The sequence below is a fragment of the Hypanus sabinus genome, chromosome 13, assembly GCF_030144855.1.
Source record: "Hypanus sabinus isolate sHypSab1 chromosome 13, sHypSab1.hap1, whole genome shotgun sequence".
Lineage (NCBI taxonomy): Eukaryota > Metazoa > Chordata > Chondrichthyes > Myliobatiformes > Dasyatidae > Hypanus > Hypanus sabinus.
The window spans coordinates 2,878,462-3,166,819 of record NC_082718.1 but is presented as its reverse complement, the minus strand read 5'-3'; the positions used below and the strand labels follow the sequence as shown (position 1 = coordinate 3,166,819).

The following is a 288,358-nucleotide window of genomic DNA, read 5'->3' as shown; positions in this document are numbered from 1 at the left end:
CAGCCAATAAATGCCTATATCTCGCCTCACGTCTCCGGGAGTTATTGATGGTGCATCAGAGCTGCCTGTGAAATTGATGAGTAAGGGTTTGATTGCAACACTTAAGAGAATTTCAGGTAAGTGCAAGGATGGGAGGGGTATGGAAGGCTATTTTCTAGCTGCTGACAGAATAACAGATCGGTACAGACCAGGTGGACTGAAGGGCCCGATTCTGTGCTGTGGAGATCCATTAATCAAATAGATTATGAGGTGCAAGGGAATTAAGGGATGAAGTTTGTGCAGAGAAGAGTCACTGAGGGAAAAGGTCAACCATGACCTTATCGTATGCATGAAGGCCTACTCCTGCTTCTATTTCTTACATTTACATATCCATTCAGGATAGTAGAAAATGCTCCTCTTGTGGGATTTAGGAAGGCAGGGAGACCTCCAGTATCCCTGACAACTACAACTGCGAGAAGTGCATCCAGCTACAGCTTCTAACAGACCATGCTAAGGAATTGGAGCTGGAACTGGATGAACTCAGGATCATTCAGGACACTGAGGAGCTGATGGATAGGACATGTGAAGAGGCAGTTACACCCAAAGTGCAACTTACAGGAAACTGGCTGACAGACAGGAAAGGGAAAGGGGTTAAGAAGCCAGTGCTGAGTACCCCTGTTGCCATCCTCCTAACAACAGGTACATCACTTTGGATGCTGTCGGGGGGTGGGAGGGATGATCTAACAGAGGAAAGTCACAGTGGGCAAGTCTGTAGCACTGATTCTGCCTCTGTGACTCAGAAGGATGGGGAGAGAAGAGGCATGCTGTTGTGTTAGGGGAACAGAAAGGAAGCTCTGTGGATGAGAACGAGATTCCAGGATGGTATGTTGCCTCCCAGGTGCCAGGCTCCAGGATATCTCAGATCGAGACCTCAGCATTCTTAGCTGGGTGGGTGCACTGCCAGAGGTCGTGGTCCATGTAGGTACCAATGACATGGGTAGTGACAAGGTTCTGCATAGGGAGTTCGGTTCTAAGTTAAAGGGCAGAACCTCTAGGATTGTAATCTCAGGATTGCTACCCGTGCCACGCGCTAGTGAGGCCAGAAATAGGATGATTTTTTAACATGTGGCTGAGGAATTGGTGTAGGAGGGAGGGAATGAGCTTTTTAGACCATTGGACTCTTTTCCAGGACCTGTACGGAAGAGACAGTTTGCACTTGAATTGGACGGGGATTAATATCCTTGTGGGAAGGTTTGCTAGTGCTGCACGCTGGGATTTAAACTAGAGTTGCGGTGGGATGGGAACCAAAGTGCCAGAAAGGATTGTGGAGAAGTTGTATAAACAGATGTTGTTAAGGCTTCAGACAAAGTCAGGAATCAAAAGGTTGAGCACGGTGCGACTAATGTGATGAGCTGCTTATATTTTAATCAAGAAATGTCGCAGGAAAAGCGGATGGGCTCAGGGCATGGATCAACACCTGGAATTATGACATTGCAGCCAACAGTGAGGCTTGTTTGCAGGTGGAGCAGGCCTGGCAGCTCAAGATACCAAGGGTCCATTGTTTTAGTAGTGACAATGCAGCAGGGATTAAAGGAGGGGTGGCATTACTAGTCAGGGAAAATTTCACAGCAGTGCTCAGTCAGGATGGTCTGGAATGCTCCTTTATGAGGTGTTATGGGTGGAAGTGAGAAATAAGAAAGGTATGACCTAGCTATTGGGGCTATATTACAGACCACCCAATGGTCCTAGGAATTTAGAGAAACAAATTTGTAAAGAGATCACAGACTCTTTATGTTGCAAGAAACATAACGTTGTTATAGTGGTGATTTTAATTTTCCACATATTGACTGGAACTCCATACTGTAAAAGGACTAGATGGGGATAGAGTTTGTCAAATGTGTTCAGGAAAGCTTCCTTTATCAGTACGAAGGAATCCCGAAAAGTGTGCGATACTTGATCTGCTGTTGGGGAATGAGACAGTGCAGGTGACAAAAGTTTTTGTCAGGGAGCACTTTGCAGCTAGTGACAACAATGCCATTAGTTTCAAAGTAAATATGCAAAAATGGTAGGTCTGGGCTGCAGGATGAGATTCTAAATTGGAGAAAGGCCAACTTCGATGGGATCAGAAAGGATGTGGCAGATGCTAATTGGGATGTTGTTTTCTGGCAAAGGTGTACTTGTAAGTAGGAGGTTTTCAAAAGTGAATTTTTGAGAGTACAAAGCTTATACATGCTTGTCAGAATAAAAGGTAAAGAAAACAGGTTTAGGGACCCTTGGTTTTCAAGATTTTAAAAAGGAGATGCACAGTAGGTATAAGCAGGTTGGAACAATTGAGGTACATATGGAGTGTAAGAAATGCAAGAGAGCACTAAGAAAGAAATCAGGGGGGCTAAAAAGACTGAGGTTACCCTGGCAGACACGGTGAAGGAGAGTCCTAAGGAATTCTACAGATATGTTAAGAGCCAAGGGACAAAATTGGTCCTCTGGATGATCAGAATGGTAATCCATACATGGAGCCGAGAGATGGGGGAGGATCTTCAATGAATTTTTTGTTTTGGTATTTACTCAGAAGATGGACAGAGAGTCTATAGAACTGAGACAAAGTGACATCAACTTCATGGACCCTTTACAGATTACAGAAGAGGAGCTGATTGTTGACTTGAGGCAAATCAGGATAGATAAGTTCCCAGACCTGACAAGGTGTTAACTTGGACACTGTGGGAGGCAAGTGCAGGAATTGCCAGGGCCTTATCATGATATTTAAATCATCCTTAGTGAAAGGTGAGGTACTGGAGGATTAGAGGACAGCCAATTTTGTTCTGCAATTTAAGAAAGGCTCTAAATATAAAGCAGGAAATTATAGGCAGGTGAGCCTGACATCAGCAGTAGGAAAGTTATTGTTTGGTATTGTAAGGGACTGGATATGAGTTTTTGGATAGATATGGACTGATTAGGGATCATCAGTGGTAGGCCATGTTTAATCAATCTTGTTGAGCTTTTTTGAGGAAGCGACCAGCAAAGTTCCATTTCTAACCCGGAGAAATCCATTCCAGCAGTTTTATCATTATTGGCTCAATTTAGTGAGTTTTCTGGGTATAAGTTAAATCTTAATAAAAGTGAATTGTTTCCATTAAATAAACGGGTCCCAATTCATGGAAATTTACCCTTTAAATTAGTTAATGACTTATTTAGGGATCAAAATCACAAAGAACCATAAAGATTTGTTTGGATTTAATTTTTTACCCTTAATTGATCAGATTAAAGGTTTGTTTACTAAGTGGTCACCTTTGTCTCTATCTCTAATAGGCAGGATTAATGCTATTAAGATGGTTATTTTACCTAAGTTTTTATATATTTTTCAAGCGATACCAATTTTTATCCCGAAATCTTTTTTTACTAATGTTGACTCTAAAATTTCTTCATATATATGGCAGTATAAAAATCCTAGGTTAGGTAAAACATATTTACAGAAGACAAAAAAGGAAGGCGGGTTAGCATTACCTAATTTCAGATTTTACTATTGGGCAGTTAATATTAGATATTTGTTATGTTGGTTGAAAGATGGGGGTGGATCTTTTGGCCCTTGTTGGGTGAGTTTAGAAACTAAATCGGTATCAGCTTATGCTTTGGGTTCTATTTTAGGGACTTCTCTCCCTTTTGCTCTTTCTAAATTGCCGAAACGAATTGACAACCCGATAGTTAAACATACATTGCGTATATGGTTTCAATTTCGGAGATTTTTTGGGTTGACTCAATTCGTTTTAAATAGTCCTATTGTATCTAATTGTTTTTTTCACCCTTCCATTATAGATCAAGCTTATTCAGCTTGGAAAACTAAGGGATTACTAAGATTTTCTGATTTATTTTTAGATAATTGTTTCATGTCTTTTGAACAATTATCCAACAGATATAACTTGCCGAGATTTCATTTTTTTAGATATTTACAGATTAGACATTTTTTAAGTTCTGTACTCTCTACGTTTCCAAATTTTGTGCCTTCAGATACTTTGGAGAGTTTATTTGAATTAGACCCTTTTCAAAAAGGGCTTATTTCAAAACTTTATAATATAATTATGAAGATACGTTCAGAGCCCCTTTATAAGACTAAACAGGATTGGGAAAGAGAGCTTAGTTTTAGTATTTCTAGTGAGAATTGGGATAGAATTCTTCAATTAGTTAATACATCATCCTTATGTGCCAAACATTCATTAATACAATTTAAGGTTGTACATAGGGCCTATATGTCCAAGGATAAATTAGCTCATTTTTACTCTCATATAAGTCCTATTTGTGATAGATGTCATTCTGAAATTGCGTCTTTAACTCACATGTTTTGGTCATGTTCATTTTTGGAGAAATATTGGAAAGATATTTTTGATATTATTTCTGCGGTTTTGAATATTGATTTATAACCTCATCCTATTACCGCAATTTTTGGTTTACCAATGTTAGATTCACAGCATTTATCTTCTTCAGCCCGTCGAATGATTGCATTTCTAACTCTGATGGCTAGAAGATCTATATTGTTGAATTGGAAAGAAATTGATCCTCCCACTGTATTTAATTGGTTCTCTCAAACTATGTTATGTTTAAATTTAGAAAAAATTAGAAGTGGTACTTTTGAGACTTCTATTAAATTTGAAAAGTTATGGAGACCATTTATTCGACCAGCAAAGTTGATGAAGGTAGGGCAGTAGATGCTGTCTACATGGACTTCAGCAAGGCATTTTGACAAGGTCCTGCCTGGGAAATTGGATAAGAAGGTTCAATAGCTTGACATTCAAGATGAGGTAGTAAACTGGATTAGACATTGGCTTTGTGGGAGAAGACAGAGCGTGGTAAAAGATGGTTGCCTTACTGACAGGAGGCCTGTGACTAGTAGAGTGCCGCAGGGATCGGTACTGGGTCCATTGTTATTTGTCATTTATATCAATGATCTGGATGGTAATGTGATTAATTGGATCAGCAAATTTGCAGATCACACCAAAACTGGTGGACAGTGAGGAAGACTATCATGGCTTGCAGCAGGATCTGGACCAGCTTGAAAAATGGCAGGTGGAATTTAAAGCAGTCATACCTGAAGTGTTGCACTTTGGTAGCACCCAACCAGGGTGGGACTCACACAGTGAACACTACTAGGGCACTGGGCAGTGGTAGAACAAAACGGACCTGGGAAAACAGGACATAATTCATTGAAAGTGGTACCATAAGGAAAGCTTTTGGTCTTCATAAATCCAAGTATTAAATGAGCTGCACTGCCCAGGAACCCATCTGTTTAACTCTAACCTAATCACAGGACAATAATCGGTATGTCTTTTGAATGTGGGAGGAAACACATGCCGTTCACAGAGAGGATCTACAAACTCCTTATAGATGGCACTGGGATTTGAACTCAGAGTGCCCCAAGCTGCAATAGCATCACGCTAACTGCTATGCTACCAGGGCAAGCAAATAGGACTGCTGCTTCCGGTGGCTTAGGAAAATATCACTACTGCACCATTTGCAGCAAAATCTAGAAACTCTCTAAGAAGGTACCTTCAGGATGTAAACTGCAGTGAAGTATGGAAGCACCTTGCCACACCTTCTCAGGGGCAATTACAGGTGGCAGTGAAATGGAATCCTTACAGTGATGGTCACATCCTATAAACTAGGTACTCTGTCAGGGCACAGCTCATGATATCCCACAAGGATTTGTGTTGGGACTTCAACTCATATTGATTAGAATACCAGTTATCAAATTTGTCATGGCAGAGATGGAAGAGTAGAAGGAAGCAAAGATATTCACATATTAAATGGATGGGCAAAATTCAATATAGGCAAATGTAAGTAACATGGCTTCCTAGAAGCGGCAATATAGCTCAACAGGTTGGTAAAGAAGTCAAGATGTTGAGTTTAAAAGCCAGGACGTTGAATAAAATTTTGTTTACACTGTATTTAACTTTAAAGGACTCTCTACAATTCATGTTCTTAGTTAGTCTTCTCTGGTGCACTGGTTGGCCATCTTTGCTTTTTTTATAGTTTTGCATAAAATTGTATTGTACGTTTTCCTGTAAATGCCTGCAAGAAAATGTATTTCAAAGTTTTGTATGGTAACATTCATGTACTTAATAAATTGATACATTTTTATTCATTGAAAGTTGTACAGAATATAATACAAAGGCATAAGTTGGACCACAGCTCAGACATGGTAGGAAAGGCTCAAGGACTAAACTGTCAGTTCTTAGTCCTGGATTTCTAGTTCAGAAGTCTGCTCTTCTCATGGGAAGAGCCTGGGGTTGGGAGTTTTGGGGATTAGTACCAAACTACTCAGGTATTTCTTAGGCATATGGTAGATTGTTATATTAATTATAATAATGTTTCTTAAAGAAAATGAAAATAAATTAAACCTTTGGTCATAGAGGTCTTACACAAAATTGACAGAGAGCAAGTGTTGGATTATAATCTACAGAATGTACTCTCGCAAATTAGCCTGCATTTATGTGACATCCAGAAATAGCAGAATATTCCAAGGAGCATTGTTATCATATGAAGATACATGGCTGAGCTGCTGGAGAACAAATAATTAATATTAAGGTGTGCAAGGATTTTTCAGAACGACTTAAGATTGTAGAACATGAAGCCGATATAGAAATAAGGGAGAGCAGTAGGATACAATGTAAGCATACATATAAAACTTCTTGAACAAGAAACAGTTTACTCACGAGACATGCAAGACTTTGACCTCAATGTTTTGGAGAGGAACCAGTTAAAAGTCAGAGCAATTAAATTTTTCCTGTGTTTGCTGGCCTCCATCCACTGAATTTGTCTCAGAGACTAGCATAACTCTGAAAATATTTGCCTGCGGGAAGAACATCCTTCACCACTGGCCCAGCATCACTTATGTTTGATCTTCTGCATCACGGACCAGAGATTTGGGTCCATGAGTGGGGAGCATGAATCATCAGTAAACCATGAGCAGTCACATTGCAGGTTACAGAGCTCTTTGACCTGTCCCTATCCGCCTTACTCACTGGTTTTAGGTGCTTTGCTTTCAAACCAAAATCCTTTAAAATACTCAGCTTGACGTTGACACAGTGACTGACTGATGAGTTTTAAAAACTCTGTCGTCTCTGAGCCTGGAGGGTGGGGGTTGGAAATGTGCTTACATTGGTTTCCAAGGATACGGCAAAATATAAAAATGAGAATTGGAATCTGTTCAAGATGAGGGCTGCTACTCTTGAGTAAATGGAAATATTTTCCTGCTCTATGCATCCAACAGCAACATCAAACTCTCCCACAGCACAAGTTACATACAGAGTAAATCTCCTACTACACATTTCCATAAAACATATTCTGAGCAGGTGAGATGAAGAGTAGTTTTGCCTAAACAATTCCATCAAAAACTTGTAGAATAGGTACTGTACAAGCCAAATGAAAAGGTCTCTCTATACTGACTCGTGAACAGTGTGTCTGTCAAGTCTCATGAGGTAACGTCTCCTACAGAAGTGCAGCACAATTTAGATATAAAGTTTTTATTCCAAAATTTAGAGGTTAGAGTCTTGATCCTTGAATTAAGCCTAAACCCAACTTTATAACCTACCTCTCACTTAAATGAATTTATTACAATTTATTGACAATTTATTACACTTTTGTGACAAGCTGTAAGCATTCCTGGTCACTTACACAAAGTCCCTTGATAACATACTCATTGTGGCCTACCATAGACATAAATTTTGCTAAAACTGATTGCAGTGCATTGTATCATAAAGTACAAACAAACTCATCAAAATACCAAAGAGAAAATTATGTTTAGGAAGGTCAGACTTGAATACTAACAACCTATGGACTGAGAGTACATATGAAAAATTTGCAAATTTAATGAGTTGGGGAAGAATAGGAAGACAAAGGATGGTAATGTTAAAAAAGTCGGTGTAATAAGGAATACCTTTCACTTACCAAGTTTCATGACTGACATCACAAGTTGCAATCAAAAAAAAAGTACAGCCTCTTGCAACGTTGGAACCTCAACAATCAACTTGCACACAAGTTCTGTCAGCAGTTATAAGTTACTAGCAAGGGTATAAATATTTGCAGGACATTCGGTCTAATTCTTCTTCAAATACATCCAACCAAGAAGACAGACTGGATCTCAAATTAATGAATTAATGGACTGCCATTCAGCAACATAGCAGCACTCCTACTGTTGACTAAAGTAATATGCTCATAATTCTGGTGTGGGCTTCAAACCTAAAACTTTTTGAGACTTCAAAAAGGAAGAGGCTATTGGAAAAAGTTTTTTTTAATAAAGTGACAGTAGGTTAGAAGAGACAGTAGGGCAGAGAAGTTAGAGTTTAGATGAAATGTTACAAACTAGTAATGCTTAAGGTGTGCAGTAGAGCTTCTTAAGGTTGTGACAGAAAAGGATTATAGAGTATTAATGAAATAAACAATGACTTTTAAATCTGGGGAGTTTTGAAAAGTGCATCATTCAACACATGGAACGATTATCTATGTTATTCAAAACTTTCTTTGGTTCTATCATCTGCTCATTACAGATCCTTTACTAAATAGTAAGTCTAAGCACATCAACGTGTGAAAAATGAGCATGGTAAATTCATCAAAATAGATGTTCATCAAAGGAGAAAGAGAGACTCATAGGAGCAGGTCCCATTTGATAACTTACTGGAGTTCATAAAGGATGTAATGAGCACAGTGGATAAAGGGGAACAGGTGGATGCTGTATGCTTGGATTTCCAAAAGCCTTTCAATAAGGTGCCATATAAAAGATTTTTCCAATAGGATGCATGGAGTCCGGAGTTAATGAATTGACATGGTTAGAGAATTGGTTAGCCAATAGAAGGAGACTTGGGATAAATGTGTATCTTTGCCACAGGAAACAGTACTAGACTCGCAACTGTTCATAATATTGATTAACAATTAGGAAGAGGGGAACCAAGTATATTGTATCTAAGTTTCCAGATGAAACAAATTGTACAGAGGATATGGAAAGTCTGCAGATATATAGATAAGTGAGTGGATAAAGATCTGGCATACAGAGTACATCTGTAAATGCGGGGTCATCCAGTTTGGAAGGAAAAATAGGCAATTAGATTATTATTTAAACGGTGAAAGATTGCAGCATTCTGTTATGCAGAGGGACTTGGGAGTGCCTATGCATGAATCACAAGACGTTGGTTTGCAGATGCAGCCAATAATCAAGGTGGCAAATAGAACATTGTCCTTCTTTGCTAGAGGAAATTAATTTAAGAGCATGAGATTATGCTGCAACTGTACAGGATGAGGCCACACCTGGAATATTTTGCACAATTCTGGTCTCCTTGAGGAAGAATATACTTACTTTGGAGGAGGTGCAGAGGAAGTTCACAAGATTGATTCCAGACATGAAGTGGTTAGTCAATGAAGAGAGATTGAGTCACCTTGGACTATACTCATATGAACTCAGAAGAATGACAACTTCTTATCGAAACATAAAATTATGAAAGGAATTGATAGAGGCAGGAAAGTTGTTTCCACTGATGAGTGAGACTGAACTCGAGGACATAGCTTCAAGATTAAGGGGAGTATATTTGGGATGGAGATGACGAGAAACTGTGTTTTCTGCTCTCTGCTCAGGGAAGCAGTAGGGGGCAACATTAAATATATATATATATATATATATATATATATATGTAAAACATTGCTAGATTTTTGCAAAGCAGGGAATTAAGGCTTATGGGGAAAAGGCAGGTAGGTGAACTGAGTCCAACACCAGATCAGCCATGATCTTATTGAACAGCAGAGCAGGTTTGGTGGGCAAGGTGGCTGAGGCATGCTCCTATTTCCAATCAGCACCTTCACAAGAAGTATATAACGGCTCGACCTCAACAACACTGCAACATTATTGGGAAGAATGGACATTGGCGATGCAAGAGAATTGGCATGCATCTGAAAATCATATTCTCTAATTTAATTATGTTTATGCTGTTCCAACTTTAATTTTTATTTAGCGATACAGTGCTGATTATGCCCTCTGAGCCACACCACTCAGCAACCCACCAATTTAACCTTAGCTTAATCATGGGACAATTTACAATAAACAATTAACCTATTAACTGGCATATCTTTGGACAGTGGAAGGAAACCGATGCTCACACAGGGAGGAATGTACAAACCTGCTTATAGATGCAGCTGGAATTGAAATCTGAACTTCGATGCCCCAAGATGTATAGCATCACACTAACCGCTACGCTACGCACACCTCTGGTCTAACTCTATCAGACCAGATCCAAAATTATCATTGTCAGAATTTAGACAAAGTTGGAACACTTTTACTAAGCTTTTTATAGGTGGTTCATGACGTGTAAAAGAAGCACAGCTGAAAGTCATCCCATTTGAACCCCGAGTTCTTGTTCTGATTGAGCCTCTTTCTCTATCCCAGTGCACCATGACCAGTTGCAGTACTTCTGTTAGCAGGCTCAATGCTCAACTTTATAAAGTGAATTCATGTTCTTGGGGCAAGGTTCTGACAGGCTCAGCACCTTAAAAATTAGGCCAAAGTAAATATAGACTGAGCCCTTGTCTAACAATGGGGTTCTCCATTGAGTAATCTAGTAAAAATCAAATAATAAACATTGGTGCTATTGAATTAATTAGTGGCTGTGTGGGGAGCCCACAATGATGTAGGCGGGATGTAAGTATGTCACATCATGAATTTGATATGCTTTGAAATGCCTGATTAAAACCAAAAGGTGTGTCTCCTGCGGTTAGCGAGAAGGGCGCATCACACGAACCAGCTGCTGTGGGAATGACTCCAAGTCACTGCCCTGTAGGGTGTGAAGCAACTTTACAAACCTCAGTTTAATTACCTATATTGTTCTTGCATGCAATCCTTCAGCGCTCTTTTGGCTGCTGTCTTTAACCCAGAGAATGTCGGCTCTGGGCAACTCTCATCTCCTGTGCCCCTGTTAATCCCACTATGCTGATTACAATTCTAGCCTTTGCATCCTAGCTCTCCTGGAAGATGATCCTGGAGAATTTATACTGTTCCAATGACATACCAAATGTGTGCATGTACAAGGCAACTTACATTGCTTTCAAATGTCCCAATGTGCTAATAGCTAGTAAGTACTTTGAAAGCCATAAATGCCAGAACCATGATAATGATCAGATTATGTCATCTTTCTCTTTGAATAGGGAAGGTATAGTATTTCAGTCTTGTCCCAATATCAATTGAATTGAACAAAATAAAAAGAATGGAATAAGACAAGGTTACCATTTTGTCCATTGTGTCTGCATTGATGCATTGGAAGAGTTATCATAACTCCTGTGTTTTCCCAAGAGCTCTGTAATTGTTTTCTCCAAGTACGTATCAAGTTCCCCTTTTTTAGTTATTTTTAAATTTTTCTCCACCTTTTCCTGCTGTGTGAAAGAAAAATTCTCAGCTCACCTCTGGTTCTTTTCCCATTTGGCTTAAAGAGGCATTTTATATGGTTGAGACTTTGCACAGCATGGAGTTATTGGATAAATGGTACATAAAATGTGACAATCAGGAAGAACAGATCGAAGGCCAAAGATGTTACACAGTTGAAGCAGAAGATTATAAATTAGTAAGGCAAGCAGTGAGAGATTTATAAGGTTGTAAACAAGAGAAGGATTATAAAGGTAATATAAACAATCACTATCTCCTATCCAAGGATTTTTTGAAAAGGGCAGCACATGGAAAGATTGTCTATATTCTGCGTACCTCGCTTTGATTCAGGTAAATTACAAAATGGCCAGGCCAAGAACGAGAAGTAAAAAATGACCAAAGGAGAATCCATCAAGGAGCTTCAATCAGCAATTTTACAGCAGCTGTGAGGGGAAATAATCCACATGGAGTGTCCCGACCTGAAATATCGACTGTCCATTTCCCTCCATCGATGCTATCTGACCCACTGACTTCTTCCAGCATCTGGAGTTTCGTGTCTCCTCTTTGCTTCTCCACTGCAAGGAATTTTTAAGGTGTTCCCACTGTGAGGTTTTCTCTCTTTGCTGGGAGTTCTGTGAGATCCTCTCTCACTGTTCCCCTCTGTGATTTCCGCTGCTCTGCTGCCACACATTCACCCTGACCTGCCATCCATCTGTTCTATTGCATATTTGCTCTTCTGCCCCCCCCCCCCCTTCCCTTCACCTGTTTATACTGGCCATCTCTCCTCTATCTTTCAGTGCACAGGAAGTGTCCCAACACAAAATGTCGACTGTTCCATTTCCCCCATAGACTATTTGACCTAAATTTACCATTTGGGAGTTGCTATTTTCCTCACTCATGTTCACATTAAAGTAAAGAGATAAGGTTTCAATTCCAGGAATATCCCTCCTGCACCATTAGTAATCTGATAGCTGATTGGTGGAAAGGAGTTCAGAAGACCTTCGACAGTTAAACACATGTGCCCTGACAAACACAGGTCAAGCACCGAGCACAGTGTTTCCTTTCCACCAGTTGCACTTCAGTCTTTGGCAATATTCAGCAGAAAAAAATAACTCCTTTGAAAAAGAGCTTCCATGAAGAGTCTTGAGTACAACGCTGATGGTCAGTGTGCAGTCAAAGACGAATGTTATGAGGGGTCCTAAATCTTGGTATCTAAAGCATCTTATTACGGTCTCAGTCAGGATCGACCCCACATTCAAGGCTTCCTCTCTTCCACTTTAGTCCTGAAACCATTTGCTTTTCTTGACAGGGCAGCTGGCTTTGGATGCACCCAGCAGTGTCTTCTTGTACTGCTCAACCAGGGAATTAAATTTCAAGTCTTCCTTCGTTTGTTTACTTTTCTTGGTCCCTTGAACCTTTAAAAGATTGATAAAAGAGTTAGAAAGAATGTACATGCACACAACAACATTTTACAAGTAATGGTCTCGATCCAAATTCAAAGTACATTGATTATCAAAGCATGCATACAATATAGATCCTTGAGATTTGTCTTCTTGCACAAAACAAACACAATTCACAGAAAATCCCACATGATAAAGACTGTCGAATATCCGATGTTCAAAAAAGAGCATGTTGTGCAAACAATAAAAAGGTAAACAAATAGCACATAGAACACGTACCGCAGAGCGAGTCCACAGCCATAGAGCCAGGCACAGGGGCCCAACAGCTGCAGAATCCGTTCAGCGCTGAGGCAAAAAAACCTCAACACCTTAATCTTTTTAATTTGGCTTGGCGCTTAAACCGCCTGAACGATTAAAGCCTCCAAAAGCCCAGGGAGCAGGCAGTATTGATCAGAGAGCAGAAGCTTCAGGTTTAGGGGCAATTCTCAACCTCCCTGGGCAAACATTTCAGTTTTACTGCAGCCTTCTGAAGGCCCAGACTCAGGTTGGAGTCTGACAAATACAAATCCCATGATCCTAAGCTCCCAATCTCAATAATATCAACAAAGCTGCCCCCCTTTACAAGTGAGTGCCACAACATATCTTGTGGCCTATGTCACTTTGTAGATGCTTGAGCTGGGTAAGGTGCCATACATTCAAAAGGAACCATCTCTAGCCAAAGCCAGTAACTGCAAGGTAAACGCCCTTTCACGTTCATTGTTCACTACCCTGCTACCATGCCATACCTATTCACTACCATACCTCTTCATATCCCTCCCAGGCTCCCAGTCACTTTCACCCTCACCTGCTTTGCCACGGATGCCACCTTCACCTTCTTCGCTCGGTTCTGCTGCGTTTTCATCTTCTTGGGCTTGGTTTGTGTTAACTTTCCTCTATCCCGCAATCTGGAAGGAGAAACAACTCAGAGTTTAATGTTTCTATCGGCCAGCATTCAGTGGGGTTGGGGAAGGTGGCTCCACCAGTGCTGGGGGTGGGGAGGGGGCAGCGTCCCAACCCGCGCTGGGGGGGGGGGGGAACTATCACCACACTCCCATCCTCCACCAAGAAGCGAGGAGGACCAACCCCTAAACAGGACACAGTATGTACAGGTGTGTCCCAATGTGCCACGGTACGTAGTGATTAGCACCACACTACTGCATCTCAGGCTGTTCTGGAGTGCAGAGTTCAATTCTGGCGCCATTCTGTAAAGACTCTGTCCCCGTGGGACGTGTGGGTTTTCTCTGGGCACTCCATTTTCCTCCCACAGTCCAAAGATGTACTGGGTAGGTTAACCGGTCATTATGAATTAGGTTCAGGTACATTGGGTTTGTTGAAGGCTGCTGGGGCAGCGTGGATCAACTCCACACTGTATCGGTAAATAAATAAATATAAAGCCGGCACTAACTGAGGTGCGACTTCAGTGCCACCTGTTTTAATGAAGTGAGCTGACCGCAGCTGAGAAATAGCCTGAGCACTTCCAGCCAAGTGCTGTTTTCTGACAGACAATCCTGTTCAGAGAAACACAGAGCACATGAAAGTACTCAGTTTTATCCAAAGACTTGAATTCAAAACTCATATTTATTGACCCATCTGTTAACAAAAACTGATGCTGTTCATTAGCTATTTCTAGGTCCCCTCATTATTTCATCAACCTCAAACAAATTACCTCTTAGCCTCTAGTCAGTTAAAAGAAAATAAACCCAGCCTGGCTAATTTTTACTCTGTTAAGATTTTCTGCATAAATCCCCTCTGCATCCACTCAAGAACTATCAGGACCTTCAATGAAGTGCTGACCAAAACCACATGGAGGTGACTCCCACATTACGCAGGGTTTGTGTCCCTAGAACACTATCCATATTGCACAGCTGTATCATTTGTGCACACATCAAGAAACACAAGTTAAAAATCAGATTGTGGTAATTTCTCCCACATGAATTTAATGAGAGCAAACTGTGTCTGAAATTTATGGGTTGTAATTTGTCATTCTGTAAAGGCAAGTTCCTGTTACCCAAACAGCAGTAACTTATTTAAAATTACAGTTACAATTTCTACACCAGTTCACTATCCAAATGTAACCAAAAATATTCTACCATACAGCAACAAATGACATGTGGATAACCTACTCCTGTAATGTTTGCTGGAAACATATGAGTTCACCGGGGGGAGGGAAGAATTCTGTTCCTCTTCAATGGAATCCTTTGAAAACTGCCTTGTTTGATCCCTCATCTCATCACAAGTGCCACACTCACTCAGCAGTGTCAACCTGGATTACATGCTCAAATCTCAGATGGCTTTAACCCCTGATTGCCCTGTTCAGGGATGAGAGTGACTTTCACTAAACCACTGAACATTCCAGATCATAGAAGTCACAGAATTGTAGAAACACAGGAAGCAATTCTTCCCAGTACATCTGTGCTAATTCCCCCATACTCTGTACTGGTCCCGATGTATCCCAATTAAATGGAATCTACTGGACTTTATTGAACACATTCATGGATTCAGCCTCTAACATTCTTCCAGATCCCTAGCACCTACATGAGAAGTCTCACACATCCTCTAATTCATCAACTTTATTTTTAAATCCATACCACTGAGCAAACTGTCAGCTGTAAAGGGTAGTCTTAATTCTTTGTATGATCCAAGAAGCAGTCTATTATTTGGACAATGACTAGATCAAGAGTTCCCAACCTTTTTTATGCCATTAAGCAAGGAGTCCATGGACCCCAGGTTGAGTTAGGGTTAGGAACTAGATGATCAAAGCTGTTTGCTTAGATCAATACTGCACATATCCCCCTCCCCTCATTACAACTTTGGAATACCATTGTGTGTGCAGCTTTTAACTTTGGGAAAGTGAGCATGTTTTTGTGACGTGTACTCATTTCTAAGTATTATAGTGCAAGGTATGTACTTCATGAAGCAGATAAATATTTAAATACTAGTTTGGGCATGTTGCCCTCCTTTTGTTATTTGTATGTGCGTGATGTAGGAACCAAAATGCATTCTTCACAAGCTGCATCTCCAATCCCACCCAGGAAAAAGAAAGACAGACACCTAAAAGAAGAATTCAAACTTATCTTTTGATAGGCAGCTAGAGGTCACAGATCTTGAAGAACTGTCAAATGAAGGAAAGAAAAACATTTTTGTTTTCCTACATGGGCTGTTAAGGTCTGAGATACAATACTTGAAAGGATGATGGAAGAAAATTCTGAAGGAGTTTTCATAAAAGAATTGTATAGAAACAACTTGGGTGTAAATTAGACAATGTTTTCAGTGCATAAGCACAGATTCATTGACCTCTTGTGCTGTGTGATTATATGGTGCACCAAAGGGACTATCTCTGCTGTATGACAAAGTCTCCAGCTCCCTGGGATAAACTCATACCGTATTTTGGGGCCTCGATGCGATGGTAAAGGCAACACCTTCTTCCGTTTCTTGCCATTGGCCAGTTCCTCCACCTCTACCTCGGGCTTGGTGTAAAATCCAGACCACATTTTCCTGCCTTGTGAGCTCTCCAGGAATTCATGCTGTGGTTGATGACTTGGAGATTTAGTGGGTTTCCCGGACTCGGCTGGAGTCCCTGCTTTAAGTTTCTGTGCCTTCTGCAAAAAGATAATCCACTCAGAAATTACAAAAATCACAGCAACAGCTAAATATTTCCTTCTAAAGGCTCAAGTTTTAGTCTTTCAGTCAGGGTTGGAGCTGTCCGAATTTATCTGCTTCTCAGCTGCTGTTTCAGGAGGGGTCAGCTGAGTTGCGGCAGTGTAACAGCACACTCTTGTGGCTGGATTTGGAAAGAGCAGCACGTACAATTAAATACTATCTGCTGAGATTAGCCAATACAACACCCTCGCAACAGGCATTGGAATTTCAGATTAAGCAAGAAATATTTAGCATTTGTCTCAAATCCTCAGAACATTTTGAAATGCATCATACTTGACATCATTGACAAGAGAAAATCTGCAGATGCTGGAAATCCAAGCAACACACACAAAATGCTGGAGGAACTCACCGGACAGGGCAACATCCACAGTCGACATTTCAGGCAGAGACCCTTCAGCAGGACAGCTGAACTATTTATCATTTATCACTGAACCCAGAGCAACCTCTATTGGTTATCAATTTCAATTTGTATGTCCTCTGGATGCTCTGGTTCCCTCCAACAGTCCAAAGTCATACCAGTTGGTAGGTTAATTGGTGATTGTAAATTGTCCTGTGACTAGGCTACGGTTAAATCGGGGGTCGCTAGGCAGTGTGGCTCGAGGGGTGGGAAGGGTCAGTTCCTCACTGTATCTCTAAATAAATAAATGTTCTTTAAAAATCACTATCTCTTCTGTTCCCAGGCACCAAATTATAAAAGTACCATCACATTTATCTAGATACAGGGGTATCATGTAAAAACTAGCCACAGGGCACTCACCCAGACACGTCACAGGGGAAGTGCCCACATCAGATACACAGCTAAAGGGCAATTTGTTCACTTCCTATCTTTGGATATCCAGTTACAAGAACAGATCAAAAGGCATCTCAGAAACTCAGCTATAAGGCATTTGGTCCAAATGAATCTCTTTTATCAAATTACTTCATTTGCTGTAACAAATTTTAACATAACGCTATTACAGTGCTAGTGAGTGGGTTCAATTCTGCCACTGTCTGTAAGGAGTTTGTATGTTCTCCCCGTGATCACATGGTTTTCCTTCGGTTACTCCAGTTTCCTCACAATTTCCAAAGATGTACAGGTTAGTAAGTTATTGGTCACATAGCAACATGATTGGCAAGGTAGGCTCATTGGACCATAAGGGCCTTTTACCATGCAGGTTTTCTAAAGCTCAAATGGAGCGTTGGAGATAGTGCCTGGCTGTGCCCCGACTCAGGTAAATCATGTCCTGGACAGAGCCCTTACCTTATTGTTTAGTGCCCGCATCTCCTTGACCTTCAGCTTCCTGCGATCCTCCAATGAGAATTCCACAATTGGTCTCTGTTCCAGGGGAAAAAAGGAAAGCAGAAAGAACCCCATTACAGATTCTGCATAAATTCAGTTTCATACCTTCACATTTACGAAGAGTCACTTAAGTAGTGTAGCATCAATAATGAAACTCTTAAGGTATCTCTGTTCCACAGTGCTCAGTAAGTTCTACATTGCCAGCAAAACATCAGGCATGGAATGGAAGCAAACTGAACTACTTCAGACTTTCATTTGAAGTATGAGCTTTAAGTCTCCAGCTCCACTTACTTAATTCATTCTTGTTTTGCCTGTGAAATGTGGTGTCACCCACTTCTCTCTCGACTGGGACAATATCATATGACCCTACAGCACTGAAGAAGGCCATTCAACCCATCATACTTACCCCAGCTCCACACAAAGCTCAATCTGAGATGCTCCAGTTTTCTTCGCTTCTCGTCTTGCAAAATATTCCACTTCATTAATTCCTAAGGAATTTGCTTCCACCACCTCTTCAATTATACTGAACAAATATTTTGAGATTTTTTTCAGAATTTTTGTTTGTTTTCGATAGGAGTTGAGCACTTTGATTTTTATTGAATATAATGTTTAATTGCATAACAGTGCTGATGATTTGCAATAGTTCAACTAAGGTTAAACGTTTTCATTGATGATTTTTGTTTGTACTCAGCATCTGAAACTTCTTGCTTAAGTGTCCAACAATAATCAGCCAGCATTCTCTTACTATCTTTCCTTTCAGTTAGTCCTGACGAAGGGTCTCGGCCCGAAACGTCGACAGCGCTTCTCCCTATAGATGCTGCCTGGTCTGGTGTGTTCCACCAGCATTTTGTGTGTGTTGTTTGAATTTCCAGCATCTGCAGATTTCCTCGTGTTTGATCAGCCAGCATTGATGGATTCCAGTTGCCCTGATACCGTTTCTCCATGACCGCAATGTCTTGGTGAAACCTTTCACCACGCTCATCACTGACAGCGACAAAATTTGCAGGGAAGAAGACTAAATGGAAATGCAGAAAATGAATCTTCAGTGACATGTTGCATTTCATGGTTTTGTCTGCTTGAAGCATGTTGTCAACCAGCTGCACGTGGTTTGGCGTAGTGCCAAAAAAAGTTCAACAACATCCTTGAATGCCTTCCATGAGATTTTCTCGAGTCCCACTCGAAGTTCTTCAAATTGCCTGTCAATGATGACCAACAACTTGTGGACCAACAAAAATGTCTTCTTTAATCTTGGCATAAATTATTCTGGGAAACATTGGATACATAAATGGAATTATGATGTAGTGGCCATTACAGAGACTTGGCTGGCACCAGGGCAGGAATGGATTCTCAATATTCCTGGATTTCAGTGCTTTAAAAGGGATAGAGAGGGGGGGAAAGGGGAGGAGGGGTGGCATAACTGGTCAGGGATACTATTACAGCTACAGAAAGGGTGGGTAATGTAGCAGGATCCTCTTTTGAGTCAGTATGGGTGGATGTCAGGAACAGGAAAGGAGCAGTTACTCTACTGGGGGTATTCTATAGGTCCCCTGGTAGCAGCAGAGATACCAAGGAGCAGATTGGGAAACAGATTTTGGAAAAGTGCAAAAATAACAGGGTTGTTATCATGGGTGACTTTAACTTCTCTAATATTGATTGGCACTTGATTAGCTCCTAGGGTTTAGATAGGACAGAGTTTGTTAAGTGTGTCCAGAATGGATCCCTGTCACAGTATGTTGACAGGCCGACTGGGGGAATGCCATACTAGATCTAGTATTAGGTAACGAACCGGGTCAGGTCACAGATCTGTCAGTGGGTGAGCATCTGGGGGACAGTGATCACTGCTCCCTGAGTGGAAAAGGATTGAATCAGAGAGGACAGGAAAACTTTTAATTGGGGAAGGGCAAATTATGAGGCTATAAGGCTAGAACTCGCGGATGTGAATTGGGATGATGTTTTTGCAGGGAAATGTACTATGGACATGTGTGCAGGATGTTAGGGATGAATTTGTCCCTGCGAGGAAGATAAAGAATGGTAGGGTGAAGGAACCATGGGTGACAAGTGAAGTGGAAAATCTAGTCAGGTGGAAGAAGGCAGCATACATGAGGTTTAGGAAGCAAGGATCAGATGGGTCTTTTGAGGATTATAGGGTAGCAAGAAAGGAGTTTAAGAAGAGGCTGAGAAGAGCAAGAAGGGGGCATGAGAAGGCCTTGGCGAGTAGGGTAAAGGAAAACCCCAAACCATTCTTCAATTATGTAAAGAACAAAAGGATGACAGGAGTGAAGGTAGGACCGATTAGAGATAAAAGTGGGAAGATGTGCCTGGAGGCTGTGGAAGTGAGCGAGGTCCTCAATGAATATTTCTCTTCGGTATTCACCAATGAGAGGGAACTTGATGACGGTGAGGACAATATGAGTGAGGGTGATGTTCTGGAGCATGTTGATATTAAGGGAGAGGAGGTGTTGGAGTTGTTAAAATACATTAGGATGGATAAGTCCCCGGGGCCTGACGAAATATTCCCCAGGCTGCTCCACGAGGTGAGGGAAGAGATTGCCGAGCCTCTGGCTAGGATCTTTATGTCCTCATTGTCCATGGGAATGGTACCGGAGGATTGGAGGGAGGCGAATGTTGTTCCCTTGTTCCAAAGGGGTAGTAGGGATAGTCCGGGTAATTATAGACCAGTGAGCCTTACGTATGTGGTGGGAAAGCTGTTGGAAAAGATTCTTAGAGATAGGATCAATGGGCATTAAGAGAATCATGGTCTGATCAGGGACAGTCAGCATGGCTTTGTGAAGGGCAGATCATGTCTAACAAGCCTGATAGAGTTCTTTGAGGAGGTAACCAGGCATATAGATGAGGGCAGTGCAGTGGATGTGATCTACATGGATTTTAGTAAGGCATTTGAAAAGGTTCCACATGGTAAGCTTATTCAGAAAGTCAGAAGGTATGGGTTCCAGGGAAGTTTGGCCAGGTGGATTCAGAATTGGCTTGCCTGCAGAAGGCAGAGGGTCATGGTGGAGGGTTGGAGCTTGGAGGGTTGTGACTTGTGGTGTCCCACAAGGATCTGTTCTGGGACCTCTACTTTTCGTGATTTTTATTAACGACCTGGATGTGGGGGTAGAAGGGTGGGTTGGCAAGTTTGCAGATGACACAAAGGTTGGTGGTGTTGTAGATAGTGTAGAGGATTGTCAAAGATTGCAGGGAGACATTGATAAGATGCAGAAGTGGGCTGAGAAGTGGCAGATGGAGTTCAATCCAGAGAAGTGTGAGGTGGTACACTTTGAAAGGACAAACTCCAAAGCAGAGTACAAAGTAAATGGCAGGATACTTGGTAGTGTGGAGGAGCAGAAGGATCTGGGGGTACATGTCCTCAGATCCTTGAAAATTGCCTCACAGGTAGATAGGGTAGTTAAGCAAGCTTATGGGGTGTTAGCTTTCATGAGTCAAGGGATAGAGTTTGAGAGATGCGATGTAATGATGCAGCTCTATAAAACTCTAGTTAGGCCACACTTGGAGTACTGTGTCCAGTTCTGGTCGCCTCACTATAGGAAGGATGTGGAAGCATTGGAAAGGGTACAGAGGAGATTTACCAGGATGCTGCCTGGTTTAGAGAGTATGGATTATGATCAGAGATTAAGGGAGCTAGGGCTTTACTCTTTAGAGAGAAGGAGGATGAGAGGAGACATGATAGAGGTGTACAAGATAGTAGACAGTCAGCGCCTCTTCCCCAGGGCACCACTGCTCAGTACAAGAGGACATGGCTTTAAGGTAAGGGGAGGGAAATTCAAGGGGGATATTAGAGGAAGGTTTTTCACTCAGAGTGGTTGGTGCGTGAAATGCACTGCCTGAGTCAGTGGTGGAGGCAGACACACTAGTGAAGTTTAAAAGACTACTAGACAGGCATATGGAGGAATTTAAGGTGGGGGGGGGGGTTATATGGGAGGCAGAGTTTGAGGGTCGGCACAACATTGTGGGCCGAAGGGCCTGTAATGTTCTGTACTATTCTATGTTCTGTAACATCTGTTTCAAATATTGAAATCCTTCACAAAAATTTATATTTTTTCTAAAACCCATCGTGCCATGCAGCATCCGCCCTGTCTAATCACGTCCAGGCATGCCTGGACAAGATAGAAAACTTTCCAACTTATATTGTGAGCAAAATTGTAAATTGACCTGAATTATGAATTAAAATAACAAACATCGGTAATTTCAAAAAAAAATGGAGCGTGATGGGGAAATTTCACTGTGACTTTCATGATCAGTAGCCCAAAATCCATAAGATACATCCAAAAGTATTCAGGAAACAAAATCTTTGTTGTCCAGAGCTTACAAGACCATTAGCTAGGAGCAGAATTAGGCCATTCAACCTATCAATTCTGCTCCACTATCAGGTCATGGCTGATTTATTATCCCTCTCAACCCCATTCTCCAGCCTCCTCTCTGGTTCTACACTCCTCCACCAAAGGAAACATCCGCTCCACATCTACTCCTAGGCCGGGGGTCGGCAACCCGCGGCTCCGGAGCCACATGTGGCTCTTTTACGTCTGTGCTGCGGCTCCCTGTTGCTTTGGGAAATAATTGGTTGTGGCGACCCTTTTCCTGGCACATCCGAACCGACTCACAATTAGATAGCCTACGGGGGTTTGCGAGCACAGAGCTTTGGAGCCTCTGCGCCATGGGGGGGAGGGGGGGCAGGTTGAGGGAGGCTTAAAAGTGAGGCTGAAGATTTTGAATAAAGTTTTTTCCTTCGACTGCAGTTACCGACTCCGTGTCGTAATTTTAGCGCTGCGTGTAGCACACCGCTACATGGTCAGTATTTAATTAAAATGTATTTTATGTAAGTTTGTTAGTTTTTGAAATGTAAATCTAAATTTGAAGATTATGGTGATCTTGTACAACCTAATTAAGACGTTGTGGCGACCCATTTCCTGACACATCCGAACCGGCTCACAATTAGCCAGCGTTCAGGCTAAGGGAGATAGCCTACGGGGGTTTGTGAGTACGTGTCTTTTGCAGCATCCGCGCCCATGGGGGGCGGGTTGAGGGAGGCTTAAAAGCAAGGCTGTTTAGTTCGAATAAAGCTATCTTTGACTGCAGTTTACTGACTGCATGTAGCACACCGCTACAACGTGTTTTTATCGCTGGCTGTCCAGAGGGGAGGTGCTGAAACGCTTTGTCGCGTGTCTGGAAGAAGTGAAAACTTTCCTGGGCAGCAAAGGGCTCAACTTTCCTGAGCTGGAACAGCCAGAGTGGCTGGAAAAGCTACACTTCATGGTAGACATGACAGCGCACCTGAACACGCTAAACACAGCTCTTCAACGGGGTAAGGACGTACAGCCCTGCACATGTTGGAGGATGTTTTGGCATTCGAGCGCAAGTTGACAGTGCTTGCCAGAGATTTACAGAAAGGCACATTGTCTCACTTCCCCAATTTGAGAGAGTTCAAACAAGGTCACGACATGATAAATTCGGGGTATTTACATTCTGCAATCATCGCAATGCAAACATCGTTTGGGAAACGCTTCTGTGAGTTCAGAGAGGAAAAAAACACATTATCCTTCCCGGTCACTCCCCTAAGCATCGATCCATCCCTACTGAATACGACTGCATTGTCAGGTGTGAGTCAACCTGAACAAGTATGATAAATATTTTAATTGCCTATTATTTTACGTATATTCATATGTTTTCATTGTTCAGTGAAATAGTCCTTTTATTTTTCAGGTTGACAGCTGGCTGACGTTATTTTTGGTTTGCTGCTGGCGGCAAATTTAAGTTTGGCATTTTTCATAAATACAAGAAGGACTCAAATAGACGTTGAGTATTTTACTTAAAAGTAACCTTCAACCCAACGTCTTTTTTTCGGAGTTCAAAATGTTTTTGTTGCATGCAGAAATGTAATTTCGTTTTCTCTGCAGGAGTTCATCAATTTCATAAATGCAACACATTATAGTTTGTTTATACATAGCATAAAGGCAAAACAAAACGTTGTATGCAGTGTTATTTCATTTTAAATGTCAAACGGGTTTTGCGGCTCCCAGTGTTTTCTTTTCTGTGGGAAACGGGTCCAAGTGGCTCTTTCAGTGGTAAAGGTTGCTGACCCCTGTCCTAGGCCTTTCAATATTCAATAGGTTTCAATGAGATTCTCCTCATTCTTCTAAACTCTAGCAACTATAGGTCCAGAGCAAACAAACACTCCTCATACTGTACGTTAACCCTTTCATTCCCAGAATTATTCTCGTTACCCTCCTCTGAACCCTCTCTACTGCCAGCATATCCTTTCTTCAATTAGGGCCCAAAACTGCTCAGAATACTTAAGTGCTGTCTGACCAAAGCCATACAAAACTTCAGCATTACACCCTTGCTCTTATATCCTAATCCTCTTGGAATAGATATTAACATTACATTTGCTAATCCTGCACAAGGACTCCTTAGTCCCTTTGCACCTCAGATATTTGAACATTCTCCATTTAGTATTCGCTTTCTATCAAAGTGTATGGCCATACACTTCCCCAAACTCTATTCCATCTACCACTTCTTTATTCATTTTCACTATCTGTCTCAGTCCTTCTGTCGACCCGCTGCTTCTTCAACATTACATGCACTTCCATCTTTCTTTGTATTGTCTGCAAACCTGGCTACAAAGCCATCAATTCTGTCATCCAAATCATTGACATATAACGAAAAGAAGCGATCCTAACACCAGCCCCTGTGGAACACCACTGGTTACTGGCAGCCAAGCAGAAAAAGGCCCCTTTATTCCCACTCTTTTCCTCTTGCCAGTCAGCCAATCTTCTCTCCATGCCAGCATCTTTGCTGTAATACCGTGGGCTCTTATCTTGTTAAGCAGCCTCATGTGTGGCACCTTGTCAAAGGCCTTCTGAAAATCCAACTACACAAGGTCCTTTGTAGACTCTCCTTTGTCTATCCTGCTTGTTATTTCTTCAAAGAATTCCAACAGATTTCTCAGACAAGATTTTCCCTTGAGGAAACCATGCTGTCCAAGTGCCTCCAAGTACCCTGAGACCTCATCTTTAATAATCAACTCCAACATCTTCCCAACCACTGAGGTTATTGTAACTGGCCATAGTTTCCCTTCTTCTGCTTCTCTCCCTTCTTGAACAGTGGAGTGACATTTAAAATGTCACTAGTGATTCTTGAAATATCATTACTATTGCCTACACAATCTCTTCAGCCACCTCTTTCAGAACCCTGGGGTGTAAACCATCTGGTCCAGATGACTTATCTACCTTCAGACCATTCAGTTTCCCAAGACCTTCTCTCTAGTTATGGTAACTTCACATACTTCATGACCTCTGACACCTGAAACCTCCACCATGCTACTGGTGTCTTCCACAGTGAATACTGATGCAAAATACTTCTCCGGTTTGTTCACCTTTTCCTTGTCCCCCATTACTACTTCTCCAGCATTGGTGTCTAGCGGTCCAATAGCCACACTCACCTCTCTTTTACACTTTGTGTAGGAAGTGCTATAGAGCACTATAGTGCTTACCACACAAGCCCCGCATCATTGGAGAGCCTCTTTTGTTTATTTATTTATTGAGGTACAGTGCAGAGTAGTCCCTTGCGGCCCTCGCCGGCCAGCAATGCCCCAATTTAATCCTAGGCTAATCACCAGAGAGCTTACAATGACCAATTAACCTATCAACCATCATTGGACTATGGAAGGAAACCAGAGCACCCAAAGGAAACCCACACGGTCACGGGGAGAACCTACAAACTTCCCTGGACAGCGGCAGAAATTGAACCTGGGCTGCCTGTACTGTAAAGCGTTGTGCTAACTATTATGGTACCAGGCCGCTACCGTGATACCATGTGGCCAAGAGCAGCCCCTTGGAAGCACCCGTGCTGACTGTTTAATTGCTATGGGGAACAGGATGCATGGGACTGACCACTGGGAAAACTGCAACACACACACAAAATGCTGGTAGAATGTAGCAGGCCAGACAGCATCTATAGGGAGTAGTACAGTCAACGTTTCGGGCCAAGACCCTTCAACCTGACGAAGGGTCTCGGCCCAAAACATCTACTGTGCTTCTTCCTATAGACGCTGCCTGGCTTGCTGCGTTCCACCAGCATTTTGTGTGTGTAGCTTGAATTTCCAGCATCTGCAGATTTCCTCATGTTTGGGAAAACAGCAATATGGTTTTGTTTTCCAGATAATTGAAACTGAGATTTTGATCAAGAATTTTGTCCAAATCCATTTTACAATTAGTACACACTTGCATGCTGCCCATCTGTGTTACATCTAAACACATGTCCAGCGTTTTGAAGGCTAACAGCTAATGCACTGTCCAAACTCACAGCACAGAAGTCTTTCATGATATATGTTCCACTCTCTCCCTGGATTGTAGCTTGGAACTAGGACACTGACTGAAACCTAGTGCCATCTCTACCCAAAATCACTTCACTCACCTTCTCTGCCCCAAAGATTTCTGGGTTATTGTTCAGGTAGCGCAGGGTTGCCAAGGAATGGCTGTGCTCCATAAATTCTACAAATCCATAGCCCAGAGACCGTCCATCCTTTTTTGTTTTTGCCATCTGCAGGTCTCGCATTATACGACACTGAAGGAAAGAAAAGAGGAAAATTTCACCAGCCTGTGAAACAAGTTGAATGACATTTCTATTTATGGACATACAATCAATGTATTGTAGCGATGTACTACATACTGAACTAGAGACAACACACAGTCAGTAAGTTGTTTCGAGACTAGTTTATTCAAACTTCGCGGTGCTGGCATTTAATCACTAGCGCCTGCCCTCTCCGGGTGGAAATGACGTTGGAGGTGCATTACCAAAGTCTCCCCGCGCACTGGCTATTGGTGAGCCGGTTCGCCTGCGCAGAAAGTGGGTCACCACAGTATGTTATCTATCTTATGTATTTATATTTTATCAGTTGGAGTATTCTAACTGGTTGTATCACTGCCTGATATGAAGGGGCCACTGCACAGGATTGGAAAAAGCGGCAGAAAGTTGTAAACTCAGCCAGCTTCAAGGCCACTAGCCTCCCCAGCATCCAGGACACCTTTAAAAGGCAATGCCTTGAAAAAGCTGCATCCTTTGCCTTTCGGTGGTCAGATCATCTTGCCTTTTCAGTCTGTCAAGTAGGTGCAAGTGTTGCAACTGTATTAAAATAATTAGGAAAACATTCTGCTCTAAAGTACAATTCTCTTATTCAATAGATGCTACTGTAGATTATTGCTGCTGTTACTTCCAATGCCTTCAGCTATCTCTTGTACCATATGGAGTGAATCAGATTAGTTAAAGATCAGATCCTATGATGGTAAGGCATCATCTCCTCAGATCCTCTGTCTGAAGTTCCTTGCAATAGTTGTGATTATTGTGTACTTGAATACAACTGTCAGTTTTATCAAACAAAATTGCTTCTCTGTATTTTATTGACATTTAATAAAACTAACTATTCCAACATTCAACAGCACCATCCTGAGCTCATTGTCTCAAGCATTAGCTCTGCAAAAGCAAAATATTGATCTACAGTCAGAGCCTCCCTCTGGCAAGTCAGGTCTCCCGTATAATGTGGGTTCTTATGTCTGCACATTGCTCCCTCCATGACACCATTAATGTAACCACTACTAGCTCTTACCTCCTTTATCCGTGCTTCCTTCATACCGACAACTTGCAAACAAAGTTTCCGAAGCTGCTTGTCAGTCACTGACTTTGGAATGTTGTGGATGCACAGCCTCGTGGGTGAGACGAAGATATTCACGTCCTTCAGCTTCTGCCGCTTCAGCTCCTCAAACTAAACGGAAAACAAAGGTGGGGTCAGCTCTGCATCAAGTTTGTGCCTATTTCACTGAACAAGAATGGTTATTTATGAAAGAAAGGGCAGCAAAGAGCTGTGTCTATAAGCAGGACTACTGGTACTGGAGCTACAACAGATGCCTTACTTTATCTGTTTGTCCACTATTTGTCCAGCTCCTTCCCGAATCAGCTGACCTGTCCACTCCCACACCTGGTAGACACACTCTCAGCACGAAGCCATTACACTTAATATTCCTTGTTCAACTTATATCTTATAAATTAACCAACGGGTATGCTATGCTCTTTGAGAAGATGGTCCCAAATATTCTGGGACACATGATGCTCTTTAAATATCTTTCCCTGCTCAGAACTTCGCTAAGAATGCTGTTTGAAAGCATTCACTCAATTTAAAGCAAAAGACTGGGTAAGAAAAGGTAGATATTTATATTTGTATAGATGCTTTAATTCAAAATCCATAGTGAAGGATGGTGAAATAGCTCACCCGTGTTCTCTTGGACATATCTGAGGCACTCATGCCCTCGGCTGATTTCATTCCGGCTCGAATCACTGAAAAGAACAAGGAAGATGATTCTTAAATCCCAGGGTGCAGGGTGGACAAAATCAGAAGCCATCATTGTGCACACCTGAGATCTATTATGTACCAAAATAGATCATCTTTTCTCTAATCACTTCAACACTTGGTTTTCAAAAGAATATTTAAGAAAAATAATTAAGCTGCAACACCAATGCATTCTGACTCTTGATATCCAATTGCCAAAAAATTCATCCCTGCCAGCACTGCTAAATGCAATTTTCAGGATGTATACTAGTTAGAGTTAGTTAGCACAGAAACTGGTTCTTCAGGAAACTTACTGGTCAAAGTTATTTAGCATGGAAACCAGCTCTTCAGGATGCATACTGGTCCATGTGTTTCAAAGCACAGAAACCGGCTCTTCTTGAGTTAATTTTATTTGCCTGCATTACATTCAAATCCGTCTAAACCCTTCCCAACCATTAACCTGTGCAAATACCTACTGAATATTGAAAGGTTTAGATAGAGGGGACATGGACGTGGAGAGGATATTTCCTGTAATGGCTGAGTCAAGAACCAGAAGGCACAGCCTCTAACATGCCTTTAGAACAGAGATGAGGAGGAATTTCTTTAGCCAGAGGGTGGTGACTGAAGAATTCATTGCTATGGACAGCATTTGAGGCCAAGTCATTAGGCATACTTAAAACAGAGGTTGATAGGTTTTTGATTAGGAAGGGCATCAAAGGCTATGGGGAGAAGGCAAGGGAATGGGGTTGAGAGGGATAACAAATTGGCTATGACTGAATGGCACAGCATTGATGGGCTGAATGACCTAATTCTGCTCCTATGTCTATGGTCTTTTAGCTGTTAAAGCTGGGACATTTTAGCTGTTAAAGAAAGGAAATTATTTAGAAATTATTTCTTTCTTTAGACAAGGATTAAGGGGGGGGGAGGGTTAATATTATTTTTCTCTTTCTTACTATTTTATCATTACATTTATTCTTCGTAATTTTCTAAAAATTTAATAAATAAATAAATAGATATTTAGTGCTTTTCTGAAGCTTAGAATACTAAAAGTTATTCTGCAGTCCATGAAGTTTTTTTATTAAAACATAGTCAGTCACTGCTGCACAGGAAATCTGGCTTCCCAAGTTCCCAAGGATCATGATCAGTGCTCAAGTTAACCTGATGCTGGCCAGCCTGGAGAACTGCGATTCTCTTTAAAAAGTTTCGGGGGAATCTTTCCTATCCATCCAAGAGAGCAGACATTTACATCCAACAAAACACTCGCTCAGACCTGCAGCGAGGACATGACTTGGATTTCCAGTGATGAATTTGATTTGCCCATAACCTTGCTGTTCATAAATAAGAATGATGCTCCGAGGTAGGGCTTGCATCTGATTACCACACCTTGTCCAGATTGTGCAAGGACCGTGCGATGGAATCCTACTAACTAAACCCTCCTCTGGTTACTTACAGCCCTCTCGAGCCAGGTATAAATTACGAGTTCCAGACGGCTTGTCCGATTTCTTCTGGCACAATTTCTTTGCTTCTTCACGACTGACTGCAATGCTCACATTGAGCTTCCGCCCATCCAGCCTGAGACCTTCGCTCTGAAAACCAAACACATCTAGTTTATGTCAGACGCCCAAGAGCACAACCAAAACATATCTGTCACCCTTCCAATTGACTTCAGACACGCAGATTTTTTAAAAATCTTTGAACTCTCCTAACCACCTTATTGACAGGCAAAGAAAGGTTACTAATGAATACAGGACTTGCCAAAGATGCTCAGAGCCAACAAATGAAATTTGGAAAACTAACACTTGTTCACTAAGTTTCCCAAGTTCTTCTCCTTCTCAGCAGTCCTGTCTTGTCTCATCAACAGAATGACCATAGTTGAGCGGGATGTGCCTTATCAATGGACTTCCCTCATCCTGGCCAATGGAAAGTAAAGGGTGTGCAACTACTACCTGCTGTCAGCAATGAGTAAGAAAAAGATCCTATGAATCAAGTGTTAGGAATCAAACAACAAATTTTTGTTTCAAAGACCATTACAGGATAGAGAAAGAAGAATGATAGATGTACAGCACTCGATGATTTCCTGTAAAGGAAATAGAATGAGAGACGGGATGAGGATAAATAACTGCAAGTGAGTGGGAAGTGCCAAACACACCCGTTGCTCACCTCACTCTGGTTGTCTGCCACCTCGACACACTTCTGTGCTGATTCTTTTGCCACAAACTGGGCAAAGGCACAACCTGCGACAAGCGGAAATCAACTTGTGAGAAATTAAGGAACAAACATGGCAAATCAACTTTGCCAATCTATATTTCCCCATAGAAGTAGCCATGTCGGCCCATCCAGTCGATGCCAGCTAAAAAAGCTCTTATAGTCTGGTTTCTTTCTCATCAGTTTTCATATTCTTTTCCCTTTATCAATTTTGGTCCTCCTTTGCTGTGGAATGTTCCTAATCCAGACTTACTGTTATTAACAGCAATTTTATAGGGTTATTCCTTGATATACTATTTTAATTTTTTCCTCTCAGCCATGGATAGAACTCTATTCTTACTGTGATGTTGTGCCTGATAAAACAATACTTCATGCAAACCATGCATTACTTCTTTAAATGTGAACCATTTACATTTGTCATACACCACCACACCTTTTCATAAACCACAATAACTTTCCACTCAAACTTTCAGTTTGGTTTGTTTCTATTTAAGACCCTCATGTTGAACTAAACTACATCAGCTTCAAAATCAAAGTAAAAATTTTAATCATATTATAGTTACACTTTTCTAAAGGTACTTTTAATATAGTTTTAAAATAATTAATTACAAATTCTTATTGCACACTACATGATGTAAAATAGCTTTCTCCATAACTTGTTCCTCATCATATGATGATGAGAGGCATTGATCGTGTGGATAGTCAGAGGTTTTTTCACAAGGGCTGAAATGGCTAACACAAGAAGGCACAATTTTAAGGTCCTTGGAAATAGGTACAGAGGGGATGTCATGGTAAGTTTTTTTTAAACACAGAGAGTGGTGAGTGTGTGGAATGGGCTGTCAGAGACTGTGGCAGAGGCGGATACAATAGGGTCTTTTAAGAGACTTCTGGATAGGTCCATGGAGCTCAGAAAAATAGAGGGCTATGGGTAACCCTAGGTAATTCTAAAGCACATACATGTTCAGCACAGCATTGTGGGTCGAAGGGCCTGTATTGTGCTGTAGGTTTTCTGTTTCTATATTGCTCTGAACCGTAATTCACCGTTACTTCTTTCTCCACATTGTTACCACCAATCATTCCACACATAGAGAGCTCCCCATGACTATTGGTTATCTCTGCTACATGAACTGCTAATTTAGTTATTTATGTCATCATTAATATGATGGCTACAATTCAAGAACCCTCTTAACTAATGATCAACTGAAACAATACTACTCTGGGTTTGAAGATAAAGGCCTTCCTAGTCACAGCATCTTAAGTCCTTTCCTGATTTCCAGCATCGACCATTAGATCCAATGTCCACCACTACCCACCATCTCACTATTCCTTAAATCGCTGCAGTCTTCGCTGTTTCTAAACTACACTGCATTGCACATTATTCACTGATGTCACCAGCGTTCTAGACCTCTTGCCTTACCTTTGGAGTGCTCTGTGTCATGATGCATGACAATACGAACATATTTCAGATCTCCAAACTGCTCCAATAGCTCTCCCAAAGAATCTTCCTCAGTGTCAAAAGACAGGTTCCTGCAAGAAAAAACAGAACAAAATTTTAAGTCGCAAGATCAACCAACCAGTTTGAACGAAAAGGATAAACTCACGAACCAGCGTGGAAAGAATTAAATCCAAAAGGGTAAACTCACAAACCAGCACGGAAAGAATTAAATCCAAAAGGATAAACTCATGAACCAGTGTACTTGGATTTTCAGAAGGCCTTTGACAAGGTGCCACACATGAGGCTGTTTAACAAGATAAGAGCCCATGGAATTACAGGGGAGTTACTAGCATGGGTGGAACATTGGTTGATCGACAGAAAGCAGAGAGTGGGAATAAAGGGATCCTATTCTGGCTGGCTGCTGGTTACCAGTGGAGTTCCACAGGGGATAGTGTTGGGACCGCTGCTTTTTCCTATGTATGTCAATGATTTGAACTATGGGATTAATAGATTTGTGGCTAAATTTTCCAATGATACAAAGATAAGTGGAGGAGCAGGTTATGTTGAGGAAACAGAGAGCCTGCAGAGACTTAGATAGTTTAGGGGAATGGGTAAAGAGGTGGCAAATGAAATACAATGTTGGAAAGTGTATGGTCATGCACTTCGGTGAAGAAATAAATGGGCAGACTATTATTTAGATGGGGATAGAATTCAAAATGCAGAGATGCAAAGAGACATGGGAGTCCTTGTGCAGGATATCCTAAAGGTTAACCTCCAGGTCAAGTTGGTGGTGCGGATGGCGAATGTAATGTTGGCATTCATTTCTACAGGTATAGAGGCAGGGATGTGATGTTGAGGCTCTATAAGGCACTCGTGAGACCACACTTAGAGTACTGTGTACAGTTTTGGCCTCCTTATTTTAGATAGGATATACTGATATTGGAGAGGGTTCAGAGAAGAATCACAAGAATGAATCCAGTAATGAAAGGGTTACCACATGAGGAATGCCTGGCAGCTCTTGGGCTGTATTCCCTGGAGTTCAGGAGAATGAGAGGGGATCTCACTGAAACATTCCAAATATTAAAAAGCCTGGACAGATTAGATATGGCAAAGCTATTTCCCATGGTAGGAGATTCTAGGACAAGAGGGCATGACTTCAGGATTGAAGAACGTCCATTTAGAACAGAGATGCAGAGGAATTACTCTAGTCAAAGGGTGGTAAATCTGGTATTTGTTGTCACGAGCAAGTCCCTGGGTGCATTTAAGACAGAGATAGGTAGGTTCTTGATTAGTCAGTGCATCAAAGGGTATGGGGAGAAGGCAGGGGAGTGGGGATGACTGGAAGAATTGGATCAGCCATGATTGAATGGTGGAGCAGACTCGATGGGCCGAATGGCCTGCTTCTGTTCATGTATCTTGTGGTCTTATGAAAAGAATTAAATCCAAACGGATAAACTCACAAACCAGCACAGAAATAATTTTATCAAAAAGGATAAACTCACGAACCAGCTTGGAATTTATTCCAAAAGGATAAACTCACAAACCAATGCTGAAAGAATTAAATCCATGCAAAGGACATAGAATGATCTCCTGATGGTGCTGTTGAAATGTGTTAAAGAAACAGAGGTCCCAATACAGAGCATGTGCATCCTTCCAGGTAGAATGGAGACTGAAAGGCATACAGTATTGTGCAAAAGTCTTAGGCACTTGAGAATTCTTTTATTTGGTTTCAGATAGCATGGCCTCCACAGAGCCCAGATCTCAACATCATCCACGCTGTCTGGGATTACCTGGAGAGACAGACACAAGCGAGGCAGCTGAAGTCTACAGAAGAACAATGGCAAGTTCTCAAATATGCCTGAAACACATACCAGTCAATTTTCTTACAAAATGGTACAAAAGTGTACCTAAGGAAACTGATAGAAGTTTTAAAGGCCAAACACTGATTTGATTTAGTTCTTTACATTTTACTGCTCTTATAGTAATTTTTTGGGGAAATTTTAGAAACTTTTCATTTTGTTATTTTTGAAAGCATCTTCACCTTACATTTTTTTTACATGTGCCTACGACTTTAGTGGAGCACTTTATCTGTCAAGGCACTATGGGCAGGACCCTTGAATAATCAGAGATCAAGGGATGGCTTGAATCCATGGAAGAATAACACCATGCCTGACAATTAGTTTCTGAAAAGCAGAAAGAATCAGAGCTCAAGAGAGAGGAATCAAACATCCTGAAGAAAGGCCTCTGACACTGACAGATGACCTATGCCTCAGATCACAGGTATTCATGGCCTGGAGAACAACAGATGCTGCACAAACCCTCCTTCAAAAGCTGTCTGCTCCTGAAACCGTGTTGAGTGTTTGACTACGGCTTTGCTGCATCTCATCAGCAGGAAGATTACAGTTCAAAGGCATTAAATTACTTTTGGATTTACCCTCCACTCTCATACAACAGGGTTCTATCCTGACCTGATGAAAACTGTCCGTCCTTCATGGACATCCACTGGAAGTCTGGACTTGCTCAACTTCTTTTTCTTCCCAGGCTTTTTACCTGAAGTACACAGATAGAAGTATGAAAACTACATATCCCTTAAAGGTAAAAATAATACTTAAACTCCACCTTATGCAAAGGTCTCATATTTCACCAATTTTTAAATACATGGCTTATAGAGGTTTGAGCACATAACTCACTATTTTCTTCTTCTGAATCCAAATCACTATCCTCTGAATTTTTATTATCGTCATCATCATCACCATCATCGTCATCATCACCATCAATGTCATCATCATCATTATCATCATCATCACCATCATCGTCATCATCATCACCATCGTCGTCATCATGTTCAGTGTCTGAAATTCCCATTTCATCATCTGATGCCATGACTTCCTCATCCACCTCCTCCATCACTGATCTGAAACATCATGTATTTTGATCATGGACAAAATAGATAAATGGGATCAGCAGTAATGATATTGGGAAGATAGCAACTGAGGTATTTACAGATGTCAAGGTTAAAAAGTAAAACTTCAAAAGTAGTGATTTTTGGATTACTCCCATTGATACACAGGGAAAACTGAAAGGCTGATATACATGTGGACAGAGAAAGAAGGGTGAGGTTTCTTGGGACACTGGAAATAGTGGTGGGTCAGAAGGGACCAGTTAAGTTGGACAGCCTGCTCCTCCTCCCTTTCTTACTCCATTCCTGATTTATTTATTTTTCTTCCTCCCCTTTTTTCTCTCTCTGCCCATCACTCTTTGCCTGTTCTCCATCTCCCTCTGGTGCTCCCCTCCCCCTTTCTTTCTCCCTCGGCCTCCTGTCCCATGATCCTTTCCCTTCTCCAGCTCCGAATCCCTTCTGCCAATCACCTTTCCAGCTCTTAGCTTCACCCCACCTCCTCCAGTTTTCTATCATTTCACATTTCCCCCTCCCTCTCCTTTCAAATCTCTTGCTATCTTTTCTTTCAGTTAGTCCTGACGAAGGGGCTCGGCCCGAAACGTCAACTGTGCTTCTTCCTATAGATGCTGCCTGGCCTGCTGCGTTCCGCCAACATTTTGTGTGTGTAGCCTGCTCTTCAGTAGGACTGGAACCAATGTCATAATTTTGTGTACCTCAATCAGCCTTTTCCAGTCCAAAGGAAATCAAACCTAGCCAATCTAATCACTCCAGTGCTCAAACACTCCCTCCCTGGCAACAACCTGATGAATTTTCTCAGTATCCTGTGCTGGGCAATCTATTCAATTTGGGTGGAGAGGAAGGAGTGATGGGAAACTACTGCTTTTAACATAAAGTTTACTCTGAAAACAACTTAACTGTTGGCTTTCTTAGGCTTGTATATTTGTGACACCAATCACTGGACAATCTATTCGAGAGGGAGAGCAACTGTTTGAGCTCAGAGGAATTAGTCTTTGGACAATTAAATATTTATGCTCTTTACCTTTTCCTGGGGGCCGTTTTCTGCTGCTTGGTGGGTTCCGTGTCTTTGTGGATGCCTGATCTTTCACCATCCTCTTCTTTGTTCTCTTCATGAAATACATCTGCTTCTTTATTATCAGCTCCTGCCAATAACAACCATATACGATGCTCAGAATTCCAATGGCACCCACCACTCGAGGGAAATGATTTCCTGACTTGCAACACCGGTATCCAGTTCAGCAAAGCCTAATTTCAAAAGCTCACTGTTGATTTCAAATACCTCCATAACCTTGCCCTTCTAGTTTCCATTACCTGCCCATCCTACAACCCTTGTAGATCACTACATACCTTCAGTTTTGGCCTCTTGGGCATACTGAAACTAAATCACTTGAATGCAGCTACACGAGCACCATTTAAAAGACATGGAACAGAGTCAAATGGAATTAACCTGGATGGGTAAGCTGGTCAGCATGGATTAATTGGTGCAAAGCACCTGTCTCTGAGCTGTATGACACCTCAGCTCTGTTAGTCATGCCTTCATTTGCCCCGGCCCACATCAGAAAAACCTTCCCTCTTGCTCATTTAATTTCTAAAATCTCTAAAACCTTACAAAAGACCATGAGATACATTGGGGAAGCTACATAAACGTAACTTTAAATCAACCAATTGGAAACTACAACCTGAAATAAGGTGTTATATTACCTGCATTGGCAGTACCCACAATCACTCTGTACTTGTCTTTTGCCACTGCCCAGTCCACTGCTATAGGACGACCTGGAAAGACAGCACGAGATAAGATACAATCAGCTCCCCATGCCATTTCTGCCCACCAACTACCCCTTCTATCCCAGGGTTGCCCATTTTCCTCAACTGATCCTACTAACTAATTCCATCCACTCAGCATCCCAAACTCAAGCACTCAGCAGGTCCTCTCAGCTCACTGCCACCCCAGTCCCTCATTCTTACTTTGCTCCTCCCTCCCTCCCAATACTTCTTTCCACCCTTCTTCCCTACTTCTCCTTTGTTCTCCCACTAACCCCTCCTCCACTTCCACTCCTCCATCCCTACCATCTACAATCTAACCCCTCCTCCACAACGCCTCCAAAACATTACTGTCACACCTTGTCCTCTCTGCCCCACTCTTTCACCTCATAACCCCTCCCCTTCTTTATGCCCAACTCAAAGAGATAACACACCCTTCAAATTTCCATCCCACAACCCAACTTCCCCATCTCACTGCACTTCTCAAATGTTCTCATTGCCTTTAATTTTTTTCAGGTTCATTCCCTTTAAGGCCTTCCCAGCTTCCAGGACATTCTTGAACTGAACAAATGCAAACCCTCGCATCTTCCCATCTGAAAGACAGAGCAGAAGTTTCCAAAACATTCAGTAACCTAGAGTTGATTCGCAAAAAACAAAAATTAAATGGACTTAAAAGTGTGCATGGCCCTCTCCCGCTTCTCTACATGTTTTACTGGTTTCATCAATGTATTACTGAAAGATCAAAAACAATCTAGTCTTAAAATCTGAAACATAAACTGAAAATGCTGGAAAGACTCACTATTCCCATTCTGTGGAAATTGTGTCTATTAAAGCCACTAAAGTCTAATTCCTGTCAAACAAACAGTGAACAGATCTAAAATATTAACTTGTTTCTCTTTCGATTGGTGCTATTTGATCTGTTGAGTATCAAATATTTTCTGCTTTAATTTATACTGGTCATGAAGTAGCTGAACACTGTTTAATTAACCAATAAGATTCAGATAGTTTAATGTCACTTCCCGTACACAAGTGTAAAGGAGACTGAAATAACTGTTACTCTGGATTCAATGCAGCACAAAAAAACACAATAAATATAAATACATCAGATAACTTATATTCATAGAATGATTGTATGTCCATAAATTGATGCTAGACTATACATATGGTGACAGACAAGAAATAATAAAGTAGTAGTGGAGTTAATCAGTGGAGGTGTTGAACAGCCTTACTGCTGAGGGAAAATAACTGTTTTTGAGTCTGGTGTGGATGCTGCGTAGCTCCCTCCCTAAGGGTAGAGGGACAAATGGTCCATGAGCTGGGTGTGTGAGTTTAAAAGTAATTTTTTATTATCAGAGTACATATGTGTCACCATATACAACCCTTAGATTCATTTTCCTCCGGGCATACTCAGCAAATTTATAGGATAGTAACTATAACAGGATGAATGATCAATGAAAGATCGAGTATAGAAGACAACAAACTGTGCAAATGCAAATAAAGCCAGAGCATGAAATAACACAATAAAGAGTTCACTAGTTGTGGGAACGTCCCGATGGATGGGCAAGTAAATGGTGTTACTGGCCTTTTTTCTAGCACTTTTCTATAAACACGTGGGTAGGCTGGTGCTGGTGATGTTTTGTGTAGTTTTGACTACTATTACTAAGTCACTTACTGGGAGAGAAAACTCACAACAACACACACAAGTTGATCAATTGATCCCCTGACTTCACGAAGGGCCTCACCTGCCTGTTTCTCCTTTACCTGTCTATCTACCAGCTTGCCAAGTCCCCACTTCCAACCCTGCCTGACAGCTCATCATGATAATAACGGGAACTGATGCAATCTCTCTAACCCACTTCGAAAATACACAGCTGGTTACCTTGACCCAAGAACTGGTCTGCTGTTGAAGCACAGGTCGACTACGGTCATCCTGATGTACTTCACAAGAATTATACTTTATGGCCTCAAAAGCGTATCCCCACATGGCAAAAGAACACTACTTCCTATTGTGCACAACCTAGCAGACCACAAAAGGAGGAGATGGCTGAGCCATCATAATTCAACCAGTTCTTTGAAAGCAATGCCCAGCTAACGTAGTGTAGCAGTTAGTGTTCTGGAGTGGTAGCAGTTAGTGTTCTGGAGTAGCAATGCCCAGCTAACGTAGTGTAGCAGTTAGTGTTCTGGAGTAGAAATGTCCAGCTACTGTAGTGTAGCAGTTAGTGTTCTGGAGTAGTAATGTCCAGCTACCGTAGTGTAGCAGTTAGTGTTCTAGAGTGGTAATGTCCAGCTACCGTAGTGTAGCAGTTAGTGTTCTGGAGTAGCAATGTCCAGCTACCATAGTGTAGCAGTTAGTGTTCTGGAGTGGTAATGTCCAGCTACTGTAGTGTAGCAGTTAGTGTTCTGGAGTAGCAATGCCCAGCTAATGTAGTGTAGCAGTTAGTGTTCTGGACTGGTAGCAGTTACTGTTCTGGAGTAGTAATGTCCAGCTACCGTAGTGTAGCAGTTAGTGTTCTAGAGTGGTAATGTCCAGCTACCGTAGTGTAGCAGTTAGTGTTCTGGAGTAGTAATGTCCAGCTACCGTAGTGTAGCAGTTAGTGTTCTGGAGTAGCAATGTCCAGCTACCATAGTGTAGCAGTTAGTGTTCTGGAGTGGTAATGTCCAGCTACTGTAGTGTAGCAGTTAGTGTTCTGGAGTAGCAATGCCCAGCTAACGTAGTGTAGCAGTTAGTGTTCTGGAGTAGTAATGTCCAGCTACCGTAGTGTAGCAGTTAGTGTTCTGGAGTAGCAATGTCCAGCTACCATAGTGTAGCAGTTAGTGTTCTGGAGTGGTAATGTCCAGCTACTGTAGTGTAGCAGTTAGTGTTCTGGAGTAGCAATGCCCAGCTAACGTAGTGTAGCAGTTAGTGTTCTGGAGTAGTAATGTCCAGCTACCGTAGTGTAGCAGTTAGTGTTCTGGAGTGGTAGCAGTTAGTGTTCTGGAGTAGCAATGTCCAGCTACCATAGTGTAGCAGTTAGTGTTCTGGAGCAGAAATGTCCAGCTACCGTAGTGTAGCAGTTAGTGTTCTGGAGCAGAAATGTCCAGCTACCATAGTGTAGCAGTTAGTGTTCTGGAGTAGCAATGTCCAGCTACCGTAGTGTAGCAGTTAGTGTTCTGGAGTAGCAATGTCCAGCTACCGTAGTGTAGCAGTTAGTGTTCTGGAGTAGCAATGTCCAGCTACCGTAGTGTAGCAGTTAGTGTTCTGGAGTAGCAATGTCCAGCTACCGTAGTGTAGCAGTTAGTGTTCTGGAGTTCATTTCCAGAGCCACCTGGCAAGAGCTTGTACACTTTCCCTGTGAAATGCACAAGTTTCCTCCAGGTGCTGTTTCAAAGCTGTACTGCTTGGTAGTTAATTGGTCATTGTAAATTGTCCTGTGATTTGACTAGTGTTAAATAAGTGGGCTGCTGGTAATGTGGACCGTTGAGCCAATCAGCCTGTTCCGCCCTGTATCTCTAAATAAAAATAAGGTAAAATATTTTGTCTCCCATACACATTCATTTAATCATCCTTCCATTGAAAATACTGATTCCATAGATATGTTTGAACATCGCTTTAGAACAGAGATGAGGAGAAATTTCTTCAGCCAGACATCAATGAATCTGTAGAATTCATTGCTACGGATGGCTGTGGTTGATATTTAAAGCAGAGTTTGATAGGTTCTTTATTGGTCAGTGTATCAAAGGTTACGGGGAGAAAGTAGGAGAATGGTGTTGAGAGGCATGATAAATCAGAGATGGTTGTATGATGGAATAGACTTGATGGGCCAAATGGCCTAATTCTGCTCCGGTGTCTTATGTTCTTCAAATATCTCAGTAAATGAAAATTTCAAAAAATGTAAGTATAAGAAATCTGAAATAAAAACAGGAAACACTCAGCAGATTACACAGCATCCACAGAACGAGAAATACTTAATGCTTCAGCTCAGGAACCTTTCACCAATATCCAAAAACACACACAGGCTGAATCCCAAAACAAAAAGTCAATAACTAACCCTGGTTTTCCTTGTCCAAAACTAACCTTTAGTAGGGATGTTCACTTCCAGCACAGCACCATACTGTGAGAAAATACCTTTCAAATCATCTGCTGAACACTGAAAGGAGAAAAATAAGCATCCATGAAACCAAGTTACTATACGGAGGCCAAGAGGAAGAGTCAATGTTTAAAAGGTGTAAACACAAGACACAGATTTTGGGGATGTTTCGATGTTCCCTGCAAAATGCAACTATCAAACTTATCCAAAAAAAAATCATCACATTCTCTGTCAGTTCTTGTAAATTAGTGCTTCCTTTCCAACCACTTCCCAATGTAATTCTCTTTGAAAAATGTTATTTGTCAAATCTGCACTCATCATTCCTCACAAATCCATATTTGAATCTCTTTCAGGTTCACTGCTGAATTAGTCAGATGACATCCTCCGTGACTGTGTCCATGTTGCATTGTCTTGGATTACCTGGGGGTGGAGTTTCAAGATGGCGACATAAGCATCTGCCTTTTAGGCGCTCTTTATTTTTTCAACTATAATCACCCTTTAATTAGATCTTTTCGAACTTAATCATATGAGTTGCTACCTTTGATTGACCCTTTTTTCCTAAAATAATATTTGATCTAATCTTGTCAAACCTAAAATGGCTACAAGTAAGAAATCGGCTAAGGATCCTGTATCCATCGACGCAATTTCTGCTCTTTTGGACACTAAACTGGATGCTAAACTGGATACTAAACTGGTGGGTCTGGAAGGCAGACTAGAAGGTAAATTGGACAGTAAACTGTTAAATTTGGAAAGGAGGATTACTTCGAAAATATCCGATCTTGAAGGAGTTGTTAAATCGCTTGAAACTAAGTTTCAGTCGCAGGCGTTAGTGGTTCAGCAGCATGAAAATAAGATCACGACTCTTGAACAATCAATTTGTGAAAAAGCACGTACAATTGAAGTGTTAGAGAAGAAGATAGAGTCGACTGCTAAAACTTTAGATCAGTATAAGTTTAAAATTACTGATCTTGAAAATCGTTCTCGCAGACAGAATTTGCGCATCATCGGAATTCCCTAAAAAGTTGAGTCCGGTGATTTAACTGAATTTTTCTCTAAATTACTGTGGGAAATTTTCGGTGGTGAAGGTTTGAAAAATGAACCTGTTATCGACCGCGCTCATAGAGTTGCGAGGTTTTCGTCTGTGCCTGATAAACCACGAGCGGTGATTGTTGGCCTTCATTATACTCGTGAGAAAGAGCTTCTAATTCGGTTAGCTCGTAAAAAAGGTATGATCTCCTACAAAAATTACTCATTTCGAATTGTTGAGGACTATTCCTATGAAGTAATGAAAGCCAGGATCGCTTTTAAACCAGTGATGGCAGAGATTCATTCGATTGGATTTAAACAAGCTTTAATGTATCCAGCGAAGCTTAGAATTGTGCTGCCCGACAACAGTCTACACTTTTTTAACACTCCTGAAGAAGCGAAGAAATTTGTTGAAGAATATCGATCCTCTAGTGCAACTTGAACTATGAGTTACATTGAAGATTTTTTTTTTTGGAGAGAGGATGCCATTTCATTTTAAGTTTTAACCCTGGAAGTTGGGTTATAACTTTTTATTTTGGGCTATAGGTCTGGGGTTTTTTTTTACTACTATTATTATTGCTTATAGATGCTGTTTTAATTTTTATAATATCCTTTTTTATACACGTTTGTATTTTGTAATCAAGAATTATTTTTTCAAAATGTCGTTTCTTCTTCCCATAAGTCTTTACTTTTTATAAGCGTTTATTTGCTTGCCTGTATTTAGAAATGGAACAAAGGTTTTGAATTCTTTTTTTTTTAGTCTTTTTTTTATATATGTTATAGTGTCTATTAAATCTTTTTTTTTTTAAAAAAAAATTCTATTTTGATAACTTTTTTGATTGCTGAATTTATATTCATATTTTGTAATATGGCTTTCTCAAAATGTCATTTCTTCTTCCCATAAGTCTTGGCTTGTGAAACGTCATCTTTGTATTTGAATATGGAATTTCTTTTTTAAAGGTGTATTACATTTTTAAACTTTAATGTTCATTTTTTTTTATTAATGATTTTTCTGGTTTTACTATTTTGGTTTTTTTTCTTGATTTGACTGATGTGTGTGTGTATGTGTATGTATGTATATATATGTAGGTATATATATATATATATATTTTTTTTTTGCAACTCTATATTTTAATTAGGGTGTTATATAGTTTTTTCTTAAAAAAATTTTCTTATGGAGCTGCCATCTTGAAATGGGGGTAATGTTAGTATTAGTTTATGCGCCTGCCGCTTGGCTTTCTTTCAAAGGGTGGGGGGAGGGGGGAGGGATCTTTTTTCACGCTTTTGCTTTTTATTTTTTTGCTTTTAGTTTATGGGCCTACTTTAAATTGTTAATATTGTTGAGGTGTCAGGATCTCCGGTTGCTCCTGAATCAATTTTCCTTCTTCCTAAATTGTGGGTTATGTGTCTTTTTAACCTTTTATGATACACACAATTAATATTGGTATGATGGATAAATCTATTAACTTTATCTCGTGGAATACTAATGGTTTAAATCATCCGATTAAACGTAAAAAAATATTTAAAGTATTCCATAGATTGAACGCTAATATTATTTTTGCACAGGAGACCCATATTAGGAGGGAGGATAATCAACGTTTTTTTAGGTTCTGGAAAGGACAACAATTTCACTCAAATTGTACCGCTAAAATTAGGGGTGTGTCTATTTTTATAGACGCCTCTATTTCGTTTACACATTATGAAATTATTTCGGATCCACAGGGTAGATTTTTGTTGATAACTGGTTCACTTTTTAATCGGAAAGTTGTTTTAGTTAATATTTATGCTCCAAACTTTGATTGTCCTGAATTTTTTAAGCGTTTATTTACTTCTCTTCCTAACTTGAATGAATATATGTTGATTATGGGTGGAGACTTTAATTGTTGTTTGAATCCTTCGATGGATAGATCTAAACCTATTCGAACTCTTCCGAATAGATCAGCTTTACTTATTAATTCTTTTATGGTTGATTCTGGAATTACTGAAATATGGCGGTTTTTGAACCCTAAAGATAAAGAATTTTCATTTTTTTTCACATGTTTATCATAGTTATTCTAGAATTGATTATTTCCTTATTGATCATCGTTTATTAACAGATGTTATTGATTGTAAATACGATTCTATTGCTATTTCGGATCATGCGCCTTTGAAGTTATCTATCAAGATTCCGGACTCTTCTTTCAATACTAGATCTTGGAGACTTAATGCTACTTTGCTTCAAGATCCAGAATTTATTACCTTTATAAAACAACAAATTGACTTATTTTTTTCAACAAACTATAATGAAGAGATTGATAAAGGAATACTTTGGGACTCTTTCAAGGCTTTTATTCGTGGACAAATTATTTCATATTCCGCTGGTAAAAGAAAACAAAGATATTCAGATATAGCTTTATTGGTGGATAAAATTAAAGAAATTGATAAGATTTATTCCGTTACTCCTACCAAAGAACTTTATAAGAAGAGAGTTGAGCTTCAAATGGAACATAGTTTATTATTATCTTCTTCAATTGAGAATCAATTAATTAAGACTAGGGCTCAATTTTATATTCATAGTGATCGAACTGGTAAATTGTTAGCTAATCAATTAAAAGCTATTTCGACTAAGCGACAAATTATTAAAATTCGTAAACAAGACGGTAATTTAACTACTGATTATAAAGAAATCAATAACACTTTTCAAGATTTTTATAAATCTTTATATCAATCAGAATTTGACGGTGACCGGTTTACGATGGATAATTTTTTTAATAACTTGAATATTCCTAAACTGATAGATGAAGATTGTAGCTTGCTTGATGCTCCTATTTCTATGGATGAAATAAGAGAGGTTATCTCATCAATGAATTCAGGGAAAGCTCCTGGTCCCGATGGTTTTATTGTAGAATTTTTTAAAACTTTTTCTTTATTGCTTTCTCCTTGGCTATGTGATATCTTTAATGATGCGTTTGTTAAGAAGAGACTACCTCAATCGTTTTATGAAGCTACTATCTCTCTAATTCTTAAAAAAGATAAAGATCCTACTTTATGTGCATCTTATCGCCCTATTTCATTATTAAATGTAGACTCTAAGATTCTTACAAAAATTTTAGCCATTAGATTAGAAAAGGTATTACCACAGATTATTTCAGAAGATCAAACTGGTTTTATTAGGAATCGGTATTCCTTTTTTAATATTAGAAAACTGATTAATATAATTTATACTTCATCACCTACAACCCCAGAATGTGTTATCTCATTAGATGCTGAAAAAGCCTTTGATAGAGTGGAATGGACATATTTATTTAATGCATTGAGAAATTTTAATTTTAGTCCTAATTTCATATCATGGATTAAATTAATATATTATAAACCTGTTGCTTCTGTTCTTACAAATAATTATAGATCCTCTTTTTTTCAATTATCTCGTGGTACGAGACAAGGTTGTCCTTTAAGTCCTTTATTATTTAATATTGCATTAGAACCTTTAGCTATTGCTATTCGTGAGTCTCCTAATATTTTTGGTATTACCCGTAATGAGAAGTTATACAAATTATCGCTTTATGCTGATGATTTGTTGTTATATATTTCTAATCCTAGTAGGTCTATTCCTGCTATTTTATCCTTGTTGGCTCAATTTGGTAGCTTTTCTGGTTATAAGCTAAACTTAGATAAGAGTGAGTTATTCCCTTTAAACGCGCAAACCTTATTGAGTGATAGGATGCCATTTAAAGTTGTTACTGATAACTTTATCTATTTAGGTATAAAAATCACTAAGAAATATAAAGATTTATTTGGACTGAATTTTTTACCTATGCTTCATCAAATTCAACAACTTACTACAAGATGGTCTCCCTTATTTTTATCATTAGTTGGTCGGATTAATGCTATTAAAATGATGATTTTACCGAAATTTTTATATTTATTCCAAGCTTTACCAATTTTTATTCCTAAATCTTTTTTTGATAATATTGATTCAAAAATTTCCTCATTTGTGTGGCAAAATAAAAATCCTAGGTTAAGCAAACGGCAATTACAAAAGTCTAAAAAAGATGGTGGTCTAGCTTTACCTAACTTTAGATTTTATTATTGGGCGAATAATATTCGTAACCTAATGTACTGGAAACTAGATTTGGATTCACCTGTGTGCCCACAGTGGGTAAATTTGGAATGTAGTGAGGTTAAGGGATATTCTATATTTTCCGTTCTTGGTTCTTTTCTTCCTATTGATTTAGCCAAATTCAATAAACAGATATCTAACCCTGTTGTTAAACATACACTACGAATTTGGTTTCAATTTCGCAAATTCTTTAATCTGAAAAACTTTGCTTTGGACAGCCCTATTTTATGTAATTTTTTTTTCAAACCTTCATTGACAGATCAAGCTTTTAGTATATGGAAAAGGAAAGGTATAAAATGTTTTCGTGATCTTTTTTTTGAAGGTATTTTGATGTCTTTTGATCAACTATCCAACAAATTTGAATTACCTAAATCTAATTTTTTTAGATACTTACAAATTAGAAATTTCTTACATAAAATTCTTCCGTCTTTTCCTAATTCAACTCCATCGGATTTTTCAGATTTGATTTTTACTTTTAATCCTTGTCAGAAGGGATTAGTAGCTTTTATTTATAACATGATTATGAAGATACAGCCAGAAATATCGGATAGAATTAGACAAGAATGGGAAAAAGAACTTCGATGTAATATATCAACAGATAAATGGGAAAAAATTTTACAAATGGTTAATTCTTCTTCTATTTGTGCTAAACATGCTTTAATACAATTTAAAATTGTACATAGAGCTTATATGTCTAAAGATAAGCTTGCCCGATTTTACTCGCATATTAATCCTCAATGTGACAGATGTCACTTAGAAGTGGCTTCATTGACTCACATGTTTTGGACATGTCCCACTTTACATAACTATTGGAAGGACATTTTTGATGTCATTTCCTCAGTATGGAATATCGATTTACAACCCCATTTTATTACTGCAATTTTCGGTATACCAAATGAAGATGGCAATCAGCTTTCTCCTTCAATCAGACGAATGATTGCCTTTGTAACATTAATTGCCAGAAGGTCTATATTACAAAACTGGAAAGAAGTAAATCCTCCTACTACATTTCAGTGGTTCTCCCAAACCATTTCTTATTTGAGTTTGGAAAAAATCAGAAGCACTATCTTTGATTCTTCAATTAAATTTGAAGAAACTTGGGGACCATTTATTCGACATTTTCATATGAATTAATTTGGCCTATTTCAGATCCTTTTCTCTACTTATCCTTGTTCAGGTATGGAGTTCCAGAGTTCTTTTCTTGACACCTTCATATATTTATAAAGTGCTATTATTGCCCACGTTAGTTTAGTTTAGTATTTTTTTTCAATATATATTTTTTCTCATATATAATTTCAATTTTTTTTTCTTTTTTCGATGATTATTTTTGTTTTTTTTTCATATATATTTATATAGACTTGATTGATTTATGTACCTTTTGTCGATTGATGTTTAATAGGATATTATTATCCTATTACTAATGTAATTTCAAGTTTATTGAATTTGTAATCTGCTCATTATTATGTGTTGTTTTTTTTTATATATGAAATTTAATAAAAAGATTGAAAAAGAAAGAAAGAAAAGGATTACCTTGCTTATAATATTTGGCACTTCTGCCCATACCACTCCCCGCCCCATCCCAGCACTTTCCTCTTCAACAGCCCATGTGTTGGTACACTGTCTCTCAAATGTCCAGTCTTGAATTAAAAAATAATTTTGTCTGCCAAACATTCGGAAGTCTTTGCTGGTTGGGATTGACAATAAATGTTGTGTCCTAGTTGTCTACATTGTATAAGACAGGCCAGTACAACATGGAGAGCAAGCGGGCTGCCCCCTCGATGTAGCTCATGAATTGAAAGGAATGGCAGAGACCGATACAGTTTGGCACCTGTGGCATCAGAGGAGTTGCCAGTCAGTGCTGAGCTCAACGTAGGACTGCCTTACAGATCCCAGCTCTGGGTTTTTTTGGGGTTCACTCCCAACACCTGTCCCATGAGTGGGTGTGGCCACAAGACAGCAGAGGTTTAGGATCAGAGTTTTCCTTCTCCTACATGAGGTGCCAACCATGGACGACAAGTCCCATCTGCCCAAAACATTACGAAGACCAAAATCATTATTTTCACTGTCAATAAACTCCTTACGCGGGTCCGTTACAGCATTCCATAAGCCAACTATCGTGCTTTCCTCCATACCTCGGTGCATAACTCCATTCCATACCTAACTATCCTGCTTTTCACAACATCTTGATTTGGCTGGACAGAGGAAAACTACAAAATTTGGAGTTATGGCAATCCATGAACAAAGTAACAGACTTCAAGAAAAAGAGACGTCAAGAATATAAAGATATGGTGAGCTAAATGGATGCACAAGATGGTCGAATAAAATCCACACAAAGAAACATGCTATGTTACTTCCTAGCAGGAAAAATTAAAACATACAATACTAACCAAACAGCAGCATTCTAAAAGGATTTGAGAGAGAGATCTGGAGTTGGGAGTTATGAGGATAATTCATTAAATCTGTCAGGACAGGTAAAGACAAAAAATCAGTGAAAACCCAAATTAGAAATTGACTCAATTGTTGGTCTATGGACAACACTGGCTTGCAAGGTCATTTCAGGGTTCAATAAATGTGCTGTAGAGCTGGAATCATGGCAGGCCAGACTGAATAATGATGCTGGACTTGCTCCCCTAAAGAATATTAAAACAAAACCTGTTTCACTAACAACAATATGGTGTTTTTTTAAGTAACTGTTAGTTTTGATCAGCTCTTAATTTGGAATTTCTAATAATTAACCAAATCTAACTGCTACAGCTGACATTGTGGGATATGAATTTGGCTTATTTACCGCTGCACTATCATGATCTCTTGGGTTGGTCCCTGTATGCCAAGCTCTCAGGCATGGAATACAAGAACTGGAAATACACTATGAACTCTTATAAAACACTGCATCTGCTACAAATGGAGTGTCATGTTCTGTCCTAGGTGCTACACTGTACGAAACCTGAATGCTTTGGAGACAGTGGAGAACAGATAAATGGAATCCTGGGATGAGGAACTTTAGTAAAGTGAATAGATTGGAGACAACAGAATTGTTCTCCTTGAAACAGAGGGAGATCTGAAGATCGAGCTACCTAAAATCATGAAGGGAATAGTCAGAGTGGACAGACGGAAATTGTTTCTTTGAAGGTTGGGGCCACAAACTAAGGACCTTTCCCTCATCTCCTAAAACAACTCCTTCACCCTAGGATCAACCAAGTGAACTTTCTCTGCATTGTCTATTTCCTTAAAGAGACCAAAACTGTACATTGCACTCAATGAGTCTCACCAATATCCTCTACAGCTGTATCAAATCTTTGCTTCCTTTTGCAATAAATTACCTACTCCACCAGCATGCTAATCCCCCCCCCTCACATAACTGATCCATAATCACTTAGCATACTTTGTGTCCTACCCACAACTTAATTCCCCAATTATCAAGAAAGCTCAACAGTGCCTCTACTTTCTGAAGACACTCATACCCTTCTACGGATGCGCAGCAGAGCATCCCAACTTGCCACTTCACAGCATGGTATTGAAACTGTACTGCAGAGAAGAGGAAAGCTCTATAACAGGTAGTCAAAACTGCCCAATGCATCACTGGCAACAGTCTGTCCACTATTAAGGACATATGTACAGAAAGGTGCCGGAAAAGGGCATCTCACCCTGCTCTTGGACTGTTGTCCCACTCCCATCAGGGAGCAGGCTACATACCATCCACACCAGAACCACCAGACTCAAAAACAGTTAATCTCCCCAAGCAGCAAGTCTGATCAACACATCCTCCCCCTAAGCCACACCACCAGACATACCAACACTACTTCATCATTTCCTGTTAGAGACACTCCTGTACCATCAATGCACGTATATTGTGTTTTTTTTTATTATTGTGCTCTTTATCTTTGCTTTTTTATGTTGCATTGGATTCAAAATAACTATTATTTTGTTCTTCTTTACATGTGGGTACTGGAAATGATACCTAACAATTCTGTATCCTGAATCTTATCTTTATACCATCAACAAACTGTGACACATTTACTCAGTTTCTCTGCCCAGCATTCAAAATAAATTGTAAATAGCTTAAGTCCCAGTACTAATGCCTATGATACCCCATTAGTTATTACTGATCAGTTTAAAAATAACAAATTCATTCCTGCTGATTGCTGCCTGTAGTTGCAATCAAAATAATCAACTGCAGCTGGCAGAATTGTATTCGAGCAAGAATCTGCAAGAATTAGGAACAAGAAAGCAGCACTTATCACACGGAGCCCACACTCGGTGCAATTCAGTTTCTCACAGATTAGAACCCACAATTGTGGTGGGATTTATTCACAGTTAGGAACTGCAGCATTCAGAAGTGTTAATCAAAAAATAAACTACAGAAGTTGAAAATCTGAAATACAAAACAGAAACTACTGGAAAAACTCTGCCGGTCAGGCAACATATGTGGATGGAGGAACAGTTTAATATTTCAGTCTTAGGATCTTTCATTAGAACTGACAAAGTAAGTTAGCATATGCAGCACCAGAGAGTGGGTGTGGGGGTATGGACAAGACAAAGGGAAGACCTGTGACAGGTTTGCTTTGGAGTTGCTGTGGGGATGTTAATGGGACAATTTGAGGGTTAACAGAATATCCAATTTAATGCAAAAAAAAATCAAGTCAAGGTGTACTAATGGAGAGGGAAGAAAGAGCTGAACTAGTATCACAGAAAGATGACTTACAGCAAAGGGACTGTTTATCAGAACTTTTTAGTCTGAGGCTTCCAAACCTGTTATAGTGAGGCCCAAACGCGCTGGAGGAACAGCAGCTTATTTCCCATGTGACAACCTTGCAGCGTTCCAGACTAAGTACAGAATTCCCTCATTTCTGATAGCTCACATTCTGTCGATATAAGAATTGGTCATTTTGTTGAGTAACCCATCACCTATCCACCATTGGCTCAGTGTTTGCTGTCACTCTTCATCAGCTCTGCTATCTTTCTCCTCAGTTCAGCAACTTATCCCCACAGCAATCTTAACCTGAACTTCAGTTGTTCTATTGATCCATTTTCCTAGCTTGCCTGACCTGTTGAGGAATATTTTTGTTATTTGTTTAGGAAGTAAGAGACTTGCTCATCACATCTGACACAAATAAGAGGCAAACAAGATGAGTACAGTAATAGGCAAACTGAATGACAATCACAATTGATATTAGACTACAAATTGATTCTCAGTTCCCAGTACCTTAAAGCTCAGGTTTCGAACAATCAATCTTGCTTTTCTCTGCAGTTTCTTCTGTGTTTTCTGTTCTGTATTCACTTTATAAGCTTCCTTGGGGGCTGTAAAATTAAAATGAAATTATTTGTAGCTTAAATTAATTAAAATGGTTTCACAATGGACTGTCATTTCAGTATTCATTATCTGTGAGTTTAGACAGTACTCAATATTTAAACTAAAGATGCCATGGGTTTAAATATCAAGTATAGTCCCTCTGTAAATCAACAAATCATCTTTATCCCACTATCAGAAAAATGTTTTAGTCATAGAAAACTACAGCACAGAAACAGGCCACACTTGGGGAGCACTGTCGACAACTTTGCACTGCATATCTCAGAAAGGATGTGCTGCCATTGGAGAGAGTCCAGAGGAAGTCCAAATCCCTCCCCTCCCAAACATCAAACAGGAAAAGCCTCCTCAACCTCTAAATCCCTCCAAAACGCAGACAACCTGGGTAACATTTTCAGGATCTCCCTTCTCCAGGAGGAAGTGATCAAAAGGCAGGCAGCTGGCACTCACCATCCTCATTCGCTTTGATATTTCAATCTCCCACATCGCTTTAATCAGCAAACAATGGAGGTTTTAATCGGTAAGATGGAGTCAAACATCAGCTCACACTACCTGTTTGCCACGAGGTTCACGCACACTACCTCTGTCTCCCAGAATCCTAACTGAGACTGAAGAGTGCTGGGACACAGAATTGATCTCCAAACAGCAAGTTACATACGCCAACAGTTCCAGAATCACATCCAAGACAGAAAACAAATGTAAAAGCCATAAAAGAAGTGAAATATATGATTTCATGATCTTCCAGATGGCTCACCACTGCACTAGAAAATAGATTTATACGCAGGTTATTAGGAAGCCTACATTTTATTTTTCTCATGTTTTGTGCTGGAAGCCTGCTCCACAATCGTGACGTATTAATGTCAGAACATTCAACACAGTACAGATTTAAAGACCTGCAAAGTTCTTTTCACCCCTGCCGAACACTATGAATTAACGTAATTTACACATGGGTACAACTAATTAAAACCCAACACAGTAAAAGGGCCTTCACTAGTGGTATTTCATAAGACTTCATTTTCCACAAAGACCTTGATCTCTGGTACAGTCAAGGTCAACCTAATGACAAAATGGATTGTGAATATCCAAATACATTTCATCTCAGTTTGCTGCAGCCAATAGAAACTATTAATTTCAGTTCACTTTTCCAAGTCTCTTTTGCTGAAGTTTAATGTTTTACCAACAACATCCATGGGATACAGTGTTGGGAATTTCTTTGAAGGGGTTAACCTGTGAGGCGAGATTGAGTCGCCTGGGACTATACTCTCTGGAGTTCAGAAGAATGAGAGGGAATCTTATTGAAACATTCAAAATTTTGAAAGGGATAGATAAGATAGAAGTAGGAAAGTTGTTTCCATTGGTAGGTGAGACTAGAACTAGGAGACATTGCCTCATGATTCAGGGGAGAAGATTTAGGAGATGAGGAGAAACTGTTTTTCCCAGAGAGTGGTGAATCTGTGGAATTCTCTGCCCAGGGAAGCAGTTGAGGCTTTTTTACTAAATATATGTATTCCCTACTATATAAAAAACTAGAGGACACAACCTCAAAATTGAGAGGTGACCTTTTAGAACAGAAGTAATTTTTTTTAGCAGAAGAGTGGTGAATCTATGGAATGCTCTGCCACAGACTGCAGTGGAGGCCAAGTCCATGGGTATTTTTAAAGCAGAAGTTGACAAGATTCCTGGTTGGTCAGGGCATCCACGGATATGGTGAGGAGGCAGGTGTATGGGGTTGAATAGGATCCAGTATCAATCACGATGCAATGGTGGAGTGTATTTGATGGGCTGAATGGCCTAATTCTGCTCCTATGTCTTCTGGTCTTATGGTCCATAGACATCTATGGTTTGAGTTCTCCTCGATTGTGAAACTGCTTAAAAAGAGATAGCTCTATCTATTCCAAATGCAACGCACTCACCCTCTTTCTTGCCCAGAAGTTTCTTCTTAGCAAGAGATGCAAAGAGTTTCTGGCCATCATAGAACCTGACTTCTTTGAGAGCTTTCTTAGCATCATCTGGGAGAGCAAAAGTCACATATCCAAAACCACGACAAGTCTGACTACCTGGAGGGAAAAAAGATATCAATTCACTGCACGGCATCAGCCTCTGCTCAAATAAATTACAACATTCCAACACTGGAAACCACCCACATACTGTACATCCAGATAATGTAAATGACTGCACTCGGTATTATTCCATGCCAATCATAATGTGACAGCCTACACTGGAAATTAAAGAATCCACTTTAAATTGCATAGTGTAAAATTCACTCAAACATCAGTATTTCCTAAGTATGTATACAGTAATGTGCAACAGTCTTAGGCATATATATATAGCTAAGGTGCCCAAGACATTTGCACAGGACTTCAGTAATTTTATGTACTGCACTGTACTGTTGCCACAAAAACAAACTTCATGACATATGTGAGTGATGATAAACCTGGTATTCGCCATTTCCACCCTGGGAAAAAGTCACGGCTATCCACTTGATCTATGCCTCTTATCATCTTGTACACCTCTCATCCTCCTTTGCTTCAGAGAAAAGCCTTAGCTCACTCAACCTACCCACATAAAACATACTCTCTAATCCAGGTTAGCATCATGGTAAACCTCGTCTGCAACTTCTTTAAAGCTCTTGCATCTTCCCATTATGAGGTAACCAGAATCAGAATAATTCAAGTGCAATCTAACCAGGGCTTTATAGATCTGCAACGTTACCTCATGGCTCTTGAACTCAATCCCTCAACTAATGAAGTCCAGCACATCATAGCTATTTTGAACATGGGCAGACACGAGTGAGATATGCCAACTAGTGGAATGGTGCCGCAGCAACAACCTGGTACTCAACATCAGTAAGATGAAAGAGCTGATTGTGGCCTTCAGGAAGGGTAAGACGAAGGAGCACATACCAATCCTCACAGAGGGATCAAAAGTGGAGAGAGTGAGTGGCTTCAAGTTCCTGGGTGTCAACTTGGTCCCAACATATCGATGCAGTTATAAAGAAGGCAAGACAGCAGCTATACTTTATTAGGAGATTGAAGAGATTTGGCATGTCAACAAATACACTCAAAAACTTCTACAGTTCTACCGTAGCGAGCATTCTGACAGGCTGCATCACTGTCTGGTATGGAGGGGCTACTGCACAGGACTGAAAGAAGCTGCAGAAGGTTGTAAATCTAGTCAGTTCCATCTTGGGTACCAGCTTATAAAGTACCTAGGACATCTTCAGGAAATGGTGTCTCAGAAAGGCAGTGTCTACTATTAAGGACCTCCAGCACCCAGAGCATGCCCTTTTCTCACTGTTACCATCAGATAGGAGGTACAGAAGCCTGAAGGCACATACTCAGCAATTCAGGAACAGCTTCTTTCCCTCAGCCATTCAATTCATAAATAGACATTGAATCTTTAGACACTACCTTATTTTTAATAGTATTTCTGTTTTGCACTTTTGTTAAATCTACTCAATAACATATGTAATTGATTTGTTTATTTTTTAAAGTTTTATTTACTTTTTTCTCTTTGCTAGATTATGTATTGCATTGAACTGCTGCTGCTAAATTAACAAATTACACGTCACATGCCAGTGATAATAAACCCTACTCTGATTCTAGGAACCCTATCATCTTGTGCTGTGATTTTGTGAGTGATCTATGGATGTGAATCACAAGATCTCTCTGTTCTTCCACTATGTTAAGAATCCTCCCATTAACCCTGTATTCTGCCTTCAATCTCGATTTTCCAAATGTGATTCACTTCACATTTTTCCTGGTTGAACCCCATCTCTAAGTCAGAGTCCAATGTCTTGTCGATGTCCAGTTGCAATCCACACTCTCCACAACTCCACTAACCGTCGTTAAATTTATACTTTATTTACTAAGAAAATCTAAAATGATGGTGATCAAAGTAAGAGGCTGAAATTTGGTTCTGAAAAGGATAATTTCAAAAGTTAGTGAAAGTCCAACTATCTGAACCACAGATGGAAGTAAGCATCACTGTCAACAATAATCTTGAACACTCCGATCATCTTTCACCCCAAAACCAACACCGGCAGGTTTAATGTAATATTTCCCAACCCCACCTCTACCATCCCCAACACCTGCCCGACCGCTCCCCCACCCCAATACCATTCCCTTCTGCCACTACCCCGCCATAATCACCCCCTTGCTTTGCCGTCACCACGATCTCTACCACCACGTTGCCGTTGTTGCTCCCAACTTGTGCAGTGCGCTCTCATCCCTAACCTTTCTCTTTCACCACGAAACAGCGTTTCACCGGCCCTAACTCGCTGTAAATCTCCTCTAGCCGCTCGTTGTTAGCCGAAGTCGGCAAATTCCTCACGAAGACCGTCGTCAACCCGCTCCGAACCGCCGTATGAGCCTCCTCCACGGACGCGGCCATCTTTTGCGGTGCCCCGAAGCAACTGTTCCGACCAGAACAAAACAGCTGCACTAAACAGACCGGGTGAAAAAGGGAACATTCGTTTTCTTTCACACGTTTAAGTAGATCTCAAATAAATTCTTTTTAACATAATATTCAGTGGAAGATTTCTCACTAATAACTACCACGAAGATCATTATTTCTGGTGTCAAACCTATGGAAAGCAGCAAATTTATACTGAATTTCAATTGAATCTAATATTGTTTCCTTACAGAAACGTATCCCATGAACCCAATAAGTAATATTTAAGGGCAGGTTTGTGGTGTAACTAAAAGAGTTGCTACTTTACAGCTCCAGTGTCACAGGTTCAAACGTAACCTCACTGCCTGGCTTGTTGATTAAAGCCCTCAGTTCTAAAAAGCTTTATGCTCTGTACTAACTGCATGCAGTAAGTTAAATTTCCTTCTGCAACTGGATCATTAACTTCCTCACAGGGAAATCATAGTTTGTGTGGATTGGAAATAACATCTCGTCCTCACTGACAATCAACACTGTTGCACCTCAAGGGTTTGTGCTTGGCCACTGCTCCACTCTCTTTACACCCATCATCGTGTGGCTCAAACACCATGTATTAATTTGTCGACGACACAACTATTGCTGGCAGAATTTCAGATAGTTCGGAGGAGGTGTACAGGACCAAGACAGATCAGTAAGTTGAGTAGTGTCACAGCAACAAGCTTCCATTCATTGTTAGTAAGAACAAAGAATCAACAGACACTTCTGGAAGGGAAAATCGAGGGAACACACACCAGTACTCATTGAGGAATCCGAGGAGGAAAGGGTGAGTAGCTTCAAGTTCCTGGCTGTCAATGTGTCTAAGGATCTATCCTTGACCTATTATTGCAATTAGAAAGAAAGGATGACAGTGACTATATTTATTAGGAGTCTGAGAACTGGTATGTCACTAAAGACACTCACAAATTTCTTCAGATGTATCATAGAGAGCATACTAACTGTTTGCATCTCCATCTGGTTTGGAGTTGCCACTGCACAGGATCAGAAAAAGCTGCAGAAAGCTGTAAACTCAGCCAGCTCCATCATGGGCATTAGCATCCCCAGCATCCAGGACACCTTTGAAAGGCGATGCCTCAAAAAGGCACCATCCCTCATTAATGATCTCAATCACCCATGACATGCCCTCCCTCTCATTGCTTCCATCAAGGGAGGGGGGGGGTGGAAGCATGAAGATACACCTGCAATTCAGGAATGACTTCTTCCATTCTGAATGAACAATGAACCTATGAAGTCCGCCTTAGTATGCTTTCTCTCTCTTTTTGCACTATTTATTTAATTGGTTAAATTGTAATGGAGCTTTTTATTATTATGTATTGCACTGTACGGCTGCTGCAAAGCAACAAACCTCATGACCTACTATATGCCAGAGATATTAAACCTGACTCTGATTCTGATTCTGTGTATGTGTGGAGTTTGCACATTTTTCTTGTGACAATATGGATTTCCGCCCAAATACAAAAAGTGTGCTGTTGGGGTAGATGAATGTCAGAATGCGATGGCAATAGTGTAGATATCTGCTTAATAGTCAGCAGGCACTTGGGCTGAAGAGCCTGTACTTGTGCTGTATTACTCTATGTTTTAACTTTTGTAACAAATAAATGAGTTTTCTTTTACTGATATCTATCAGCTCCATGAAACTGAGCTACTATCACTTACAACTAATTTCTGTTTATGATTCAAGGGCAAATACTGAGTTAAAACTGGTTGAATCAAGCCCAGTAAAAAAATATGCTGTTCCGCTGTTATAATGTGCTGTTATAAAAAAATATAAGAGCCCAAATCAGGAAATATTTTTGGGAAAAGGGAACTCCTTACTGAATTCATTCATAACATTTAATTTCCATTTAAATACGAATGATGAATAATATACAGCTGTTATGTAGCCCTAACCTTCCTCACTCTCATATTCCAGAAAAATTGTTCTTGCAAATCTGAAGTTCACAGCCAGGGCTAGAGTAAAAGCAAATTCAAAAGAGATCAAGAGAATATCTGAATGGAAATAATATGCAGAAGTATAGAGCGAGGTCAAGAGAAGGTAACTAACTGGAATGTTTTTAAATGGAGCCTACATATAGTCAAAGAACCAAAAGGCCTCTGACTGTGACTATTTTGTGATTCTTTTTGCAGCAACAGTAGTTAAACATATACAGAAGGATTCTGAGCCTAAGAACTGTCCGTAAACTGATATTTTTGTAAGTCAAAAACAAATAATTTGAGTGAGGGTCAATTAACATAATGTGTACACCCAGTGGCCGCATTATTAGGCACATCTGTACACCTGCTCATTACTGCAAATATCCAATTAGCCAATTATGAGCCAGCAATTCAAAGCATAAAAGCATGCAGACAGAGTCAAGAGGTTCAGTTGTTATTCAGATCAGACATCAATGTCCCTTTGACAATGAAATGATTGTTGGTGCCAGATGGGATAGTTTGAGCATCTCAGAAACTGTTGATCTCCTGAGATCTTTACATGCAACAATCTCCAGAATTTACAGAGAATTGTGCAAGAGAAACAAAACACATCCACTTGATATCTACTATAAGCCTACAGAGGAGATGGCTTATCTACTGATATCTACTATAAGCCTACAGACTCTCACAGCTACCTGGACTATTCCTCCTCCCACCCTGTCTCTTGCAAAAATGCCATCCCCTTCTCACTATTCCTCTGTCTCCACCGCATCTGCTCTTAGGATGAGGCTTTTCATTCCAGGACGAAGGAGATGTCTTCCTTTTTTAAACAAAGGGGCTTCCCTTCTTCCACCATCAACTTTGCTTTCAAATGCATCTCTCCCATTTCCTGCACATCTGCCCTCACCCCATCCACCCACCACCCCACTCGGGATAGGGTTCCCCTTGTCCTCACCTACCACCCCACCAGCCTCCAGGTCCAATGTATAATTCTCCGTAACTTCCGCCACCTCCAACGGGATCCCACTACCAGGCACATCTTTCCCTCCCCCACTCTCTTTGCTTTCCACAGGGATCGCTCCCTACGCGACTCACTTGTCCACTCGTGCCCCCCATCCCTTCCCACCGATCTCCCTCCTGGCACTTATCCTTGTAAGCAGAACAAGTGCTACACCTGCCCTTACATTTCCTCCCTCACACCATTCAGGGCCCCAGACAGTCCTTCCAGGTGAGGCGACACTTCACCTGTGAGTTGGTTGGTGTGGTATTCTGCGTCCAGTGCTCCCGGTGTGGCCTTTCATATATTGGTGAGACCTGACGCAGACTGGGAGACCGTTTCGCTGAACACCTATGCTCTGTCCATCAGAGAAAGCAGGACCTCCCAGTGGCCACACATTTTAATTCCACGTCCCGTTCCCATTCTGATATGTCTATCCATGGCCTCTACTGTCAAAATGAATCCAAACTCAGGTTGGAGGAACAACACCTTATATACCGGCTGGGTAGCCTCCAACCTGATGGCATGAACATTCTTCTCTAACTTCCGTTAATGCCCCTCCTCCCCTTCGTACCCCATCCCCCACATATTTAATTGTTTGCCTGTTCTCCATCTCCCTCTGGTGCTCCACCCCCCCCCCCACCTTTCTTTCTCCTGAGGCCTCCCGTCCCATGACCCTTTCCCTTCTCCAGCTCTGTATCCCTTTCGCCAATCACCTTTCCAGCTCTTAGCTTCATCCCACCCCCTCCAGTCTTCTCCTATCATTTTGCATTTCCCCCTCCCCCCACTACTTTCAAATCTCTTACTATCTTTCCTTTCGGTTAGTCCTGACGGAGGGTCTTGGCCCGAAACGTCAACACTGCTTCTCCTTATAGATGCTGCCTGGCCTGCTGTGTTCCACCAGCATTTTGTGTGTGTTGTTTGAACATCAACTTAGTGACAGTTCTGTGGGTGAAAACAGCTTGTTAATGAGAGAGGTCAGAGGAGAACAGACATATTAATTTGTTGAAGTTTTGTATTATTCTATAGCTGTAGATTATCTATCAATAAAAAGATTCTAAAAATGAAAATGAGAACAGCCAGACTGGTTCAACTGACAGTTCCTCAAATAACCATATGTTACAACAGTGGTGTGCAGAAGAGCATCTCTGAATGCACAACATGTTGAACCTGAAAGTGGATGGGCTACAGAAGCAGAATTCTACTGACATAAACTCAGTGGCCACTTTATAAAGGTACATGGCATCAAGGAGTGTATTTATTGTATCAAGGATGCTCCCCACCCCTCCCATCCAATAGCTAGCTTCAATAGCCTTAAGCTATCAATGGATATTGGATTGGAGTCACAGGCATCTGGAAATGCTGAAATCTGGAGTGGGGACTCAGCAGGTTGATTAGGGTAGGAACTGTGTGGAAAGACGCAAAGTGGTCAGTATGGATATTTAAACAAAGGATTATGTCTGAGGAAGGAGGATGGTCAAAGAAGGTTTCAGATTTTTATAGACTATAATAAAAAGGTTTAACATGGTCCAGCTTGGCAGATTGATCAGAAACGTATTTGTGTATGAAAAAGTGGACTAGTTGGACACATCAGTGGCCCATGGCAGGAAACACATCTCCAGTGCTTTTTTAAAGTTGAGTCACCAGATTCGACCAGAGGGTAACTATCAATAAAAACTGAATACATCTGATAACTGACATATGAAATATGCTGTCTTTCTGCTTTCCCACTCCAATATGGGTCTATGATCACAATGGAAATGTGATGCACCCCTGACATCCATTATGACATGTCCAGCTGTTGTCATCTCATTAATTAACCCGATCTGAGTAACGTTTGATGTTAAATTGGTATTGTCCCAGTTGAAAAGATCCTGATCTATTAATGTTTGATACCAGTAACTACAATCCTTCTTGTGTGTGAATATCAGCTGTAAATTACAGGAGTGATGGCTAGTTGAAAAGGAAACTACCTGCCAGATGCACAAGAGAAGTGCAGTAAGTTGAGAAGAGAACTGGTGTGAGAATCACAAGAGGGGCAGAGTGAAAATGGATCAATCAATTTCACATAGAGGTGACTTCTTCACAGGTACAGAAGTTGTCAATTCTGCCGCTGGACATTCAAGACCCAGCCCTGCAGAGCTTGGAGTGGAGGGAGGATCTCTGCACAAGCTCCTTCGATCTATGGAATATAACCTCTTTCCTCAGTCTGCTGTCTTTGAAAGCGACTTTATTCAGGTACAAAGACCAGAATCTATTACAGCTCTTGAGTTCATGGTCAACGTTGGCATAAAAATTGGGCTGACATCCCAAAGAACTTAGGAGAAGAGACCACTCTGTTAGAGAGTCTAGTCTTTTCAAAATGATTCAAACCCAAATTCCACTAGCTCTATCCAGTACACATAAAAACAGATCCCACATTATTTTGAAAAACCAACAGATAATTTGTCTTCCTATCCTGAACAGTGAACTAAACTGAACTAAAATTTCCTGAATAACTTGTTTGTTCAAGTTGTTCTTACTGTCACCAAGTTCAATATTTCAAACTTCTAACATTACTATGTAACTAAATTCATGAAGTTAATAATAAATTTACTGAGACAACTCTTATAACTATGTTGTATAATATTATAGCATTAATAAGTAGAAAGTCTCAGATATATCAGGCTTTGGAGCCTGAGGCATTCTTTGAGGCATCAGGTGAAATTTCCTCCCATTTTCTCCAAACCTGAGGGGTAGCCATGAGCACTCACATGGGTCCAAACTATGTCTGCCTCTTCATCAGCTATGTAGAACTGTCTATGTTCAAAGCCTCCTCAACTCTTCCTCTGCTTTATTGATGATTGTATTGGTGTGGCTTCCTGAGCTCATCAACTTTGCCTCTAACTTCCACCCTGCCTTTAAATTCACGGACCACCTCTAACCCCTCCCTCAGTTTTCTTCATCTCACTGTCTCCATCTCTGGAGACAAACTGTCAACCAACATCTTTTATAAACCTACTGATTCCCATAGTTATCTGGACTATACCTCTTCCTACCCTATCTCCTATAAACATGCTATTGTGATCAGAGATGTTTACCTTCTTTAAAGAATAGGGATTCCCTTTCTCTATTCTTGATGCTGCCCTTACCCATTCTTCCCGCATTTCCAGTACATCTACACTCACTCCATCTTCATGCCATCGCAATAGTGATAGTTCCATGTGTCCTTACCTACCACCGTATTAGCCTCTGCAACTTCCGCCATCTCCAAAGGGTCCTTACCACTAAACATATCTTTACATTCCCACCCCACCAAGAGATTGTTGGATGGATGGAAGGGATCACTGACAATGTTGCATACACAGTATCCTGATAAATATCTCTAATGGGTGGAAGAGAGATCCTAATGATCCTCTCAACAGTCTCCACGATCCTTTGTAGGGACTTGTGGTCAGATTATCATTCTCAAGGATAAGCTTCATTTCCATTCCTCAATGCCTTTTGAAAGAAGCAGCTTGCTTAAGCATCATAGTTGGAAGTTAAGTGCCAATCACATTACAGGCTGGGAGTCACATACAGCTCTCCATTTATTTATCGAATACAGTGCAGAATCAGCTCTTCTGCTCCTTCGAGCCCCACCACCTGGCAATCCCCAGAATTAATCCTGACCAAAACAGGTGGGCAATCTACAAGCACTAATTAACCTACTAACCGGTACGTCTTTGCACTGTGGGAGGGAGCCAGAGCAGCTGAAGGAAACCCATGCCGTCACAGCAGTGAGAATTGAACCCGGTCGCTCCACCATGCTACCCCAGGCAATTTCCTTGCCAGAAGTTCATTAATGAAATCAATGACTGTTCAATATTATCATCATCCCCTGTAATCACCATTGCTGATACTAACTTTTTAATCAAATTCAAGCATTTGCATTTAAATTTTCAGGCTACCTTTGTTGAAATGAATCTTATGTCTCCTGGATCAATAACCCATGCTTCCTGTAATAGCAAATTCACTGATTTGTTTGTGGATATCGTTAGCAATACCATTATTTGTTCAATGTTCTTTATGTTTCCCAGCCAAACAGGTAGTGAAGTATTAAGCACGTTGGTGGATCTAGTCAGATTTTCACCTCCACTCCCAAAAATCAGCAATGAACAAGATATGCTTTTAATGATAATCTGGCAGTTTTATAGTTACCATTATTAACACTATATTCCAAATACATTATTTTTTTTTAAAACTTTAACTCAAGTCAATAAGTTATAGTTCCCCATCACAATCACATTTCCTAAGGGAGTTGAGCTAATGGTGAAGTGAGGCAGACATTGTCTTCTGAACTCTGAGTAATTGGGAAGTTCTGGAAAATAACATCTGGAAGCTTTTGCAAAGAGAATGCCAGTGACTCAGGGTCTGAATGTGCAATGGTTGGATGATAGGCATGAAATATGATCTGGAATCACAAAAGCTGATAAAACCCAAGTCTCGACATGCAAATTCTCCTTTTGTAAAAAGCAGGCTTCGTTCTGCATCAGCTGAAAGTGACAGATGACTTGGAGGTCCACAACTCAGTAATCCTAACCATACATCTTTGGAACTTGGGAGGAAACCCATGAGGTCAGAGAGAGAGTGCACAAAGTCCTTACAGAGAGCAGAACCCCGATCAGTGATGGCTGGCAATGTAAAGCAACCCTACTGTACCGCCCTATTTCTCCACTGTCCCTGCTGGCACACTTGTTAGTGCATGATTTGGATCACTTAGCTCAGGGGTTCACACTATTTTTTATGCCATGGACCAATACCATTAAGCAAGGGATCCATGGACTCCAGGTTGGGGACCCCTGACCTAACTCATCACCAAGAATAGGCTTAACTTGGGCATGTTAGAGTCAGTACACCAGCAGAAGGTTAGTGGGCAACGGTGAGGGAAGGGGATTATATTTGTCACAAACCCTATTTCTGTATACATTATGTCCAGAGAATTTTTATTTTATTATAACCATATAACAATTACAGCATGGAAACAGGCCATCTCGGCCCTTGTAGTCCGTGCCGAACACTTACTCTCATCTAGTCCCACTGGCCCGCACTCAGCCAATAACCCTTCATTCCTTTCCTATCCATAAACCTATCCAATTTTACTTTAAATGACAATACCGAACCTGCCTCTATCACTTCTGCAGGAAGCTCGTTCCACACAGCTACCACTCTCTAAGTAAAGAAATTCCCCCTTGTGTTATCCTTAAACTTTTGCCCCCTAACTCTCAACTCGTGTCCTCTTGTTTGAATCTCCCCTACTCTCAATGGAAAAAGCCTATCCATGTCAACTCGATCTATCACCCTCATTATTTTAAATACCTCTATCAAGTCCCCCCTCAACCTTCTACGCTCTGAAGAATAAAGACCTAACTTGTTCAACCTTTCCCTGTAACCTAGGTGCTGAAACCCAGGTAATATTCTAGTAAATATCCTCTGTACTCTCTCTATTTTGTTGATATCTTTCCTATAATTCGGTGACCAGAACTGTACACAATACTCCAAATTTGGCCTTACCAATGCCTTGTACAATTTTAACATTACATCCCAACTCCTATATTCAATGCTCTGATTTATAAAGGCCAGCATACCAAAAGCTTTCTTCACCACTCTATCCACATGAGATTCCACCTTCAGGGAACTATGCACCATTATTCCTAGATCACTCTGTTCTACTGCATTCTTCAATGCCCTACCATTTACCATGTATGTCCCATTTGGATTATTCCTGCCAAAATGTAGCACCTCACACTTATCAGAATTAAACTCCATCTGCCATCAGTCAGCCCACTCTTCTAACTGGCCTAAATCTCTCTGCAAGCTTTGAAAATGTACTTCATTATCCACAATGCCTCCTACCTTAGTATCATCTGCATACTTACTAATCCAATTTACCACCCCATCATCCAGATCATTAATGTATATATTAACTAAATGTCATCCAAAGTAACTGCAATTAAGTTAATTGATCTTATATTTCAGTTTCAAGGTACTTTGTTTCACGAAGCACCGGATTGTCCAGCAGCTCATCAATTTTGATCATGTCACAACAACATGATCTAGTTTGAAACAGTTTTCCTCATGACATCACAAAGTAGTCTTCAATGACTGTCAAAGTTCAAAGTAAATTTATTATCAAAGTACATATATGTCATCATATATAACCCTGAGATTAGTTTTCTTGCAGGTGATTACAGTAAATAAAAAAACCACAGTAGAATCAATGAAAGACTGCATCCAACAAGATTGACAACCAATGTACGAAAACCAAAACCGTGCAAATATAAAAAGAAAGAGAAACTAATAATAATAAATAAGCGACAAATATCTAGAACGTGAGATAAAGAGTCCTTGAAAGTGAGTCCATAGATTATGGGAACATGTCAGTGGTGTGGTGATGAAGTTGAGTGAAGTTATCCCCTCTGGTTCAACAGCCTGATGATTGAGGGGTAATAACTCTTGCTGAATCTGTGGTGCAGGTCTTGGGACTCCTGTACCTTCTTCCTATTTGCAGCAGTGACAGAAGAACATGGCCTGAATAGTGGCTCCTTGATGATGGATTTTGCTTTCCTGCAACAGCACTCCGTGTAGGTTGGGGAGGTGGTAGGAGGGCTTTACCCAAGATGGACTGCACCATATCCACTACTCTCTGTACAGAGGCACTGGTGTTTCCATATCAGGCCATGAAACAACCAGTCAATATACTGTCCACCACACATCCATTTCAGTTTCTCAGAATTCTAGATGGGATGCTGAGTCTTTGCTAACTTCTAAGAAAGTAGAGGTGCAGCCTTGCTTTCTTCGTAATGGACGCTTACGTGCTGAAATGATAATAGACCTTCTGAAATGATAACACCGACAAATTGTAAGTTGCTGATCTTCTCCACCTCTGATTCCCTGATGAGGATTGGCTCATGTCCTCAGATTTCCTCCTCCTTAAGTTAATCAACTCCTTGGACTTGTTGGTATTGAGTGAGAGGTTGTTGTGGTACCACTCAGCCAGATTTTCAATCTCCAGCCTATGTGCTGATTCATCAAGGGATCAGAAGTGGAGAGAGTGAGCAGCTTCATGTTCCTGGGTGTCAAGATCTCTGAGGACCTAACCTGGTCCCAACATATCAACATAGTTATAAAGAAGGCAAGAAAGCCGCTATACTTTATTAGGAATTTGAAGAGATTTGGCATGTCAACAAATACACACAAAAACTTCTATAGTTGTACTGTGGAGAGCATTATGACAGGCTGAATCACTGTCTGGTATGGGTGGGGTGGGGTTGCTATTGCACAGGACTGAAAGAAGCTGCAGAGGGTTGTAAATCTAGTCAGCTCCATCTTGGGTACTAGCCTACAAAGTACCCAGGACATCTTCAAAGAGTGGTGTCTTAGAAAGGCAGTGTCCATTATTAAGGACCTCTAGCACCCAGAGCATGCCCTTTTCTCACTGCTACCATCAGGTAGGAGGTACAGAAGCTTGAAGGCATACACTCAACGATTCAGGAACAGCTTCATCCCCTCTGCCATCCAATTCCTAAATGGACATTGAACCCCTGGACACTACCTCACTTTTTAAAATATACAATATTTTTGTTTTTGCACATTTTTAATCTGTTCAATTATACTGTAATTGATTTACCTATTTATTTACTATTATTTTAAATTTTATTTATTATTTTCTTTCCACTGCTATATTACGTATTGCATTGAACTGCTGCTGCTAAGTTAACTAACTGATTCTGAAAACGACAGTAGTGTCATCAGCAAACTTTAAGTACGGCATTGGAGCTATGTATAATGACTTAGCCTTTATGCTTGCCTGTGCTTGGATTTCAAATGTGGTAAATGACCAGATATCATTTTAGTGATGGTGGTTGAATCCAAATAATCTATGCCAATTGCAACTAGTGTTCAAATGCCAATATTGTTACAGTTATAAGATGCTTCAAGTTCAGAACTCATAATTGTGTAATGTCATTTTTGGGTGCTCATTCATGCTGTTTCAATGACAATTTATTTTTGAGGTTCACCAGGGTTTGCAGCAGCTCTTAATCCATCTCTCTCAACTGCTTGAACATGCTGCACACAGAGACTGGGGGTGGGAAAGCTCTGCCAGAAAGGTGACATTTTGACCATTTTAAATTTGACTCATATGCAGGTGAGTAGACGTGGAAACCTTGTGGATATCTACAACATCCCGACACTCCTGACTTTGGGAGTAACTTCATCTGTTCCATTGCTACCTCTTCCAAATATCTTGATCATTGCCAGAAGGGACAATGAATCCAAGAGAACAGAGGGAGGAGGAGGATTCATGAAGATAACCAGGTGATAGTGATAGAGATAGCTTTCCTAAATTGCTAATTAGATCTTTTAATGTCTGTAGGTTACTCAGAACAGATTTTTGTGAATTAACAAGGTTCCAGTCCTAACTTTGCAGGAATAGAGACGCTAAAGATAGCTCCAGGGTCAGCAGAGAAACAGGCCCTTTCAGCCCACCTTGTTGATGTCAATCAATATTATTCCCATTTGTCCATATTTTGCTAATATCCTTCTATACCTGTGCTGTTCAGATTTCTTTTAAATGTTGTAATTGTGTCTGTCCCACCACCTGCTCTGCAATTACTCATTCCAGATATTCACTATCTTTTGTGTAGGAAAAACATGTCCTTGCTTCTCCTTCAAATATCTCTACTCTTAAACACAGTAGCTAGGGTGCCTGAGACATTTTCACAGTACTGCAAGCTGTTTTTTTAAATATCATTTCCTAAGTGGGTTCATTTTGATTTGATTTGAAGAACACAGTGGAAAGACATCAATCTCCATCCTCTATTTGCCCTTGAAACAGCAGTATCTGCTGGACTTAAGTTTTTGTTTATATTGTTAAACAATTAGTAGATACAGTACTGTGCAAAAGTATATACATCTTAAAGATGCAATGAGTTTTAAGATGCAAAATGAAAATACAAAAGTAAGAAACAAATGAAGTCTATATTATTGAAAAATTGGAGCAATTACATTTTCCATTGTGGAGTTTCAACAATTTCTAATTAACAGTTGTCCAAATTTTTACTTCCCTTTCAAATGGGTTAATTCCTCTATTAAAATTGAGGACCTAAGGGATATCATGTTATCTAACAAATAACATTCAGAAGTCATCCAGTACCATCAAAGGGAGAAAATTCATGCTGTGCTTTTTATTAGTGGTGGCCCTGTCCCAGAACCCAATGATAGAGCTGTTTAAATGATAGAATCAAGGAGTATAGGATACTATAGTGTTTTTATCACCATTGCTGCCATATATCTGAAACAGCACTCAGTCAGAGACATGGACGGTTGTAACAAAAAGTTTTCATTATATGCTCTTTCTCTGCACAATGGTCTGATTTTATCCACTGAATACAGAATCAAAGTACCAGTCCCTACCAATAATAAATTACTTAATTGCTCTCAATCGTGGGGAAATTGAATAAGATTCCAAAGACAATGAGAGTATCTCTGGGTACCATCCCCGCGGCTCTTGATTTCCCTCATTTTCTCTTCTAATCTGGTCATTCTGCACCGAGGGCCAAGCCTTCTGTTAGATATATTTCAAAATATATCAACAAAAAAGTATCAGAAAAGATTTTCTGATGAATTCTTGATTTGTTTTTGTTTTTGTTTGAAAGGCTGCTTCCCATGAAGTTAGTCAGACTGAGCATACACAAGAATGTCAGTCGCTGTTTAAAGCTGACCCTGGCTAATCAAAGCACCTATTACCTCCAGCTCCAGGACAAGCACCCTCACCAAGTCTTCAAGCTCTGGGAAGAACTTATTTGCATACTTCATGTTGGACTCTCCACAACATTCAAAGATCCCAATGTCAATCTTCCCAAGACCTCCTTGTGTGATTCAAGGAGCTCCTCAACATCCACCATCAATTCTCAGAAATCCTGCCGGAACATTCCCATTGGGAGCAACAATACATCAAATTCTAAAATAGAAGTTTGGAAAAGAAGTAATCAAGTCTTGACACTACATATCCCACCAAAGCTAAGGGTGACTGAACAACAAAAGGGTGAAGAAGAAAGAGGAGGAGGTGGAGGGGAAGGAGGCGGAGGAGGAGAGACCAACACCTCTGAGGCAGAAAACGAAGACCGCACATACTATGGACTCTGGGAACGTGACAGGCCAACATTAATGCCACTCTCCAGGCTGAGTAGCCTCATTGCTGTTGGACTGAGATAGTCTGAATTTACTTTTATACTGGAAAGCATGTTTTGTTTAATATTAATATATATATTTAACACAAATGTCCCCATATAATTTTTTTCGCCTCCTTGAATAATTTCTGCATCAGACAAATTTTCCTAATTTATCCAGCAATTCCATATTACTATTGTAGGGTAATGTAATCAATTGAGATGTACATAATTCACAACCACCTACATTCAATTGGGGTTTCACTTTAAGAGGCTGGTCTGACATGATGTAACTATGTATTTTACTGTGCTTTGTGTTCAGTGTTTGGAATACAATAAATAAGTTGTTATGGCTTTTCTTAAACATAAAAGGCCACTGTTTTTATGTGATTGAGAATAAGGTTGTCTGCACTTCACATAGGCTAACTCTCTGCAGTTAAATGCCACATAAACCAGATTAAAATATAGCTGGTAACAAGAATCCATCAAATAGTTTCTGGACAAGAAAGAGGCTATTTGAGGGAGCTGAGAAATGACTCCAAAATATCCCATCAAACATTCCTAGATCAGGACACAGCCATTGTTCAATGTGCCACACAAATTTCCTCAAGACACCATCCATGATGGGTCCCTATAGCTTTCATGAAAATCCAATGTTAATGTACTGTATCCAGGATGTCACTGAAGTTACAGCTGCCACATGCCAGAACATGTAAAGAAATTCCCAGCAAAACTCTTTCTATGCAATCCCATCAAATATGTCTAGGGCCAATACAATATGTCACAGAAATGCAATACTTATCCTACCTTGTTATTCATCTTTTGCACTTTTATTTATTTTGTAACCTGTAGTAATTTTTTTAAACGTCTTTCACTATATTGCTGCCACAAGACAGCAAACTTCACAACATACGACAGTGACCATAAACCTGATTCACAAGATCACAAGACAAAGGAGCAGAAGTAGGCCATTCGGCCCATCGAGTCTGCTCCACCACTCCACCATGAGCTAAACTATTCTCCCATCTAGTTCCAATTTCCCACTTTTTCCCCATATCCCTTGATACCCTGACTAATTAGATACCTATCAATCTCCTCCTTAAACACCCTCAATGATCGGGCCTCCACAGCTGTATGTGGCAACAAATTCCATAAATCCACGACCCCCTGGCTAAAAAAAATTCTCCTCATCTCCGTTTTAAAAGGGTACCCTCTTATTCTAAGACTGTGGCCTCTTGTCCTGGACTCATCCACCAAGGGAAATAGCCTTTCCACATCTACTCCGTCCAACCCTTTCAACATTCGAAATGTTTCTATGAGATCCATTAGATTCCAATTTAAAGCAGATATAGGACTGGTAAAAGGCATACTAACTCCAAGTTCAGAATCAAAACCAGATTTAATACCTCTGGCATATGTTATAAAATTTGTTTCCTGGCAGTAGTACAGTGTAATATTTAATAATAAAAACTATAAATTACAAAAGAAAAAATTAAATTATTGCAAAAAGAGAATAAAAAAAGTAGTGTTCATGAGCTCATTGTCCATTCAGAAATCTGATGATGGAGAAGTTGTTCCTGAAATGTTGAGTGTGTGTCTATAGGCACCTGTACCTCTATCTTGATGGTAGCAAAGCGAAGAGGGCATGTCCTGGGTGATGGGGGTCCTTAATGATAGAAGCTGCCTTTTTGAGACAATGCCTCTTGAAGATGTCTTTGATGCAGGGGAGGCTAGTGCACACAATGGAGCTGGCTGAGTTTACCAATTTCTGCAGCTTTTCTTGATCCTGTGTTACGACCCCTCCACACCAGACGGTGATGCAACAAGTTAGAATGCTCTGCATGGTACATCTGCAGAAATGTCTTTGGTGACATACCAAGTCTCATCGTGAAATACAGCTGCTGTCATGAATTCTTTGTCAAGATGTTGCGCCCAGCTATATCTTCAGAGATGTTGATACCAAGGAACTGGAAACTGCTCATGCTTTCCACTGTTGATCCCTCGATGAGGACGGGTGTGCTCTTTTGACTTCCCTGTCCTGAAGTCCATAATTAATTCTTTCCCCTTTCAAGATAGTTATACACCATCTTGACATGAGGGAATATTGCTGTTCATTATTCTTTAACTGCCAACATTTACCAAAAGTATTGGAACAGTTTGGAAATCTGACCACTACCTACCCTAGGGCAATTAGAGATGGGCAAGGGTGCCATGGTAGCTTAGGAGTTAGTGCAATGCTATTACAGATTGGGACTTCGGCCTTTGGAGTTCAATTCCAGCATCCTCTGTGAGCAGATTTGTACACTCCTTCCTATCTGCATGTGGGTTTCCTCCAGGTGCTCCAGTTTTTCCCCACAGTCCCATGACATACTGTTGGTAGGTTAACTGGTCATTGTAAATTGTCCCATGATTAGGCAAGGGTTACATTGGTGGGTTGCTGTATAGCATGGCTCCAAGGGCCAGAAGGGCCTATTTTGGGCTGTTACAAAGGATGAACAGCTCTGATGGGCAGAAGGGTACAGAGTTGCCCATGTCCCCCTCCCCTGGGAGAATCACAAACTGTTACTGTTACCACGCTGCTAATGAGAGAGAGACACAGATAAGAGGAAAACAAGTTGGAACATCTGCTACTGATAACACCAGGGGAGAGAGACCATATTATGACTCCTGGAAGACTCACGGCTCCAGAGAGGGCTGTTTATGCGGTACCATCCTGCTCATTAAAATTCCTCAGTGGACAGCCGGAGTGGGCTGGTTTGATGGGCTAAGCCATTCAAAACTGATTGACACCGGAGACCCCATGAGTGGGGATAAAAATGAGGTCTGGGGTGACACCCCTCAGACACACCAAGAGACACACTAGTGAGCATCAGAAACCCACAAGAAAGTGTGGGGCATCGGGGACCGAACGGATCGGTCTATTTCACTCACAGTGGTTATAGCAAGGCCGATGGGGGCTTGTGAGTGTGTCCACCCTTGCGTGGGTGATGAGTCCACCACAGAAGAACGGTCTAGCTAAAGGACAGAGGGGTCATGCTCGAATGGCCACAACAACACACCGACGGATCAGGATCGTAAAGGAAGGTTTGCAAGACAATAGCTGTCACTGTTTGATCGCCCTCTCTCTCTCCAACAATTACAACACATCGACCAACAACTACCTCAGCCTGCATGAACTGAACTGAACTTTATACTTCCATGTGACAATACATTATCCCCTAGACGATAGAGCTTGTGTATTATTGATTATTATTATACCCACACTTTTAGGTTTAGTATTGCTAATGTGTATTATCTGTATATTTGCATTGATATTGTTTTGTATATTTTACTAATAAACTGTTGAAAATAGTACCACCAGACTCCAACAGACACGTCTATCTTTGCTGGTAAGACACCCAGTTACGGGGTATGTAACAGGGCTGTATCTCTAAAAAGAAACAAATAATCAAATGTTGGTATGCCAAGCCAACAGTGCCTGAATCTCAAATGAAAATGCTAAAATTCCTATACTTCCCCATCTTTCAGGTCAGATGTTGTACGAGTAAAAGCAAACCGATTAATGCTACTTCTGCACTGTGCCATTCATGTTTACATGTCAGCTCCAGCACAGGATGCATGAAAAAGGTGAAAGTTGCACTGGAAATACCTGTTTAATAAAAGAATCTGTCAAATACCTCTTTAATAGGTTAGCACTTGGGTAAATTCCTAGAGGGTATAGTCCAATATTAACACAGTGATGTAATCCAGTTTGATAGAAAAATAATAAACGCTAGGCATTTTCTAAATGTGAGAAATTGGTAAATGTTGATGGCCCAGAAACCTAATTCACTAAATCTAATTCACAGGTGAAGTAGAGAGTTGGGAATGCAAGTTGGTCTTTATTGCTAGAGGGTTTGAATGAAGATTTCTTACTATTAGAAAACATCCATTTTTGGATATTTTGTATAATCTTGTCCTCTACTAACAGTGCAAAACTCATCATTGCAGGAATTAGCCTGGTAAATCTCCTTTGTACTACCTCTAATGCTATCAGGCCTTTTACAATGAAGTGACCAAAACTACGGAGGGACGCAAGAGATTCAGCAGCTATTGGAAATGTTAAGCAACACACACAAAATACTGAAGGATCTCAGCAGGCCAGCCAGCATCTATAGAGGGGAATAAACAGTCAACCTTTCAGACCAATACTCTTCATCACGACTACACAGAGTATGAATGAATTGACTTTATTTAACAACCTTCACATACATGAGGAATTATGTCTCCATCTAAATGTGCAATCTGCAATCTTAGTAATTTATAATAAATAGAACAGTCAATGTAATATAGAGTATACTCAAATCAGCACGAGTTCATCAGTCTGATGGCCTGTTGGAAGAAGCTGTTCCAGAGCCTGTTGGTCCAAGTATGGTCTCACTAACACTTTTACACCTGTAACAAAACCTGCCTGTTCTTGAATTCCAACCCTCTGACTATAAGAGTCAACATACCATTTGCTTTCTTAACTACTTAATTGGACCTACCTGCTATTTTTTGATTCATACATTAGACAACAGCTATATATATATATATACAGAAAATCCAAAACTACACACACAAAATGCTGGAGGAACTCAGCAGATCAGGCAGCAGCTATGAAAAGGAATAAACAGTCAAGTTAGGGCTGAGACCTTTCTTCAGGACTGAGGGGGAAAGGCGGAGATGTGTGAATAAATAGGTGGGGGGGAGGGGGAAGAGGCCAGCTGGAAGGTGGTAGGTGAAGCCGGGTGGGTAGGAAAGGTAAAGGGCTGGAGAAGAAGGAATCTAATAGGAGAGGAGAGTAGACCATAGGAGAAAAGAACGGGGACAGGCGATAGGCAGGTGGGAAGAAGTGAAATGGCAGACTGGGGGAGGGAGTTCTTGCAGAACTCATTAACAAACCACGCTGAGCAGTAGGATAGCTCAATTACGCTCATATTTGCTGATTTTCTAAGACAGCCCCCTGAGGAAACATTACTAAATGAAACGGAAAATGAATTGCTGAGAAATGTTTGGAGATTTCTTGCAGTGACACAGAAGAGGAAAAGCCAGTGGATAAGACGTTGCGCTCAATGACAGGAGATGATAAATAAACTGCTCAGGAAGAGTCAGAGTGCGTAAATAACAGAATACTAACGGGATTAGACAAAGTTATAAACGTCGACCACAAGCAGACGGTTCTACTGACGTCATCACGTCCGGTTGGACAACGTAGCGAGTGAGAACAAGACAACGGGGCGCGCGACGTGGCGGTTTGGGACCAATGATAGCTCGCGCACGGAGGAACCAATGAGAAACGGCAAGTGTGAAGGCCACGGTGAGGCGGGAATTCTGGAAGCGACCGGTGATTGGTTGCAACGGGGGAGCCATTTCCGTCTGAATGCAGGAGTGGGCCATTTCCGGTAGACCCTGTGAGAGTGAGTGGAGGAGGCTCAAGAAGTGAGAAGAGGTGGGTATTTGAATTAAGTGTTCTTTTACAATGGGCGACTTACGGGAGAAAAGAGAGATGTTAATTTGCGTAGCGGTGATTTGTTTTTGAACGATGAAGGGTTGTCATATCAACCCGGTTTGTTTAATATATTTTAGGTTAATGGACCATCTTCTGTGAGGTCACTGGGCAACCATTATCTGTTGAATATGTTCACATTTGGTCCCCTTCGTTCCAGGTGAAATAGAAGCATATTCGACAGGGAGTTTATTTTTGTTACTAATTTGGGTTTATACCAAAGAATGTGCTTTTTTTCATTATTGTGGGGAGAACTTAATACTTCGATTTTAATTTTAATACTTTATTGTGTCTGAGGTGGATAGAAGCACCAGCTAGTTTGTCTACAGATAAAATTCAACCATCAAAAAAAATTAAATGATCTATTATGGAGGGATAAATGTTGGCAAACCTATTGGGGGATCACAACTTGTGATATATTATGTATCCCTCAAAGCAAATATGATCCTGGTTTAGCTTCTTGGTTAAAATATGATACAACATTGTCTCAGGATCTGAGGTTGCTGCCGAGGTTATGACTTGGGATTAGAACCTAGAACGTTCTGCTGAGTCAAGACTGAAAAAGGTTGCAATATCAGATTTCAAACACTAAAGAGAACATGATTTGGGTTTTATTTCGTAGTTCATCCGTAGTCCTTGATTCAGAGTAGGCAGGATGGTAGGGCGGTGGAATGTTTCTCCTCCCTGATGACTACTTCTGTGGAAAGTGCACTCGGAGCTCCTGACAAGTTGGGCCAAGGAACAGGAAATGGTTCTGGAGAGATCCATGATCATCTGGAAAGCTGAGGGTTTCAGAGATGAGACTTTGCTGAAGTGATCATGTCCAAGCTGCAGATAGATGAATGACCATTAGGAGAAAAAAGCTGTAGAAGGTTGTAAATCAGTCAGCTCCACCTTGGGCACTAGCCTACAAAGTACTCAGGACAGCTTCAGGGAGCGGTGTCTCAGAAAGGCAACGTCCATTATTAAGGACCTCCAGCACCCAGGGCATGCCCTTTTCTCACAGTTACCATCAGGTAGGAGGTACAGAAGCCTGAAGGCACACACTCAGCGATTCAGGAACAGCTACTTCTCCTCTGCCATCTGATTCCTAAACAGATATTGAACCCATGAACACTACCTCAGTTTTTTTAATATACAGTATTTCTGTTTTTGCACATTTTAAAATCTATTCAATATACATAATTGATTTACTTGTTTATTATGGTTGTGTTTTATTTTAATTTTTTCTAGATTATGTATTGCATTGAACTGCTGCTAAGTTAACAGAATTTCATGTCACATGCTGGTGATGATAAACCTGATTCTGATTCTGAATTAGGTGTCTGTCTAGGGTTCCCCTGTGGCCATTGGTCTCAGTATCTTGTGTACTCATTTTGATACTTTTGATGGCTGTAGGAAATGGTATATCAGTGCACAGTAGCACTGCAGCTAGCTCTTAAAGCTCCGCAAGGAGGGTAAAGTCAGGCACAGTAATGATGAAAGGAGACTTAATGCAGGGAATGTAAAGTGACAGTACACTGTTAATGGCCAGACCTTAACGGTGTCGAGGAGCAAGGGGATTTTGGGGTACAAATCCATAGCTCCCTGAAAGTGGCTACACAGTTTGATAGGAAAGGTGAAGATGGCGTATGGTATGCCTGCCTTTATTAGTAAGGAAATTATGATGTAACTTTATAAATCTGGTTAGGCTGCATCTGGAATGTTTCTTTTAGTTCTGATGGTCCCATCATCATAGGAAGGATGTTGATAATTTAGAGAGGATGATGAGGAGGTTTACCATGGTGATGCCTGGAATAGAAGACTTGCTATAGAAGAGTGGCTGGGCAAATTTGGGTTGTTTTCTCGGGAGCAGAAGGGATAAGGTTAAAGGAAATGCCTGAGGCAAGTTTTTTTTTAATATATACACAGTGGTAGACGCCTGGAGTGTACTGACTGAGATGGTGCTGGAGACAAATATGATAGGGATGTACAAAAGGCTCTTTGATGGTCAGGAAATTTAAAGCTTTAGACATTATGTAGGCAGAGGTTGGGCATTTGATTGCTAAGTTAATTGGTTCAGCTAAACATTGTGGGCTGAATGGCCTGTTCCTATGCTGTACTGTTCTACATTCAAAGACATAGTGTTGAAATGTATTTGAATTTTCCTGTTAAGTTTATAGCAGCAATAGTCCAAACGAGATGTCAAAAATGGTAATTCCCCAGGTTCAAATTTTTGCCTTCTGAACAATTTTATTTTGATTTTTTTAAGGTCTTGATTTATTTAAACAAGTTAATGTAATGTTCTATAGTTTCTGCATGTGAAGATTTGTGTGCCCAAGGAATTTGTAGGTTGTGTGAAGTAGAGATTGATAATGAACAATCAAATTTTGTATACAAAGATTGGTGTAGTTAGTAATCTGCAATAACGGAGATTAAATTGACTGGAAAGATTTGAGTAATATGGCTATGTACATGCCTGTATTTGGCAATAATGGTGTAGATTGTTGTGTTGAGTTTCTGGCAAAGTTGATCTGCAGTTAAGTACAGGTTTTGCTGCACTCTACAAAAGTTGAGGAATTATTACAAGTGAAGGTTTCTTTTTGGAATATGACTATTTGAATATTGTCACCTGCAACTATCAAGTTGAGAAACTTATTGGTTAGTACTTTAACTGTACTTCAACTTTCATCACTTAATGAGGAACTAAGGCAATGAGGAAACGTCTTTATGGTCTGATTTTGTTAGCTTTTATGGAGGTGTAATTTTTATTTTTAACTGTAAAATTAAGATTTACATATAGATTACTGTGGTTAGAATTTTTTTAAACCAATGTAATTAGGAAACTTAGAAATGTATCTCTCAAGATTAGCAAGAAAAGATTTGGAAAGCCTTTCATGTCACAAGAAACTTAAATTTGTATCTGGAAAATCTTTGCCTAACCCCACCTGCCTAACTCAAAGCAGTGCTACCTGGTCTTAAAAAAACATCAGAGCAGACAGATCTCTGCCTCTCCTCTTCCAAAAGACGGGACATCTAATTTTGCACCTGTACAGTTGGCTGATTGAGATTTGATAAGAAACAGGAGTAAAAGTAGGCCATCTGGCCCACCAATCCTGCTCCACCATTCAATAAGATCGTGGCTGATCTGGCCATGAACTCATTTCCAACTACCTACCTGCCTTTTCCCTGTAGCTTGCCTGATGGATCCATTTCTTTCCAGATGCCTCTTTCTTCTTTAATGACAGCTTCAAGCATTTTCCCAACTACAGATGTTAACTAACTGGCCTATAGTTACTTCCCTTTTGTCCACATCATTTTTTGAACAGTAACGTGGCATTTGCTGTCTTCCAATCCACTGGGTCCTGCCCAGAGTCCAGAGAATTTTGGTAAATTATCACCAAAGCCTCTCTATAACTTCTGCCGTTTCTTTCAGTACCCTGGGATGCATTCAGTCAGGACCAGGAGACCTATTCATCTCCAGGCCCACAAATTTGCTCAACGCTGAACTTTGGGGCGAAAGGTCCCAAGTTTGAATCCGGCTGGCTCCCTTGCATGCTCTCCATCTGTGCTGGGTTAAGAGCTGGTGATCTTTTTTTAAAAAAACTCACCCAGCAGAAGGCAAAGGCAAAGCACTGCTGTAACTTGCCACATGCATGATTTCCCAATATGTCAGTGAGGTGTGGAGGGAAATTGCCAACTGGAAGTTCCAGATGCAACCTACATCTTAGTGATAGCTATTTATCACAAGTTAAACACTAGTTAACCTACAGTATTTGGAACCTGTGGTGATATACCAGAAAACTTTACTATCCTAGTGACCACCTTCGTTAATGAATAAACAGTGAGTGTTTGCAATAGATGTTTCAATTGGTTTCATAGAACATGCAACAGTTCAGGTCAAGAAAAGGCCTTGCAAGATCTTTGTGCCAATCAAGATGCCAATTTAACCTTTAGTGATAGCTATTGTATTGAGGTCCTCACCTCCCATCACATCCACAACATCTCTCTTTGGCATGTTAGATGTGCACTCCACCTTGAAGGCTGACAGAAAATAGTCATTCAAAGCCTCTGCTATTTCCTCATTACCCACTATCAAATCCTCTTTCTTGTCCTCCAAGGGACCTACTCTCTTCTCCCTCAGCCGCTGATTATTTGAAATTTGCCTTCAGTATTTGGAACCTATGGTGATGTAAAACCAGAAAACCTTACTATCCTAGTGACCACCTTCATTAATAAATAAAAAACAGCGAGTGTTTGCAATGGATGTTTCAATTGGTTTCATAGAACTTGCAACAGTTCAGCTCGAGAAAAGGCCTTGCAAGATCTTTTTGCCAGACATGATGCCAATTTAAACATCTGTCTGCCTGTGTCCTCTAATTTCCTGCCTATTCATGTGTATGTTTAAACATTGCTGTCATATTTGCTTCCTCCATTTTGCTGAATATATTTCAAGCACCTACTATTCTGTGGCTTTAAATAAAAAAGCCAACATAAATTACCTTGAAACATTCCTCTTCAACCTAAATCTATACCCTCTAGTATTTATACTTCCACTCTGGGGGGCAAAGACTATTCTGTCTGTCTGTCTTTCATTTAATTAACTTCTCTCAAACCACCTCTCAGTCTCCAGCACTCCAGAGAAATCAACCCCAATTTATCCAGCCTCTCCTTAATTGCTAATAAATAATAATCCAAGCAAAGTCCTGATGAACCTCATCTGCACCCTCTCCAAAGCCTTCATGTCCTTCCTAAAATGTTGCAACAAGAACTCTTATAATGTGGTCAAGAAGTTTTTTAAAGCTGCAACAGTACTTCTTGTCTTTCATTTATCACACTCTGACCAGTAAGTGTTTGTTTCTAGGTGAGAATGATGAGTCACAATTATGTCTAGAAAATTATTCGGTGTAGCTAGCTAGAAGACCACTGACTGGAATGGGATGTCTGACCACATGACAAGCAAATGAACAAGCATGGAGAAAAGAATTAAACTGCAAGATAAAAGTTGAACTAAGCTTGATGCTTGGCTTTGAATTTCAAACATACTATGATCTTTACAATGTAGTGATTCATGTTAATTGGAAAACATCAGGACCAGAGCCCTTTGGCTTAATTAAGCTACAGCCCCAATTATCTGAAGTTTCATGGAAAAAGCTAAAAATATATTAAAAAGTCACTGAGTAACAAATTAAAACACAACCAATACTACTACAGTACTAAAAAACTGTATTAGTTCCTAATTCTTGTCAAGGGAGGATTTATCTATCTCATTCTTTTGACTGTAAATGAAAAAAAACCTAGTACAGATTATGGACTGCCTTCATACAATATGGTTGATGACTACTTCCTTCAAATTCTTGGGGTTTCCTAACATTGAAGTAGTGAAATTATTTCATTTTCACTCAAGGCCATTTGTGGCGTCTCTAAACTTGAATGCTTGAATCTGCAGTAAGGAAAAAACACTTCTGAATTGTCTTGCTGCTTAGTTATCGCCAATTATCAGTTACATAAAATGGCTGTTTTTTTAAAAACACAAACATGCAACTGACACTTTTTTAAAAAAAACAACTGTTCGCTCGAGACACCTTTAACAGCCGCGCAAGTGCACACAAAATGACGCTAGTTAGAAATTGATCAGCATTAGTCTCCTGCTCCAATTAAGCAGCATAGTGCCTCAAATAAATGAAAGGAATCCTAGCTATTTTCTCAATTCATTTTTGTTCTTTAAGAGTTGACCCAAATAAGCAGCTGCCACGATTAACCAACAGACCAATTAATCAGATTACACTGTTTAGAATATCTCTCAATTGTACATTATTCTCATACTTAATCTTTTCAAAAGTAATTTTTTTTGTTTCCTTTCTTCTTTTAGGAAGACTAGTCATGATGGGTTTGACAAAGCTGGTTTTGTACCTTACCATGTGCGGCATTTATGCTCTGAGTAAACCCACCGAGAAGAAGGATCGGACCTTCCATGATAAGGAACTGAGTGACAAAGTACATGATGACACAGAGAACTTTGACTATGACCACGATGCTTTCCTTGGAGCTGAAGAGGCAAAGACATTTGACCAGCTCACTCCTGAGGAGAGCAAAGAGAGGCTTGGGTGGGTGTAAGAACCAGTCAAAAAATGCTCAGCTTTAATAGGTTATGTTAGAAATGTTGGAGCTGAATGTGTTTCTATGTTACTGATCAGAATTATTTTACATCATTTGAAAGGTACAAGATTTGAAACTCTAGATGCTGATACTGAATTAGTATCTGCGTAGCTCAGTACTTGGGGATCTAGGACATGAGTTCCATTCTATAACCATCAGTTAATGCCATGTACTTCTTCACCCTCCCCCTCCCCAATCGAAGTTGTATGCCATAACATTAAGGTTTGGTAAATCATTAAATGATACAATCAAGTGTTTAACCATTTCTGGCAAAATTGTTAACTCTTGAGTTTTGAGAATTATACACCAGAAGGGTCTTCAAATTAGATAGTTATAAGTATTGCCTGAATGTTTATGATTATGAAGGAGGCATTGATTATGTGGATACTGAGAGGCTATTTCCAGGGTCTGAAATGGCTAGCACAAGAGGGCACAGTTTTAAGGTGCTTGGAAGAAGGTACAGAGGAGATGTCAGGGAAGATTTTTACACAGATAATGGTGGAATGGGCTGCTGGTGACGGTGGTGGAGGCAGATATGATAGGGTCTTTTGAGATACTCCTGGATAGGTACTTGGAGCTTAGAAGAATAGAGCACTATGGGTAACCCCTGGTAATTTCTAAAGTAAGTACATGTTCGGCACAGCATTGTGGGCTGAAGGGCCTGTATTGTGCTGTTGGGTTTCTATGTTTCGAAGAGGATGCTGATGGGAGTGACGGCAGAGCAGAGAGGGCTTGCAGAGGGAGTCACTCACATGGCAACCATGGCTGACAAAGGAAGTTAAGGACTGCATAAAAGCCAAGGAAAGTGCATACAAGGTTGCAAAAGTGAGTGGGAAGCTTTTAAAATCCAACAAAAAACAACTAAAGAAGTCTTGAGAAGGGAAAAGATGAAATATGAGGGCAGACTAGCCAATAATATAAAACAGGATATAAAGAGTAAAAGGGAGGGGTGGTAGTTGATATTGAACTATTGGAAAATGATGTTGGTGAGGTAGTAATGGGGGCAAAAAAATGGAAGATGAACTTAATGGGTGCTTTGCGTCTATCTTCACTGTGGAAGACACTAGCGGTGTGCCAGAGGTCTGTGAGTGTCTGGAAGTAGGAGTGAGTGCCATTGCTATTATCAAGGAAAAAGTGCTAGGCAAACTCAAAAGTCTTAAGGAGATAAGTCATGTGGACTTCATCACAGAGTCCTGAGTGAGGTTGTTGAATTGCAAATGTTGCTCCACTTTTTAAGAAGGGAGGAAGGCAAAAGAAGGAAAATTATAGGGCAGTTAGCCTGACCCCAGTGGTTGGGTGTGTTGGAATGTATTATTAAGGAAGAGGGTGTTGGGGTACTTAGAGACTATTAATAAAATAAGTCAAAGCATGGTTTTTGTAAAGGAATCTCTTGCCTAACAAATCTGACGGAGTTCTTCGAGGAAGTAACAAGCATGGTATTCAAAGGAGAGGCAGTGGATGTCATTTACTTGGATTTTCAGAAGGCGTTTGATGAGGCTGCTTGACATAAAGTCCTATGGCATTTACAGGAAAGATACTAGCATGGATAGCGGTATGGCTAACAGGCAGGGGGCCTTTTCTGGTTGGCTGAGAGTGACAAGTGGTGTTCCCCAGAGGCGGTATTGGACCGGTAATTTTCACATTGTTTGTCAATGATTTGGATAATGGCTTTGTGGCAAAGTTTACGGATGATATGAAGATAGGTGGAGGGGTAGGTAGTGCTGAGGAAGCAATGCAATTGCAACAGGACTTGGGCAAATTGGAAGAATGGGCAAAAAAATGTGGTAGATGGAATACAGAGTTGGGAAATGTATGATGATGCATTTTGGTAAAAGGAACAATAGTGCAGACTATTATCTAAATGAGGAGAATGTTCAAATATCAGGTGCTCAGGAGTCCTTGTGCGAGACTCCTAGAAGGGTAATTTATAGGTTGAGTCTGTGGTAAAGTAGGCAAATGCAATGTTGGTATTTTAAGGGGACTAGAATATAAAAGTAAGCAGATAATGCTAAGTCTTTATAAGACCCTAGTCAAGGCACACTGAGAGTATTGTCAACAGTTTTGGACCCCATATCTCAGAAAGGATGTGTTGTCATTGGAGAGTACAGAGGAGGTTCATGAGGATGATTCTGGGAACGAAGGGGTTAACATATGCAGAACATTTGGCAGCTTTAGGCCTTTTCTCACTGGAATTTAGAAGAATGCAGGGGAGGGGGGAGATCTCATTGAAACCTGCTGAATGTTGAAAGGACTAGATAGGGTGGATGTGGAGAGGATGTTTCCTGTGATGGGGGTATCCAAAACTGGAGGGAACAGCCTCAAAATTGAGGTTAAAACAGAGGTTACAAGGAATTCTTTTAGCTAACGAGTAGTGAATCTGTGGAATGCTCTGCCACAGACTGTGGTGGAGGCCAAGTCTCTGGGTATATTTAAGATGGAAGTTGATCATTTACTGATTGGTCAGGGCATCAGAGGATATGGTGAGAAGGCAGGTTATGGGGTTGAGTGGGATCTGGGATCAGCCATGATGGAATGGAGGAGCAGACTCAATGGGCTGAATGACCTAATTCTGCTCCTATGTCTTGTGATCTTATGAAAATTGGGATGAATCCTAACTGTTTGACTGCCATTTTGATTACCAACTTTTTTTCTTCTCTAGGTAAGATGGCTGTAGCCTTTAATTTCAAGTGATTTTGATTGCTGATGCTGCTGTTCTCTGAAATGTTTGTCTCCCTAAGCCATATCCTCTGACCCATTTAGCACTCCGGCCAGCACAGGCTTTATTTACCTGAGATAGGTATTCGAAATTTAATCAAAATACAAAATATGCTGAATTATAATGGAGATTTGACAACTTTAATATGAAACCATTTACTATAAGTCCTTAATAAAAAGAAAATTGGTAGAAGAAATTTTACAAAACAAACAATGCTGTAATCCCAGACTAAATGTGTTTATTTCTTAATCAAACTGCAGCTAGGTGGGTACTCAACACACAACCACTTTTTAATGATTAATTGGCTGCAGAATGATGCTTTCTTTGTGATTTCTTCTTCCCAACAGGAAGCTGTAGCCTGGAGGTTATGGAGTTGTGATGTCTTCACAAACTTATGTAATTCTGTGGAATGTCTGCTTAATGTGATTTATTGTCTTCAAGATTTAATTAATTTCTTTCCTTCTCATCATTTTCTCTTTAACTACTGTTCTGGGCCCAGAGTGAGCTTTCTTCAATTGCTTCCTCTATTTACTAACCATGCTAACCCTGCTCTTATATTGCAGCATGGCTATGAAAACAATTTAAATATTCATTGTACAATATGCAGAAAAGCTACTTGGATATTGAGGGTAGGCATACAAAATATTTTGCTGCATATGAATTGTGTGTGTGTGTGTGATCCGGAGTGTGGGGTGGAATTTCTTTTCTGGTGAGTCTGGAAGCAAATCTAATCTGCATGTTAATTCAGTGGATAGCTTTCTAGTCTCCATGTTTGTTAGAAACTCTTTGTTTTTGTTAGCTGACGTACTAACACTCTGAGTTGGTTTTATTTACTACCTTGCAGAGCACAGTCTTGTTCTACACTTTTTGGCAGTTACAACAGTTTTATTCAAGTTCTCATTAGTTTACCTTGTGTCTGTGCCCAAGAAAGCCTTTTATGTGTCCAGGTTTTTGCAGCTTCCCAATCCCTTGGGACATTGTCTGAAATACTCACTAATGTCCATTTCTGACCTTCCAACCCTAACCCTAAGGCATATTTTCCTTGCATTAACAAAGGTTTACTTTAGTTGATGAAAATCTGTTTATTTTGATGCAAATTAAAGCGGTTCCATCTCTCACTATTTGATCAGATTTTTTTCAGTCGAGTGGTTGGTTTTGAACTTTGGTTCTGTGTATGAAAGAATAACAATACATTAGGTAACCCTGAGGTTCCCTTACTTCAATCAAATATAAAGATTAGGAAGATTTAGTTGGTCTCTGGTTTGCACTCATTAATTAATGCCAAGTTGAGCATCTTATATATCCAGTTGATCTGTGTGCTGAGGTTAGTTTCTATGCAGTTTATCTAGTACACTGGAATCTGTTTTGGATAAGATTTGGATTGCACATAGTTTTGGCCCACCTTTCTTTCCCCACAATGCCCAAGTGGTTAGACTCTTAATGAAGGTCTGCTTCACAGGAGTCCTTCAGATGCAGGACTGGGCCATTTTGGGACAGAAGTTGGTTGGTAAGGAGAGGGGATTGGTTTAGAAACCTAATGGTACTAACAACCTTTGCAATTACAGCTATTATTTTCCCTATGATATCAGTTGTTTCCTAAACGGCCACTTAATTTGGAAAAAAAAACTAATTGCTTTCATCAAAGGCACTTTTATATTAGTTTTACACTAGTGCTCCGAAATGTAGAGAACTGCTTTTGGTAGCATTCTAAGTATAAAACTGTTGGTCTACTAGATGCACAATACCACGATGTGGTCTTAAAATTCATAAATGAATTTTCTATTATTTACCTGTTATTTGAGGTCTGTAAGAACAAGATAAAATGGAGAGAGTGGTATACAAATCTGGTGCTTTGTTTCTGGGATTCCCTGTAAAAGTGCCTCTTGATCAGCTTCTATCCTAATTCTCCCGGATTTTCTGACTCTCCCAACAGAAAAATTGTAGATAAAATCGATGGAGACAAGGATGGGTTTGTTACAGAGGAGGAACTTAAGAATTGGATTAAACTTTCTCAAAAGCGTTGGATTTACGAGGATGCTGAACGCCAGTTGAAGGGTCATGATCTAGACAACGATGGTCTCGTGAGCTGGGAAGAGTACAAAAATGCGACCTATGGGTCCCTGTTGGGTAGGTTAATTTTGAAAACCCTTCAAGGTCCAGAGTCTGACCCTGTCATCTACACATTTTTTGTCTCTCTATTTATAGAATGATAGTAGATAAAATAGATGAGGATAAGGATGGATTTGTCACGGAGGCAGAGCTGAAGGCCTGGATAAAGCGGGCTCAGAAGAGGTACATCTTCGAGAATGTTGGGCGCCAGTGGCCAGATTTCGACACTAACCAGGATGGGCTTGTTTCCTGGGAGGAGTACAGAAATGTAACGTACGGCTACTACCTGGGTAAGGAGCAGCAGGCAGGACAATGAGCAGCATGCAAAAATTGCGGGACGAGGATTGATGGCTCTAAAACGGATGGTGGAATTACGGTGTTGACCTACCATACTGAGCAAATGATTCAGTAAGAATTCCTTTGCTCTTTGCATGTTAGAGACTTCGGCTTCACTAATTCTGACAAGTGGGTAGTTTGGCAGTAAAAGTTAATATCCATCAGAATTATAGTCTCATTTGAACCCGTACTGCTCTTTAAATGTACAGCTTTATCCTTGGGTTTCTTTTATCTTTATTCCCTCCTCTACCTAAACCAAGTGACTATTTTACTTGTATACAAGTTTTTTGATTTAGTTGGCTGCTTGACTATGGGCATAGGAATAAGTAGGTTGTTGATCCTGTTCCACCATCCATTTAGATTATGGCTGATCCATACCTTGCTTCCATTCACTAGCTATTGGAGCTTGTGCCGAACACCCTCCTCAGATATGAGGCTGCAGTATTCATTAACTTTTGGGAGGATTGAATTTTAGATTGCTTTCATATAGGGAGTGAGTGAGGGAGAGACAGTTCATTCCTGACCTTTGTTAGGCTGACTGATGTTATTCTTCTCTAATGTCCAAATAAACAGATGAAATTTTGTAGCTATTAGAAAACTGTATGTAAAACATGTATGTAGGAGATGGTGTGAAGGAAGAATTGCAGGGTAAGAAGCCATTCACCCTGTCAAGTCCAATACTTTAAGTAATTAGTTACCCTCTCCCCAAATTAGAAATTACCCTCCTTTCAGCACTTCCAAATGCTGCTTTGAATCGGTCCTTACAGCAGCTTTAGTGTGTTGGCATATGGGGCACTCAACATAAAGGTATAATAAAGTGTGTGGAAGATATAAAGCTGTGAAATGCAATGTTTTATATCGTGGTAGGAAGAATGAAAAGCGACTGTAAACTAGGAAACAATTCTAAAAAGGGTACAGAAGAATAACACTTTGAGGGTTTGTGTGCATTGTTTGTTGAAAGTGGCAGATAACCCATTCATATTGTCAGAGGTCAGAAGCTAGCGGACATTGAATGATGTTAGTTGGCAAAACAATTAAGTGACGAGGAGAAATATTCTTATGGAGCAAATGGTTAGGTTCATCTGCACCACTAAGATTAGCTGCAAAGACAGATCCAAAAGCAGAATTCAGAAGTGCTGGATAAAAATCTGAATGGAGAGAATTTGGCTTCATAAGATATAGGATCAAGAATCAGGCCATGTTACCCATTGAGTCTGCTCCACCATTTCATCACGGCTGATCCATTTCCCTCTCAGCCCCAAGCTCTTGCCTTTTCCCTGTGTCTCTTCATGTCTTGATTAGTCAAGAGTCTTATCAACTTGTATCTTAAATATATCCAATGACTTCGCCTCCACAGCTGCCTGTGGCATCAAATTCAACAGATTAACCACACTCTGGCTAAAGACACTCCTCCACATCTCCTTTCTAAATGGACGTCCCTCTATTCTGAGGCTGTGTCCTTTAGTCCTTAGACTCCCCAAGCATGGGAGACATCCACTCCATCAAGGCTCATCAACATTTGATAGGTTTCATTGAGATTCCCTCTCATCCTTCTGAATTCTAGTGAGTAAAGGCCCAGTACCAACATACACTTTCAGCTCTTGAATCATTTTCATAAGCCTCCTTTGAACCCTCTCCAATTTCAGCATATCCTTTCTAAGATGAGGGGCCCAAACCTCAACATTACATCCTTGGTGCAATCAATCATTGCAAATTTTTCAGGTTGGTTCCATGCATCATTTTCACACATCTCTGCAGGGCACTGTACTATCCAGTCATTCACCAGGTAAGGATATGCATTATAGGACATTGTTTTGTTACTGAAGAGTCCTTCCGGATGACCACCCTAATCGACTGGCAAAAAGCGGATTTCTAATACATTAAACTAATTCTATCTTCATGCAGTAATTACAAAATGATAAAGGCGGAGCTAGTGTCTGTCATACTGCTAAGGCTGCATCAAGTTGACGGAGTATTCAGTTTGGTCAGTGCTTGATGTTGATGCTGTTTGGCTGTAATGGGACAAATTTTTCCCATCTCATTGTTTTGAATCCAATTACAAGTATTGGTTAATATTATGCATATTATAATTGATGTTGTAAACCATTTGTCTTGTATCGTAGTTACTTGAAACCCCTTGGTTGGGATGTTATGTTATTTGAATAATCATTTTTAGTACATCTGGTTTCAGTTGGGGGGGGGGGGTGCAGGAAAGGTAGGGAAATCTTTAAACAAATGGAGAGTTCTGGCCCTGTGACTGACTCAGTGGATCAGTGTGTTTTGCTTTTGTAAAAATGTGCCAGTTTACGGACATGTAGGACATGTAGATGGGAACACATGAAGCAAGTAAGGGCTTGTGAACATGCTGCTCTGAATTTGCTTATCTTTGGATGTGGAGTTTTGTGAAGCACCTTTGAGTATGACATCAATATGTAAGAGTGGTGAGTAGATGCTGCAAATGTTTATTCATGTGTTCTTTTCCCAACTTGATATTCACTTGTCAGTGACTCACTCCTGAAAGTGATGTAGAGCCTCATGTTTGTGGAATTTGATGTGCTGTATTACCCAACTGCTGTGTTAAACAGTTCACCTAACCCTAATGCGCATCTAACAGAAAACAAAATGCGAGGATCAAGCTCCTTTTGGAGCAGATGAAACGGCATTTTTCTGTATACCTCTTGTAGGATTAGATCTCGGACAAACATTTCCCTTTACTAATCACTTGTTGAAGATATTAAAAATATTTGAACACTTTAGTTTATGAAACAAACTAAATTATTAACTGCACTGAAGTAAAAATGTTAGCCTGTACTATGTGTATTTGTTGTAGGATTGTTAGCATATGCAATCAGATAATCTGGATGTTTATTGCACTGTTTTCCCATTCCCCGATATTGATAAAGCAAGGCCAATTTTTAGCCTAGGTGATTCCAGCACCTTCCTGTAAGTAGGGTTTGAAGATATGTTTCACAAATAGGGAAAACTCCTTTGAATGAAAGAATGAATCATAGTAGGACACAAATAAGGTGGTGAAGAAACACTACATTGTCTCTTTTAAGGGTGATCTGGTGTTCTCTGTACAAGATAGCTGAGGAATTAAGCTTATCTAATGATTAGGTGGGACCAAAGGCAAAGAAGTAGTTTAAAAGTTGCTTTGACAGACAGCAGAGATTAAGGAACTTTATCTGGTATCCAACATTTGATCTGAAATTTTGTTACCATAAGACCATTTGGCTTATTGAGACTGCTCTCAATGGGCTGATCCATTTTTCCCCTAAGCCTCAAACTCCTGCCTTTCCCCCTGTATCCTTTCATGCCCTAACTGATCAAGAATCTATCAACTTCTGCCTCAAATATACCTAATGTGGATTTGGGCTCCACAGCTGCCAGTGGCAATGAATATCACAGATTCACCACTCTCTGGCTAAAGCAATTTCTCCTCATCTTCATTCTAAAAGTATGCCCCTCTATATTGAGGTTGGGTCCTCTGGTCTTATGCTCTCCAGATCCACTCTATCAAGGCCTTTCACCACTCAATAGGTTTCAATTAGAACACCCCTCATTTTTCTGAATTCCAGTGAATTAAGGCCCAGAGCCATCAAGCATCCTGGAATCATTTGTGAACCTCCTTTGAACCTTTTCATAAAATTAGGAAAGATAAATAAGGTACAGGCAGGAAAGTTGTTTCCACTGGTAGGTGGGACTAGAACTAGGAGGCATAGCCTCAAGATTCGGGGGAGTAAATTTAGGATGGATACGAGAAGGAACTGCTTTTCCAAAACAGTGGTGAATTTGTGGAAATCTCTGTCTAATGTAGCATTGAAGGCTGCCTCAGTAAATAAATATTTAAGACAAGGTTGGATACATTTTTGCATTCTAGGAGAATTAAGAGTTACGGGGAAAAGGCAGGTAGGTGGAGGTGAGTCCATGGTCAGATCAGCCATGATCTTGAATGGCAGAGCAGGCTCGAAGGGTCAGATGGCCTACTCCTGCTATTTCTTATGTTCAACACATCCTTTTTAAGATAAGGGGCCAAAAACTATTCCCAGTACTCCAAATGAGGTCTCGCCACTGCTTTATAAAGCTTCAACACTGCATCCTTGCCTTTATATTCTAGTCCTCTTGAAATGAATGCTAACATTGCATTTGCCTTCCTCACCACAGACTCAACCTGCAAATTAGCCTTCAGGGAATCCTGCACAAGGACTCCCAATCCCTTTGTGCCTCAGTTTTTTTCCTATATTCTCTACATTTAGAAAATAGTCAACTCTAACTTCTTCCATGAAAGTGCATGACCATACACTTCCCGACACTGTATTCCATCTGCCACTTTGCCCATTCTTCCAATCCAAGTCTGTCTGTAGCCCCTCTACTTCCTCAAAGCTGCCTGCCCCTCCACCTATCTTCATAATATTTGCAAACTTCGCAACAGAGCCATCAATTCCATCGTCCAAATCACTAACAACACAGACCTCTGAGTAACACTCAATGGCTGCCAATCAGAAAAGGCTCCCATTATTCCCACCCTCTGCCTCCTGCCGATCAGCCACTGCTTTACCCATGCTAGAATCTATCCTCCAGAACCATGGGTTCATAGCTTGTTAAGCAGCCTCATGTGGCACCTTGTCAAAGGCTTTTTGAAAATCATAGTACAGTTGGCCCTCCTTATCCGCGGGGGCTTGGTTCCAGGACCCCTCGTAGATACCAAAATTCGCGGATGCTCAAGTCCCTTATTCAACCTTAGGACCCAGCGGAAACCCAGACCTTATTTAACCTGTCTCAGTGCAGTGGACATTAGGACCCGGCGGCAGAGATCTGAATCAGCAGTGTTTCTGTTCGCGAACACGATTGAAAATAAAGTGGACATAATAAAACGATCGGAAAGAGGTGAAACGCCATCAGTCATTCGAAAAGCATTAATCTACGTCGGTCAACGATCGGAACGATTTTAAAGGATAAAGTGAGAAAGGCTCTGCCCCGCTGAAAGCTACAATTATTACTGAGCAACACAGTGATTTAATTATCCACACACACATCACCCGGCACGGTGGAGAGCGCACTCGGGAGCGGTCTGTCCTGAGTCCTGAGAACTTTCGTTCCCGAGACCAGCGCTGAAATATACGTTCTTAAGTGTTTTATATGCATTGAAAGGTAAAATATATACTATATGCTAAGACAAACGTTTGACTAACTGATGCTAAATAATACTGATGTACCTGTTACGACTTACTTAGTAAGAGAACTTCTGATTTTTTCAATCTCGATCCACGATAACCCACGCACATCCTCCCGTATACTTTAAATCATCTCTAGATTACTTATAATACCTAATACAATGTAAACGCTATGTAAAATGGTTGTTATACTGCATTGTTTAGGGAATAATGACAAGAAAAAAAAGTCTGCACATGCTCAATCAACAAGTGCTGGAAGAGCACTTCTGGGTTTTCACGATTCGTGGTTGGTTGAATTCGCGCATGCGGAATTCACGGATAAGGAGGGCTGGCTGTACACAACATCAACCAATTCTTCTTTGTCTGTCCTGTTTGTTACTACAAAGAATTCTAACAGATTTATCAGGCAAGATTTTCCCTGGGAAACCATGCTGTGACCTATTTTATCATGTGCCTCCAAGTACCTCGGAACCACATCCTTAACTATAAAGTCCCAACCTCTTCTCAACCACTGAAGTTAGACTAACTGGCCTATAATATCCTTTCTTCTGTCTCTCTCCCTTCTTGAAGAGTGGGGTGACCTTTACAATTTTCCAATCTTCTGGAACCATTCCAGAACCTAGTAATTTTTAAAAGATTATTATTGATGCCTCCACAGTCTCTTCAGCCATCTCTTTCAGAATCCTGGGTTGTACACCATCTGGTACAGGTGACTTATTAACTATTAGACCTTTCATTTTCCCCAAACATTCTCTCTAGTAATGGTAACTTCACACACTTCATGCCCCCGACACCTGGAACTTCCACCGTACTGCTACTGCCTCCCACAGTGAAGACTGATGCAAAATACTTATTCGGTTTGTTCACCATTTCCTTAACTCCCAGTATTACCTCCAGATTATTTTCCAGTGGTCCCCCATATCCACTCTCACCTCTTTTACACTTTAAGCATTTGAAAAAAAGATCCGGTACAGTATCCTCTTTAATATTATTGGCTGGCTACTTTCGTATTCCATCTTTACATTAATAACCTTTTAGTTGCCTTCTGTTGGTATTTAAAAGCTTCCCAGTCCTCTAACTTCCCAAAAACTTTTGTAATATTATATACTTTCTCTTTGGCTTTTATGTTGGCTTTGACTTCTCTTGTTTGCCACGGTTGTGTCATTCTTCCTTTAGAATATTTCTTCCTCTTTGGGATGCATATATCCCGTGCCTTCTGAATTACTTCCAGAAATTCCAGCCATTGCTGCTCTACCGTCATCCCTACCAATGTCCTTTTCCAGTCAAATCTGGCCAACTTCTTTCTTGTGCCTCTGTAATTCCCTTTACTCCACTGTAATACTGATACATATGACATTAGCTTCTCCTTCTCAAATTTCAGGGTGAATTTGATCATACTATGATCACTTACCACTAAGGGTTCTTTCACCTTAATCTTTCTAATTCATTCTGGTTCATTGCACAACACCCAATCTAGGATAGCTGATCCCCTAGTTGACTCAACCATGAGCTGCTCTAAAAAGCCATCTTGTAGGTATTCTAGAAATTCCCATTCTTGGAATCCAGCACCAACCTGATTTTCCCATTTTGTCTGCATCTTGAAATCTCCTGTGACTATTCTAACATTGTCTTCTTGGCAAGCATTTTCTAACTCCCGTTGTAACTTGTAGACCGCATCCTTACTACTGTTTGGGGGTCTGTATATAACTCACGTCATGGTCTTTATACCCTTGCAGTTCCTTAGCTCTATCCACAATAATTCAACACCTTCTGATCCTATGTCACCTCTTTCTGATGATTTGATTTATTTTTTTAGTACTAACAGAGCAACACTGCCCCTGTACCTTCCTGTCCTTTTGTGTATCCTTGGACATTAGCTCCCAGCTGTGATCTTATTTCAGCCATGATTAAGTGATGCCTATAACATCATACTTACCAATCTGTAACTGTGCTACAAGTTCATTGACCTTATTCCATATACTGTGCACATTCAAATATAACGCCCTCAGTCCTATATTCATCCTTTTCAATTTTGTCCTCCTTTTCCGTTGCAACTCATCCTGTTGACTGCAATTTTGCCCTATCGTCGGCCTCTCCTTGCGAGGAGTCTCACTGCGCATTTCCTCTGTTTGTGAACCATCTACTTAGTCTTCAGCACTCTCACTCCAATTTCTCCCCCCCCCCCCCCCCACCAATCATTTTAAACCCACTCGAACAATCCTAGCCAACCTGCCCACAAGGATATTGGATGCCCTTGGGTTCAGTTGTAACCTGTCCCTTTTGTACAGGTCATACTTACCCCAGGAGAGATTTCAATAATCCATAAATTTGAACTCCTATCTCCTGCACCAGTTCCTCAGCCATGCATTCACCTGCCAAATCATCGTATTCTTACCCTCACTGGCACAGGCAGCAATCCAGAGATTACTACTCTGGAGGTCCTGTTTCTCAGCTTTCTACCTAGCCCCCTAAAATCACTCTTCAGGACCTCCTCACCTTGTCCACCATATGTCATTGGTGCCAATATGTACCAAGACTTCTAGCTGCTCACCCTTTCCCTTGAGAATGCCGTGGACACGATCCACAACATTCCTGATACTGTTGCCACGAGGCAAAATACCATCTGGATGTCTCTATCACGCCCATGGAAGCTTGTCTCGGTTCTTCTGATTAATGTCTGTCAACACTGCAGTTCTCACCTCTGCTCTTCTGAGCCACAACAACAGTGCCAGGGACCTCGTAACTGTGCCCCCCCCCCCCCCCGGTAGGTCATCCCTCTCAATAGCATCTAAAGCTGTATACTTATTACTGAGGGAACAATGAGCTCAGGTGTAGTTTGCACTGGCTGTGCATTTCCCCTCCTCTTGTGAAGGTCACCCAGTTACCTGTCTCCTATCTGATCATTCCCTAATGTTGAACTATCTGTTTCCTTGGGCTTGATAACACTTCTTCCTTCCCTCTCTCTTTCACCACCCTGACACAACATACTTCTAAATTAAAAAAAATGGATTGATTTCCACAGAAGATGGAGAGGCCGATGATGGTTACAACTACAAGCAAATGATGGCAAGGGATGAGCGTCGGTTTAAAAAGGCTGACCAGAATGGAGACTTGTTTGCCACAAAGGAGGAATTCACTGCTTTCCTACATCCAGAGGAATATGATCACATGAAGGACATTGTTGTGTTGGTTAGTACTGCCTTGTCTTGACCTATTTTTCATTTCCTGTGGCCCCCGCCCCACAATACCTTTTGAGCTTTGTAGTTTATGCCACTGCATCTTGATGCTTTGAGCTTTGAAGAAGCTAACTTCTTTACAGTAACACTTGACTATTTTTTTGCTTCATGAAATCAACTTGAAAATGTTAAATGGGAATTACTGGTGCTTTAAAATCTGAGCTAGAGAAAAACCACTGTGACCTATTTTGTTTTTCAAAATTAACTTTACAGGGTTAACTTGTGTATTGGTATTTGGATTGGTTATATTATCCTGTTTCCTGAATGATCTTTAAAATTATATTTGCTATCATCTTGTCCCCAAGCATCCTGCGGAATGTAATCATCAATCTGCATTATAAACCTTAGTGGGTTTTCTTCTAAAAGTTTCCCTTGTTTCAACACTTGTATTAGGGAGTTCTCTTGGATATTTTTTATTATTATTTATTTTTCTGAAACTTCATTAGTTACAGTGATGCCATAGATGTTTTTGTATATTATGGAAGGCCTGTATTGCAGTCAACTTTTTTTATTGTATCTACACAGACTCTAACTTGATTAAAACTCCCAAAGGGAACAGTTATCAAGTTATTTCCATCTGTTTTCAACAAGAGTTACAAGTAACCTTTACTATTCTGACAGGAAACCATGGAAGATATTGATAAAAATGGAGATGGCTTTATTGACTTGGAGGAATATATTGGTAAGTAGACCAGAATTATTGGAAGAATGATCCACTGCAGAAATAAAATTAATGGTGAAGTTGTACCTAATCACCAATGTCAGCTTGTATGGTGTTTTTTTTTTGGGGAAGCCTGGCTTCTCAACAACATAACTATCAAAAAGGCAAGTTGATGTAAATTGAAATATTTACCTGGAGCTGAAATCGTGCTTGAGCAAAGGATTTTGACTTGTTAGGTCAGATGAAGTAACAATTATTGAAAACTAAATTATGTAAGAATGTTAATGAAAATCATTGAGCTGTGGTGCCAGATTGGCTGAGGATTGGCCATCTGAGGAAATTCATCCCTTGTTGAAATGGGATGATGCATTGGTGCTAGAAGTACTACGGGGTTTGAATTAAACTTGCAAGAAGCTTCACACAATTTCACACCAAGTATTCAACACTCCATAGCAGAGCTCCACAAGATGGTGGCACGCTCGGATGCAGCACCCTATATGGGGCCGACCACAGATGTTGCCTTTTTCATATTGTAAAACACTGCTGGACATAAAGCACTTCAAGTACTGCAGGTCTACCTCATCAGCAAATTGCTCATTGGTGGAGGAGCTGAATTTGGTGTGGACCGTGTTGCTGACTGCTACAGAGGGTCATTGGAGTCTCTGCACAAAGGCATTGTGGGGTCCAACAGCGGTGATTGTCCTGGTTTTTCTTGCGATTGCAAGACCCTGTTGGGTATTGGTAATGTGGAAAACTGCAAGTACAGTTCATTGGTTTATTGATGGGACAGTCAGCAAGGGATCTGTGTGGATCAGGTCTCATGCTGTGGTGCTGCCTGTTGCAGCCACTAATTGGATGATGTTCGTCTGCAGGCTTGTTCTTGTCACCAACATCCATGGACTCAGGGACTTGGATTTTTTTTTGTGTGATTGTTTACTGCCATCTTGTGTGTGCTCTCTATGCCTTGTGATGTGTTTTGTACCTTGGTCCCAAGGAATGCTGTGTATGGCTGAATGTTCAAGTTGAACTTGATATAAGGTATGCAAGGATAATCTTGGGTTTCCAGTTGCCTGTCACTTTAATCCTCCTTCCCACACCCGTTCTGATCTCTGATTTTTGTATTCCTCACCTTTGTTCTCTGCTTTAACCTTGCAAGCTTAGAGCATAATGTTGAATTTAACTATTTTGGGTAAACGGTTATTTTCCTCTCCACAAGTCGGCTATATTTTCCTGTTTTGGTTTCTTGTCTTCTACTGCTGTAGTATTTGTTACCATGACAGCTTTGGCCTGCCTGCATCATGATCTCTTTTGCTGATTTCAGGTGATATGTACACTGCAGACAGTGACGGCCATGAGCCGGACTGGGTGAAAACCGAGCGTGAGCAGTTCACAGAGTTCAGAGACCGCAACAAAGATGGCAAAATGGACAAGGACGAAACCAAAGACTGGATCCTGCCAGCTGACTACGACCATGCTGAGGCTGAAGCTCGCCATCTTGTCTATGAATCTGATGAAAACAAGGTGAGCTGTGCATGCAGTCCATCCACTCAACAGCTAAGTGATAATTCTTAACTTACTACTATCATCACAGCTCTGGAGACTGTAGTTGTCAGGGGCTATGTACTTTCTATACCATTGGGAATAACCAGTTGAGTCACTCCTTAACATGCCAAAGGCTTTATATATGCAGGCTGATCATACTGTCATCTGAAAAATATCCTGTGGAGCTCCTTTTGTGGCATAATTACTAAAAAAAAAGAGTATCAGCATTTAGATAAGATTATGGTGTGTAATAAATTCTGACAAAATTGGATATTGAAAACAAGTAGTCTGACAAGTGAGCAAATGTGTGCCTTGTGGAGGTATTTTTAAGAAGTGTCTTGAGAAAAGAATTTTCAAAAATTAGCAAAGCGGGAGATTCTTAGTAAGTTAGGCAGTATCTTTGAAGAGAAATAGTTGCTGTTTCAAATCAAGGGCCTTTTCAGAACTGGTAAAGTTGAATGATGTGTGTTGGAGTAGTTGGGAGGTGGAGAGCATGATTTTTATGGTAGAGTCCAAGATCGTCTAGCTAACACTTGCATTTGGCAGTATCTAAGAAGTTTGTGAAATCTTGTTAACCATAACTCAACTGCCGGGAATAGTGTGATTTGGGGCGTGGGGGGGGAATGAATAGGGCAGTAAATGAGGTCTGATGGCATGAACGTTAATTTCTGGTAATTGCCCTCTCCCTTCACCATTCCCTTTCCTCGTCTCACCTTATCTCCTTACCTGCCCATCACTTCCCTCTGGTGCTTCTTTCCCTTCCGTTTATTCCATGGTCTTCTATCCTGTCCTATCAGATTCCCCCTTCTCCAGTCAACTTCCCAGCTCTTTACTCCCCCCCCACCGACTCCCAGTTTCACCTTTCACCTGCTACCTTGTGCTACTTCCTCCCCTCCCCCAACCTTTTCTCAGGTCTTGATGATAAGTCTCGGCCCAACATATTGACTGTACTCTTTTCCATAGATGCTGCTTGGCCTGCTGAGTTCCTCCAGCATTTTGTGTGTGTTGTAAAGAAGAATGCGAGAAATGAGACAGTCAACACAACGGTGTTGGAAATCTGAAATCAATTAGATAGTTGGCAGTACTTGGTAGATAAGGCAGCATTTGTGGATCAAAAGCAGCTGAGGTGGTAAATGAAGTGCTGTTCCTTGAACTTAAGTTTTGATGGTAGCAGGCCAAGATTGTGAACTGAAGTGATACATGTTGGAAATTTGGCCATCCTTGCGGACAGAACAGACATTTTTTTCAAAGCAGTTTCCCCATTCAGGTTTGCTTTTTCTAATATTATTCCATTCCTACCCCATTCCTTCTCACCATCCAAAGACCCAACACTTGTACTTTTTCCAATATTGCATTGTATTTGGTTTAGTCAGTGGGGAGGTCTCATTGTTGGGGAAACCAAATGTAATCCGAGTAGACTTTTTGAAATCTGCACAAAAATGACCAAGTTTCTGCTTGCCAGTCTTTCCTGTTGGTGTCAAAACAGGTCAGTTCTATTGCAAAGTCATCTACCAGTAATGGTAATTCAGTTTTTCTCTTTCCACAGATTCTGTTTGATCTGTTGGCTATTGCCAAAATTCTTTTTTTATTTCAGATTTCCTAAAACTACTGTGATGTGTATCTAGCTGTTTTGGGAATGTTGTAGAGAGAAAAAAAGTAGGCTTTGTCATCTGCCTCTATTTGCATTCACCCAAATGTGATTAACAAGCACTAACCACCTTTTGTTCAAGTGTTCAGGACCAACAGAGGTTAATCAAACATAGTGAAGTCACAAAACCTGAGTGATAAGTTTCAGTCTTCCTCAGTGGAAAAAAGTCATGAAATAAAATGTATGAAATAGACAATTTCAGTTAAAAAAAATTAGATTTGCAAGGTTAGAAAGCTTGGACATAATGGATGGGTTTCTATTAGGGACAGGATTGTTTGTTTACTGACATTGTTGTGCTATTGAGTTACTTGATTTCCTTGTACCATTTCTTCCATTGCCCCCACCCCAAAATCTTCTGCAGGATGGAAAACTCACAAAAGAAGAAATTGTGAAAAAATACGATCTATTTGTGGGAAGCCAGGCTACAGACTTTGGAGAGGCCTTAGTAAGGCATGATGAGTTCTAAGTACATGGATAACCACTTTGAAGAGAACAAGATTCCATTCCATAAAGGATAATTTATTTTTTACAATGTGCAGTTTTCACTCATTACATTCTCTAGCTACCATAGAGTTTGACTTGGAAGCAGAGAAAATTGGGGGAAGGGAGGGGTGGGAAGAAAGAACAGTTAGGGATGGGGAGGAAGGGAGGTGGTTCCAATGAGACAGCCATCCTGAACCTAGAGGATAACATGTAATTAGATGTTTACTTGATATGTATCTGAAAAAAGAAACTTTGTATATTGTACTTTCCCCTCATTTGATCAAATATTGTAGAACTTCTAAAGCAAAGTTTGTACAAGTTCCAGGAAACCCACCCTGGCTTCCAGCAGTCAAAAACAATGTGCTTTCAGATGGGTTTTTTTCTTACCTGAAGAGAGTACAGTTGCCATTTTGTTGTTGCTTAAGACAATATTGCTGGAATGCACACAATGGAAACAAAATGCATACTCCGTAAGCTACCTTTGTTGCCTTTCAGAGTGGGTTCTTGTAATATTTACTGCTAAAGTATCGCATTATGTGAAGTTAATGGGAAGAAGACCAGCTGATTCACTAAATGTGCTGATTGAATAAGGGAAGGGGAGGAGTACTTAGGCAAAGTTTTCTCCAGGACCTCCAGATATTATGGTGAGTCCTAAAATCTCTAGGACCGGCTGTTTTCAATGATGTGACATTTTATCCCTGAAAGTAGATATAAATCTATATAGTACTGATCACACAATAGCAATCACTTTATTTATCCTTGAGCTTTTCAGTGGCCTGGTATGGTCAATGTAGTACAAGTCTAGAATTAAAGTTTTATCTCTAAGAATAGGTGCCCTGTTCTGCTGATCACTAGCTTTGAAGGCATATTGCTCAATTTAAATTTGTTCAAACAGGTAATGTGCAACTGCATTATTCCTTATTTACTGCCAAAATGTATTTGGAGAATATAAATAATATACTTCAATAAGACCCTTGCAGTCATTCACTAAGTAAATTCAGCTTTATATTTGTACATACAATGAAGTGTATGTAGTTGTTTCTAAGGGATTGTTACATTGAGTCTATAAATGGACTGTACATCTTGTCAGGTCCACTTGAATCAAAAATAGATTTCAAGGATCAGCATCACTATCTGCTTTGGTGAAACAATCAATTCTTGATCATCTTCATGGAACTGGAAAACAAAAGACAACTGACTAGATATTTATCTTTTCAGTGACAGTATGATTTGTATTCTTTGCATTTGACTATTCTGGTGTGCAGTAATTTGGGCTCTATTGCCATGAATAGTTTGGATGTGAATCATCGTAATAAAGTTCACAAGTGAAGTGGGAAGGAGATGTGATAACTCCAGTGTTGAATAGTGTGCTTTTATTTTGTGATGAATGAAGTCTAATTTGCACCAGTCATGCAGTGCAAGTACAATATTACTCTCGGGTGCAGTAGTGTTATTACAGTTAAAAATGCATAATGTAGCCTGACTCTCACTCCTTTATCCAAAGCAAACTCAATATCCAGGATTATGATTTTTCTCTCCTTGTCCCTAAGCCACCAGCTGTACTCCAACCAGTATTTGAAAGAAGCTTTAACATTTTTATCAATATTTTTCCTGCCTAAACATTAACATCTTTCTCATTGAATTGTAAGTTTACATTTCTGTATTTAATTTTGTTTGATTCCTTGCACTTTGCTTTAAAAGCCTGTGCAGGTTACATTTAATAGAAGTATTTCTTCATGAAGTACTTAAGGCTTGGCCTTTCTTCCATGCTCTGCTCAATTCTTGAATCAGAATAATGATGGCCTCATAGTAAAACAAGATGATATCACCATATGGGTCATTTATCTCAGTTGAGTCGTGTGGGTTGAGAAACCGTAAAAGAGTCTTATAGAAAATTACAGTTGGGCAGCATTTTGCTCTACATTCTATTTCGGCTTCCTTTTGATTCCTGTCCCTCAAATAAAACATCCTGTTCAAAACAGTGAAAATGTGATTATGGTCTTTGCAGAGTTTTGATGTTTTTGCAGACATTGGATTCTTCAAATCACAAACGAGAAAATTTGCAGATGTTGGAAATCCGAGCAACACACACAAAATGCTGGAGGAATTCAGCAGGCCAGGCAGCATCTATGGAAAAGAGTGAACAGTCAACGTTTCAGGCTGAAACCCTTTGGCAAGACTGAAGTAAAGAGCTGAGGAGTGGATTTAAATCCTCAGCCTTTTTTCTCCAGTCCTGCTGAAGGGTTTCATCCCAAAATGTTGACAGTTTACTCTTTTCCATAGATGTTGCCTGGCCTGCTGAGTTCCTCCAGCATTTTGTCTGTGTGTTGACTGGATTCTTCAAAAATAGTTTCACGAGGGTTACAAGCTTATGATGTGAATGTTTGGAATTGTGCTTAACGATACTGCCATGTTGGCCTGTGACTGAACGCTTTTACTAACCCCTTTTGCCCTATCGCCCTTCCTCCACAGAATCCTGATTCCAATCACTTACCTAGCCTTGTTAGAAGTGAATTTGATTATTTATAATATTTCCATTTAAATATTAAGTTTAAATTCAGATTTGTGCTTGTTGGCAAAATGGAAAGAACAGATTTATTGTGACTTCGGGTTCATTATCAACACTTGGTTTTGTAGAGGAAATGCTGCTTGATCTAATCAGTGTTGTCACTCCTTCCCAATGTGATCATTCCTTGCTTAACACTGCCAGAAATTTTAAGCTAATGCTATATTGAATTGTCCAATGTGTTTGAATTTTATTCTTTTTGGGGATTGTGGAGATTTCTTTATTCCTAAATTAACGATTGAACTGACTGGCTTGGTAAGGCATTAAGCTGACAGTTAAGAATTGGGCACATTCCATTCATCTTGTCACAACCCAAAGTAGATATCCTCACGAGTGACAAAAGTGAATCACATTCTGGGAGCATGAGTTGTTCCCAGAAAAGGACAGCTGTTTGCATCTGCAGTGTAAAGCACTTGAATGAAACCATTTCAGTTTGTGGTAGTTTTGCTAAATACTGGCTTTATTTTTAAGCAGGATGCATACATTTATAAAGAAAATTTTGTGCAAAATTTTAGACAAACCAAATTTTCTGTTTTCTAGTATTAGAGTTCACTTACTCAGTGTTTCAGTAGACAAAAGATGTACTAACAATGTGTGATTGGTGCTGACATTTTTGTGAAAATGTAATAAGTCATATGTCAAAGTGAGCTGGGAGTTCTTGGAAAATGTTCTGCCTCAAGATTCTGATTGTCCCATATTCTATTATTAACCCACTGTATTTTGAATAGGAGATCTGCATGGGAAAAAATAACAGCCCATTTATTAAATAAGTGATTTGATGCCATTTTATTGAGAAGTAAGCAAAAACTAATACCTCAGCATTACATAGACAAGGTGTGGCAATAAGCAGTTACCTGAAGAATCACATCACCAGAAAATTGCTTTGGTTCTAAACAGTCTGAAATGTATTAAGTGTACAGAGTGCATACTTTGCCCATCAGTTCTTAATAGCAACTAATGTTTGTTTTTGTAAATTAGACTACTAGAATCATGTGACAAGAATAACCTTCTAGTAGGAGAAGGGTGCAGTACATCAGATATTCAGCATGGCTAGTACATTTCACCAGTCCACAAAATTTATGCCCTGTGACCCTTGACCTGAGTTGTTACTTGCAATGTTCTTGAATTTACAATATGAACATGAGTACATTTCAATGTAAGATGTTTGCTTCAAGTTGAATTCAAATCTTCAATAAATTTTTTAAAATAAGACTTGTTGACTTTTAAGCTTGTTTTAATTTTTGCTGCTGGTAACTTTGTAGATTTGGAAGTTATGTCAAATCACTTGCAACTGCAATTAGTACATTATTGGTCTTTATTACCACTTTTTTTTTGTTCCATGCACTTGATTACCAGTTAACAAATTGTTTTTTTTCTTATATTGTCATTCAACTGTATTTCTGGGTACCACCAAATGAAACCAATTTCTTCTGGACCAAGTTGCACAACACAGTACATATAACTCTCACACAAAAGTAATATTACCACAAATAAATTAACAAGTAAAACATTCCAGAAGATTGACAATGGTCATAACATGCATATATGATACAAGTTTAAAAAGTAAGCAGTATAACACTACTGGTGCTTCATATGTGATGAGATCTAGGTGGTGGCAAGGGAGTTCAGTAGTCTCATGGCCTGGGGGAAGGGGCTAATTCCCATCCTAATAGTCTTTGGCCTAATCCTACGGTGCCTCCTGCTTTTGAGGATAGGGGGTCAAAGAGATTGTGGGAGGGATCCTTGACAATGCTAAGGGCCCTGTGTATGCAATGGTCCTAATAAATATATCTGGGTGGAGGAGAGACCCCCCAGTGATCCTCCCAATCCTTAGTAGGGTCTTGCAATCTGATACCTTGCAATTCCCATACCAGACAATGATGCAGCTGGTCAGGAAAATGAGGGGCAGAGAAGGCTTGAAGCCTTGCTTGTCTCATTCTTGGGAAGTGGAGACGCTGCTGTGCTTTCTTGATGTTGAGGGACTAGGTGAGATAGTGATAGTGACTAGTGCTCTGTTGGTACGATTAAATAAAGCATAGATGTAAATAATCATCCAAAACGAGAATTCAAAGTGTTCAACTATTGAATTACTTTTTTATTTTGATAATTTAGTTTTTGAGATGTACATTTAAATAATCACCTTAAAGCGGAAAAATATCCAACCGCTGTCTTGTTTCTACTGTGTCTGCATATTGGAGGACATGTCGTAACATGTACTAACTCCTAAGGAAAATGTAATTATGGTGGTTTAAAGGAGGAGAAAGAATTAAAAAGCTGAATATGAAAATGTATAATATTTAGATGAGAGATGACCTGCAGAGTTAATTAAATCTAAAAACACATGTGACTATTAAATGCCACAAAAATACCACCTGAAAATTCCACAAGCAATCTTGGATTCAGAAAGATTATTCAAGCTTGGGCCTAATGTATTTCAAGCTGAAGTTCTCAATAGATTTTGTTTGAATCTCCTGTGAATTATTGGATTTTAAGTCAAATAACCAAATCCCCTAATTCACTGTAGGAGTAGATTAAAATGTTGACATATTATTGTAGGCCAAAGTGTCAGAAATTTATTCTTGTAGAGGGTGAAGACTCTGGAATGTAGAACAGTACAAACATCAGTTTTAAATTTTGGCCTCATTCTACTATGACTATTTGGCAAGATAATTAACATTGGTTGAAGTAGAATGCAGAAGTTGCCATCAGGAGCAGCATCTAAAACTAATGAAGCACACAGTGCCGTGTTGATGTGACTTGAATGAAAATACAAATAGTTGTGTTCCCATGAACCTACTGCACTTAGTCTCTTTGGTGGTAAAGGTCATGAGTTTCAGAGGATTGTCAAGTTGCAAATACCGTAGCCATTAGCATTCACATATTGGGCCAAAGCATTACTGAGGACGTAACTGTTCTTGGAGCCTTTACTACAACTATATGCATGCTAAACAGGCGTGCAATAGATGAGCTAAGTAATTTCACAACCAGCAGATCAGACAATAGTCTGCATTCCTAAATACGAGATTCTAGAAATGCTGGAAATCTAGAGCAACAAACACAAAATGCTAGTGGAATTCAGCAGATCATGCAGCAGCTATGGAGAGGAACATGGAGCTGATGTTTCAGACTGGTCCTTTCATCAAGACTGGAATGGCTTAAACTAGAATAAGAAGAAATATTGGCTCTTTATTCATCTACATAGATGCTGCCTGACCTGCTAAGTACCTTCTGAGTTCAGTGGGTGCAGCTCTGCAGTTTTGCCACTTCTATTCATAACAGGTGAGGGATAATTGCACGGAGCAAGAGACTCCAAAAAAAAAATTCCATACTTTCTTGATGTTACATTCAGTCAAATGCTTCCTTCAGGTCAAGACCTCGCTGTTAGTCCAAGATTGGTGAGACCTGGAGCGGTTGAGGCTAATGCCAAACAGAGCATTGCTGGTGGTTGTCTGTTATGCCTGCCAATGACAGGAAACCTGTGCAGGAGAGTTTTTAAAGTGGAAAAGCCATTGCATTGGGGCAGTTCCATACTCTTGACCTCGGATGTCCGAGTCCAGTGATTCGAGTCGTCATCACAACTGGGGCCTTCCTTGATTGCAGTGGATGGCCGTGATCCTCTGTGCCATGTCATACCCTTTGCTCTCCACAGAACATTGCAGAACCATATTCCTGGCCATTGGATCTCACTGTAGATCTAATCTGCCCAGTCTGCTGGATCTGACTGCATGCTAGACTGGCATATCCTTACCTCAGATACCCTCATCTGGTTTAGCCTATCTGTTGAAGAGGTGTAGTGGGTGTTGTTTGAATGTGACTGCAACAGCTACTTGGAGCCACATGTGAGAGCTGAGTGTCTGGTGGTGAGCTGCCCTAGAGTGGACACAACAAGCCCTTTCATCGGAGGTGCTACCCTCCCAGGGCATTGGTGAGCAGTTTATTGCAGTGACTCTAGAGAGTACCTGGACAATTGGCATCACCATGTTGTTAATTTGGAGTTGCTTGACTGGGCAGTAATTAGGCAGACAGGATTATAGGATATACCTACGCAATTGTCAGGTAGACATCAATGCAGCCACTGGACTGGCTAGAAGTACAGTTAATCCTGCTGGATGTAGTCTAGCCTGCAGCAAGTGTACTCAGATATTTTTTTTAAAATGAGGTTGCTTACCAAGTTAAGAGCCTGTGGTATTACAGGAAAGTTACTGCCATGGTTAGAGCATTGGTTGATTGGTAGGAGGCAGTGAATGGGAATAAAAGGATCCTTTTCTGGTTGGATGACAGTAACTAGTGGTGTTCCACTGAGGATGGTGTTGGGACCACTTCTTTTTATGCTGTCTATCAATGATTTAGATAACGGAATATTTGTTTCCTAATTTGCAGATGATATAAAGATTGGTGGAGGGGCAGGTAGAGGAAATGGGAAAGCTGCAGAAGGCCTTGGACAGATTAGGAGAATGGACAAGAAACTGGCAAATGAAATACAATGTTGGAAAATGCATGGTCATACACTTTGGTAGTAGAAATAAATGCATGGACTATTTTCTAAATAGGGAGAAAATCCAGGAATCTGAGATACAGAGGGACTTGGGAATCCTTATGCAGAACACTCTGAAGATTAACTTGAAGGTTGAGTTGGTGATGAGGAACGTAAATGCCATGTTGGCATTCATTTCAAGAGCTCTAGAATACTATTGGGAGTAGCCCAGTGGCAAGAGTAGAAGCAACAGGCTTTGGTTCAATAGAGGCTTCGAATTGGAAGAGGCATCAGCTCTGTGTAAAGTTCTGTTTCCTCTTCATCTTTTTCCCCTTACTGTACAACTGTGGTGTGTTCTTCATCCCAGATGTTGGAGTCTTGGGAGACCTGGAGTCCCCCTGGAAACTACATCTGCATGAAGTGCATCTGGCTGCAGTTCCTTGAAGACCGTCTTAGGGATCTGGAGTAGCAAATGGATGACCTTCAGCTTGTACAGAAAAGCGAGGGTATAAGTGATCAAAGTTACAGAGAAGTGTCACACCAAAGTTGTAGGAGGCGAGTAGCTGGATGACTGTCTGGAGAAATGGAAATAGGCAGTTAGAGCAGAGCACCCCTATGGCCATCCCCTCAAAAACAAGTATACTGCTTTGGATACTTTTGTGAGGGATGACCTCCTGGTAGAATGCCATGGCGATCAGGTTATAGGCACTGAGCATGGGCCCGTGGTGCAGAAGAGAAAGAGAGAGAAGAAAGGAGTGGTAGTGATAGGGGACCCAATATTGAGGGGAACAGACAGGAGATTCTGTGGACATGAATGGGACACGCCAGGGATGTCTCTGATAATGTCCACAACATTTTGGAGAGGGAGGGGGATTTGTCAGATGCCTTGGTTACATATTGGTACCAATGAAACAGGAAGGAAAAGCAATGAAGTCCTGAAAAGAGAATTTAGAGAGCTAGATAGAAAGCTGAGAAGCAGGACCTCCCGGGTAGTAATTTCTGAATTACTACCTATACCATGCACCAGTGGGGGTAGAAACAGGATGATTTGGCAGATAAATGCATGGCTGAGAAGCTGGTTCAGGGGTCAGGGCTCAGGTTCTTGGATAATTCGGATGTGTTCTGCGGGAGCTATGACCTGTTCAAAAGTGACGGGTTCTCGCAGGCAAGTTTGTTGGGGAGGGTTTAAACTAACTTGGCAGGTGGGTGGGAACCGGAGTGAAGGGACTCAGGAGAGAGGACAGATGGTAAAAAATGTAAAGATAGCGTGCAGTCAGATTGTCAGGAAGGGCAGGCACATGATGGATCTTAGTTGCAGCCAACAGGCTGAGTATCAAATCGTTAGGGATGCAGAATCAAAAAGAAGAGTGAATATGGTAGTCAAGGTGTTGTATCTAAATGTGTGTAGTATAAGAAATAAGGTGCATGATTTTGTTGCAATATTACAAATTGCCAGATATGATGTTGTGGCCATCACTGAATTGTGGCTGAAGGATGGTTGTAGTTGGGAGCTGAATGTCTAAGGTTACACATTATATTGGAGGGATAGGAAGGTAGGCAGAGGGGGTGGTGTGGCTCTACTGGTAAAAAATGGCAGCAAATCAGTAGAAAGATGTGACATAGGATCGGAAGATGTTGAATCCTTGTGGGTTGTGTTAAGAAACTGCAAGGGTAAAAGAACATTGATTGTAGTTATGTACAGGCCTCCCAACAGTGGCTGGGAGGTGGAACACAGGACACAACAGGAAATAGAAAAGGTGAGTCAAAAGGGCAATGTTATGGTAGCCATGGAAGATTTTAATATGCAAGTTGATTGGGAAAATCAGGTTGGTAATGGATCTCAAGCGAGTGAGTTTGTTGAAAGTCCAAAGAGGCAGCTTTTTAGAGCAGTTTGTCATCGAGCTTTGTAGGGGATCTGCTATACTGGATAGGGTGTAATGTAATAAACATACAAGGCAATTGGGGAGCTTAAGATTAAAAAATCTCTTAGGAACCAGTGATCACATTGTGATTGTGTTCAATTTGAAATTTGATGGGGAGAAAGTAAAGTCTGATGTAGCAGTATTTCAGTGGAGTAAGGGAAATTACAGTGGTGTGAGAGAGGAGTTGCTGGCAGGGATGTCAGCAGAGCAGCAATAGAGTGCATTTCTGGGAAAAATGAGGAAGGTGCAAGACATTAGTATTCCAAAATTGAAGAAATACTCAAATGGTAAAATAGTACAACCATGGCTTGCAAGGGAAGTCATAGCTATTGTAAAAGCAAAAGTAGGGACATACAACAAAGCAAAATTAGTGGGAAGTTAAAGGATTGAGAAGTTTTTAAAAGCCTACAGAGAGTAACTAAAAAATCATTAGAAGGGAAAAGATGAAATATGAAAGCAAGCTGGCAAATAATATGAAAGTGGATAGTAAAAGTTTTTTCAAGTATGTTTCAACATTCTATCCTTGTTTTTATATTCTAGTCGTCTTGAAATTAACACTAACATTGTATTTGCCTTCCTCACCACTGACTCAACCTGCAAATTAATCTTTAGGGAATCCTGCACAAGGATTCATTCCCATCGCACCTCAGTTTTTTGTATCTTCTCTCCATTTAGAAAATAGTCAACCTTTTTAGTTCTTCTATCAACGTGCATAACCATACACTTCCTGACACTGTTTTCTATCTGTCACTTCTTCGCCCATTCTCCTAATCTGAGTATTTCTGTAGCCTCTCTACTTCCTCAAAACGACCTGCCCTTCCACCTTTCTTCAATTCATCTGCAAACTTTGCAACAAAGTCATCAGTTCCATCATCCAAATCATTGACATATAACATAAACAGAATTGGTCCCAACACAGACCCCTGTTGAAAGCCGCTAGTCACTGACAGTCAGCCAGAATAGGCTCACTTCATTCCCATTCTTTCCCTCCTACCAATTAGCTACTTCTTTATCCATGCTAGAATCTTCACTGTAATACCATGGGCTCATATCTTGTTAAGTAGCCTCATGTGTGGCACCTTGTCAAAGGCCTTCTGAAAATCCAAGTACACAACATCAACCAATTCTCCTTTGTTTATCCTGCTTGTTACTTCTTCAAGAATTCCAACAGATTTCTCAGGTAAGATTTTCCCTTGAGGAAACCATGCTGACTACAGCCTATTTTACCATGTGCCTCTAAGTACCCTGAGACCTCATCCTTAATAACTGACTCCAACATCTTCCCAACCAATGAGATTAAACTAACTGGCCTGCAGTTTCCTTTTTTCTGCCTCTCTCCCTTCTAGAAGAGTAGAGTGACATTTGCAATTTTCCAGTCTATCAGAACCATTCCAGAATCTAGTGATTCTGTAAAGATCATTACTAATATCTCCACCAGCCACCTCTTTCAGAACCCTGGGGCATAAACCATCTGGTCCAGGTGACTTGTCTACCTTCAGACTTTTCAGTTTTCCAAGAACCTTCTCTCCTGTAAAGGAACCTTCACACACTTCATGCCCTCTGACACCTGGAACTTCACCCATTGATGCACCATCAATAACTCTCTCTGAGACGTAAAGGCGAGATAGCGGTTTTTATTGACTGGAAGAAGGAACAAGCAGTGGTTGACCACCATACTACATCCTGGAGACAGAGAGGCCGGGCTCAGACCTCAATCGCCTTTATACAGGGGTCTGTGGGAGGAGCCACAGGAGCAGTCAGCAGGGGGACGTGTCCAGACAGGTATATGTAGTTCACCACACCCATCCTGCTAATGTCTTCCACCATGAAGACTGATGCAAAATACTTATTCAGTTCATCCACCAATTGCTCGTCTCCCAGTACTTCCTCTGCAGCATCATTTTCCAGTGGTCCAATATCCAGTCTCACCTCTCTTATACCCTTTATGTATCCTCATTCATATTATTGGCTAGCTTACTTTCCTATTCCATCCTTACTTTCCTAACGACATTTTAGTTGCCTTCTGTTGGTTTTTAAAAGCTTCCCAATCTTCTAACTTCCCACTGATTTTTTTCTCTATTATATGCTTTCCTTTTGGCTTTTATGTTGACTTTGAATTATCTTGTTGTGTCATCTTGCCTTTAGCAATACTTCTGCTTTGGGATGTATATATCCTGTGCCTTCGGAATTACTAGCAGAAATTCCAGCCATTGCTTCTCTGCTGTCATCACTACCAGTATTCTTTTCCAATCAATTCTGGTCAATTCCTCTTTCATACCACTGTAATTCCCTTTATTCCACTGTGATGTTGATACATCTGACTTTAGCTTCTGCTTTTCAAATTATAATCACTTTTCCTTCAGGGTTCTTTTTACCTTAAACTCTCTAATCAATGGTTCATTGCACAAGACCTAATCCAGAATGGCTGATCCTCCAATGGGCTCAAGCATGAGCTGCTCTAGAAGAACCATTTCATAGGCACTCTAGAAATTCCCTCTCCTAGAACATCTAACTGTTCTGGCACTTTGGTTCCCATCCCCCTGCATCTCTAGATTAAATCTCACTGTGCAGCATTAACAAATCTTCCCATTAGGATATTAAGCCCCCTCCAGTTCAGGTGCATACAATCCCTTCTGTGCAGTACCACCTTCCCTGGAAGAGAGCCCAATGATCCAAATATCTTCTGCCCTTCTTCCTACACCAACCCCTTAGCCACATATTAAACCATGTAATCTCTCACTAGCACGTGACATGGATAACAATCCTGAGATCATAACCCTGGAGGTCCTGGCATTTATTTTACCACCTAAATCCCTGAACTCCATATGCAGAACCTCACCACTTACCCTACCAACGTCATTAGTACCTACATGGCTGTTCACCTTCCCACTTACAAATGCTGAGGACTCGATCTGAGATATCCTGGACCCTGGCACCCGGGAGGCAACATACCATTTGGGAATCTTGTTCTTGCCCACAGAACCACCTGCCCATTCCCCTAACCAACGAATCCCCAATCACCACAGCATACCTCTTTTCCCCTCTTCCCTTTATGTGCACAACTCTGAAATAGGCTGAAGCCTACAACCAAACAGAGTGAAGCTCCTCAGTCATCTAATTGAAATTGTAGCTTGCAATGAAGTCTGCCAACTTTGACAACATTTGCAAGTCAGAATATTCAATAAAAGAAGAATAAAAAGTTAACTAAATTACCTCCCTCTGTAACTGGATCCTCAGCTTACTGATCATAAGTCCAAAATCTGTGTGCGTTGGAAATAACATCTCCACTTCGCTTTTGATCAACACTGGCACACCACAGTGATGTGCCCACTGTTGTCTGTACTCTCTCTATATCAATGACTGTGTGTCTAGGCACAGGTCAAATGCTAACTGTAAATTTGCTGACGATACATCCATTGTTGGTAGAACCACCGATGGTGACAAGGGGGCGTACAAGAGCAAGATATACCAGCTGGTTGAGTGGTGTCCCAGCAACAGCCTTGCACTCAGTGTCAGTAACACCAAAGAGCTGACTGTGGACTTCAGAAAGGTTAAGATGAGGGAACACAAACTAATCCTTATAGAGGGATCAGAAGTGGAGAGAGTGAGCCGTTTCAGCTTCCAGGGTGTTAATATCTCTGAAAACCTGACCTGCACCCAACACATCAATGCAGCCATAAAGGGGGCAAGACAGAGGCTGTATTTCATTAGGAGTTTGAGGAGATTTGGTATGTCACCAGATAGACTTGCAGATTTCTACAGATATGTCGCAGAGAGAATTCTAACTGGCTGCATCACAGTTTGGTGGTGGTGGTGGTGGCGGTGTGTGTGTGTGTGGGGGGGGGGGGGTTTGCTACTGCACAGGATTAAAGTCAGCTGCAGAAAGTTGTAAAATTAGTCATCCATGCGATCCAAGATGTGATGCCTCACAAAGCTGGTGTCCATCATTAAGGACCCCCACTACCCCACTACCCAAGACATACACTCTTCTCATAATCACCACCAAGAAAGATGTACAGAAGCCTGAAGGCACACACTCTGATTCAGAAATAGCTTTGCTCCCTCTGCCATCCAATTTCGAAATGGACATCAAACCCATGAACACTACCTCACTACTTTTTCACTTCTGTTTTTGCACTGCTTATTTAACTATTTTATATACAGTTTTTTCCTCTGTTAGTATGTATTGCATTGTACTTCTGCTACAAAGTTAAAAAAATTCATAACATATGCCAGTGATATTAAACCAGATTCTGCTCTGATATATAATGTTAGTATGAAATAATTTAAAATATTAATATATCTTTCAGCACACTAAAAGCAAATGCCTTAAGAGGGATTTGAACTTGGGACCTCCTAAACAGTAGGATTTCACATTTCCCTCGAGGTGAAAACCATACCTCTAAGCTAGCAAGCCAACTACCACCAAATATCAGTGGATTTTTAATATAACTTTCAGAACTGCCACGTCTCTTCTACTTAATGGTGACGATGAGGCTGAAATTACACAGGCATCCCTCACAGAAGCAGACATATGTTTCTCATCAGCGAGGCAAGATATATCAGAGGGAAACCAGGAAAGAACAAACTTTAGTTAAAGTGGGTTGGTGATTAAAACCAGTTGATAGTTAGGTTCTTAAAATGTGTTCTTAAAATCAACAATGACTACTGTTCCTGAGTGCTGTTAGCTCTCCTAGCAGGGCAGTATATAGAACATAGAATAGTACAGCACATTACAGGCCCTTCAGCCCACAATGCTGTGCCAACCCTCAAACCCTGCCTCCCATATAACCCCACCCCACCTTAAATTCCTCCATATACCTGTCTAGTAGTCTCTTAAACTTCACTAGAGTATCTGCCTCCACCACTGACTCAGGCAGTGCATTCCATGCACCAACCACTCTCTGAGTGAGAAACCTTCCTCTAATATCCACCTTGAACTTCCCACCCCTTACCTTAAAGCCATGTCCTCTTGTATTGAGCAGTGGTGCCCTGGGGAACAGGTGCTGGATGTCTGCTCTATCTATTCCTCTTAATATCTTGTATACCTCTATCATGTCTCCTTTCATCTTCCTTCTCTCCAAAGAGTAAAGCCTTAGCTCCCTTAATCTCTGATCATAATGCATACTCTCTAAACCAGGCAGCATCCTGGTAAATCTCCTCTGTACCCTTTCCAATGCTTCCACATCCTTCCTATAGTGAGGCGACCAGAACTGGACACAGTTCATAAACACGGGACAATCTGCAGAAGCTGGAAATCCAGAGTAACACACACAGAATGTTGGAACAACTCAACAGGGCTGGCACCATCAATGGAAATGAATAAACAGTCGATGTTTCAGGCTGAGACCCTTCCTCAGGACTAGAAAGGAAAGGGAAGATACCAGAATAAAATGGTGGGGGGAGGAGAAGGAGGACAAGCTAGAAGGTGATAGGTGAAGCCAGGTGGGTGGGAAAGGTAAAGGGCTGGATAGGTGATAGGTAGGTAAGAAGAGGTAAAAGGCCAGAGTCGGGAGGTACACAGAAATACATATCTTCTCTTCACTATATTCATACACAGAAATAAAGAGCTATCTTGCACTCTACAACACAAAGAAAAAGACAGCTAAACACACGGAAACACAGCCATTTACGGTTACAGCCACAAGGGATTTTGCAGATGCTGAAAATTCAGAGCAACACAAATTATAGTGCCACCCTGAATATTATGTAGGAAAGTGTGTCTGGATCATTCTGTGAGAGAAGTTGAGGAGATTATCTTTCTTGGTGAGAGTACCATCCTTGCTGGTTCTGTGTGCTGACACTACATGGAGACTATAGTTCTGTAAATTGAACTTTAAAAGCAGCTGTTTCAATAGACAGCCACAGACATGTATATATATTTAGTGAGAAAAATGTAGCTCAACATCTGGTGAAGGGCTCGTTGGTCTAGGGGCATGATTCTCGCTTAGGGATCTATTAAGTCTGAAAATGCGAGAGGTCCCGGGTTCAAATCCCGGACGAGCCCTGTTTTTTTCATCCATCTTATAGGTTAAATGAAAATTATAATGCTCCCTGATATAACTTTATTTCATAAAGTTTCTTTTCTGTGTAATTTTATTTTTGCTGCTCCAATTAGCTTGGATATTCTCAGGATATTAAGCACAGAAAGCAGACATTGTTCATGTTCAGCAAGAACGTAAGAAATAGATCAATAAGAATCAATTGCTCAGCCCCTCATTGGCATTCCATCACTCAATAAAACTAAAGATGATTTCTTACCTCAGTGCCATCTTCCTGCATTAACCTCAGATCCTGTGATGACTTAATATCCAAAATATGATTAATCTCTTTCTCGAATGTACTCAGGATCTGAGCTTCTACAATTCTATTAAGAGGACACGTTCTGATTGTGTCAGGTCTACCCAGGCAGGCACCTCCCTGTCTCCACCTGACTAACAGGAGTCTCCTACCAATCATTTCCCCCTCATCACCTGCAGCCTATTTAAACCCAGCTCTCATCCGCAGATCTAGTTCACCTATCAAAACCAGCAGCATCAAGCGGTTGTTCCTTGTCTTCAGCTCCCTTGTTGCTTTGTCATGTTAAGTATCCATTCCATCTTGTTTTGTGGGCCCTCATGTCTTGTTATTTTGAGGTTTATTATTAAAGTTATCGCTCACCGCTAAATCATCCCCACTGCTCTGCATTTGTGTCAAGCCCCCTCTACAAGCAGTGATTGATAAGTTTGTGGCCCAAGGTAGAAGGAGTCAATCTTAGAAAACCTAGCACATTTATTTTTCACCATAGTCCCCTCCTACATTTACACACTTAGTCCAGCGGTCGTGAAGCATATGGATCTTGGACCTCTAGAAAGTGTCCACAGCAGGGGTGATTGATAAGTTCATGGCCTAAGGTAGAAGGAAGTGAGTGATACAGCTCTCGCTACATGCACATGCAGTTCAACTTTTTGAGTGATTATGCAGAAAGTTTGACATAATAATTCATCAGGAGTGGTTGATAAGTTTGTGGCCCAAGGTAAAAGGAGATAAGTTATCAACTTCAAACTTTCTGCATAATCACTCAAAGAGTTGACCTGCTTGTGCATATAACAAGAGCTGTATAACTCATCTCCTTCTACCTTAGGCCATAAGCTTATCAATCACTGCTGCTGTAGATACTTTCTGGAGATCTGTATGCTCCATGACTGCTGGACTGTGTGTAAATGTAGGAAGGGACTATGTTGAAAAATAAAAGTGCTAGGTTTTCTAAAATTGACTCCTTCTACCTTAGGCCACAAACTTATCAATCACCCCTGGTACATTACCTGATACATTATCCTCTCATGAAAAAACATCTTCTCATTAGTCTTCTGAATGGCCACCCTTTATTTTGACAGTGTTCTAGATAATTGAGGCAAAGAAATATCATCTCCATATCTATATTTTCAAGTTCACAATAACTGTGTATATTTCAATTAAGTCATTCTAACATTAGCCTAGAAAATAATTTAGTGGACCTTCTTTGACGAGAGACCTAAGCGAGGATGGTTAGGACCCAAATCCTGGAGTTATCTGAGACTAGATTCGAGACACAATATGAGACTGAAACAAAGACAGGATTCTAAACTAGAAATTAGACAAAAATCCAAAATTGAGCTAACGATTGAGCACCGAGCCTCAGTTCAGGTGCTCTTTAAATAGTAAAACCATGGTGCCAAAACATGGCTGCCAATTAGCAGGATGGGCCTGAGTCTATAAAGGGGCCGTGCCAGCTATCCATATTCCGGAGAGTTAGAGCGTCTAAACCTGGAGGCTGGTACGGTTGGGTGCATATCGTAACACTATCAAATGCATTCTCTCAATTGTAACCGTAACTTTCTTTTGGTTGGGAGACCAAGACATGCATAATGTTATCAAAAGTCTCAATAATTGGAGCGAGATCTCTCTGTTTTTATACTTAAGCCCTGTTGTAACAAAAGCCCATATTAAATCCTACTTTCAATGTTGGTTGAGTGTGTAAGTGGGGAGAACTCCACGGCTCTTTGTAAGCAAATGGTCTGCAGCCTAGTGGCTGCAGATATAGGTCCTTCATCAATCTGAATCCTCTTTCACTATTTTGTAAAATAATTATTAACAGGTGGCTGTTACACTGTTGTTCAGTAGTTTAGGAGAAATGTAGACTGTAATGTAACAGACATCAATTAGAGAGGAAATTTGAAATGAAGGGAAAATGTACAAAAAGAAAAACATTGGATGATATAGAGAATGTGAAGAGGGTAGAAAAATAAAATAAACAATTTGGAATTCAGGGAATAGTGAAAAATATTATAAAAGAATATTAAAAGAAATAGCAAAGTATTCTAAAGACATAAGCAGCTGAATAAGTAAGGGGATATGGTTAAATTATGATGTGACACAAAACAAAAAGGTCACAGGTAATGACAACAAAATGGTCAAAATAACCATTTATCATTTGTACTGTTATCATTGCAAAACATTCCAAGGTTCATCACAGAATCATTTACATTCCTAAAGCTCTGTCAAAAAGTCAGTCTTGAGGAGCCTCTTAAAGGATATGAGAGAAAGAGACAGAGCAACAGGGAGGTTTAAGAAGAGAATTGGACTGTTGAAGACACAGCTGTTAATGATGCCGGGAAGCATGGGAAGCTAGAAGAATGTCGTGTAGTTTATTTACATCTGTATTCACCACACAAATCAACAGAGTGGCTATGATAGTAGAAGAAATTAAATTTGATAAAATAATGTCATTTTGACAGGAAGGGACTGTTGATTGAGTAAATCATCTAACAGAGTGGGTAACAACTAGATTGCCTTTATGCATGTACGAAGCTAGGAAAGAAACTGCAGAATCATTATGCATGCACAATAATGAATTTGAAAGATAAAAGAGTAAATATTTTGGAAATAGAAATCAGAATTTCAATATCTTTAAATATAGTTAACAAAAAGAATGAAAGACAGTGTAAATTGCTTGTAGAGTATATATTTCAGCCTAGGTCAATTGGGCTGAATGACTTGCATCAGGTCATCATCTAAACTGTTTAACAGGAAGAAATACAGGTGATCATGATTTAACCCTTTAACCTCTGTCTTATTCCATTTAATCATTGTTTTATTGCTATTAAATACTGGTATTGTTATTTATGAGGTTAAGTGATCAATATATGTTGCAGAGGAATAGGACCAAGATTCTGCATAACTGACATACAACATCTTCCTTGGTATGTCCCAGCTCTCTTGGACTTTCAGTCACCACTATGAAATTAACCACCTTCCTTTTCCCATGTGTTTGTGATGCAATCATTTTTTTTCTTATAAACAATTTCTTCACTGAGGTATAATTGGAGGTGAATGTATACTGTTGTGCAAGTCTAGGTTTTATGTAGAACGCCACTAAATATGTTCCTTATGACCAATTCTGTGGCTTCAACAACAGAACCGTGTTTATTATCAGTGTGTATGTTGTGAAACGTGTCGCCCTGTGAGAGCGGCAGAGTGTAAGTGACACAAAAACTAAACTAAGTACAAACGACAAATAAATGAGGTTATGTTCATGGGTTCAAGTACCATTGAGATCTGTACCTCCTCATTGAAGCTAGTAACATGAAGAGGGCACCTCCTGGATGGTGAGCATCTTTAATGATGGAGGTCACTTTCTTGAGATACCACATTTGGAAGATGTCCTTAATGACAGAGACGGTTCTGTCCTTGATGGAACTGACTGAGCCTACAACCCTCTGCAGTCTCTTGCAATCCTATGCATTGGAAGATCTGTGCAAGGCTGTGATGCAAACCGTTAGAATGCTCTCCACTGTATATCTATAGAAATTAGAAAGTCTTTGATGACATACCAAACTTCCTCAAAGTCCTAATGAAGTAAAGCTGCTGGTGTACCTTTCTTCTGATTGCTGTTGGGCTCAAGACAGGTCCTCTGAGATGTTGATGGCCAAGAACTTGAAGTTGGTCAGCTTTTCTACTACTGATCCCTTAATGAAGACTGGTGTGTGTACTCTCGACTTCCACTTCCTGAAGTCCACAATCAATTTCTTGGTCTTGCTGACATTGAGTGCAAGGTTGTTGTGGCAACACCACTCAACCAGCTGGCTTATCTTACTCATGTGCGCTCCTCAGCACTGTCTGAGATATTGCCAACAACGGTGGTGTCATGGGTGAATTTATAGATTGTGTTTGAGCTGTGTCTAGTCACTCATTCATAAATATAGAGAGAGTACAACAGTGGGCTAAGCATGCATCCTTGAGGTGTGCATGTGATGTCTGTCAGCGAAGAGGAGACGTCATTACCGATCCACACTGATTGGAGTCTCCTGATGAGAAAGTCAAGGATCCAGTTTCTGAGGGAGGTACAGAGGCCCCAGTTTTGAAGAACTGATTGTGTAATCGCTGTAATCGATAAATAGCAGCCTGATGTATATTCTGCTTTTGCCCAGGTATTCCAAAGCTGGGTGCAAAGCCAGTGACCTCTTGTGGTGTAGGCAAACTGTTTTGGGTCCAAGTTCTTTCTACCGTGACTAACCTCTCAAAGCGCTTCAGCACAGTAGATATGAGTGCTACCGGGTGATAATCATTTAGGTAACTCACCCTGGCACCTGCATGATTGAAGCCCTTTTGAAGAAGGTGAAAATCTGTCTGCAGAATGGTGTAATAACAACAACCTCTCATTCAATGTCAATAACACAATTGAAATGATAGTATTCTTCAGGAGTGGGAAACCAGTGGTCCATGAGCCAGTAATCATCAGAGGATCAGAGGTGGAGAGCATCAGTAACTTCAAATTCCTGGACCCACTATCTCAGAGGACCTTTCCTGGACCTGTCATATAAATATTATTGCAAAGAAAGCACAACAGTGCCTCTATTTCCTCAGGAATCTGCAGAGGTTCAGCATGTCATTGAAAACCTTGCCAACCTCTATAGATGTGTGGTGGAAAGTGTGCTGACAGGCCTGCTATGCAAACACCAATGCCTTTGAGGGGAAAATTCTACAAAAGGTAGTGGATTTGGCCCAGTACATCATGGGTAATGCCCCCCCCCCCAACCATTGAGCAGATCTACATGAAACGTGCCATAGAAAAGCAGCATCCATCATCAAAGGTGCTCACCACTCAGGCCATGCTCCTTTCTCTCTGTAGAGTTGCATCACCAGGTTCAAGAACAGTTACTCCCCCTCAGTTATCAGGCTCTTAAACAAAAGGAGATAGCTACACTCACTTAAAGACTCTGTTACATTGTTACTTCACATTCATTATTTATTTGTATCTGCATCTGCAGTTGGTTTACATTTAACAGTTACTGTTCTATAAATTTACTAAGTATGCCCACAGAAAAAGAATCTCAGAGTTGTATGTGATGACACACATATATATATATACACCCCGATAATAAATTTTAGTTTGACCGTTAAGAGGTTGAAGATATCCCTGAACACTCCAACCACTTGGTTGGCCTAAGTTTTCAGTACCCTGCCAGGTATTTTGTAGGGGCCTGAAGCCTTGCAAAGGTTTACCCTCATGAAGGATGTTCTGACATCAGCCTTCAAGTCAGAGATCACAGGGTTGCCAAATGTTGCAGGGATTTGAAGAGGTACGGTGTAATTCTCCTTTACAAAGCATCACGGGAATTGATAATTTCAGGTTTTGCTTTATAGGAAGTAGCTGCATGCAAATTCTGCCACAGCTGTTATACATCTGATGTCTGTGGTTTCTCATGGAATTGCCTCTTCACTCTCACAATGGCCTTCCGCAAGCAAACCTGACGGCATGAATATTGATTTCTCTTTCTGGTCAATTTTCCCTTCCCCCTTCTTCTGTTCTCTACTCTGGCCTCTTACCTTTTCTCCTCACCTGCCTATCACTTCCTCTTCTATTAGATTCCTTCCTCTCCAGCCCTTTACCTTTCCTATTCACCTGGCTTCACCTATCATTTCTAACTAAACACCCTTCCCCTTACCTCCACTTTTTTATTCTGGTGGCTTCCCCCTTTCTTTTCGGTTCTGAAGTAGGGTCTCAGCATGAAATGTCAACTGTTCATTTATATTCATAGAAGTTGCCTGACCTGCTGAGTTCCTCTGGATATCCAGCATCTACAGAATCTCTTGTATTTCTGCAGGATGTACCCAGAGTTCTTGTAGGGCTCTGTGTCACCAGTCTCAAATGCTACAGATCTAGCGCCCAGCAGAATGTGGTTCCTTCTGGTTCATTCGGGGCTTCTAGTTTGCAAAGACTCAGTATGTTCCCAAAGTCAGTGACTTATCCATGTGGGTCATCATGAAGTTAGTGATAGCCAAGATATATTCATTCAGATCCAAAGATGAAGTGCTACAAAAAGTGGAGGATACGGCCCAGTCCATCATGGATAAAGCCCTCCCCACCACTGAGCATATCTACATGATGCGTTGTCTCAGGAAAACAGCACCCGTGATCAGGGAACCCCACCACCCAAGCCATGCTCTCCTCTAGTTGCTGCCATCAGGAAGGCACAGGAGCCTCAGGATTCACACCACCAGGTTCAGAAACAGTTATTACCCCTCAACCATAAGGCTCTTGAACCAAAGTAGATAACTTCACTGATCTTCACTTGCCCCATCATTGAAATGTTTCCACAACCGAATGACTCACTTTCAAGGACTCTTCATCTTACATTCTCGATATTTATCGATTAGTGAATGTAGTCTATTTGGATTTCAGTAAGGCATTTGATAAGGTTCCCCGTGCAAGGCTCATTCAGAAAGTAATGAGTCATGGGAACCCAAGGAGACCTTGCTTTGTTCATAGTTGGTTTGTATTCTGCATGGAGGACGGTGACCAGTGGTGTTCTGCAGGGATTTGTTCTTGGATCCCTCCTCTTTGTGATTTTTATAAATGACCTGGATGAGGAAGTTGAAGGGGGAGTTACTAAGTTTGCTGATGATACAAAAGTTGCTGTGGATAGTCTGAAGGGTTGTCAGACATTATAGTGGGACATCAATAGGATGCAGAACTAGGCTGAGAAGTGGCAGATGGACTTCAACACAGACAAGTGGTTCATTTTGGTGGTTAAATTTGAAGACAGAATATAATATTAGTAAGACTCTTGGCAGTGTGGAAGATCAGCGAGACATTCAAAGCTGCTGCACAGGTTGACAGTGTTGTTAAGAAGGCGTATGGGGTGATGGCCTTCATCAACCATGGGACTGAGTTCAAGATCCATGAGGTAATGTTACAGCTGTATAAGACCTTTGTTAGACCCCACTTGGAGTACTGTGTTTGTTTCTGGTCACCTCACTACAGGAAGGATGTGTATGCTATAAAGAGAGAGCAGAGGAGATTTACAAGGATGTTGCCTGGATTGGAGAGCATGCTTTAGGTTGAATGAACTTGGCCTTTTCTCCTTGGAGTGATGGAGGATGAGAGGTGGCCTGATAGAGATGTATAAGATGATGAGAGGCATTGTTTGTGTGGATTGTCAGAGGCTTTTTCCCAGCACTGAAATGGCTGACACGAAGGGACATAGTTTTAAGGTACTTGGAAGAGGTAATTTTTTTACCCAGAGACTGCTGGATGCATGGAATGATGGTGGTAGTGGTGGATACAATAGAGTCTTTTAAGAGACTCTTAGATAGGTACCAGGAACCTAGAAAAATAGAGGGCTACGTGGTAGGGAAATTCTAGGCAGATTCTAGAGTAGGTTACATGCTCCGCACAACATTGTGGTCCAAAGGGCCTGTAATGTGCTGTAGATTTCTATCTATCTATCTATTTATTTATTTATTCTTTCTTTTTGTATTTGCACAGCTTGTTGTATTTTGCACACTGGTCTAACACCCAAGTTGGTGCAGTCTTTTGTCGATTCTATTATTGATTTATTGAGTATGCCTGCAATAAAATGAATCTCAGAGTTGTATACGGTGACTTTGATAATAAATTTACTTTGAAATCTCTGAATATGGTCTAGTCCACTGATTCAAAGCAGTCCTGTCAGTGTCAGTCTACTGTCAATGATATTTGCTAATCGATTATACATAGGGCAAGGCTTGTGTGTGTGCAAGCTTCACAGTGGCACCTTTGTGAAACCTACTTTGCATAATTCCAGCATTCACAACAGCTCTACGTCATCACTGAGTAAGCTTCTGCGGACAGCGAATATGCAAAAACTGAATGGTCGTCTTTGAGCAGGGTGTGGATTTGCTGCTTTCTAGATGAAGAATTAGTTAACCAACAGACACTAATATTTGTTAACAAAGCTTCCCCTTCAAAGAAACTGACAATTTGAAGCCCTGATATAATAAGAAAGAGGCCTTTCAGCCCCACAATGTTACCCATGGTTAATGGAACTATTGTATATTTGTGAAAGGCATTTAAGCAACTTTCTAAATGAGGTGTATGTTATTAACCAACATACACTTGTGTTACTAATATTTATCAACAATGTTCTTTGCAGGAGCCATGTATCTGTTCTCCACCTGCTTTGTGCATTTATTACGGTAACTAGTCGCGTGAGTGGGGGTGTGCTAAAAGGGAATAAGTTGTGCGCTTACTTCATGGCAGTTGTGGCTTGGGACAAGCGGAGTTCATACCTTCACTGACTACTTAATATCGCTTCAGGATTGTATGTTTGCTAATTGCTAATAAAGGATCAAAATGAGCAATTGAGCTTTTTGGAATAATAATTTAATTAGAGCTGAGGCATCCAAGTATTACAGCCCCATGGCAGATGCAGATTTGCAACAATTGTTTTGTTTTGATTTTGGATTAGTTTTTGCCTCTACAATCCTCTTTAAATAAAGTGAATATCTGAAGCCCTAATATAACATTAATTGGTCTTTAAGCCCCACAATTTTATCTATGAATATGATCAATACAAATTATTGTTTGTTTTGTGAAAGATATTTGAATAAGTTAGGAAGGGTTTTGAGTATTATGAGCGACTTGGGAAAAGGTTACAAACATGAGAAAGTCTGCAGGTGCTGGAGATCCAAAGCAACACACACAAAATGCTGGAGAAACACAGCAGGTCAGGCAGTATCTATAGAAAATAGGCACTCAGTAAATGTCGACTGTTTACTCTTTTCCCACAGATGCTGCCTAGCCTGCTGAGTTCTTCCAGCATTTTGTGTGTGTTGTTTGGGACAACGTTACAATAGGCACCTTAGTTGGCCTGGCCAAGTTGGGCCAAAGCGCCCGTTTCTGTACTGTAACACTTTATGGTTCTAATTTGTTCATTGCTGAGTTGTGTTTTAATTCATCTACTCACTTGGTTTTATGATCTAGAGCCAAGAAAATCCCTCTCTTTTCAACTGACTATCCAATACACCCTCAAATTATCTTTCATTTTCTTGAGGCGTGAGCGCCAGGCACTTACAGATTCCACTGCTCCTTTGACCTCAGTTTGAATGCAAGTCTTGCTGTTTAACAATGTTTTCACCGCTATTTATGTTCCCTTGTTGCGTTGTCACCGCTAGTATCTCAAAAAGCAAGCAATTAGTATTACTGCTGTAATAAATATCAAGGCACTTGTCAGCGCCACGGGGCAGCTGTTCCGGCGTGTGTCACGCCCTCTCTCTTCCCCCGGTCATTTCCGCCTGCATGCTCTGGGTGTTCCAATCGGAACTCTTGTAGTGTGAGGCCGGAATCTGGTCTGAACGCAATGGCGGCGCTGAGACTCTGCGAGGCGGTTTCAAATTAAAGAACTGAATTTTAATTTTAGACGTAGCTCACCGAACGAACTAAGCGGCTCACTGCTGCAGTTCGGGCGGTCCCAGATCTAGAGTCTCACGTAGTCGGTAAAGCGGCCCGAGCGGGGCCAGAGGCCCAGGCGCCATGGCCACGGACAGGCCCTCGCTCACAGTCGTTTACCAGGCCGTCAAAGCGCTTTATCACGACCCGGACCCCGCGGGCAAGGAACGCGCTTCCGTGTGGCTCGGCGAGTTCCAGAGATCGGTAAGTTCTGAAGTGTTGGGAGCGTAGCAACCGAGGCCCGGTCTGAAGCGGAGGCCTGGGAACCCAGAGGCGGAAATAAACACATCAGCAGGGGACTGGGACCCGCAAGTTAGCAAACTTTATTACATTCAGAACAACTTCAGAGATGTGAGTTAATGGATCACACCACCTATGACGGTGGAGTTAATGAGCTCCATTTTTATTTCAGTAACTTCACTGTTGATGTTTGAAAAATGATCCTTGTTGGGGTTTAGCATCAGAGAAGAAAACTATTCAAACATTGCCACATTCAAACAGCTTTATTGGCTCTAACCGAGTTGAAGAGCATTAGATAAAGCACATTGTTTGTGATCCACTTTGTCATTAGTTATGCGTTTTAATATTTAATTTGAAATTCTGAATAAATCAGGTCAAAGAAAACAATTAATAGTGCTGGAGAAAGGTCTAAATCAAGTGAAAATAATGGAGCTGGATGTAAGGAAATATAATTTGAATAGCAATCGATGAGTTCTTCACCATACAAAAATGAACAGGGATTATGGAGCTGCATTGGTGGAGACAACACTAGTTGACATTTTAGATCATTACAGATTTTGGTGAAGGACTGATCTGAAATGTTAATCTTTTTTTCTTGTTTCACAGTTGCTGTCTGATTGGGCTTGTATGTCTGCAGGTTTTTATATGGAGAGGAAATCAAAAATGTCCAAGCTTTTTATAAATTTCCTTTTAGTAATTATATTCTAAGATGTACAAAAAATCAATTTGACATAATTTAAGTTATTGGGTAATTTAACTAATTAGAAAGCAGAGAAATCCAAACAGTGTAAAAAAAAATCAGTAACCCCTTGTATCAGTAGCTGTCTAAGAACCTTCCAAAATGCAGGTGGAGGGAAGAGGGAGGGATGTTTAAGTGAAGGGAAATTTGTAAATTTGAAATCAAAGTTAATTTAAAGGTAACCAATACTGTGGAGAAAAAGTAGTTTCCCAGCACCCAATGGCTTATGTCCTTGGAATAAAGATAGTTGAGAGAATATAGGTGCATTGATAATAATATTTTGTTCTTCACATTCTGGAAAGATAGAAATGGGGTTGCCACTACTTGTAACACAACTGTTTAAAAAAGGAAGGAGGGAGAAAATATGGAACTGCAAGCCATTTAGTCATAATTAATAAAGACAATACTTCATTTTAAACATTTGCTGAAGTGCACTTCAGAAATCACTTTTAAGCAGATGCATCATGGCTATGAAAGGGAAACTATTTTAGACTGGTTATGGATTTTCAGTCGGACTTCTAGGGTTGCTAAGAGGTTCTGGTAATGCGGCACAAAATACTGCTTTTAGATAAGGAATCACATAGGAATGGCTGGAAGAGGGGCCGAAGTACTGGAAGAGAGGATGAATAAATGGCTCATGTTCAGGATGACACAGGCGGCCACATTTAGTAGTTTAGTGACTATTGGATGAATGTACTGGGTATAAAATGTCTAAGTCTATTGATAATAAATGCTTGTCAATGGCTGGAAGTAAGTCTCTAAGGAAGATGGCAAGAACTTCTGTGCATCAGGAAGAAGGTAGTTGTGACATAGAAGGTGATTCATTTTGGTAGGAAGTAAAATATTTCCACTGATTAAATGTTTCAAGGAGTTGGTAGATAAAAGACTAAAGTTATTGTGTAATTATAGCAATTAGGAAAACAAATAGCATGTTAATCAAAATAAACTTGATCTGTTTTTTCAGACTAAACAGCTTTTAATGAGAGAGGTCGCCAGACCAAGGTGACTGAGATCGCCAGTTTTCCTTGATCCTGATGTGTACTCTTCAGGAACTTAGCATGAACAATGGCTTCTGTTAACAACACACACAAAATGCTGGTGGAACGCAGCAGGTCAGGCAGCATCTATAGCGAGAAGCGCTGTTGACGTTTCGGGCCGAGACCCTTCGTCAGGACTCATGACTTCGTCCTGACGAAGGCCCAAAGCGTTGACAGCTCTTCTCCCTATAGATGCTGCCTGACCTTCTGCGTTCCACCAGCATTTTGTGTGTGTTGCTTGAATTTCCAGCATCTGCAGATTTCCTTGTGAATGGCTTCTGTTAACCATTTTGCAGTTTACTGTTCAATGGGGCCTTAAAACAAAACTGTTTACAACGGAATTAAATGTTCAGGATTACATAGTTTGTTGGTACAGGAACAAAGGGATAACCAGAAACCTTCAAATATGATTTTAAAATGTGATATATGAGTAGTTATTCTTACCAATACCTGGACCATCTTGGGTATTAATTTTTGAAAAAATTGAATTCACATCAATGCAACATCTGATATATTCCATGATACCTACCAGTACAATGCATGTTTATCTTCAACTACTTCCTGTGTATATTCAGCTATGCAAAAACTTTTGTGATTACATCTTATGGAATTGAGATCAAATGAAATGGAACTTGTTAACTACCTGAAATGATGGTGGATTGAAATGTCTATGAGATTTCCTGAGAGAATTGTGCCTCTTCTTCTCATAACGTTCCCTTTTATCCTGCTGTCTTCAGGTGTATGCTTGGGAGATTGCAGACCAGCTGCTTCAGTTACAGCAAGAAGTGGAGCTGTGCTACTTTGCAGCTCAGACAATGAAGATGAAAATTCAGACATCATTTAATGAACTTCCCCCAGAAACACATGCGTCTCTGCGAGACTCACTACTCACCCATATTCAGAACTTGAAAGACGTGTCTCCTGTGATTGTTACACAGGTCAGTTTTAGATGAGAAGGATTATGTGCAATCCTTTCTCTACTTCAGAATTTTATTATATAAATTATTTATGTGAGTTTGTCAACTAATAGTTCAGAATTGATTTATAAATTATTTTTTGTTCTGCTTGCTTCGTGGTGTAAACACCCTACCTACTGAAAGATGGTGCTTTTCTCAATGAAGTTTGCTTTAGTTTCCTGTGTGATGATGTCCTATTCCAGTTTATTCAATGCTAGATTTGATTAATGAAATGATTCTTTACGCAGAAGGGCAGTTTTGCAAAGGCTTAAACTGCATGTGTATCAAACTAGAGTCTTAAATGACAATTGCATTAAAATCTCCCTAACCTGATTAAGCAGCCAGACATAAGTAGAAAAGGATTAAACCAGGATTTGGAATAAGATAATGGGCAACAGGGACCATTATCATGTGTTGTGGAAAATGATTCTATGATCATCCACTATGGAATACTTGTTTCAGATCGCCCCAATATGTATTTTTCTCCAGATTTAGCAAAGTAATGTTAAAATAAATATTAAAGAACTTTTGACTCTTATTAAGCAAACAATGAATTTCTCTAATAACTGAGAAGTATTAGCAGATCCTTCACTTTCTCCCTGTTCCTTTGGGGATGCATTCAACCCAGATAAATTTGTTCTCTGCTGGCTAAATGTATGTGCCCTGTTATCCAGACTTCAATTGAAAAATTACTCCCTTCTGAATTATGGAATAAAAAATTATGTCAGTTCAGCATAAGTAGTGACTTGAGGATGGTTCAACCTAGGTTTCTCCTAAGAGTTCTGCTGTGTAGAATAAATGAGTTTCTGTACTGGGTTGCAGGTCCTGAAATATTTTCTCTCCCTCTCTCTCTTTCTCTTTCTCTCCAGCTTGCTCTGGCGATTGCAGATCTTGCCTTGCAAATGGCTACGTGGAAAGGATGTGTGCAAATGCTAACTGAAAAGTAAGTGACTACAGGATTTCAGACAGTTTAATGAGAAAGCAGGAGCTACTTCCTGATCACGGTCTAACAATGTTAGCCAATTACTTCCCCTCTCCGTGCACCATTATTTCGCTGGAAGTTTGATAGATATGTATCAACCTGTTCATTCTGTCCGTCAAGTTAAATGGCCTTCACCTGGTGAAAGTGAAATGTTATAGGTGTTGTCTAAAGTGTGCAGTAAACTTTGTGGTTTTGTGAAAGTGTACTGATTACTAGAAATCTTGCACTCTACTAAAAGATCCTCCTGATGCAAGCTGCACAGTTTTCATTCCAGTTGTGCTTGTAAAATATGAATTTAAATCCTTTTATTTAGGTCTTAAAAAGCTATGTGTGGAAACAAGCTAGTGGCAAAATTGAGGGAAGTGTGGTGACTGTACACAAACAATTGGTCTAGTATTAATTATTTTTAACTTAAGAAGTGGCATTGATTCATCATTGCTTTAATTTCAGGTATGGCAATGACCCCTCATCACTGTCCTTCTTGTTAGAAATCTTGACTGTGCTCCCAGAGGAAGTTCACAGTCGCTCCCTTCGAATAGGAGCCAACCGCCGCACTGAAATCATTGAGGACCTGGCATACTCCTCAAGCACAGTGGTATCGATGCTGGTATGTATGTAATGTTACTATCTTAGAAAGAGTTGTTTCTCTTTCAAGTTTAGAGCACTGGCCCGTTCATCTTAACCTCTCCTTTACCACTGTTTTCCAATCCCAGGACTCAATCTGGTGAACTTCCACTGCTGGAGAAATAAAAACCATCTCCTTTTGTCAAAGATGCTTCCGCAGGGAATTTTTGGGGTAAATCATATAGATTTGAAGGAGAAGATTACAAAATGTAGTCCAAATTGAGTACAAAGGAACAAGTAAAAGAAGTTTAAATTAGAAGTTGTATGAGGAACAATCAGGAGTTTCTGAAGGAGTCCAAATTTCAGCATGAATGGTAGTTTATTTGGTACTGTCTTTATCCAAGTTCTTTGTAATCTTAATTCTGCATTTTGAAGTTGATGTGTACATGTGAGTTTTGAATGAGTTTAAATTGATCCATCCCGTGTGGGTGAGCAGCTTGCCCACATGAAATGTCAAGGTGTGTATGTGAATTACTACCACTTTGAGATACCAGAGTGTAGGCAGCTAGTTGTAGACCCATGCATGATCCACAGCTTCTGTAAAACAGGAAAACTTCTTGCTATGTCATGAAGATCCATAATGGCCATCTCTTTTTCCCCAGACAGCGTGTACAGAGAGTTGTGGCAATGATGAGAAGACACTAATAAAAGTATTCCGGTGCTTGGGCAGCTGGTTCAACCTGGGTATTTTGGATAGTAACTTCATGGCAAATAACCGACTACTGTTAGTCCTTTTTCAAGTTTTGGTGAGTACTTCAGGGCAAGCTGCCTCGTTGACATAGGCTTATTGCTTCAATTGATCTTGTATTTCCTTAAGTTGGGGAGGGTCACTGATAGCTTTCATAGTTTCTGCTGTAGGTAATGGCTTAGTGATGTAACACACTGGTATGTAATTGTTGAGACGTTTTCATGACTGATTTCTGGCACTTGGAGCTGGTCTCTGAAACAAACCCAGTTAGACACCATGTGCCAGTTATTTAGTTGACAGGGGATCATCTTTATTCTAATGTCTCTGTGATACCCGTATTAAAAGACAAAAAAAGTTGTGACATCACTCTGTCCCAGAGTTAATGACTTTTTTTGGTAGATGATTGGCACACATGGCTTGTTGATTCTGTGAATTGTCCATGTTCCTCTCCCACCAATGCAGATTTTGTCTCTGTCTTTGACATGTACCATGGATTAGACAGGACGTCTAATAGCAAGAGCATCATTAGTGATCTCAAATCTGGTCACCCTTCAGCATTTTTCAGTGACGGTCCTTGTTTGTTGACATGGGGAGGGATTCTTGATTGTTTTCCCGAACTAAATGATGAATATTTCTCTTTCTTTTCTCAGCAACGTGATGATACATCAACAAACCTGCATGAGGCTGCATCAGACTGTATCTGTTCAGCACTCTATGCCATTGAGAATGTAGAGTCAGCCCTACCTTTGGCTTTGTATCTGTTTCAGGGTGTCCTAACTCTAGAATCTGCTTATCATATGGCAGTGGCACGTGAGGATCTTGATAAGTAAGTATCTTTTTAACTTGATCATATGTAGATGTTGATGCCAAAATTCAGTGTTCATTGGACGGTTCTGTTATAAATTAGAGTTCTATTCAAGATTGTTTAATGTCATTTCCTGCACCCAGTGTAAAAGAGAATGAAATGATTGTTAATCTATTTATAATGCTGTATAAAAATCACAAGATAAAGAACATAATTTAAAAAACACAATAAATATACACAAGAGCTTGTATGCATTGATTGTATGCTACAGAAATTTATGCTAGAGTGTACATAAGGTGACAAAGAAAAAAAATAAAGTAGTGGTGGAGATAGTGGGTGGAGGTGATTATCAGCCTTACTGCCTGGGAAAGTAACTATTTTTGAGTCTGGTTGTCCTGGCATGAATGCTGTGTAGTCTTCTTAATGGGAGTGGGACAAACAGTCTCTAAACAGGGTGGGTGGGATCCTTCATGATACTGGACCTTTTTTGGCATTTATGGTGAACATTGTTGCAATGACGGCATCATTGTTGAATAACTAGGTTGGTAACTCGAGTCATGGCGTCAAATCCAATTACAAAAATGGAGGGATTTAAATTGTTACTTAAATTTATAGCTTTCAGGATACATCTGGTTCACAAATAATCAACACACATCTTACAGAGCATCCCAGAGGAAAATGTCCACATGAAAAGCAACATGTCTTTATTAATTTTAATGTTTTCCTTCAGATGTCCGGTAACATACACTCAGTTGTCTCTTCATTAGGTACAGGAGTGGAAGCTGCCAGGATCTTCTGCTATAGCCCATCCATTTCAATGTTCAACTTGGGTATTCAGAAATGTTCTTCTGCACACCACGTGATTATTTGAGTTACTTGTCAGCGTGAACCAGTCTAGCTATTGTCTGACTTCTCTCATGAACAGAGCACTTTTGCCCACAGTAGTGCAGCTCACTGGGTTTTTTTTCTCACTCCAGAGACTGTTGTGAGTGAAAATTTCAAGAAATCAGCAGTTTCTGAAATACTCAAACCTCCCTGTCTGGCACCAACAATCATTCCACTGCCAAAGTCCCTTAGATCACATTTCTTCACCATTCTGATAGTCGGCCTGAACAACAACTGAACTTCTTGAGCATAATGCATTGAGTTGCTGCGACATGATTGGCTGATTAGTTATTTGCATTATTGAGCAAGTGTATGTGTGTGCCTAATAAAGTGGCCACTGAGCGTATGGTTATTTGTACACAGAAAGTTCAGCTGGTCAGTGAGCTATTCATGTTCTTAAAGGAAAGTTCATAGCTGACGTAAAAACTCCATTTTCTATCTTTTTACATCTAGATAATGTACACATTTTAATTAGTTTTCAACATTGCTTTTTATTTATTAGTAAAAGCTAATATTTAACTTTAACTTTATGTGGCACCAAACATGGCAATGTAGTTCACTTTTAAATAAACTCTTAGCTGAGTGCATTGCACGGAAAGGCAATTAGACTGTAAGAGGTAGGAGTAGAATTAGGTCATTTGACCCATTGAGTCTGCTCCCCTGTTCTTTCATGGCTGATTTATTATCACTCTCAACCCTATTCTCCTGCTTTCTGCCCATAACCTTTGACACTTTGACTAATCAAGAACCTATTAACCTCTGCTTTAGGTATACCCAATGAAAGCAGCTTGGTCCTGTCCTCTCAAGGGCATTTTAAGATGTTTGCCCTCAAGGCCTTGCAATGGGATTACAGAACTTAACAAAATTTTTTACCTGCGGTTTAACCATTGTTTTCTGCACAACTTGTCTGCTCTTTTCTGCCGTTATAAATTAATCTGATTCAAATGATGTGAGTGCTCTCTAGACCATAACATGATTTTCATTTGCACTCTCCTAATTTAAAATTTTTTAAGAAACATTTTGATGGAATTAATTTTGTTCTGAAATTCATGCTAATCTCTGGTCATTCCTCCATTATGCAGAGTTCTGAATTATTGTCGGATTTTTACTGAGTTATCGGAAACATTTCTGGAGGTGATTGTACAGACCCCAGGACAAGGGCTTGGAGACCTGCGGACATTGGAACTATTATTGATCTGTGCAGGGCATGCACAATACGAGGTAAGAATTGAAGTGTGAAGACAGACTTGGGCAAAGGTTTAACTGGTTTATGCATGATAAATTTCATTACAATCCTGTAAGAGGAGCATTCCAACATCCTGCCTGGCATTCTCTCTACTCTAAATGAACAAAACAAAACTTACTGGAACCTACCCTCGCCTCTGCCTGTTCACACAACTTTTCCTTGTACATTTCTGAAAATGAGGAATTGAAACAGTCAGGGACTTGTTCATTTAGCTGAAACTGCTCTTTTTTCCCCCATCCAAAGGGAGTGTATGTGCCTGATAGTGAAATACTGAGTGTTTGAGCATTAATTACAGCCTGATCTTGCCCAACCCCCGGCAGATCAGGTAGCATGAGACCTTGTGATTTATCTAAATTCCTGTAAGTTCAGATGAATTTTTATGGACCACTTTCCATCCTGGCAGAAATCAACTAACTTACCTTTAACTGGAACTGGCAGACTGATTTCCACAAATTGAAATGCAAAGAGAACTGAGCCAATAAAATATGAGCATATTAAGTTGGAGTGGGTGTGCTGGGGTGGGGAGGTTAGTGGGATGGTATGATGTTTGAAGCAGGAGGCTGAGAGTGAAGAAGTAAAGGAATCTTGGTGGGAAGTCATTTTTTTTTACACTGCGCGGGGGAAAAGAGGCTGGACTGCTCAGGCGCTTGACGTAGAGCACCAAAGGTTTAAAAAAAAGAGACCAGCAAATCCAGCGGGCAGCAGAGTGAAAAATGGTTCGGCACAGCCAAGAAGGGCCAAAAGGCCTGTTTCTGTGCTGTAATGTTTTATGGTTCTCTGTTCAGAAACTTGTTATTGTGTATTTAGCAGGTTGTTAGAATATTGACATGACTTTTATTGAATAAATTATTGTTACTGCACAAAATAATGGTGGCCCCACTCTGATAATCTCAGATTACACTAGATCTGTGAAAGAAGGGAGCAATGCAGCTATAGAATGTGATCTGCAACACTTAGGTAATTTTGGGAATAAGTTGTTGCATTGCAAAAAGAATGAGAAAAGTTTACACTGAAATGCACCTTTTATGAGCATGGAATATTCCAAATTGCAGCTAACGTGTACTTTTTGAAAGTGTAATTATGTGTCTGTCGGATTCTGCAACCACTATTTTGAGTACAGTGGACTTGCACCAATTGTATAAGTCTTGACTCAATATCTGCTGCTTATTTACATTGAAATATTCAATTAAAATTTAATGATATATGCCAGTGATATTAAATCTGATTTTGAAATATTCACTGGGCTTTCTAATTAATCTGAAACAAATAATTAGTAGTGAAATAAATAATGGGCTAAATCCATGGTTGGGATTTGCACAAAGACAGAGTACTATTCTGCACTTCTGTTTTAGATTCAAATCTTATCCTCTGTTTTTGATTTTCTTTTACTATGCCTCCAATATACAGCTCATCTGAGTGTTTTCTGACTCAATGCTGATGAAGGTTGTAAAATCAATAGTTTTGGAGTAGAAGGTGGTTACAAATTCTGCACTGATAGTCTGAGTGTATTTTGAAGGAGTGATTTGACGGTATTTGCTAGTATTTAGGAGGGAACAATTAACATCAACTACTAGGCTATTTTTTCTGTGTTATCAAAGCTGTATTGTTTGATACATTAAGTATTTTTCTGAATTGATCAGTCTCCTATTAATGACTTTCTTCTTCATCCAGGTAGCTGAAATCAGCTTTAACTTCTGGTACAGATTGGGAGAGTATCTCTACAAAATGAATGATCCATCACGACATGCTGTCTTTCGACCTTATATCCAGCGACTGCTTCATGCCTTGGCCCGGCACTGCCAGCTGGAACCAGATCATGTATGTTTTTGAGGAATTTGTATGTAAAAATTTAAAATTGAGCAGCTAGTTGAGATGAGCTATGTTTGGAATCTGGGTGATGACTTATCAGTGATCAGGAGGAAACAGTTTCATGTCGTGCATAATCTGAGGAGGCATGGGATTTTGTGGCTTTTTATAAATATATATATAATACATATGTATATAACTTATGTATTGATTTATTTATTATCATATAGCGTGGAGTGGGCCCTTCAAACCACACTACCCAGAAATCTTCCAGTTTTAATCCTAGCCTAATGAAAGGACAATTTACAATGGCCAATTAACCTACCAACCAGTTTTTTTGAATGTGGGTGGAAACCGGACCACCCGGAAGAAGCCCATGCAGTCATGGGGAGAACATGCAAACTCCTTACAGACAGCAATGGGAATTGAACCCGGGTCGCTGGTATGGTAAAGCACTGTGCTACCGTGTCATGCCAAATTGTGTTTACAGTTATATCTTAAGTCGTGTCCTTTCAGGTCTTCCTTGTATTGCTGTTTTCATCCTTGTGAATCTAGACTCAGTAGTTTCAACATTGGTTATGTAACTATAAAGTGACAGCTTTTTATCTCCAGGGTTTCGGCCTAAGACGTTGACTGTACTTTTTTTCCATAGATGCTGCCTAGCCTGCTGAGCTTCTCCAGCATTTTGTGTGTTTAACTATAAAGTGAGCACTGTTCTTAAACCTGCATTTTCCAGTTTGTCCATTCAGTGTAGGACATATTGGCATTTTTATATTCATCTCTTTTCTGAATTGTTGCATTCAGTTGCAGCATTCCTATCTCCCAGTTCATAAGGTCACATCTAGTTTGCTTCCCCCATCCCCAAATGTCTGCTGGATTTATGGCCTCTGGTTCTCAATTCTGTTATGTTTGCTCCAGACTCACGAGTGCTCAGATGTGGCATACATGCTGGCATCTGGCCGTGAAGTCGAAATGGAACATGTTTATTTCTGATGAGCTGTGTCAATTTGACCGAGTCCAAAAAGTTGTAACCTTATTTTTTGTTATATATGGCATGAGTTGGAGACATACAGTCAGATAGCTTAACTCTAATGTCCATAGAAGATTAACTGGACAGGGATGGTTTATGAGCAAACAGATTCGTGGAAACATCTGAAATCTAACATGTACTTATTTGTTGAGATACAGCATGGAATAGGCTCTGAGCCCTTCGAGCCCTACCACCCAGCAATCCTGATTTAAACCCAGCCTAATCACAGTGGAATTTAACCTGCTAACTGCTGTGTCTTTTGACTATGGGAGGAAACCAGAGCATTCCAGGGAAAACCATACATTCCATGGGGAGGATATAGAGATCATGTTGGATTTGAACTCCGAATGCCAATACTCTGAGCTGTAACAGCTACACTACTGTGCCGCCCTTCATCAGCTACCACTACTGCCAAAACATTCTAATAATTCTCTTCTAGTAGTTTATTATCCTGTATGAATGATTTATTTTTAAATATATAGATCTAATTAAATCTGTGAATTTTGTTTTTCTGTCTTCTAGCCCCGGCCTTTCTCCAAGATATATAGCTTGTTTATTTGTATGTCACCTGCTTCTTTCTTCTGCAGGAAGGAATTCCAGAAGATTCTGATGACTTTGGAGAGTTCCGGATAAGGGTGTCAGATCTTGTGAAGGATGTGATATTCCTGGTTGGATCAATGGAATGTTTCACCCAGGTGATTATTTGCTAGATTCATACAAAGTTAAGCCAAGTTGTGAATTGTGAAGTTGTGTGTATATATGAATTTGTATCCTGAAGATGGTACTTTTGAACTTGCTTCTAAAGGCAGAATATTGATGCAGTACTTAATTACCAGGCTAATAACCCAGGGGTCTGAATGAGCAAACCTTACATGAGTTGAAATCCTGCCCTAGTGTTGTAAGTGAGCAAACAGATTCGGTAGGTCTCAAAGGCAAGGACTCTGGACACGCAGCCTTGGTAGTAAAGGATTTTATTTACAGAAGGCAAATGTGGGAAAATGGCAACAGAAGTAACACGCACACGCGCACAATTTGCTGCAGTCGGATCGGCAATAAAACACACAGACAATAACGAACGTGGGAAAATTGCGTGGGAACAAAGTACACGCACACACACATATAACCAAGGGAAAAGTCAATACGATATCCATCAGCCTTTGACTGTTTGCAGGCACGGCTCTAATAATCAACACTCCCAACCCTGTTCAATGCACAGCTCACCAACAGTTTCCCCAGCGCCATTCTGTGGTTTTCAGCCTGGAGTGAAGCAGGGTTGTCCCTCGGAGATGGCAGAGAGAGAGCCCAGCACATTTGGCACCCTTTTGTGCAGGACAGCTGGAGGGTCCAGTTCAGGTAATTCACAGGGCGGCCAATGGCTCAGTGCCAGCAGAGTTAAGCTGATTACAAAGGCCGGTTGCCCCAGGCCAAGTATAAGGCTAATTAAAGGGGCCAATGGTTAGGTGTGCATTGATGGGTGAGGACAGGGCAAACCTTGATTGGCAGGTGGTGTGCTTTCCAACCAAGTAGTGGGCAGTGCTGTCACGTGACAATCACGACCCCTCCAATATACCTAGTCATTTTTAACAGAGACCACAAAAACTGGATTGTTATGAAAACGAACACATATTTACCCATGTCTCTGATAAGATGCAATCTTTCATCCTGAATGGGTCTATAACTCCTTAGTTGGAGTTTGTGTTCCCTCTGAGTCAAAGAATTACATGGTCTACTCTGAATCCATCTGTCTGAGGTAGCAGCATTTCAGTGGAGTTAAGGAATTTACAGTGTTATGAGAGATGAGTTGGCCAAAGTAAATTAGAAGCAGATGCTGGCAGGGATGACAGCAGAGGAGCAATGGTGTGAGTTTCTGGGGAAAATGAAGGTGCAGGATAGATGTATTCCACAAACAAAGAAATAATCAGATGGTAAAATTGCACAACCATGGCTGACAAGGGAAGTCAAAGCTAAAGTAAAAACAAAAGAGAGGGCAGTGAGGTAGAGATTGGGAAGCTCTTAAAAGCCTAAGAAGGTTTGAAGGACAGCGGAACCATTGGAAAGTCTGAAAAGTATCACCAAGTATTTGTTGTGGCCAGTGAGTGTTATGAACATTCCCACCCCACCCCCCGTTGCCTCCCTGGCAGATATGGATCAGGTTATATCCAGCTTGATGAAGACTAGAGGGAAGATAGAGGATTGGGAAGCTTTTAAATACCTACAGAGATGGACTAAAAGAATCATTAGAAGGGAAAAGATGAAATATGAAAGCAAGCTAGTAAACAATATTAAAGTATGTTATATAAGAAAAAAAGAGATGAGAGTGGATATAGGACTGTGTGAAAATGAGGCAAGAAAAGTAATAACAGGAGACGAGATGGCAGATTAACTAAATGAGTATTTTGCATCAGTCTTCACTGTGGAAGACATGAGCAGTGTGCCAGATGTGTGTGAAGGAAGAGAAGTGAGTGCAGTTATTATTACAAGGAAGAAGGTGCTCAAAAAGCTGAAAGACCTAAGGGTATATAAGTCACCTGGACTGGATAAACTGCACCCTAGGGTTCTGTAAGAGATAGCTCTAGAGATTGTGAGGGCATTAGAAATGATCTTCCAAAAATCATTGGACTTTGGCATGGTGCTAGAGGACTGGAAAATTGTAAACATCACTCTACTCTTTAAGAAAGCAGAAAGGAAATTATTGACCAGTTAGCCTGAGTGTTTGGGAAGATGCTGGAGTTGATTGTTAAGGATGAGGTTCTGGAATACTTGGTGACATGGCAAGATAGGATAAAGTCAGCAGTAAGGGAAAATCTTTCCTGATGAACCCTAATTCTTTGAGGAGATTACAAGTAGGGTAGATAAAGGGGATGCAGTGGAGGTTGTGTGTCTGGACTTACAGAAGGCCTTTGACAAGGTGCCACATGTGAGGCTGCTTACCAGTTTAAGAGCCCATGGTATTACAGGAAAGTTGCTGGCATGGTTAGAGCATTTGCTGATTGGTAGGAGGCAGTGAGTGGGAATAAAAGGCTCCTTTTCTGGTTGGCTGCCAGTAACTGGTGGTGTTCCACCATGGTTGGTGTTAGGACCGCTTTTTATGCTGAATGATTTAGATGATGGAATCAGTGGCTTTGTTGCCTAATTTGTAGATGATAAAAAGATTGGTGGAGGGGCAGGTAGTGTTGAGGAAACAGGAAGGCTGCAGAAGGACTTGGACAGATCAGGAAAATGGGCAAGAAAGTGGCAAATGAAATACAGTGTTGGAAAATGCATAGTCATGCACTTCGGTGGAGACTAATTACTAAAGGGGAGAAAATCCAGCAATTTGAGGTGCAATGGGATTTGGGAGCCTTTGGGCAGAACACTCTAAAGGTTAACTTGCAGGTAGAGTCAGTGGTGAAGAAGGCAAATATAATGATAGCATTCATTTCAAGAGGTCTAGAATGCTAGAGCAGAGATGTGATGCTGAGGCTTTCTAAGGCACTGGTGCAGCTCCACCTTAAGTATTGTGAACAGTTTTGAGCTCATATAAGAAAAGATGTGCTGGCATTGGAGAGGGTTCAGGGGAGGTTCACAAGGCTCATTCCTGGTATGAAGGGGTTATCGTATGAGGAATGTTTGATGGCTCTGGGTCTGTGCTTGCTAGAATTTAAAGGATGGGGGGGGGGAAGATTCTCATTGAAACCTTTTGAATTTTGAAAGGCCTAGACAGAGTAGATGTGGAAAGGATGTTTCCCATGGTGAGGGAGTCTAGGACAAGAGGGCACAGCCTCAGGATAGAAGAGTGTCCGTTTAAAAGAGATACAGGGTAATTTCTTTAGCCAGAGAAAGTGAATGTGGAATTTGTTGCTGCGGGTGGCTGTGGAGGCCAGGTTGTTGGGTTTATTTAAGGCAGAGCTTAATAGGTTCATGATAGGACATGGCATCAAAGGTTACTGGGAGAAGTCCGGGGAATGGGGGTGAAGAGGGGAAAAAAGGGATCAGACATGATTGAATGGTGGAGCAGACTCGATGGGCCAAATGGCCTAATTCTGCTGCTATGTCTTATGGTTTTAACACAATTTAATGCTACAGAATGAGATGGAAACTGTCTTCTATTCGTCTTGGATTTGTCTATGATTATTGCACTTGTTCACAGGCAGGGCAAGGTGATAAATGGGTGACTAGAGTACACATTAGAATAGTAGCACTTGCCATTATCATGCATATTGAATGCAGAGAACAACCCTGGGAATTTTTAAAAGAATGTGATTAGACAAAGGCTCCAAATAAAAGAAAGAAATCTTACAGAATGTAGTCTGTAGATTTAAGGAATATTATCAATTAAAAATAAATTGCAAATGAAGCACTATAAGTGCAGTAAAACATTTTGAGGCATTTACCAGCAGTATAACAACAAACTTTGACATCTAACCACAGTAGGTGCTATTAAGGCAGATGACCAAAGCTTAGCTGAGGAGTGGTTTTTAAATACAATGTTAATGCACAAAAGTAATTTGTATTTTAGGAAGAATGTCTAAAGCTTAGATTTTTTGGCTGACTGGAGTAATTACGGCCCAAGGATGCTCAAGAACTAAAAATGATTAATTGAGATATCTTGAAATGTAGTGCTGATGTTGATTGTAGGGAGAAGGGATAAAATTACATTGGCATTGAATGGCATGTGGAAAACTACATTTCTGATTAAATGTGCCTTTCAGAATCAGGTTTATTATCACTGGCATGTGACGTGGAATTTGTCAACTTAGCAGCACCAGTTCAATGCAATACATAATCTAGCAGAGAGAGAAAAAAATAAAATAATAATAAATAAACAAGTAAGTCAATTATGTATATTGAATAGATTTTTAAAATGTGCAGAAGCAGAAATACTGTATATTTTAAAAAGAGTGAGGTAGTGTCCAAAGATTCATAGAATCATAGAAAACCTACAGCACAATACAGGCCCTTCGGCCCACAAAGTTGTGTCAAACATGTCCCTACCTTAGAAATTACTAGGGTTACCCATAGCCCTCTATTTTTCTAAGCTCCATGTACCTGTCCAAAAGTCTTTTAAAAGACCCTATGGTATCCGCCTCCTCCACTGTTGCCGGCAGCCTATTCCACGCACTCACCACTCTCTATGTACAAAAAAAACTTGTCCCTCACATCTCCTCTGTAGCTACTCCCCAGCACCTTAAACCTGTGCCCTCTTGTGGCAACCATTTCAGCCCTGGGAAAAAGCCTCTGGAAATTATTCAATGGTTAAAATTATGTGAATAGAGTTATGAAGCAATTCTCCCATAATCTGAAGGTGAAACTGTCTTGAAGGGTTAAATAGAATACACCTGATTTTTATATTAGTAATACTTTGTAATTTTAATGTCATGCAATGCCTCATTTATCTTCTAAGCTCTATTCGACATTGAAAGACAGTGGACCTTCTTGGGAGATCACGGAAGCTGTTCTCTTTATCATGGCTTCCATAGTGAAGAGTGTGGATCCGTAAGTAGTTGAATGTACTTAGAATGTATTGGAACTGTTCCTACAGAAGTGGGTGTTTTCTTAGAGCATTAAGTTGATCCTTATTGAGCCATCCTTCACTTTCTGAAATATCTTCATCCCTTTTAAAATCTTTGTTTTCATTTTTATCTTAATGCGAGGGGTGATTAATAACATTGGGGTGATTGATAAGTTTGTGGCCCCGGGTGGAAGGAGATGAGTTATTAACTTCAAATTTTCTGCATAATCACTCAGAGAGTTGACCTGCATGTGCATGTAACGAGAGCTGTATAACTCATCTCCTTCCACCTTAGGCCACAAACTTATCACTCACCCATCTGTGGACACTTTCTGGAGGTCCAAGATCCGTATGCTCCATGACTGCTGGACTAAGTGTGTAAATGTAGGAGGGGACTATGTTGAAAAATAAAAGTGCTAGGTTTTCTAAAATTGACTCCTTCTACCTTAGGCCACAAACTTATCAGTCATCCCTCGTATGGTTGATGTTTAGTTTGAACTTGGTAGACCAAAGTGCTTATTCTCATCTTATAACTCTGTGCTGTTTGACTGTTTCAAACCACTTGCAGTAGAGTCCATCAGTTGAAAACTTGGAGCTGGGGGCAGTCCTCTTCTATTGTAAGGTTTTGTTATAATGAGTTTGTACACACTGTTGATTTAAAGCTCAGTAGAAATATTATTTCATTAGTTATTTTTTGAATCCTCCTCAGTTAGAATTTCTGGGCAAAAATGTTTTGTCTTGCTTATTCTTAAATATTTTTTTTCCTCTTGGGATTTGAACTTCTATCCAGTTAACTATCTATTAAAACTGATTTTATTTACTTGTGTTGAAAATTACTGATATGATCCCCAAATTAAATCTGACCAGATTGTATCCTGGATCTTTTCTAGAAGATGCATTTGTGTGGACATTGGTTGAAAGAAGACTTGCACAGTGCTGTTAAATTTCCTGAGTGGTATCTGAATGGGGAACAGACTTCACATTGGCCTGATATCCCTTGTAGAGCTGATGGGACTTGATTACCAGGAATTTCCAGTGTTTTCTGGGATAGGATGCTTCATTAGATTGCTGCAGGGAAATATGGGGAATACCGTTGTTTTTAAATTTCCTTTTCCCACTTCCTCTTTCTATTGAAATTGGTAGGTTCAGATTCCAGGACTGATGCACAGTCTAGATTGACACCAGTAACAGTTCTTGATAGTGTTTTACTTCATCATACACTCTACCACTTGGTCACTGTGCTCTATCTATCTCTAAAGAATCCAAAGAATTGATCAGAAAGGGTAAGACAAGGGAATGTACACCAGTTCTCATAGAATGATCAGAAGTGGAGAGAGAGAGAGAGAGCAGTTTCAAGTTCTTTGGTGTCAATATCTCTGAGGACCTTACCTGGACCCAATATATCAATGATGTAAGAAGCCACAACAGTAGCTATATTTCATTAGGAGTTTGATGTGGTTTGGTATGAATCCAAAAACATTTGCAAATTTCTACAGATGTACCTATCTGGCTGTATCACTGTCTGGTATGGGGCAGAGTGGTGGTGGGGGAGGGTGCGACTGCGCAAGTTCGAGGTAAGCTGCTGAGAGTTGTAAAATTAGCCAGCTCCACCATAGGCACTAGCCTCCGTAGAATCCAGGTCATCTTCAAGGCGCAGTGCCCCAGAAAGGCACTGCTCCTTAAGGACCTCCACCATCCAGAACATGCACTTTTCTCATTGCTGCCATCAGGTAGGAGGTACAGAAGCCTGAAGGCACACACTCAGTGATTCAGGAACAGCTTCTTCCCCCCGCCATCTGATTTCTGAATGGACATTGAACCCATGAACACAACTTCACTACTTTTTTTATATCCTATTTTTTAACTATTTGAGATATTTATTTACTGTAATTCAGAGCTTTCTTTTTCTCTCTTTTCTCATGTATTGCATTATACTGCTGCTGCAAAGTTAACAAATTTAACAACATATGCCACGGATACTCTGATTCTACTGGTAGACATAATTAAATAGTAGTTGCGAGTTCTGTATGTTAGTATCCATGACTCTGACCATTAAAACTTGTATGAACTAATCATTCACCTGATTGTTAGTGTGATTGTGCTTTGTGCAATAAAAACATTTAATGCATTTCTTTACATATCTGTTACTGCACTTGCATGTAAGACTAAATATAGGAAAACAAAACTCAATTTGCAAACTCATTGGTTTTTTTGTGCCTTTTTGTTGTTGCAGTGACAATAACCCTACCTTAGCTGAAGTACTTGAGGCTGTGGTCCAGCTCCCGGACACTGTGCACGTTGCAGTCCGATTCACTAGCATTGAACTAGTTGGAGAACTGAACGAGGTTGTTGATAGAAATCCCAGATTCTTAGGTGTGTAAAATCATTGTATGATGCTGCAGTTTTAATGGCAACATTCTTTTATGGCATCTGAGCAAATCCATTTGCTCTACTGGATGTAAAGCCATTTATTTTCTGCCTGGTGGGCAAAGTCACATATCTGGAGGGTGCTGAATAGGCAGATTCCTTTTGACAAGCACAAACTATGAAAGTGGCAGTCCTGCTGAAGGGTCTCAGCCTGAAATGTTGACTGTACTCTTTTCCATAGAAGCTGCCTGGCCTGCTGAGTTCCTCCAGCATTTTGTGTCTTTTGGTTGAAGTGGTAGACAAATACGTTGGATTCCGGTTAATTGGACACATCGGGACCAGTTCATTTTGGCTCAATTAAGTGGCTGTCCCAATTAGCTGAAGTTTCATGGAAATAATTTTAAAAAAAGACAAACTACAGTTTAACTAAGTAACAAATTATGTATTTAAATGAAGTACAGAACAAATTAGAACACTACCAATACTACTTCAGTGCTATAGAACTGTGTATTAGTTTGTACTAGTTCTAAATACCTATCTATGGAAGAATTCATTTAGTGTATGTTGCTGTGTTCTAAGTTGAGAAAGCTTCATAGCTAATTTTCCTATCTATTACACTCCTCCAGAAAAGGAGATCCTTAAAGATTCATTAGATATATAAAATATAGAGATGTTTCAACATGTACATGAAGGAGTCCAAAGCTAAAGATCAAAAATATTAAATGCTCTCTAATAAATTGATCTGGTAGTCAAGCCAATAATTCTTTACTAGAGGTTAGAGATGCTTTGGGAGCAGTGAGATATGTGAGAAAAATGCTCAGAGGATCTGATAATAGAATTGATTGTAGCAAACTGGTAAAATGTTGGTGTGGCACAACATCACAACATGAAACATTTGGCCTAAATGTCTTGTAAATCTGCATACAATAAGTAACCCCCAAGATATTTTGTGTTTTTACTGACTGCAGTCTTCTCCTCTCAGATCCGGTGTTAAATTACTTGATGAAAGGACTACGGGAGAAAACGCTTGCCTCAGCAGCAGCTAAAGCCATTCAGAACATCTGCTCCTCCTGCCGTGATCATATGACTCAGCACTTTGAGGGCCTACTGGAGATTGTTCGTTCCCTTGACACCTTCAGCCTCTCGCATGAAGCTGCCATTGGCCTCCTGAAAGGTAACTTATTTTAATCTGGAGCGACTCTCGTGTGCATCAGGCGTCGAATTGGATGGATACTTCTGTCCTTTTTTTCTATTGCTTCTTGATGAGTAAACCTGTCACTGAGGTGAGGGGTGGAATAAATAGGTGGTTTCTACATAAAAACAGAAATATTAATTTTAACACAGTAATATAATTTTAGAAATTGGCTTAGCATGTGTGCTGGCATATGAAGTCTTGTACATCTAATAGCCAGTAGCACAGTTTATGGATTTTGTACTTTCAGGTTTATCTGAGAAGCTGATTTAAAATTGAGATGTTTGCTAAGAGTGAAGAGCAAATGAAGTAGGCTTAGTGACGAGTGTGTCAACATTTGCACAGTGGAGTCATAGAGTAATACAGCACAGAAACAGAGCCTCTGGCCCAACTGGTCCATGACATCCACAGCATCTGCCCCACTAGTCCCAGTTGCTGGCATTCAACCCATAACTATCCATGTCCAAATGCCTCTTAAATTTTGTAATTGTACTTCCTCTGGCAGCTCATTCCAAATATTCATTACTATCTATGATTTCAATTCTGTTTCTTTTTGTTGTAATTTTGTCCTATGAAATCATCGTTATGAAATCATTGTAGTAAATGATGCTTTTTGTTATGTTTGTACTGACTGAAATAAATTAATTTCATTCGTTCATTCTATCTCTATCTATCTATCTTCCTCCACTTCCTCCTCCCTCTGCCCCCTCCCACCCCACTCTTTTCAATGATTAAAGTTCCCTGGCCCCTATCATTCCCATTATTTTCACAATGGATGTCCAGTCCTTATACACCTCCACCTCTCACCAGGAAACCTCAAAAGCTCTTCGTTTGTTTCTGGACACCAGTCTCAAGCAGTTCCCCACCACCACTACTCTCCTCTGCCTAGTGGAACTCGACCTCACTCTTAATAATTTTTCCTCTGGCTCCTCCCACTTTCAAACAAAAGGTGTAGCCACGGACACTTGCACAGGTCCTGGCTAGGCCTGCCTTTTTGTCGGCTACGGGAGCAGTCTGTGTTCCAAGCCTATACTGGTGGTTGTCTCCCACCTTTCCTACGCTACATCGATGTAGGGGAGAGTTAGGGTTAGGGTTAGCTGGTGCTGCTTCCTGCACCCAACTTTGCCTCCAACTTCCACCTTGCCCTCAAACTTACCTGGTCCATTTCTGACAACTCCCTCCTCTTTCTTGATCTCTCTGTCTCTGAAGACAGCTTATCTACTGATGTCTATTATAAACCCACTGCCTCTCATAGCTACCTGGACTATACCTCTTCCCACCCTGTTACTTGTTTAAAAAAAACCATCCCCTTTTCTCAATTCCTCCGTCTCTGCTGCATCTGCTCCCAGGATGAGGTTTTTCATTCCAGAACAAAGGAGCTGTCCTCTTTCAAAGAAAAGGCCGTTCCTTCCTCCCACCATTAACACTGCCCTCAACTACACCTCTTCCATTTCACACACGTCTGCTCTCATTCCATCTTCCTACCACCCCACCAGCCTTCGCGTACAGCATATAATTCTCTGAAACTTCTGCCATCTCCAACAGGATCCAACCACCAAGGACATCTTTCACTGCCCTTCACTTTCTGCTTTCTGCTCCGTAATTGACTCCCTTATCCATTCATCCCTCCCACTAATCTCCCTCCTGGCACTTATCCTTGCAAGTGGAACAAGTGCTACACCTGTTCTTACACATTCTCTTTCACCACTATTCAGGGCCCCAAGCAGTCCTTCCAGGTTCATCTGTGAGTCTGTGGGGTTACATACTGTGTCCGTTGCTCTTGGTGTGGCCTCCTGTGTATCGGTGAGACCCGACATAGATTGGGAGACTGCTTTGCTGAGCATCTACGCTCCATCTGCCAAAAAAGTGGCCATCCATTTTAATTCCACGCCCCATTCCCATTTCAGTATGTCAGTCCATGGCCTCCTCTACTGTTGCAAGGAGGCCACACTCAGGATGGGGAACGACTCCCTGTATTCTTCCTGCGTAGCCTCCAACCTGACGGCATCAACATTGATTTCTCGAACTTATCGTAATGGCCCTCCCCACCCCCCACCACCCACCTCCTTCACCATTCCCCATTCCCTTTCCCCTCTCTCACCGTATCCTTGCTTGCGTGTCAACTCCCTCTGGTGCTCCTCCCTTCTTTCTTTCTTCCATGGCCTTCTGTCCTCTCCCATTAGATTCCCCCTTCACCAGCTCTGTATCTCTCTCACTAATCAACTTCTTAGCTCTTTACTTCACCCCTCCCCCTTCTGGTTTCACCTATCATCTTGTGAAACTCCCTCCCCTCTCCCCACCTTTTAACTCTACTCATCTTTTTTCCTCCCATCCTGCTGAAGGGTCTCAGCCCAAAACATCGACTGTACTTTTTTTCTCTAGATGCTGTCTGGCCTGCTGAGTTCCTCCAGCATTTTGTGTGTGTTACTTGGATTTCCTGCATCTGCAGATTTTCTCTTGGTGCTGTAAGCCAGTTTTATGTACTGAGAATATCAGGGTAGCCTCCCCCCCCCCCATCACGATGCTTGATGGAAGTTGGATGATGCAACAAAACAATAATCTGAAGGACAAGAGTAATCTACAACAGAATGGTTTAAAAAGAAGGAAATTTGTATTTTGGAATGGCTGAGTCAGTGTCTAGACCTTAACCGAATTGAGATGTTGTGGCATGACTTGAAGAGGGCTGTTCATGCATAATATCCCAGAAATATTGATGAAGTGAAATGGTTTTGCATATAGAAATGCTCTAAAATTCCTGCTTGCCATTGTGCAAGTCTGATCAGCAGCTACAGGAAATGTTTGGTGGAGGTTATTGCTGCTAAGGGAGGCTCTATCTAAATACTAAATACTTGTTACTAAATATAAGGGTTCATATACTTTTTCCAGCCTGGACTATAAATGATTAAACAGTGTGTTCGACAAAGACATGAAAGGTACAATTATTTGTGTGTTATTAGTTTAGGCCGATTCTGTTTGTCTATTATTGTGACTTAGATGAAGATCAGACAACATTTAATGAGTAATTAATGCAGAAAACCAGATAATTACAAAGGGTTCACAAACATATTCTTGCAACTGTACGTTGCAGTTCCATTTGGTCTAAGTTTTAGGATGTTCTTTTTAATGTGTTATGAATCCCGTAACTGGAGAACTTACCAGCAAAGATAGAGAGGTCCGTTGGTCTGATGTCACTATTTTCAAAAGTTTTTATTTATGAAGGGACACAAAAGTAGGGTTAATACATACATTCAGATAGTGCACATCGTCAACACTCAATCTAAAGCGCGGGTATAGTAATAATCATTAAAAAGTGAGCTCTGCCGTTGTCTAGGGGTTAATAGATTGTCCGTTGGAAATATAAAAGTCACTCAGAAAGTCTGCAGGCCTCAGCCCTTTGAAAATGGCTGGGTTTCACGTGGGGCGACCGAGAGAGAGAGATTGGGGGAGAAGAGAAAGAACTTGCCGAGTCTCGATGAATCTTCCGTGAAATCGGGGGAGCGTTGGTTTCCTCTCCCCGATGTTAGTTAAAAGCGGTTTACTGTGATTCCAGCCACAGATTCCAATCCTGGAATCTAACGCACGTGGCTTCCTTCAGAATGGCTTCCCGCTGCTGCGGGATCACTCTCTCGTGTCTTCTTGGTGCGTCTGAGGGGGCTGTTCCCCTGAGACTATACTTCCTCATGGGGTCGCAGGTGTCAATCAGGTTGGGATGATGCAATCTCTCTCTCAACCAGCCCACCTTGCCCGAGGGCTTTTCACGTGGTCTCCATGAGACAATAGTCGCTGTCGTCTTATTCTGTATCCCGGAGGGGACATGCAATTTGGCACGTTTCTCTCTCTCTCTCTCTCTCTCACTTCCTGGGTCTACTGACCCCCCCCCCCAACGGGTGCTCTTGCAATTCTCACAAGGAGGGGGCTGGGATCATAACAAATGGCACTCTAAGAATATATTCAAAAGACACTTGTCCTGAACTGGTGATGGCTATTAAATGCTGGCTTTGTAATCAATGGCCACATGTCCATGAACTAGAAAAAACTATTGTTATATTGCTTCTATATGTAATATTTATTAAGGGAACTGCATACATGCAGCTGGCCGGACAATTAATTTGCTTTTGGAATTTTAAAATTTTATGACGAGGGCAGTGTACTTGAACTTAAAGCCTTTCCAAGGTTCAACATGGAAAGATGCTTGAAAAGATTAACCTATGGGATCCAAGTTTTGAAGAAGAAGTTGGTTGAACTGTCTCAGAAGATGTTGGAGGCCAGTACTCTCATAACGTTTAAGGTGCATCTGAATGCACATTTGAATTACCAGGATATAGTAGGCTAAGGGCTAAGTGCTGTAAATGTTATTAGTGTAGATTGAACTTGATGGTTGGCACAAACAAGATGAGCCAATGAAACACTGATTATATTATTCTTTACTACAGGTACAGCACTCGTACTTTGTCGGCTTCCTCTTGAGAAGATCACTGAATGTCTCAGTGAGCTCTGTGCTGTGCAAGTCACAGCATTAAAAAAGGTAAGTCAGGAAAGTCGTATTGGCACTAAGTTTATGGGGTGGTGGGTGGAGATAAGTCTCAACCAAAGGAAGTGTAAGTTGCTCCTTCCCTCTGCTAGCCTGCAGGTCACCCTTGGGCAAGGTGTATCACCTGCTTTGTCACCCTGATCAGGGTCTGGTGAAGCAATGGGAGCAGGTGGCAGATGGTCGTATAAGCAGCTGGTGCATGTCATAAGTCCTGGTATGTGATCACTGATGCTAGTCAATCTCTGAAGAGTATTGATAATGGCTGGATGTCACGCATCTTGTAAAGACACTGCCAGAGAAAGGCAATGACAAACTATTTCTGTATAAAAAAAATTGCCAGGAACAGCCATGGTCAAAACTATGTCTGCCCACTTATTACGACAATGAAAGAATGAACTAAGTTTACGCTATGTCTTCACCCTGACGTCTAACCCAAACTCACAAATAAAACCTCCATCTCCTCACACACCCCTTACCCCACTGTAAGCTCCAGTTGTATTGTGCTTTCCTAACTTCTGGTGGCCTTCCGTAACAGCTCATTTGAAGCACTGTCTTGAGTTGTTTATACATCATTTGTCCCTTCTCCTATGTGTGTCTGTCAAGTTTAGTTCTTCTGGTTCTAAGTACTATTTTTGTTACAGCTCCTGGCACAAGGGCCCGGCAATGATGTAGCTACAGACCCCACCATATGTCTGGATCGGCTAGCTGTTATTTTTAGGTATGATGGGTTTGTGATTGATTTAAAAAGTGTCTGTAGCCATGTTGTATTGGTGCACTTACACTCAGACCCAGCTTGGCTGGCTCTGAGGGTGTGTTCCTCGGAGGTGGAGCGCTGTGTACATCTGCACTATGCTGGGTCATAATAACATTATGTAAATGTGTGCCTGGTTTTAAAAAAGCACAAACCTGAGATGTGTGATATTTTATGTATACACAGTAACTCACAGAGTAGCAAACACTCAAATAGGCCTAACCTGTACATCATTGGAGCAGCAACACACCACAGTAGCAGCGGAGGGAAGCAGGTGGCGGTTACCTCTTAGAGGAGAGACCAGACTTTTATCTTGTTTGCATTTTTTATAATTGTTTTGGTTATCAACGTAGTCAATTTCAAAGAGGCATCAACATCACTGTGGCATTCAGCAGCTGCCAAACACTGTATGACTTGCAGTTTCACATGCACGCTAATGCTTTTCCTAGATGTCCTACCCTCACTGGAAGTTGCAGGCCATAAAACCAGACATCATGGGTGGGGGGAGGGGGAGGAATAAATTGGCAGGGGAGTAAGAACACTTACATACATGGGAAAAGGCAGAGTGTGATTGGCTGTGAGTGGCTCAGAGCTCATTGACTGATTAAGTGTTTACTGTAATGGCAGCCGCTCTTGAGAAGTTTTAAGTGTTATTTAGATTTAATTTTTGACATTTAAAAAAAATTCAATAAAGAATTGAATAACGAATTAGCACTTTGTAGGACAGTGTTGTGCAGGGTCTGAGTGCATATATGTCATGGTGCAGATTGTGTTTGGTCAGTCCTTTCTGCTACAAGGTCTCCAGAGGAAAATTGGAAAATCTGGAGATTTGGAATAATAGCAGAAAAGAGAATAATAGTAAAGAAGAGGAATAAAGTCATGAAACATCTACTCTTTATTTCTCTCCATATATGTTGCCTGACCTGCTGAGCTCCTCTAGCACTTTGTGTGTGCTATTCTGGATTTCCAGCATCTGCAGAATCTCTTGTGTTTATAATAATAAAGAAGTTTAGCTATTTTTCCCAACTGTCTGAATAAGTGTCAATCTGGAGTATTGTGTTTATTTTTGGGCATAGCATTTTGCAAAGTTTGATCATGTTTTTGCAAAATGTTCTTAGCAGATTGACCTGTTGAGCACTCTTGTCTCTGTTTTTGCTTTGGAAAATGATACCTGGGTCAAGTGAATCTCAGTTTGGTGGACAGCTGGGAAACTGAATTGCAGTGAATGTTAAGGGGATATTTAATAGAGGTGTTCGGGATTATGAAGAATTTAGCTAGAATAAATGAGAAGCTGTGCTTTCCCCCCCCCCCCCCACCCCATAGATAGGAAGGTTGGCTATAACAATTGGCCAAAAGAAAAAAACTGAGCAGAAACTTTACACCAGCGGTTGCTGTCTTCCTGAGAGGTAGTGGCAGTGGATTGTTTTTTCAGATGGATAACTGGAAGTCCTTTTTTATTGGAAGATTTTATTCAACAGTAACTGAGTATTTGGGGGAGAATACAAATGATCATTTTTTACTGTGGTTCACTGGCTTAGTGGTTTTGAAGAAAAAAAAAATTGGATCACACCCAACATGTTAGTGGCAAGTTTCGAAATGACAAGCAATCTGCAGTGCATTTCCTCTAGTCCTTGTAGCCTTGGGACATTTTATTATGCTGGGTGTGGCCAATTTTATTTTTGCAAGACCAGCACAGTTTATGTAGTGAAGATATTTTGCCATTATTAGGTAATGTTTTCTTGATTTTCACAATTCGTGTTAGATTAATGTGTGATTCGGATGGTTCATCATGTGCCCAGTTCTTTGACCTATAATGTTGCAGGTTTGAATGGTGCTATCAAACAAACCTTGGAAAATTGCTGCATTGTATCTTGCAGATGATGTAGTGCAGCCATGTAGAGAGACTGTTTAAGATAGTGGATAGGAGGCTTTGTTTTGGAAGAGGAGAGGCTTGAAAGTTAGAGCAGCACTGAGTCAGCCAAATGGAGGATAACATCACACTTCTGATTTGCACCTCATAAATATTGAAAGGTCTGGGCTATATGCCAAGGAATATCTTGTGTATGTAAATCACTTTTTAGGCCTAAGCCTGGAGTCTGATGACTATTGCGTTTATCACAGTGCAAGAAAGGCTGCTTAAAGCAGATGATGGTTAGTTTTGTTCTCAACTTGACCAATTCCTCTCCTGCTGGTGCTGCCAGTTGTAGGGCTGTAGCTGTATGAATGTTGATTACCTTCTTTGTCCTTCAAGTGTGCAGCAATGTCAAACCAAATCCTTATCTGTCTTCTGTACTCTCAGCAGTGGTTGAAACAATGGTGTTTGTGCTGTGACCCAGCTGAGATCAGCCAAGCCAGCATAAAGGGGAACCTTACTAATACAGATGATTTGTCTACAATATCTACTACAGACCACAGTTCTGTTGGAGAGGTTTCACAATAAAAACATTTTTAATAAATGCTTTGGCCAACAATAGGCATTTTCTTTGGGACTTTATCATCCTTACAGAACAGAACCTGTGCTTAAGTGATTAACCCTTAAGTTGATGCACAGACTGTAACTGTCACCAAGATTAACACTTGCCTTGCTATTTGAAGTACATAGTACTTCAAAGTAAATTTATTCAAAGTCGAAGAATATTTATTATTAAAGTACATGTATGTCATCGTACAGTATACAACCCTGAGATTTATCTTTTTTATGGGCACTCACAACAATACAAGAAACACAATAGAATCAATGAAAGACTACACCCAACAAAATGGACAAGCAACCAGCATACAAAAGACAACAAATTGTGCAAATACAAAAAGAAAAGAAAAATAGATAATTATAAGTGAGCAGTAAATATTGAGAACAAGAGATGAAGAGTCCCTGAAAGTGAGTTTCTAGGTTGTGGGAACAGTTGTGAGGTGAATGAAGGACTTGCCTGCCTGTTCAATCCATCTGATAGGACATCAGGATGGGTTTTTACTCTGGAACTGCACCGTTCTGACACTCTAATTAATCCTTCCCCTGCAGTGAAAGGTCAGTACCTGGATACTGATTTAACTCTTGGACTCCTGTTGCAGCTGCAACTGCACACAGTTTTCTGGACTGTACTAGTCCAGCCAACTGTGGACTAGTGCTGATTAGATACTTCTGGAACCAGTTGGAAGAAAACAATTGTGTATAAATTATACATTACTAAAATAATAATATATTTGAAGACATTAAACTGGCCTCTCAGCTGATCAATTTGGGGAATGCTCCTGTATTTTAGTCTAAGGACAGAGCAAGACTCGGGTTTATAACACAGCTGATTGGTGGTTTTCTGCAGGCTGTTCTGCTTCTCAACAGGGGCTTTCTTGCTTTTACTCATATGGCCAGGAATTTGAAGTCAGTGGCATCCATTATTGCAAATCTATGCAAATATAAATTGTGATTGAGCAAATGTCGATTGCTATCTAGTGGATGAGGAAAAGACATTTCCAAGAAGTAATTCCAATTGTAAATAAAGCCACCCAATTGAGTTTGTGCACAATTTCTTTTCACATTTTGTCATGATATTCTCTTTATTTTTCTTCTCTCTCCCCACTTCCCCTTTCCTCTCCAGCATTTACAAATGTGCTTATTTCTTTCTTTCTTTTTCAATCTTTTTATTGAGTTTCATATATAAAAAAAACATAACATAATAATGAATAGGTTATAAATGCAATAGACTTGAAATTAAAATAATAATAAGATAACAATATCCTATTAAAATATCAACAGAAAAAAATAGTACATTAATCAATCAAGCCTATAATAATTATATATGAAAAAAATAAGAATAATCATCAAAAGAAAAAAAATTAAAAATACAAGAAAAAATATATATTGAGAAAAAAAAACACTAAACTAAACTAACATGGGCAATAATAACAGTTTATATGTATATGATAGTGTCAAAAACTCCAGAACTCCATACCAGAACAAGAATAGACAGGTCTGGAAGAGGCCAAATTAATTCATATGAAAATGTCGAATGAACAAGTTTCTTCAGATTTAATTGATGAGTCAAAAATAGTGCTTCTAATTTTTTCCAAGCTCAGATAAGAAATAGTTTGAGAGAACCACTGAAACGTGGTAGGAGGATTTACTTCTTTCCAATTTTGTAATATAGACCTTCTGGCCATTAATGTTACAAAAGCAATCATTCATCTAATTGAAGGAGAAAACTGATTACCATCCTCATTTGGTATACCAAAAATTGCAGTAATAAAATGAGGTTGTAAATCGATATTCCAAATTGAGGAAATGGTAGCAAATATGTCCTTCCAATAATTATGTAAGGTAGGACATAACCAGAACGTGTGGGTCAATGAAGCCACATCTGAATGACATCTGTCACATTGAGGGTTAATATGAGAATAGAATCTAGCAAGCTTATCTTTAGACATATGAGCTCTATGTACAATTTTAAATTGTATTAAAGCATGTTTAGCACATATAGAAGAAGAATTAACCATTTGTAAATTTTTTTTCCCATTTTTCTGTTGATATATTATATTGAAGTTCTTTTTCCCATTCTTGTTTAATTCTACCTGATATTTCTGGTTGTATCTTCATAATCATATTATAAATAAAAGCCACTCATCCCTTCTGACAAGGATTTAAGGTAAAAATCAAATCTGAAAAATCCATTAATGTTGAATTGGGGAAGGATGGTAAAACTTTATGTAAAAAATTTCTGATTTGTAAATATCTAAAAAAATTAGTTTTAGGTAACTTAAATTTGTTGGAAAGTTGGTCGAAAGACATCAAACTACCTTCAAAGAAAAGATCACGAAAACATTTTATACCTTTCCTTTTCCATATGCTAAAAGCTTGATCTGTCAAAGAAGGTTTGAAAAAAAATTAAGTAAAATAGGGCTATCAAGAACAAAGTTTTTCAGAGTAAAAAACTTACGAAATTGAAACCAAATTCGTAATCTATGTTTGACAACAGGGTTGGATATCTGTTTATTGAATTTAACTAAATCAGCAGGAAGAGAAGAACCAAGAATGGAGAATAGAGAATATCCCTGTGCCTCATTGCATTCTAAATTTACCCACTGTGGGCACAATGGTGAATCCAAATCTAATTTCCAATATATTAAATTACGAATATTATTCGCCCAATAGTAAAATCTAAGGTTAGGTAAAGCTAAACCACCATCTTTTTTAGATTTTTGTAATTGCCTTTTACTTAACCTAGGGTTTTTATTTTGCCACACAAATGAGGAAATTTTTGAATCAATGTTATCAAAAAAAGATTTAGGAATAAAAATTGGTAAAGCTTGAAATAAATATAAAAATTTCGGTAAAATCATCATTTTAATAGCATTAACCTGACCAACTAATTATAAGGATAAGGGAGACCATCTTGTAGTAAGTTGTTGAATTTGATGGAGCATAGGTAAAAAATTCAGTCTAAATAAATCTTTATATTTCTTGGTAATTTTTATACCTAAATAGATAAAGTTATCAGTAACAACTTTAAATGGTATCCTGTCATTCAATGAAGTTTGCGCGTTTAAAGGGAATAAATCACTCTTATCCAAGTTTAGTTTATAACCAGAAAAACTACCAAATTGAGCTAACAAGGATAAAATAGCGGGAATAGACCTGTCAGGATCAGAAATATATAACAACAAGTTATCAGCATAAAGTGATAACTTGTATAACTTCTCATTACGGGTAATACCAAAAATATTAGGAGATTCACGAATAGCAATGGCTAAAGGTTCTAATGCGATATTAAATAATAAAGGACTTAAGGGACAACCTTGTCTCGTACCATGAGATAATTGAAAAAAAGAGGATCTGTAATTATTTGTAAGAACAGAAGCAACAGGTTTATAATATTAGTTTGATCCATGATATAAAATTAGGACTAAAATTAAAATATCTCAAAGCGTTAAATAAGTATGTCCATTCAACTCTATCAAAAGCTTTTTCAGCATCTAATGAAATAACACATTCTGGGATTGTGGGTGATGAAGTATAAATTATATTAATCAATTTTCTAACATTAAAAAAGGAATACCGATTCCTAATAAAACCAGTTTGGTCTTCTGAAATAATCTGTGATAGTTCCTTTTCTAACCTAATAGCTAAAATTTTTGTAAGAATCTTAGAGTCTACATTTAATAGTGATATAGGGCGATAAGATGCACATAAAGTAGGATCCTTATCTTTTTTAAGAATTAGAGAGATAGTAGCTTCATAAAAAGATTGAGGTAATCTCTTCTTAGCAAATGCATCATTAAAGATTTCACATAACCAAGGGGAAAGCAAAGAAGAAAAAGTTTTTAAAAAATTCTATAATATAACCATCAGGACCAGGAGCTTTCCCTGAATTCATTGATGAGATAGCCTCTCCTATTTCGGCCATAGAGATGGGAGCATCGAACAAGCTACGATCTTCATCTGTCAGTTTGGGAATATTCAAATTGTTAAAAAAAATTATCCATCATGGACAGATCGCCATCAAATTCTGATTGATATAAAGATTTATAAAAATCTTGAGAAGTGTTATTGATTTCTTTATGATCAGTAGTTAGATTACCGTCTTGTTTATGAATTTTAATAATTTGTCGCTTAGTCGAAATAGCTTTTAATTGATTAGCTAACAATTTACCAGTTCGATCACTATGGATATAAAATTGAGCCCTGGTCCTAATTAATTGATTCTCAATTGAAGAAGATAATAATAAGCTATGCTCCATTTGAAGCTCAACTCTCTTCTTATAAAGTTCTTTGGTAGGAGTCACGGAATAAATCTTATCAATTTCTTTAATTTTATCCACTAATAAAGCAATATCTAAATATCTTTGTTTTCTTTTACCAACGGAATATGAGATAATTTGTCCACGGATAAAAGCCTTAAAAGAGTCCCAAAGTATTCCTCTGTCAATCTCTTCAGTATAGTTTATTGAGAAAAACAAGTCAATTTGCTGTTTTATGTAGGTGATAAATTCTGGATCTTGAAGCAAAGTAGCGTTAAGTCTCCAAGATCTAGTATTATTGGAAAAGTCCGAAATCTTGATAGATAACTTCAAAGGTGCATGATCCGAAATAGTAATAGAATCATATTTACAATCAGTAACATCCGTTAATAAACGATGATCAATAAGGAAATAATCAATTCTAGAATAACTGATATACATGTGAAAAAAATGAAAATTCTTTATCTTTAGGGTTCAAAAACTGCCATATTTCAGTAATCCCCGAATCAACCATAAAAGAATTAATAAGTAAGGCTGATCTATTGGGAAGAATTCGGATAGGTTTAGATCTATCCATCAAAGGATTCAGACAACAATTGAAATCTCCACCCATTATCAACATATATTCATTTAGATTAGGAAGGGAAGTAAATAAACGTTTAAAAAAATTCAGGGCAGTCAAAGTTTGGAGCATAAATATTAACTAGAACCACTTTTCGATTAAAAAGTGAACCAGTTATCAACAAAAATCTGCCCTGTGGATCAGAAATAATTTCATGATGTGTAAACGAAATTGAGGGGTCTATAAAATAGACATGCCCCTAATTTTGGCGGTACAATTCGAGTGAAATTGTTTGCCCTTCCAGAACCTAAAAAAACGTTGATTATCCTCCCTCCTAATATGGGTCTCCTGTGCAAAAATAATATTAGAATTTAGTCTATGGAATACTTTAAATATTTTTTTACGTTTAATCGGATGATTTAAACCATTAGTATTCCAAGAGATAAAGTTAATAGACTTATCCATCTTGCCAATATTAGTTGTATATATCATAAAAGGTTAAAAAGACACATAACCCATAATTCAGGAAGAAGGAAAAATGATTCAGGAGCAACCGGAGAACATGACACCTCAACAATATTAATAATTTAAAGTAGGCCCATAAACTAAAAGCAAAAAAATAAAAAGCAAATGCGTGAAAAAAGATCCCTACCCCCTCCCCCAACCCCACGAAAAAAAGCCAAGCGGCAGGCGCACAAACTAACACTAATATTACCCCCATTTTCAAGATGGCAACTTCATGAAAAGAAAGAAAAGAGAAACTATATAACACCCAGATATAAATACAGGGTTGTAAAAAGAAAGAATATATATCAATTAAAATGAAAAAATAATATAAAAAAGCAAAAAATCATTAATAAAAAAAAATGATAACCATTGAAGTTTAATATAGTGTAATATGCCTTTAAAAAAAGATTCCATATTCAAATATAAGAAAATGACGTTTCAAAAACAGAGACTTATGGGAAGAAGAAACGACATTTTGAAAGGACCATATTACAGAATATAAATGTAAATTCGCCAATCTTTTTTTAAAAAAAAAGTCATCAAAATAAGATTAAAAAAGGATTCAATAACCACTACAATATATATAAAAAAAAGGTCCAAAAATTCAAAACATTCGTCCCATTCTCAAATACAGGCAAATAAACGCTTACGGAAAGCAAAGTCTTATGGGAAAAAGAAACGACATCTTAAAAAATAAATCATTATTACAAAGTCTTAACATGTATATCTAATCCAGAGGAAAAAAAACTTAATTAAGAAAAAAGACATTATAGTAAAATTAAAAGAGCATCTGTAAATCATGATAATAAAAAAAAAACCAGGTCTACAGACCAAAGTAAAAAGCTATACCGCAGCTTCATAAGTTAAAGCCTAAAAATGGAATGGCGTCTTCTCCGATATTCTTCAACGAATTTCTTTGCTTCTTCCGGAGTGTTAAAGAAGCGCTGACTGTCATCACTCAACGTAATTCTGAGATTCGCTGGGTATCTTAAAGCTTGTTTAAGTCCAATCGAATGAATCTCTGCCATCACCAGTTTAAAAGCGATTCTCGCCCTCATCACCTCGAATGAATAGTCTTCAACAATATGAAAGTTGTTGCTTCTGTGAGAAATCATACCTTTCTGACGAGCTAATCGAATTAAAAGTTCTTTCTCCCGAGGATAATGGAGATGGACAATCACAGCTCGTGGCTTGTCTCTCGCAGCCGAAAATCTCGAAACTCTGTGGGCACGATCAATAGTAGGTTTAGCCCGCAAAGCGTCCTCGCCAAAAATTTCCCACAGTAAGTTAGAGAAATATTCAGTTAAGTCACCAGACTCAACATTTTTGGGAAATCCAATAATACGCAAGTTCTGTCTGCGAGATCGGTTTTCAAGATCGGTGATTTTAAACTTATTCTGCTCCACTATTTTAGCGGTCGACCGTACCTTCTCCTCCAAAGTTTAGATTGTATGTATTTTTTCACAAATTATCTTGTCAAGAGCCGCAAACTTTTCTTCATGCCGTTCAATATCTGCTGCCTGCGATTGAAGTTTGGTATCAAATGATCTAACGACTTCTTCAAGCTCAGACATTTTCGCAGTAAGTTTATTTTCCAGACTTGCAAGTTTAGTATCCAGTTTAGTATCCAGAAGACTGGAGATTGCATCGAGAGATATATGGTCTTTAGACGATTTCTTAGGTACAGACATTTTAAGTTTGAAAAAAATTAAATCAAGTATTATTTTAAAAAAGAAATAAATCGTAAATATCAACCCATGTAATTAAGTACGAAAAGATTTGATTAAAGGGTGATTATAGCTTAAAAAATGAAGAGCGCCTAAAAGGCAGATGTCTACGTCGCCATCTTGAAACTCCACCCCCACAAATGTGCTTATTGAGTGAGGTAAAGTAATCTGACTTGAAGTTTACAGAGGGCGCTGCAGTAATTCTAACAATTCTAACCTTGCCATTAGTACTGTCTATGTTGAACCACTCTAACTTTAAGTAGGTGTCCAAATGCTATTCTTGAATTCTTATTTCTATAAGTAATTTTCTCCTCACATATTGTTAACTCTAGTAAAATAACTGATTATTAACTATACTTAAGATAACTTGAAATCGAAATGATCATATCTAAGATTCATTTCACTGTAAGTTTCAATGTTTTGATGTACAGGTGACAAATAAAGCAAAATCTTTTTAAGATTGCCTGTAGCATTCAGTTGGGAAAACATGGCGATAGAAGAGAATGGGAAAGCTGTGACAAAATACATTTTAATGCAGGCAAATGGATTTCAGTGCAACATGACACAAACCATTTGGGGTCTAAAAGGGATAGAACAATTGTTGTCACCATACTGAAAAGCAGGACGAAATGGTGGTAAAATAAACGTGGAGGTGAGGGGTTAGGAGTGGTTATCATCCTGTGTACTGTATATTATTAAAATGTCAAGGACATGCCCAGAAAATAATTTAAAAGGCAAATGGAATATTCACCTTTATATTGTTTCGGCTACGGTATTGGAGGATAGGAATCTGTTTCAGAGTACAAAATGGAGTACTGTCAGCAATGATTAATACCATATCAAATACAGGATTCCCCTGCTATTCAAAGGTAGAGCATTCCTATGAAATAGTTTGTAAGCTGGAATGTCGTAAAGTGAAGAAGCAATTACCATTTATTTATTTGGGAGAAATTTGTGAGCATTCGCAGACCAAAAAAATAACCTACTAAATCATGCCAAATAACACATAAAACCTAAAATAACAGTAGCATATAGTAAAAGCAAGAATGATCTGATAAATACACAGCCTATATAAAGTAGGAATACTTTTCTACAATTATTGCAGCACTGTCCACCGCAGCGAAAATCTCACGCAAGTGCTCTCGGCAGCACTCCCGGCAGAAACACATGGCGCAAGCGCTCCTGGCAGAAGCCCTCTTTCCAGTAACCTTAAAGCTATGAAGCTACCAAATAACACAAAAATACACAGCCTATATAAAGTAGAAATAATGTACACACAGTGTAGTTTCACTTACTAGAATCAGGAAGACAGTTAGGATACTGATGATGGTGTGTTAGGCTGAGTCGTCAGAGGTTGGGGTGGTGGGGGGTGTCATCTCATCGTCGTCTGTTTCCATCAGGGTAGGCAGGTCACCTTCTATGTCTGCCTGCCTTGATGCTGAAGATCGAGTTTTGTCGTCTGCTGTGGCTGATGTGTAAGGCTTGAAAAACGACAGTATGCTTGACTGCTTAGCCTCGAGCACTTTTCTATCCTACAGTTCTTTGTAAGCTCTCAAACCATCCTGCAAATATGCCCTAAACCTACGTACCCTTTCAAAATTAAAGTCATACTTTTCTGCAATCATTGCAGCGTTATCAGTTGCAGCAAAAATCTCGCCTAATTGCTTCCCGTTCAGTTCCTGGACGTCTTCACTTTTGGGCCGTTCGCTACTGCGTTTGGTTTCAATTGTTATCCTTTCCTCTTCATCTCTCAGTTCTTGGTCATGGGAAGTCAAAACCTCTTCAACGTCATTTTCGTCAACTTCCACAAACCCTTAGCCAAACTCACCATGTCCTTACTTTGTTCACCGCGATCGAAACACTTAATTATGTCTAGTTTTACGCTAAGTGTAACACTGTTACGCGCTCTTTTAGGCTTTTCCGATACCTTAGAACTCATCTTGCTAACGGATGCACAAAATAAATCGACATAAAGCACAGATGCTCACAGGCACGTGTTTAATCAGTGCCAGCTAGAATGCAGTTCCGGGGGAGGAGCCTGGCTGCTAGGCACGTGCGCTGCCTTTTTTCATAACAGTGAAAACACCTTCTGCTACAGGTAACTAATGTAGGTCTTTCGTAACAGTGAGTTGACGTAAAGCGAACGTTCGAAAAACGGGGGACACCTGTATCTAATTCCAGAAGATAACAGGGTTGTACTTCATGGAATGTAAAGATTTAAAAGGGTATTTTAATATAACATAATATATGACAGGAAGTCAATATAGTAAATGGAGAGAAACTATTTTTATTGGTTGTTGGGTCTCCAATCTAAAAAGTTAGGGACAGGTCATGAAAGAATGAAATTGTGAAGCATCTATATACAGTTGGTGCTCAGCTAGTTTGCAGATTTGAAATCTGAGGGTGTTGTACTGTGGTTAACAAAGATTAATGATAGGAAAAGGTGATCAGAATATTCCTAATTTAATTGAGGATCTGGAGCAAAGTTAGCTTCTAGTAGGTGAAGTTGTCATTTAATGGTGAAGAAAGCTTGAGTTACTTTGCCTTGTATTTTTGTGTGTAATATGAATTATGTTAATGATTTATTGCATTTTCAGACACACAAATCCTATTGTTGAAAACGGACAGACGCATCCATGTCAGAAGGTGATACATGAAGTAAGTGCATGTGTCAGAACAGCACGGTCAGTGCTACTGATGGGTGAGTCGTTTGTTGGGGTATGGATATGTTTTTGGGTTGTTTGACATTTCATTCTAACCCCCACACATCTGCCACCACCATGTCAAACCTCACGTTGGAATTTACTTCATAAATTGGTAGGAAAGACGGTGGTTTGACATGCCCATTCTTGTTATTACTGTATTCCTTTCATTGAATCTTGGTTGTATCAACATCACAGAGCCAGGTGCCTTTAATTTGACTTGTAGATGCAGATAAATTTGAAGGGCTTTGGCTTAATTGTCCAGTAGACTATTAGTGAACTACAGCAACTTTTCTGCAGCACCTCACAAATCAACAACTCTTCCACATAGAAGACCAAAACCTTCACCTCTGAGGTAATCTATGGCAACTTGGAGCATAATTTGGCTGTTCTGTTATCATCATATTTCACCTATCCAACACCATTTAGTAATGCCTTCATAACTTGGACTGCATTAGTAACAATATCAAAGGCAAGTCCTTGTCCAGCCTGCGGTCCTTTTAACCTGAGTATGTCAGAGTAGAGACATCTTGCTCCTATTATACAGAGCGCACATGAGACTGTTTAGAATACTCTATATCCCTCTCGTTTCTACCCAAGGAATGCTATTCTTGCATTAGAGGGATTGCACTGATACTTGATATGGCAGATTTTGCTGCACGAGATTCAACATACTAAGTCTATACTCTCTTGAGGTTGGAAGAATGAGAGACGATCCCATTGAAAGGTATAGGTTGCAGTTAGTGCTGAATTGATGCTTACCTCTCCTGAGGTATGTGAAACTATTTTACTAAAGACTAGTCTGTTCAGAAAAGAGAAAATAATTTCTTCAGTTGTCAGTGCTAAATTTTTGGCAGTCTCTACTGAAGAAGGCTGTGAATATAAAGAGATGGGTGATATGGAATAAATGCAAGAAAGTAATGATGAGGTAAAAGGTCATCTAGTTTCTTATTGAATGGTAGAGTGAGCTAGAGAGACAAAATGAAACACTTCTGGCATTGTTTCTTATGTTTATCCTCACGCCACACCCAATGATCTCTGATACTAGTGGCTCAAGTTTTCCAATGAATGTATGTTTTCTATTCTATTTCATTTGCTGTTATGCAGAGAACTATTGATGCATTTACTTTTGCTTGGTTTCAATAAATGCCAACTCACAGAGGTAGATACAGCAGAGAAATGTGTTATCCTTATAAGAACAATCAACTATTAGTCCCATAGTTGCGTATGGAAATCCCAAACTGAATGGTCTCACCTGTTAATGATTTTCCACATGGAATTGTGATCTGAAACTCAGTGTGGGAATACAGAGTTGTTGTGATTTACCTGGGTGGCATCCCTTGTTTGTTTAGATTTGGTATTGTCAGAAATTCCATTTACTTGCATACAAAGAAATAGAGTAAGTACCAGGGAACTTACTTTTGGACAGTTTAGGTAGATTTTTTTTTATTTTTAACAAGTTTTTAACCTTTAATTTTTCATTATTCAAAAGTGATGATAAATCATTTGTGTTTTTGACAGATATGATAATAATGAGCTAAATAGGAGACTTGCTTAAGTGGCTGTGTTTTTCCTGGCCTATGTCACCCTGCTGTCAAGTGGGAGTTCACCAGCCAGTTGACACCTGGAGTTCTACAGGCAGAAAAAAAAGTTCAGGCTTTTCTCCTGGGTCAGTAATGAGCTGAGGTTGTTCACACTAGCAAATATTGATCCATTATCTTCCAGAAAGTGTTTTTATTAGATTTAATTAAATTAATCTGAACTAACCCTGCAGTTTTCTTGCTATTCAGCTGAGTCACAGGTTAAAACACATCTCCAAGAGGGAGAGCCACACAGTTGAAGTTCCTTCCCATTGATAAGAAACTGAACCAAAGCTCTTGCTTGACTGCCTGATTACTGATTCAAGTGGATAGGGGAGCTGTCAGATCCTGGTCAGTTAACACTCACACTACACGTTTCTCTTTGAGGCATTGATTTGAAGACTACTACTTGCACAGATTGACATATTCACAGAATAACAGTTGGTGTTTTTACTTGATAAAGCAACATTTTACTTCTCTCTCAAGTTTAAATCTGTATTTGAGTAAAAGAAGCAATGCCCCAGCAATCAGGCATTTGATCAGATACTGAATGTACATGTAATTAGTTCACTTGAGCATTACAGATCCTTGGGTTCAGCCATTCAGGTATTGCAATGAGATAAGTATGTATAATTCACGAGAACAGGATAATTAATACATTTAACTCTTGAGTTCTTTTAATGACATCTAGCCACATTTATTGTTGTATGTACTCTGGATTTCTTGTTTAAACATACACCATGTATTAGAATTATAGAAGAGTACAGTGCAGCGACAAGCCCTTTGTCCTACCATGATGCCAATTTAAACTAATCCATCTGCCTGTAGATAGTCTGTTCCCCACTTACGTATCTGTCTGAATGCCTCTTAAGCTTCACTATTGTATCTGTGTCCACCACCTCCCTGTTCCAGGCACTTGAAACTCGCTATGCTTATAAAAAAAATGTTACTCACACACACAGACACAAACAGACACACACACAGAAACACACTTCCCTTGTACATCTCCTTTGAATTTTCCCTCTCCCTCTCTCACCTCACAATTAGGCCCTTGACTATCTATGTAAAAAAGACTGTGTCTCAAAGCTCTCCGCTTCTTTTTGGATTCCAGACCTAACCACGCTCCTCTGTCTAGCAGAATTAGTTCTTACTCTCAATAATTTTTCCTTTGGCTCCTCCCACTTCCTCCAAACCAAAGGTGTAGCCATGGGCACCCGCATGGGTCCCAGTTATGCCTGCCTTTTTGTTGGCTTTGTGGAACAGTCTATGTTCCAAGCCTATACGGGTATCCGCCTCCCTCTTTCCCTTCGCTACATCGACGACTGCATTGGCACTGCCTCCTGCATGCATGCTGAGCTCGTTGACTTTGCCTCCAACTTTCACCCTGCCCTCAAATTTACCTGGTCTATTTCTGCCACCTCCCTCCGCTTTCTTGATCTTTCTGTCTCCATCCCTAGAGACGGCCTATCTACTGATATCTACTATAAGCCTACAGACTCTCACAGCCACCTGGACTATTCCTCTTCCCACCCTGTCTCTTGCAAAAATGCTATCCCCTTCTCACAATTCCTCTGTCTCCGCCGCACCTGCTCTCAGGATGAGGCTTTTCATTCCAGGACGAAGGAGATGTCTTCCTTTTTTAAACAAAGGGGCTTCCCTTCTTCCACCATCAACTGTGCTCTCAAACGCATCTCTCCCATTTCCCGCACATCTGCCCTCACTCCATCCGCCCACCACCCCACTCAGGATAGGGTCCTCCTTGTCCTCACCTACCACCCCACCAGCCTCCAGGTCCAACGTATAATTCTCCGTAACTTCCGCCACCTCCAACGGGATCCCACTACCAAGCACATCTTTCCCTCCCCCCCCCTTCTGCTTTCTGCAGGGATTGCTCCCTACGCAACTCCCTTGTCCATTTATTCCCCCCCCCTCCCCATTCCTTCCCACCGATCTCCCTCCTGGCACTTATCCTAGTAAGCAGAACAAGTGCTACACCTGCCCTTACACTTCCTCCCTCACCACCATTCAGGGCCCCAGATAGTCCTTCCAGGTGAGGCGACACTTCACCTGTGAGTTGGCTGGTGTGGTATACTGCGTCCGGTGCTCCCGGTGTGGCCTTTTATATATTGGTGAGACCTGACGCAGACTGGGAGACATTCGCTGAACACCTATGCTCGGTCCATCAGAGAAAGCAGGATCTCCCAGTGGCCACACATTTTAATTCCACGTCCCGTTCCCATTCTGATATGTCTATCCATGGCCTCCTCTACTGTCAAGATGAAGCCACACTCAGGTTGGAGGAACAACACCTTATATACCGGCTGGGTAGCCTCCAACCTGATGGCATGAACGTTGACTTCTCTAACTTCTGTTAATGCCTCTCCTCCCCTTCTTACCCCATCGCTGATATATTTAGTTTTTGTTCTCTCCCCCCCCCCCCCTTTTTTTCTTTCTCTCTCTGCCCATCACTCTGCATGTTCTCCATCTCCCTCTGGTGCTCCCCTCCCCTTTTCTTTCTCCCTAGGCCTCCCGTCCCATGATCCTTTCCCTTCTCTAGCTCTGTATCCCGTTTGCCAAACACCTTTCCAGCTGTCAGCATCACCCCACCCCCTCCGGTCTATCATTATGAATCTTCCCCTCCCCCTCCTACTTTCAAATCTCTTACTATCTTTCCTTTCAGTTAGTCCTGGCAAAGGGTCTCGGCCCAAAACGTCGACAGCGCTTCTCCCTATAGATGCTGCCTGGCCTGCTGTGTTCTACCAGCATTTTGTGTGTGTGGCTTGAATTTCCAGCATCTGCAGATTTCCTCGTGTTTGTCTGTGTCTCTTATGCCTCTTGAAATTTTATATACTTCCATCAGATTGTTCTTTGACCTCTGGTGCTCCAGCACACACAAGTTTGTCTAACCTCCTCTTATTGCTAATCTACTCCAACCCAGGCAACATCCTGATAAACCTTTTGTGCATCCTGCATATGTACCTAAATGTCCATATGTATCTAAAGCTTTATGCAGCTGCAAGATGACTTAAATTTTATTCCCAATGATCTGACTAGGGAAGGCATATATGCTATTAAGTCTGGTTTGGACAATGGCAAGGGATTTACTTTCCTAATGGACATCAGTCATCCCGTTTTTGCAGCAGCCTGGCATGTTTTGATTTTTTTTTCTGCATACCAAGCCAATAAGAAGGCAGAGTGAAGTAAATAATCCCGAGTGTGAACTTGCACCCAGTATTTTGCAAGAATGGATTCTGTATTGTTTTTAATGCAGTGATAGCAAATTCCTATGATTTTTGTGCTCTTTCACCAAAGAGGGCTTTCCTGACAGCTGGGTGTATTCACAAGAAACTGAGCCTTTCAAATAGGAAGCTGCAAAATATGAGCAGTGGTTTTGCAGATCAGCTAGCTATTCATGACTCCTTCCCTTACCTCAGTCCTTGCCCATGGGGAGAACATCTGACATTGGTTTTGTTTGGGAAGGACTGGGCTGAGTGAACTGCATTCATTTCATTAAACATGCTCATCATTTCACCTGATTCTCTCAACTTGTCTCTCAATCCAGTCTTTCAGTCTTCTAGAGAATCTCAGCAGGTCTCACCTGATCTGCTCGAGTTCCTTTAGTATTTTGTGTGGATCTCTGGCATCCGCAGAATTTCTCGTGTTTATCATTTACTCTTTTTTGTCATATCCTTCAACTCCACTTTCATAATATCTCTTAACCAACCTTTTCATCGTATTTAAAGTTCCTTGAGTTTATCACATCATCATTCCTGAGGTCTGACATGGTCACAAACTCGAAGCAGGTGGTTAAGTTTTTGAGTGTAAGAAAGCTTAATACCAAGAGATGATCGAGCAGAGCCAGAGACAGGAGTGCAGGGACCAGTGGGAGTCTATAGAAGTGGGGTGTAAAGGTTTTGCTGGCTACTCACTGTGCAGAACCTGCTTTCTCCTTAGCATTAAGGGGACTGCAAAGAAAAGAGCCATCAGGACTGTCAGAGAGGCTGCTGAGCGAGTCTCCGGATGCCTATGGATCACGAAGTGTGACCCATGGACTAATGCTGCTGGATCACAAGTCAAGGCCTGATCAATGCTGGCTGGGTCATCTGGGCGACAGAGTCTGATGTTCAAAGACTCGAAACACCTAATGACCCCAGGTTACATCACTGATGATGTGTCCTTGTACATCCTGGGATGTATCTCAGCATTGTACTTGTAATTCTCTGTCCACGTAGGTATAAGACTGTCAGTGGCAAGGACAGACTTCATTGCCCATCAATATAAGAATATAAGGGTGATGATTTAGACTTGTTCCAGGCCTGGCGAGGTTGTCTTTTGAGGAAAGATTGAATAGACTGGTACTGTATTCTGCAATACAGAATGTAAGGAGAGTTCAGTGAAATCGACAGACTTGAAAGACCTGATGCAGAGAAGGTATTTCCCTTGACTGAGGACTCAAAGATAAAGGTAAGCCATTTAGAACTCAGATGAGGACAAATTTCTTCACTCAGATGTTGGTGAACCTTTGGCATTCTCAGCCCCAGGGAATTGTGGAGGCTCAGACACTCTGGTTATTCAAGGAATCGAGGGTTGTAGTTTTGGATAATGGTGCTGAGGAGAAGCTCAGCTATGTTCTTAATGGCAGAGCAGGCTTGAAAGGCAGTATAGCATATTCTCGCTCCATTTGTTTTTTTTTGTTTATAAGGTTCTCTGATGCTGATCAACCTGCAATGCAATTTCCATGTTCTTGGTTTTCTGTTGTTTATTCTGTAAATACAGTGTATTTCCCACCACCACCTCTTGTTTTTTTTGAAAAAGATCTGGCCTGTCTTATCTGAAACTTTGAACAAACACCAAGCGGACAATCGGATTGTGGAGCGCTGCTGCCGGTGTTTACGATTTGCTGTACGTTGTGTGGGGAAAGGCTCTGCAGCATTACTTCAGCCTCTGGTCACTCAGGTAGGGTGGGTTTGAACACTTCTAATGTGATGTTGATGGGCAGGGGGAGGTGGCTAAGTGGGAGATTGGTTTCTAAAGTTTATGTTTTGCTTGCTTTTGTCGGTATCTTAAAATTCTTGCATTTCAGTGTAGGGTACATGCGTAGCTTGATTTTGATGGTTTATGTTTCTGGTGAACGTGCTAATGGATAGTGATGATGAAAAGCCCTGATTGAGGTACTCTAGTATGATGGCACATACCACCTTTGCAGTTCCCTGTTGGTACATAAGTCATGGATTGGACACAGTGTACATCCTCATGGTGAAAGACAGTAAAATGTTAGAGTGATGAATTTATCTCTTTTTTTTTTTGGTCAGTTTTACCACATTTTGTCTCCACTTCTTAAAAAAGACATCATATCCTACTATGTTGAGCCCAATAATCCTAATGTAAGATTGGTACCTGACATTTTTTTCAAGACAAGATAATACGTTATGTGGAGAGGAACTTGGCAAGTAGCTGCTGTGCATCTTTTACTGAGTGTGCACTGTAGTCACTCTGTGCTGTAACAATGAATGCTTCAAGTGGTTGACGGCCTGTCAATCAAGCTGACTTCTTTTTGGATGGCATCAAGTTTCTTGAGAGCTTTTGGCCTTCCTGGAGGATGTCATTTACCTCCAGAAGAACTGGCATATTCTTCTTCATTCTGTACGTAGCCACACATGGGGAGAACAGAAGAAGGTATAACTGACTTCTAAATTAAATGATTTCTTCACACCAGAAACTTACTATCTTTCCTGGTGTGCCTGAAAATAGATACTGTCTTCTTCGTACCTTGTGTGTTGGAAGGGAATTTAGAAGATAATACCTGCTAGCGTATTGGGGTCCCTAAGTCGTGATCCTGAAATTATGTTCAGTCAGCCAAGGTGCTCTTCAGTTCTTCACTCAGATTGATCTATTTGCAGAAACCACACCATTCCAATAATGATCTCTGATATCTGGAAATACAGCTCTATTGCAATATTCTTTCTACCACCAGAGGGTAATGGTGTAACGTTAAATAATTCAGTTTCAGTGCATTTATTTTTCCAGGTGCTATAGAAGCAACATCTTGGAAAAGTTGGTTGAATGGAACTTGGCATATGATTAATGCCAGCACCAAAATTAGCAATGCATTTTTACATATTTTCATATGACTTGATTTAATGCAATTTACAATATGTTAGCCTGCTTGACTCATTGAGAAAAGAGAGGCAGACCAGACCATTCTCAGTGTTCCAGTTATTCTTAATTGTACATAGATTGTGGGTGATATTACACCTACCTTTCCAAACTATAAAGGATTTCAATGAGATAAGCTTTTTGACGCATGAATCACAGTTCTCTTCATTAGCCAGGAGTTGTATCACTGTATTTTAATCATATTAAAGCTGCACTGTACATCACCCGAAAAGCTGTGTATGAAAGTATTATTTGGGTGCTGTGGTAGTGTAGCAGTTAGCTCGATGCTGTTGTAGCTTGGGGTATAGGAGTTTGAAGTTCAATTCCGATGTCAGCTGTAAGGGGTCAGTAGGTCCTGCCCGTGAACACATGGGTTTCCTCCAGGTGTTCTGGTTTCCTCCCACAGTCCAAAGATGTACTGGTTAGTAGGTTAATTGGTCGTTGTAAATTGTCGCTGGATTTGGCTGAGGTTAACTTGGTGGTTTGCTGGCAGCACGGATCACAGGGCTGTAAGGGCCTGTTCTGCACTACATCCCTAATTTAAAATAAATTAATTAAGATGAAGAACTCAATTGTGATGTTTACCAAGCAGCATTTTTTTTTCTCTCTGTGTAATGTCGTAATGAAATATTTGGATATCTGAAAGACCTGTACTGAAGAGTATTGCCTGCAGGCAACACTCTTTCCAGATTTAGCTTTCCTGTGCTTTCTGTTGTTCAATGTTCTTATAAAGTCACCTCTCAATCACCTCCAGAGATTAGGCTTCTTTCTGCATAATACAAAATAAACCACCCTATCTGGCACCAACAGTCATTCCATAGTCAAAGTCCAAAGATCAAATTTCTTTCCCATTTTGATGTTTGGTCTGAACAACAACTGAACCTCTTGACCATTTCTGCATGCTTCAATGCATTGAGTTTCTGCCACGCAATGTATGATGTATGCATTAATGGGCAGGTGTACCTAATGAAGTGGGCATTGAGTATTCCAGGCTGTGGTGGTGAGAGCAGTGTTGGTTACCATATCCTTTACATTTTCTAATTTTGCCTTCCTGTGTAGATGGTGAACGTGTATCGAGTACACCCACATTCTTGCTTTCTCTACCTCGGCAGTATTCTGGTTGATGAATATGGAATGGAGGAAGGATGCCGGCAGGGATTACTAGACATGGTGCAGGTAAGAAACAATTCTGTTGCTGAGCTTGGACTCCATGAAAGACTTGGCTGAGAACATCAGGAAGTGGTATATTTTTGATATAAATATGGTTAGTTGGGCTGGGCACCATGTACTACTTACTGTATTTTCATCACATCTAACATTGGCAATGTGTTTTTAACTGTATTAGAGCTGACCTCTCTCCCCCATCCCTTCAACAACTTTCCTCCAATTTGGCACTGCTTGAACTGTCCCTTTCTGACCACAGTTACCTGTTCTGGTATGTGCTTGTGTGACTTAGTGTGGAACTTTCTTTGATGAACCTCAGCAATTATATGGTGTTCAAGTCACTATAATGTTATTGGTATTGTCCACTGTCCTTTGAAAGGCAAGTAAGTGTTTAAACTTTTGTAGCATTGGGTTCCTGATCAAGTTTCAAGTACTGACGGTTAAGCTAGAGAGATACATACCTGTGAAATGCTCTGTGTCCTCAGTATCATGCAACTGTTAATATTTGATTTGATCCCTGTTATTTGCATCTCTCAACTTCAGGAACATGTTGTATCACAGCTTTGTTCCTCTGCTAGGGTTCATCCAGTAAAAACATATCTTTTTGGTGTAGAGAGCTGAAATCACCACAGCTAAATGAATGTGTTGCAGTCAGAAAAATCCCCTTTCGGTCCTGATGAGGAGCCTCAGCCTGAAATGTCGACTCTATTCCTCTCCACTGATGCTGCCTGACCTACTGAGTTCCTCCAGCATTTTATACGTGTATTACTTTCACTCTGACTGTCAGTTTGCTGGAAGTTCATACCAGAAGAAATAGTTTCTCATAGAACCATAGAACATCACAGCACCAAAACAGGCCTTTTGGCCCTTCTTGACTGTGCCGAACTATTTTTCTGCCTAATCCCACTGACCTGCACCTGGCCCATAACCCTCCATACCCCTCTCATCCATGTACCTGTCCAAGTTTTTCTTAAATGTTAAAAGTGAGCCTGCATTTACCACTTCATCTGGCAGCTCATTCCACACTCCCACCACTCTCTGTATGAGGAAGCCCCCCCCCCAATGTTCCCTTTAAACTTTCACCCTTCACCCTTAACCCAGGACCACTGTTTTTTTTTCTCCCCTAGCCTCAGTAGAAAAAGCTTGCTTGCATTCACTCTATCTATACCCATCATAATGTTATATCTTCATTTACCTCTATATTGCTTTTATATTTTTTATTAATTTGAATTTTATAATTTTAAAATTATAATTTAAAGTTTATAATTTTATATAAATTATATTCTTATAATTTTATATACCTCTGTCAAACCTCCCCTCATCTTACATACAGTTTCTCTGATATGAACAAATTCAGGAAGGAAATGAGTCAAGGGCATGTGCTGGTGCTTCGACATTGCACTCATCCTGGTAATGTTTGTAAGGAAGGAAATCTGATATGAGCACTGAATGCTCAAACAAACTAAATGCAAACAAAATAAAAGTTGACATTCTAGAAGGTAAATACTTGATGCTGGATTTTATAGTGAAAATTATTAACTTGAAGGCACAATGCCTGCAGTTATATTGGCACCTGGAGTCCTGAAAATACCAGGTCCAATTCCGGGTAGTGCAGGGTTAGTTGATCTAAGTGGAGGGGTTGGCAAAGCTGCTGTTTTTGTTTGGATGTCAAATCATTTTGTGAGAGACTGGGAAACATTGGCCGGCATTCCCACCTGCAATTACTATCCAGATTTCCCTCTAGAATTGGAACCCTGAGATGATATCCTTTAGTATCTCGAGGTTGAAAGCAATAAAGCAGATGGCAATTCCAGTGTTGATCTACCCTCTGTGGGCGCACAGGAAACAGTTACATTCTTCTGGATGTCTTTCTTTACAGGCCTTGTGTATGCCAACTTTTCAGCTTCTTGAACAACCAAATGGCCTTCGGGATCACCCAGACACAGTGGACGATCTTTTCCGCCTGGCAACCAGGTACATTGAGGAATCTATTTCACTACTGTAGTGGGTTTACATAGTTGCCTTGTTTGTTGTCCTTTTCCAGGAAGGTATCTCTTCTACAAGGTTTTGCTGCAGCATTCATCCTCTGTTAATGACATAGGCCGCTGTGGAATTAACCGGTGAAGCTGTTCCAATTTGTATATCTTTCCCCTTAAATGCATCGGTGCGATTTATTCTGACTTCCTGAATACTCCAGATTCTAATCATGACCTAAGCAAAGTATTTTGTCCTGAGTTTTTTTAAGTGAATTATTATGTGATTCTGTCATATTTTTCCTAGTATTAGTGTGACCCACAACTAACACTGTGGGATCCCCTTATAAATATGCCTGCCCTTGTAAACTCTGTTTTGATATCTGTAACCATTTCTAGTACATCCCTTGGTTCTGTAGGGAAAAGTGCCCCACCTACTCTCTTTTCTGATGATTATACCATCTCATTCTTATAAAGTTTTTTTCTCCCTGCAACTTCTCCAGTGCCTTTAATCCAACTTTATGATTTGAGGTCCAAAACTACTTAATTTCAAGTACTTCTTTATTCTGTTTTGATTTTTCTCCTATGTAGGTTTATTCAACGGAGTCCAACTACACTCCTCCAAAGTCAAATCATCATTCATATATTGAACTGTGCTATCGCAGCTGTTATCCTCGACCATCGGGACGCTAACTGCAGTATCATGAAATTCTTGCGGGATCTTATCCACACAGGGGTTGCTAAAGATGTAAGTCAGAAACACAACTGATTTGAGTTCACAAACTCTAATTGGGTTGCACTCAGAAGCTCCATCACATGATAAAGTTGTAACTGATTGTCTATTCATGTAATGTTAGTGATCCCATGATGTTGCTGAAAAAAGTATTTTTCTGGTATCCAGACAAACATTTCCCAGTGTATTCACTCCTTCCTCCACTAGTATACCTATGGCTGCTGTGTATGTCATCTACTGAATGCACAGCATTTTCTCTTAAAGACTAGTTCTCCCAAATTCACAACCCCACCACCAAAGAGATTAAGAATAGCAGGGACATTGGAAGTACAACTATCTGCAGGTTTCTTCTAAGTCATACAACATCTTGTCTCTGGTATATATTGCTGTTGCTTCTTTGTCACTGAGGCCTTGCCAACTTCACTGTGGAAGTACCTTCACTGAATGACCATAGAGGTTCAGAAAGGTGGCTGGCAACAACCTTCTCAAGGGCAATGGGTGTGGGGGGGGGGGGTTAATGCTAACTTTGCAAATGGTAACCTCATCCATAAAAGATACTGAAACCAAACACTCTCAACAATAGTCATTCATCTTACAGAAATCTAATAAAACCCAAATGGTATTGTCCACAGAACTAGTTCTTGACTAGTTGACCCTTTCTCCAGATTTATTTGCCATTAGCCAGTTCCATCATGAGCACTAACCTCTGTAGTATCCAGGCCATCTTCAAGGAGCCGTTCCTCAGAAATGTGGTGTCCATCATGCCCCACCAGCCAGGACATGTCCTCTTCTCTTTGCTACCAGCAGGGAGGTGGTACAGAAGCCTGAAGGCACACACTCAATGATTCAGGAACAGCTTCTTCCCCTCTGCCATCTGATTTCTGAATGGAGATTGAATCCATGAACACTACCTCACTACATTCTTTTAATTTCCTGCTTTTTTTCCTCTATTGTCATGTATTGCATTGTACTGCTGCTGCAAAGTTAATAAATTTCAAGACATATGCTGGTGATATTAAACCTGATTCTGTAATAAAGAATACACGCCCAGAAGAAAATTTCCTAATTTTAAGAGTTTGCAGATACAACCACAGCTGTATAATAACCTCACTTTGGTGGCAGAACAAAATAAAGTAATCAGTCCTGTTTCCACAGCACGAGGATGATTTTGAACTGCGAGAGGGTTTGATCAAGCAAGTGCTGGCCCAGCACGGACAGCAGCTGGTCAATCAGCTTCTTCAAGCTGTGTGCTTCTGCCTGCCCCCATATACCCTACCAGATCTAGCGGAGGTTATGTGGGAAATAATGCAGATTGACAGAGCGGTAAGGTTCCACTCTATCTATTAAACTGACATAGGAATGGAGGGGTTGCACAGGGCAGCCATGGTGTGGGTGATGGTGGGCAACTTCTTCCCTCCCTTTGGGTAACCATCAAGTAAGATTGCATTGTCTCAGAATTTACAGCACAGAATGAAACCGTTTGACTACTAAAATACAATTAGTCTCACTTTTGGCTTTTCCCTGCCTATATTTTGGCGATTTTAAAATTTTCTCCTGTCATGTTTCTTTTTCCAAGTTACCTCCACCATCTATGCAGACAGTGCACTCCAAATCAGAGCAGTTCACTAAATATAAAAACTTTCTCCTAACATTTAAAAATACTGTAAGTCTATCCCTGGATACTAAGCATCTTCCTCCTTCCTCCTAAACTAGAGAATGATCTAGCTTCTCTGTTCTCTTCACATTAGCAGGTACTTGCTGAATTGGGTAGCTTTGCATAATTGTCCGTTTCCTACTGGACAGTTCAGCTTTTCAAGCAGTACACATGTGGTCAGCCAAAAAGATTTTTCATTCCAACTCATTAGGTAATGGGGTGGATTTTCTGGCCTCGGTATGGTTTTAGGGACAAATGTGTAGTTCAAATGTTTGCACCTGAAGAAGAATCGGGCTTCAGCACAACTAAGATATCTGTTTTGTCATATAGCACCCGGCTTTGACAACCTGGGTTCAATCTGACTTCGGGGTACTGTCTTAGTGGAGTTTGTACATACTTGCAAGTGCTCTGGTCTTCTTCTAGAACACAAAAAATTGGTAGCAGTTAGTAGACTACTGTAAATTGCTACTTATATTGGTAGGCAGCTGGAGAGTTGATGGGGTAAGTGATTGGGTTAGAGTGGGGGTTCCCAACCTTTTTTATGCTATGGACCAATACTATTTAAGCAAGGGTCTGTGGACGCCAGGTTGAGGGATATAATTGGAGAAAAGGACTGATGAGAAAGTTGGCTCAATGGCCTCCTTGTATCATCAGAATATGAGGTATGAGAAATGTATCGTCTTGTAATTCTGGAGGAGCTGGGCCAGTCAAGTTAAACATTAAACCCTTCCCAATTCATTGCTAAGTGTTTGGAGCTTTCCAGGTTATCAGTCATATCTGGTTTAATGATACTTCCAAGAAACTATGCCAAAGACTAAAAGTGCATGTATACTGGAGATCACAGTTGTCGCAATGTGGAGCGAGGAAATAAAACCAAGCTGCTAGCGGAACTCAGCAGGTGAAGCAGCATCATGACTGAGAGTGGAATGGGATTTCATTTGCACCCTATCTCTCCTTTATGGTTCTTGTTATCACCTTCATTACTTATCAGTTTCTAGCACTTGTGATCATCACCTTCTGATAGCTGTCTCCACCTTCACCTTCTCTTCTCCCCCCCCCCCACCCCCAACTTGGCTCCATCTTGCTTTTTCCACACCCACTGGAAAGTTTTTAAATTATTATTAAAGTACTGTATCTGGGTTTGTAAAGAATAATAACATTTAGCCTTTCCACTTGTCAATGTGTTAGTGGTTTAGAGGGTTAAGGTAGCACTTGCATTTGCCAAGTTAATGGTGTTCATTATCACTCTGGACCCTGGGGAATCTTTTTAAACTTAAACTATCCTCCCTGTCTCTTAAAATTTAGAAAATATATTAATCATATTCAGTCCATAACTTTGCTGTATTTTAATGCAGTTCCATAAACTTTGAACAATTTTTGCCTCCTCCAGACATTTTGCAGATGGTTAGAAGCCTCACTCAAGTCATTACCTAAGGAGACAGCAGGGGGTGCTGTCACAGTTACACACAAGCAGCTGACGGACTTCCATAAGCAAGTCACGAGGTGAGAGCGATGTAGATGCAGCTGCTCAGTGGGCCTGCTAAGCCAGATATGTCACAAAATACAAAGTTCATTTTACATCCTTGACTATCCCATTAAATTTTATAGTCAGTAAATTATTTGTCATCGATGTGTAGATTAGATTAGATTCAACTTTATTGTCATCGTGCCGAGTACAGATACAAAGCCAATGAAATGCAGTTAGCATCTAACCAGAAATGCAAAGAATAGTGTTATTTACAAAATAACTGCGAATAAAAAGCATGTGCTAAAGCACACAAGTATAAAAGTACTGAGACAGTACAATATGGGTACAATACTGCTTAGCGCTGTGATGTGAGGTTCAGCAGGGTCACAGCCTCAGGGAGGAAACTCTTCCTGTGCCTGCTGGTGTGGGAGCAGATGGAGGAGAATAAAAAGTCCATGGTTAGAGTGAGATGCATCCTTGATAATAATTTTCGCCCTGCCCAGGCAGTGTTTATGGTAGATGTTCTCAATGGTGGGCAATTGGGTGCCGATAATCTGCTGGGCAGTTTTCACCACACGCTGGAGTGCTTTGCAGTCTGATACGGGACAATTGCCGTACCACACTGAGATGCATTTGATGAGTATGCTCTCAATGGTACAGCGGTAAAAGTCCGTCAGTATCCTGGGACAGAGGTGAGCTTTCTTGATGCTCCGCAGGAAATAAAGGCGCTGTTGCACCTTTTTGATCAGGATGGAGGAGTTCGGGGACCAGGTGAGACCCTCGGAAATGTGGACACCAAGGGATTTGAAGCTTGATACATGCTCCACTACAGCTCCGTTGATGTAGATGGGGATGTGAGTGTGGCTGCTAGCATGCCTGAAGTCCACATTGATCTCCTTGGTCTTCTGGGTGTTAAGGGCCAAGTTGTTGTCGGCACACGACGCGGCCAGGTGCTGGACCTCGTCCATGTCGGCCATCTCGTCATCCCCTCTGATCAGGCCAATCACCGTGGTGTCATCTGCGAACTTGATTATGGAGTTAGAACCATGTACAGGAATGCAGTCATAGGTGAAAAGGGAATACAGAAGAGGTCTCAGCACACAGCATTGAGGCATGCTGGTGTTCAGGGTGAGAGTGGAGGAGGAGAGGTTGTCTAACTTAACAGATTGGGGGTCTGTTAGTCATAAAGTCCAAGGTCCAATTGCAGAGGGATGAGCTGATACCAAGCTGGTGAAGTTTGGCGATCAGCTTGGAGAAGGTCACAGTATTGAATGCCAAACTAAAGTCAATGAGCAGCACTTGGATGTAAGAGTTGGGGCTGTCCAGGTGGGTCAGGGCAGAATGAAGTGCCATGGAGATGACATCCTGTGTTGACCTGTTGGTGCAATAGGCAAATTGATGGGGATCCAGGGTAGTGGACAGACAGGATTTCAGATGTGATAGAACCAGTCTCTCATAGCACTTTGCAGTGATGGGGGTGAGTGCAAATGGGTGGAAGTTATTCAGGCCCTTGGCAGCGGAATGCTTCGGCACTGCCAAAATGATGGCGATCTTGAAGCTTGTGGGGACAACTGCCTAGGCCAGGGACGGATTGAAAATGTCCGTGATGACCCCAGCCAACTGCCCTGCCCAGACCCTGAGCACATGGCCAGTTATTCCATCTTGACCAGGTGCTGTGTATTGTATGACATTGCATCACCAGTGCTACAAACTGCAATTTCTTTCTTTGTACACAAGTGGGGTTATATGCTTGGATTTAAAAGATTTTAAGGGGTGATTCTTGTCAGCATTTTCAACATCAAGGGAACTGAGGGGGAAGAGAGAGAGACAGGTAACATAAACTAGTTAAGAAGATTCTGTTCGTTTTGAACTCTTGTTTGCAATTAGCAGCTAATTGTCCTGTGAAGGTTAAATTGATGATTTGTATTTTTAAAAAGCCATTAAGAGCTGTGAGACAAGTTGGACCCATATATCTACTGTGAGCAAATTTAGATAATGAATTAAATCGACAAGGTTCTTTCTTGTTGCACATTTAGTGTCAGGGCACAATACTTCCCAGAAATGCTGAGCTGCTCAGTAACTCAGCTCAGGGATAGCTTTAATGCATCTCAGCCACCCAGTTTGCTTTTCATGCGATTCACCCTAATGCATGGTAAAATAACAGAGTGGTGCTGGAACATCTACACTGAACTTCCAGAACTTTCTCATCTTGTAATGTGGACTAACCTGTTTTTGTCGAACATTTGAAGAAAGAGAACCTGATTGAAAGGAAGGAAATCATTCAGTGCTGGAAATCTGAAACATGCTCAGACTTGCTTGGCAGGAAGCTGGTTATGATCAGAGTTGCTGATTCTGTGCAGGTTATGACTCGAATGAGTGACGTTTCCAACACTTGAGCTTGCATAGTATGAAGTCAGCAAAGGCGTGAAACCTCATGAGTGTTAGAAGTCTGTTTGGATTTTAAAAAAACATCATCGCAAATCCAAACCTGACCCCTATCCAAGCTATTGGGCTTTTCCTAACTAATCCAATTTGACCGTTGCCAAAGACGATATTGGAATGCACTACATGCCCTTTTAAGTCAGTATTATGTCAGTTTATAAAACTTTCTCTCCATGCAAGTACATTTCTTCCCCCTTCAGCCAAGTTTATTAGCTGTTCACCCTGTAGCCTTCCCGAGTCTTTAGTCACACGCCTACACCTTTCAGCAGCAGTTCTTCTCAGTATTGGCTAGAAGTGCCCACAGACAGCAGCGATGCTCCCTAAGAGACCACTTCACGATATTAGGGTGTCTTTGGTGCCAAATCCTCCCTCACTGCCTCAGGAAGCATATCACAGAATAAAGTGTGTGAGTGTATCAGTTAGCATGATGCTATTACAGCTCAGGATGTTGGAGATGGGAGGTCAATCCTAGCATTCTCTGCAAGGAATCTTTACATGCTTCCTTTGGATTGTAGGGCTTTTCTGTGGGTTCTCCCATAGTCCTGAGAGGTACAGAGTTGGATAATTGGTCAAGGGTTGCTAGGCTGTGTAGCTCATAGGGCCAAAAGGGCCTGTTGCAAGTTGTATCGCTAACTGACCACATCTTGTTAAAGCAAAGAGTCATCATAAGAAAATGTTGGCAGGTCAGGCTCTATTCTGTAGAGAAAAAATGGATTTCTTGTGTGTCTGCTGTCTAGGAAGTACTTTTAACATTTTTTATTTCTGCATTTGTTCACTTTTGGAATCATGGAGACTTCAATAGAGTATTTATTTAGTCCAGTCTAACTCTAAGAACCTATAGTTTTGTCCCCAAGCCATTTCAAGTCTGAACAGTTCCTTTGCTTGGATCAAGTATCCAGGTTCCATTCTGTTTTGAAACAACTTCCAAGTCACTCAAATCTAGACTGGTTAAAGAGTTTTAAGCAAAGCATCTGAAGTGGAGATTCTAATATTGTCCTTCCTGGAGCCTCTTTTTGTTATCTGGTATTTTACCATGATCAAATTCTGCCATTGCTTAACGTGCACAGAGATAGGGGATAGTATAGGTTGTGGACAGGAACCCTAGGTGTGGGGTGGTCGACATACTGCTTATAGTTAAAAATTCTGACTCTGTTTTTTTTTCCCCCTACTTGGTGTTCGATCACCACAACTTGGGAAGGAGGCAGTTAACCTCATCATGCATTGCTGCTTCATCCCAAAACAAAATGGTATCATAGTTTAAAAAAGATTATGTGAATCGTTTCCTCATGGTCTATTTTTTCTTTCTCTTCAACAATAGTCAAAAATGGTAGTAACTGTGCTCTGATATTACCTCATTTTATATGAGTTTGTGTTTAAACCTAATTTCTCAGGCTGATCCACTTGCTGTATGAAAACAGGACCTCACCTGTGCTGCATGAGCTCTTGCAAGAATTCAATTTCTTCTTTAGCATGCTAAGATTTTCTGTACAGTATACTTAGATTTGTGATTGGATTATTTTTATGATTTTTGGATCACTTTATGGACTTTCAATCAATTTGTGTTTATAACCTATTTGCGTATTTATATTTATTGTTCTTTTATTATTATTGTTTCTTATTAATTATGTTTATTTTTGTGCTGCATCAGATCCAGAGTAACAATGACTTAATTCTCCTTTACACTGGCGTACTGGTAATGACCTTAAACAATCATGAATTTATCTTGAATTTTGTGACTGTACGTGTAAAAGACTTTCTGTCCCTGGCCATTGAACGTATTAAGGAACTGGAGCTGCAGCTTAGAAACATAGAAAATAGGTGCAGGAGTAGGCCATTCGGCCCTTTGAGCCTGCACCGCCATTCAGTATGATCATGGCTGATCATCCAACTCAGAACCCTGTACCTGCTTTCTCTCCATACCCCCGATCACTTTGGCCACAAGGGCCATATCTAACTTCCTCATAAATATAGCCAATGAACCGGCCTCAACTATTTCCTGTGACAGAGAATTCCACAGATTCACCACTCTCTGTGTGAAGAAGTTTTCCCTCATCTCAGTCCTAAAAGGCTTCCCCATTATCCTTAAACTGTTACCCCTCGTTCTGGACTTCCCCAACATCGGAATCAATCTTCCTGCATCTAGCCTGTCCAATCCCTTTAGAATTTTATATGTTTCAATAAGATCCCCCCCTCAATCTTCTAAATTCCAGTGAGTATAAGCCTAGTCGATTCAGCCTTTCTTCATATGAAAGTCCTGCCATCCCAGGAATCAATCTGGTGAATCTTCTCTGTACTCCCTCTATGGCAACAATGTCTTTCCTCAGATTAGGTATTGCACACAATATTCTAGGTGCGGTCTCACCAAGGCCTTGTACAACTGCAGTAGAACCTCCCTGCTCCTGTACTCAAATCCTTTTGCTATGAATGCCAACATAACATTTGCTTTTTTCACTGCCTGCTGTACCTGCATGCCCACCTTCAATGACTGGTGTACAATGACACCCAGGTCTCGTTGCACCTCCCCTTTTCCTAATCGGCCACCGTTCAGATAATAATCTGTTTTCCTGTTCTTGCAACCAAAGTGGATAACCTCACATTTATCCACATTAAGTTGCATCTGCCATGAATTTGCCCACTCACCTAACCTATCCAAGTCACCCTGCATCCTCTTAGCATCCTCCTTACAGCTAACACCGCCGCCCAGCTTTGTGTCATCCGCAAACTTGGAGATGCTGCATTTAATTCCCTTGTCTAAATCATTAATATATATGGTAAACAACTGGGGTTCCAGCACTGAGCCTTGCGGTACCCCACTAGTCACTGCCTGCCATTCTGAAAGGGTCCCGTTTACTCCCACTCTTTGCTTCCTGTCTGCCAACCAATTCTTTATCCACCTCAATACCATACCCCCAATACCATGTGCTTTCTTTCTTTTTCAATCTTTTTATTGAATTTCATATACAAAAGAAAATAATAATATAACATAACATTGAATAGGTTATAAATACACTAGGCTTGAAATTAACTTAGTAACAAGATATCAATATCTTATTGAGATATCAACAGAGAACATCATAAAATAATCAATCAAGCCTATATTAATTGTATATGAAAAAAGGATAATCCCAAAAGGAAAAAAAATATAAGAAAAAATATGTATTAAAATAAGCAATAAACCTTAACTAACATGGGCAATAATAATAGTTTATATATACATGATAGTGTCAAGAACTCCAGAACTCCATACCAAAACAAGGATAAAAAGGAAAAAAGGTCTGGAAGAGGTCAAATTAACTCATATGAAAATGTCGAATAAACGGTCCCCAAGTCTCTTCAAATTTAATTGATGGATCAAAAATAGTACTTCTAATTTTTTCTAAGCTCAAACAAGAAATAGTTTGAGAAAACCACTGAAACGTGGTAGGAGGGTTTACTTCTTTCCAATTTTGTAATATAGACCTTCTAGCTATTAGAGTTGCAAATGCAATCATTCGTCTAATCGAAGGGGAAAGTTGACTACCATCTTCAATTGGTATACCAAAAATTGCAGTTATAAAACGGGGTTGTAAATCAATATTCCAAACTGAGGAAATGATAGCAAATATATCCTTCCAATAGTTATGTAAGGTGGGACATGACCAAAACATGTGGGTCAATGAAGCGACTTCTGAGTGACATCTGTCACATTGAGGGTTAATATGGGAGTAGAATCGAGCAAGCTTATCTTTAGACATGTGGGCTCTATGTACCACCTTAAATTGTATTAAAGCATGTTTAGCACATACAGAAGAAGAGTTAACCATTTGTAAAATTTTTTCCCATTTTTCTGTTGATATAGTATATTGAAGCTCATTTTCCCACTCTTGTTTAATTCTTCCTGACATTTCTGGTTGTATCTTCATAATCATATTATAAATAAGAGTCACTAAACCCTTCTGACAAGGGTTCAAGGTAAAAAGTATATCTAAAAAATCCATCGGAGTTGAATTGGGAAAGGATGGTAAAACTTTATATAAAAAGTTTCTGATTTGTAAATATCTAAAAAAATGAGTTTTAGGTATTTTAAATTTGTTAGAAAGTTGATCAAAAGACATCAGACTACCTTCAAAAAAAAGATCACGAAAGCATATTATACCTTTCCTTTTCCATATGCTAAAGGCTTTGATCTATTAAGGAGGGTTTTAAAAAAAAAGTTAAATAAGGTAGGGCTATCAAGAACAAAATTTCTCAAGAGTGAAAAACTTACGAAATTGAAACCTAATTCGTAATGTGTGCTTGACAATAGGGTTAGATATTTGTTTATTGAACTTGACTAAATCAGCGGGAAGAAAAGATCCAAGAACGGAGAATAAAAAGTAATCTCGTGCATCATTACATTCCAAATTTACCCACTGTGGGCATAATGGTGAATCCAAGTCATGTTTCCAGTATATTAAGTTTTGAATGTTATTCGCCCAATAGTAAAATCTAAAGTTAGGTAAAGCTAAACCACCATCTTTTTTAGGTTTCTGTAACTATTTTTTACTTAACCTGGGCTTTTTATTTTGCCACACAAATGAGGAAATTTTTGAATCTATGTTATCAAAAAAAGATTTAGGAATAAAGATTGGTAGAGCTTGAAATAAATATAAAAATTTCGGTAAAACCATTATTTTAATAGCATTAATCCGACCAACCAATGATAAAGATAAGGGAGACCATCTAGTAGTAAGTTGTTGAATTTGATAAAGCAAAGGTAAAAAATTCAATCTGAATAAATCTTTATGTTTCTTGGTAATTTTTATACCCAAATAAGTAAAGTTATCAGTAACAACTTTAAAAGGTACCCTGTTGTTCATTAAAGTTTGCGCATTTAAAGGGAATAATTCACTCTTATTCAAATTTAATTTATAACCAGAGAAGCTGCCAAACTGAGCCATCAAGGATAGAATAGCGGGAATAGACCTATCAGGATCAGAAATATATAACAACAAGTCATCAGCATATAGTGATAACTTATATAACTTCTCATTACGGGTGATACCAAAAATATTAGGTGATTCACGAATAGCAATGGCTAAAGGTTCCAGTGCAATATTAAATAATAGAGGACTTAAAGGGCAACCTTGTCTCGTACCGCGAGATAATTGAAAAGAAGAGGATCTATGATTATTAGTAAGAACAGAAGCAACAGGTTTATAATATATTAGTTTAATCCATGATATAAATTTGGAACTAAAATTAAAATTTTTTAACGTATTAAATAAGTATGTCCATTCAACTCTATCAAAAGCTTTTTCAGCATCTAATGAAATGACACATTCTGGGGTTCTGGGTGAAGAGGTATAAATTATATTAATCAATTTTCTAACATTGAAAAAGGAGTACCGATTCTTAATAAACCCAGTTTGATCTTCTGAAATAATCTGTGACAGTATCTTTTCTAACCTAATAGCTAAAATTTTTGTAAGAATCTTAGAATCTACATTTAATAACGATATAGGGCGATAGGATGCACATAGGGTAGGGTCCTTATCTTTTTTAAGAATTAGGGAAATAGTAGAATCATAGAAAGACTGAGGTAATCTCTTTTTAATAAATGCATCATTGAAAATTTCACATAACCATGGGGAAAGCAAGGAAGAAAAAGTTTTAAAAAATTCCATAATATAGCCATCAGGGCCTGGGGCTTTCCCTGAGTTCATTGATGAAGTAGCCTCTCCTACTTCAGCCACAGAAATAGGAGCATCAAACAAACTCTGATCTTCATCTGTCAGTTTGGGAATATTTAAATTATTAAAAAAATCATCCATCATGGACAGATCGCCATCGGATTCTGATTGATATAAAGATTTATAAAAATCTTGGAAAGTTTTATTAATTTCTTTATGATCAGTAGTCAAATTACCATCTTGTTTACGAATTTTAATAATTTGTCGCTTAGTCGAAATAGCTTTTAATTGGTTAGCTAACTATTTGCCAGTTCGATCACTATGAATATAGAATTGAGCCCTGGTCTTAATTAATTGATTCTCAATTGAAGAAGATAATAATAAGCTATGTTCCATTTGAAGCTCAACTCTCTTCTTATAAAGTTCTTTGGTAGGAATCACGGAGTAAATCTTATCAATTTCTTTAATTTTATCCACCAATGCAGCTATAACAAGATACCTTTGTTTTCTTTTACCGGCGGAAAATGAGATAATTTGTCCGTGAATAAAAGCCTTAAAAGAGTCCCAGAGTATTCCTCTGTCAATCTCTTCGGTATAATTTGTTGAAAAAAACAAATTAATTTGCTGTTCTATGAAGGTTATAAATTCTGGATCTTGAAGCACAGTAGCATTGAGTCTCCAAGATCTAGTGTTAATGGAGGAATCCAATACCTTAATAGACAACTTCGGAGTATGATCCGAAATGGCAGTAGAGTCATATTTACAATCAATAACATCTGTTAATAAACTATGATCAATAAGAAAATAATCAATTCTAGAATAACTATGATATACATGTGAAAAAAACGAAAATTCTTTATCTTTAGGATATTAAAAAACGCCATATTTCAGTAATTCCTGAATCAACCATAAAGGAATTAATAAGTGAGGCTGATCTATTTGGAAAAGTTCGAATAGGTTTAGATCTATCCATCAAGGGATTCAAACAACAATTGAAATCTCCACCCATTATCAACATATGTTCATTTAAATTAGGAAGGGAAGTAAATAAACATTTAAAAAATTCAGGGCAATCAAAGTTTGGAGCATAAATATTAACTAAAGCCACATTTCGATTAAAAAGTGAACCAGTAATCAACAAAAAATCTGCCCTGTGGATCAGAGATAGTTTCATGATGTGTGAACGAAATTGAGGGGTCTATAAAAATAGACACACCTCTAATTTTGGCAGTAAAATTCGAGTGAAATTGTTGGCCCTTCCAGAACCTAAAAAAGTGTTGATTATCCTCCCTCCCAATATGGGTCTCTTGTACGAAAATAATATTAGCATTTAGTCTGTGGAATACTTTAAGTATTTTTTTACGTTTAATCAGATGGTTTAAACCATTAGTATTCCAGGAGATAAAATTAATAGACTTATCCATCATGCCAATATTAATTGTATATATCGTAAAAGGTTAAAAAGACAATACTGTGTGCTTTAAGTTTGCACACTAATCTCCTGTGTGGGACCTCCCCAAAAGCCTTTTGAAAATCTAAATATACCACATCCACTGGCTCTCCCCTATCCACTCTACTAGTTACATCTTCAAAAAATTCTATAAGATTCGTCAGACATGGTTTTCCTTTCACAAATCCATGCTGACTTTGTCTGATGATTTCACCTCTTCCCAAACGTGCTGTTATCGCATCTTTGATAACCAACTCTAGCATTTTCCCCACTACTGATGTCAGATTAACCGGTCTATAATTCCCTGGTTTCTCTCTCCCTCCTTTTTTAAAAAGTGGGGTTACATTAGCCACCCTCCAATCCTCAGGAACTAATCCAGAATCTAAGGAGTTTTGAAAAATTATCACTAATGCATCCACTATTTCTTGGGCTACTTCCTTAAGTACTTTGGCCATCTGGACCATCTGGCCCTGGGGATTTATCTGCCTTTAATCCCTTCAATTTACCTAACACCACTTCCCTACTAACATGTATTTCCCTCAGTTCCTCCATCTCACTAGACTCTAGGTCCCTTACTATTTCCGGAAGATTATGTCCTCCTTAGTGAAGACAGAACCAAAGCAGTTATTCAATTGGTCTGCCATGTCTTTGTTCCCTATGATCAATTCACCTGTTTCTGACTGTAAAGAGCCTACATTTGTCTTGACCAATCTTTTTCTTTTCACATATCTATAAAAGCTTTTACAGTCAGTTTCTAATGTTCCCTGCCAGCTTTCTCTCATAATCTTTTTCCCCCTTTCCTAATTAAGCCCTTTGTCCTCCTCTGATCTCTGAATTTCTCCCAGTCCTCAGGTGTGTCACTTTTTGTTTTTGCTAATTTATATGTTTCTTCTTTGGACTTGATACTATCCCTAATTTCCCTTGTCAGCCACGGGTGCACTACCTTCCCTGGTTTATTCTTTTGCCAAACTGGGATGAACAATTGTAGTTCATCCATGCAATCTTCAAATGCTTGCCATTGCATATTCACCATCAACTCTTTCATTTGCCAGTCTATCTTAGCTAATTCACGTCTCATACCTTCAAAGTTAACCTTCTTTAAGTTCAGAACTTCTGTTTCTGAATTAACTATGTCACTCTCCATCTTAATGAAGAATTCCACCATATTATGGTCACTCTTTCCCAAGGGGCCTCACACGACAAGATTGCTAACTAACCCTTCCTCATAACTCAAAACCTAATCTAGAATGGCCTGCTCTCTAGTTGGTTCCTCAACATGTTGGTTCAGAAAACCATCCTGCATACATTCCAAGAAATCCTCTTCCTCAGCACTTCTTAGCAATTTGGTTCACCCAATGTATATGTAGATTGAAGTCACCCATTATAACTACTGTTCCTTTATTGCACACATTTCTAATTTCCTGTTTAGTGCCATCCCCAACCTCACTACTACTGTTAGGTGGCCTGTACACAACTCCCACCAGCGTTTTCTGCCCCTTAGTGCTTGAGGAGGTGATAGACAGAAGCTACAAGGAGGCAGTCACCCTGTGGTTGCAGAAGACATGTATATGGGTGGCTGTCAGGAGAAGGAGGGAAAATGCCCAGCCAGTGCAAAATACACCAGAGGTCATTCCCTTGAATAATAATATAACTTCAGATACTATTGAGGAGGATGACCTACTGGAGGGAGCCACAGTGATCGGGTTTCTGGCACTGAGTCTGGTGCTGTGGCCAGAAGAGCAGAGAGGTGAGAAGGACTGCGACTTTCATAGGTGATTCCTTAGTCAGACGAACAGAGATAAGGTTCTGTGGGCGCAGTAGAGACACTCGAATGGTATGTTGCCTTTCTGGATGTCTGAGGTCGTGTGCATGGCATTATCAAGGGTGAGGGCGAGCAGCCAGAAGTATTGGCACCAATGATATAGTTAGACAAGGTGAGGAGGTCCTGAAGAGAGATTTTAGGGAGCTAGGTAGAAAGCTGAGAAACTGGACCTGTAGGGTAGTAGTAATCTCTGGATTGCTGCCTGTGCCACATGCCATTGAGGGTAAAAATAAGATGATTTGGCAGCTGAATACGTAGCTAAGGAACTTATGTAGGGCACGGGTTCAAATTTATGGATCATTATTATCTCTTCTGGGGAAGGTATATATCCAAAAGGGATGGATTACACCTGAACCCAATATCCTTGTGGGCAGGTTGGCTAGAGTTGTTTGGGTGGGTTTAACCCAACTTGCTGCAAGCTTGAGTGCTTGTGAATGGCACTGATGCTTTTATGCTGGTGGGGGGGTGGGGAGAAGTCGTTGTCTCGCTTGTGCATGGGAAGGAGGGGCTGGGGGATTGGGGTTCTAAAGCTTTAACTGTTATTCATCTTTGGGGTACTGTTTTCATGGATGTTTGCGAAGAAAAAGAATTTCAGGATGTATACATTTCTACATATTGTATACATTTCTCTGACGATAAACGTACCTATTGAAACTTGGCAGGGGAATGGGAACTGGTGTGATAGTGCTGAGGATGATGTAGTTGGGTTACAAACAGAGGCAATGTGTCGTGAGACTCCTAGCCAGGAAAAGCTGATGATAGTGCAGAATTACAGTCAATGGGATGAGTTGCAATGCGAAAGGCGGACAAAATCAAAAAGGGTAAATACGGGACTAAAAATGTTATATCTGAATGCATGCAATACACGGAATAAGGTCGATGAACTTGTAGCACAGTTACAGACTGGCAGGCATGATGTAGGCATTGGATCATGGCTGAAAGAAGATTATAGCTGGGAGACTAATGTTCAAGGATGCACATTGTATTGAAAGGTTAGGCAGGAAGGTAGTGATGCTGTTTTAAAAAAAATTGAAATGAAATCGTTAGAAAGAGGTGACATAGAGTGGGAAGCTGTTGAATCGTGGATAGATCTAAAGAACTGCAAGGGTAAAAAGACACAGGTGGGAGTTGTATATTGACCCTCAAACAGTAGTAAGGATGTGGCCTACAAATTACAATGGGAGATAGAAAATGCATGCCAAAAGGACAATGTTATAATAGTCATGGGGGAATTCAATATGTAGGTAGTTAGAGAAAATTGGATTGGTGCTAGTTTACTGGAGGGGGAATTTCTAGAGTGCCTATGAGATGGTTTTTTAGAGCAGCTGCTGGCTGAGCCCACTAGAGGATCAACTATTCTGGATTGGGTGTTGTGCAATGAACCAGAATTGATTAGAGAGTTTAAGGTAAAAGAACACTTAGAGGAAAGTGATCATAATATGATTGAATTCACCCTGAAATTTGAGAAGGAGAAGCTAAAGTCAGGTGTATCAGTATTACAGTGGAGTAAAGGGAATTATGGAGACAGGAGAGAGGAGTTGGACAGAATTGATTGGAAAAGGACACTGGCAGGATGATGACAGAGCTGCAATTTCTGGAAGTAATTCAGAAGGCACAGGATATATACATCCCAAAGAGAAAGAAGGCAAGATGACACAACCATGGCTAACAAGGATAGTTGAGGCCAATATAAAGTCAAAGAAGTTAGACCATAGAGCAAAAATTAGAAGTTAGAGGATTGGGAGGCTTTTAAGTACCAACAGAAGGCAACTAAAAAGTCATTTAAAAAGGTAAAGATGGAATGTGAAAGTAAGCCAGGCAATAACATTAAAGAGGATAACAAAGTTTCTTCAGATAGGTAAAGTGTAAAAGAGATGAGAGTGGATATAAGACTGCTGGAAAACAACGCTGGAGAGGTAGTAATGGGGGACAAGGAAATGGTGGATAAACTGAATAAGTATTTTGCATCAGTCTTCACTCACTGTACAATACACTAGCAGTATGGTGGAAGTTCCAGGTGTTAAGGATCATGATGTGTATGAAGTTACCATTACTAGGGAGAAGGTTCTTGGGAAACTGAAAGGTCTAAAGGGGGTAAGTCACCTGAATCAGATAGTTTACACCCCAGTGTTTTAAAAGAGGTGACTGAGGAGATTGTGAAGGCATTAGTAATGATCTTTCCAGAATCAGTAGATTCGGGAATGGTTACGGAAGACTGGAAAATTGAAAATGTCACTTCACTCTTCAAGAAGGGAGAGAGGCAGAAGAAAGGAAAAGACCTCAGTGGTTGGGGAGATGTCAGAGTCGATTGTTAAGGATGTGGTTTGGGGGTACTTCGAGGCACATGATAAAAAAGTAGGCCATATTCAGCATGGTTTCCTCGAGGGAAAGTCTTCCCTTACAAATCTGTTGGAATTTTTTGAACATATAGCAAGCAGTAGAGACAAAGGAGAATCAGATGATGTTGTGTACTTGCATTTTTCAGAGGGCCTTTGACAAGGTGCCAAATGAGGCTGCTTAACAAGCCACAAGCCCATAGTATTACAGGAACAATTCTAGCATGGATAAAGCAGTGGCTGATCGGCAGGAGGCAAAGAGTGGGGATAAAGGGAGCCTTTTCTAGTTGGCTGCTAGTGACTAGTGGTATTCCACAGGGGTCTGTGTTGGGAGCATTTTTTTAATGTTATATGCCATTGATTTGGGCTTTGTTGCAAAATGTGCAGACAATACAAAGGTGGGTGGAGGCGCAGGTAGGTTTGAGAAAATAGGCTACAGAAGAACTTAGACAGATTTGCAGAATGGGCAAAGAAATAGCAGATGGAACACAGTGTGGGAAAGTGTATGGTCATGCACTTTGGCAGAAGAAATGAAAGGGTTGACTATTTTCTAAATGGAGAGAAATTACAAAAATCTGAGTTGCAAATGGATTTGGAATCCTGCTGTAGGATTCCTTAAAGGTCACTTTGCCAGTAGAGTCTGTGATGAGGAAGGCAAATGAATTTTACTTTGTATTTTTGTACTTTGTACATATGTCCACAAGTACGTCCATGATTCTCCTTTCGTTTTCCTAAAGGAGTCAATTAACCTGTCAGCTGGCATGTGTTTGGAATGTGGGAAAAGCCAGGCCACCACAGGGAGAAATGCACACACCACACAGACAGGCAGACAGACACTGATACACACATCACCAGAGGTCAGGATTGCACCCAGGTGGCTGGAGGGCTGAGGTAGCTGAACAACCTGCACTCAGATAATGTCTGTCCATTAGTAGCTGGAGTAGGTCTTTTGCATAAGGAGGCCTGAATTAGCCAGCACTCCTTACTAATAATCACTGCTGAAGTGTTAGTGTGTGTGTGCAGAGTCTGATTCTGATGGGCTGCCATCTCTTGCAAATGAAGAGTGGCTGTAAGGCATCTATAAGTCCTCCCGTTCCCACCAAGTGTCAACACACACACAGACTTGAAGGGTGGCATGGTGGCACACTTCATAGTGCCAGTCATTGCTGACTGGGGTTCAGTTCCTGCTGCTTGTCTGTAAGCAGTTTGTATGTTTTCCTGTGGCCATGTGGGTTTCCTCCAGATGGTCTAGTTTCCTCCAAAGATATAATACAGACATACTTTATTGATCCCGAGGGAAATTGGGTTTCGTTACAGCCGCGCCAACCTAGAATAGTGTAGAAATATAGCAATATAAAACCATAAATAATTTTTTTTTTAAAAGTTAATCATGCCAAGTGGAAATAAGTCCAGGACCAGCCTATTGGCTCAGGTTGTCTGACACTCCGAGGGAGGAGTTGTAAAGTTTGATGGCCACAGGCAGGAATGACTTCCTATGATGCTCAGTGTTACATCCTGGTGGAATGAGTCTCTGGCTGAATGTACTCCTGTGCCTAACCAGTACATTATGGAGTGGATGGGAGATATTGTCCAAGATGGCATGCAACTTGGACAGCATCCTCTTTTCAGACACCACTGTCAGAGAGTCCATTTCCACCCCCACAACATCACTGGCCTTATGAATGAGTTTGTTGATTCTGTTGGTGTCTGCTTCCTTCAGCCTGCTACCCCAGCACACAACAGCAAACATGATAGCACTGGCCACCACACACTCGTAGAACATCCTCAGCATCGTCCGGCAGATGTTAAAGGACCCCAATCTCCTCAGGAAATAGAGACGGCTCTGACCCTTCTTGTAGACAGCCTCAGTGTTCTTTGACCAGTCCAATTTATTGTCAGTTTGTATCCCCAGGTATTTGTAATCCTCCACCATGTCCACACTGACCCCTTAGATGGAAACAGGGGTCACCGGTGCCTTAGCCCTCCTCAGGTCCACCACCAGCTCCTTAGTCTTTTTCACATTAAGCTGCAGATGATTCTGCTCACACCATGTGACAAAGTTTCTCACCGTAGCCCTGTACTCCGCCTCATCTCCCTTGCTGATGCATCCAACTATGGCAGAGTCATCAGAAAACTTCTGTAGATGGTGAAGAGAAATGTTAAGGTTGGTGAGTTGTGGGCATGCTATATTGGCGCAGGAAGTGTGGTGATGTTTGTAGGCTGTCCTTAGTGCAATCCTTGATGATTTAATACATTTCACTGTATGTTTTGATGTACATATGCATATAAAGATATACTTATCTTTTAAAAAATTGGGAGTTTATTCGGCAAGGATTTACAAAGAGTACTACACAGGATTGGAAAAAGCTGCAGAAAGTTGTAAACTCAGCCAGCTCCTTCATGGGCACCAGCCTCCCCAGCATCCAGGACACCTTCATAAGGTGATGCCTCAAAAAGGCAGCATCCATCATTAAGGACCCCAGTCACCAAGGACATGCCCTCTTCTCGTTGTTCCCATCTAGGAGGAGATACAGGAGCCTAATGATACACACTTAATGTAATGGGAGCAGCTTCTTCCATTCTGTCATCAGATTTCTGAATGGACAATGTATCTATAAGCACCATCTCAGTATTTTTCCCTCTCTTTTTGCACTATTTATTTCATGTAATTTTCTTTTTTATATTTACCTTTTGTAATTTATAGCTTATTTTGTATTGCAATGTACAGCTGCCACAATGCAACAAATTTCATGACAAAATTTGGAGCAAGAAGGCTGTGAGTGAACTGTTGATTTTTTGGAGCGAAGGGAGTTTTTTACGACTTGGAAAAGAGAGGCGAGACTGCGCAGGTGCATGATGTCAGCCAATAGAGTGTGAAAGGTTTAAAAAGAACACCACCCTATCCAGCGGGCAGCGAAGTGAGAGACAACAGAATGACAGGGCTTTGGCTGAACGGGCTTAGACGGTAACGGGACGGGACGGGACGAGGTAGGAAGTATGTGTGTGAGGCCAGTTCTCTGTGCTCAGTGTCAGATGTGGAGGGGCCTGGAGTCTTCCAGACGGCCATATCTGCACCAGGTGTGTCGAGCTGCAGCTCCTGAGGGACCAAGTTAGGGAACTGGAGATGCAGCTCGATGACCTTCGTCTGGTCAGGGAGAGTGAGGAGGTGATAGAGAGGAGTTACAGGCAGGTGGTCACATCGGAACCACGGGAGACAGACAAGTGGGTCACAGTCAGAAGGGGGAAGGGGAAGAGGCTGTACCCCTTGACAATAAGTATTCCTGCTTGAGTACTGTTGGGGGGTGGGTGGAGACAGCCTACCTGGGGGAAGCGACAGTGGCCGTGCCTCTGGCACAGAGTCTGGCCCTGTGGCTCGGAAGGGTAGGGAAGGGAAGAGGAAGACAGTAGTGATAGGGGATTCTATAGTTAGGGGGTTAGACAGGCGATTCTGTGGATGCAGGAAAGAAACTCGGATGGTAGTTTGCCTCCCAGGTGCCAGGGTCCAGGATGTTTCAGATCGCGTCCAAGATATCCTGCGGTGGGAGGGAGAACAGCCGGAGGTTGTGGTACATATTGGTACCAATGACATAGGTAGGAAAAGGGAAGAGGTCCTGAAAAAAGACTATAGGGAGTTAGGAAAGAAGTTGAGAAGCAGGACCACAAAGATAGTAATCTCGGGATTACTGTCTGTGCCACATGACAGTGAGAATAGGAATAGGATGAGGTGGAGGATAAATGTGTGGCTGAGGGATTGGAGCAGGGGGCAGGGATTCAGATTTCTGGATCATTGGGACCTCTTTTGGGGCAGGTGTGACCTGTACAAAAAGGATGGGTTGCACTTGATCCCAGGGGGACCAATATCCTGGCGGGGAGGTTTGCTAAGGCAACTGGGGAGACTTTAAACTAGAATTGTTGGGGGGTGGGAACCGAAGTGAAGAGACTGGAGAAGAGGAGGTTAGCTCACAAATAGAGAAAGCTTGTAGACAGTGCGAGAGGGAGGATAGGCAGGTGATAGAGAAGGGACATGCTCAGGCCGAAGGCTTGAGATGTGTCTGTTTTAATACAAGGAGTGTTGTGAACAAAGCGGATGAGCTTAGAGCGTGGATCAGTAGTTGGAAATATGATGTGGTGGCCATTACAGAGACTTGGATGGCTCAGGGTCAGGAATGGTTACTTCAAGTGCTGGGTTTTAGATGTTTCAGAAAGGACAGGGAGGGAGGCAGAAGAAGTGGGAGTGTGGCATTGTTGATCAGCGATAGTGTCACGGTTGCAGAAAAGGTGGACACCATGGAGGGATTGTCTACGGAGTCTCTGTAGGTGGAGGTTAGGAACAAGAAGAGGTCAATAACTTTACTGGGCGTTTTTTATAGGCTGCCTAATAGTAACAGGGATATCAAGGAGCAGATAGGGAAACAGATCCTGGAAAGGTGTAATAATAACAGAGTTGTCATGATGGGAGATTTTAATTTCCCAAATATCGATTGGCATCTCCCTCGAGCAAGGGGTTTAGAAGGGGTGGAGTTTGTTAGGTGCGTTCAGGAAGGTTTCTTGACACAGTATGTAGACACAAGAGGAGAGGCTGAACTTGGTTTGGTATTGGGAAATGAACCTGGTCAGCTGTCAGATCTCACAATGGGAGAACATTTTGGAGATGGTAATCATAATTCTATCTCCTTTACAATAGTATTGGAGAGAGATAGGAACAGACAAGTTAGCAAGGTGTTTAATTGGGAGTAAGGGGAACTATGAGGCCATCAGGCAGGAAATTGGAGGCTTAAATTGGAAACAGATGTTCTCAGGGAAAAGTACAGAAGCAATATGGCAAAAATTCAGGGGATATTTGTGTAGAGTTCTGTCTAGGTACGTTCCAATGAGACGGGGAAGTTATGGGAGAGTACAGGAACTGTGGTGTACAAAGGCTGTAATAAATCTAGTCAAGAAGAAAAGAAAAGCTTACAAAAGGTTCAGCGAGCTAGGTAATGTTAGAAATCTAGAAATTTATAAGGCTGCTAGGAAGGAGCTTAAGAAGGAAATTAGGAGAGCCAGAAGGGGCCATGAGAAGGCCTTGGCGGGCAGAATTAAGGAAAACCCCAAGGCATTCCACAAGTATGTGATAAGACATGAAAGAATAGGATCTATCAAGTGTGACAGTGGGAAAGTGTGTATGGAACTAGAGGAAATAGCAGAGGTACTTGATGAATATTTCAGTATTCACTATGGAAAAGGATCTTAGTGATTGTAGTGATGACTTGCAGCAGACTGATAAGCTTGAACGTGTAGATATTAAGAAAGAGCATGTGCTGGAGCTTTTGGAAAGCATCAAGTTGGATAAGTCGCCGGGACCGGATGAGAGGTGCCCCAGGTATTGTGGGAGGCGCGGGAGCAGATTGCTGAGCCTCTGGCGATGATCTTTGCATCATCAATGGGGATGGGAGAGGTTCCGGAGGATTGGAGGGCTGCAGATGTTGTTCCCTTATTCAAGAAAGGGAGTAGAGCTAGCCCAGGAAATTATAGACCAGTGAGCCTTACCTCAGTGGTTGGTAAGTTGATGGAGAAGATCCTGACAGGCAGGATTTATGAACATTTGGAGAGGTATAATATGAATAGGAGTAGTCAGCAAGGGATCCAAGGGGACATTGTTTTGTGGATCCAGAACTAGCTTGCTCACAGAAGGCAAAGAGTGGTTGTAGACGGGTCATATTCTGCATGGAGGTCGGACACCATTGGAGTGCCTCAGGGATTTGTTCTGGGACCCTTCCTCCTTGTGATTTTTATAAACGACCTGGATGAGGAAGTGGAGGGATGGGTTAGTAAGTTTGCACAAAGGTTGGAGGTGTTGTGGATAGTGTGGAGGGCTGATAGAGGTTACAACAGGACATTGATAGGATGCAAAACTGGGCTGAGAAGTGGCAGATGGCGTTCAACCCAGCTAAGTGTGAAGTGGCTCATTTTGGTAGGTCAAATATGATGGCAGAATATAGTATTAATGGTAAGACTCTTGGCAGTGTGGAGGATCAGAGGGATCTTGGAGTCCGAGTCCATAGGACGCTTAAAGCAGCTGCGCAGGTTGACTCTGGTTAAGAAGACATATGGTGTGTTGGCCTTCATCAATCGTGGAGTTGAATTAAGGAACCAAGAGGTAATGTTGCAGCTATTTAGGACCCTGGTCAGACCCCACTTGGAGCACTGTGCTCAGTTCAGGTCACCTCGCTACAGAAAGGATGTGGAAGCCATAGAAAGGGTGCAGAAGAGATTTACAAAGATGTTGCCTGGATTGAGGAGCATGCCTTATGAGAATAGGTTGAGTGATCTCGGCCTTTTCTCCTTGGAGCGAATGAGGATGAGAGGTGACCTGAAAGAAGTGTACATGATGATGAGAGGTATTAGTCATGTGGATAGTCAGAGGCTTTTTCCCAGGGCTGAAATGGTTGCCACAAGAAGACACAGGTATAAGGTGCTGGGGAATAGGTACAGAGGAGATGTCAGGAGTTAAGTTTTTCACTCAGAGAGTGGTGAGTGCGTGGAATGGGCTGCCGGCAATAGTGGTGGAGGCGTATACGATAGGGTCTTTTAAGAGGCTTTTAGATGGGTACATGGAGTTTAGTAAAATAGAGGGCTATAGGTAAGCCTAGTAATTTCTAAGGTAGGGACATGTTCGGCACAGCTTTGTGGGCCAAAGGGCCTGTATTGTGCTGTAGGTTTTCTATGTTTCTATATGCTGATATTAACTCTGATTCTGATTTTGAAATGGTTCTTTTTTGTTAAATGAAAACAATAATCTGCTTAGGCAGTGGACAGTGAGCAGTTGATCCCTATTATGAGTGCGTCTCTGGAGATTTGTTCACCTGAAAGGACAGAAATTAGATGCCTGCCTTTACTGGCTGTTATTCAAGGTGGAAGAATACCTTTGACACACTTTCATACAACTTTGTGTATTTGTTACCAAGTTTATATTTTACTTGAGTTTCAGCGGTCTCTGAGGTGCAGTATGATCATTCATTGTATGAGATTGGATAAAAGGAACATTAATCTAAAGGACCATGTTGATTTGGTCTAGAGTATGGAAATTTGATTGATTTGACCCAGTGCTCTGACACTTTTTAATGTATTACTTGCACCTCTTGCAGTGCTGATGAATGCAAAAAGGTTTGCTGGGCTTTGAGAGATTTCACACGCCTCTTCCGATAGCTGTGTTCATAAATCCATGACTTGCATCAGTCTCCCAGGTAAGGACTGGCTCATTATCTACAAATGCTTGGAATCAACTAGAGCAGGGGTTCCTAACATTTTTATGCCAAGAGCTGATGCCATTAATCAAGGGCTCCATAGACCCTGATTGGGAATTCCTGAACTAGAAGTAGTAATGTGTCCTGTAAAACCTTATAATCGAAGGTCTAGTAAAATGTGTTTCTCTGTTTCAGGAGTATGGGGTTAGTCCTCTAATTTGGCCCTCTGCTTCTCATAAAAATAAACTAGTCCATGTGTTCAATATACTGAATTTCCCAAATGTGAGCACTGAATTGGAGTTGTGGTACAACATTGGAATGGGGTGGGGAAGACTAGGCTGAAGATGCAGGAGAGGGCAACTGGGTTCATACAGTGCACTTTCCCTCTTTGTTGTTCGAAGCTATAATACCTTTCATACTTAATTTGCTTCTTCTTCTCTTCCTTCCTCATTATCCTATTAAAAGTGTCACATGCTATTCACGTTCAGTGTCCAAGTGCCTCCTATATCCTGTTGAGGTTTACGAGATTGCCTGCAAGAACAGGCTATGCTGAGTGGTGTTTCACTTCAAACCTTGTCAGCATGTTGACCAGTAGGACTGGACCATTCAAGAGTCATTTTTTGTTAGGGTAGTGAAAAGTGGATTTGGAATGTTGTGTAGCTGAGACATTGAGTATAGGAAATTGTACAAAGACATTTGTTAGGACTGCAGTTTTTCCCAAGGCAGGGGAATTTAGAACTGGAGGGCATTGGTTTAAGATGAGAGGAAAGGAATTCGAAGGTGAAATGAGGGGCAGGTTTTTCTAAATTTCTGGAAATTGCTGCTGGACAAGGTGGTTGATGCAGATACAGTTACAATACTTAAAAAGTGTTTTGGATAGGAAAGACATAAGCAATCCAGGCTCAATAGGGCAGATGGGATTAGTGTAACTGGGCATCATGGAGCAGGTGGGCCAAAGAGGCCTGTTTCTGTACTGTTCAGCACATTCAGTACAGGTTGATGGAATGTGAAATTTTAAAAAGGGAAAAAGAAGTAACCCATAATGATAGGCCTGTCGAGTTAATTCTGGTGGTAGGAATAGAAAAATTCTAAGTAAAGCTATTTCGTATGATTTAGAAAATTGAGGCGTACAGTTTTGGTTTAAGATTATGGGTGTTCTTGAGGACAATACTGTTTTTGAAGAGGTACCAAGAAATATAGGCATTGTATGCTGGATTTCATTGACACTTTTGACACGATTTTGCATCGGAAAAGAGCCATGGAATCCAAAGAAAGTGGTTGTTAGCTCGGAAGTTCACTGGATGGCAGCAAGTATGAAATTGTGTTGGTTACGTTTAACTGTTAGGCCTTGTATCTGCCTCTAGGTTGGCACGAATGACCCAGCTGCCCAGAATGTTCATCCAGTACCAAAAATGTCTTTTCACCAAGTTGGTATGGAGGAATTCAATAACTTTGTTAGACTGAAAGAATTTGAATTTGTTTCATTGGGTAAAGTACAGAAAAGCATAGTCTGCTCAGATCTTAGAGGAATACCATCTTGCTGTGCTGTTCCCCTTTTTCCCCTCAGGCTAACCTCCTGTCACCCCATCTGTGATGTCGTCCTGGAGAAAATTCCAATGTCTTTGTTGTGACTGAAAGCTATCTACTGGTGATCCCTTCTCACTCCCCATCCAACCCAAGGCCAAGCCTTTCAGTATTTGGTGCTTTCTGTTTCCCCACCCTCTGTTACTAGTATCTTGAGGAGTGATTTGCAAACATGTTCTTTTGAATATGTTGTTGTATAGTGAGGCCAAATTGGGCTGTTCACAATGTCACATTCCATCTTTCTTCCAATGAACATCCCCTCTAAATGTGTGGAGTTCATCTTATCCAAAACCAACTTTTTCTTAGAATTTTGTTCTCAGCAGTTTTTGTAAAATCAACCAGAAATTGTTCAAAGTGTTCACTTATTCTTTCCACAGAGGACCGTATCTCAAACAGACAGACTGGAAATGCAAATATTAAGAAACTATCCGCCATGGCTGGGTACCAGCAAGAGCAAATAGGGCAAACAATTATAAGCAGAGGTCGGTAACCTGCGCGAGAAGTGCCAAACACCCTACTGCATAACGCCACATGGCTGGAGCTTCCCTGGCATTGTGCATCAGGGCATGCAAAGGGAAGTCCAGGGTTTGATTTCCCCTCCCCAGCTTCAAGATGGCCTCAACAGAGGAACAACAGCATGAATGAACAACTGCCAAATCGACGGGCAGTTGAAATTCAGTTGCTTTGAGCTTGTATGTAAAAGGGACGATCTGGAATAAACCAGCTGTTACTCCACCAGAGTTCCTTCAGGGAGGAGGTTTTTTTTTGGTTTTTGTTTGGTGGGGTGGGAAGAGGGCAGGGGAGTTTACTGTGCACACCACAAGAGACTTTCTTAATGACTTTTAAAATGAAAATTATCTTCAGTGTTCCTGATGAACAGACAAAGGACAATATTAGCTGTGTAACTCCAGCTGTGAGACAGTTTAAAAATACTGGGAAGAATGTTAGTTTTAAATGAAAACACAAAATCCAAAATTCCTAAAGTGGAGTCATGGATCTCTGGGACGTGGAGTTGTGGATTTGAGCCCAACCTTTAGCAGAATGTGGGGAAAGGAGGATGTGCAGAGGTTTTACCACAGTAACTTTGAAGATTGCTAACACGACTGAACAACAGGTCAAGACAAACAGTGAGTGATTACATGAGTGGGCGCTGTCTGTTTTATAGCAGAGTCCTGTACTCGGACTGTGCTGTCAGGCTGGCTGGGAGGAATGGAATCCCAGAGGTGGGTGAAGATTTGAGCGTGTGCAAATGCTGTTCCGTCTGGTGTTGTAGCCATCTCGAGAACAATAAAATAAACAATAATAAATCCCGTGTCTTTTTTTTACAATGTAAGTTCAGAAACTCGTGGTTTGTGCAGAATTAACACCCAAGCAATTCTTTCTGTTGCTTTCTCTTAGACTGCCTAGTCTTAAAATTTTGAAAACAATGTGCCTCAGCTAATTGTTTCACACCATTGTTTGGGTAAAGAAGTTAATCTTGCCAACATAATGAGCATCTGAGAAGAGCAGAGTTGGAAAATTAACATCAAGTATTGAGGGGCATGTAGGATGATGATTGCATCCCTCTCCATTCACTTTGAAGATAGGATCACTTTCACCATCTCTCCTTGGGAAGGAAAAGAATTGCTGTGGGGGCCTCTGCAAGGGCTTGGTTACAATTCAAAGTACTTCCTCAGGGGAGTGCACACATGACACTCACCTGGTCATGAGAGGTTTCCTCCTACAGTTCAGGAGCAAATGCTTGACTTGTTCCACATGCTCAATCACTCCACTACTTCAAACAAGTTTCCATTGTTGTAACCAGGCTTATACTCCATCTGCCAAATGTTTTCCCACTCTTATAATCTACCTGTATCCTTTTGCAAGTTTGTTACATCCTTGCAACAGCAAAGTTGACAATAAACAAGTTAATGCAACTAAAATTCGGCAGCTTCGTGAAGACAATGAAAAGCTGGTGGATGACTTAATGATATATTTCAAAATTTCCTACATTCTTTCATGGTAGAAGTAGCCTGAAAAGCAGCAGATATAAGAATACTATTCAAAGAAGGTGGGGGGAGGGGAGGAGGAGGAGAGAGAAAAAAACCTTTTTTCCTACATCAGTTGTTGGGAAATTGCTGGAATCTGTTTTAAGAATGTAACACTGAAGTACTTTACGTTAATTGTATCTCATGCTTTTCTCTGGTTTTATAAAAATAATGTTTCACAAATCTATTATTTGTGGGAGTAACTTGTGAGACAAGCTTGTTACATATTGTCTACCTGACAAAAGTAATCCTTTTTACAGAAGGTATGGGTTAACAGGGTTGTGGGTAATCAGAATAGAGAATTGTTGATAGTAAAATGAGTAGAAATAAATGGGTTATTGTCATGTTGATAGTCTTGTGTTAATAGGATGCAACAAGAATTGGCATTAGACCTACTTCCTATCATCTACAGACTATAGTGAGCTAAACAATGGTCTGATACAGGACTGGGTGAGGTGAGCAGGGATGAAAATTACCAGGGGTTTGGACATTGAGTGGGTAAGAAAGTGGCAGATTGATTTTAATGTACGATTATTTTCGTGCAATTGTTAATTTTTTAAATGGTGCAAGTCTACATGTTGGTTTACAAAGGTACAGTACCTGATTTGTAAAAATGTTGGGAAGTTGTGAGTCATTCAAAATTATTGTCAAGGAGGCTGGATTGCAAAAATAAGTACAGTTATGTGGAGGTTGATAAAGCTACATCTAGAGGTTAATATGCACTTGCAGTATGCTGTCTACCAAAGGAATGATATACTTGCCTTGGGGTGGTGAGATTCACTAGGATTATTAGGACGACGGGGCTTCCTTTGCAGAGAGCTTAAGGTTTTTTGATAGTGAGGTTTAGAGTCATAGAAGAGTACAACACAGAAACGGGCCCTTCAGCCCATCTAGTACATGCCAAACCATTCAAACTGCTGATTCCCATTAACTTGCATCAGGACCATACCCGACCATCCATGTACCTATTCAAATTTCTCTTAAATGTTGAAATTGAGCTTCTCTGTGCCCCTTGTGCTGGCAGCTCATTCCACACTCTCTCAACTCTCATGTTCCCCTTCAACTTTTCACCTTTCACCCTTAACCCATGACCTCTACATGTACTCCCAATCAACCACAATGGAAAAAAGCCTGCTTGCACTTATCCTATCTATATCCTGCAGAATTTTATATACCTCTATCAAGTCTCACTTTATTCTACATTCTAAAGAATGCAGTCCTAACCTATTCAATCTTATAACTCAGGCCCTCCAGTCCCAGCAACATCCTTGCACATTTTCTCTGTACTCTCAATATTATTTACATTTTTCCTATACGTAAGTAACCAAAACTGCATAATACTCCAAATTAGGCCTTGCCAATGTCTTAAACATCCCATTTCCTGTGCTCAATACTTTGACTTATGAAAGCCAGTATGCCAAAAGCTTTCTTTGTGAATCTGTGATGCTACTTTTAATGGAATTATGGATCTGTATTTCCAGATCCTTTTGTTCAACTCCACTCCTCGATGCTCTACCACCCACTATGACAGTGCAGACTCAAGGGGCCAAATGGTCTACTTCTGCACCTATTGTCTATTGTAAGACCCTACCAAAGTGCAACAGCTTCCACTTGTCCACATTCAATTCCATCTGCTATTTTTCCAGCTGCAAGCTATGATGCCTTCAGTTTTGGTGTCATCAATAAGTTTGTTGATCCAGTTTACCACATTATCATCCAGATCACTGGTATAGATGACAAACAACGACGGACCCAGCACTGTTCCCCTGGGCTGTCCACAAGTCAAGGACCTCCAATCAGTGAGGCAACCATCTACTACCTCTTCCTGGCTTCTCCCATAAAACCAATGTCTATTCCAATTGCAAACACGAGGAAATCTGCAGATGCTGGAAATTCAATCAACACACAAAATGCTGGTGGAACATGGCAGGCCAGGCAGCGTCTATAGGAGAAGAACTGTCGACGTTTTGGGCCGAGACCCTTCGTCAGGTTTGACGCCTGGCCTGCTGTGTTCCACGAGCATTTTGTGTGTGTTGTCTATTCCAATTTACCATTTCCTCTTGAATGCCAAGAGACTGATCCTTCTTAAACAAATAAAGGTTTGACACATAGTTACTGAAATTTATTTTTTCAAGCTAGGAAGTTTAAAATTGCATGTCTTAATTTCAGGATGAAAGGTTGATACCACTGAGATAGAGAAATGTTTATCTTGTAAACCTTGAGGATTTTCTGCCCAAAGGGACTGTGGATGTTCAGTCATTAGCATTGTCAATCATAAATAGGACAGGATCCAAAATGATGGTATTGAATGGGCACCAATTTTGTGGTGCAGTTTAACCTTATGCTAAACGTTTTTGTAAGAACTGGAAAGTTAGAGATAAAGTTAATTCTAAACTAAAGTCAACTTTTGGGCTTATGGTCCTGCATCAGGACTGAGGGCAATGGAAAGATTGCCAGTAATCAGCAATCTAGGTGGATGGAAACAGGCTTGGAGGTAATGGGTGGAATGAGATGGAGTGGATGATGGCTGACGGGATAGGAGAATGAAATAAGGGAGAAGTAAGGGGCTATTATCCTGGAAAATTAAACATTAATGCCATTAGATTGTACACTGCTCAAGTAGAAGTGTTGTTCCTCTATTCTGCATTTGGCCTCTCTAGCAATGGAATAGTCCGAGGACAGACAGGTCAGTGCGGGAATAGGAAGGAAAGTTTGATGACGTGCAAATGGAAGCACAGGGTAGTCATTTGTGGACAGTGCTGATACTCTACCCTAGTCTATGCTCGTTTTCATTAATGTAGAGGTGGCCACATTGTGAGCACCAAATGTAGTCGACCAAGTTGGAAAAAGTGCAGGTAAAACTCTGTATTATCCGGGGGGCTGGTTTGAGTTCTGGGTCATTGTTAGGGAGGTGGACAGAGGTTAGATCTACTGTGATTGCAGAGGAAGATATTGGGGGAAAAGGAAAGAGAGTCACAAAGTGAGTGGTCCCTACAGGAAGCAGGAAGGGAGGGGACGAGGAGGTGTCACTAGGAGTGGGATCAAATTGGAACTGGTGGAAATGATGCACCATGATATGGAAGCTGGCAAGATTAAAGATAGGACTAATGAAACTGATTTTTCCTATGAAAGTTGGGTGGTCAAAGCACGTGCAGGAAATGGGAATATTTCTCTGTCAGGGCTCCAACTATAGCAGAGAGGAAGCCCTGCTGTTGGAATGAGGAGGACATTACAGAAGCTCTCGAGCTGTCTTGACTACAGATGTGCCCCAACTCTAAACACAGAGATACAGAATTCTTACAGGAGGCCAGATGAAAGGAGGTGCAGTTGAGGTAGCTGTGGGAGTTGCCAAGTTTATAGAAAATGTAAGTAGCAAATCTGCCTCTTGAGATGGAGTGACAGAGCCAGCTCGAGTGAATTGAAAGGCAGGAAGAGGTGAAGGGAAGTTGGGGCCAAATCTGATGATGCATGAATTCAGGAAGCAGTACAGATGCAATTGATGCAGTGAAGAAAATGTTGGGGTTTGTGTCAAAGGAGGCTTGGAGGAAGGGCTGTCCAATGGATCAAACAAAAAGACAGACCTAGCTGGGGCGTACGTGAATGACCATGCCACACATTTGATTGGGAGAAAATGGAAGAACTGAATGAGAAGTTGTTGAAGGTGAGGACAAGTTCTAGCAAATAACTGAGCGTGTTAGTGGAGGGAACTGATTGTGTTTTTGTTAAATGGAGTGCATAAGAGGTATCAGGTTCCTTCTCACATTCAAGATGAGGGGAGGTGGGATAGAGTCCAGGATGAATGAATTCAATGGGGTAAGAGCAGTCAAAACCTATCAGGGAAGTTCTGTCTATGGATCTTGGGTAAGAGATGGAAATGGACATTGAAAGCTTGAGCAAAACCAGGTTGGGGATCTCCTGATGTGATGGATCTGTAACGGTCTAGGTAATGGTGAGCTGTTTTTGTTTTTTGTGGTTTTATTCGGGTGCTATGATCTGGGGTAAAGTGTGAGGTGCCAGAGAGCAAGTAGAGGTCGGTGTGCTGCACACAAAACGCTGGGTGAACTCGGCAAGTCAGGCAGTGTCTATGGAGGGAAATGAAAAGCCGATATTCTTCCAAAAGGATGCTTCAGTAGGACTAACCAGGGTAGGTCTTATACAGTGAACAGTAGGGGATGAGTGTGATAGAACAAAGGGATAATAGACAATAGGTGCAGAAGTAGACCATTCGGCCCATCGAGCCTGCACCGCCATTTTGAGATCATGGCTGATCATCTACTATCAATACCCGGTTCCTGCCTTGTCCCCATATCCCTTGATTACCCTATCCATAAGATACCTATCTAGCTCCTTCTTGAAAGCATCCAGAGAATTGGCCTCCACTACCTTCCGAGGCAGTGCATTCCAGACCCCCACAACTCTCTGGGAGAAGAAGTTTCTCCTTAACTCTGTCCTAAATGACCCACCCCTTACTCTCAAACCATGCCCTCTGGTACCGGACTCTCCCAGCATCTGGAACATATTTCCTGCATCTATCTTGTCGAATCCCTTAATAATCTTATATGTTTCAATCAGATCCCCTCTCAATCTCCTTAATTCCAGCGTGTACAAGCCCAGTCTCTCAACAGTCCAGACATCCCAGGAATTAACCTTGTGAATCTATGCTGCACTTCCTCTACAGCCAGGATGTCCTTCCTTAACCCTGGAGACCAAAACTGTACACAATACTCCAGGTTTGGTCTCACCAGGGCTCTGTACAAATGCAAGAGGAATTCCTTGCTCTTGTACTCAATTCCCTTTGTAATAAAGACCAACATTCCATTAGCCTTCTTCACTGCCTGCTGCACTTGCTCATTCACCTTCAGTGACTGATGAACAAGGACTCCGAGATCTCTTTGTATTTCTCCCTTACCCAACTCTACACTGTTCAGATAATAATCTGCCTTCCTGTTCTTACTCCCAAAGTGGATAACCTCACACTTATTCACATTAAACACCATCTGCCAAGTATCTGCCCACTCACCCAGCCTATCCAAATCACCATGAATTCTCCTAACATCCTCATCACATGTCACACTGCCACCCAGCTTAGTATCATCAGCAAATTTGCTGATGTTATTTTCTGTGCCTTCATCCAAATCGTTAATGTAAATGGTAAACAGCTGTGGTCCCAATACCGAGCCCTGTGGCACCTCACTAGTCACCACCTGCCATTCCGAGAAACACCCATTCACCGCTACCCTTTGCTTTCCATCTGCCAACCAGTTTTCTATCCATGTCAATGTCTTCCCCCCAATGCCCTGAGCTTTGATTTTACCCACCAATCTTCTATGTGGGACCTTATCAAATGCCTTCTGAAAATTGAGGTACACTACATCCACTGGATCTCCCCCGTCTAACTTCCTGGTTACATCCTCGAAAAACTCCAACAGATTAGTCAAGCATGATTTACCCTTGGTAAATCCATGCTGGCTCGGCCCAATCCTATCACTGCTATCTAGATATGCCACTATTTCATCCTTAATAATGGACTCTAGCATCTTTCCCACCACCGATGTCAGGCTGACAGGTCGATAGTTCTCTGTTTTCTCCCTCCCTCCTTTCTTAAAAAGTGGGATAACATTAGCCATTCTCCAATCCTCAGGAACTGATCCTGAATCTAAGGAACATTGGAAAATGACTACCAATGCATCCGCAATTTCCAGGGCCACCTCCTTTAGTACCCTAGGGTGCAGACCATCTGGACCTGGGGATTTGTCAGCCTTCAGTCCCATCAGTCTTCTCATCACCGTTTCCTTCCGAATGTCAATCTGTTTCATTTCCTCTGTTACCCTATGTCCCTGGCCCATCCATACATCTGGGAGATTGCTTGTGTCTTCCTTAGTGAAAACAGATCTAAAGTACTCATTAAATTCTTCTGCCATTTCTCTGTTTCCCATAATAATTTCACCCAATTCATTCTTCAAGGGCCCAACATTGTTCTTAACTATCTTCTTTCTTTTCACATACCTAAAAAAGCTTTTGCTATCTTCCTTTATATTCCTGGCTAGCTTGCGTTCATACCTCATTTTTTCTCCCTGTATTGTCTTTTTTAGTGTTTTGTTGTTCCTTAAAAACTTCCCAATCATCTGTCCTCCCACTCACCTTAGCTGTATCATATTTACTTTTTTTTAATGCTATGCAATCTCTGACTTCCTTTGTCAACTACTGTGGCCCCTTTCCCCCCTTTGAATCCTTCCTTCTTTGGGGGATGAACTGATTTTGCACCTTGTGCATTATTCCCAAGAATACCTGCCATTGCTGTTCCACTGTCTTTTCTGCTGGGCTATCTGTCCAGTCAACTTTGGCCCGCTCCTCCCTCATGGCTCCATAGTTTCCCCTGTTCATCTGCAACACTGACACCGAGCTGCCCTTATCCTTCTCAAATTGCAGATAAAAGCTTATCATATTGTGATCACTACCTCTTAATGGTTCCTTTACTGCGAGATCACTTATCAAATCCTGTTCATTACATAACACTAAATCTAGAATAGCCTTGTCCCTGGTCGGCTCTCGTACAAGCTGTTCCAAGAATGCATCCCGTAGGCACTCTACAAACTCCCTATCCTGTGGTCCAGCACCAACCTGATTCTCCCAGTTCACCTGCATGTTGAAATCCTCCATAACTACTGCGACATTACCTTTGCCACATGCCAATGTTAACTCCCTATTCAACTTGCACCCAATATCCATGCTACTGTTTGGTGGCCTGTAGACAACACCCATTTGGGTCCTTTTGTCCTTACTGTTCCTCAGTTCTATCCACACAGATTCTACTTCTCCTGACCCTATGTCCCCCCTTGCAAAGGACTGAATCTCATTCCTCACCAACAGGGCCACCCCACCCCCTCTGCCCACATTTCTGTCCCTATGATAGCACGTATACCCTTGTACATTCATTTCCCAGGTCTGATCTCCCTGCAGCCATGTCTCCGTTATCCCAACAACATCATAGTTACCCATTCGCACCTGGGCTTCAAGCTCATCCACCTTATTTCTGACACCGTGCATTCAGAAATAGAATTTTTAACCCATTTCTCCTCTCTCTGTTTGAATCGCTGCCTATTGTGCTTAACCCAGCTCCCTGAACTCCCTTCGGGCTATACGCCCCTAGAATTTTGTTGTCCTTCCTAAATTTACTTATTCTTTCTGCACATTTAACTCCATGTTCCATCAGACCATCCCTCTGTACATGAGTCCTCCTTATCACTTGTTCCCCCCCACCTTCCTCTACTACACACTTAATATTCCGGAACCGTGTAGTCCCCACCTGTCCTTTATTCTTCCTCTCGCTATCCTCCTTCACATTCTGGATCCCCGCCCCCTGCAAATTTAGTTTAACCCCCCCCCCCCCCAAGAAGCTCTAGCAAACTTCCCTGCAAGAATGTTAGTACTGCTCCAGTTCAGGTGTAAACCATCCCTTCGGAACAAATCCCACCTTCCCTGGAACAAAGCCCAATTATCTACAAACCTGAAGCCCTCCCTCCTGCACCATCCTCTCAGCCACGTATTAATCTGTATAATCTTTCTGTTCCTTGCCTCACTCGCACGTGGCACAGGTAGCAATCCTGAGATTGTTACCCTGGAGGTCCTGCTCTTCAGCTTCACACCTAACTCCCTGAACTCCCTATGCAGGACCCCCTCACTCACCCTACCCACGTCATTGGTCCCTACATGGACCACAAGATCTGGATTCTTGCCCTCCCTCTCGAGAATAACCTGCACCCGATCTGAGATGTCTCGGACCCTGGCACCAGGGAAGCAACATACCATCCGAGACTCCCGATCTTCCCCACAAAATCTCCTATCCGCCCCCCTGACTATAGAATCCCCTATCAATACTGCTCTCTTCTCTTTCCTCCTCCCCTTCCTAGTCAAGGGTCCAACCTCAGTGCCAGAGACAAGACCACTGCAGCTTGTTCCTAGTAGGTCATCCCCACCAACAGTATCCAAAACGGTATAGTTATTTTTGATGGGGACAGCCACAGGGGTGCTCTTCTCTCTCAGTCTGCTCCCCCTGCCTCTCTTGACCGTCACCCGTTTGCCTACCTCCTGTCTTTTCGGTGTGACTGCCTCCCAATAACTCTTATCTATCTCTGTCTCTGCCTCTGCCTCCGCCTCTGCCTCCCGAATGATCCGTAGTTCATCCAGCTCCAGCTCCAACTCCCTAACTCGGGCTGGTAGGAGCTGGAGCTGGATGCACCTCTTGCAGGTGTGGTCATCAGGAACAACTGTGTTGACCCTGACCTCCCACATACTGCAATACGGAACACACCACTGCTCTGACTGTCTCCCCCATTACCTGTTCCTAGATTAGTCAGAATAAATGAAAAACAGGCTTCTTGTCGAAGTCCTCTTGCACCAAAGCCGGCTGAGCCAAAGCCCAGCACTCTGCTCCTGCGCACTCCGCTGCCCGCACTGGTCCAAGGTGCATAATACAGGTCCATAATTCATTGTAAGTGGCATCACAGCGTAGATAGGGTCATAAAGAAAGCTTTTGGCACATTGACCATAAATCAAAGTATTGAGTACAGGAGATGGGATGTTGTGTTAAAGTTTTATACAATGCTGATGAGGCCTAATTTGGAGTATTACGTAGAATTACAGGCCATTCAGCCCACAATGTTGTGCCAACCATGTAACCTACTCTAGAAACTACCTAGAATTTCCCTATTGCATAGCACTCTATTTTTCTAAGCTCAATTACCTAAGAGTATTTTAGAAGACCCTACTGTATCTGCCTCAACCACTGTCACTGGCAGTTTTGTGTGCAGAAAAGTAAGTAAGGTTGACAGAGCGCAGAGAAGTGCCAGGACTGGAACACCTGAGTTATAAGGCAAGATTGAATAGGTTAGACTTTATTCCTTGGAACATAGAAAATTGAGAAGAGATAAGGAGATTTGAAATTTGCTTGTGACACATTGGTAGGTTGTGAACAGGACAAAGGAATACAGAGATAGGTTAATCGAATGGACAGAGATCTGACAAATGTGGGTAAATGTGGAAAACATAGGCAGGAAAGATATTGCGAGGCTAAAGTATTTTGTAAATAGTTTTAGGGCAGTGTGGTAGTGTAGTTAGTGTAACTCTTACAGTGCCAGTGACCAGAGTTCAGTTCTGTCACTGGAATGATTGGGGTTCCCTGTTTTCTTACTGTGTCGGGGTACTTAGTGTAGTTTAAATGGCTGTTCTGTGTTCTTCATGCCAGAGTTTCCCAGGGAACTACATCTGTGTGAAGTGCATCCAGCTGCAGCTCCTTGAAGACCGTCTTAGGGATCTGGAGCAGCAACAGGATGATCTTTGGATTGTATGGGAGAGTGAGGAGATAATCGATCAGAGTTACAGGGAAGTAGTCACCCTCAAGTTGCAGAAGGTGAGTAGCTGGGTGACTGTCAGGAGAGATGGAATTGTGAATAAGGAGTTAGCACAGAGCACCAATGTAGCCATTCCCCTCAATAATAAGTATGCCATTTTGCATATTGTTGTGGGGGATGACTTCCCAGGGGAATGCAACAGAGACCAGGGTACTGGCACTGAAGATGTGTCCGTGGTGTAGAAGGTGAGGGGAGTGGTAGTGATAGGGGACTCAATAGTGAGGGGAACAGACAGGAGGTTCTGTGGATGTGAATGGGATACCTGGATGGTATGTTAAGACCATAAGATATAGGAGCAGAAGTAGGTCATTTGGCCCATCGAGTCTGTTCTGCCATTTGATCATGGCTGATCCAATTCTTCCAGTCATCCCCACTCCCCTGCCTTCTCTCCATATCCTTTGATGCACTGACTAATCCAGAACCTATCTATCTCTTGCCTTAAATGCACCCAAAGACCCAAAGGTTTGTTGCTCGGGGCAACAAATTCCACAGATTTACCACCCTCTGACTAAAGTAATTTCTCCACATCTCTGTGCTAAATGGACATCCTTCAATCCTGAAGTCGTGCCCTCTGGTCCTAGACTCCCCTACCATGGGAAATAACTTTGCCATATCTGATCTGTTCAAGCCTTTTAACATTTGGAATGTTTCTATGAGATTCCCCCTCATTCTCCTGAACTCCAGGGAATACAGTCCAAGAGCTGCCAGACATTCCTCATACAGTAACACTTTCATTCCTGGAATCATTCTTGTGAATCTTCTCTGAAACCTCTCCACTGTCAGTATATCCTTTCTAAAATAAGGAGCCCAAAGCTGCTTTGAACACTCCGAGTGTGGTCTCACGAGTGCCTTATAGAGCCTCAACATCACATCCCTGCTCTTATATTCTATACCTCTAGAAATGAATGCCAACATTGCATTTGCCTTCTTCACCACCGACTCAACCTGGAGATCAACCTTTAGGGTATCCTGCACAAGGACTCCCAAGTCCCTTTGCATCTCTGGACTTTGAATTCTTTGAATTATTTATTCATCTGCATAATAGTATGCCCATTTATTTCTTCCTCCAAAGTGCATGACCATACACTTTCCAACAATGTACTTCATTTGCCACTTCTTTGCTCATTCTCCTAAACTATCTAAGTCTCTCTGCAGGTTCTCTGTTTCCTCAACACTACCTTTTCTTCCACCTATCTCTGTATCATTGGCAAATTTAGCCACAAATCCATTAATCCTGTAGTCCAAATCATTGACATACATCGTAAAAAGCAGCAGTCCCAACATTGACCCCTGTGGAACTCCACTGGTAACAGGCAGCCAGCCAGATTGGGATCCCTTTATTCCCACTCTCTGTTTTCTGCCGATCAACCAATGCTCCACCCATGCTAGTAACTTCCCTGTAATTTCATGGGCTCTAAGCAGCCTCCTGTGTGGCAACTTGTCAAAGGCTCCCTGAAAATCCAAGTACACCACATCCACTGCATCTCCTTTGTCTACCCTGCTTGTAATTTCCTCAAGAAATTGCAGTAAGTTAGCTAGACAGGAAACCATGCTGGCTTTGGCCTATCTTGTCATGTGCCTCCAGGTACTCCGTAATCTCATCCCTAACAATCGATTCCAACAACTTCCCAACCACTGATGTCCAGCTAATAGGTCTATAGTTTCCTTTCTGCTGCCTCCCACCCTCCTTAAATAGTGGAGTAACATTTGCAATTTTTCAGTCATCTGCTACAATGCCAGCATCTATCGATTCTTGAAAGATCATTGTTAATGCCTCTGCAATCTCTCCAGCTACTTCCTTCAGAACCCGAGGGTGCATTCCATCAGGTCCAGGAGATTTATCCACCCTCAGACCATTAAGCTTCCTGAGCAGCGTAATTTTCACTGATGCCAGGGTCAGGGACATCTCAGATTACATGCACAGCATTTTGGAGAGGGAGGGAATGCTGCCAGATGTCTTGGTGCATATTGGTACCAATGATGTAGGAAGGAAATGCAAAGATGTCCTAGAGATAGAATTTAGAGAACCAGGCAAAAAGCTGAGAAGTAGGAACTCCAGGGAGTAATTTCTGGATTGCTATCTGTGTCATGCGCCAGTGAGGGGAGGAACAGGATGATTTGGCTGAGAAGCTGGTGCAGGGCTTCAGGTTCTTGGATCACTGGGATCTCTTCTGAGGGTGGTGTAACCTGTACAAAAGTGAAGGGTTGCACTTGAACCCAAGGGAACCAATATTTTCACGGACACATTTGTTAGAGTTGTTGGGGAGGGTTTAAACTAATTTGGCAGGGGATAGGAACTGGAGTGAAGGGATTCAGGATAGGACAGGTGATAAAAAATCAAAGACAGCATGCAATCAGACTGTCAGGAAGGGCAGGCAGGTGACAGGACAAAATTGCAGCTAGCAGGGTGGGTATCGGTGCATTAGGGATGCAGAATCAGAAAGAGTCACAAATACAGCACTCAGAGTGCTATATCTCAATGCACGGAGTGTAAGAAATCAGGTGGATAATTATGTTGCACTATTACAGATTGCCAGGTAGGCTGTTGTGGCCATCACTGAATTGTGGCTGAAGGATGGTTGCAGGTGAGAGCTAAATATACAAGGATGCATGTTGTATTGGAAGGATAGGAAGGGAGGCAGAAAGGGTGGTGTGACTCTGTTGGTAAAGAATGGCATCAAATCCTTAGAAAGATGTGACATAGGATTGGCAGATATTGAATTCTTGTGGGTTGAGTTAAGAAACTGCAAGGGTGAAAGGACCCTGATGACAGTTATTTACAAGCCTCCAAACAGTAGCTGGGATGTGGACCACAGATTACAACAGGAAAAAGAAAATGCGAGTCAAAGGGGCAATGTTATGCTAGTCATGAGGGATTTTAACATGCAGGTAGATTGGGAAAATCAGGTTGGTAATGGATCTCAACAATGAATTTGTTGAATACCTATAAGATGGCTTTTTGGAGCAGTTTGTCATTGAGCCTACTAGGGGATCAGCTACACTGGATTGGCAAATAATATCAAAGTGGGTAGTAAAAGTTCTTTCAAGCATGTTAAAAATAAAAGAGAAATGAGAGTGGATATAGGACCACTAGAAAATGAGGCAGGAGAAATAATAACAGGTGGTAAGGAGATGGCAGTTGAACTAATTGAGTGCACCAGTCTTCATTGTGAAAGACGCTTACAATGTGCTAGGTGTAGAAGGGTGCGAGGGAAGAGAAGTGAGTGCAGTTACTATTACAAGTAAGAAAGTGCTCTAAAAGCTGAAAGACTAAAAGTAGTAAGTCACCCGGACCAGATGAACTGCACCCTAGGGTAAGAACAACACACACAAAATGCTGCCTAGCCTGCTGTGTTCTACCAGCATTTTGTGTGTGTTGTTTGAATTTCCAGCATCTGCAGATTTCCTCGTGTTTGCCCTAGGGAAAGAGATAGCTCTAGAAATTGTGGTGGCATTAGAAATTATCTTACAAGAATCATTGGACTCTGGCATGGTGCCAGAGGACTGGAAAATTGCAAATGTCACTCCACTCTTTAAGAAAGCAGAAAGGAAATTAAATGGTGGAGCAGACTTGATGGGTTTAATGGCCTAATTCTGCTTCTATGTCTTTATGGTCATGGTCTTATCCAATTTAGCTTTGACCTTCCAAAGACAAACATTTTATTAGGTTAATTATTCACACAGATGTAATTGGGCAATACAGGCTTGTTGGGCTGTGATGCACCACCAGTAACTCACTCTGAGACGTAAAGGCGAGGTATCGGCTTTTATTGGCTGGAAGAAGGAACAAGCAGTGAGTGACCACCATACTACATCCTGGAGACTGAGGCCGGGCTCCGGCCTCAATCACCTTTATACTGGGGTCTGTGGGAGGAGCCACAGGAGCAGTCAGCGGGGGCGGGGGGGGGGGGGGTGTCCAGACAGGTATATGTAGTTCACCACAGGCTGGAAGGGCTGTACCTCAAAATAAAAGTTTTAAAAATTGGTCTGCTTATTTAAGGTGGAATGTTACTGTTGTCAGCAGTTCAGAGAAGGTTTACTGAACTTGTGCTTGGAATCAGAGGATTGTTTTATGAGGAACTATTGGTTGGACCACAGTTATATGCACTGACAGGTCACTGCATTAAGTAAGAAAGATCTTGACAGGTGTATATGGGGAGGATCTTTCCTTTTTGTTGGAGCATCAGAACTTGGAAGAATTTCTGGATGACTCTGGGTGCATGGATATCAGATATTTCACTAGCTTTGGCCACATCTCAAACTGTATGCCCTTCATAATAGAAACAGAAAACCTACAGCACAATACAGGCCATCCGCCCACAAAGCTGTGCCAAACACATCCTTACCTTAGAACTACCTAGGCTTTTCCCATAGCCTTCTATTTTTCTAAGCTCCATGTACCTGTCCAGGAGTCTCTTAAAAGACCCTATCGTATCCACCACCACCACCATTGCCAGCAGCCCATTCCACGCACTCACCACTCTCTGAGTAAAAAAAACTTACCCTGACATCTTCTCTGTACCTACTTCCAAGCACCTTAAAACTATACCCTCTCGTGCTACCCATTTCAGCCTTGGGGAAAAAACTATCCACACGATCAATGCCTCTCATCATTTTATACACCTCTATCAGGTCACCTCTCATCCTCCATTGCTCCAAGGAGAAAATGCTGAGTTCACTCAACCTATTCTCATAAGACATGCTCCCCAATCCAGGCAACATCCTTGTAAATCTCCTCTGCCCCCTTTCTATCGTTTCCACGTCCTTCCTGTAGTGAGGCGACCAGAATTGAGCACAATACTCCAAGTGGGGTCTGGCCAGGGTCCTATATAGCTGTAACATTACCTCTTGGCTCTTAAACTCAATCCCACAATTGATGAAGGCCAATACACTGTATTGCCAATACACAGAGTCAACCTGCGTAGCAGCTTTGAGTGTCCTATGGACTCGGACCCCAAGATCCCTCTGATCCTCCACACTGCCAAGAGTCTTATCATTAATACTATATTCTGCCATCCTATTTGACCTACCAAAATGAAACACCTCACATTTATTTGGGTTATATAAAAGAAAATTCCAGCTGCCTGAACATGAAGGCGATGTCTGCCGGATATCTCAGTTACTGTGTGGCTATGTTTTGAGGGAACAGTGAGGGGAGGTCTCAGATGGTCAGTCCAGGAGCTGTGAATGAACGTCATCCTTCCTGGCGAAAAAGGAGTGAGTGCACAGTGGTGTGCAAATTGTTGCACTATGACACCATGTTTCGCAACTGTGATTGAACTTCAATTACCTTACAGAACCTTACAGGCACCATAACAATATCCTGGCAACTGTGATTGAACTTCAATTACCTTACAGAACCTTACAGGCACCATAACAATATCCTGGCAACTGTGATTGAACTTCAATTACCTTACAGAACCTTACAGGCACCATAACAATATCCTGGCAACTGTGATTGAACTTCAATTACCTTACAGAACCTTACAGGCACCATAACAATATCCTGGCAACTGTGATTGAACTTCAATTACCTTACAGAACCTTACAGGCACCATAACAATATCCTGGCAACTGTGATTGAACTTCAATTACCTTACAGAACCTTACAGGCACCATAACAATATCCTGGCAACTGTGATTGAACTTCAATTACCTTACAGAACCTTACAGGCACCATAACAATATCCTGGCAACACCTTCATCCTGTTCAGTGCACGGGCCTGATGGGATTGTTCTGTGGGGAGTATCTGTTTCCCAGGGTTGAAATGTCTAATACCAGAGGCCTGCATTGAAGGTTCAAAAGGGATGTGAGGGGTAAGTTCTTCACTCAGAGTGGTGGATGCCTGGTGTGGTGGCAGAGGTAAATACATTAGAGGCCTCTAAGAGACATTCAGCGAGACACATGAGCATTAGGAAGATAGACATGGTGCAGGAAGGAGGGATCGGTGTTTGGTACAACTTTGTGGGCCAAAGGGCCTATGCCTATGCTGTACTGTTCTATGAACCCATTGGGCTGAATGGCCTCCTTTTTTGTCATAACAATTTTCTACATGATCGATATATTTTGTGTATAATTAAAAATGTTGCCCTACAGTCTAAAGTTTAGCTTTAATAGTGACATGTACATCGAAACATAGAGTGAAAAGCATTGTTTGTCTCAAAAGCATTGTGGGGATTGTGCTGGGCAGCTAGGATACCTTTAATTTACTAATCCTAACCTGACTCACCCAGAGGAAGCCTATACAATCCCAGGGAGAACTTACAAACTCCTTACAGGCAGCTGTGGTCTAACAGGAGGCGGCCATCACTTCCCAGGCTACAAGTTGACTCATTATAGAGCCTACTGGCCAAAGGTAAGAATGACCTCATACAGCACTCTTTGGAGCAGCGCAGTTGTCTTAGTCTATTACTAAAAGTGCTCTCTGTTCAGTCAAGGAGGCAAGCAGAGGATGAGAAACATTGTACAGAATGGCTAGGATTTTCCTTAGGGTCCTTTGTTCTACCACAGTCTCCAGTGTGTCCAGTTTGACTCCTATAACAGAGCCAGCTTTTCTAATCAATTTATTGAGTCTCTTGGCATCACCCATGTTGATGCCATTGCTCCAGCACACCACCGCATGGAAGATTGTACTGGTGACAACAGACTGTTAGAACATGTGAAGGAGAGGCCTTCAAACTCCAAAGGACCTCAGACTCCTCAGGAAGTAGAGGTGACTCTGGACCTTGTACACAGCCTCTGTGTTGGTGCATCCCCAGCTACTTGTAGGTCCTCACCATCAATAATAACAGGGAGCAATGCAGGCTTAGTCTTCCTAAAGTCCATCACCATCTCCTTTGTCTTACTGATGTTGAGCTGCTGGTGATTCAGCTTGCACCATTTGACTAAATCCTCCACCAGGGCCCAGTATTCAACCTCCTATCCTCCATTAAAACACCCAACTATTGCTGAGTCATCAGAGAATTTCTGCAGATGACATGACTCAGTGTTGTATCTAAAGTCTGAGGTATACAGGGTAAACAGGAAGGGAACTAATACGGTCTCTGTGGGACCCCAGTGCTGACACACAGCTTGGAAGTCCATTATCCAGGATCCAATAGAAATGCCAATCTGCATTGAGTGGAGTTTTTCCCCAGCAATGAGGGCTGTATGGTACTGAAGGCACTTGAGAAATCAGAAAACGTGATTCTCACTGTGCTGCCCTGCTTATCCAATGGGAGTAGGCTCTGTTCAGCAGGCTCCCTGGTGGGCCATTCACCTAGCAAGTGGACAGCTTTCAAAACGTTTGTGATTGATCTCACTGTCTCCTAGAGTAATTCTTCCAGAGCGATGTTTTACAATCACGAAGCCTCAGTCTTGCATGTTGTCCCAGTGTTTTTCTGGCAGTTTACAGACACCTCCACAATGAGTCAAATACTTAGCCATAGAAAAGTACATCACAGAAACAGGCCCTTTGGCCCATCTAGTCTATGCTGAACCATGTAAGCAAGCTGACTACTCCCATTGACCTGCACCAGGACCATAGCCATCCATGTACTTATCCAAAATTCTCTTAAATGTTGAAATCAAGCTTACATGTACCACATGTGCTGGCAGCTCATTCCATATTCTCACAACCTTCTGAATGAAAAAGGTTGACCTCAAGATCCCGTTATATTTACTTTTCACCTTTAACGAATGATCTCAGGTTGTAGTCCCACCCAACCTCAATGGAAAAAGCCAGCTTGCATTTACCCTGTCTAAACCCCTCATAATTTTGTATACCTCTATCCAATCTCCCTTTAAACTTCTAATTTCCAAGGAAGTAATAGAAACAGAAAACCTACAGCACAATACAGGCCATTCAGCCCACAATGCCAAATGTGTACTTTAGAAATTACTAGGGTTACCCATAGTCCTCTATTTTTCTAAGCTCCATGTACCTATCCAGGAGTCTCTTAAAAGATCCTATCATATCCACCTCCACCACCATTGCTGGCAGCCCATTCCACACACTCACCACTCTCTGGTAAAAAAAACTTACCTCTGACATCTCCTCTGTACCTACTTCCACCAAGTGGTTAAGGTGTTCGTCTAGTGATCTGAAGGTCGCTAGTTCAAGCCTAGGCTGAGGCTGCATGTGTGTCCTTGAGCAAGGCACTTAACCACACATTGCTCTGTGACGACACCGGTGCCAAGTTGTATGGGTCGTTATGCCCTTCCCTTGGACGACATTGGTGGTGTGGAGAGGGGAGACTTGCAGCTTGGGCAACTGCTGGTCTTCCATTGAAAGAAACCCTGCCCAGGCTTGCGCCCTGGAAACTTTCCAAGGTGCAAATCCATGGTCTATCGAGACTAATGGAGGCCTACAAAAAACAACCTACTTCCAAGCACCTTAAAACTGTGCCCTCTCGTCAGCCATTTCAGCCCTGGGAAAAAGCCAACATCTATCCACACGATCAATGCCTCTCATCATCTTATACACCTCTATCAGATCACCTCTCATCCTCCGTCGCTCCAAGGAGAAAAGGCCAAGTTTACTCACTCTATTCTCAATCCAGGCAACATCCTTGTAAATCTCTTCTGCACCCTTTCTATAGTTTACACATCCTAAAAAAATTTTTCGGGAGAGGGGACAGGGGACAAAACCCTTGCTCCAACTGGGGTGTACTTATTTTAAGAGATAAAAACTACATCATATAAGCCTGATATCAGCCATTTACAAAATCAGCTATTATGATAAAGAAAGCTTCTCACCGAAGAAAATTATTACTATGAGCAGGTGTCATGGTTTTTACAGCACTGTATATGAGCCACTGTGATAAAGCACTAACTCTTCTCTCTGGAGAGACTCTGCTTGAGCTTCTGATAATATTAGTAGTTTATGGTTTTGTTCCAGATCAAGCAGATGCTGGTTAAATACTTGTTTTTAGCACTATTCAGTTTGGACAAGAGAATAAATGGTATAAAATGAGTTTCCTTTAACAGTTTCCCTGCTTCATGTCCAACCCTAACTTACCATTAACACCATACAACAGTCTAAATAGGGAAGTGAAGCACCAACCATAGCGAAATGAAAATGATTTTTTTCAGCAAGAAGTACTTTTCAGTTCAACCCCCTAAAGAAAAAAAAAACAGTGCAAAAATATAGCATATGTTCTAAGTTAGTGACAATAGAAAGAGGAAGTTAAGGAATTCCCCTAGTACAACCAATGTGACTGAACTCACACTTTGATTGCAGCAGAATGTAATGAACAATGTGCACTACATCATTTTGTGATTGAGGGAAGGGAAATCCAAGCATGGGCTCACTCTCCGGTGAGTGCCACGTACTTTGGGGAAAATTAACTTCCAATGACCTATTTCACAATAGCTGGGCACATTCGGAACTCAGTCAATCAGAAACCCTGCAGATGCTGGAGATCCAGAGTAACACACACAAAATGCTGGAGGAACTCAGCAGGTCAGGCAGCAGCTATGGAGAGGAATAAACAGTCAATGTTTCAGGCCGAGACCCTTTGTCAGGAATGGAAAGGGGGAGGGGCCGAGGAAGGTGATACTTGAAGTGAGGTGAGGAGAAAGGGATTGGTAGGTGGGCAGGAGGGATGAAGTAAGAAGCTGGGAAGTCATAGGTGGAAGAGGTAAAGGACTGAAAAAAGTGGAATCTGATATGACAGGACAGTGGACAATGGGAGAGGAGGAAGGAGGAGGGGCAGTTGAGGGAGGTGATGCCCAGATGAAGAGAAAAGAAGGGGTAAAAGGGGAGAGAGCTGGAATGGAAAAAGAGGGGTGGAGAAATTACATGAGTTAGAGAAATTGACACTTATGCCATCAGGTTGGAAGTTACCCAGGAAGACTATAAAGAGTTAGTCCTCCAACCTGAGAGTGACCTCAACATGACGACTGAGGAGGCTATGGATGGGAATGGGAAGTCAAATGGCCACCAGGAAATCCCAGCGTTTGTGGTGGACAGAATGAAGGTGAATGATGTACTGAATATGGGGTGGTAGGTAAGGACTCTATTCCGGTTATGGCAGTGGGATGAGAGCAGATGTGTGGGAAATGGAAGATATGTGGGTGAGGGCAGCCTCGTTAGAAGAGGAAGGGAATTGCCATTCTTTGAAGGAAGAGATCTCAGCTGCTCTTGAAGTAGTGGAGATCATTTCACTCACCCACAACCTACGGACTCACTTTCAAGGACTCTTCATCTCATGTTCTCTATTTATTCTTCCTTTATTTATTATTATTTTTTCCTTTTTGTATTTGTATGGTTTGTTCTTTTGCACATTGTCTGTCTGTCCTGTTGAGTGTGGTCTTTCATAGATTCTATTGCATTTCTTGTATTGACTGTAAATGAATCTCAGGGCTGTTCATGGTGACATGTATGTACTTTGACAATAAATTTACTTTAAATTTTGAAGTGAGTTTGAGGACAAGTGGGAAACTCAGTCAAAATCTGAATGAATGGTACAGAGGATGATCATGGGGAATATGCCAGGCATTGCTGCACAAAATAGTATAAGCACATCCTACGGGAGAGGTTAGATGGACAATAATGATTCCTGACCACCCGTGTAAAAATGCATGGAAAGAATAGGTTGCCAAGCAAGCTGCTGTGGAGTTTGTATGGTTAAACTCAACATAATTTATATTTCTATTGAAAGAATGAAAAAGAAATCATGGAAAGGCAAACTCCAAGAGGATTGGTGATTGAGGCAGGTTAATTCAAGAACTGGGATTTATAGAACCATTGACACTTTTGGCATATAAGGCTATTCAGCCCATGCTAGGGAAAACCAAACTGTTGTCCTATTTCACTTACCCGTTTTTGGTCCATGGTACCAGGGCAATGCTGGAGAAACTCAGCAGGTTAGACAGCATCTGCCTCAGTAGCTTCCAACCTGATGGCATTAACATAGATTTCTCAAACTTCCAGTAATTTTCCCCTCCTCCTTCTTCAATTCTCCATTCTAGCCTCTTACCTCTTCTCCTCATCTGCTTATCACCTCCCCAGTGTACCTCCTCTTTTCCTTTCCCCATAGTCCACTTTCCTCTCCTATCAGATTCCCTCCTCTCCAGCCCTTCACTTTTTCCACCTATCACCTCCCAGCTTCTTACTTCATCACCACCTCCCCCATCCATCTAGCTTCACCTATCACCTTCTAGCTTGTACTTCCCCTTCACCCACTCTCTTATTCTGGCATCTTCACTCTTCCTTGCCAGTCTGCAGGAAGGATCTTGGCCCAAAACGTTGACTGTTTATTCCTCTCCATAGATGCTGCCTGACTTGCCGAGTTTCTCCAGCAGTTTGTATGTGTTGCTCTAGATTTCTAGCATCTTGTGTCCATCGTTCCAGGTACTCACCCCAGAGCCTGTTAAAATGCAGAGAAGCTATTTCCCTCAACTAGACTTTCAGGCAGTGAACTTTAACCACCTACAGCTGAAACAAATATTCAACTCCCTCCAAACCCCTTTTATGCTGAATTACCCACACATCAGCAGAGTGATGCCAAGAAAACAACCTTCCCCTCAACGCTGAAAAAACAATCCAGCTGATTGTGGATTACAGGAGGAATGGAGACATCAATGGGACACTGGTGGAGAGGTCTGTAGTTTCAAGTTCCTCTTGGACTGTACGTACTGGCTGTGTGGTGAAAAAAGTCACAACAGTGTCTCTTTCACCTCAGACGGCTGAAGAAGTTTGGCATGAGTCCCTGAATCCTCAGGACTTTCTACGGGGGCACCATCATGAGCATCCTGACTGGCTGTGTCACTGCCTGGTACGGGGCACTGCAGAGAGTGGTGCAGACAGTGTTTCTGGGGATGTGAGCTTCCCTCTGTTCAGGACATTTTACAGCAGCAGGTGTGCAAAAAGGGCCCAGAGGGTCATCAGGGACTCCAGCCACCCAACCACAAACTGTTTCAGCTGTTCTGTCTGGCAAACAGTACCGCAGCATTAATGCCAGGACCAGCAGGTTCCAGGACAGCTTCTTTCACCAGGCCATCGGATGTATCAATGTACATTGATCTGCTTCAAATCTGACTGCACAGACAAAACCATCTTAGTGTTTGGGCAATATCCTCCCTTATTGTTTGTACATTGTGACAGAGACACAGCATAAAGATTTTTACTCCCTCATGTTGTGAGACAGATGTAAGAAATTCTAATTCTAATTATCCAACTTATGTCCCAGGTTAATGTTCTCTCTCCTGAAGGGAAAAGGTTTGCTTTATTCACCCTATCTAAGCATCCCTAAACTTTATAACTACAATTAAATTTCATTTCCACCTCCTTTGTTTTAAAGAATGTGAACTCTGTTCTAAAGAGCCATGGCAACATTCCTGGAAATCTCCTTTGAATCGTCCTTGCTGAAACATGCAGGTAGATCTATATGCACTCAATATAACTCAAGCTGTAGACTGACCTGTGTTTATCCACAGCCTTTATATTCACTGCTTGTCCATTATGATATCCCATGTACCATCATTGTGAGGTATAAATTCACATTATTGACATACACCAGAAGAAAAATTGAACTCCATAGAATCTTATGGCAAACAAACCTGCCCATCACCAAGTCTTCAGTCAGAAGGATGGGTTAGTGATTGCATGTCAAAGCTGAGAGTTCATAATGCATTTGTACAGGAAGCTGGCGAGGTTACACTCGGAGTATTATTATCAGTTTTATATGAAAGACAATTTTGAACTGGAAAATGTGCAGAGAAGATTTACAAGGATGCGCCGGGACATGAGGGACTGAGTTATTGGGAGTGGGTGGGTTTTACTCCTCAATGCCAATGTAGAGATTGAGAGGTGAAGAAACAGAAGTGTATAAAATCATAAGGGGCATAAATAAGGTGAAAACACTCAGTTTACCCCCACCTCCCGAGCCCTGCAGAGTTGGGGAATTAAGAACTAGATGAGTAGGTTGAAGATGAGAAGGGAAAGATTTAAGAGAAACTTGAGGGATGTTTTTATTTGAAAGCACAAAGGGTGTTATCTATGCGCATTCAGCTGCCAGAAGATATTGAGGCAGATACAATAACAACTTCTCAAAGACAGCTGAACAAGGTACAAGGATAGGAAAGTTTTAGAAGGAGGTGGGCCAGGCACTGGCAAATGAAGAGTTGGCTGAAAGGCCAATTTCCATGTTGGGCAAATCTGACTATTAGATTGGAACTTGAATCTTACAAATTTCATGATAGATGCCCCTGATACTAAATCTGATTCTGATGAATATCAGAGTGGGCTTGAAGGACAGTATGGCCTGTTCCTGTTTACTCAATCTGACGCAGAGGCAGAGTGACCTATACCCTGTAATCCTTGTCCCAGTGTTATCTAGGAATGGGTTTGTGACCAGTACCTGTAGCCTAATGATACACTGAAACTAACACTACTGCATCACTGTGATATGGGGGAGGGCCAACCCTGGTTGATCTGTACTGTTGCCCCTGTGTGTTATACAGGGCAGGCCCAGCAAAAAGTGCCCAAGGCATGGTAGATTTGCTATGTGAATCATATCCCAGTATTGATATTCTATCCAGAAGTACCCTATCCCACTGTTATGCCTCTCAATTACTGTACAACGACAGACACACTATGGCAGGAAGTACTGTAGCATTAGGACAAGAACTGTTCGGATGGGAAAAAGCTTCTTTCCCCAGGCCGTGAGACTACTGAACTCACTGCCACGACCCAGGTCCCATCACGTATGAAGCACCAGTAGTGTTATACTGTTTACTTGTTAACTTGGGTCATATATACACCTTATTATTTGTAGTAATGTTACTCTGTGTTACGTGTGTGGTTATATGTAGTATGGAGGAACGTTGTCTTGTTTGGCAGCATACACGTGTAGGGGTGAAGACAATAAACATGAACTTGACAAATGCCATGTTCAGAAAGTCTAAATCACTAACTTCAGTGTGAGAGTTTGACCCCTTTTCCTGATAGCCAGTCAGCCATTAATATATGCACATACACTATGCATGGATCCATCTGACAGAAAATTAACTTGAAGAGATAGTATATCTAACTGACAATTTCAGAAAGAAATACATAGAAAAATTAAACAAAAGACTTGTATTGCAGAAGCATTCCAATCAAAAGTGCATGGAGTAGGTATGCTAGAGGACACGCTGTCGTTAGTAGCTCTGGTTGCTTTCAAACAGAATGGTAGCGATCAGCAAGAAGACTAATTACAAAAGGAGTGTCATGGTGTGTCCACTTTGTGCTCTGTGATATGAAACACACTCATCATACTCAAAGCTTACACATGGCTATTTGTACAGCATGAGATCTCACACTGCAACACAATTTTGGGCTTTGAAACTAGATACAGACACTTTCCTCTTAATAAAGAAAATGTTGCCGTTGTCTGTGAGCATTTGTTGTCCCCTCCACGGTGTTGCAATCTGACAGAAGTGGACTGAAGCAGCCCTTTGACTTTCAGAGGTGGTAATGGAAAGACAAATCCATGCTGAGGAGTGAGTTCTCTTTCAAACTGCGCGTTTTGCCAGTTTCAATACTAGGTGTGTAATGTTCTGGTGGTTGCCTTAGTCTGTCTGCATTTAAACTCTTGAAACTTTCCTATTGAAAGATGTTAGCAGCAGGTTTAAATCCATGATCCAAGAAGCTTGGCAGTATTCTGGAGGGCTTGTTTCCTCTTCATGTGGATGTTCTGATTCACTGTGGGTTAGCAGGTTGCATTAACCACTGCCCCTGGCCCTGCTGGGACTGCTGCAGCAACCGGTGGAGTTCCTTAAACTGAAATACCACATTGTCCTTAAGGTCTGGGTTGGAAATCTGGAGACGGATGCTCCCGCTATCAAATGACAGCTCTCCAGAAAACATCTCAAACATCATCCGTGCCACAACTGGAATCACCTGGTATCAGCCACGAGGAAAGAAAGGAAAGGAAAAGATTAACTTATGTCACAGTCGTGCAAAAAAAAACCCATGCAATGAAACATCTGTACAGAAGGAATTTCATGAATTGCATTTCTACAACTCTCATAATGAACAGGAGTTGGGGGAAGCACATAGGCTGTGATATTTCATGGGAAAAGTTTAGATACAAGGATGCTTTCTTGGGAAAGTTTCAAGATACTTGGATCCTCTTAAGGCATTTATACATGCTTCAAGGTCCTTGCAGGTGAAGGATCCAGACAGTGAAACCTGCCACAGGTAAATTGGGAAGTGTAAATAGTTATTGTAATTTGCCCTATTGAGAGCATCCAGACAATAGGTTTACTGCAGGAGACTACATCGAGGCATAACAACCTTTTGCAATTTCTAGATCTAACCAAACCTGTCCTCCCCTCAGCATTTACAAGATACCCATTCAGGAGAGGCTGAACATTTCTCCAACTCCAAATTAGCCCATTACCTGCACCATAATCAGCTTCTTTTCCTTGGGCTTTCCATCGGGCCACTCCTCACCAAAGCAGAGTTGGATCTCATACAGAGGGGCAACACTCACTTGCCCCTTCTGGTACATTATCAATTCTGTAAAATACAAATAAAAATTCAAAATTAAAGCAATATACTGGTCACGTGAAAGCTTGTGTCATGTACCATTCTTCCAGCAGAAGCTACTGTCACCCTGCTCCTCCACGTTTTATAATACCTCTCAAACCCACAGATACACAATCATCTTAAACAACCTGTTTGCAAGATAGGGATATGGTCCCTATCAAAAGCAGCTGGGCTATGGACCAATTACATTCTTCAACAATCAGAGCTATAGTATCCCTCAAAATCCTGAATTTAACAGTCAGCTCCCATTTCTTTTGGTTAATAGCTGGGGGCTATCATTGTCTTTTGTTCTTTTTCTCTTCTCCTCTTCCCTTGGGAAAGGTACAAGACAAAAGCCGACTCAGTCTGTCAGATCAGAAGTCTTTGCACTTGCACCAGAGAGGAAGAGTTGAAGAGCATCCACATGATTGTGGGATTGCTGATGATTGGGATAGCCCTTCTTCTGGAGAGTTGTCCTAGGTTGCAGTTGATCACAACATCCAAATCTGATAGAGGCCACCTGTATGGTAAAATGATCCACACTTGAACAATGATAAGATCATAAGACATAGGAGCAGAATTAGGCCATTTGGCCCATCGAGTGCTCTGCCATTCAATTATGGCTGATCTTTTTCCCCCTCCTCAGCCCCACTCTCCAGCCTTCTCCCCATAACCTTCGATGTTATGTTCAATCAAGAATCTATCAAGCTCTGCCTTAAATACACCCAATGACCTGGCCTGCACAGCTGTCTGTGGTAATAAATTTCACAAATTCAGCACCCTCTGGCTAAAGAAATGTTTCCACATCTCTGTTTTAAATGGACACACCTCTATCCTAAGGCTGTGCTCTCTTGTCCTAGACTCCCCCACCATGGGAAACATCCTTTCCATATCTACTCTGTTTAGGCCTTTCAGCATTCAAAAGGTTTCAATAAGATCCCCCCTCATCCTTCTAAATTCCAGAGACTACAGGCCCAGATGCATCAATCGTTACTTGTATGATAACCTTTTCATTCCTGGAAACATCCTTGTGAACCTCCTCTGAACATTCACTGATGCCAGCACACCTTTTCTTAGAGCCCAAAACTATTCACAATACTCAAGGAGAGGCCTTACCAGTACCTTATAAAGCCTCAGCATCACATCCTTCTCTTATATTCTACAATACAGTTATTGTTCTGTATTGACTGATCTTACAAAGGGTATTGAAGTGAATGCATTTTTGGTGGTATTGTTCATAGAATGAATGCCAACTCTGGAAATAGGATGCTTGTGACGGTTACAGTTTGAGCAGATAGATGGGACAAGGTTTGAACCATTATCTGAACTAATCCAGATTGTGTGCTCAGCCTGCAATCTAATTTGGAGTGAAGGGTGCTAACTATTAAACAAAACCAATATTTTGTAGTAGAAAAAATTACAGTTATAAATAAATATAACTTTGACATTAAAATTTTATCATAGTAGGTTACATGGTCAGCACAATGTTGTGGGCTGAAGGGCCTTTAATGTGCTGTAGATTTTCTATGTTCTAATTCTTGGAAGTGGAACAGGAGTCTGAAGACCAACGTTCAATGATTCCGAAAGAACATATTCTAGAGCACTATCAGGTTTCTGAACAGTTCATGAATAACAAAACCTTGTTATTATTTTATTTTTTCACTATTTATTTTTATTTATGATAATTCTATGCCTTTGCTTTGTAATGCTACACAACACAAAAATAAATTTCATGTCCTGTAAATCAGAGACAATAGATCTGATTCTGTTTACTCGAATCTCCAGCTAACAGTTCTCGAGATTTCTGAGATCCTGTAATTCTAGTATCTTTGATGATTTTAATAATTCCATTGCTGTATGGACTTTGGCCTGAAGCTCTGATTCCAAATTTCTTTGCTTCTCTACCTCTCCGTTTATAAACTCACCTTAATCTTGGCTCTGTAATTAAAGTCTACAGTCTACCTGTGTGACTCAGACTCTGCCCTGAAGGAATGCATGAGATTTTAAGTGGAAGTTGTGATAAGATTGTAGCTCTGATGAAACATTATTGATTTGAAGCTCCATTGATGCTGGGTACTTCCAGCATTTTTGGCTTTATTTCAGGGTTCTAGCAGTATTTTTTGGATCCATGCAAACAAGATGTGTTGTACCTTTTGTTGCAATATGAAAGTAAATCTTCATATGCTCATTCAGCGGGACATAATCCATCCAGTAACACTATTCGAGAAATTCAGGCTAATATTTAACATGTAGTCATCACTAAAACTAGATTCTGCTCATTATGAAATTGCTGTTTGTGGGGCTTTGTGCCACATTTCCAACACTACAGGAATGGACACACTCTAAAATAGTTATTTAACTGGCTGCAAAGACTTTTGGAATGACCCAATACTAGTAAATTTATTTTAAATTACCACCTGATGCAAAAACAGTTACTTTCCCCAAGCAACAAGGCTAATTAATACCTCCAACACAACTTTATTACTTCCTGTCAGGACAGGCTAGTGTCACTTTATGGATACACAATCAATCTATGTATATAAGCTATCTTATGTATTTATATTTCTTGTGTTTTGTATACTTATTGTGTCCTTTAACTCCCTCACATGCCCATCCTGACCCTTTTCTCCTGTCACTCATTTACACTCAGTGGCCACTTCATTAGGTACCTCCAGACACCTGCTTGTTAGTGCAAATATCTAATCAGCCAATCACGTGGCATCAACTCAACACATAAAAGCATGCAGCCATGGTCAAAAGGTTCAGTTGTTGCTCAGACTGAACATCAGAATGGGGAAGGTAATCCAGGCAGCATCCTGGTAAGTTGAAGTTTAGTAGAAATGGGAGGGGGATCTCGTGGAAACATCCTGAGTATTAAAAAGCCTAGGTAGATTGGGCATGGAGAGGATGTTTCCAATACTGGGAGGATCTAGGACCAGAGTACACAGTCTCAAAATTCAAGAACATTCCTTTAGAAGAAAAATGAGGAAGAAGGGGGTGAATTAATTGTCACGGAGTGCCATTGTGTATATTTAAAATGGAGGTTGATAGGTTCTCGATTAGTAAGGCCATCAAAGGTTATGGGTAGAAGGCAAGAGAATGGGGTTGACAGAGAAAATAAATCAGCCATGACCGAATGGCGAATCAAACTGGATGGGCTGAATGGCCTGATTCTACTCCTGGGTCTTATGATATGCGAATGTGATCTACGTGACTTTGACCATGGAATCATAGTTGATGCCAGATGTTTTGATTTGAGTATCTCAGAATCTGCTGTATCTTTGGGATTTTCATGCACAGCAGTCTCTGGAGTTTACAAATAATGGTGTGAAGAAACAAAACATATGCAGTGCATGACGATTCTGTGGTGGAAAACATCTTGCTGATTGGAGAGATCATAGGGGATAGCCAGACTGACAGGAAGGTGAGTGTAACTCATATATCTGCTTGTTACAATAGTGGTGCGCAGAGCATCTCTGAATGCACAACATGTTGAACCTTGGAGTGGATGGGCCACAGAAGACCATGAACGTACACTCAGTGGCCACTTTGTTAAATGTAATTTGCAGTAGACGACTGATTAACTGGTACATTTTTATGTGTTATGGGAGGAGACATGCATGTCCCCTGGAAGCCCAAGCAGTCATGGAGAGAACATACAAACTCCATACAGACAACTGAATTGAGCCAGAGTCTTCAGAGCTGAAGGAGTTCAAAGCACATAATTCTCTGTAAATTCTGCTGTCTCCAACTGGATCCCACCACCAAACACATCTTTCCTGCTCCCCCCACCCCCAGCTGTATGCTTTCCACAGGGATCACTGCCTATGTGTCTCTCTTGTCCATTCATCCCTCCTGGTACTTCTCCTTGCCAGGGGAACAAGTGCTACACCTGCCCCTACACCTCCTCCATCACCACCATTCAGGGCCCCAAACAGTCCTTCCAGGTGAGGCGACACTTCACCTGTTGGGGTCATACACTGTGTCTGGTGCTCCCTGAGTATTGATGAGACCCAACGTAGATTGGGAGACCGTTTTGCTGAGCACCTACACTGTACAAAAAAGTAGGATTTCCCGGTGACCACCCACTTCAATTCTACTTCCCATTCCCATTCCGACATGTCAGTCCATGACTTCCACAATGAGACCAGACGCTGGTTGGAGGAGAAACACCTCATATTCAGTCTGGGTAGCCTGCAACCTAACGGAATGAACATCAATTTCTCAAACTTCCAGTAATTGGTTCCAACCCTTCCTCTTCACCACTCCCCATTTCTGTTTCCCTCTAACACCTTCTCTCCTTACCTACCTATCACCTCCCTCTGGAGCTCCTCCCCCTACCCTTTCTTCCATGGTCTTCCTTCCTCTCCTATCAGATTCCCCCTTCTCTATCCTTTATTTCTTTCACCTATCACCTCCCTCCCCCTTTCTCAGTTTCACCAATCACCTACTGCCCTGTACTTCTTCCTCCCCTCCCTACACTTTCTTACTCTGTCTCCTTCCCCTTTCCTTTCTAGTTGGGTCTTGGCCTGAAATGTGGACTGTACTTTTTCCGTAGATGCTGCCTGGCCTGCTGAGTTCCTCCAGCATTTTGTGTGTGTTGCAGAGTGCTGGACTGCTGTGCAACAAGCAGGACTTACTGATCCAGGTTCAAGTTTGATTATCATTCAGCCAAACATTAATATAACCAAACAAAACGAGGTTCATCTGGGGCCAAGGTGCAACACACATCACCAACAGCACAATGCACAAATAGCATGTTTGGTTATGATTTCAGAAAAAAACAGTCACAAAGGGAAAAAAATAATATAGCCCAAGTCTCTGAATGGCATTTGCAAATGTTCAAGGTTTGTTGGCAGAATGAAGTACAACCATCTGAAATAATGGAGGTAGAACTGACAAAAATGTGAATTGTTCCAGCCACACTTGCAGCACAAGCAACTGAATAAGTTGGACATTAAATATAACATTTAAATGTGGTTAACTCACCACTAAGAAAGTTCTCCAAACTGAAAAGCTTGATCTTCTTCTCTCTCTCAATGGGGTTAGGTCCTGATGCTCCATTAGCACATGGTCCTGACCAGTACACTTTACACTGGCATAGACGAATGGCATAGATATCTTGTCCATGGATCTCCAGAATCAGACCCCGGTCCATGACATCCAACAGGTGGTTAGTGTAATACCGCTGCTTCTCATGAGACAACTGGTCTGTGCCGGGGAAACGGACCTGCTCTAGGGTAACGGGTCCAAAGAGCTCCACTTGGTCTGGGATAGGGCCTAGGTCACCGTAGTACAGGCGGCAGCCATGAGGATTGCTGACAGTGATCAATGATCCCATCTGTTTCCCTCGGTACTGGAATTTCACATCCAGGTCCGTCACTGTGTCAAAGGATGAGATAGAAGTAGTTAGACCACTGAGAGATTTCTGTGAACAGACTGGGTCTTCACACAATACCATAATGCTGGAGGCATTACAGAAACTGCACAGAAAAATCAATAAAAACAAAACAACTTTCCTGATATCTGTCAGGAAAGTGAAGGCTAAGGTGACTTGAAAGAAGCTCCTAGACTTAGGAATGTTTTATAGGGTTAATGTGGAGATTTTCATTCAAAAGAGAGCAGCACCAAAATGATCAACAGTTAAAATATATATGAATTATTCTGTCATTTCATTCCCTATGGATACGGACATCCATTCTGAGCAGGTACTCGGTGCAATCCCACTTACATCTATTCTCCGTCACATGCCCATCAGCTCCCCCAAGTAGCAGACTGCTCATCGCAATCCTCACTGATCTGATTTGAAGAAAATGATACATTCCACTGTAGGTTTTGACATACATGTGATAAATAAAGCTCACCTTTAAATTATTCCACCTCTGACCAACACTAGAGTTACTAATTAACCTACCAACATACCTTTAAATAGGAGCGCACAAGGAAAACTCATGTGGTCAAGGGGAGGGAAGGACAAGCAAACTCCACACAGTCCACACCTGAAATCAGAGTGGAACTTGGAGCAGCAGCGTTATGCACCAGAAACATGACCTCTTTCGACAAGTGGTATGGTTGAATCAAAGGGGTAACGATATTCAAGAGAGAGAGAAAAGGCTTGAAGGACAAATCAGATTTAATTCAATGAAGGGATGGAAGGAGGATAAATGTGGCTGTGGCTTGTTTCTGTGTTTTAGAGCTCAGCTGAGAAGGAACATCATCAAGGCTAGTGGGTGCCAATCAGCACTGGGTTGGAAAGTGGCAGATTCATCCTATATTCGAGAAACTTGAGTACACATCCTAGTTGATAATCCCAGCATAGCCACTTTTATTTAAGACATTACTCTCATGGGTGGGCTAACAGATTCCATTAACTTATTTGAAACAGGAGCAGGGGGCTCTCTATAATGTTCCAGTGAATATTTATCCTTTAAACAACATCACTGAAGTAATGACAGAGACTTCAACTTGAGGAGTTCACCCTGCTCCTTTCTCCAGATACGCGGCCTGACCTGTTTAGTGTTTCCAACATTTTCTATTTTAATAAATGCTACAATAAAGCATTAGTTAGCCATTATCTGCCATCAGTTAGCTGACACTATGCATGTGAATCTTAGTAAGACACCGGACAAGGTTCCCATGGTAGTCTTATTCAGAAAATCAGAAGGCGTGGGATCCAGGGAAACGTGACTGATTTAGAATGGGCTTGCTCACAGAAGGCAGAAGGTCTTAGTAGATGGAGTGTGTTCTGCCTGGATGCCAGTAACTAGCGATGATCTGCAGGGATCTGTTCTGGGATGGGACTCCCATACTCTGTAACTTTTATAAATGACTTGGATGAGGGGTGGAAGGGTGGATTAGTAAATTTGCAGATTACACAAAGGTTGGTGATGTTTTGGAAAGTGTAGAAGACTGTTGTAGCTTACAATGGCACATTGATAGGATGCAGAACTGGGATGAGAAATGGCAGATGGAGTTCAATTTGGAAGGTCAAACACAAAGGCAGAATTCAAGCTTAATCACAGATTCTGAACAGTGTAGAAGAGCAGGGAGATCTTGAGGAGCATATCCATAGATCCCTCAAAGTTGCAGCGCAAGTTGAAAGGGTGGTTAAAAAGGCATTGGTCTTCATTAGTCAGGGGATTGAGCTCAAGAGTCCTGAAATAATGTTGCAGCTCCATAAAACTCTGGAGACAGCACAGCTGGATTGTGCAAAGGAGATTTGCTAGGATCCTGCCTGTCTTATGTGGATAGGTTGAATGAACTAGACTGTTTCTCTTTGCAGAGAAGGAGGACACAAGGTGACTTGATAGAGGTGTACAAGATGATTAGAAGCATAGACAAGAGTCAGCCAGAGACCTTTTTCCAGAGCAGAAATGGTTAATACTATGGGCATAACTTTAGCGTGTTTGCAGGAAATTATAGGGGAGATATCAAAGGTGGCTTTTCCTCCCAGGGAGTGGTAGGTGTGTGGAGCGTGCTGCCAGGTGGCGGTAGAAGGAGATTCATTAGGGACATCTAAGAGACATTATGTGGGAGGAAAGGGTTAGATTGATTTTGAGGAGGTTAAAGGGTTGGAACAACATTGTGGGCTGAAAAGCCTGTGCTGTGCTGTACACATTGTGTACAATTCATCGTACTGTTCAATGACACACTTCCTGTCTTACAACATGGAATACACTTCAGAATGTGAGCAGTTACATCAGCCTTTAGCTCATGATGAGATGATAAAAGGTATCTAAGTAAAGAGAGAGCCATGAAAAAGGACTCCATTCTACTGGCAGGGCCCACGTGCCGGCCTTTAGTCAGGATGAAGCTCAATTACAAGGCAAACTAACTGTTAACAGCTGTTAAAAAGCTCTGGAAATGTAATAATGTTAATCACAAAATTACACAAAGTTTAATGCACAGATGTGATTCAAATAACCTGTTTGAACTTTTATACTTCAAATGCTCTATTTAATATTCTCCTCTCAATCAATTCCATTTTCTTCAGTAGAACTATCTCTGTAAAGGTGACAGTTTAACACCTGTACATTGCTAGCATCCAGGTCAAAGTTCTAATCTTGCACGTTTTAAAAGAGGAGAGGATCAATTAATAATAGTAGTAACTTTATTTATCGAGAACTTTTCTTGCAGATGATGTGGTTCAAAGTGCTTTACAAAGGGACAAAAGAACAAACATGAAAATAAAACAAAAACAAAAATAAAAGGTTTTGGGCTGGCATTTAAACGTGTCGTCTGAGTCTGCATCCCTTATTGTTTCAGGTATTGAATTCCACAGCTCAGGTGTGTAGTTCAAAAAAGCTGATCTGCTAATCATCTTTCAAGAAAGATAGTTTAAATTTATGAGACTGGCAGAAGAAGACCTGGATTGTAAAATGAAAACTCTGTGATGTACTCTGGTCCTAGACAAATATAAAAAAAAAGTAAGAGAACTTTAAAATCAATTCTAAAAGGTACAGGAAGCCATTGCAGAGCAAGTGATGTGTTCGCTCATCCTGGTTTTGGTTAAAGCGGTGTTCTGAATGAGGGGAAGTTGATCAATAGATTGGCGGTGAGGAGAGCATTGCAGTGATCTAGTCTAATCGATATAAAGTATCATCACGTGACAGAAACGTTTGTCCCTTTGTAATATTTCTTTAGTGTAGAAATGCTGCTCTGCTCACTTTCTTAATGTGGGATGTAAAATTCAGACATGAATCTAGGATAAGACCCAGGCTTGTTACTTCTGATTTTACAAAGGGGGCCAGGTTCTCAAGTTAATCAAGAAGTTTATCTCTTTTGGCTTTGGGACCAACCAAAAGAATTTCAGTTTTATCTTCATTTAAATATAGGATATTACAGCTTATTCTTTTGTTTTTTGAAGCCATATCAGAAGACAGACAGGATAGGATTCCTTTGTAAGTATTGTCACTCCTACACTCGAGACACACAGAAGGAAATTTCTGTGAATGGTTTTATAGCCCAGATTGTGAGAGGAACCCAATGAGGAGAAACAGTGACTTACATGGCAGAGAGTTGATAAACATTTCAGAAGTGATCAGTGATGGGAACTGATCCACTTGCTGCAATGGGAGTGGATGAATTGACCCTTGAGCTGCTGGAGGGATATTTGGCTGAACAAGCCCATGGACAAGGTTTGGCTGTGTGAGTTCACTCTGATCGAGGTTTGCGTGGGAGAGGTCCCCTTGTGGGAGCGTTGGGTGAGCAAGTCCTCCATTCACACGGGAATCTGACGCTGCAACCTCCTGTTTCGGCCAGGACTGGGTTGGATACGGTGGTAGGCTGGCATTATCTGGTATGAGGAAGACAGAAAAAGAAAATTGAAAATACATTTCTTCATACCCTGGACAGCATTCTAACTGGCTGCATCACCATCTGGTATGGAGGGGCCACTGCACAGGACCAGGAAAAGCTACAGAAAGCTGTAAACTCCATCAGGACCACTAGCCTTCATCATCACTCAGAAAACCTTCAAAAGGCGATGACTCGAGAAGGTGACATCCATCATTAAGGATCCCCATCAATCATGACATGCCAGGCAAGGCGATTCTTTCATGTGACAGTGTGGATGGATCTTTACTGCTTATCTAACCTACACCACAGTGGACCTGGGAGATGGGGCACTGAAGAGGGGTTTTTATTCCAGATTGATCTGATTCAGAGCATCTGGTGGAGAGGCAGAACAGGACGGCAGTGTGGCAGTCTTTACTTCTGCAGGTATCCAGCCTCACTCTTGATCTTGGTGGGTTTGCACATCTCTGTGTGGCCTTGTACTTTTCTGCTGAAGGCTCTGGCTTCCGCCCATTTATAAGAAATGTGCTGGCAGGTAAACAGTAACTGGAAATGACCCAAAATGGCAAAAGAATCAAAGTGGAATTGATGGGTGCACGAGAAGGTAAAGGCTGCTGGAAAATAGGGAACAATTGCCACATTTTATGTTGTAATAGTTTCTCCATATTTAACCCACATCACACTGGACCTGAGTGTTTCATGAGGTAACCCGGAGGAAGCTTTAGAATCTAATTCAGACTGCATCTGACGGAGAAGCATTTGGTGGGGCAATGTGGATGGGATGAGAGGGGATAATAAATCAGCTGTGATTGAATGCTAGAGTAGAGGTGATGGGCCAAATGGCCTCATTTTGCTCCTATATCTCATGGAGTTTTATATGTGGTGCGAGACTTGGGAACATTTGATAATGACAGTAATCACATATGAGGGGTGATTGATAAGTTTGTGGCCTAAGGTAGAAGGAGGTGAGTTATCAACTTCAAACTTTCTGCATTTTCACTCAAAGAGTTGAACTGCACATGTATGTAACGAGAGCTGTATCACTCATCTCCTTCTACCTTAGGCCACAAACTTAACAATCACCCTGCTGTGGACCACCTGGAGGTCCAAGATGCTCTCATCCCATGCACTTGTAATTCAACTCTGAGTGAAAATGCAGAAAGTTTGAAGTTAATAACTCATTTCCTTCTACCTTAGGCCACAAACTTATCTATCACCCCTCACAGACATTAGTAAGTCAATTCTTCATTAACCACTCAGCATCTCAATATGACAAATCATGCCCCTGTCTACAACTAGGAAAAAAACTATAAATGCCACTCATTCTCACCTTCCAAGGTCATTGATGGGAACAAAGTTTGGAGTTGACGCTGTAAGGAAAAAGAGAACAAAATCTGTTAGTTGGACGAAGATATAAACCTTTTGAGTATTTCCAGCATATTCTGTTCTTATTTCAGATTTCTATCATCCACTGTCTCTTTTTGTTGGGACAGGATCTGGCCAATTGCTATCACTCATGTATTAATGACACTGAATCTTACAGTAGCAGTTGTACATACCTCATCCTCGTCGTCCCACTCATAGTCATTGGCCTCTGAGAGGAAAGAGAAAAGACACAAGATGATGGTTAAAAGAATGTTACATTCCATACTGGTTCCTGGAAGCAATCCAAATTCAACCAGAGGGTTGAAACCAGAATCATTAGTGGACGTCTGTTTAGCTGTGTGGTTCCAACAAATTCAGTTCATGTTTCCTTTCTATAAGGAATATGGTAGTTGGATACAGGTTCAGAGGAAATGAAAGTGCAATAGTTAGCAGACAAAACAGTGGTTTTCTCTTTTCAATTCATTGCATGAGCTGATCTACGTCTACAGGAAGTCCAATGATGATTACGGAGCAACAGATACAAACTCAGAGGTACTATCTTTTCGGAAAGAAATTGAATAAGTTCAAATTCAAGTTTAATTATTATTCAACCATGTATGAATACAGCCAAACAAAACAGCATTCCTCTGGGTCAAGGTGCAAAACACGGTGTCAACAGTCATATATAACAAGGCACATATAAGACAGCAGCGAACATACGGTCACATGAAAATATTTCTACAGCTCAAGTCTCTAAGTGACATGTCGTGTAAATTGATGGTGCATGGGTGTTGTCGGCAAGAACAAGCTGTTCTCAGACGAATGTACACGTGCAAGCACACAATCCAGCTGGACTTCCACCAAGTGAGAGGACAGCACAAACAGAAGGTGCAGCCCCCAGTCCAGCGCCACACTGCCTCTGACATCTCCACTCATGGATGGCTACAACGAGGCCACACAGCTTCCCCCGCTATCAATAAACCCTCGCAGTGTCTGACAGGGGTATGCGATCGCAAGAAAAATGGCAAGACAGTCACTTCTTGTAAGACTGCACATCGCCTTAGATATATACTAGATTAAGAAGCACTTTCAGAAGCATGGGGGAAAAGGAGACTTCTTAACAATTCTTTCAAAGATGTAGCATTGGCATATGACCACCTCGTAAGTGCAATATATAATGATCTGACAAAAGACTTTCAACAGTGGACAGTACATGTCAGATCGTTATTTTATGAAACTTTCAAAAGTAAGGTTTGTTTTTAAAAACTAGGTCATAATGCAACAGGAGAAATATTTTTGTGTGACTGAATGCAGCAAATACTTCAGGAGCCAAGCTATATTTCTCACAAAAACTGAAATTGATATTCGCACATTTCCTAGAACAAGTTGAAGAGACGGTGTATAGATTCAGAACATCTGACATAAGATCCTGTACTGACACAAGTGCATGACCCTTAGTCTGTATTTGAACTTAAAGACAAAAAAGATCAAGAATGACAAATAGGCCTTGCAAACAAAGGAGCAAGTGCTCTTGTACACCCCTCCCTGAAACGAGAGGGAGGAATGATGTGCAGTGGTCAATGAGAAGAGAGCGAGGTGCTGAGGGACTTGCATTGGTGTGTTTATATCTTTCTGGAAACCACAACCTCCTAGTTTATACTTACATCTCTCTTCTTGAAGCAGTGATTGAAACAGGAAATGCAGAACATATTAATTTTTGTTTCCCAGTGGACCCAAACGTAATGAAAAGCAGACTACCCATCTCCTTGTAAGTTATCCATTTCAACCCCCCACCCCCTCCAAGCCAATAAAAATTGAAGTTTATCTCACTCAAACTTTTTTTGTCCCGGGAATGTTGAAGACAGTGAAGAGGTAGAATTCTGCGCTATTGAGAGTGAAATTCAAGATGTGGGATGTGTGTGACATGCAGGTGAGATCCAGTATTAATAACAGATTAGGGAACTAATTGTATTTCATCTTTTACAAAGACCTGATGCTTTTCAATATCTGCAGTCGCAGGCATTTTGGCCACACACCACAGCTAACCACGTTTATTGAATTCACCAGTTCTGCTTGCTAGAGGGGGGTTTGAGCAATGCTCAAACACCTATGAGCTTTAGCTAAACTGCTTTCAGAAGTGAAATAAGTGAAATAACAGATCTACAAGGCAAAAAATCAGTTCCACACAGACACTTGAGAGAAGAAAACAAAATGGAATTGGGGGGAGGGGGAGCAGAGGGGTTAGGTAGTTAATTGTTTTCACCACCTGGAGTGTTGTTTTCTCCATTAGACTGCTGAATGTCACACACTTGGTAGATCTTGTATGGCTGCATTGGGGTCTCCTTGGTTCCGTCATAGATCAGTTTGAACTCCCGGCTCTTGTTGAGTGCACAGCGGAGATTTGCTTTCCACTTAGCAGGATCCGGGCCGTCAATCCCCTGCTGATATCTGCCTGTCTCCACTGCCCAAGCCTAGGTACGGGAACAACAACACAAGGTCACCCAGGAGACATAAAACAAATATAACTTATCCAGAACTAGAGGGAACAGCCACAGAATTGAGGGGTGATCTTTTAGAATAGAAGTAAAGAGGAACTTTTTAGCCAGGGAGTAGTGAATTTGTGGAATGTTCTGTCACAGTGGACTTTGCCAAGTCTGCTGGGGTATTTAAGGTTTCTTCCTGATCGGTCGGGGCATCAAAGGATATGGTGAGAAGGCAGGTGTACAGGGTTGAGTGGGACCTGGGATCAGAGCAGACTTGAAGGGTGAATGGCCTAGTCCTGCTCCTATGTCTTATGGTCTAATCAGCTGTGGTTAAAGTTTAAAAGTCTCTTCACCTTTGACCAAGCTGTTACACGTCCCTCTAAAACACTTCCTTATGCTGGTGTCCATTTTTCTGATTACACTGCTATTAAGTGCCTTGGGAGATATTTACTACATCAAGTGCATTTTTGAAAGTCAAGTTCTTTTTTGGTCTCAATATGTTGCAGGTTCCACTTTTCCCCTGAGGGTGGGTGGGACTACAACCAGAAGTCATGGGTTAAGAGTGAAAGGTGAGAAGTTTAAGGGGAACATGTGGGGAAACTTCTTCACTCAGGGTGGTGAGAGCATGGAATGAGCTGCCAGCACAAGTGGTGCATGTGAGTTCAATTGCAATGTTTAAGTGAAGTTTGGACAGATACATGGATAGTAGGGGTATGGTCGTGGTGCACCTCAATGGGAGTAGGCAGTTTAAGTGGTTTTGGCATGGACTAGATGGGCTGAATGGCCTGTTTCTGTTCTGTCATTTTCTGTGACTGTGAGATTCAGTTCTCACTCTTAATGTTTTGATCACATTGTACCTGATGCTTCCCTGCTGAACAAAGTAAGTGTTCACTCTCAGAAACGTTTATCAGATGAGATGTAAAACAGGTCTTTTCAAAACAGTCTGCATTCTCTGGGTCCTTCTCTTAGAGCAGGGGTTCTCAAACTTTTTTTATGCTGTGGACCCCAGTTTAGGAACCTCTACCTTTGAGGGATTCTCTCTTTCAGAGCCCAGTGGAGGTGGGTGTCATTGCATACACTGGGGGTGGAGAGCGAGCGAGTGATGCTAATCCATGATTAGTTTGCTACGATGGTATGGATTGATGGACTGCTCCAGGGGAAGACCAATCCACGCATGCCCATTCTTAATAAAATTCATTACAGTTTTCCAAAGAGGCAAAACATTTTGCTTTAGTGCCCTGGCTGTCCTTTGGTTTATCTTTTACTGAGAGATACAGCACGTTAACAGGCCATTCTGGGCACGAGCCTGCACCGCCCAGTTGCACCAAAGAGACTAATTCATCTAACAACCCATATGGAGGAGAATGGGCTTGAGAAGGATAATAAATCAGCCATGATGGAATGGCAAAGAGTCTCGATGGGACAAATGGCCCAAATCTGCTCTTATGTCTGATGGTCTGATTATGTCAGATTGTGGGAGAAAACTGGAGCACCTGAAAGAAACCCACACAGCCATAGGGAGAACGTACGAACTCCCTGCAGGCAGCAGCTGGATTAAACCGGAGTCTCTGGCCTGTTTTATAGCATGATACTAGCCACCTTGCTACTGAGCTGCCCTGATTGGCTACCATGTTTTCTGTTTTGCTGTAGCAATTATAGCTCAAAAATGCTTTACTGACAATAAAGTGCAATGTCTTTGTGCCTTTACCTTTAACCTTACAAATTCAAGACAGAAATTCAAGGAAGGGATAACATTTTGGTGGGTGGGTGAGCAGAACCAAAAACAGGACTGTTTTCATGATGAACTCATTTCTGTGACGTTTCTGAAAGCTATAGGTAAAGGTTAAAGAAGGAGCTAGTTTACAGGGCCTGCTTCTCTCTAACTTCAGTTCAAACTCCCGGGGAAACATACTTAACCAAAGCCACCCATCAGAATGCCATGCAGCTTGGTTGACATGATGAGTTAACAACCCTTAGATCAGTGATAAGAAACATTTTGTTTATTTTTTTTATTTTATTTGGAGATACAGTGCAGAAAAGGCCCTTCCAGCCCCTTGAGTCACACCTCCAAGCAACCCAATGATTCAACCCTAGCCTAATCACAGGACAATTTAAAACAACCAGTTAAGCTCCTAACTGGTACGTCTTTGGATGGTGGGAGGAGATCTGAGCACCTGGAGGAAACCCATGTGCACATGGGAAGAAACACACAAACTTCCTTCCAGAGGAAACCCTGACGCACTGAGCTGTAGTGGTATCACGCAAGCTACCACACTATCGTGGCACCCTCAGCAAGCAGTGTATAAAGTCAGCACAGGTTTCCTGACTTTTCAAAGCAGACTTGGGTTAAAATAACCTCAGCCTTAAATTTCTCCATGAACTTCCCTCAGCATCTCCATTACAACAGAAAAAATCTGCACAAAGTAAACCATAAATGCTACTTCACCCGGAAAATGGTGTTGTCATCATCCTGGGTAGGGATGTGCCTGGTGGCATGCCGCCACGGGATCTGAAAATGCTTCCGCTGCTCATCTAACCACTGGAGCCCAGGGTAATGGCCGCTGTCAACCTGTGCCAGGAGCCATGGTTTTAACCGAATCCTGCGTGGGTGCATGGCCATCACTCTAGGCTCCTCAATGTCCAATCTGAAAATAATGAAGACAATGGTAATGAATATTACACAAAAATCTATGATATACAGTATATAGCACAGAAAACAGTAAGACTCCTCAGGCACTTGAATATTATCGAAGAAAAATTGATACTGTCTCATAAGCAAATTTTAGCAGCAATATACTTGGTGGAAAAACAAATTAAGGAGCTTCTGAAGTACAGATAAAACACTCCACCGTGGATGGTCCCATGCCCGGCTGCAAAAGGAGGAGGGTTGGACTTGGGGCCAACAATCCCATCCGGCAAAAACTCAGAGCTATCAAAACCCCAACAGAAGCTCCAAAGACCTCATCCCCAGGAGAAGAGGGATCTTCGAAGATGGGCTACGCCTGGGGACAACTTGAATATCTGGCCCAGGACAGAGGACTCTGGCAAGCTGCTATTGGCAGCCACTGCTCAAGTAAGAGCGATGGGCTTAAGAAGAAGGACGTATAAAAAAACAGCAGGAAGAAAATCTGAAGCCCAAGCAGATGAAGACTAAAGGCGCCAATGGTGCAGAGACCATTGATTCAGAGAAGAGCACAATTAAAGGACTGTACAGACCTTAGAGGCGTGTAGAGTTGGCACGCTGAGATTTTCTGTTGGAAACTCTATTTTGCAAATTTTAAAAAGAAGCAACTTCATGAGCTGTGATTCAGCCAGACTGAAAATGAAAATACTAATTACCCAAAAGTAACTTCCTCACACCAAAATTACTAGCCTTTGAAAGCAAAATTTCCATTTGTTGTTGACAAAATTGAGTCAGCTCGAATCACCCATTCATCTCAAACTTCCATTCTTGCTCTGCACTAAGAACATTAAACCACACTTCCCTTTTTTTCTAACTTTATGAAACTGACACTTTCTGGGCAAAGGGGCAAGGCTCATAGCACAGAACACCAACAACAAGCCAGGACAAGGTGAATCAAGAAGGTACAGCTTCCATCAGTGAGGAGGAACAGGAGCCTGAAGAGCCACATTCAATGATTCAGGGATCACTGCTTCCCCTTCAGTATCAAGTGCCTGAACAACTCACGAACCCATCAGCATGACCTTTTTGTTTGCACTATTTTATAATTTATGTAATTTTATGTCTTTGCTCCATACTGATGCTACAAAACAGCTGATTTCAAATCATAGAAGACAGTGATAATAAACTTGTTTCTGAAGTAATTGTCCTAGTCCTTGGCAGTATTTATAGGCCACATAAGCAGCTATCGCAATCCCAAGTGCGCACACTGATTCTATTTTCCTTCAGATTCAAGTCTGAACTTGTTCTTAAGTAAAATCTCTGCTTTAAATTACTCACCACATTGTGCTTCAGGTGCTATTTTAAATATCACATGAATCAGCACATTCTGGTGCTCTTCCATTTTAAGACTGACCACTTTTTCTGTTCTCCAAAATACACTAACCCTCAATTATATTCAAAAATAATTTTTCTAGAATTTTCTTCTTTTTCTCTTAAATTCATGTACGTTTCATACTTTAACACTATTCTCTTTTTATTTATAACAGTATGTAAAATGTGTCAAATTGCAATTAATTCAAGATTTACCACTTGCTTTTCATGGTAAGGACTGAATTATATCCAGGCAAACGTAGCATTGACCACTCAGAAGAAAGCATTGACAGATTGGGATGAGGGATGAATGTTGGTCAAGACTTTAAGACAATCCAGTATTCTGCCCAACACAGTATCACAGCTAACATTTCAAAGACCAATCTCCTCAGACATGGCAAGAATTCTTTGGTATAGCACTAGAATGTGGGTTCAACTCAATGTTCATTCTCAAATGAGGGAGCTACCAACGAAACCAAACTGATTAGTCTGACACAGAGAGATGAATGGGCAGAGAGAACTTGTAAAAGTAGCCATTGTGATTAAAATACATGATAACTGGTTATCTTGTAGCTCTTAGTAAACAAAGTTCAAAAACTTCAAAGTAAATTCGTTATCAAAGTACATATATGTTACCATTTACAACCTTGAGATTCATTTTCTTGCAGTAAATACAAGAAACACAATGGAATCAGTGAAAAACATGCAAACAATGTGCAAAGACAACAAACTGTGCAAATACAAACAGATATTTTAAAAATGATAAATATTGAGAGCGTGGGATGAAGAGTCCTTGAAAATGAGTCCACAGGTTGTGGAAACATTTCCTTGATGGGGCAAGTGTTGAGTGCTTATTTCTTTAGATTCAAGAGGCTGATGGTTGAAGGATAGTAACTGTTGAATCCTGAGGTTCCTCTACATTCTTCCTGATGGGAGACGTGAGAAGAAAGCATGGCCTAGGTGGTGGGGGTCCTTGGTGATGGATTCTCCCTTCCTACGACAGTGCTCCGTGTAGATGTGCTCATTGGTGGGGAGGGCTTTACCTGAGAGGAACTAAACTCCAAGAGACAACAATAATGTTTTAATTAAAAAACAAAGCAGACATCAGCAGCACCTCGACAGCATGGTTAAGCGGGATGACAAACAGCAGGACAAATACAAAACACAGCAGCATGAGGTGATACAATTTGGCAGTGTGGTACACAAGAGAGTTACTAGAGTTGTAGCAGAGGTGCTTCTGGGCCTGTGCTCACTGGAGTTTAGAAGAATGGAGGGATGGGGAATCTCATTGAAATCTATTGAATACTGAATGGCCAGGATAAAGTAGATGTAGAGAGGGAGTAGGTGAATCTCGGACTGGAGGGCACAGCCTCATAATAGTCCCTTTAGAACATAGATGATGAGAAATTTGTTTAGTTGGAGGATGGTGAACCTGCCTTTTATCGGACAGCCGCACAGACGTAGTAAAACATTCCTGTGCAGGGCCAGAGTGGAGTTTGAAAAAGTAGCCAGTTTTAGTCAGAGTCTTTGATTGGACAGCAGTGCAGTGCAGTAGAAGTGTTTCCACGCAGGTCTGGAGTGTAGCTTGGAAAAGCAGCCAGTTTCCTGCAGGAGTCTTTGATTGGACAGCGGTGCAGTGCAGTAGAAGCATTCCCGTGCAGGTCCTGAACGGAGCTCGAAAACCCCAGTCTCCATAAAAGAGAGGTACAATCAGGTGGAGTGGCCATTGTGGAAGTGGTGTGCATCAGAGTGGTAAGGCGAGGACAGGAGGAGGTGAGATAAGTAGGTAAGTGTATTTCTTATTTCTTTTTCTCATTTAACTCTTGAAAGAATAAGGGGTATTTCTGCAGGGCCAGAATTCTGTTCTGGGTCTCAGATGTGGGATTTCCTGGAGACTTTCAGTCTCCGTGATGGCCATGTCTGCACCGGATGCATCGAGTAGAGATCGAGTTAGGGAACTGGAGCTGCAGCTCAATGATCTTCAAGTTGTTAGGGAAAATAAAGTGGTGATTGACAAGGAGCCACAGAGATGGTTACCCCGAGGCTACAGGAAACTACCAGGAGAGGGAAGGGGGAATGTCAGGTAGTAGGGAGGACCCCTGTGGCTGTCACCCTCAACAATAAGTACTCCATTTTGAGTACCATTGGGGGGGCATCTGGGGGAAGCAACAGTGGCCATGCCTCTGGCCCTGAGGCTCAGAAGGGTAGGGAACTGAAGGGGATGGCGGCAGCAATAGGGGACTCTATAGTCAGAGGGACAGAGTGGATGCAAGGAAAAAACACGGAGAGTAGTTTTCCTCCTATGACATGTCCACAATAGCTTGAAATAGGAGAGTGAGCAGCCAGAAGACATGGTACATGTTGATATCAACGATGTAGGTAAATAAAAGAGGAGGTCCTGAAAGCAGACTACAGGGAGTTAGGAAGGAAGCTGAGAAGTAGGACCTCAAAAGTAGTAATCTCGGGATTGCTGCCTGTGCCACGTGACAGTGAGTATAGGAATTGAATGAGGTGGTGCATAAATGCTTGCGAGACAAATTGGAGCAAGGGGATTCAGATTTCTGGATGATTGGGACCTCTTCTGAGGCAGGTGTAGCCTGTATAAAAGGGTGGATTGCACTTGAATCCGAAGAGGAAAAACATCCTTGTGGGCAGGTTTGCTCGAGCGGTTGGGAGTGATTTAAACCAACATGGCAGATTGATGGGAACTGCTATGATAGAGCTGAGGATCAGCCAGCTGTTTTACAAGTAGATGATGGGTGTAATATGAATGTAAGGAAGGACAAGCCAATGATTGGGTACAAATGCAGACAAAGCAACAAGCTAAATTGTACCACAGAGCCAAATTTAAAAAGGACAAGGAATACAGGACTGAAGGTGCTGTATTTAAATGCATGTTACATTCAGAGTAAGATGGGCGAACTTGTAGAGTCATGGCTGAAAGAAAGTCATAGTTGGGAGTTTAACATCAACGGACATATCCAAAGGACAGGCTGGAAGGGATAGGTAGAGGTGTGACTTTGTTGGTAAGAGATGGAATTACATCTTTAGAAAGAGGTGATATAGGGTCAGAGAATGTCGAATCTTTGTGGATGGATTTAAGAAACTGCAAGGGTAAAGAAACCATTATGGGAATCATAATTAGGCCTCCAAATATTAGCAAAGATGTGGGGATGAATTACAAAGGGTACTGGAAAGGGAATGTAATAAGGGTTATGTCACAATGGTATTGGGGAATTCAATATGCAAGGGGATTGGGAAAATCAGGTTGGTGTCGAATTGCAAGAGAGAGAATTTGTCGAATGCATAAAAGATGGCATTTTAGAGCAGCTTGTGCTTGAGCCTTTTTGGTGAAAGGTTATCTTACATTGGGGTTGTGTAATAATCCAGATTTTATTAGGGAGTTTAAGGTAAAGGAACGCTTAGGAGACAGTAATCATATTATTGAATTCATACTGCAGTTTGAGAGGGAAAAACACATCAGATGTATCAGTATCAGAGTGGAATAAAGGGAATTACAGAGACGAGAGTGATCTTGCCCAGTTGGACTGGAGGAGGAGACTGGCAGGGATGGTGGCAGAGCAGAGATGGTTGAAGTTTCTGAGATTAGTTCACAAAGTGTAGGATACATATATCCCACAGAGGAAGAAGTTCTCAAATGATAGGGGTAGGCAACTGTGGCTGACAAGGGAAGCTAAGGATTGCATACAAGCTAAGGAAAGGGCATATAATAGAGCAAAAGTAAGTGGGAAGTTGGATGATTTGCAAGTTTTAAAAATCCAACAAAAGGCAACTAAAAAAAAGGAAAAGATGAAATATGAGAGCAAACTAGCCAATAATATAGAGCCGTATACTAAAAGCTTTTTCAGTTATATAAAGAGTAATAGGGAGGTGAGAGTTGAAATTGGATCACTGGAAAATGATGCTGGTGAGGTAGAAATGGAAAACAAAGAAGTGGCAGATAAACTTAATGAGTACTTCACATCAGTCTTCACTGTGGAAGGGACTAGCAGTGTGCCAGAGGTTTGTGAGTGTCAGGGAGCAGGAGTGTGTGCCATTGCTATTACAAAGAAAAAAGTGCTAGGCAAACAGGTCTTAAGGTGGATAAATCACCTGGACCAGATGGACGACATCCCAGAGTCCTGAGAGAGGCTGCTGAAGAGGTATTAGGTGCATTGGCAGGGTCTTTCAAAAATCACTTGATACAGGCATAGTTCCAGAGAACTGGAAAGTTGCAAGTGTCATTTGACTCTTTAAGAAGGGAGGAAGGCAAGAGAGAGGAAATTATAGGCCAGTAAGCCTAACCTCAGTGGCTGAGAAAGTGTTGGAGACCATTATTAAGGATGAGATTTCAGGGTTTTTGGAGACGAATGATAAAATAAGTCAAAGTCAGCATAGTTTCTGTAAAGGGAAATCTTGAAGCTTTGCCTGACATATCTGTTAGAGTTCTTCAAGGAAGTAACAAGCAGGGAGGACAAAGGAGAGGCAGTGGATGCTATTTACTTGGATTTTCAGAAGGTGTTTGATAAGGTGCCAGACGTGAGGCTGTTTAACAAGATAATATCCTATGGCGTTACAGGAACGATACTGGCATGGATAGTGGAATGGCTGACAGGCAGGAGGCAGTGAGTGGGCCTTTTCAGGTTGGCTGCCGGTGATGAGTGCTGTTCTTCAGGGGTCGGTAATTAGACCGCCAATTTTGACACGTTTTGTTAATGACTTAGATAGTGGAATTGATGGATTTGTGGCAAAGTTTTGCAGGTGATACAAAGATAGATGGAGGGGTAGATAGTGTTGAGGAAGCAATGTGATTGTAGTAAGACTTAGGCACATTGGCAGAATGGGCAAATAAGTGATAGATGGAATACAGTGTTGGGAAATGTATGATAATGCATTTTGGTAAAAGGAACAACAGTGTGACTATTATCAAAATGGGGAGAAAATTCAAACATCAGAGGTGCAAAGGGACTTAGGAGTCCCAGAAGGTTAATTTACAGGTTGACTCTGTGGTAAAGAAAAACGTAATGATGGCATTTATTTCAAGGGGAATAGAATATAAAAGCAAGGAGATAATGCTGAGCCTTTATAAGACACTAGTCAGGCTGAACCTGGAGTACTGTCTACAGTTTTGGGCTCCATATTTTAGAAAGGGTGAGTTATCATTGGAGAGAGTCCAGAAGAGATTCATGAGGATGATTCCAGGAATGAAGGGGTTAACGTACGAGAAGTGTTTGGCAGCTTTGGGCCTGTACTCACTGGAATTTAGTAGAACGTGGAGGGGGGAGGGGGAGGGTGTGTTTATTGCAACCTACCGAATGTTTAAAGGATGAGATATGTTGGATGTGGAGAGGATGTTTTCTATGGTGGGGGTGTCCAGAACTCAAGGGCACAGCCTCAAGATTGAGGGGTGACCCTTTAGAACAGAGGTAAGGAGGAGTTTTTTTTAACCAGACGGTAGTAAATCTGTGGAATGCTCTGCCATAGACAGCTTGCAGGGCAAGGCCCATGGGTGTATTTAAAGTGAAAATTGATAGTTTCCTGATTGGTCAGGGCATCAAAGGATATGGTGTGAAGACAAGTGTATGGGGTTGAGTGGGATCTGGGATCAGCTGTGATGGAATGGCGGAGCAGACTCGACGGGCTGAATGGCCAAACTTTGCTCCTTTGTTGTATAGTCTTATGGCTGTGGAGGCCAACTTATTGAGTAAATTTACAGTTGAGGTTTATAGGTTCTTGAAAAGTAAGAGCGTCAAGAAGGATAACAAATCGGCCATGATGGGTTGGTGCAGCAGACTTGATCGTCTAAATGCCCCTACGTGTAATGGTTGAGAGCACTCAGACTATGTAATACACCCTGAGATGGGATCAAGTTGATAGAAAAGTAACTTGCTTGGGCTTCTGACAGCGATGTGGAGTGGAACAGTGTGTAGGTAGGGGTTCTGCTGGCTTTCTTCAGTGACCCAGGTTTGATCCTGACCTCTGGCATGTTCAGGTGAAGTTTGCACATTTTCCATCTGACAGCATGACTTTTCCCCGGGTACATCGTTTCTCAAAAACTTATGGATGGGTAGCTTAGTTAAGGCACCTGTGAATCACTACCAGTTAATGTGGGTGGTAGACGAATCAGGGGGAAGCTAATTTTATTTATGTATTTAGAGTCACAACTGCGCTGCGCTGCCCTCAACCCCGATTTCACCCTAACCTAATCACAATGACCAATTAAACTAGCCGATTGTGGGGAACGTATTCCACAGGGAGGATGAACAGAGACTCCTTACAGAGGGCACCTGGAGTGAACACCAAACTCTGATAACCCTGAGCTGTAATAGCGTTGCGCTAACTGTTACACTATTTGTACACCACACCCAGGAAATTATAGACCAGTGAGTCTTACTTCAGTGGTGGGCAGGTTGTTGGAGAAGATCCTGAGAGGCAGGATTTATGAACAATTGGAGAGGCATGATCTGATTAGAGATAGTCAGCATGACTTTCTCAAGGGCAGGTTGTGCTTTACGAGCCTGAGTGGATTCTTTGATGATGTAACAAAACACATTGATGAAGGTAGAGCAGTGGATGTAGTGCTGTCAAAGGTTACAGCAGGTCTTCGATAGGATGCAGAACTGGGCTGAGAAGTGGCAGATGGAGTTCAATCCAGATAAGGATGAAGTGGTTCATTTTGGTAGGTCAAGTTTGAAGACTGAATATAATATTAATGGTAAGACTCTTGGTAATGTGGAGAATCAGAGGGATCTTGGGGTCCAAGTCCATAGGACACTCAAAGCAGCTGCACAGGTTGACTCTGTGGTTAAGAAGGCATACGGTGTATTGGCCTTCATTAATCATGGGATTGAATTTAGGAGCCGAGAGGTAATGTTGCAGCTATATAGGACCCTGGTCAGACCCCACATGGAGTACAGTGTTCAGTTCTGGTCACCTCACTACAGAAAGAATATGGAAACCATAGAAAGGGTGCAGAGGAGATTTACAAGGATGTTGCCTGGATTGGAGAGTATACCTTATGAGAACAGGTTGACCTGATGGAGGTGTACAAGATAATTGTGTGGATAGCCAGAGGCTTTTTCCCCAGGGCTGAAATGGCTAACATGAGGAGGCATAATTTTAAGGTGCTTGGAAGTAGGTAAAAGAGGATGTCAGAGGTAAGTTTTTCACACAGAGAATGGTGGGAGTGTGGAATGCACTGCCAGTGAAGGTGGTAGAGGCAGTTATGATAGGGTCTTTTAAGAGACTCTTAGATAAGTACACGGAGCTGAGAAAAGTAGAGGGCTATGTGGCAGGGAAATTCTAGGCAGCTTCTAGAGTAGGTTACATGGTCGGCACAACATCGTGGGCTGAAGGGCCTGTAATGTGCTGTGGATTTCTGTGTTCTGTGTTCTAAAAGCTTTGGCCATAGGGGAACAGTGAGGAAAGAGGGCTGATGGGTTTGCTCCAAAGGTTGTAAGGAAATATGAAGTTGGATGGATTTCCAGTCTAGGTGCAGCAGACACCATCTCCCTGGCTCTATATTCATTTCTGAAACATCTGGACATAAAGGCGCTTACGTCAGACTGTTGGACTATTGACTGCAGCTTGTCTTTCAATACCGTAATTCTAAGCAAACACATCTCCAAAATCAACACCTCCTTTTGCACCTGGATCCTCGACTTCCTAACCAACAGATTGCAATCAGTAAAGTACGGCAGAAACTCCTCTGTCACGATTATTCTCTACACTGGTGCCCCATTGGGCTGCATCCTCAACCCCTCCTCTAATCCTTATATGCTCATGTCTGCATGGACAGATTCTGCTCCAACTCAGAGACAAATTGCAGGTGACCTGTTGGGGGTCATATCTCAAATAACAAAGGTGGGAGATAGAGAGCCTAGTGACATGGTCCAAGGACAACATCATTTCCCTCAAGGGTAACAAAACGAAAGAGTGAGCTTCCAAGTTCCTTGGATCAGGTTCACCAACAGCACACTCTGGTTCAACGATGTTGACGCCACAGCCGGGAAAGCTCCCAAATGCCTCTACTTCCAGGGGAGGCTAACGTTAGTTTGGCTACTGGAACTGTTGGTGTGATCAGATACTGCATAAAAATATAAAGCATCCTTGAGATTTGTAATTTGAATTTATGAATCATACAAAAAAACCCTCAATTTTAACAAACCCCTAATGCCATAAATGTAAAATAAAAACAAGAAGTGCTACAGATATGCAAATGTAAAGTGAAAAGGGAAGAGTTCAAGATTCCGTCAGAGTATGATTTCTGAATGGCACCAATCTTGTAGTTTACTTCAATAATTAGAAAATCAGAATACCAGATGAAATATACAAAATTATTTTGGGGAAAGACAGATTAGAAGCATGGTGTGGTGTGTCTGGTGTGCTTAGATCCAAGGGTCAAGATCTCAATTCAAAGAGAGATAACAGATGTTTCTTCATCCAGAAATGTCTTGTTATTTTGGAACATGATTCCTAAGAGTGCAGTGGAGGGTCTGTTGTGAGTATAATGACATTGAGAAGTCAGAGTGCTAGTAACCACTAATCCTCTACAATTCAATAGGATCATTGCTGGAGAAGGAAGGAGATTGAATAAGTTTGTTACACAAGTGTATTCAACAGGTCAGAATAGCTGGCACTTACTGCACAGTGCTGAGTGACGGACTGAGGTGGATTTATGAGCAAACCTGTAAAGTTTATAAAGTCACTTTATAAACTTTATAAACCTGTAAACTTATAAAGTCACTTAACTGACACCTCCAATCCATTAATCCACATAAAATAACGGAGAGAATACAACATCTCAGAACAGATTCAGGAGGTGAAAATGACTTTGTTGCCAAGTTTGCAGATTATACAAAGACTGGTGGAGGGGCAGGTGGTGTTGAGGAAACAGGTAGGATGCAGAAGGATTTAGATTAGAAAAATGGGCAAGAAAGTGGCAAATGGACTACAAAGCTGGAAGCATGGTCATGCACTTCGGTAGTAGAAATAAATATGCAGACTATTTTCTAAACAGGGAGGAGATAGTGAAATCTGAGATGCAGAGGGACTTGGGAGTCCTTGTACAGAACACCCTGAAAGCTAACTTGCAGGTAGAGTCAGTGGTGAGGAAGGAAAATGCAACGTTAGCATTCATTTCAAGAGGTCTGGAATACAAGAGGAGGGACGTGACGCTGAAGCACTGGTGAGGCCTTCAGTATCATGGTGGATGAACTTTAATGTAAGTAAATGCAAAGTGTAGCAACACTAAAGAAACAATGCACACACACTATTAACTGTGTTGAAATACCTAAAATGGAGATGAGAAATCCTTCTTGTCCAAAGCTCAAGTGATCCCACAGATGTGTGGCAACCGTTAGCAAAGCTTGTCAGCAGAGAACAGGACAATAGTTCAATCCAAGTCTGCTGCATCCACTGGCTCATACTAAACGAGACAGAGATTGCCTGATGAATGGTGTGCAACAAATATGATGGAAGCAGTATGAACTAGGAAATCCAGAGCTGAGAAACCACAGGGATAACCACTGTGGGAAATGAAAGCATTCTCTGAATTTGAGGTTCAGGTGCATGGGCTTGGAAGAGCAGAGGGAACTTCACTCTGCAACTGGCTAACTCCTGATGAATGCTACAGAAACAAATGGCAAAACGTGTATAAGATGCCATATAGTTAGCATGGCTTCAGAGAGATAGTGATAGAACTAATAGCGTAGATACCCAGAGGCTTCTTCTCCCACGATGGAAATGTTAAATACGACATACCTTTAAGATGTTTAAAAGGAGATTTCTGAGATTTTTTTTCTCATGGAGAGTGGTAGGTATCTGCCTGGAATGCACTGCCAAGGTATGATAGCAATGCTTAGAGACATTTATACTCGTTCATGAAGAGGCAGCAAATAGAAGGATATAGACCATGTTAGGCAGAGTGGATTAATTCAAATTGGCATCATGGTCAGTACTGATATTGTGGCTCAAAGGAAGGGCCTGTGTCTGTGTGGTATTTTCCATGTGCTTGTACACAAATAGCAATCACGGAAGAAAATCATCTGCAGACATAGACAGACAGATACACACACACACACACAATTAATAAAGGCACAAAAATTTAAAGGTCATATACATGCACACATTCACATGATATACGAGGTTCATTCAAAGATGAGATTCAAGCTCCTGATTGCTACTTGAGTATTACAGCACTTTTTCTAAATGCCTGTAGTATTAGAAACAAGGTTAGCAAACTTGTGGCACAGATCAATACCAAGGCATATGATTTAGTGGCCGTTACAGAAACCTGGTTGCAAGGTGGAGATGACTGGGAATTAAATATCCAAGGATAGGCAGGAAGGCAGAGAAGGTGGGATGGCACTATTGATTAGGGATGAGATCAGGGTGATTGTGAGAGACGATATAAAATCTACAGAGTAGAATATTGTTCATCTAGGTAGAGATTAAGAATAGTAAAGGGAAAAAAAAACGCTGGTGGGTGATGTCTATAGACCACCTAATAAAAATATTGCAGTGGCAGAGGCAATTAAACAAGAAATAACCGAGGATTGTAAGAATGGGACGACAGTTGTCATGGGGGATTTTAACTTCCACATAGATTGGGTGAATCAGGTTGGTCAAGGAAGTCTTGAGGAGGACTTCATAGAATCATCCGTGATGACTTTCCTGAGCAGCATGTTAGTGAACCTACAAGGGAAAATACTATCATTGTCCTGTGCAATGAGACAATGAGACAGGTAAGATTAACAATCTTGTAGTCAGGGATCCTCTTGGAAAGCGTGATCATAGTATGATTGAATTTCACATTCAGATGGAGGATGAAATAGTTAGATCTAAAACTACTGTATTATGCTTGAACAAGGGAGACTACAATGGGATGAGGGAGGAGTCGGCTTATGTGGATTGGAAGCACAGGCTATTTGGTAGGACAGTTGAGGAACAGTGGAAGACTTTCAAAGAGATTTTTCACAGTGCTCAACAAAAGTATATTCCAGTCAAAAGTAAGGACAGTAAGTGTGAGGAGAGCCAGCCTCAGATATCTAAGGAAATAAAAGATAGTATCAAATTAACAGCTCATGTGTACAAAGTCACAAAGAGTAGTGGGAGACTAGAGGATTGGGAAAACTAAAAAGCAACAAAGAACAAGTAAGCAAGAAATAAGGAAAGGGAAGATAGAGTATGAAAGTAAATTAGCACAAAATATAAAAATAGATAGCAGAAGTTTTTATAAATATATAAAGCAGAAGAGGGTGGCTAAAGTCAACACAGGTCCCTTGGAAGACGAGAAGGGGAAATTGATTTTGGGTGATAAGGAAATAGCTGAGGCATTGAACGACTATTTTGAGTCAATCTTCATGGTAGAGGACACGTCTAATATGCCAGAGAAGGATGTTATGGACAAAATGAGAGGTGAGGACCTCGATAAAATCACTGTCACTAAAGAGACAGTGATGAGCAAACTAGAGGGCCTGAAGATAGATAAGTCCCCTGGTCCTGATGGGATGCATCCCAGGGTGCTGAAGGAATTGGTGGAGGTTATAGTAGACACGTTGGTAATCATTTATCAAAACTCTCTAGACTCTGGGTAGGCCTCAGTGGATTGGAAGACAGCAAATATCACACAACTTTTTAAAAAAGGATGTAGGCAAAAGATGGGCAACTATAGGCCAGTTAGCTTAACATCTGTAGTTGGGAAAAAGCTTGAAGCTGTCATTAAGGAGGAAATAGAGATACATTTAGAAAGGAGTGGTTCCATTAGACAGATGCAGCATGGATTCAGAAAGGGCAGGTCCCAGTTGACAAACTTACTGGAGTTCTTTGAGGCCATAATGAGTGCAGTGGATAGAGGGGAACAGGTGGATGTCGTATACTTGGATTTCCAGAAGGCGTTCAATAAGGTGCCGCACAAGAGACTTTTAAATAAGATATGTATGCATGGAGTCGGAGGAAGTGTATTGGCATGGGTAGTGGATTGGTTAACCAATAGAAGGCAGAGAGTTGGTATAAATGGGTGTTTCTCTGGTTGGCACTCTGGTGAGTGGGGTGCCGCAGGGGTCGGTGCTGGGCCCACAGCTGTTTACCATTTACATTGATGATTTGGAAGAGGGGACTGAGTATAGTGTTTCAAAATTTGCTATTGACACTAAACTGAGTGGAAAAGCAAATTGTACAGAGGATGTGGAGAGTCTGCAGAGGGATATAAATAGGTTAAGTGAGTGGGCCAAGGTCTGGCAGATGGAATACAACGTTGGTAAATGTGAGATCATCCACTTTGGAAGGAGTAATAAAAGAGCAGATTATTATTTAAATAGTGAAAGATTGCAGCATGCTGTTGTGCAGACGGACTTGGGAGTGCCTGTTCATGAATTGCAAGATGTTGGCTTGCAGTACAACAGGTTATTAAGATGGCAAACGGAATGTTGGCCTTCATTGCTCGAGGGATTGAATTTAAGAGCAGGGAGGTCATGCTGCAACTATACAGGGTACTGGTGAGGCCGCACCTGGAGTACTGTGTGCAGTTCTGGTCTCCATACTTGATGAAGGATATACTGGCTTTGGAAGCAGTGCAGAGGAGGTTCACCAGGTTGATTTCAGAGATGAAGGAGTTAACCTTTGAGGAGAGATTGAGTTGCCTGGGACTATACTGTCTGGAGTTCAGAAGAATGAGAGGGGATCTTATAGAAACATACAAAATTTTGAAAGGGATAGATAAGATAGAAGTAGGAAAGTTGTTTCCATTGGTACGTGAGACTAGAACTAGGGGACATTGCCTCAAGATTCAGGGGAGAAGATTTAGGATGGAGTTGAGAAACTGCTTTTCCCAGAGGGTAGTGAATCTGTGGAATTCTCTGCCCAGGGAAGCAGTTGAGGCTTCCTCACTGAATATATCTAAGAAATAGTTAAGTTTTTACATAGTAAGGGAATTAAGGATTATGGGGAAAAGGTGGGTAGGTGGAGCTGAGTTTACGGACAGATCAGCCATGATCTTATTGAATGGCGGGGCAGGCTCGATGGGCCGGATGGCCTACTCCTGCTCCTATTTCTTAGGTTCTTATCTGATTGTACCCAACTATCATTTCCCTTAAGCCCTCTGCCACCATCTCTAAATAATATGGCACCCTGTTCAGATCTAAAACCAGGGTTTTGCCACAATTCCATTTCTCAATTACCAATTTTAATCTTCTTGGCAAGTGAATGAAATAGAATCAGTAAATATGGCATCATACAACCCAATAAATAAATAACACAAAAAACATTATACTGGTGCATTGATTTATTGAGAAAAATTATCCAATATTACATGTATTTGTTGGAAAAAGTATGTGAACCTCCGGGGTAATGCCTTCTACAAAAGCTATTTGGAGTCAGGTGTTGCAATCAATGAGATGAGATTGGAGGTGTGGATTGTAGAGGTGCTCTGCCCTATAAAAAAGACACACAAAGTCAGGTTACTGACAGAACCTTTTCTTCTCCAGGAAGATCTGTTTATGTGCACCATGCCTCAATCAAAGCAACTTCCAGAGGACCTTAGAAGAATTGTAGAGATGCCTGAAGCTGGAAAAAGCTACAAAAGCATTTCTAAAGACCTGAATGTTCATCAATCCGCAGTAAGAAAAATTATCTACAAATGGAGGAAATTCAGGAGTGTTGCTACCCTCCCTTTGGAGTGGGCGTCTAAAAAGATCACACCAGAACACAAGTTGCAATGCTGAAAGAAGTGGAAAACAAAACCCAAGGGTAACAGCAAAAGACCAGGAGAAATCTCTAGAACTTGCTAAAGTCTCTGTTCATGTGTCCACGATAAGAAAAACTCTGGAAAATAATAGTATTCTTGGAAGGACACCTCAGAGGAAACCACTGCTCTCCAAAAAAAAAAACACAATTTGTTGTACATCTCAAGTTAGCAAAAGACCATCTGGATGTTCTACAATGCTTTGGGGACTATGTTCTGCAGACAGATGAGACAGAAGTTGAACATTTTGGTGGAAATGCATACCACTATGTTTGGAGGAAAAAGGGAACTGCACACCAACACCAAAATCTGATCCCAACTGTGAAGCATGGTGGAAGGAGCATCATGGTTTGGAGCTGATTTGCTGCCTCAGGGCCTGGACAGCTTGCAATCATTGAAGGAAGAATTAATTTAAAATTGTACCATGACATTTTATAGGAGAATGTCAGGGTAGCAGTCCATCACCTGAAGCTTAATAGAAGATGGATAATGCAACAAGACAATGATCCAAAAGACAAGAGTAAATCAACAACAGAATAGTTTAAAAAGAAGAAAACTTATTTTTTGGGATAACCGAATCAAAGTCCCGACCTTAATTCTATAGAAATGTTCTGGAAGGACCTGAAACAAGCAGTTCATGCAAGAAAGCCCACCAATATCCCAGAGTTGGATCAATTTTGTAAGGTGGAATAGCCTTAAATTCCTCTAAGCCAATGTGCAGGACTGTTCAACAGTTACCAGAAATGTTGGGTTGAAGTTATTCACACAAAATGCTGGAGGACCTTAGCAAAGAGTACAGTCGACATTTTGGGCTGAGATCCTTAAGCAGACCTGGAGAAAAATAGATGAGAAGTAGATTTAAAAGGTGGTGGGAGGGGAGGAAGAACCAGAAGATGATAGGTGAAACTGGGAGGAGGAGTGGTGAAGTAAAACGCTGGGAAAATGGTGAAAGAAATAACAGGGCTGGAGATTGGGTAATCTAATAGGAGAGGACAGAAGGTCATAGAAGAAAGAAAGAGCACCAGAGGAAGGCGATGGGCAGGCAAGGAGAAAAGGAGAGAGGGGAAAAAGGGGACAGGGAATGGTGAAAGAGAGAAGGGGAGGGGCATTACTGTAAGTTTAACAAATCGGTGCGTCCTGCTGAAGGGTCTCGGCCTGAAATGTCGACTGCACTCTTTTCCATAGATGCTGCCTGGCCTGTTGAGTTCCTCCAGCATTTTGTCTGTGTTGCTTGGATTTCCAGCACCTGCAGATTTTCTCTTGTTTGGGATAGAACTCACACCAGTTACTGAAAGCAAAGGTTCACATACTTTTTCCAACAAATACAAATAATATTCGATCATTTTTTTCAATTAATAAATAAATGAATATGTATGTTTCTGTGTTATTTATTTAATTTGGTTCTCTTTATCTAGCTTTAGGACGTGTGAAGATCTGGTAACATTTTAGGTCATACTTATGCAGAAATAGGGAAAATTCTACAGGGTTCACAAACTTTCTAGCACTACTGCATACCCATAGGCCATAGGACATAGGAGCAGAACTAGACCATTTGGCCCATCAAGTCTGCTCTAGCCCTTCACCAAGACCAGAATTACCATTTCTATAGCATCATCCAACTTTGCTCTCACCTCAGTTCAGTTGATACAGAAACCCTCAGCCACGCTTCTGTTTCTTCCTGATCTAAATCTTGACTGGGTCCTCGACTTCCTCTTTGAGAGACCATAGTCAGTATGCATCAGTGAAACTTCTTCTCACTGTCAATTAATAGAGATGCAAGGATGCATGTTCAGCCCACTGCTCTATTCACTCTACACTCATGACTGTGTGGCTAAGCATAGCTCAAATGTCATTTATAATCTTCCAGATATCACCATTGCTGTTGGTAAGATCTGAAATGGCACCAAAGAGGTGAACAGGAGTGAGATAGATCAACTACTTAAGTGGGGTTGCAATAGCAACCTTGCTCTCAACGTCAATACAGAAATGATTATGGACTTCAGGAAGAGAGGATGGGAGAACACACACCAATCCTCATTGAGAGACCTGTGGTGGAAAAAGTGAGTAACTTTATGTTCCTGTGTATCAACATCTCCAAGGAACTGCACTGGGCCCAACACATTGAAGAAGGCACGCCTGTGGCTGTACTGCATTAGGAGGAGGAGGAGGAGGAGATGGAGGAGATTTGGCATGTCACTAAAGGCTCTTGCAAATTTCTATATATGTATGGTGAAGGTCATTCTGACTGGTTGCAACACTATCTGGTGTGGAGGCTTCAATGCAGAGGATTCAAAGGGGACGTGAGGGCTAAGTTTTTTACTCAGAGAGTGGTGGATGCCTGGTGTGGGGGTAGAGGCAAGTACATTAGAGGCCTTTAAGAGACATTTAGATAGGTACATGGATATGAGGAGGATGAAGGGATATGGACATGGTGTAGACAGGAGGGATCAGTAGTTTGAGAATTTTTGATTTATTTTTTAGTTGGTTCAACACAACACTGTGGGCTGAAGATCCTGTCCCTGTGCTGTACTCTTCAATCTTCAATATCATCACAAGAAGATTAGGGGGTTGTAGACTCAGCTTTGTCCATCATGAGCACAAACCTCCCAACGACTGAGGACATCTTCAGGTGCCAGTTCCTCAAGAAGATGGCATCCATTATTAAGGATATTCACTATCCATCACTCTTCTTGTTTATTCCATCAGTGAGGAGGTACAGAAGCCTGAAGACCTATTCTCAATGATTCAGGAGCAGCTTTTTACCTGCGGTCATCAGATTTCTGAAAGGTGCATGAACCCTTCAACAGTACCTCATTGTTCCTTCTCTTTTGCACTATTTACTTTGGAATTTATAGAACTTTTATATCTTTGTACTGTACTGCTGCTGCAAAATAACTAATTTCACATCATACTTATTCAAAGTAAATTCATTGTCTAAGTATGTATATATTACCATATACTATACTGAGATTCATTTTCTTGCAGGAAAATAAAGAAACACAATGGAATCAAGGAAAAACCATACATAAGCAAAGACTGACAAACAGACAATGGGCAAAAGAAGACAAACTGTACAAATAAATAAAACTGAGAAATGGATTTGTAGAGACAAGGCAATGAGCATTATTCTGATTCTGCTTTCATCCAATGCATTCTGCTTTGCAGAAGTCTGTGCCCTTGTACAAACTCTTCTGCAACCTCCTTTTGTGCTTGGAAAAGACTTTGGCTACTAGTTAAACCAAATCTCAGTTATAAAATTCTCACCTTCATTTTCTATAAGCTTCAGGGTCATACCCAAGTATTATCTCTTCCCTCCCTATATCTGCACATGTCTAATGGTTGGTGTCAAATTTTGTTTGTAAGTATTCTGTCAAATACTTTGGCATCTTTCACTATCTTGCTGACTCACACTAAGCTGAAGAGCCATTATTTGATTTGATTCAGTGAATTATGCTGGAGTCTGGTCTCTTCCATTGGTGCTGCTCTCCAGTGTTCACTCAGTGGGAAACAAATTGGATTGTGTTCATCTGCAACTGCACCAGCACGTGATAATCAGACTGCTGCAGGATTGTTCTTGCTGACAACATCCCACACACCATCAATTTACAGGACACGACATTCAGGACGTGGGCTATATTATATTTTTTCATGTGACTGTATGTTTACTACTATGTTATATGTGCTTTATGTGCCTTGTGCTGTGAGTGATTTACACCTTGTCTCAGAGAAACGCTGTTTTGCCTGGCTGTACTCATGAGTATTCATGTATGGTTGAATGACAATTAAATTTGAACTAAAGCTCATATGAGCATGAGCTCCATATGATTCTGCCATTGTTATCATGTACAAATATTTTAAACAAAAACTACCCCTGTAATTAGCTCTTTGAATGCACTGTTAATTAGAGGCAAATTTATCCACAGGTATTCTGACAACCAGCCATTAATTACTTCATGAATCACCAATTTTGATCAGCTATTACATTATACACTCATAGCTCACAGCTAATGATTTTTTATTAATAAAGTTTTCTATTTATAGCCAAAACTTCAATGCAAACATTCATGGAGCTATTGCTTTCAGGTGAAAAGTACTTATGAACTTAAGTGTGGAGGAATTGAAGATCATTGAGAAAAACTGTACAGATTCATGACAGCCAATAAAGTTCAGGCTTTTAATTATTGTTGATACTAGAAGAGTTTTGTAGTTTCATCGGACACAGTAAGACATAAAGAGGGATAAATGCAATGCTAGATTTTATTGACATGTCTTGTCAGATACTAATTTGGTGTGCCTCAGATTGCACACTGCACATAAGCACAAATCAGTGAAGGATAAACTCTAGCAGACATCATTTGAATCAAATAAACATTTCTGAGCTGTAAATTATATGCCTGATAAAATATACTATATTTTATGTATTCCACGATACTGCTGCCACAAAACAACAAATTTAGCGACATATGGCAGTGATAATCAACCTGATTCTGATTCTGAGGAGTCCAATGTATGTTTTAAAATAAAATCATGAACGCAATTTCATGTTAGGGTAAGACATTTTCTGAAAAGAAGCTATTACTACCATTTAAGTCACATAAACTTCACTCTATATTGGTCTGGGTGATAAGTCTGCAGAAATGTGGTAGTTTGTACCGGGAAATGAAGAATGACAGAGTGGATGCGGAGGTTAATGGGGTTGAAGGTGAGGACCAGGGGAGGTTAATCCCTGTTGTGGCCTGGGGTTGATGTGGGATCAGATGTGTAGGGGATGTGAGGAAACGCTTGAGTAGTTCACACAAAAGTGGGGCGGGGGGAGGGGGTAAGAGAAAGCCATCATTCCCAAAAGAGGGCACTTCAGAAATCCCAGTGGAAAGCTTCATCTTGAGAGCAGAAGCATTACAGAGAAACTTAGGCTTTCCTCCAGAAGGAGGAGACTTCAAAAGTCATTGAGCAGAAAGCCCAAGTCTCTGTCCTAAGGTGAGGTTTCTCACTCAGTCTTCTAACGTGTGCTCCTTCAGGAAATATGGTTTCCTCTTACTGTATGGGGTCTGGGGTTTGAAAGTTTTTATTTCTTTTTGTGCGGTGGGGGGGGGGGGTTGATGTATTTTCTTTCAACGACTTCTATGTTTTCCGTGGCTATCTGGAGAAGATGAATCTCAGAGTTAGATTCTGCATACATACTTTGATAATAAACAGAACCTTTGAACGTTTGAACCATTGTAGCGGATGGAACCTTCACTGATATTTCTTCCATTTTCTACATGTCTGGTCTCCTCCCTCACCCAGACAGAAAAGAGACAGTTCTTGGTCCTCACCTTTCACTCTACTAATTAACTTGCTTCCAACTTAGCATCTTCATCACTTCACCCTCACCCACCCCAACACCAGGGTTGATTTTCAATGTCATTGAATTTTGAGTTTTTCAGTTTTGGGTAATCCACACCCCAAGACTTCCATTCCCACTGATACCAATCCAACCACATCCCCTTGTTCATTTTATCCATCTCACTCTCCCGTTACTACGCTCATCATCCCCTGCCTGGGTTCATCTGCCCAGTTTCTTTTCGTCTTCTTTTATAAAAAGTACAGGTTTTACTTTTTATTACATTTATACACAATGACTTTGTATTGAACCCTCTTTAAAATCCAGATAAGATATGCCAAAATATTACAGCTCATAACTTTGGGTCCAGTGAAAAGTTTGAGTCCAATTCTGAACAATATACTTCATGTATTTGTTTAAAACCCGAGCGCTGCATGAATTGCTGTGCAAGGGAAGCCCCTGAAGGGGATGTAAAGACTCAGCTTCGAGGATGTAGACAGGAATGTAGGTGATGGGCATATACAGTTCGTACTAGAACCTCCCATCTGCATTAACAAATATGAACAACTCTTTCATGACACAATAATTTCCTTCATCACTTCACCTGAATGAAACATCAAATCACAATCACTGAATGTCTCAGGGAAATGAAATGATTGGACTTGTCACTGAAAGAGCAATCAAGCACGAGTTCCTCGTCAACAACATCTTCATTAATCCCTTGATCTCCAGGACTACTTCACTGATCTCCAGGACAACTCATTTCATATCCCTTGCAGTCCTGATCCCAACATGGCCAAAGAGCTGAATTCTAACAATGGATAATAGAGTATCCTTGACAGCAAAATAGCATTCGACCAAGGAGACTTCAAGGGACCAAAAACAATCGAAGAGCTTTTCCTTGGCTACAGCTGAGCCTTGCACAAAGGAGAATGGTTGTGTTTTTGGATGCTAAACATCTTAGTCCCAAGCTAGTCATTCTTTAAGGCAGTGTCCTTAGGTAACATGTTTGTGAATGATTGGCAGGTCTGTTCCATTCACAACTGCTCAGATAATGAAATAGTTCTTTTTCATATGCACCTTGTCATGGTAACAACATGGTAACAGTAAAAATATGAACCAGGGCATTACACTACATACAAGCTTCAGCTCATTTCATCCACAATGCATGGCCTCAGCAGCAGAGAGGATACAAACTTCTTCTGATGTTCAATGGCATTATCATCAACAAACCATGGCCTTTCACTAAACAAATAAATAAATAGTCTAGTCAGATACATATTGTGGCTCCTTGATCACATAAGAATCTGAACAGACCACAGCAGGTGACTTACTTCCTACTCCCCCCAAAATGTTCCCACAATCTACAAAGCACAAGCCAGAACAGAGTGTGATTTGTGTAAATATGGTTGATGGCTAGCACTGAATGGCTTGTGTCTGTAGTATATGACTACAGTTAACATAAGAAAAACCATGCAGATAAACCTGCTGAAGATATGACCAGCATTGGTAGGGTGATTAAAGAGACCAGAGTATGTTGAATGCAGGGGTATTCAAATAAACAGAATATTGGAATAACCAAATTCATAGAGATGAAAAGCATGGATGAAATAAACAGCGAGCTGAAGCAGAGGCGAAATGGCAGAATTGATCGTAGAATTGGAGCAGGTGTTGAATGAGTGGCCTATTGACTTCTTCCTTTCCTTAGGATTTCAGTGGATACAAAGCAGTCCCAGTCACAGGAATGGAATATGCCATTCTGCTTTGGTTAAGACTTTTCTTGCTGTTAATTTTTTACTGTTCTGAAGAACCAGAAGAAAGAGATTATGAACTAAGCAGGTTAGTGGGGGAGATGGCCTTCACTTTAGGTAAGAATATGGGCAGTTCGGACTCTGGTAAACACTCCCTTATCTGAAGACTGGAGGAATTGTTGAACTCACTGTCACAGAACATGGTTGAATCAAATAGCACAGATATATTTGGTGTGAAACTACAAAGCAGAAAGGATCAGTAGATGATGAAATGATGAAGAGAAGTGGGAGGATGTTGTGCATAGTATAAACACCCAACAGATTGGTGATGCTGAACAATTCACTACCTGGGCAGTAGGCCTACTGATGTAATGAGTTGTTTTGATAATAATGCAAATACTGTTATTTTTTTCCTTGCTTTCTCTGTCTCATGCAGGACAAATTGGATAGTGTGATTCCAGAGAAGCTCTTTCCCTGACTCCAGTTCGGTTCAGTGCTTGCCTCCCAGTTAGTCTATGGGATTCAAGCAGCACACGCAAAATGCTGGAGGTATTTAGCAGGCCAGGCAGCACCTATGGAAAAGAGTAAAGGTAATGTTTCGCAGGACTGGAGAAGGGTCTCGACCCAAAACGTTGACTGTACTCCTTTCCATAGATGCTACCTGGTCAGCCGAGTTCCTCTAGCATTTTGTGTGTGTTGCTTGGATTCCTAACATCTGCAGATTTTCTCTTGTTAGTGTATGAGATTCTACCATTTGATCTTACTTCCTGCTTGGACCTGTTTGGGAGGAGATGAAATGAAACAGAAAGAAAAGTCCCTCCTTTTTATTTATTCCTTGTTCATCAGAGACCAGGCTGGCTTGGGAATTCAGCATAATGAGCTGGTAACATCAGCGCTGGCTTAGAGAACAGGGAATCATTCAATTCTCGAGCACCCTCCACCTTTCAAGTAAATCATGACTAATATTTTGTTCCATAACTTCTGATAGCCTTGCTTAACAGGTCTTCATAATAATTACTCAGTTTATTTAATCACTCTTGCTTTCTCTTTTATCCAACTTCTCCTTTTGTTTAATCTCTCTTACTCCTTCCCCCCCCCCCCCCCCCCACACCACCTCTCACTTTCCTTTCTCTGGCCCTGTACTTCAACATTCTGCCTCTTATATTTTTCAATTATGCCGAAGTATCACCAACTTGAAACTGCTAATTAGAACTGTTTATTGTTTCTCTCTTCACAAAGAGTGGGCACTACAATAGCGTCGTGGTTAGCGCAATGCTATTGTGGCTTGGTGATGGAATTCAGAGTTCAATTCCAACATCATCTGTAAGGAAGTTGTACATCCACCCCGTGGAATGTGCAGGTTTTCTCCAGGTGCTCCCGATTCCTCCCACGTCCAACGTAGGTTAACTGGTCACTGCAAACTGTCCCGTGAATAGATCAGGATTAAATTGGGGGTGGCTGGGCGGTAGGGCCAGAGGGCCACAAGGGCCTGTTCCAGTTTCTCAATCAATCAATAAATAAATAAATAACAAACACTCTACTGTAGCTGAACAGTGATTCCAACATTTTCTGTTAGTCTTTCGGATTTACAGTATGTTGTCTTGGTGAAAGATTAAAGTCAGAAAGATACAGCAGTGAAACAGGTCCTTTTGCTCACCAAGACCATTAAGAACTCATTTCACACAAATCCAACCAGAATCCATTTGATATTCCCCACATTCCCATCAATTACCCCCCAGTTTCTATCACTCAAGTACACACTCGGAGAAACGAACTGACCTACCAGTCCACACATTTACAGTGCCTATAAAAAGCATTCACTCCTGTCCCTTGGAAGTGTTCATGTTTTATTGTTTGACAATATTGAATCGCAGAGGATTTAATTTGGCTTTAATTGACATTGATCAACAGAAAAAGGCTCTTCCCCGTCAAAGCGAAAATAGATCTCTCCAAAGTGACCTAAATTAATTACAAATTATAAAACACAAAATAACTGATTGCATAAGTATTCACCTCCTTTAATACAACACACCAAATCACCACTGGTTCAGCCAACTGGTTTTAGAAGACACACATTTAGTTAAATAGAGATCTCCTGTGTACAGTCAAGGTGTTTCAATTGATTGTAGTAAAAATGCACCTGTATCTGGAAGCTGCAACTGCTGGTGAGTCAGTATCCTGGTAAAAACTACACCATGAAGACAAACGAACACTCCAAGCAACTCTGCTAAAAGGTTATTGAAAAGCACAAGTCAGGAGATGGATACAAGAAAATTTCCAAATCACTTATTATCCCTTGGAGTACAGTTTAGACAATCGTCAAGAAATGGAAAGAATATGACACAGCTGTAAATCTGCTGAGAGGAGGCTGGCCTCAAAAACTGAGTGATTATGCAAGAAGGGGACTAGTGAGGGAGGTCACCAAGAGACCTATGACAACTCCGGAGGAGTTACAGGCTTCAGTGTCTGAGATGGGAGAGTCTGCGCATACAGCAACTGTTGCCCGGGTGCTTCACCAGTCACAGCTTTATGGGAGAGTGGCAAAGAGAAAGCCACTGTTGAAAAAAAACACAGCCCAAGTTTGCCAGAAGGCATGTGGGAGACTCTGAAGTCAGTTGGAAGAAGGTTCTATGGTCTGATGAAACAAAAATTGAGCTTTTTGGTGATTAAACTAAACACAATGTTTGGCATAAGTCAAACACCACACATTATCAAAAACGCACCATTCCTACTGTGAAGCACAGTGGTGACTACGTCATACTGTGGAGATGCTTCACTGCAGCAGGCCCTGGAAGGCTTGTGAAGGTAGAGGATAAAATGAATTCATCAAAATACAGGGAAATCCTGGAGGAAAACCTGATGAAATCTGCAAGAGAACTGTGACTTGGGAGAAGATTTATTTTCCAGTAAGACAACGACCCCAAGCATAAAGTCAAAGCTACACAGGAATGGCTTAAAAACAACAAAGTTAATGTCCTGGAGTGGCCATGTCAGGGTCCAGACCTCAATTGAACTGAGAATTTGTGGCTGGACTTGAAAAGGGCTGTTCACGCATGATACCCATGCAATCTGACAGAGTTTGAGCAGTTTTGTAAAGAAGAATGGGGAAAATTGCAGTGTCCAGATGTGCAAAGCTGATAGAGACCGATCCACACAGACTCAAGGCTGTAATTGCTGCCAAAGGTGCATCTACTTAATACTGACTTGAAAGCAGTGAGTAATTATAGAACCAATTATTTTGTGTTTAATAATTGTAATAAATTTAGACCAATTCATAGAAATTTGTTTTCACTTTGACATGAGTCTTTTCTGTTGATCAGTGTCAAAAAAGCCAAATTAAATGCACTGTGATTAAATGTTATAAAACAATAAAACACAAAAATTTCCAAGGGGACTGAATACTTTTTAATAGACAATGTATGGAACGTGGAAGGAAACTAGAATACCTGAATGAAACCAGCATGTCACATGGTGAATGGGCAAACTCCAAGTGGACAGCACTCGAGGTCAGCATTGAACTTGCTTCACAGGAGCTGCAAGCTCTAGTCTACACTATTGACGTCAGTTTAAATACCGGAACATAATGGGGTGTGGGGGTTGGTGACTGGTAGAGAGAGAAATGTACTTTATACACACACATTTCTTCCTTCTCTTCAGATCACTATCATTTCAGGGTGAATACAAACAATCACTCTAGACAAAACACCGAAATCCAGTCAATGTTTTGGCTGAAACATTGTCTGTGCTTTTTTCCATAGATGCTGCCTGGCCTGATGAGTTCCTCCAGCATTGTGTGTGTGTTGTTCAGATTTCCAGCATCTGCAGATTTTCTCTTGTTACAGAAATCCAGAGTCACAATTCCATGTGAACACACACATTTCAATCAAGTTTTAATGGACAACACTGAATTAGTTAAGCCCTCAATAAAAAAGGTGCATGAGTGATTAAATAAACACAATAATTATTATGAATCGTTGATAAGTAGCACGTGACTCTGCCAATCACCTCTTCTATCTCATCTGAATGACACCACTTTTGCTTTTATTCCTGAAGTTGCTGTGTATCTAGAAAGTGACACCCTGTGTTATTTCCTCCATGTTTTTTTTGTCATGCTGGAGCTAGTCATTATTCTACTTAGACAGCATTAAATCCAAGTCTACAGCTACCTTTGTGTCCATCTCCCAGGAAACATAACAAGACGGTGAATAGGGATCTCACTGGACTTGTGCACTACCGTTCAGGAGAGATCAGAAGTGGGAAAGGTGAGCAGTTGCAGGTTCCTGAGTGCCAACATCTCTGGCGACCTTTCCTGGCTCCAACATATTGACACAATTACCAAGAAGGCACAATAGTGGTTATATCTCATTAGAAGTTTGAGAGAATTGGTATTGACACTCACAAATTTCTAAAGATGTTCTAAACATGGAGAGCATTCTAATTGGTTGCATCATTCTCCGGTTTGGAAGGGGTCATCACACAGGATTGGAAAAATCTGTTCTCTCAGCTCCCTCACAGGCACTCGCTTCCTCAGCATCCAGGACACGTTCAAAAGGCGACAAACACGACATCCAACATTAAAGGCCTAGGACTCAAGCAGACGTGTCGCCTATTTGCAGAGCGGCAGAGTCGATGCGCCCGACCAGTGTGGTGTGGCCTGGCAGTCAGGTGGGGTCGATGCCGCCCCCCAGTGTCTGCTCAGCAGTGTTCAACTGCAGAGTGCTGCAACATTCACCGACCCAAGGGCTCGGACTACATTTGTTTTGTGTATTTTACTGATAGCTTATACGTACTTATGCTGTATTGTGACTGTTAGTAGTGTTTTTTGCACTTGGCTCCAGAGGTATATTGTTTTGTTTGGCTGTATTCATGGGTATTCATGTATGGTTGAATGACAATTAAACTTGAATTTTGAACTATGTGGTAAGAGGTTAAAAATAAATGAGTACAATCTAAGAGCAAGTTATTATAGGGTTAGAAACAGACAAAGGTGTGGAATTAAATAGAGGTTGAGTAACCCTTATCCAAATTGCTTGGGGCTAGAGATGTTTCTGATTTCTTTGGAGTTTGGAATGTATAATGAGATAGTTTGGGATCACTATCATTTATGACTGAATTTATGTGCTACTGGTAAGCAGTCTTTACCTTATTCCTGGTAATCACACATATGTACTTAACAGTAAAAATTATTACAGACCATTAATATAATGGCAGTACAATGTGTGCAGGATAATAATCGCAGCATGGCAGCATCAGGAGAATACCTGAATCAGCTGTTGAACAACAAACAATGGCAGGCCTTCAGTTCCCACCTACGATGCCGTGTTACAGTACACTGTTTTAATGTAAGGTACAAAAACAATCAGCGTTGTAGACTTGTTCAGGTGTTAGAGTTCCATCAGCGACGATCTTCACAAATTCATCAATGAATTTCTCTGCTGCTTTGTGATCAGCAGATGCCTTCTTTAAAATTTTTAAACATTTAATGCTTTGACTTTCCTTAAATTTCTGCAACCAGCCTGCTGAATATTCACAATTACCTTCAGTTTTCAGTTTGTCATGATAGATCTTTGCTAGTCTCATGATCTTTGGCAGTATCAGTAAGTGGCATATGTTCACTCCCAATGCTGATGAATCCATTCTTTCAATACACGATCAAGATCTTCATTTTTCACTTTATGCAGTGTTTTTGCTATTTTTCATTAACTTCTGTTCATTGCAGATGTGAGGTCACTTTCAAGAATTGTCCGTGGTGCACAGAGACCTACACATCGTCTGGGAACCTTCCTTGTGCCTAGTGGAACTTTCCACTTGTGACATTATGTCAGTGTTTTTAAAAATAATGATTTTCGAGGTTTCGGACAAGGAGTACTCAACCTGTATTTAAATGGAGCAAGGGTTTAGATGATCAAGAATGGTGTCGTCAGTGTAGAGGGGGAAAAAAAGGGGTTTAGCTCTGAAAATTAATTAGTCAGTTAGAAAAAGATCAGAAATAGCAAGGTGCAGAACAATTGTCATTTACATGCCGTCAAAGAATGATAAAATGCAGGAATTAATATAAATCAGGAAATTAAAAGTGCAAGGAACCAAAGTAATACAATAATTATGGGGGACTTTAGTTTACATTTATTATGAAGAAACTAAATTCACACCAATACCACAGAGGATACTGGATGGTTCTCTAATTCAGAATGCCCTGGAACCAAAGTGTGTTCAGGCCATTTTAGATCCAGTATTGATGAATAAGTATGGGTTAATTAATAATGTTAAGGGACACTTGGGGAAGATGACAGAATCTTACATGAAAATTTAAAATGATACCGTTGAATCTGAAAGTACAAAGGTATGAGGCTGTGATAACTTGGGAAGGATTCCTTGCTACAGGTTCCAAAGTGACTCACTAGGGCCAAGCCAGACTGGAAACCACAAAGGAGTTTCTTTACAGAGTGGTAAATATTTGGAATCCTCTGTATGAGTGCTTTAAAGGCTCAATGAAGACGGAGATCAATAGATTTTTGGATATTAAGCAGAATCATGAGACATGGAGTAAGCACAGGAAAATAGCACTAATACAAAAGATTAGCTCTAATCTTATTGACTGGCAGACCTGGCACAGGGACTCAGTGGTCTAATGGCCTCATCCTGCTTTCTACAATATAAAGTTTTAGCCTTTCTTGAAAGAAACTGAGTGACAAAGAGAGGGGAAATTGCATAGATATGATGGGCCAAAGCTTCTCTGTGCCATAAACTCAATGGCCACTTTATTAGCTCCCTCCACAGCGGCCACTGAGACCATGTTCGTGGTCTTCGGCTGCTGTAACCCATCCACTTCAAAGTTCAACGTGCTGTGTGTCCAGAGATGCTTTTCTACACATCCCTGTTGTAACACGTGGTAGTTTGAGTTACTGTTGCCTTACTGTCAGCTTGAACCACTTCGGCCATTCTCCTCCAACCTCTCTCATTAACAAGGGTGTTTTCACCCTCAGAAATGACACTCAGTGTTTGTTGTTTTTTGCACATTCTCTGTTAACTTTAGAGACTGGTGTATGTGGAAATACTAGGAGATCAGGAACTTCTCAGATAATCAAACCGCCCCTTCTAGGACCAACTATCACTCCACGATCAAGGTCACATAGATCACAATTCTTCTGCAGTCTGACGTTCAGTCTGAACGATACCTGAACCTCTTGACCAAGTCTGCTTGCTTTTATGCATCGAGTTGCTGCCATATGATTGGCCAGCTGGATGTTTGAATTAATGAGCAGGGGTACAGGTGTGCTTAATAAGTGGCCACAAAATTTCCTTAAATGTCTGAAAGTTATGGAAGGCTATGCTGAGAGGGTTAGATTGAGCGGGGTGGGAGTACACCCACTGGGGCATTAACACTGGCATGAACTAGTAAGGGCATTTTTTTTGGTCATTCTGTGTGATTCTGTGCAAAAAACGTTTCTCTTACATTTGCCTGCAGACCTTTCTGATTAGTGAGCATTAGATTTACACAAATGCAACAAAAAAAGCTGTCAAAGTAAATTTATTATTAAAGTACGTATATGTTACCATATACCACCACGAGGATCATTTTCCCATAGGCATTTACAGGAAAATACAGAAATGCAATAACATTTATGAAAACTATACACAAGCAAACACTGGCATACACCAATGTGTAAAAGAAGACAAATCTTGCATCTAATTTTGCTAGAGGGTTTATGACAATCTGCATGATAATTTCTACTTATTCCACTTAGAAAGATTTGGGGAAAAATAACAAGTACCACGTGAAGTTAAAGATGGATGTTCTTGGTGAGTCAGACAACACACGTAGAGAGAAATAGACAGTCGACAGTTCAGCTCCACACCCTTCATCTGAACTGGTGGCGTTTGTTTCGATAGCGATTTTAAACCAGAAGATGATGAATCTATGAAAAAAGCAAATTGTTTGCTTGTGCAGCAAGCTCTAACATTCTCCTCACTTTCAAAGGAAGTTCCTGGTCGAGTGTATAAGCCATTTTAAAAGGGAAAGCATTTCAATGCACACTCCGAAACTAACTTTCACCACCTGAAGGCTTGACATTAGTTGTGGGGTTAGTCATGTTTCTGCCTGTCTCTGAAAGTCAGATAGCCCCTCCTAAATGAGGACACCTGGGTGATGTTTGATCACAATGACACTGACAGCAGTTTAGTAGGCCAGATAGATTTCTGCTGCCTGACATTTTTGTGTATTTGCTTGATCCATAACCATGAAGATTTATGACAGATTATGCAGTTATGAAAAACATTGCACAATTGATAAGAATACTTTCATGTCCCACAAGGATACTCCTGTGACAGTGGGGGACAGACACACTCACTACAACCCTTCCCACCTTCCAATTCCTTATTCATAATGCTTAAAACATCCGTCTTTCTACTTGTCCTTTACACTTTCAGGATCTCCAGACGGTTGGCGTGCATCATTCGCTTCAAATAACAGGCCTTAAAAAGCCAGGCTTGACTTCACTTCAGCTTCATCTTGGTTTAGCTCATCTTCTCCATCATTTTAAAAATCTAATCAGCCACCTGAATTTCCGATAGAGTGTCACACATCAAATACCCTACCACTTTGATTGCCAGTAAACATTTACCATCCAATTTGGGAGGTGTTTTGACATTTTGGGGGAAATGTCCTCCCACTAGACAACGTATTAGTATTGTTGAAAGTTTACCACACATAATGTTCACTGTATCTAGCCCAGTCAACAGAAAGAAAACCAAGTCAATCACTCCTACCGGAAAGCTTGCAGCCCTGAAGGTCACAACTTCTCAAATTCATTTCTAAGCACAGTTTTTTAAAAAATGAATAAGGTTTCTGTCTGTGATACTCTTTCAGGTGATGAGATTCACTTCATCTCAACTCTAATCCTTCCATTAGTAATTTAAATGCACAGTCCCAATTTTTGACTCCTCACCTATAGAAAGTAGCTCCTGTTCATTCTTTTTAGATTCCACAGTGTTTTACACCTTATTTAAATCTTGCTCTGCTTTTGTTATTCCAAAGAAAATAATTGCTGCCCATCCAGTTTTCCCATCACAAATAATATTCCCAGCCTTAACAATATCCTTGTAAAATTCCTTTGTATAGCCTCCACCACAAACACACTTTCTCTGTAATGTGGTGATGGGAACTATACACAGAACAACACTGCTCTGTTATAAACAATTCTGGTATAATTTTCCTGCTCTTGTATGCTATACCTTTGCTCATAAAAGCAAACATCCTGTCATTTTAAGCAATTTCTAAGCATGTTCTATTAAATTTAAGGTCTCTCTATTTTTTAAAAATTCCTTATGATCAGTCCATTTATTATTGGTTCCCTTGTCTTGTAATAGACAAAATGCTTTTCCCTGGATTACATTCCATTCATCACTTTTCTGTGCAACCTCAATCTAAAGCATTGATCCTCACCCATCAACCACATGACCATTTTTTACATAACGTGCACACCTCTTTCCTCGAGTCTCTACACTTAAGTTACCAGAAGGGAAGGGACAAAGTACCGAGCCTCATGGAGTCAGACTGTTCTGAGTCTGCCAGTGCCAGATTTACAAAAGATCCCAAAACGTCAACTCTTATCTTTTCCATAGATGCTGCCTGGCCTGCTGAGTTCCTCCAGCATTTTGTGTGTGTTGCTCGGATTTCCAGCATCTGCAGATTTTCTCTTGTTTGAGATTCTGCAGATCTTGAAAATCCACATCAGTGCTAGAGGAACTCAACAGGTCGAGCAGCACCTGTGGAGAGGAGCGTCTAAAGAGGCAACATTTTGGACTGATACTCTTCATCACGACTGGAAATGAAGGGGGTAGAAGCCAGAATAAAAATAAAAAGGTGGTGGGTGTGGCGGGAGGGGGAGAGGAAGGAGTACGAGCTAAAAGGCGACAGGTGAAACCAGGTGAGAGGAAAGGTAAGTGGATGGGGGAGAAGGGTTGACGTGAGGAGCTGGGAGGTGATAGGTAGAAAAGGTAAAGGGCTGAAGGAGGAGGAATCTGGTAGGAAAGGAGAGTGGACCATGGGAGAAAGGGAAACAGGAGAGACATCAGGGCAAGGTAATAGGTAGGTGAGGAGGAGAGAAGATTTTATAGGGGAGTCAGAATAGGAAAAGGAAGAGAGGAGGGGATAGTCCAGTATTATTTTTATTAGGAGACATTGAAGGGACAATATCGAAACTTACATTGAATAAGTATCAGAAAAAATTTATAAAAATTGCATTGGCAGTAGCCAAAAAAGTTATCGCAGTTACTTGGAAATCTGATTTATATTTAACTATGGATTGTTGGAATAATGAAATACATAGTTGTATTCCACTTGAAAAAATTACATACAATTTAAGAAATGAATATGATATATTTTTGAAAATTTGGCTCCCATACAAAAGATAGGATTAAACACATAGGTCCTTTGAAGATAAAATTATAAAGTAATTGGGGAAAGTAAAAATAAATATTAAAATTATTTTGAACTCCATGGAGCATGTGGGGATCCTCTGATATCCAGGCACTCTTTCTCTTTTTTTTCCTTTCTTTAGATAAGGGTTATGGGGGAGAGGGTTAATATTATTTCTCTCACTATTTTATCATCACATTTATTCTTTGTAATTTTCTAAAATTTAATAAATAAGTAAATATTAAAAAGGAAGCGAGGAGGGGGAGGGGTAGAAATTTCTGGAAGATAGAGAAAGCGATGTTCATGGCATCAGGTTGGAAGCCATCCAGATGGGAAATGGGAGAGCCTCATCAAGCCCATCGAGGGAATGGTAGTGGAATTAAAAGTAGTCGGCCCTCAGGAAACCCTGCTTCTTTCAGCTGACGCAAAGGCGCTCGACCTTCGCTTTAACTCATAGTAACAGCAGCACCTGCTAACCATTTACTCTTTGCTTTCTGATGCAAAGTTAATTTTGGATCCAATTTGGAACCCTTGATGATTTATCAATGGTTTTCCCAATATTCATACTTTGTGCACAAGTACCCTGGCTTTATTGTCCATTGTTACATTTTTTCCTGACTCCAGGGAGTACCTGAGCACTTTAAAAACAGTAAAACACTACTGAGTTATTCAGTCAATGTGGACACAGAAAGCTCCCACATATAATAGTATGATCAGATCAGGATATGAGCAATAGGCCAGAATTCCATTTGCTTCACCTGCACGTTGGTCTTTACTGCCTTGTTTCCTAGCACATCAAGATCACTTCGAAAATCACTTGGCAAATGATGTTTTTCTGTAACATCCAGCAAAATGGAGACTTAACATTTTTCCACACTAGGTTCTACCTGCACGGTCTTGCCTAATCACTCATCTTATCTGTAACCCTTGTCCTCTCTTTACATTCTCCTTCCCTTTAAGTTATAATCTCAAGTAGTTTAGTATCATCAGCATCGTTTGTTAATGTCAGATAAAGCTTTTCTAGAGACTTTAGGTGGATGCCGATATGCCATGGATTTTAAAAGTAACTTTCATATAAACTTCAGAATGCAGATGGGGCTTCAGGTGACCATTAAATGCACTTCGGCACCAGTTGGATTTAAGATTTAAAGATTAGCTTTATTTGTCACACGTACATTGAAACATACGGTGAAGTTCATTGTTTCTCTCAGTGACCTACACAGCTGGGGGCAGCCCACAAGTGTGGCCATTTTTATCCACAGCTCCGAGAATCAGTACCCTAATCCCAGAATCAGAATCATGTTTAATATCACTGACAAATTTATTGCTTTGTAGCAGCACTATGTTGCAATACATGCATGTTTGGAATGTGGGAGAAGCTGGAACAGGGAAAATGGACAATCTCCTTACAGATAGCAGCAGGAATTGAAACCCTATCTTCCAATCACTGGCACTGTAAAGCGTGACACTACCACCATCAGAGCAGGAGATCACAATGATGTATACAAGGCTGTTGTACTGACCTGCTCTCTTATGTCTTGCAATTTGGTCTATAACAGGTATATGGAGGAATTTAAGGTGGGGGGATATATGGGAGGCAAGGTTTAAGGGTCGGCACAACATTGTGGGCCAAAGGGCCTGTACTGTGCTGTATTGTTCTGATAACAATAGTAGTAAAAGGAACAATGCTGCTAGAAAATTAATGTGGATGGCCTTAAAGAACTGGCAAAAATTACTTTGCTTAGATATCATCTAAGGAAGACAGTGACTACAGCCGTACAGTGTACATACTGCATCTGCACCTGGACTACTCTGAATTAGCACCAAGGCGGCGGCATTTGGCTTTTCTATCAAGACATTTGACAAGAATGTCTGGGAGATCCAGAAGTGAAATAATCACAAACATAAAGTGTCCTTTGATTGGGGAAGAAAGTACTGGTGATCCAGAACCGTGACAAGAATGGAATCTATCAAGGTCATCTGCAGTGCAAACACTGAGAGCTAACAATGTAGGTGAACTAATTAGGGACAGAGAAGCAATCTATGTCACAGGAAGGAACTGCTTCAAAACCTTCTTACCAGTGATTGTTCTTGAATCCATCCACAGCAAACAAAGTCACTGCAACACCTCACCAACTAACACCAGAAAAGGCTACATGCAAGTTAGAAAATAAGACCCGGGGTAATTGCTAACCCTGGAGAAATTTCAGTGGAACAAAATCAGAACTTTATGTCCAACATCTGGGAATAGAAGGACTTTGAAAGGGACTTCAGTGAGTCTGTAATCATGAATATCTTCAAGAAAGGAAACAAATCTGAAGTTGGCCAAGGTAATCACCAACAGCAACTCTTCAACTGTCTTCCCCCAATGGCCAAAGATGTTCTCCTTGGACACATTGTGGATTCTGTCTAACTACAGGCACAGTGGACAAGAACTGTACTGCTTATTAAATTTCAAGAGAAATGCAGGAATAACATCAAGTACCATCCACTTGATGAAAGCTTTGACCCTGTCATTTAAGAAGGAAACATGGACCAAACTTTTCAACTCTGACAGGCTGCTGAAATTCTGTTTGGTTGCTGATGGCATGCAATCTGTGATCTTAACAATCAGGTCTATAATGTTCCTAAGGAGGTGTTGAGCAAAGGTCCCTGGTGCCATCTCAAAACTTTCATCAGTACCAAATTTCTTGGTGTTCACCTGGCGGAGAATCTTACCTGGTCCCTCAACACCAGCTCCATAGCAAAGAAAGCCCAACAGTGTCTCTACTTTCTGCGAAGGCTGAGGAAAGCCCATCTCCCACCCCCCATCCTCATCACATTCTACAGGGGTTGTATTGAGAGCATCCTGACCAGCTGCATCACTGCCTGGTTCGGAAATTGCACCATCTTGGAACGCAAAACCCTGCAGCGGATAGTGAGGTCAGCTGAGAAGATCATCGGGGTCTCTCTTCCCACCATTACAGACATTCACACTACACACTGCATTCACAAAGCAAACAGCATTATGACGGACCCAACACACCCCTTATACAAACTCTTCTCCCTCCTGCCGTCTGGGGAAAAGGCTCTGAAGCATTCAGGCTCTCACAACCAGACTAAGTAACAGTTTCTTCCCCCAAGCTATCAGACTCCTCAATACCCAGAGCCTGGACTGACACCTTACTGCCCTATTGTCTTGTTTATTATTTATCGTAATGCCTGCAATGTTTTGTGCACTTTATGCAGTCCTGGGCAGATCTGTAGCCTAGTGTTATTTATTTCTGTGTTGTTTTTTATGTAGTTCAGTCTAGATTTTGTACTGTGTCATGTAATACCATGGTCCTGAAAAACCGTTGTCTTGTTTTTACTGTGTATTGTACCAGCAGTTATGGTTGAAATGACAATAAAAAGTGACTTGACTTATGTCAAGTGCTCTGTGGTGCATGAGGAGGCTCTGCAACGACTAGTCAAAAGTGCTCACTCAATGAATCACCGGCAACAACCTAGCCACCATCAAGGACGTATATACAGAAAGGTGCTGGAAAAGGGCCAGTAACATCATGAAGTTAGCCCCACTCCCACCAGCAAGGAGGTTACATAGCATCCATGCCTGGGCATGGACTCAGAAACAGTGACTTTCCCCAAGCAGTAAGGCCAGGGGTCGGCAACCCGCGGCTCCGGAGCCGCATGCGGCTCTTTCATCTCTGTGCTGCGGCTCCCCGTGGTTAGTTTTTGAAATGTAATTCGAAATTTGAAGATTATGGTGATCTTGTACAATCTAAATGAAACGTTGTGGAGACCCCATTTCCTGGCACATCCGAACCGGCTCACAATTAGCCACCGTTCCGGCTAAGGGAGATAGCCTACGGGGGTTTGTGAGTACGCGTCTTTTGGAGCATCAGCGCCCACGGGGGGGGGGGGGGGCGGGTTGAGGGAGGCTTTAAAGCAAGGCTGTTTAGTTCGAATAAAGTTATCTTTGACTGCAGTGTCGTTATTTTAGCGCTACGTGTAGCACACCGCTACAACGTTTTTTTAATCACTATTAATATACAAAACCACTGCCAATGCCTGACACCCGCCAGTGCGCGCTTTCTTTTAATTCTTCGATCCAAGGTAGGCTAACTATGGAGTAACCTTCAACCCAACGTCTTTTTTTCGGAGTTCAAAATGTTTTTGTTGCATGCAGAAATGTAATTTCATTTTCTCTGCAGGAGTTCATCAATTTCAAAAATGCAACACATTATAGTTTGTTTATACATAGCATAAAGGCAAAAAAAAACGTTGTATGCAGTGTTATTTCATTTTAAATGTCAAACGGGTTTTGTGGCTCCCGGTGTTTTCTTTTCTGTGGGAAATGGGTCCATATGGCTCTTTCAGTGGTAAACGTTGCCGACCCCTGAGTAAGGCTGATCAACACCCACCTCCACTTACTAACTGCCCCACTATTTTATTATTTCCCATCAGTCACCTAATGTACGGCCTAATGTTACTTTATGGACATACAGCTATCTTATATATTGATACTTATTGTGCTTTTTATTATTATTATTATTATGCTCTTTATCTTGTGTTTTTTTTGTGCTGCTTTAGACCAGGAGTAACTTTTATTTTGTTCTCTTTACAGTTGTAAGGGTTCAGAGGAGGTTCATGAAAATGATTCTGGGATGGAATAGCTTGTCATATGAGGAGCGTCTGACAGTCTGGGCCTGTACTCGCTGGAATTCCGAAGAATGGGGTGTGGGGGAATCTCGTTGACATCTATTGAATGGTGAAAGGCCTCGATAGCGTGGGTGTGCAGAGGATGTTTCCTGTGATGGGAGAGTCTAAGACCAGATGACACAGTCTCAGAATAGAGGGGCGTCCACTTAGAATGGAGATGAGGAGGAATTTCTTTAGCCCACATATGGCTGTGGAGGACAAGTCATTGGGATATTTAAGACAGATGTTGAAAGATTCTTGATTAGTCAGGGCGTGAAGGGATACGTGGAGAAGGCAGGACATTGGGCTGAGAGGGAAAATAGATCAGCCATGATGAAATGGAGGAGCAGCCTCGACCGGCCAAATGGCTTAATTCTGCTCCTGTCTCTTATGGTGTACAGGATATGACATTAAACAATCTCAAATCTTGAAATTTTCCTCGATGCAATTCTGCATCTTACCTCCAACAACCCTCCTGCTGGGAACCCGTACAATCTATTTACCTTCACTGCAAACCACACTTCATTTATGGAGTTACGCAGTGCAGATGGGGCTTTCCTTCGCTTGTACACACTGCAAGCTTCGAGCGACCACGGACTCATTCGATAAAGCACGTGAAACAATGTTCTGGATTCTTGAAAACGACAAGAGACAAAGTGTAATCTATCCTCGCCAGCAAACGAAAATCTGCAGATGCTGGAAATACAAGCAACACACACAAAATGCTGGAGGAGCTCAGAAGGGCCAGGTAGCGTCTATGGAAAAGGATAAACAGTTTCGGTCCGAGAAACTGCGTTATTCAACAACGCCGTCCCAATGTAAAAATCCACAGCCAGAGCTATCTCTAATATTTCAGGGGCCATCTCTCACTGAAGGCACTCATTGAGGAAATAACTCCATTATCTTCAGAACCAGCAGCGTGTTGATCAAGCCCACGAATATATCAGAAGGACAGATTATTCAAACTTGTAAAAGACACGTTTAAAAAATTCAAATCACTTTAACCCCCCCCCCCCCACCACCACAGAAACAAACTGACAGCTCCTAACGTTTGCAAACACCGTAAACTCATGACGGTTGCTATCAGCAGACACAATGATGTAACTATACCTGCAGCGCACTTGGAATCGTAAAAAAACAACACGGAAGTTGTTGACTTTAGTTAAAAAAATCATTCATTCAAACCATAACTTCCAAATTGCTAAAAAGTCGAGTTGCAGGTTTTCTTACCGCAAATCCCGAGAGAGGACCGGAAATTGACGAACTTATCACAGGAACATTGAGTCGATCGGTTCGGATCCCCGATCCGGCGTCGGGCTTTCTCCCTTCTCGCCTGGGTAGTTCTCCGCGGCTTTCCCACCGTGTCGGCTCCGTACTCGTTAGGCTCGCAACCCTTCGGTGACAGTCAGATCGAAAGCGTATTTTATTCCTCCTTGGGCTTCCAGATAGAGGATGTGAGAGACCCAACCTCACTTCCTGAGTTTCAAACTGAGCTGCAACTATCTGACCGTGAAAATGACGCCGCCGTTACAGCTGTTCCTTGCCCAGTCCACACCCTTCCGGGTTCCTGAGCCAGCACGGCCGAGAAACCGTCAAGGAAAAGCGACTGTTGGAGGTGGAATTGTGCGGCCTCGGAAAGGCGAGCAGTTTATTTAAAGGAAGATTATGGCAACCCACCTCAAATACAAGCTGGGAGCCGCGAGAGACAGGACTGTCGATAAAGTTGCAACACACACACGTACGCAGTCTCAACCTGAGCTGGGAAATACCTCGACCGAAAGTGATTTTAAAATCTAATTTTGGTAAATTGAGTTATTGTCACAATGAAAAGAGAAATGTACACGACTAAATCTATCAGAATGAAATACTATGGCCGATTATGTTGGCAAATGGGACATGTGTGGGGCCATATTTTCCCGTGTTTAGAAGACTCTGAAAGAACATCTTTATTGGAACACATGACATGGAAGATAACAAGAGACTCTTTCCTTAGGCCAAAAATTGGCGAAGCGTGTAGCAGATCAGATCAGGTGCTGGCTGTTTAAGACCCAGATTAGTATTGTTCCTTCTACAAATAGAAGGCAGGGGTTCTATGGGTCTTTGAAATCTTCTGTCCTAACAACATTCTCAGTCATTGGGTCATACAAAAACGAGACCTGTAGATTTTTGACCCTTTGTCTTTATTTTTGGGTAGTGTTAACCCAGTGAGAAATGTAAGCCAGAACAAATGAGCCCAGCCTTCTGAATTTTTAACATCCACCTGAACTATCAGAAGTACAGAACCAGGGCTGTTGACACAATAATTCCACACTTTTGTTTACCTGGTCATTCGAGCCTATGAGACTAAACAGATTATATTCACAACAGTACACTTGACATCTTGGTTTCTGTAACTTTAGGAACACTTGGATGGGATTATGTTCTTAATAGGACACTGGGACAGAATAGACTGAGGGAGCTTTCTTCTGCAGATAATTTGCTGGTACTGCTTACTGTTCTGTTCTCTGCCACTGACTTACTTTAATTTGATTATAATGACCCAGTAACACCTGCAACACATCCTCTTGAAAGTAATGAAACTTGCAAGTCTGGGATATCAGGGATAAGCTGAAAAACTGAACTTTTTCTTCCAACCCTTTGTCCATATATATTACGCTGACTTGCTATTCTCACTAAACCAGTGACCAAGTAGGAATGCCGTTCCTCGCATTCACAGAGATTTAATGAAACCTAAGGTCTTTCTCACTTGTTTGGCATAATTAACACCTAAACACTCCTTTTAATTATGTGACAGACTTTAGATACTGAGGGTATTCTGCCTGGAAGAGTGAATGTTACAAGGAGAACTGATGAAGATATTTAAACTCCTTAAGGGTGGGTAGAGAAAGTAGACAGGACAAAACTCCTTTCATTTTTAGTGAAGTCAAGATCTGTGGGGCATAGACATTAAGATGATTTGCAAAAGAAAAACAAATCATAGTAGTGAGTCTTTGAAATACAGCATGTTGTGGTATTCAGAAGAGAGCTGGATAAGTAACTAAAAGGCAAAACAGATTGGGCTGTGAGGGCAAAGGTGGGGATTGCGCTTACATAAACTCAGTGCAGACTCAAGGAATCAAATGGCTTCACTGGTGCTGTAGTCAGTCTGTGATCTCCAAGCATTTCAAACAAGAGAAAATCTGCAGATGCTGGATATCCAAGCAACACACAGAAAATGCTGGAGGAACTCAGCAGGTCAGGCAGCATCTATAGAAAAGAGCAGAGTCAATGTTTCGGGCTGAGACCCTTCATCAGGACAGCTGAAGGGTCTTAGCTGTAAACAACTATACCCTTTTCCATCGATCCTGCCAGGACTGCTGAGTTCCTCCAGCATTTTCTGTGGGTCCCCCAAAATTTATAGTATCAGGATACAGTTAGTTTATGAGTCTTCTTCCATTCTTGTAAATTCATCGGTATATCAATCTGTTACTTTCCTCCTCTTGGGCATCCCCATTTCTCATTAACTGCTGAATGCTAATTATCTAAACTGTTCCTTGTGGCCAATGAGTTCCACATTCTCATTGCTCTTTGAGTAAGGATCTTTAGAAGAAGGAAGGCTGGGGAGTTGCCTGTCAAAAAAAAAGTGAACCAGTCTGTTCAGTCTTTTCTCAATATTACCTGTACGTCAGTTGGACTCTTGACTGAATCAGACACTTATGGTTTCAAGTTCCATATGATTACAAAGAAATCCAAAATAAGAGGGCCTACTTGATCAGTATTCCATTCTCCCAGTCCAGACATTTCCCACTCCCAGTCTAGACATTCAACCCCATCACCACCACTGCACAGTACTGCGATGTGTACTGTCTATCATCAGGTAGGAGGTACTGTAGCATTAGGACAAGAACTGTTAGAATGTGAAACTGCTTCTTTCACCAGGCCGTAAGACTACTGAACTCCCTGCCACAACCCAGGTCTCATCACATATGAAGTGCCAGTAGTGTTACACTGGTTACTTTTTAACCTGGATCGTATATGCACCTTATTGTTTGTAAAATTATTTGTGGTAATATTATTTTCTATATTATGTGTGTGAGTTATAGGTACTGTATTGTGCACCTTGGTCCGGAGCAACATTGCTTCATTTGGCATGTGCACAGTTGAATGACAATAAACTTGAACTTGTCGTGGTACATATAGGAAAAGTAGGAAAGTAGGAAAAGTAGGTAGGAAAAGGGAAGAGATTCTGAAAGGAAAATATAGGGAATTAGGAAGGCAGTTGAGAAGAAGGACTGCAAAGGTAGTAATCTCGGGATTACTGCCTGTGCCACGTGATAGTGAGAGTAGGAATGGAATGAGGTGGAGGATAAATGCATGGCTGAAGGATTGGAGCAGGGGGCAGGGATTCGAGTTTCTGGATCATTGGGACCTCTTTTGGGGCAGATGTGACCTGTACAGAAAGGATGGGTTACACTTGAATCCTAGGGGGACCAATATCCTGGTGAGAAGATTTGCTAAGGCTACTGGGGAGACTTTAAACTAGAATGGTTGGGGGGTGGGAATCAGTTTGAAGAGACTAGGGGAGAGGAAGTTAGTTCACAAATAGAGAAAGCTAGTAGACAGTGTGTGAGGGAGGATAGGCAGGTGATAGAGAAGGGGAACGCTCAGACTGAAGATGTAGGGGAGAAGGAAGAAAAAGATAATAAAGTTGTTTGCACCGTTCGGTATACACAGAGAAGAAGAGGTGGAAGGTTTCTTAAATGCATCTATTTTAATGCTAGGAGCATTGTAAGAAAGGTGGATGAAGTTAGAGCATGGATTGATACCTGGAAATATAATGTTATAGCAATTAGTGAAACATGGTTGCAGGAGGGGTGTGATTGGCAACTAAATATTCTTGGATTTCGTTGCTTCAGGTGTGATAGAATTGGAGGGGCAAGAGGGGGAGGTGTTGCATTGCTTGTCAGAGAAAATATTACAGTGATGCTTTGGCAGGATAGATTAGGGGGCTCATCTAGGGAGACAATTTGGGTGGAATTGGGGAATGAGAAAGGTGTAGTAACATTTATAGGGGAGTATTATAGACCACCTAATGGGGAGTGAGAAGTGGAGAAGCAAATTTGTAAAGAGATAGCAGGTATTTGTAGTAAGCACAAGGTTGTGATGGTGGGAGATTTTAATTTTCCACACGTAGACTCGGAAGCACATTCTGTAAAAGGGCTGGATTGTTTGGAGTTTGTAAAATGTGTGCAGGATAGTTTTTTGCAGCAATACATAGAGGTACCAACTAGAGAAGGGGCAGTGTTGGATCTCCTGTTAGGGAATGAGATAGGTCAGGTGCCGGACGGATGTGTTGGGGAGCACTTCGGGTCCAGTGATCACAATATCATTTGTTTCAATATAATTATGGAGAAGGATAGGACTGGACCCAGGGTTGGGATTTTTGATTGAAGAAAGGCTAACTTTGAGGAGAAGTGAAAGGATTTAGGAGTGGATTGGGACAATTTGTTTTATGGGAAGGATGTAATAGAGAAATGGAGGTCATTTAAAGATGAAATTTTGAGGGTACAGAATTTTTATGTTCCTGTTAGGTTGAAAGGAAATGTTAAAAGTTTGAGAAAGCCATGGTTTTCAAGGGACATTGGAAACTTGGTTCAGAAAACGAGAGAGATCTACAATAAATATAGGCAGCATGGAGTAAATCAGGTGCTCAAGGAATATAAAGAATGTAAAAAGAATCTTAAGGATGAAATTAGAAGAGCTAAAAGAAGATATGAGGTTGCTTTGGCAAGTAAGGTGAAAATAAATCCAAGGGGTTTCTATAGTTATATTAATAGCAAAAGGAGAGTGAGGGATAAAATTGGTCCCTTAGAGAATCAGAGTGGTAGCTATGTGTGGAGCCAAAAGATATGAGGGAGATTTTGAACAATTTCTTTTTCTCAGTATTCACTAAGGAGAAGGATATTGAATTGTGTAATGTAAGGGAAACAAGTAGGGTAGTTATGAAAACTATGATGATTAAAGAAGAGGAAGAACTGGCGCTTTTAAAGAATATAAAAGTGGATAAGTCTCCGGGTCCTGACAGGATATTCCCTAGGACCTTGAGAGAAGTCAGTGTAGAAATAGCAGGGGCTCTGACAGAAATATTTCAAATGTCATTAGAAACAGGGATGGTGCTGGAGGATTGGCGTATTGCTCATGTGGTTCCATTATTTAAAAAGGGTTCTAAGAGTAAATCTAGAAATTATCGGCCTCAGTGGTGGGTAAATTAATGGAAGGTATTCTTAGAGATGGAATATATAATTATCTTGATAGACAGGGTCTGATTAGGAGCAGTCAACATGGATTTGTGTGTGGAAGGTCATGTTTGACAAAGCTTATTGAATGTTTTGAAGAGGTTACTAGGAAAGTTGACAAGGGTAAAGCAGTGGATGTTGTTTATGTGGACTTCAGGAAGGCCTTTGACAAGGTTCCACACAGAAGGTTAATTAGGAAGGTTCAAATCATTAGGTATTAATATTGAAGTTGTAAAATGGATTCAACAGTGGATGGATGGGAGATGCCAGAGAGTAGTGGTGGATAACTGTCAGGTTGGAGGCCGGTGACTGGTGGTGTGCCTCAGGGATCTGTACTGGGTCCAATGTTGTTTGTCATATACATTAATGATCTGGATGATGGGGTGGTAAATTGGATTAGTAAGTATGCAGATGATACAAAGATAGGTGGCGTTGTGGATAATGAAGTAGGTTTTCAAAGCTTGCAGAGAGATTTAGGCCAATTAGAAGAGTGGGCTGAAAGATGGCAGATGGAGTTTAATGCTGATAAGTGTGAGGTGCTATATTTTGGTAGGAATGATGGTAGGGCATTGAGGAATGCAGTAGAACAGAGTGATCTAGGAATAATAGTGCATAGTTCTCTGAAGGTGGAATCTCATGTGGATAGGGTGGTGAAGAAAGATTTTGGTATGCTGGCCTTTATAAATCAGAGCATTGAGTATCGGAAGTTGGGATGTAATGTTAAAGTTGTACAAGGCATTGGTGAGGTCAAATTTGGAGTATTGTGTACAGTTCTGGTCACCGAATTATAGGAAAGATGTCAACAAATTAGAGAGAGTATAGAGGAGATCGACTAGAAGGTTACCTGGGTTTCAGCACCTAAGTTACAGAGAAAGGTTGAACAAGTTAGGTTCTTTATTCTTTGGAGAGTAGAAGGTTGAGGGGGGACTTGATAGAGGTATTTAAAGTTATGAGGGGGACAGATAGAGTTGACGTGGATAGGCTTTTTCCATTGAGAGTAGGGGAGATTCAAACAAGAGGACATGAGTTGAGAGTTTACGGGTAACACGAGGGGGAACTATTTTACTCATAGTAGCTGTGTGGAATGAGCTTCCAGTAAAAGTGGTAGAGGCAGGTTCGATTTTGTCATTTAAAATAAAAATTGAATAGGTATATGGACAGGAAAGGAATGGAGGGTTATGGGCTGAGTTTGGGTCAGTGGGACTAGGTGAGAGTAAGCATTCAGCACGGACAAGAAGGGCCAAGATGGCCTGTTTCCGTGCTGTAGTTGTTATATGGTTATTGTAGATTCTCTATTCACGGCAGATGCAATTTAATGTGGATAAATGTGAGGTTATCCACTTTGGTTGCAAGAACAGGAAAACAGATTATTATCTGAATGGTGGCCGATTAGGAAAAGGGGAGATGCAACGAGACCTGGGTGTCATTGTACACCAGTCATTGAAGGTGGGCATGCAGGTACAGCAGGCGGTGAAAAAGGCAAATGGTATGTTGGCATTCATAGCAAAAGGATTTGAGTACAGGAGCGGGGAGGTTCTACTGCAGTTGTACCAGGCCTTGGTGAGACCGCACCTAGAATATTGTGTGCAGTTTTGGTCCCCTAATCTGAGGAAAGTCATTCTTGCCATAGAGGGAGTACAGAGAAGGTTCACCAGATTGATTCCTGGGATGGCAGGACTTTCATATGAAGAAAGACTGGATCGACTAGGCTTATACTCCCTGGAATTTAGAAGACTGAGGGGGGATCTTATTGAAACGTATAAAATTCTAAAGGAATTGGACAGTCTAGATGCAGGAAGATTGTTTGTGATGTTGGGGAAGTCCAGAATGAGGGGTCACAGTTTAAGGATAAAGGGGAAGCCTTTTAGGACCGAGATGAGGAAAAACTTCTTCACACAGAGAGTGGTGAATCTGTGGAATTCTCTGCCACAGGAAACAGTTGAGGATGGTTCATTGGCTATATTTAAGAGGAAGTTAGATATGGCCCTTGTGGCTAAAGGGATCAGGGGGTATGGAGAGAAAGCAGGTACAGGGTTCTGAGTTGGATGATCAGCCATGATCATACTCAATGGCGGTGCAGGCTCAAAGGGCCAAATGGCCTACTCCTGCACCTATTTTCTATGTTTCTATGATGGAGGACATAGGGAGCAGGTGCCGGGGAACACACCACCCGTCACGTACAATCCTGAGTTGGTAGTACGTTCACCATGTCCAGGTCCTGGAAATCCCTCTGAAACTACATTGTGGGAATACCTTCAGTGATTCAGTGGCAACTCATCGCCAGTCCTCAAGGGCAATCAGGGATGGGTAACAAATGCTGGTCTTGTCAGTGATGCTCTGTTTAAAAAAACACAAAATAAAAATAAAGGCTGGGGCTTCAGTGAGTTACAGAGGGAACTGCTCGATCATCTTTCACGTAGTATCTTAATACAAGCCCCTTGTTTTCTCAGGAGATTAAGGACCCCAAGTTCAAAGTAAATTTATTATCAAAGTGCTTGGGTATATGTATATCACCATATACTACCCTGAGATTAATTTTCTTGCTGGCAATCACAGTAGATAGAAACACAACAGAATCAATGAAAAACTGCATTCAACAGGACAGACACACAACCAATGTGCAAAGGACAACAAACTGTACAGATACAAAAAGAATGAAGAAGGAAACTATAATAAAATAATAATTATTATTTAATACATATGGCCATTCCAAACACACATAACTTTCAGAGATCAATAAATGAAAAACACCAGAAATATGCAGTATTAAAAGAGGAAGTTGAAAGTCTTTGGAACAGGAATCAATATTGGGGCCACTTTTCTTCACATTCTTTGTCAATGATTTGGATAATGGATTTGACAGCTTTGTGGCAAAGTTTGCCAATTATACAAAGATAGTTGGAGGGGTAGGTAGTGCTGAGGAAACAGAATGATTGCAGCAGGACTTAGACAAATTGGAAGAATGGGCAAAAAAATGGCAGATGGAATATAGTAGAAACATAGAAAACCTACAGCACAATACAGGCTCTTCGGCCCACAAAGCTGTGTCCAACATGTCCTTACCTTAGAAATTAACCAGGGTTACCCATAGCCCTTTATTTTTCTAAGCTCCATGTACCTGTCCAAGAGTCTCTTAAAAGACCCTATCATATCTGCCTCCACCACTGTCGCCGGCAGCCCATTCCACACACTCACCACTCTCTGAGTTAAAAACTTACCCCTGACATCTCCTCTGTACCTACTCCCCAGCACCTTAAACCTGTGTTCTTTTGTGGCAACCATTCCAGCCCTGGGAAAAAGCCTCTGACTATCCACACGATCAATGCCTCTCATCATCTTATACACCTCCATCAGGTCACCTCTCATCCTCCATCGCTCCAAGGAGGAAAGGCTGAGTGTTGGGGTAGTGTTGGGAAATGTATGATAAAGCATTTTGGTAAAAGGAACAACAGTACAGGCTATTATCTAAATGGGGAAAAGGTTCAATCATCAGAGGTGCAGAGAGACTTAGGAGTCCTTGTGCAAGACTCCCAGAAGGTTAATTTACAAGTTGAATCCGTGGGAAACAAGGCAAATGCAATGTTGGCATTCATTTCATGGGGAATAGAATATAAAAGCAAGCAATACTGAGGCTTTACAAGACACTAGTCAGGCCACACGAAGTATAGTCAACTGTTTTGGGCCTCATATCTCATAAAGGATGTTATCATTGGAGAGAATCCAGAGGAGGTTCACAGGGATGATTCTGGGAATGAAAAGGTCAACATATGAGGTGCGTTTGGCAGCTTTGTACTCACTGGAAGTTAGAAGAATGTGGGTGGGGGGTGTCTCATTTAAACCTACTGAATGTTGAAAGGACTAGATAGGGTGGATGTGGAGATGATGTTTTCTACTATGGGGATATCCCAAACTAGAGAGCACAGTCTCAAAATTGAGGGGCGGCTTTCCAGAACAGGGATAAGGAGGAATTTGTTTTGGCAGAGAATGGTAAATCTATGGAATGCACTGCCACAGACTGTGGTGGAGGCCAAGTCCATGCATATATTTAAGATGGAAGTTGATCGTTTCCTGATCGGTCAGGGCATCGAAGGATATGGTGAGAAGGCAGGTGTACGGGGTTGAGTGGAATCTGGGATCAGCCATGATGGAATGGTGGAGCAGACTGGATGGGCGGAATGGCCTACTTCTGCTCTAATACCTTATGGTCTTATGAACAGGATATACATTGTCCCAGTAGTAATATCTACAACTGGTATCATCCCAAAGGTAGTACTCAACAGCATTAAACAATTAGGGCTACAAGGTACTTATGTAAATCTTCACAAAGCCACAATATTAAACACCATTAGAATAGCATGAAAGTTCCGAGCAATTGACAATTGAGCATGCTTGCCTATGCCCGTAGCTCAGGTTTTTCCAGCTTGAGCTGAGAAGTAAAAATACAATAATAAAAAATAAATAGCAATAAATAGTAAACATGAGATGAAGAATTCTTGAAAGTGAGTCTATAGGTTGTGGGAATATTTCAGAGGTGGGTCAAATGAAGTTGAATGAAATAATCC

General features: G+C 41.0%; 5 protein-coding genes, 1 long non-coding RNA gene and 1 other non-coding gene across 12 annotated transcripts; 4 read left to right on the top strand and 3 right to left on the bottom strand.

The window, feature by feature from the left end:
* Nucleotides 1-6,033: 6,033 nt before the first annotated feature.
* rbm28 (RNA binding motif protein 28) lies at nt 6,034-55,293 on the bottom strand. The gene is made up of 19 exons (XM_059987005.1): nt 55,130-55,293; nt 52,808-52,951; nt 50,793-50,887; nt 40,452-40,524; nt 36,898-36,990; nt 36,338-36,409; nt 35,658-35,778; nt 34,410-34,633; nt 34,188-34,269; nt 31,702-31,811; nt 30,240-30,313; nt 29,530-29,665; nt 28,023-28,087; nt 27,363-27,518; nt 26,174-26,323; nt 17,705-17,779; nt 16,186-16,403; nt 13,610-13,709; nt 6,034-12,780 (listed from the first exon to the last, which is right to left on the bottom strand). The coding sequence occupies exons 1-19, from the start codon at nt 55,284-55,286 to the stop codon at nt 12,643-12,645; spliced, it is 2,283 nt and encodes a 760-aa protein (XP_059842988.1). The 5' UTR covers nt 55,287-55,293; the 3' UTR covers nt 6,034-12,642.
* A 5,007-nt stretch (nt 55,294-60,300) lies between these two features.
* LOC132404296 (Golgi-associated RAB2 interactor protein 1A-like) lies at nt 60,301-68,487 on the top strand. Its single transcript, XM_059988469.1, has 3 exons — nt 60,301-60,489; nt 66,419-66,588; nt 67,929-68,487. The coding sequence occupies exons 1-3, from the start codon at nt 60,301-60,303 to the stop codon at nt 68,485-68,487; spliced, it is 918 nt and encodes a 305-aa protein (XP_059844452.1).
* A 5,284-nt stretch (nt 68,488-73,771) lies between these two features.
* On the top strand, nt 73,772-101,789 carry calua (calumenin a). 2 transcript variants are annotated; one of them, XM_059987003.1, is made up of 7 exons: nt 73,772-73,911; nt 79,820-80,054; nt 85,028-85,221; nt 93,464-93,630; nt 94,299-94,359; nt 95,660-95,859; nt 97,890-101,789. In XM_059987003.1, exons 2-7 carry the CDS (start codon nt 79,831-79,833, stop codon nt 97,992-97,994), a joined length of 951 nt encoding a protein of 316 aa, XP_059842986.1. In that variant the 5' UTR covers nt 73,772-73,911; nt 79,820-79,830; the 3' UTR covers nt 97,995-101,789. The 2 variants fall into 2 exon arrangements, with proteins under 2 accessions (XP_059842986.1, XP_059842987.1); XM_059987004.1 differs by lacking the exon at nt 85,028-85,221 and adding an exon at nt 84,756-84,949.
* Nucleotides 101,790-101,903: 114 nt separating this feature from the next.
* LOC132403581 (uncharacterized) lies at nt 101,904-122,542 on the bottom strand. Its single transcript, XR_009515299.1, has 3 exons — nt 122,330-122,542; nt 118,093-118,172; nt 101,904-105,626 (listed from the first exon to the last, which is right to left on the bottom strand). It is a non-coding gene; the product is annotated as an uncharacterized LOC132403581 (long non-coding RNA).
* trnap-agg (transfer RNA proline (anticodon AGG)) lies at nt 112,891-112,980 on the top strand. Its single transcript is given in 2 exon segments — nt 112,891-112,926; nt 112,945-112,980. It is a non-coding gene; the product is annotated as a tRNA-Pro (tRNA).
* A 28-nt stretch (nt 122,543-122,570) lies between the features above and the next one.
* On the top strand, nt 122,571-198,846 carry tnpo3 (transportin 3). The gene is made up of 23 exons (XM_059987002.1): nt 122,571-122,907; nt 125,457-125,657; nt 126,545-126,618; nt 127,108-127,264; nt 127,884-128,027; nt 128,620-128,795; nt 130,742-130,880; nt 132,577-132,723; nt 134,329-134,436; nt 139,125-139,216; nt 141,466-141,605; nt 142,582-142,773; nt 147,225-147,316; nt 147,964-148,040; nt 160,196-160,256; nt 166,696-166,836; nt 169,096-169,212; nt 171,080-171,174; nt 171,765-171,921; nt 173,062-173,229; nt 174,951-175,063; nt 195,857-195,955; nt 197,917-198,846. Exons 1-22 carry the CDS (start codon nt 122,788-122,790, stop codon nt 195,915-195,917), a joined length of 2,772 nt encoding a protein of 923 aa, XP_059842985.1. The 5' UTR covers nt 122,571-122,787; the 3' UTR covers nt 195,918-195,955; nt 197,917-198,846.
* Nucleotides 198,847-223,024: 24,178 nt separating this feature from the next.
* On the bottom strand, nt 223,025-279,271 carry LOC132403578 (interferon regulatory factor 6-like). 5 transcript variants are annotated; one of them, XM_059986997.1, is made up of 11 exons: nt 278,752-279,271; nt 278,025-278,155; nt 270,197-270,340; nt 240,062-240,260; nt 237,399-237,603; nt 235,327-235,361; nt 235,098-235,137; nt 233,481-233,768; nt 229,463-229,855; nt 224,346-224,464; nt 223,025-223,843 (listed from the first exon to the last, which is right to left on the bottom strand). In XM_059986997.1, the coding sequence occupies exons 4-11, from the start codon at nt 240,233-240,235 to the stop codon at nt 223,643-223,645; spliced, it is 1,455 nt and encodes a 484-aa protein (XP_059842980.1). In that variant the 5' UTR covers nt 240,236-240,260; nt 270,197-270,340; nt 278,025-278,155; nt 278,752-279,271; the 3' UTR covers nt 223,025-223,642. The 5 variants fall into 5 exon arrangements, with proteins under 5 accessions (XP_059842980.1, XP_059842982.1, XP_059842983.1 ...); XM_059986999.1 differs by lacking the exon at nt 270,197-270,340; XM_059987000.1 differs by lacking the exon at nt 278,025-278,155.
* Between the last annotated feature and the right edge of the window lie 9,087 nt (nt 279,272-288,358).

Coding starts and splice junctions, on each gene's coding strand:
- tnpo3 (XM_059987002.1), top strand. CDS start 122,788: ATGGCCACGGACAGGCCCTCGCTCACAGTCGTTTACCAGGCCGTCAAA. Junction 128,796..130,741: donor GCACGTGAGGATCTTGATAA/GTAAGTATCTTT, acceptor TCCATTATGCAG/AGTTCTGAATTATTGTCGGA. Junction 166,837..169,095: donor TTCAGCCTCTGGTCACTCAG/GTAGGGTGGGTT, acceptor CTTCCTGTGTAG/ATGGTGAACGTGTATCGAGT.
- LOC132403578 (XM_059986997.1), bottom strand. CDS start 240,235: ATGGCCATGCACCCACGCAGGATTCGGTTAAAACCATGGCTCCTGGCA. Junction 235,138..235,326: donor AGTGGGACGACGAGGATGAG/GTATGTACAACT, acceptor TTTTCCTTACAG/CGTCAACTCCAAACTTTGTT. Junction 233,769..235,097: donor CCCATCAATGACCTTGGAAG/GTGAGAATGAGT, acceptor TCCTCATACCAG/ATAATGCCAGCCTACCACCG.
- LOC132404296 (XM_059988469.1), top strand. CDS start 60,301: ATGGATCAATCAATTTCACATAGAGGTGACTTCTTCACAGGTACAGAA. Junction 60,490..66,418: donor TTGAAAGCGACTTTATTCAG/GTACAAAGACCA, acceptor ACTCATATGCAG/GTGAGTAGACGTGGAAACCT. Junction 66,589..67,928: donor GGATTCATGAAGATAACCAG/GTGATAGTGATA, acceptor TTTGTTTGAAAG/GCTGCTTCCCATGAAGTTAG.
- calua (XM_059987003.1), top strand. CDS start 79,831: ATGATGGGTTTGACAAAGCTGGTTTTGTACCTTACCATGTGCGGCATT. Junction 85,222..93,463: donor AACGTACGGCTACTACCTGG/GTAAGGAGCAGC, acceptor TGATTTCCACAG/AAGATGGAGAGGCCGATGAT. Junction 93,631..94,298: donor TGAAGGACATTGTTGTGTTG/GTTAGTACTGCC, acceptor CTATTCTGACAG/GAAACCATGGAAGATATTGA.
- rbm28 (XM_059987005.1), bottom strand. CDS start 55,286: ATGGCCGCGTCCGTGGAGGAGGCTCATACGGCGGTTCGGAGCGGGTTG. Junction 31,812..34,187: donor GGACGGACAGTTTTCATCAG/GTCAGGATAGAA, acceptor TTTTTCTTGCAG/GAACCTGTCTTTTGACACTG. Junction 27,519..28,022: donor ATATGTCCAAGAGAACACGG/GTGAGCTATTTC, acceptor TTTTCCGTTTAG/TTTGAGGAGCTGAAGCGGCA.